We start from the raw sequence: 288358 nt of genomic DNA, 5'->3' as shown, positions 1-288358 counted from the left end.
TTACAGCACTAAGTGAGAGCCACACAAAGAAAGATGCACATGAGCAAAAGTAAATGGAATGGAACTGAACTTAGTGCACTGAATTTCTGATTTTTTCCAAATTTTGCAGGATGTCATCTAGTAGACTCTTAGCAAACAGGTAGAGAAGAGTAACTAATTGATTAAAAATGTCAGTGATGGAGGAGGGCAAGGGGAAAATAAAGAGCAGTAAAATAATTTATTGTGTGCTAATACCCTTCAAACTTGATATTCTTTCATATGTATTTTTCTGGAAGTCTATATGCAGTTTAGAATCTTTACAGCTTGGTGAAAACCATTTACCACTCACACAAACCAAAGAGCAACACTTATAAAATCACTGTGATCCCTGTGGAGCACAGATTAGTTAAGATCCTTTGGCCAGCCACTCAATAGGCCCAATTTCTCTAATATCATATACCGGATGACTTAATTTAATTCTGATAATCTTGACCCTTCTTCCAGACCTCAGTTTTATAGAGAAAATTCTTACACTAAAATTTTGTTTGGAAGTTGCCCACCAGTTTAAGCTTATCCTTTCCATATCTCCTACCCTTCTGGCACTTTAATTTAAAATTCAGTTTTCTGCAGGCAAGTACTTGAAGTCTGCAGATAGAGCTTTTGTAACAGTAAGCCATCACCAAACAAAATAAGATATTCACAGATGTAGGAAAAAAAAAAACAAACCAACAACCACAAGAAACTAAAAAGCAACCAAACCAACAACAGTAAAAAGGAACCAAACTCTTTCATCTTGACCTCATTAATCTTTTCTGAGCACTTCTGAGCAATCTATGAGCAGAATTTTTTCAATGTCCCTTAGCTAGGCTCTTTTCTATAACATGGATCTTCTCTCAGCTTTTTCTCCAGTTTTGGTTTGCTCTGAAGTTGGTGGAGCCCCTTTGATTTATAATTAAAAGTTCCTTTCTTCTTTCTGACTCCAAAGCCATTTTATGTGTGGCTAACTTGGTCAATATGTTTTTAAAGTTCTTTGTTTTTCCCCTGAGAAGAAAATAATTGGGACAAGTCCATCCCTCCTGAGGAGAACTCACATAAAAATGAGTTTCATGGAGTACTCTTTTGTTTGATACAGGCTTAGTACACAGATATCTATTAATATCTGTTAATCATAAATATACAGACATGGATGGCACAAGGAGCTTAGGAAGACGTGTAAGAGTTACTGTAATAGTTACTAAGGATGTCTAAATCTCAACAGCAGATCATAAGATGTACATACATGGATTCCCAAGGCTGAACTATCATGGGCCACAACTGTGAATTTACCACTTCAGTCCTGGCCTGTTCCTTTATTCCCTGTTTCAACAAGGTAAAAGATAACAGTATTCCATGGTTTTCCTGAGCACAATGTTATGTGCCTAGAAAAGGCTGCTAAGAAGTAGCTGATCCAGCTAGATCATGCCATAGAAGCAAATCTGATGTTGTAGAAGGAGATAATACTGTATCAGTGCAGAGCTTCCTATGGAAGAGAGTATCATGGAGCCACTGAAAACTGAATTTGTTTAAGGAAATGGATTTATTTTGGTTAAAAATAAAATCCGTTGTTACCAGAACGACCATTCAAGATCTTTTCCAGTTACTGCTAAGGATAGTATAGTTTTGGGAAAGGGATGTGTGCTCATTTGGACTTGTAAAGACTGGGAGATGTAAGTGAATTCATGGGGGCAGATTTAGCTTAACTGTCTTGCTGGAAATTCCCCCTTTCTAAAGCCTGGCTGCACTACCACCGTACTCCAGCTCTATCCAGATGTCAGAAGGGCTCTTTGTGACTCAGGGTGATCTCAGTGTGAAATTAACTGTGAAATGAAAAAGACCAATAAATGAGCCTTAGCAGGCAGCTCGCTTAGTCCAAAATAAGAAGTAGAGATTGAGGAGGTTGCTATGAACAGCAAAAATATCACACTCCAAATTATTTCTTTGCATTTAGAAACAGAGCACAAGAGACCGAATGTGTGATTTATGTTGTAGCTTCATGTTGTCTCTAGGAAACCTTTCATAAAGTCAATGCATACAGCTGTCACCCTTTAAGATGAAATGATTCTCTGAGTTTAGCAGGAAGGTTGCGGCTGTTGCAGTCACTTTGGTTTTGGATTTTTAGAACAATCCAAACATCTTTTTACCAAATCTGTTTTACTGAACAGTAACATAATCATAAAGTGAGAAATTGGTTCTGAAGCTGATATCCAGGTATGCACTATAATATTTTTAAAATCACAGAGAAACATAGATGCCAAACCCTAATACATCAGGGATGAGACAAGAGAGATGTGTGTTATGTACAAATGCTTTTTGCTTATGAAACATGCACTGTAAATTCATTCTCTGAATGCAGATACATTTATCACAAACAATAACACAACCCCTTGAATAAATCCTGATGATTATAAATTCCAATTTCTCTAGCGAGTTGTTAACTCTCTCTAGCAATGAAAATCCACTTGCAGAAAATGTAGTTAATCATGAAACGGGATTTGTGTGAATAGATACTTCATTTCATCGGATCTTCACAGTTGTAGTAATATTACTAATATTTTCTAATTTTGATGGTGCTTTTAATAGAGAAGGGAAATTTCTCTATTAATAATAATAGTCCAGTCCCCTGGACCTGATATGTTTAGAGATGTGACTGAGAATGGAGAAAAAGACAAAGATTTACTCCATGCCATCCCCATCCCAACATACACAGATATATGAGTTCTGAATGGAGCAGTAAAACTCACTGTCAGTAAAGATGCAGTGGAATATACACATCACCTTGTCCTACAAATCAGTATCGGAAGACATGTATTTTTCTGACTGATGAAACCCCAAAGGTCTTCATTTAAAGCCAACTAATTCACCCTTCATTTATTAGTTAGTACTTAATGTTAACATTATTCACTTGAAGTTTATCAGAAGAGAATGAAGAAACAGTGGGAAAATAACTACCATTCCCAGGATTGATCCTGTGTGGTGAAAAGAGTAGGATGAGAAGTGCAATAGGTGACGTGACAGCAAAATGATTCTGATGTAAAATTTAACCTGAAAATCCTCTCCCACACCTTTCAATACTGCACTTTGTTTTACAAATAAAGCAGTATTGCATAGTTAGACTCCCTGTCTGATCTAATACATCTATCAACAAAGTAACACCAAACAAAGCAAATCAACAGCTGTCATTCTGGTTGATGAAACTTGTGAGTTATTTCCTTTCATGAGGCAAGGTATTTTAACAAAAATTAAAGCCAATATTAAAAGTTCTGAGGAAAGATGAGAGCTCAATTTGGTTTTAAATATGTATATGTGGTCTGTTAATCATCACTATCACTATAGTTCTATCTGTACGAAGTTAGCATATTTTCTCAAATAGCATAAGCGTTTAAATCCATCTCTGACAGTGGTGGATTCTACCATAGTAGATGAACACAGGATCACTCTACACAAATAAATACAATTCCAAGCAATTCCATTCCCACCACATACTTAAAAGGCATCAATGAATTTTCCTCCTCTCTTTTAAAACTTTGTATCTGTCTTCTCGTAGAATTTATATTTCCTCTTCTTTTTTTATTCTTTTTTTTTTTTTTTTAATAATTTATTTCTGTATTTGATTTTTTCTGGTTACTTTCGGTTTTGTATTCTTTGGAATTCTCCTTCAGCATGTGAAATCTAAAGACGCTTGGTATCCTTCCCTAAAGCTAGTAACAGATGAAGGCAGCTGTAGATAGAATGAGTTGTTGAAACTACAGCTGTAGTCAGCAGTTCCAGCTTGTTGGACTCCACCATCTATATGCTTGGGAAAATTTTCGAGGCCATATAGCACAATAGATAAGTGCTAGGAGAGTAATAACGTAAGACATGCAGATGTTCCCGATTGCTCCATGAAGTCCCAGTTTACTTAATACACTGAATTTTCATAGCTTCTTAAGGAAGCCAGAAATGATAATAAGCACTAAAATGTCATGGATCTCGAGTTCATGGCATGTACCTTTTTGGACCAAAGAATACGTATGCCAGTAAAGGAAAAAAGAACCACTCAGGTCCTACTTCAGTGCAACATCACGGAACAGGAATGAACCTGGGACTTTCTGCCCCTCAGAAAAGTGTTTATATTACAAGAGAGTTAAAAAGAAAAATAAAAACAACAATGAATAAGGCAGGAGTATGAAAATATTAGCTGATGTAATGTCCATGGAAAGTTTCACTGATTACAGAAGTCCTTTTTTTTTTTTTTTTTTTTTTTTGTGGTCTGTTACTGAAGTTCACTTGGAACTTACAGGGGTAAAATCTTTTGAGGTGGATGCATAGTGATGCAACATTTAAAAATATTAAATTATGAAAGAGGAATGTTGGATCCCTCTCTACTGCACTCGAAACACTTATGTTCTCAAGGCTGCAGCCTGAGAAGAGCAGATAGAAGCCAAACAAGAAAAATACAGAAAAAATTATCTCCTGTGTGCTTTTTATAAAGGACATAGTGTTTGAATGGACAGTACAGGAAATCCCATATTATAATAAGGAAAGTCTGGAAAGCCTGCATCTGTGTGAAGTTTGTCTTCTCTGCAGTTCCACAAATTGGATGATGAATAAAGCTTTAGACCAGCAATTCCTAATTTCACCAAAGGGGGTGGAATGTAAAGATGGCAGGTTCCTCAAACTGATATTATACATTGCTTTTCAGGAGGGGTAAAAATGGCTTGTTGCAACACCAAGGCAGCATGACGCCCCAAAACTTTCCCTCTTTGCATTACTGAACGTCTCATGTAGAGTCACACCAGTAGAATCTTAGGAGCACACAAGAACAATGCAAAGAAGTTGAGACATCCAAAAGAGTCCTAAATTCAGCAGGAGACTGACTAACACACCTTCAGGCACTGACGTGCATTCACTTTCCTTTCCAACATTTCTCAACATTTCCAATATTTTTCAGTACTTCCCAATACTTCCCTGCTTCAGACGGCAATTAGGAGGGCTAGATGCAAAAATCACAAACATCTGAAGTACCAGGAACTGAATAAATACCAAGGGTCAAAACTGCATCTTGAGCTCATCTAATCTAGTGTTACCTCATCTGCCTTAACTCTGTGGATGTTGTACTGTGACCTTAAGTGCTTGAGCAGTCCAGAGGAGGCACCATTACAGCACCCAAAGAGCTCTCAGTGGCAGGAACTCCTCAGCAGTACCTCAGTCTCAGTCCCCTGAAAGCTACTCGGGAGACACTCTCAGGGCCTCTGTAGACGTGGCTGCCTTTCTATATGTGTCCATTGGGATTTATTCTCTTCCTCCCTTTTTTGCACAATAGATGAGTGGCAATTAGGAAGCTGAAGTGCAATATGCTCCTGTCTTGCAGGCAGGCAAAACCACATCTCCCAGGAAACGCTTTAACCACAGGATTATAAACAATCAGCTATAAACAATACAGGGGATGGTGTGGGAGGGCAACCATCTCCGCTTTGAAGACAAGCCATTGTTCAGACATCAGTTCTGCATTCATCATGCTGAAGAGGAAGGGTAGCACGCAGAAGAGCTGGGCGCCCATGTTTAGCAGCAGCTGCTGTCGGCTGAGGTACATACCTGGGGGCAGCCCACCTTTCATGCTTCCTGAAGAGAACTGTGAGCACCAAATTAGAGCCAGGTTAGAGTTTTACGTGACAAAAAAGAAACGGATAGTCCATTTACACTATAGAAGAGCTCTGCTTGAGCTTTTCAGAAAGTGTTTATAAATACATTTAGGACAAGGGTTTGGTGACAGATACTGAGTGCCTACAGGTACTTCTTTACAGCATGGAGGCACAGAAAGGGGAAATGTGTGAAACATCTCCTCTTGGAGGATAGGCTGAAGGAGCTGGGGCTGTTCAGTCTCTAGAAGAGAAGGCTCTGGGGAGACTTGAGAGCAGCCTTTCAGGATCCAAAAGGGGGCTACAAGAAAGAAGGGGACAGACTCTTTAGCAGGGTTTGTGGTGATAGGACTAGGGGGAAGGGTTTCAAACTGAGAGGGGAGATTTAGATTGGATATTAGAAAAAAGTTTTTTACAATATGGGTGGTGAAGCACAGGATGCCCAGAGAGGTGGTAGATGCCCCATCCCTGGAGACATTCAAGGTCAGGCTGGACAGGGCTCTGAGCAACCTGATCTGAATGTAGGTGTCTCTGTTCATTGCAGGGGAATTGGATTAGAAGGTCTTTAAAGGTCTATTCCAACTCAAATAATTCTATGATTCTGTGAAATATGTCTAGCATTACACAGTTACTTTATGCAATAATAGCATACGGGATTTCTCTCCTTTCTGCCACACTTACCTCCTACATTAATTCTACTCTGCTGTTTACCGTGTTCATAAGATCAAGTACCCATAAGCAGACCTATTATAAAATGCTGAATTCACTGCAAATAATGAATTAGCTTTCTAACTTACTGTCATTCATATTGCAACAGTATTGAAATTCACTCTGATATTTCTTAGTTGCCCTGTAATTATAACATTATCTGGTATGACGAATGTGGGAACATTAGCAACCAAGACTTCTGGTTTCAATTGTCTGCATTCTTCTGTATAAAGTAAGCTTTTATGTGTTTGCTCCCACAAAAAAAAAAAAAGTTATAGAGTTATACCATATACCATTCACTTCCAAGTGAGGAGATGTTCAATGGCTTAGATGTTTAGTGTAGAAAATGAATCAATTTCTTGACTTCCCAAAAGATCACTGAGGACAAGAATATTTGTCAGGCATACTTAGTTAAAAAAAAACAACTAGTCTCAATCAAAATGGTCACATTAACAATGCCAAAGTCTGCCAACAAAATCACCTGTTTAAACTTATTAAATTCAGAAAAGCTAAAGACACAAAAATTGAAACAACAGCAAAGCTTACCCTGCTACGATTATCATTTTAGATAGATAAAAAATGTCAAAGCTAAAGAAAAAAAAACAACATAACCCACTAAAAAAGTCTAACTGGTAGTTCAGATGTACACATTAGCCAAGTGAAATAATACACATCAAAAGCGTGTGCTTCCAGGGTGGTTTACAGCAATTAGAACCAATGATATTTTAGACTGCTGACACACATATTGTCTTTAGACAACACTGGCAGTAAATGAATAGTTCAGAAATGTATAGTGTGTACAAAATTGATCCAAGCACAAGATCATGGATATAAATGTACAGAGTATAGTTGTCAGTCTTTCTAGCATCAGTGCCAGCACACTTGGCCGAGTGTTATTCCCTAAGGACTTATGGTAAGCAGATGTGCAAAGGTTGTCTCATGATAACCTTGTATCTCTACCTCTCAATTTGTTATTAATGATAAGTTAATTTTTAAGAGGTACAAGAAACAGACTGATCTCTCAGGGACAGCTAATAGCATACAGGTGTGTCTGTCTTCCTCTCACAAAAACGTATGCATTATCCATTCCTAGTATGGGACCATTTTCACCATTTCTACTCCTGATAGTTTTTCCACTTTCTATCTTTTTTTGTTATTTTTCACCTACTGCTATCTACAGTGGTATTCGCACTTTTCTGACCCCTTCAATCAATACCCTAACTACCTCCATTCCAGCTCAGGAGGATTAAAACTGGTTGTTACTCAAATTGACTTTTATCATACATCTCTTAAAGAAGTAAGAAAGTGTCTCTCAGGCTCTGGCTTAGCTTTCAGTTCAGCCAACAATTTGACAGACATGAATCTAAGTACAAATTTCACTTACTGCTCTAGTCAGGTTTTGGTAACAGTGCATCATAACCTGAAAGTCTTGGGTTTCTTTACTTGGCTTAACTGCTATAGAGTTCAGTGCATAAATGACCTCAGTCATTAATAGGAACCAGATGACATTCTCCTTTCACTGTTCTCTTATGGGCTTACTTCTTTTCAGTATGGTCTCCATAAAACCTGTATAAATATATAATGTGTAGTCCATAGATGCAGGCTATCACAGCGCTGGGTGGCTTTGCAGACTCTGATTCACATCGTTTTGCAAGACTCATTCATCTTGAATAAACTTTCATTGGTAGGCCAATTTTTATTCTTGTGGCTTGAAAGGAAAGATATTCAGCTCCATTTCACTACAGTCACTTTTTTCATCTTTTCATCTGGCTATTTTTTACAGTCCAGGACAATGTGGTAGTTACTTCTTACACTTTAGCAATATAACATACGTGTGCCTTCTCGCCCTTGCAACTCCTCCACTGGTGTACATTTACCTGCATACTCAGTAATGGCATTGTGTTTCCACAGTGAGAATACAAACACATTCTCAAAAGTGTAGCTGAAAACACTGGAAAATTCCTTTCTCAGCAAAGTTGTAATTTCTGTACATGAAAGCTCAAAAATAATTTTTGTTTTCCCTGCTGTTTTTCTCCTGACTCCTTGTAACTCTGGATCCTATATTCTGGCATCACCATTTTGGGCTGCAAAAACAACTAAATGGTTTCAGATCTTCAGTCAGAAAAAAAAATCAAACAAAAACAAAAAGAAAACCCAAGCAATATAGTGTTTATACATTGTTTGCTACATTATGCCACTAGTTTTCAACGTAAGCCTTTAATGCAGAAATGTCAGTTTAATAGGGCATCAGAAACCACTGAGAGATCAAAATGATGCACACAGTCTTAACATGGTTGAACCCTCCTTTTGAAAAGCAACCAGATTTTCCCAGGAGCTTAAATCTTTCAATCTTCTTCTTCAGTAGCCATCACAGTTTCAATAAGAAGTTTATGCAACTAGCTGTACAGCTACTGCACAGGGAAGACTGAAAACCAAAAGATTTCAGTCTGTGTCATGAGTTCCTAGCCATAGATGACTTCAAATCAACGAATACATAAAAAAAAAATAAATGAATACATAAAAGAAGAAGCAATTCTTGAGTTCATCCTGAGATGTATGAAATCACTAAATTACTCTGGAAACTTTATTAATGGAAAATGATTGGGAGCAACCAAAGATTATGGAGACATACTACAGCAGACACTTTAAATAGACATATTCAATCAATTCAAATGACCTTGGAAGAAATAATATAGCAACATCATGGTTAAAAATCAGAGTGAAAAGGGCTACCACAAGAGCCATCCTGTAGAAATGGAACCCATGTTCAATTAAAATAAAAAGAAAATGGCCTAAGACGTGGCAAGTTAGATCTAAAAGCTTAACAATTACGTATTAAAAAGCATAGGCATTTGTTAAGAAAAATTGGCTGTGCACTTGCTCTGATGCATGCTGAATCCCTGTCAATGTTTGTGGGCTACCCATTCTTCCTTCTACTACAACAGTTTCTGCCTACTGGGTTTTTCCTCAAATATACACCCCTGACCAGTTTAATGGAGAAAGTGGTAAACAAAAACAGCTTGTCTGAGTAAATAGAAATACAAATGTTTAAAGAACACATCATTGCTTCAGATCACCCACACTGAAAATACAGGGGTGAGTAAGAAATCTGCTCCTTTTATGAGCTTTTTTTGTTGTTGCAGATGTGGGGAAATACTCAAGTGTTCAGGGACACAGTTCTTCTCTGAAGAGTGCTGTATTCCCATATATAGTTGTATTTATTCATTTGTCCTTAAGCCACCCACAGTAGCTTTCCAGAACAGAGATCTGTTTCCATTCATGTTTCAGAGTTGTCTGCTGACAGCAGTGAAGTTAGAGTTTGTGAGAGACAAACTTCAAAAGGTTTAGAGGTTCAAAGCTTGTATGGGCTTATCTGAATTTTTTAGGTCTGCAAATCTCTTGCTATCAGCCTACAGCTCGGTAGTTCAAGCACTTCCTGGTTAAATCCCAGATGCAAACAGAGACACAGTTTTACTTCAGAAGACCCAGGCCGAGATACGCATTCAAGCTCCAGATAGGCTTAAAAGGGTGCTGGAAAAAGAGAATATGTTAGCAAAAGTCGAAACCAGACAAGCACAGAGCTTTTTGATTCTTCATGAGGATCCTGCATTAGAAAAATACCAAAACTCTTGTTTTCCCACATCAAAAAAGAGACTTTTTATGTTTTATATGATTTAAATCCACTCCAAAATACAATAGCTTCCACAGATACCATTTGTAGTAGTTACTTTGGCTTGGTTGCTTTTTTGTTTGGTTGTTTTTTTTGTTCACAAGTTTTAACTAAAAGAGCAACAGAAATGTCACAAAATTGAGTGCACTGTGTCTCTTTCATCCCTTGTAACAAGTTTTTCTGGTCTTTCTATATGTCATGAGCTGTTTTTGCTTAAAATATTTTTGCTTTCTGCTTATATCATGCTCTTTGATACTGTGGTTGTTCTCCTGTCCACAATATGCACATACCTATAATCTCCTAACACCTTATTGTTACAGTGGTGACCTGCTGAAATGCTACTACTTTGGTTCCTGAGTATCTCTCAACAGCAGTCAGAATTTTGCAGAAGAATAAAACCAATAATAGTGATTATTTTGTTAAATGTAATCACTGAGAGGTCAGTGATGAAACACCACTACCTTCGCCTTCTCTTTGCTGAATAGCAGCATAGAGTCCAAATTTGGTGGCTTTTCTGTTTTAAAATTTTAGCTTGCAATAATAATTTCGTATTACAACCAAGAATCCGTCCAAACTAAAATTTCATATAACATTAATGACAAGGTATCATCTAACCTACCAGCTCTGATAAGTAGGTCTGATATCATAAATGACACATAGCATTTTTATGAAGATAATCTCAAACTTCTTGAACCTCCCTTTTTTCTTCTGATTTTTACTGATTTATGGTGGTACCATAGTATGGCCTGGCCAGTTAGCAATTTTAGCAAGTGGATTTGTATTTCATTGTAACTTCCACATCATTGTTTTGTATCACTTTCATTTCACTTTGACTATGTTGAAGATAATCTTGGAGATTTTATTAGAAATTAAAATAATTTTGTGGAGATGCAGATGTACTAGATAGTTGTTAATAACTCCTCCTAATGGCTTTCAGTAGATGCAATTGTTATCACTATTCACTGTACTCATTAAAGCTTTATTTTCTATCATAGAGTAAGTATAACATGAATTTCTCCCTGATAAGACATTTCTATCAACTAATGTTGATATATATAGAACATTAGGAAGAAATTCACCTTAATGATGGTGAGGCACTGGAACAAACTGCCCAGAGAAGCTGTGGACGCCCCCTCCTTGGAGGTGTTCAAGGCCTTTTTTGGAGCTGAGCTATGACTGCTTACTACCAAATACAAAGCAATGCACAGTTAATCCAGTATGTTTCCTCACAATTTCAATGAATCCAGCAGAAAATGTGTTAACCTAGCTCATTTTTCTAAATAGTACATAATATGCTGTTCATCAGAACCTCAGTTAAACATAATTTTGAGAGATCGTCAGCTTCATAATGTTCCTTGGAATAGTTAATCTCTGGTGCTCTCCATTTCCTTTCTTGATTCTCTACTTGAGATTCAGCCAAGCAAATGTTGGATAAATATGTCTGATAGTTCTTAAAATGTCTCAGCAGATAATCAGAAATTACTAGACCAGCTCTTGAAGAAATAAACCCCAGTGTCTGGCTCTTAATGTGTGGCTCTTAAAGACAGAATGTTATGCTTAACAAATAGGCCAAGTGAGTACCAATTAGAGTTCTTCCATTCTTTTTACAAATACACATGCAATTGAGATGCACTACACTAGAAGGCCTCATTTTTTTAATTTCCTATGCTAAATACCCATCTGTTTATTTCATATAAAAGAAACAGCCTCTAACTTGTAATTTTTCAAGTTTTGGACAGACTTAGGGTGCCCTTTTTTGAAGAATAATACCAATAGTAGGGAGAATAATAAACAAACATAAAAGAACTAGTACATATTTAATGTTTTAATAAATCCCAGATTCTGATGATAAAGATGATGCAATACAAAGACTTCTTTCTTTTCATTAAAAATCACCTTAAAATCCAAATCCAACTTGTTGGGTTTTTTTTTGTTTGTTTCTTTAGGGATTTTTTTTTTTTTTTTTTTTGTGTGTGTGTGTGTGTGTGTGTGTGTTTTTTTAATATTATCATTGTTACTACTGTGAGCAGCATTCTATAAACTGTCAGGACCCTGTACACACAAATGGACTATTGTGAGTTGCGCTGGCTATCCTGACAATTTAAGTGTATTATTTCTCCTACAAACCATTGACATTAGCATTGCAGACATCTACATTCTGCCACAGTCAGTGTACTTCTGGTAATTTCGTGTACTGCTTGAAACATCTCAGAGTAAAAGAATCCTATGGAAACTGGACAAGTTTGCATTTCTAATGCTTTTATCTAGATTCTGCCTGGCACTAATTCCCTGAGTAACTAAGACACGGTGAGGTACGCAGTCAATGAGTCTCTATGATCTCAAGGTCAGCACTGGTAGCTTAATACAGTTGGTAGCAAAAACATCCAATGTTCTGCTCCACTGTTAAAAGCTGTTCTTCCCACCCTACTCCCTATCCTCTGTGTTATGTTTTTGTTAAATAGATATCTAATTTTTTTCTTCTTGTGCTGAAATTTGTTTACTAAAGAATAAACTCAACTTGCTTCTCAAATGCATTTAGAAAAAAGAAAAAAAGACCCCAAAACCATAAACAACACCAAACCAACACACTCACATATACACACTTAAAATAACCACAAAACAACCCAAAACCTCACTGCATGCCTCTGTGGGTTTCATTGTGGTTGCAATGTACTCAGAGCCCTAGTAGAATTGTGGGTACTGTAATAAAATGGAAATTTACTGAAAATGACAAATAAATGTTGGGTAAAAGCCACTCTTTCAGCAACTACTGGAATGTAATCTCTAAATATTTCATTACCCAGTGTCATTTACAGAAGAGTTCATAGGATTGATCATGGGCCAATGCAGAAGGGCTCGTAAAATCAGTAATATTAACATCAACTGTCTAACTTTTCTTTCAGTATGCGTTTTCAGTATACATGCCAATTAGACTGAATTTCCTCTATGTGGGCTTGACTAGAACAAGTGACATAAAAAAGCAAAGTTGCAATGATTTAAATTGAACAGACAGTAAAATAAAAGAAAAATAGAGTTAATCCCAGGCACAACAATACACCGTATTATGTACTGCTTTGACCATCCAATCAAGCCACAAATCATGAACAAGATTCCACAGATTTCCATTGCCCAGACAAATTTTATCCTCAGATGTATTCAGAGGGTATTCATCTTTTCTATAAAGCATGTCCATGCTCACAGGTCCTATACTACAAGCCCTAAACATGGGATTAACATCCTTAAGCAAGCTTAATATATGTATGGAAAACAATATCTCTCACAAGTACTGTTGCAAGCTTTTAAGATTCTACAGAAAGTTTCAGAATACTCTATTGTTTACGTGATGCTCTTGCTCTCAGTGTCTTAGGATCATAGAATAGTCTTGACTTTTTTTTTTTTTAAATGAAGTTTTCAGTCTCCAGTAGTTACACAGAAAAGCTTCAAAATGTGATCTGCTACTAATAAAGAGAAAATAATCAAAAATAAAACAATTCTAAAAAAATATTGTTTTTAAATATAGTACACATTAAAAAAAAAAAGATATGATTAAATCAAATTCAAATCAGTAATTCTGAGCACTTGTCTATGGCAATGCTGCAAATTTCAGTAGTAAAGTCAATATTTTAATCCAACTTGATCTTTTATTGTATCATTCCATTGGCTTTATGATACATAATATGCTGTTCTTAGGAGGTGTCAGTAAGTTTATCTCAGTTAACATATGTTTATTACACACTCACTAGAATGACACTATTCTGAATACCAATGCACCCAGTTCAAGGTTGCCATACTTCAGAAATCCTTACTCAGTTTTTCTGGCTCCATGCATTCTACTTTATGAAAACATTTCAGTAACCACATTAAGCTCTGATAAAAGCAAAACTAAAATCATTCTGGTGACAGCAAAGCAGAAGAGTACTCACTTCCACCAAGAATCAATGTGTTCTAATCTGATACTTACAGTGAAAGTAATATTAATGATGCCAAGAAAGAATGCCAAAACCTTTGCCTTTTAAACTGCTGTAGTAGCACTAGCTAATGGAATTAAAATTTGGTGAATGCAATTTGGGATACATTACCTGCAGCTGAAATCACCATTTCATCCTTCCACCATGTAATATCTCTTAGCATTTCAAATCTCTTAGAAATTGAAACTTACTTTTCCTTTATCACCATGCCACATATAACTCACTGTTTTCACTGCAGTATCTAGCGCACTCTAGGTTTACTTTTCTCATAAATTCATCTTCCCACCTTATTCCTTTAGTCAACATATTTCAGTCATTATATTCTACTAATTAGTTCTCCAAGGTGGTCAGACAAAACTTTACGTCCACTTGTATGACCCTCTTGTGATCCATCAGAAAGAAGGTGAGGTTACTGCTTCTGCCCTCTGTGATCATGTAAATGAAAAATAATTCCTAGTTCTAATATTTGTGCCCACTGTTCAAAGTATCCGCAATGCCCACTAATTTCTTGATTGTTAAATTATGTCATAGAATTATAGAATCAGAATCATAGAAAGGCCTGGGTTGAAAAGGACAACAATGATCATCTAGTTTCAATTCCCTTGCCATAGGCAGGGTTGCCAACCACTAGACCAAGCTGCCAAAAGCCACATCTAGCCTGGCCTCGAATGCCATTAGCAGAAATAAGTAAGTAAATAAATAAATAAATAAATTTAAGTTTCAAAATGGTGAAAGAAAATGATCATTTTTTTAATACTAGGTTTAATCTGTCAGTGTATAATAAAACAATGAAAACACAAAACTCTTTTGTTGAATGCTAAGTTTTTGAGAGAAATTACTGCATCTGAAAGACAAAATGTTACATTAATATAGAGAATGTTGAACAGATGTGAACAATATCTCAGCACAGCTTTTAATTTCTCACATAGGAATTGACTGCTGCTAATATTTGGCAATATTATCTTGCCTCATAGTGTTCTGTCATGATGCAACATAAGCCAGAATTTGGCACTATGTTCCAGTGGTTTGCAGCTCTACATTTATCATAAAAGTTTTTTGCTGTTACTTCAGGTTTGCCTGTCTCCTCTGTAAGGAGCATTCAGAAGTGAATAGGTTTGTCTCAGCAGTACACTGAGAACATGTTTTTAATAACATACCATTGTTCTCTTACTTGGCTTTGTCTGAAAAAATTTGAGACTTCCAGATGCATGTTAAAATGACACATGGAATATCACCTCAGTTGCAAATAAACAGTAAAATATGAAAGAGGTTATCTGTTTTTAGGGAAACAATATTTTGTTGATGATGAATATTTATAATAGAACTACTCAAACTTAAGTGCTGTGGTCCTATTTTGTAGACATGGACAAACCATAGGTGTCCAACAACTCCCCACCTGTATTAAAGCCACTGCTTTTCCTAATTAGTACCGTTCTTCAGAAATATTTTGAGGTCACAATTAAGCAAGGGATGGAAAAGAATCAGTAATGATATATATTTCATTGCGAAAGCTGTCTTCAGTCAAGAAAAAATACAATGCAAAATGGACACAAAGAGGATAGTGCTTAAATTGCAAAACAACAACAACAAAACAAACAACAACAATCAAACACACACACACACACACACACAGAGAAAACACCAAACAACAACAACAACAACAACCTGCTAGGATGCAGCAAATGTATAATTCACTGTCACTTACGGAATTCAAGTATATGGTTAAAACTCCTTCAATTTGGTTGAGAATGTGTAGCCATGACAGTTAATGTATTGGATCCCTTTCTTACTGAAGTACCGGTTGCTTCAAACAGCTCTCATCTTCCTCTGTAAACAAAATACAAGTAACAAATCTTTAAGACACTTACCACCAGAGATTCACTTTATCAGATCTAAAAGGACAAGACCAGAATCCATAAAAATAACAGTGCCTATCACTTTTGAAAGTTACTCTTGCTCCTTAGAACTAATGGAGTCAAGAAATGACCAACATTTAACAGTGCTTCCTTCAAAAATCGGTGAACTTCCAGCCTGTCAGAAGCATTCCACAGTGACATTTATCCACCATCATAGCTATCATGTATATTTTTGCCTTCATTTGCTACTGAAGGAGAAATGCTAAAAGATTCTTTTTCAGCTTGAAGAGTTTGAATCTCTCAAAATCAGTTTCCAGACAAGATACAGTCCTGGTGGAGAATATAGGCAACTTTTTCTTGATTTTGATAAAAAATCAATTTGTAGTCTGATACTGTAAGATATTTTTTCAGGCTTTTTCTTTTTTTCCTGCAAGTTTTCCATACTGTTGTCACACATGTTAAATCTTATCAGCCAAATGGATTTTCACTCATCTGGATCAACTCACTTAGTAGCAGTCAAAGTCTGTATTCTAATAACTTATCCAGCATTTCTTGCTTCCCATACTGTCTGGCAGCCCAGTTGACTCCCTAGGATCACATACTCAAACACGCCTACTTTCCATAGCACATTTTAACTTTCAGAGTGAACTTTGATAGCCTGCTCTACTTACAGCTTCCCCTCTACCATCAACTGTTGAATTTTGGTGGCATGTTTTTAATAACAGTACAGTATTCTATGTTCTGGAATAGAAATACCACAACAGCATGATACAAGTCAAAATCAAATGGTGTGTCACGAGGCAATTTTGAGTGAAGAGGAGAGTCATATTGGTCTGTTCCTCTCAGCCAACTTGGGTGGCATCATCCAAAGCCAATGAGGCAGCCTGATTTCCATTCAGGTGAAGTAATTCTCCTGCCTGCTTAAAAATTTAGAGATTCTTTGCAGTCTGGGCACCCAAGTGCATGACAGGATTACAACATATCCAACCACCCACAGTGTCACAGAGTGGTTTCGATTTAAAAAAAAACAAAACATCTAGGATCAGTTTTAAGGTGGTGAATGCCCTTAAAGATCTACATTCAAGTGGAAATTCATTATGGGTATATCATACATAGGAGCATATCCTCTGAAAAAGGCAACAAAATAATAGCAGAGGCGGTTCTTCTGGGGCTTCGATAGTATGAATACTTCCAAAACAAACAATTAATAAGTTGTGCTCTACTCTTCGCATCTGAACATGCTCTTTAGCATGGATAAGAATATAGTTTGAATATCTCAGTAAGAATTTACTTAGAGGTTGGACATACGGCCTTAATCTGACAAGATTTCATGTTTTCTTCTTTTAGTTATTTTCCAAACTGACCTCTCAGAACTCCTCACCTTCTCTTAAACACTGGTGAGAAATTGTGATGAAGTTACACTCACAACTCAATTTACAGATTTCTCTGTTGCTGAAGTGTTTGAAGATCTGTCCTTATTGAGACCCAGGCCTTCATAACACCTGGGAAGAGAGCAGAAACTTGCTTGGAAATCTTGCTAGTAGCTCCAAGACATAAACCATTTACTTTTCCCAAGAGCCTGGGGTTGCCCCATGGGCTTGTCAATGCTATTTCTCAACTGTTTGTGTTTTTAAATGAAAATATAATTAAATCATAGCCTGAGAAAAGCCTGAAATATGTCTCATTGTGTCACGCAGTCAGGGGAGAAGTGAAGATGCTACAGCAGGCAAAATTGCCCCTTCTCTTCCCTCTGTCATCTCTGCATCTTCTCAAGGATGCTGCAGCTTGTTGAAAATAGGAAAACAAACAAACAAACAAAAAAACCTCTGGTCTGGTAAAGAAATAGATGTTCTGGTCCTGGAGCACCACATCTCACTCAGGTTAAACAAACTTCAGAGGCAGGTACTATGCAGGCACCATTTCAATTTGCCTTTAAAGTTAATGGAAGAATTTCCTTACTGAAATAAATAAAGTGCAACTAAATATATTCCCGATCTCTAATTTCTGTAAAGTTAGCTATTTCTTTGTACAAGTTATTTACTCTGATAGTTTTAAAATCAAGTTAAAAATAAAGAGATCATTAATGTTTAAATTATGACATTGCATAATGGAAAACACATAGATACATACATTCATACGTATATATGAAGTTGTATTGTTTTGTCTTAACTGAAGAATTAACACTGTTTCTTGGAAAGTCAAAGACAGATTTTAAGAAGCAATTAATGTTAAATCTCATTACTTAGAGAACAATTAATAATTTCCCTGCATCAAATTAAATATTCAAGTAAATAATTATCGGAAATCTCCTGGCTAAATTGAAATGTTACCATATGGCTTTTATTCTCTCTGTACCATTTATCAGTGAATACGTATATATTTGTACAACAGAATACTGCAGTATTAAGCTGCTTGTGTTCATGCTTATCTGCTGTCACTCAGGAGCTCACTAACTTAGAAGATGGCAACTTCTCCTAACTCTTCAACTATCTATTGTAATCTTGGCACTTAGAAAGCAAATAAATGAAACAGAGATGAAAGAAAGTATTCCACATCCTGCACTGTCACTGGCTCTATGAAACAAGCAGAGACATTTTAACCACTGAACAGCACCATGTCTTGGAATATGTATACTCAGAGAAAGGAGGGATTTTGTACAGGAAGATGTTTCCAATAAGTTGTTAGAGATCCCATGATTTGTGAAAGAGAAAGCAGTTCTGCCATTCTGAGGATCACATGCACACTATATAAAAATGCACTCCCTCAATAAAGAACACTGGTAAAAATATCCAGAACTACCACAGTATTTGTATTTAGACAATCTGGTTTTCTATTGTCTTAAAGACAGAGGGCAAAGCATAAACTATATTTTACTTCAACAATTTCTTTGTTTCACAGAACTCTGTTTGAAATCCAAAGAAGCTGAACTTGGGCAGTAGACCTACTCCATTGGTTATGGTCACCAAGTGAGATTGGCAGCTCATTTCAGTGAGACAACTGCATTGCAAGCAAGGTGGAAACAAGACCACAATTAATTGCATCCAAAGGATGATAGCTGCATTTTAAAACTCTATCTAAAATGTACTAAGGAAGAAGAGTTTCATAGAAAATAATCAAGGGCATTAAAAAGTCTGGACCTGTAACTTCTCTGAGGAAAGTGCACTGTGTCTGCTCTGATTAATTTTCCATACACTTTTCTCTGAAAGCAAGCTTTTCTCCATGGGCTCTGCCCCTCTGCCTGTCATTTCACACAGTCCCTTCAGATTTCTCTCTTCTTTCCCTTTTATCTTCCTTTCATACCCACACACCTGGAAGATGCTGTTGATTCAGAATATTGATCTATGTAGCCATAAGGCTCTCTGCTGTTCTTCTATGTCCTAGCAGTCTCTCACAGATACTAGAAAAAAAGATCACAGAGTCACAGAATCACAGAATTGTAGGGGTTGGAAGGGACCTCCAGAGATCATCAAGTCCAACTCCCCTGCCAAAGCAGGTTCCCTACACCAGGTGTACATCAGATGCTGTATGATATGGCCATAGTTTGGTCTTACAGCATATAATTACATGCCCTTGTTCCATCTCCAAGGCAAAGATCCACTGGCTCTAAATACCTGATTTGGAGTAGAAGTCGGGCAACAGCATTGTGCAGCATCAAAGGACAGTGGATGTATCTCTCATGCCATGGATCCTCTCCAGTTTACAGTTCCACTCTGTGATCCACCTGAGGTGAGCTAAAGGAACATTTCAATCACTGATGTTACAGGTAGGCAGCATCACTTTATCACATAAATCAGGGCAGGGCATGTCATATATTCAGTAAAAAATAAAAAAATAAAAATAGAGAAATGAAAATGAAATGTATTATAGACTGCCAGGTCAACCACTGGAGTAGAAAGAAAAATGAAAGTGTAAAATAGTCTGTTTTCCCGACTGTAGATCCAGGGAGATATTGACTTATCCGGGAATAGAAAATCTTGACTTTGGAAGTGATGTTAAACCTGCTGTCAAACCCATAATCATTTCTGATTCCATAGAGGAAACTATAAAAAAAAATTTGGAGAGTAGGATATTGGGTCCCAATGAGATGCATCCTTGAATCCTAAGGGAATTAGCTGATGCTGTCACCAAGCCACTCTATGATATTTGAAAAGTGAAAATCAGGTGAAGTCCCTGGTGACTGGAAAAAAGGTAATATCATACTCATTTTTAAAAAGGGTAAAAAGGATGATCCTGGGAACTACCAACCTCAGTCTCACCTCTGTGCCAGCGAAGATCATGAAACAAATCCTCCTGGAAATTATGTTAAGGCACATAGAAGAAAGGGAGGTGATATGGGAGAACCAGCTTCACCAAGAGTAAATCCTGCTTGACCAATCTAGTGGCCCTTTATGATGGTGTCACTGCATCAGTGGACAAGAGAAGAGCCACTGATGTCATCTATTTCAACTTCAATAAGGTCTTGAACAAGATACCCCACAACATCCTTTTTTCCAAATTGGAAAGATGTTGATTTGGTATGTGGACTCTTTGATGGATGAACAACTGGCTTCAGGACTGAGCCCAGAATATGGTGGTCAATGATTTAATGTCTGGATGGAGATTGGTGAAGAGAGGTGTCCCGCAGGGGTTGGTGTGAGGATTACTCTTTAATATCTTCAATAATGACGCTGACAGTGGAGTCGAATGCACCTTCAGCAAGTTTACAGATGACACCAAGCTGTGGAGTGCGGTTGACACACCAGAGGGATGGGATGCCATCCACAGGGACCTAGACAGGCTGAGCAGTGGGCACAGTTCAAGAAAGTTCAACAAATGAAGTTCAAAAGTTCAAAAAAAATGAAGTTCAACAAATCCAAGTTCAAGGTGTTGAACCTGGGTTGAAGCAACCCCCATTGCCAATACAAGCTGAAAGATGAAATAATTGAGTGTAGCCCTGCCAAAAAAGACCTAGGAGGAGTTGGTGGATGGGAAGCTGGACATGAACCAGCAATGTGTCCTCACAGCCCCAAAAGCCAACTATATCCTGGGCTGCACTAAAGAAGTGTGGCCAGAAGGTTGAGGAAAGTGATTCTCTAATCTGTGCTGGTGAGGTCTCACCTGGAGTACTGCATCCAGATGTGAACTCCTCAGTACATGAGAGACCTGTTGGAGCATGTCCAGAGAAGGGCCAAAAAAATGATCCATGGAATGGAACACCTCCGTTGTGAGGACAGGCCGAGAGAGCTGAGGCTTTTCAGCCTGGACAAGAGAAGGCTCTGAAATGATCTGATAGCGGCCTATCAGTATCCAAAGGGAAGCAACAGAAAAGAAAGAGACTGACTCTTTAGCAGTGTCTGTGGTGACAGAACAAGGGGAAATGGCTTCAAGCTCAAAGAGGGCAGATTATGTTAGATGTAAAGAAAAAATCCTTTGTAGTTAGGGTGCTGAGGCACTGGAACATGTTGCTCAGTGATGTGGTCGATACTTCATCCCTGAACATTTTCAACAAACAAACAACAAACAACAGACAAAGCTGGATTGGGCCCTGGGCAAACTGATCTAGCTGTGGATGTCCCTGCCCATTGTAGAGGAGTTGGACTAGATGGACTTCAGAGGTCCCTTCCAACTCTAAGGACTCTATGATTCTATATTATCACCTGTAGCCTGAGGTAAACGACAAAGAATCTGCAATTAGAACCTATAATGACTAAAATCCAAGGAAAATAGGAAACCTTCCCATGTACACGGTCTCTACTCCTCGCATTAAATCTAACTAGTAATTTCAACAAAGAAAGAAATGAATTCCTGCGTGTAAATAGAAGGTAACTCCAGGTTCATCTGTCATGTGTCACATAAGAACAAAGGGCAATTGTAATGAAGTCGTATGCATCAGACTTCATCTCTGGACTCACTGTTCTGTCTTGTGAACTTGTGTATGTTTTACTATATATAAAATGGCCATATGCGTCTTTCTATGTGTTTGTAGACTAAATGTGCTTCATTAAATTTATAGGTACAGTGTACTTTTCAGCTTCTGTTCTTCATGCAGTCTGGTCATTAGAGGTAATAACAGTAAAACACTGCCTTCAAATTTGTGTTATAGGGCATTACTGCAAAGCGTGTAACTGTTCTGTTATTTATAGGCTCTAATTTACTGCTTTTTCTCTAAGCAGTCATGAAATAACTGTACTCCAAAGTCTTGCTCTTTTGATGAGATGTTTAGACTACCATAGTACTGTTACATGCTTTTATTCTTCAGTTCATGCTATACTGACTGTTTAGGTAATTTGGTTCCTGTCTATGTCTATGAACTGTCACACTAACAGTTCAGAGTCTGAGAACAGAATTAGTAGGAAATAAATCATGAGTTTGCCTTATGACTGAGATCTCATAAATAAGATAGCACATATAATTAATGCTTTCACGCACAGGAGTAGCTTTACCTGTGATCTGAGAACCAGGGCTAAATGTTCATGTCTACCTAAATTGTCACTACACATTTTTAGCTCCAGTTTCTTCTTACATTTTGTTTTGACAGGACTGCTGAATTTAGGAAACCTTCTCTAGAATGGATGAATTTCCAAAAGAAAATGAGCAAATACAACTGGAGTCAAAAAACTGAGCCACAAATTCTCCTGACATCCTCAAGTAGGCATGCACACGGATGCACAGTTGGAGTAATTCTAAGGCTTCAGAATTTAAAAAAAAAAAAATAATAAAAGTAAATCATAGCTACCATATCATTCTCTGAGTGACTCTGTGAAATTTGTAAATGGTTATGTTTTTTCAAGATGATGCAAACAGTTTTCACCTCCAGAGAAGTGGGACCCTTAGTAATTTTTCATACCAATACTGTTGATTAAAGACAGGCACAAATTATTTCTCTCTTAGTCTTCAATAAAAGAAAGACAAACTTAGTAATAAAATATGAGAAAATCCTGCTATTTCACCCTAAATGTCAGCCAAAATTTGCTTTGCTTCCCTGTCATGATTTTAAAGGTCAATTATGGAAAAAATGTTCAGGGAAAATTGTAAGCACTGAGGTTTTTCTAACAAGAATATGATACCTGGAACTTGTGGCATTCCTATTTACAAATTTCTGCTGAATTGCTCATTCACTAGTTAACTTCCAGAGTCAGCAGTGGAAACCTCATTTAAGTGTAACCTAAAACCCATTTGTGGACTGCAAAATGTCAATACAAAGGTTAATTCCTTGCAGAAGCTCCTTTTAGAAGTGGAAATAAAAGTATTATAGCCTATAATCTGAAACGAAGCCTTTCTCTTATTTATTATTTCTGTGCACCATTTTCTCACTAATTAACCCTTCAGATCACTTAGGAATGTCAATAAATAGCTTTTTGTTCAGATTCAATTCAACAAGATTCTCAATATAATTTCTTCCTTTTTCACAGACTGAATCAAACTGTGACATTGTTCTCGCTTATTGGTGTGGGAATAAACTCAGTGAGCAGCTGTTCCATAAAAGGCAAATTAGTAGAATTGGTAAATGACATACTTCAGGGCAGTTTTTCAAAAACACTTCAGAAGAACATAAGCAGTCATGAGATAGATTGTCAGCATTAGAAATGGTAACTCAGGTTGAGTGCTACTGAGATCCTAAGAAGAGTGATGCTTGCAAGAATGGACTTCCTCTAACTGTCTTCATAGTTTCTTGTTTGTGGTTCTTTTCTTAACTTTTTCCATGTGAGTCAGAAAGAGTATCTAACCAAAGTTTGTTGGCATATACTTGGCTATTAAATGCTCATTCAAGAGCAGTCAAGAAAAATACAAGGTAGATCAACATGGTATTTATATCATCTAATTTTCCAAAACAGCATTGCCCACAAAACAAAAACAAAAAAACAACAACTAAGGAAATGAGAAACAATTTTATGACACTGCAAATGAAATTAAGGATGACTTTTGTTAAGAAGCAGAGACAAGAGTCCAAGGAACAAAATAATTTAGATGATGGATTGCCTTACACAAAAATTCAACTCAGTTTTAGAAAAGTGGATTAGAAACAGGGACAAAGAATAACAATAGACCAGAGAGATAAATAAATGTGGAAACACTGGCCTGTCCTGGAATACACATCCTTGTATGTCTTATATGTACTTTTATTTCTGATATATCTTAAGTAAAAAATAGAAGCACATAATCAATTTGTCTATTTCAGTGGACATCTACAATGATGTCATTAATGATAAAAGAATACATGTAGAATACATGTAGAAAAAGAAAAACGCCCACAAACCTGTTGTAACATTTCACTATTCAGAATTATTTTATATCCGCTCTTGAATAATTACAAACTATGATATGATCATAATATGAGGATATTATGAATATAATATGAGGATTGACTGAAGAAAACATGTGGCACTTATCACTGAAAGTGGTTGGGTTTTATGAACAGGGACTCAGCAGATTAATATAGGTCTACGCAGAAATCCATTTATTAGATAGTTATGAAATAACTTGCCTATAAGATTATTATTTTTTCCCCTGAATGCTACTTACTAGAGGTTGGGTAATTCCTTGAAACATAAGGTTTCATATCCCTTCCAAAAATCTTAGCATTAAAACCAATAATTATTTTATATTACCTAATTGTGTCTCCTCATATGTTTCAGTTATATATTCCCAGTCAGACTCCAAAGCTAGACAACACCTTTAATAATGTACATTGCCTTAGAACATATTTTTTTCATCTTTCTTTTAAAACTGAACAAATCAAAAGCAGATTCATGATAGTGACTGAGTTGAGTGTTAAAAAAATAGTTCCACATCATAATTAATAAAGAACATTTAAACCCCACCCCTAAGGACATTCTGATCTAGTACTAAACAAACAAAAAAATATCTGGAGTCTAAGATAATGCTGTCAGAAATTTCTACTCAGTATCTAAACTGATCTGCTGGTTCTCCAGTATTCACTTATTTTTGAGGCAAAATTTAAGTGAGTTGATTTTGGATGGATACACGATTTACTTCAAAGAGAAATACATTTAGGGGACATATTTTCCATGTACTTAGTTTCTTATCATTTGGATGTTCTTTTTGAGAAGTATTCGTTTTTTTCTGATTATGAATAAAATAGATGTAATTTTCACGTTCTCCAATGTAAAATAATATGATCTCATCATAAAGAGCAGCCAACTAAGTGGATGGACTTGTCACAATATTTCTGCTGTATTGAATGATACAGATTAAAAAACAAAAAACAACCAATAACTGCCCTGAACATGAAAAATTCCACATATACATCTGTTCAGTGTTCTGTGTTTAATGCTACTAAAGTCAACAGGAAACTCTCAGTAAACAAGAAGAATCTCACAAGGGAAGTTCTCATGGGAAAAAGAAACCTCATTTCTTTACAGAGAAATGCCTCACTATATGAAATAAAAAGATAAGAGGTATAGGTTGATTTATTATAGCATACTATCTTCTTCAAGTAAGCATAATTTAAATTATTTTATATAGTCAGCCTGCATTTTTCCTGAAATAAGGAATTCATTCAAAGGTTAATCTTCCTTTTTCAGTTACAGACAGTAGAACAATGAAATATTACTTAATATCAGGCTAAAAAAAGGATTTCAAACAAAAACTGATTTATAGTTACACATAGATTCCACCATGACCAACAAGCTTATCTAAGTGAGTAATTGCAAAACCATTTGGAATACTTAATGGTGCGTAGGAACTTTAATGTATTCTGGTCAACTCATTCTTCTGCACATTTATTCTATATTCTATGGTAAGCCTGGTACATTTTCCAGCAGAATATTCCTTACCATCTTATGAAGAACATATGATTTCAAGGCTAAAGCCAGAGACTGCTTTTAGGAGTGTGCTAGTTTTACAACCAGCCATCCCTCCTTGGAAAAAGCCTTACTGTGAGGACCATGGACAGATCTTACTCTTCTCATATAGTAGCACTAAAGCTCTGCAGTAGAAAGCTGTTTACAGCTCAGATGACATGTGAAGTTCTTTTATATTACAAGGACATATTTGGGAACAAGACTGAGAGAACAAAGCAATCTACTAAATTTCAACGTGTAACATCATTCTAAAAATGTACGAGAGTTCTCACTGATCTGTCTTGTCTGATTCCTTGTCTCAGCCAATAGTGAAAGATTAACTAATAAAACTATTCTTTCAGTTAACGGTATCTTATCTCAGCCTCTATCTGTGCAAGAGCAAAGTTGGCTATAATGAATTTTGCCAATGATTCTCCTTACTGTATATCCACCCAAATCTTCATCAGGGCTTCTCCACTGTTCTAGCAAAGCCCATACACCACTGGAACAAGTGAGAGCAATGCCTACAGGCTGGCATTCACTTCAGGAAAAGAACTGGTAAATTTTTCCAGGAGAGAAAACTCTAAGAGTTTTCTAAGAGTTAGTTTCTTGAGGAAATTAAACAAGTTTTTTTAAACAAAAACAAAAGCATGGCTACTAATTTCTCTCAGAATTTCCTACACCTTTCCAAAGAATACCTTAGTTACCTCAGAATAAACTCAGAAAAATCTCTTGAAAGGCACTGCTGAAGAAGGCTGCAATATGTGTTGTGGCAGAGAAATTTAAAAGCCAGACATCACAATATGGAAAGGCACAAAAAGGGTAAACCATCTGCAAGCTACACTGAACAAAGTGCATTTATTCCTTCCTGGTCCTTACTGGGCCACAGGAGTTTCACTAAAGGAACTCCTGTGACTCAGTAAAAGCAGACCTTTATTCTGGAAAAAAAAAAATAAAAAATTATAACATAAATAAATGACTGCAGTCCCCTATTCAGCTGGCATCATAAGACACACATTCTTCTTGTTTCTTCTTTAAGCAGACTGAAATACACCTTTGGCACGTCTACATGCACCACATTCCCTTATGGTCCTAACTATTCCAAACTACACTACACTACTCTATTTATTATGGAGGACACATTTTACATGCAAATCCTGCACAAGAATAGCTGTAAAGAGAACTGGCAGAACTATCCTACTACAGTCTCTTTTTCTACAAAATGACATCATCTAACCTGACTGGTTCGGCTCCCACATTAGTTACAGTTTTCACAGCTCAAGCCAGGAGAGCAAGGTGATGGCATATTTAATGCTCGCATTTTGCTGGTTTATGAGTTAAAGTAGGTGGCCAGGTGCTATTTTGTAGGCTCATCTGTCAGTCTAGTACTGTATTTGCAGTACTGTGAGACTAAATGAAAATGTTGTGAGGGACTCTTTATGCTGGAAATATAAATGTTTTCTTTTCTGGAAAAGCCTGCTGCCTACTGTAACAGGAAGTGATCTAATATTTCACGTAATAGCCTCATTATTGCTAGAAGATCTGAATTTTACTCAGGTAGTCAGCATCTCATGACATTCACTCTTTCAGAAGGTAATATTTGACAGTGTGGTTAAAAAAAAAAAAGGAGAGGAAGGGAATAATAATTCATTTCAATCACATTTCATTATGTTGAAGGACAAGTTGGCAATGGAGCAGCAAAGCTCTCTGAATGATGGGGTAAGGACTAAGGAGATATTTGGCATGAAGTTCTTCCATTTTGAAGAACTAGGATCAAATGCCATTTTATTGCTGTATAATCCTCCATTATATGATGATAGACAGCAAAATGGAGAGCTAAACCACAAGCACAATGCAACGGAGAAGTTAGAATCCTATTCTTGATACATGGAAAAAAAAAAAAAAAGCAAAACAGAAACAAAAATCCATATTGTTTGCTACTTAGAAGAGTAATACTTTCAAATTGTATGCAAAGGCTAAGTGCTAGACTCAGAAGCTAAGTGGTTGCATAGGTAGGTGAATTTTGACAGTTTCACTAAAACAATGTGGAAAAAGTAACCCCAATAAGGACAAAAACATATTAAGCAATTCTCCTTTGCCCTTAAAATATTCCTATTTAAAGTGTTATGTTTGAATTCAGGCTTCTACAAAAGCAGTGCCAGTGTTGTTTGTTGTCAGTTTTTATATTTCACATCACTTTGGATATAATGGAGATATGATCAGATCAGATCAGAAAATGTCACTTTTTGCCTTCTGTTGTCAACCTATTGTGAGTTTTCACACACCAAGCTTTACATTACGGGCAGTTCACAGAACGTCTAGGTTTAAGAATTTCACAACTTTTCTCCAAACTAGATATCAGCAGAAATAACCATTTACAGTTTGTTCAGTTTCATAAATTAGTCTGAAACAGAAGTGTAGTCGTCACATTTCAGAATGTGATTAACTCTTAAAACAGATTAATTACAAGATTTGAAACTTAATATACTTTTCTCCTTGTTCACAGAGCATTTTGAATTTATTCTTTCTCCCAGTATGTGCCTTCTCTATTCTGACAGAAGAGATTGACCCAGGAAGGTGCATTAAGATAGTAAACAACACAGAATTCCAAATCTTTTCATTGATGTTGCTGACTTTAACCCTTGTAACCAGCAATAAATGGTCCTCCTCGGCAACAAATATATTTACTTCACTTGACTGCATTTAGTGGGGTGGTAAGAGGGATCTAGATAGGCAGACAAGAACCTCATGAAATTCAAGAATAGTATAAGCATTGCCGGTAGAGGGTTTCCTCCCTCTGTTCAGAACTTTTTGCGCATTGTGTCCAGTTTTGAGTTCCTTGATACAAAACTGGAGTCCAGGACCTCTAGATGGAAAAGCACCATATTGGGGTGGGGGGGGGGGGGGGGAAGCTAAGGAAAGATCTTGTTATCAAAAGTCTTAAAAAACCCAATGAGAAGTTCTGTAAAAAAAGAAGATTCTTCTTCTAGGTACAAAGTGAAGAACAACTGGCTAAAGACATAAGATGCAGCAATGAGAATTATGATTCAGCATTAAGAAAGAAAATTTAAATTGTGAAACTACCCCATAAATGCAACAATAAGGAAAAGGCTTTCTGTAATAAGGGTGGTGACACTCTGAAACAGGTTGCCCAGAGAAGTGGTGGATGCCCTGTCCTTGGAGACATTCAGGGTCAGGCTGGGTAGGGCTCTAAGTAACCTATTCTAGTTTTAGGTGTCCCTGTTCATTGTACAGATGACATTTAATGGCGTCTTCCCACTCAAACAATTCTATGATTTCATGGTGTGGCATCTGTGCACAGCCATTCAAAACATGTCTTTTCTTTCACATTACTGCTGCCACTGCTGAAATGCACCATACACCACCTTACTTTGCTCATGTCCGCTGTTTGTTCTCTGTAAACATTCACCAAGAGTTGATGAATGTCAATGGATGTGATTTTTTTTCCTCATGAGGAATTCAATGACATACTTTTGCTTCCATGTCAGAAATCATTTTGTCAGACTGCCCCTCTGCTGTCAGCTGTCACACAGCAACAAAATGAAACAGAATATTGGTGGGAAGATTCAACCTCTACAGCCATACTACCAACATCCACCTTTGAGGTCATGGGCCAACATCATAAAATAAGTGGTATTACTTTTAGCACAGCTTATGCACCAGAGAGGTCAGAATAGTCTAAGCCAACAGGAATACGTTCTTTGTCTCCAAACAGATGCTCACAGAGTTTTAGACAACAGTTATTGAGTAGATCCCTGCTGCACCTTTTTTAATATGTGTGAGCTTACTAATGCACAGCAACTGTTTTCAGAGAATTTCCCTTCCCTTCTCATGTATAAATTGCCCATGAGAAGCTTGCAATTTTGAGGATTTTTTTTTCATTATTCAAGATTATTCATTCCAAAATTTCGGCAAACAAGAGGTGGTCTGTAGTTTGTGAATGAGCTGTTTGTTGCCAGTGTGCCACATGGACGTCATCCAAAGCCTATTGAAGTTGATGGAAAATCTCCCACTGACTTAAAATAGGCTTTCGACTGGCCCTGATTGAGTGGAGTATTCGTTTTGATTGGAATTATAGGTCACATGGCATTTTTATCCATTATTCAGTGTTTCTGCCAACTTGTTGGACAATATGAGCATTTGTCTGAATTTTGACACTAAGAAAACACAGAACAGCCATTAATACAACCAGAATGAGTTTGTTAAAAAAGTTCAACTGTTCATGGAAAAGAAAATGGTAGTATGTGCCCAGACATACTTCTTTTGGATTCACATCAAGAACAGTTTCATGTGATTAGGGCATTAACGTATACAAAAAAGTATATCCACAGTATTTTTGTGCTGAATACTTGTGTGTATTCCCTCCTTTACTGCTTAAAAACTGTTTATGAACTAGCATTTTGAATTAACATGTACAGAACTTATTTTGATATGTATTGAGAAAAATGAAGGATTTTTACTCCTTTATTTTCAATAATAGGATAGACCACGTTCTTTTCTCTTGTTCTTGATAGCTGAACATACAGCTTAAGCCCATCTGCACAGCATCAGATAATAATACAAAATAAACAAATAAGTAAATAAAAAGGCCCAAAATGTCACATTTACTAAAGTATTGAATGCTTTGTTTATGCTGGGAAGTAATTATTAACCATCTTACTACCCAACATTATATATAAATTCCAATAAATTTTCAGGGAAGATCTCACTTCCTTGAAAACATCTCCAGAAAAAAATCAGGAATGGAAAATGCTTTGGAACTGGGTTATCTTATTTTGAAGAATTCAGGCCCAAATTCACAAATGACAGAAAACTAATGTTGGTGGTAGACAGCAGTAATGTGTCTGTCTCCTAGTATCATGCTCAAATCCATCAGTAATCTTTGGTGTACTTAAAGGCTGCAGACAGGTGAAGGTTTGACATGTGGATTCTTAAGTGCCTTAGGTTTTGCTTCAGTGTATGCTTTAGCAATTTGCATCCTGAAGGGCAGCACAGCTGCCATGAAATCCTGATTTGTTGCTCTTACTCCTGTCTACCTACTGCAAAAGGTGCAGTTCCTCTTGAGCTTATATCTGCATAACTGTAAGCTGTCTACAAACATTTATTCCAACTTCTTCTTTCACATAAACACTTGCAGCAAGCCAGTTCTGGGAACTGATCTCTCTGAAAACTTAGTCAGAAACTTTAGATTTTGGCTAGATCTATTCTCAAAACCAACTCCCATAGTCATTCACAGAGGGGTCGGTCAGGAAGGAAAGAAGAGATAGCACGCATCTCCTAGTGGGATAGTGGGACTGAAGAGTAGAATATATATATGGTAAGACTACAGGATCACCAGATGAAAGCAGTGTATGTGGCTAAGAAACAAACAGACAAAAACACCCACAAGGCCAATCAAAAGAGAAAGAAGACAGTTCTCTAGTGAAGGAGTGGCTTCCTCAGCTTAAAGGTGTTCAGATCTACAGATGTGACTCAAGGGAGGCTGCCATGGGGTACATGAGGAAGGAAAACCATTTCCTTTTTGTGCGCTGAAAAAAAATAAAGGATCATAGGTTTCTTATTCCATTAAACACATCTGTGAGAGATGTGGTTTCCTTTCTGTCTGTGCTGGTAGGATAATCCATTCGCAAGCACCTGTGTTGCAATGTCCACACTGTTTCACTGTCAGAGTGTGCTCTGGGATGATTTTGGTATCAGCCAATCTGCCCTCCTCTAACCAGGTCCTGGGCATGATTTGGATGTTAATGCGCACCAGAAACAATTCTCACATGGCAATTTGGATGTCGCTACCCTGTTTTGGAGCATAAGAGTATTTAGTGGCATGAATATGGGCCTTTGTGCCAGTGAACAGTTCCAGTCACATCTAATTTCCTAGAACAGACTCTGCCTGTGGTTCTTATTTCTCTTGCGTGAAATGTTTGTGCATTTTCCTTCAATAGCTGCTTATTGGAAAATAAACATTAAGAAATCCGTGAAGTAGGTATCAGAACTAAATTCTCTTGCTATTAGTCAAGTGCCAAATAAAAATCCACGTTTCCTCTTTCTGGATCCTGTGAATCTGTGTATAAGAGCACATACAGAAATTAATTTCCAGCCTAGGAGATATTTTCTAGGGAAATCTGGGTTTGAACTTGAGTCATCAATCTACAAGTGGTTTCCAGAAATCAGTCTTGCAAACTGTAATCAGGTTAAAAATTTACTACTTCAATAATTGACTGATCTTTCTTCAAACAGACAGGCTTGGAAAAAATCTTGAAAGTTGAGCAAATGCTCTCATTTAACCTGCCCCTATGTGATTCCAGCCAGAAACTAACTGTGGAAGACATGGAGGTCAGAAACCAAATGTAGCTGGATGAGAAGGGCCCAACACTCCGGGAAAATCTCTTTGGCTTCAAATACTTGTATCCTCACAATCAAACCATCTCCTGAGATGAGATTCCCAGAAAAGAGTTCTATTTCTCAGTGTTGATGCCATGCGCCTAAAATTTAGATATGTGCTACAGAACTGCACTGCACTAGTATTTCTCTACAGAGCTGACCTTCAATTTCAGGAGTGACCTCATCCCAGTTAGCAATTCTGTCAGCTCCATGAATCGCCCAGCACGATCGAACAAATACACAATATATTCTGTCCTTCCTAAATTAATACAATAATATACATTTCTCAGATTTTTAGAGTACATTTTCATGCTTTACTGACATTTGTTAAAACCGGAGTCCTTTCAGATATTTATTTATACAGTATCTCACCTACCAGATGTTCTCTGTTGAGTCACTGGGGATCCATTCATCTTCATGTGCTTCTAAACTTCTCTTATGATTCATGCTGCATTTCAACCCAGTCCAATTTTCTTTTTTTTTTTTTTCCTGAAACATAAACATTCCCTTAGGTGCCCCAGTTCATGTAATTTCAGTATAACTGTATAAAGTGCAATAAACTGTGTGCTGTAGAAGTATAGAATAAATAGCTCATTTTAAAAGTGAACTGCCAAAAAAATGAAAATTATATATGTAAAAGATATTCATAACAGCAAACATTTTCCAGTTTTGATAATTGGTCAATTTTTCATTAACATTTTTCAAGCTGAGAATATTCTGCAGGGAAGGAAAGAGGAGAAAGGTGGGGGGAAAGAAAGAGGGAAGAAAAGGAGAAGAGAGAGGAGAAAGAAGAAAATGAAGGAGAAAATTAAAGAAAGGAAGGATAAAAAAAAAAGAAAAGAGAAAGGAAGGAGAGGGGGAGGGGAGGGAAAAAGTACAGCAGCATACCCTAAGAACTAAACTGTTCTAAAGATCTATTTAACAATAGTACAGCACAGTCTATCTTTCAGCTAAATGTACTGTATTTTCTTTCCATCCCCATAATAGATGTCATACGCTCAAGAAGAAGTTAAAATCTCTATATGGTAGTAATAATATAAAAACAGTTTTCATACATTCAGTTTTGCCTAAACTTGATCTGTACATACAGACAAAAGCATAAAAACAGTTTGAAATCACATGTGACACACAACAATAGGAGATTTTACAGTGGACTAGCAATGGAGAAGGACTGACATCTTAACTTGTAGTTTGTTACAAGGAGACAGCGTGTAACTTGTCACTTGTTCTTTTCACCTGGGATTTTTGGCAAAGCATGTTGGTTTCCTGACCAATGTGAAAACACAGGAGAGCAGTTATTTATATATCTTAACCTTTCTCAAATATATATATTTGCCTCTCTTCACTTTCTCCCCAGCTCCTCCACCAGAATGGCTTTTCTGAGAAGATTGTGTTAAAGGAGCTACCCTTATTGTTCACGATAGAACTCAGGTGCACTTTTCAGGAGATCCTGTCATAATTAAGTAGTAAGCCTACAAGCATCCCAAGCCTTTCAGATGGAGGCTGCTCTTGTTTCTGCTTCAAAAGATGATCTGCCTGCTCCTGGCTTTGCACTGAGCAGGAGATGGCAGCAGATGCAACTTGAAGGAGCTGAGATGGAAGGAGAAGAGAGGAGCTGAAGGGTGTTGCAGAGTACCCAAATATTTCGTAATAACTTGAATTGTTATTTAAATGTGTAACATGGTTACATGAGATACTGCACTCACATTTGCCACTTTGTGAATTGGCAACACATGAAAATTCATCCCAATCAAAATCTAGAAATGGAGGAAAGCAAGGTCTCCTCCTAGAGAAATCAGTGAATTGTAATAGTTGAGAGTTAAGGGAGAAAAACTTTGGGGTCTCTATTGCTCATGGCTCTTAAGCATCTGTATGCAGCAATTGTTATATCCTTAAAAGATAACCTAGAAATAATTTTTTCTCTTGAAATTCAAAGAGTGGATTTTATCTAACTGAAAAAAAAATAATCAAAAGCAAGAGTGAACCAACTCCAAAAAGACGAGGGAATCAAGGCTGAATAGAACATTAAAATAGTAATCAGTATATGGAGTAGCATCTAACAATACTTCTCCAATATTTCTACTGAGACCTGTACAAGAGAAAGATACATACGCATTTCAACTACATTTTGCAAAATAAATTAAGGGAAAAATCTTACAACGCCCAATTTATGTTCCACTTAGACCTCTGAATTAAATGCTTTCTAAATTAATGCTAAGGTAAAACATCTTACTTATGGACAGTCCTGATAGTGAACAAGTACTAAAACACTTTCTGGTGTCTGAATTCAGGTTGTTCATTCTCTTGAAGTTTCATTAAGGACATGTAAAGACTATGAATAATACAAAATAAAATGCCCTAACTCTTCAGAGTCATTCAATTTAAAATACTTTTGAGTTGGGCATAACTATTTAATTGTTATAGTCTCTGAGCAGAAGGTCATATCGAATAAAATAGACAAAATCAATTCCACAGCAATTGGTAAAACTGTTGAGAGAAGAAAGCTGATCCTGATCACAACTAGCAAGATGACCTGATCACAAACGTAAGCAGTGCTGGTGCAGATTTGTTTGTCAGCCACACTTATCTTTAATAACCTCCTATTGCTCATGCAGTGTGCAAAAATAATCTAATTAGTGCGAGCTATTAATTTAACAGCATGCAATCCTCCAGCTCTTTCAAATCATTGCTACCTGTCATCAAGAAAGGCAACTCTGAAAACACATCACAGGTCAACAGACTTTACAACCAACACTTACGCAATTTATTTGTTGCTTTCATGTCATCTCACTAATTGTGCTTAACATCGCACCCTCTTCAAGCAGATCTAGACTGGGAGGACAGGTCTCTTTGACAACGCTCTGTTGGAAAGCTTTGAATCACTAAAAACTGAAGAATATAGTTGAGAAGAATTGAATCATCTTAATTTGTAGGAATTAGATGAAGACAGAGGAATTCAGGAATGAGATATGGCAGGGTCACGGTAAAAGTATAGTGCCTCAATCTGGACCATTTCATACAGAATGACTTAACAAAAAGCGTAAAGTAGTTTGAGGGCTTTTAGGGGATTACTATCTTAAAAAATAAGTCTTATCCCCCTGAAGTATTGGAGTTTTCAGTAACTGTCTAAAATTACAGTTTGTTTGTGTAAGATAAGAAAAAATTGCTATAAATTTGTGACATCTGTGGATAAGTACTGATTTTATTTGTGGTGATTGTTTGCATGTATTTTACCATAAGCGTGCTTTTGGGTTGTGAAACTTAGCAAGACTCAGGAATATTTGTCAAATTTCAGTGGTGCTAATGGTCATCATAAACCTGAACATTTTTTAATGTAGTGCAAACTCCTGAAAGTTTACAAGTAAAAGACAGAAATATTGACATTTTTACATATATCTGTTCGTGTCTGAGTATCTCAGACATCAGTAACATCTGGTAAGTGCAGCCTCAGGAGTTAATGCAATAAACAGGCAACAAAAAACGGACTATGTCATTTTTTGAAACTCTTACTTCACGTTTGACTTATAGCCAAAGGACTTTAGTGCTTGCCAATATTATTTTATTGACAGATCAAATCACTTCACTTTACTGTTGCACAACTCTGTATATTCATAATCAGACTTGTAATATACAGTGGAATTCTTCTGACAATTTTTAAAGTGCGTAAGAATGGATAAATGCTTGCAGCTAGCAAGCAAAATGGGAAAGGAGCTGGTGCCCTACATCTTTGAAAAGCACAGAAACAAACAAAAAATCTCTGCTTTTTATTCTCAAGTAATGTTTCTTTTTATTTACTCAGTTCTTTCTGATTTGCTGGCCATTTTCCACTTTGAGCTGTGCTATTTTGTGGCTGAGACATTATTTGTTAAGCAAAAAATAACAAAGGGATAAATACTGTCATATACTGAGTTGTGGGGGAGAAAGGCAATGATTGTTTTTACTGCACTAGTTATATGAAAGGAAAAATCTCAAATGGTGCCAACTTCTCCTTCCAGCTACATACCAATGCAAACTGGTACCAGTACTCCTAAAAATTAGCACTAAACACTTTCAAGATTTAATATTTTGATCAGATCAGATTTAGCATTTTGTGAAAGCAGCTTGCAGTGGATTCAAATGCTATTCTCAGACTTCTATCTCGTAGAGGACAGGTGACATTAGAAAGAATACAATACCTATAATTTTCCCAAACTTCTGGTTAATTTAACTAAGTGTTGCTATTCAAATGACAGAAAAGGTCCTGCATTACCCAACTTTGAGTGCAAAGGCTTAGAGTCTTGCAATAAACCTGTGGCTTTAGGTAGCTGAGATTATGATAGAGAATCTTTTTTGTCATTATCTTTCCTTTTTTTTTTTTTTTTTTTTTTTAATGGGACTTACTGCTCAGATCTTTTGAAGACATTCAGTTTTAGAAAGTTACAACATGGTGTATGAAATAGCAAAATCTTCCCCAAATTTAGAGTAGGAAACAGCTCTTCAGTGCAGCTATAGTTTCCATGTATACTCTCCAAAGTATTGCCTCTATCCTACAGCTGTAGCCTGTTAGCATTAACTCTGCCCTAAGAAAAAGATTTCCAAAATTTGAAATACAGCTGAAGCCTCCACCACATAACTGCAGAAGTGCTTACTGCGCTTGGGCTAGGAAGGGGCTGGAATTGATATTGCGAGGAATCTCAACTACAGAATGGAAAAGGTCTATGAACTACCACCTCTAATTTCAGAAAGAAGCTGAAAGAGCTGGATGTAAACAGAGTGTTCTCGGTCACATCAACCAAACACAATATTTTTTCTTAACTATGAGTCAGTACACAGCACCCGATCAAAAACATCCCATTTAAATATTCTCTAATAAAAATTAAATAGCTGGGGCCAACCCAAAATGTGTTCCTTGTCACTAGGAAGTAAAATAGGCAAGCTATCATCTCTGCATATTCCATGAAGTTTTTCTAAAATATACCCACATGCTGTCATGCAGGAGGAGATGTTTCTATCATAACAGTCCAGCTATAAATCAGTGCTATACCAAAATTCTATTACGATGTGAGATAAAGTAGCTCAGGAAAAAGAAGTACTCCCAGAAAAAAAGACAAAAATAAGGGGAGAAAGTTCTTGGCAGTTCAACCTTTTACAGAAAGTAGGGTCAATACCAAATTCAGATGAAGTTGATGAGGCTAGAAAAATACCACAGACAGAGATGCCATGATCTTTCCAAGCAGCAGATTTCAATTTTTTTTTAATCCTCTTAGTGATTTTTTTTTTCTTTATTTTTTTTTTTCCCTGTATATCCAGCTGGAGCCTCATCTGTTTCAATTTATGATTGTTGTCTCCTCTTTTCCTGCCTTGCATCACTGTTTAGAGCCTGGATTTATTTTTTTTATTATATCCCTTTAGGTCTCAAAGCAGTATTTTCTGCAGGTTGGACAGGTATCTTTCCTATTATTAAGGGACCCAAAATTGGACCCATATACAACATGCAGTCTTACGGGTGCTGAGTAATGCAGAATAGCCCCAGTTTAACTCCTGGTTATCACAGCACCGTGTGCTGTCATTACTCCTGTAAGTCTAGCATCACCCTGACTTCCTTATCCCATAGCAGTTTCTAGTCTCATTCTGATGAAGCACTTTGCAGACATCTTTGCTCACAATAACTTACCTCTACAAATGGAAGGTTACATATACGAAAAAAAAACCAAACACATCCCTTTACTTCTCTATTTAAAAGTGCTCACGAACTATAGCTTGTGGCACTCTCCCACGTCTGATCCATTTGCCTCACTACATACACACCAAATTAGCCTGGGTGTTGCACCACTAACGACGCACATGTGTATGTGTAGAGGTAGAAAAGTAGGAAAGTAAAAAACATGTTTGGAATCAGAAGAGAACACATCAACATACAAGTGGGAAAGTTGGCCACACCTAATAAGCTGAACCTAAAGTTACTCAACATTAAAAAACTGAAAAATATTTAGAATTCTTCTTGATTATAAAACAGTAATTTCAAGGCTATTCTTCTTTACTTTTTCACTGCAACCGTGGGTCCCAGTCAGGTCCAGCATTATTTTACTATGTGCTATTACTATTGCCACAACAGCAATAGTGCCTGCTAGGGATATGATGCAACAATCTCAAAGCAGGTGTACTGGATAAATTTAATGAAAGTAGAATGATAGAGACTGAGTTGACAAGTGAATCTATCTGCCAGATTTCTTCATTCCAAAACACATGAAGATAGTCATCACTGCACAAGTGTCATATGTCCAAGCCATGAACAAATAAGTGTTGAAGGATGTGACTCACTCAGATCATTAGGAAAGGGAAAGTTGTGAAAAAAGACATTTAAAATCTTGAATCTGTCTGTCTGGATGCTGGATGACTGAAGACAAGGGCTAAAAGGACTGAAATAGAAACAGAAATTGTATGAAATGGAAATGGCTTAGAAACGTACAGATTAAAGAAGAGGGAGCTTCTATGAAGATGAAAAGAAAAATAAGGACTCAGCTAGGATAGTTAAGAGCGCAGACAACAGAAAGAATATTGGTTTTAGAGCATTCTGGAATTCTGCTTAATAGCAAAGCAAGATGGAAAAATCGCCACTACCCATAGCATCAACAGAGAGATGGGTCTCTGCTGTTCTTAAGATCAAATTAAAATCCAAGATATGAGCTGGTAAATGCAAATAACTTTTCTATTTAAAAGTAATACAGAACAAGTGACTTGTACCACCTCAAGCTTTAGGCTTCAGGTTTCTTTTACTTTGCATTTGTTACCCTCTTTTAGTTTTGTGAGGAAGATCAGCCAGAAGTATTTCCCAGTAGAAGAGATTTATAGGCCTCCAACTGTAAATCTATAGGGTGAATACAATACCTAAATTTTATAGTTTTACCTGTAATTGTTTTATTGTTGAAATATAACCACCATATTTAGTTAAGTGGCAGCCCACTCACTTCTTAGCTTCATTTCCTCCAAGAGAATGAAGCACTGCTTACAATACGTACTCCTCTTTATATCTTATTTTTGTATCTATCTACACAGGACATAGTTAAGGATAGGTATTAATAACACCTTTCCGTAAATCAACAGCAATTTGAAATATCACCAAAGGATATGTTTTGGTTGGGTCACTTATTAATTTACGCTAGTAAATTTGGACAAAATGTGTGACATATGGATAGAGTCAAGCTGCCTTTGGGTGCTTCTGCTTTATATTCCTGAACAGGAATTTATTACTTCCCCCAGACGAGCACTGGCACTGTCTGAGAAAGCTTTGCAAATAGTGATTCCCCATTTGTCACCAATTGAAACAGTGCTTTAAATGTGTCGCAGGCAGTTATCTGATCATCTCCTTAAATGTTTTGGAACAGGCCTGTGTTCTCACTTATTTTAAATGTTTATTACTATTGCAAGGATAGCAGGAGTTTTTGCATTCTCAGCATCTGGCCCTTGTGAATTCAACGAGGAAATGCAGACATTGAGTGAAAGGGGTAATTGACACTAATCAGCAGAGGGACCAGCAGCAAGGTTACCCAGACATCTTGGCAGGAACAGCACTGGGTGTAGCCCTCATGGATTCAGGCTGGGACAGGGTGGATATTTTTCCAGATCTGCAGGTAACTCCTTTTCTTCTGTATTAGGATATGCACTTAACAGTGATACTGTGTTCTGATTTAGCATTGTGCATGGTATACTACATAAATAGCAACAACAGCAAAAGAAGTTGATTTACCAAATGAAATTTCAGCAATGGGAACGTACCCAATGGATCTATTACATTTTCCAATAAATCAGTGTCTGATCTATGGGACTTCCTCAGGTTTAAAAATCCAGGGATCTTTAAGTTAGTAAAAAATTGGCATTCATATCATAATAAAGCATTCTTATGGAGTCTCTTTTTGTCTAAAGGTATCAGCTGTCAAGAAAGACAGTGGATATTGTTCTGTTGTTGCAGGATAAGTGCTGATGCAAAGTCTAAAAATAACTCAGGGCCACACAGCAAGATGGTGACACAGACTGTGCAGAGCATCAGAGGCTCAGACCTCATCTTTCCTGCTCCGCATCTTAAGTGAATTGGTGTAAACTGTTTGTTAGCTGAAAAATAAATCCTCCAGACTTCAAGCATCCTCACTTCCCCTCAGACAGTGCGTATTCAGTCAGTGTAAATTTCCTGCGTTGTTTGGAGGTGTTTCACTTCCCATGCAGCTGAGAACCTTTCCACTGACTGAAGTTAGAACTGGGAAAAAATGACATATATTCTTGCACATGATCAGTTCAAATGAAGTTGTTCATAGCAGAAGAAAGGTTGTTTATGCTGCTGCCACTCTATCGTTTTAGCAGAAACATCAGTCATTTCAGTTAGCTTTCCTGCTCTATTTTCAAAGTAACAACAGTAAATGCAGCCAGTCACTTCCACGGATTTTGCCCACAGTCAGGATTACATCTCTGAACAGGATTTGACCAAGCCAAAATGAAGGAAGGTACTTCATGAAGTAGTTCCTTAGCAGGCTTTATAACTTAAGTAACATTAAAGTGCTATCAGAAAGGCTTGTAGAAACTTTGGGACATATTTTGCATACAGAAAGCCATTCTACTCTCTCTCTGTTCCAAATAATTTGGTAGCGCTTCTTTAAAGGTGACAGCTGTTGTACTGGAGTTAATGTCTCCTCACAGCCCATTACATGAATCATTTGTGAACTGCTTTTTGATTTGTTCTATTCTGCACAATCTTTGCTTATCTCCTGTTCCTTTTCATCTTTCTTCTTTCTTATCTGGTGAACATTGAGGGACCAAAGGGTGCTAGTGAGTGGCACTCAGTGAGCCCACTGGCATTAAACATGATGCAAACAGCTGCAAAGGAAATTTTCACTTACTCATGCCTTCTCCCAAAGAGCTTTCAAAATGCGTGTTATGTATGAAAAATGATTTAACAGCCCCAGTGATGAACTGAAATCTGAACACAGACTACTTTCTTTTTTACATATATCAAAATAAAATAATATTCATGTGCCATTCTAAAAACTATCATCAGTTCTCTATAACAGTAAAATAAATGTCTGTATAGCACCCATGACTCAGTGTTATTTAAGAAAATAAATGTCCTTCATCTCTTACAGTCTTTCAAAGTATTTGTATCTTGATTTCTTGCTATATAGTAAATTCAAATGATGCTAGTTTCATTTGTATTCCTTCAATTTTGGCCTTCAGATTCAAACATCACCAGACAGAAAATCAAATGTATGGTGCAGCAGTTTCTCTGAACATTTGGTTATGATCAAGAGTAGTTTTATCTGATCACATCTGATTCACCCTCCACTAAAAGACTTCAATCCTACAGTGGCACCTCATTTGCTTTGGTGATATAGCAGGCTGTTCTGTTTTTAGTCTTGTGATCACAGGTACTGTAGAAGCAACTTGAAAAGAGGTTAAAGATGTCATGGGCTTGCATATTTAATTCAGTTTAATTTTCAATGTTAAACTTGACAAAGTACTGCACTGTGACTGAGTAAACAATACAGATAGATATTTTCTTCAATATACCATGGATCCACACATAAATAATGGAGGCACTTATCCTGTCCAGAGTGTGAATAATGAGGGCACTTATCTCATCTGTAGAGTGCTGCTCCAATGCTGTACTCTCATACAAGAATCCCATGCCTTGAATCTCTGCAAACATCACGGACCTGCACTTGGCACAGGGCCAGCCTCTAATTACAGAGGCACTTTGCATTGTTATCCCATCACATCACCCCACGTCAGCTAGCTCAGGGATACCACGCACCAGGACTTGAGTAGCTGTGGGATGGCTCAGAGCTAAGCAAGCCAAGACAGTCCTGCAGAGAGAAGTGGGGAAGGTGCTTGAAATGCACAGGCATGTTTCCCAATGTTTATCCCCCACAGTTTAACTTTCTTGTGAGTTTTTGCCTCCAGAAACATAAAATATGAAAAGTAATGGCTTGATATCACTTTATTCTTATACCTATACTAAATAAAAGTTAACTTTACCTGGTTGCTTCACTTATTAGTTAACACATACATCCAATTCTGCCAAAGTTTTGTGACTCTAGCATGCCAGGGACCTGAGCTACATATGTGATAAATAGTCATATTTTTCTCTGCCTTATACAGGTCACCAGGGCTATTGCACAGCCATATTAAAGCTTTGCAGGGTAAACCAAGCAGAGGTCTTTGGTGCCCAGAGAAGTCTAATTTGATTCAGAATAAATAGTCCTGTTTATTATTTTTATTCTTCTGACCCATTTACACTCACCATAGTTTCACTAAGAGAGCAAAACTAGCCATCACAGCAGCAGCAAAACTAGCATCAAACCTACAACCTGTCCAGTTTCCAGGATTTTTTAGGTTTAGGATGTTTTTTTTTGGATTCCTAAAGCTGGTGATCAAGTCGATACAAGAATTACGCAGCCCATGATCCCGGGTTCACTTCTTTTAAAAAAAGAGATCAAAATTACTATTGTCATCGCTATTATTGTTAAGAAATTCAAGCACAATTCATTATTAAAAGTTCTAGGAGAAAGTTTGGGGTCTGATTCTTGATTGTATTTGCATTGGATCTTCATTATTAAAAGACTACTATGGATCTACACTAGAAAAAGAGAGTGAGTAATGCAAGGAATTTCCAGCGCAACAGCAAAACATTTCATATAATAAAATAAGAATGCAAATAGTTTCAAATGCAGAAAGTATTTGGCTTTTTACCAGTTCAATTTGTGGATGCAAAGCTGATGATACATCAATTTTTTTCAGACCAACTTTTTGCTACTGTTAACAGTTTTTTGTGCCCAGTATTAATTCTTTTCACTAAGCAGTAAAGTAACCTCATCAGATTCAGAATAAGATGAAATCCAAAGAAAATTCTAACACTCTGATCAGACTGAATCTGAGCAACAAGATTAAGAAGCAACACGAAGTAGATTCAGACATTCATTTTCCTCTCTACAGAACAACTGCAATTTCAAACAAGAAAGAAAAATCGCATTTCAAATCCAAAAAATATTACCCCATATAAAGCTAGTAGTATGTTAGCCTCACATGTTTGTTGTAAGATTGAAATCTATAGAAGTATGTTAAACATTAATCAAGCACATTTCAAAGCCTATGTGAAGCTATAGAATTTGCATTTGAAGTGGAAAATCTAAATCAGCAGGGTAGGATTCCAAAAAAAAAAATAAAATAAAATAAAGGTGGACCAACAAGAACATGAGAGTCAAGATGGCTGCCTTGGAGAAGACAATTCAGTTTTGAACTGCTTAAGTTAAAATCTAAGAATTGACTCAATCTTTGGAGTGAAAATACTCACTGAAAACACACTGATTTCAATCCTGCTAAGACTTTATCCCCTTTATTGTTTTAAATAAAAGATGATAAAAAAGAAAAAAAAATAAAAATATTATACCATATATATTATATTTTAGTATATAAAAGATATATTTTAATATATAAAAGAAAATAAAAAACTAAATAATTTCTCCTAGAAAGAATCCAGCAGAGGGCTACAAAGATGATAAATTGACTGGAGCATCTCCCTTATGAGGAAAGGCTGAGTGACCTGGGTCCATTCAGCCTTGAGAAAAGATTAAGAGGGGATCTGATCAGTGTCTATAAATATCTAAGTTGCAGGAGACAAAGGGACCAGGCCAGACTCTTTTTAATGGCTATAAGACAAGGGGAAAAGGACATAAACTGAAGCATAGGAATTTCTGCATAAACATGCATAAGAATTTCTTCATGCTTAAGAGTAACAGAGCACTGCACCAGGCTGCCCAGAGAGGATGTGCAGTCTCCTCTAGAGACACTCAAGACCCATCTGGACACACGCCTGTGCAATCTGGTCTAGAGAGACTGCTTTGCACGGAGGTTGGACTAGATGTTCTCTAGAGGTCCCTCCCAGTCCCTACATTTTGTGTTACTGTGAATAAGTTATAGGATTTCACCATTGCAGCCTTTTGGTCCCACCCACACAGCACATTGAAGAGGTAGCAGAAAAGCCACTCTTTTTATATTTCCTTAAATTAACTGCAATTGAGTTTGTAAAGACACATTTTCAAAGACTGGTATGTTGGATGAACCTGTCAACACTCACACAGGATTACTGAGATTGTGGTTTTATATAAATGGAACTGCACAACTTCCCATCTGTGCATTCTAATAACAAAATGCTTTTCCTTCTCTCATCTGGCAAAAATTCCCTCTTCATCTCATTTCTTTGAATGCTGAGTCTGCAAGAGATTTCAAACCCAGAAGCTGCTGACCATATCTTGGAAGCCTTCACTAAGATCCAGTGCCTGAATATGTGGCAGGAATTTCAGGAGTGCTTACTCAGGCAAATGAGGAGTTTTGTATCTCATTCAAGCATAGCTACAAGTATGGATATCCAAATATATGCACAGTAATACTTGCTATAAATGTGGATATGAATTTAATATTTATAGCTTTTGGGTGCTAAAATGAAAACCCCACTAAAATAATGTTACTCTAATGTAACTTTCTATCCTACACATACAACATTAATTTCAGAAAGCTCTATTATTGTATCCAAAGACTGTTTTTTTCATTTTTCCTCACCATAGATTGTGGCCAAAACTAGTTACGGGTATTAGTACTTACAGAATATGATAGCATTTGGATTACATTACTCCAATATCAAATCAATCTCTAAGTGTGTGCTAAACTGTGATAGAGAAGAACATCCTTATATTGGTATGTGTAATACCATTTTCCTAATCAAGAATACATCCAAAGTCCTGCATCTGGGATGAAATAAGGGCATGTAGCAGCAAAGGCTTGGCGCTGATGAACTTGAACATGTACAAGTCTATCAGGCCTGATGACATGCATCCCAGGGTCCTGAAGGACATAGTTGCCAAGACACTTTCCATCATATTTAAAAAGTCATGTCAGATTAAGTTTCCCATTGGAAATAGGAAAAAAGTGTGGATTTATTTCAGTAGCTCTAGGCTATTGCGTAGCATCCCAGAAGCCAGTTATTAATGAAAAAATTTATTTACATCCTTCTCACTCATATGCACTGGTATCTCTCAGCTCTTTTATTTGAGAAATTTTCTTTCTGATGGTTTTGGGGGAAAACTAAATGACACAATGATCATCATGATTAGTTAACACTGTTTAGCAGTTACCAGGAAAGGCAAGGGAAAAAAAATAAAAGGATGCTATCATTCACTTTAACATTTTCAGTATTCAAGGCAGCACTGGGATCAAAGGCAAGTATCTTTACTTAGGATCTAGGATGAAATTCAACATTTCTGCAGTCCATTTAATCTTACTTGTCGATAGCATTGCTTTCACATTAAGTATCTGTTATTAGAATGCTGCTTTTTAGACAGAGGACATCCAGAAGTAAATGAAAAATGGTTCCTTTTTTTGTGAAATTGTTCCCTTGCCTTTACGGAGCATAGGCAAGGACTGTTTGCAATAGCAATTATTAATGCAGAAATCAGCTCTGACGTGAAAAGCTCTAGGAACAGTTATTTCCTCTTTCAACTTTTACTTTCCATACTTTTCACATCGGGAAAGACACATTTTTTCTTTCTTGGAAACCAAAGTCCATAAGTTATTATAGTCAAGTCCTTACTGCTGAGATGGACAACCTCACATAGTATCATCTGGCTCATTGCTCAGAGCTTTTATTAGCTTTGATTATAACTCCTCAAATAAGCTCATTTGTGTTTTTATTTTCATGATTATCATTCAACTTAAAATGGATGACCACCACTTTGATAAGAATTTCTGTTTTACTATACCAGAAGAGTGCTTTTAGTCTCCCTTATACATGTTGAATGTTTTATCTTGGTTTTGCAGCTTCTTACACTGAAGGTAATAACTGTTGTAGTCATTTATTAATGATGATAAAAGCTTCATTCTCCTCATGACAGGTAAAATAATAGTTGTATATGTTCACAAATCCATGTTACAGAAGCTGCAGTACTCATGCATTTTCAAGAAATGATGGGTACGAAAGGAAGTATAGCAAAGCTGAAGAAAGTAAGTAAACTGTCTCTTTCCTAAGGATACCACTGAGAATAATTGCATCTCTTACTCTTAATATGCCTAAAAAAAAAAAAAATCAAAATATTGATTTGGTCTAATTCATGTCTTTGTGGTTACAGAAGGGAAAAGACTTGCAAAATCTTATCTTTCTCAAAGCCTCACAGGGACTGTTTTAGATGCATCTGCAGACTTCCTCTTGTTGCTACTTTTTTTTTTTTTTTTTTTTTTTTACAAAAACTATATTATCTTAATGCTCCAGTACATACTGGATTTATGTGATATCAACTGGATGAGTTCTTTCAGTTTGTTTTGTAAACATTAACTCCCTACTGGAAGCTGGTGAAAACAGTCAGATATTACCTACCAGAAAGCAGTTTACATGAAACAACTTGCTTTGATGTTATGTTGATGGAACATCCTGAGGGGGGGGGGGAAAAAAAGTAGAATAACTTATAACTAATAATTTTTCAAGCACACTTTAAAACCTCAGTTTCTACGTGAGTCATGTTTGTAACATGCCTCTTCAGATGTTTAGTTTGCACAAACGTTTCAGTAAACCAACTTACTGGGAGGAATGTTTCACCTAGGTGGTTCTCGAGAAACTTCTAAAAATTGTGGAAGGACCAAGTGAAATGGAAAACACAATCTGTTTCAATACAGTCTCAATTAAAACCACTTGTTATATACTCTTCCTCAAAAAGAACAAAGTATTCTATCCTGCACTGTAAGTATAATAAGTTCAGATTCTCAGCTTTCAGTTGAGTTCTGTAACAGGCAAGCTATACAGCAGATGAATCTCTGTAGGAATTTGGTCCTGGATTAAAAGTCAAGAACATTCAAGAGTTGTTCAGTTCAAGAGTAAAATGCAAACAGGAAGGGAAGAAATTGAACAAGAAGAAATGGAGAAATTGAACAAATTCTGCATTTCTAGTGACCCTCTTTCTAGTGACAAACACACTGCATTTTTTAATGTTACTGTCACAGAATAACAAACTTTTTGATGAGAATTATTTTCTCTTCATAGATAGTTTTGGTATCTGATACAATGTTAGAACTGTTGTATTAGAAATCTGTGCCAAACTAACACACTGCTTTTACATATTAAGCAGCATTAAAAACAGCTGATGTTTTAGTGCAAAAGTTAGATCTGTTTATAAAACCAACACTAAGTCAATGCTAATTTTCAAAAAGCAGATGTCTGATATCCTCAGTCTTGATTAATTTCCATTGTACCTGAGCACCATAATGCCAGTAAAATTACTGAAATTGAATTAACTTTGTCTTCTCAGGGTACCTTATCCCATTGATGACTCTAGATCATAGTTTGATTTAATGCTCTTGGTGATCAGAGAGACTTAAAGCACACCATCTGTGATCAGAGTTGAGGAAGACTTTAGGAGGGACTTCTGTTAACAAAATAAAAGCTTTGAAATTTCAATTTGTTCTAAAAAAAGAAATCTGAAGATACCTCTTCCATCATACTTTGACAAGGTTCCAGAGTACTAATATTTACTTTATTGATTATTAATTTTACAGTAAAAATCTCAGTCTTATTTCTACTTTCTTCAATATTTCCAATGCAGTTTTTACAAGAAAAAAATAAAAAGAAAAAGAAAAAATAGCCCACAGAGGTAAAATTCAAGTGAATGGTTTGCCAGAAAAATATTGCATCTCGCCCATGACAGTTTCCCAGCTCTACTGAGGAAAGTTACAGTGGGACTCTCCACATTCTCATTCATTTATTTTTGGCCAATTCATGGCTTTGTTTCTGGTTTTAGTTTGTTTTTGATTTCGTTTTAAACTGGGCTCATTAAATGAATATTTTTACTCCCCTTCCACCACAATCAAAATTTACTTATGGCCTTGTGATCTAAGAGAGGAATTAGAGACAGAAATTCTTCTTGTATGGTCTAAAATTCTTTCCTGCTCACAACAATTTTCTTTTTAAGAAAGGCAACCAGAATTAACTGTAATAACTTTTAATGTGATTTAGCAAGTAGTAGAGCCTTTTATATCTTCAGAAATGTATGGCTTCTAACTACTAAAAGAAAAAAACAATACTCTGAAATGCAAGACAAAGCTTTTCTTCCAACCCTCTGAAGTTGTGTTTGAGGGGAAAAAATATACAACGTGTAGTCAATAGGAGGTAATTCACATTGAAGAATTTTGAAAAACAGAATGTTCATTTATACGTGTAATTACAGAAAGCATTTTTAAGCATCTAGGTGTATTTACACTGCCAAGTTTAATTTTTTTTTTTTTTCAAATAAATATGTTGGGTTGAAGGACGTACTAAGCTTGTCCTATCAGACAACTGAATTCGTAAAAATTATGTGATGTTAGATGGAATATATAAGCTAATTTTTACTGATCCAAGGGGAAGGTGCTGTCTATTAATTATGTATGGTTTTTTTGACTCTATAAACTTTAAAGACTTACTTTAAAGAGTTGGTTAAAAGATTTTTGACTTTTTCTTATGTGATAGGAGACTTGTGTAGGCTACTTCTGTATTTAAAGAAGTTTTAGATTAAATATTTAACTAAGTACCAGTTACTGAGCAGTAAGAAGCATATTAAAAACTTTGCAGATTTTAATGTGCACCAAATGTGGCATATGGTATGCAATTAAATAAAATACTTGCTCAACATTTACAATTTTAAGGCCACTTAAAATTTTATTGCTCCACAGGTTTTTTTTTTTCCTTGAGAGTAGGAGTCGTTCCTTAAAATTCACCTTTCAGCTAATAAGCTACTACACTAGAAATCTCATTTGAAATCAGCCAGTGCCTATGTTTTTTATTTAATCTTCAAGCTATTGAAATTATTGGTGGAACAAAGAAACAAGGGACATGCATACAACAGTTACAAATCAACTGGAATCGACTGGAAGGTGAAATTTTAGCCTTGCTGGCCATGGATGCAGTGTTTTGTACTGCTGATTCTCAGAAGAGTCGCTGGCATGAATTTAGCCCCAGACAATAGTTTTCTCCCACAGAACTCCTGTGTAGGGATCAAGAAGCTGCATGGACCTAGTCCCAGTAGCCAGCTTCAATTCAGCAGTGCAGAAAAGAACCCCATCCATTTCTTGATTTATGGGTACAGTCAAAGCTATTGAAAGTCAGTGATTAAACCCCCCCTAAGTTCAGCATAGCCAGGATTTTACCCAGAACTTTTTGTTTCTAAGGAGCAAATCTATGAGGACTGATGAGCTCTATCACGTAGATTGACGCTTGTTTATGGTTTATCTGCATAAACTGGTGATCATTGTATCTACTTCCTTAAAGGCTACTGAAAGGAGTTATAAATGGTTGTTTTACTTACTGTCCTAGAGATTTTTCTGAAACTTTGAGGGGGAAAAAAGTGTTTTAAGTCCATCCACAAGACTATGGTGAATCACTGTTCTTTGTGCTGGGTTTTTGTTTTAGTTCTGAGGAAGTACTGTACCTTAAAAAGAGTTTTTAAAGATATGTCAAGAATCATTTTTTGAAATGTTTCTCTACTTTTGTAAGTGTGCTATTGAATCTTATTAAGCTGTCAAAAGTATAAATAATGTTAACATGTAACACAATCCTGCTGTAAATCAGTATTTCAAAGCAACAGATCAGAGCCACATGATTATCTGTAAACTTTTTGCTCTGACATTTTGTCCTCTGTCTGCAGAGTGCACTCCATCTAACTGCTCTGAGAGGCATTTAAGTGCTTTACAGGCGATGTAATCTGACCTAGGAAGCTGGACACAAAAGCACAGGAATAATGGAGAAAGCACTTCCAAGGTAGCACTTTTGGTTTTCCTGTAATTTCAACCAAGAGTCAACATTCTCTACAGGAAGCAGTCTGATTCACAAGAGAGTCATTCAATAAAAAACAACAACAAAAAAAAACAACAGAAAACACAACAATGTGTTCTTAAAGACTTTCAGTAATCTCTGATGTTAAGTTAAATAATGTCAGGAAGGATGAACCTGTACCAAGATCAAGCTTCTCACAGTCAAATATCTAGAGGTGTTTGCTGGAAGGATTGTATTCTTTGACTACAGACAGAACCACAGATGAATTTTTATCTACATCAGGAAAATATTTCTCAGATTTACTTTCATTAGGAATGAAATTACTTGTCAGATATATTAAGATAGAATATCAAGATCATATTTATGTATGTTATTTTTATTGATCAAATGATCTATCTTCCACTTGGTCATGCATTTCCAACATGAAAGAACAACAAACATCTGGAACAGTTTCCAAACTATTTGATGCAACTATTTTCTAAAGAAAACTGGATGGACAAAATAATTATTCAATCAGTTGAAATTGGGTTTTATTAGTTACAGCTGACTGCTGTATTTCTGGCTTAGTTGGAAGCACTTCTGCAATCCCTGCTACCTAATGGTTTTCAGTGGATGTTGTAAACACAACAAGGTGTATTATTTATAAACAAGGTGCCCTTTGCAAATAGCTTTACAACTAGGAGGTCTCGTAACGATTAGAACAAGTTACTATTAGGCTTGTTCCTTATATCCTTCCAGGATGTTTAAAAGATAGAAAGTGCAGATGGCAATTACAGTGGAATCTAAGACTGAGTGTGCCACGGCATAGATTTGCTATTGCTTAGCAGGGACATGGGTGTTGGTCACCACAGAGTCCTTCTAGCCAGAGCCACTGAATTTCCTTCCTCTGGAAATCCAGAAGTCAATTTGTGCCCAGCAGGTGCTCACCAAGGGAGAGATTCTAGAGTCTGTAAGAGCCTCTAGTTTAGACACCACTGTTTCCTCAACTTACATCACTGCTGTTAAAAAGAGGCACAAAAGACTTTGTTCAGATGCTACAGGGAGAGGAGCCAGGTAAGAATCAAAAAGAAAAACTATTTTGAGGGAATTTTCACCATTTACAACTGTCCAAAGCACTTCATGCAATTTATTTCAAAATAAAAATAATCCCAAGCTACTTCATGTGAAGCATCTTCAAAGTATTACTTGAAATTTCCTCACACAGACCTCCCAGGGGTCCATGGAAATTGCAGACAGTACCAGTTCCTTCCTCTAGCCAACCTATTCATCACACATTCGGCCAAGCACATCAGGGTAATTTAGGGTCTTGGCTACATAAAGAAAAATGAAGCTGGATGCTTCCTATAAATGAGTCAGTTTTTCCCTAATTGACTATGTGACTGTCTGAGAAAGCCCTGATCGTGGTCAGTTAACTCTGCTTAGTATCTTGCATGCTTGAATGCCTATTTACCTTTCAAACACTGGGCCAATATCATGAAACCAGATGTAAATTCTTTGAAAATTGAGTACAGGATGGAGTTACTCCAAAGCCAGTAACCAGTGAGCAAAGATCTCAGTAAAAAGATTACCAATTGAATAATATTTTTCCAAATTTGGTATGTCTAACAAAGTTAACTCACTATTTCATCTGATCATCATACGCGTATGCTGTGTCCTTTCTAACTTTTAATTAATAAAAGCAAACAACTAATATGTTGGCTCACTAGTAAAAAAAAAAAAAAGCCAACACATTTTATACTACCTACTATTTTTTTTTAATCATGAAGTTAGTTCTTCACATTTAGTTCATAATCAAAACACAAGAGCATACATTATTTTCCTTGGAAAACACATGTAACAATGAATGAAGGTAACTGTATCTCTTAATACTATATTCTTTTATGTTTTATATTTTCTGATCAGTCTACAGCTATCAGAGCTTCTTTGGGCTGTTTAGCTTCTATAATTTACTAATTAAACATCACTATTATTATATACATTTGTACATATGTTCATTCTTTATTCTGCCTGACCTCACAGCATTTTACAGTATTAAGGTCTGTACAGAAGTATGCATTGTGGCATTAGGTAAGCATCTTTTCTGGTTCTCATTTAGGCTGTTGTGTTCATATCTATGCTTCTAATATAAACCAAAAACAGCAGAAATATAAGATAGGTGTTTTTGATGTCTGTATAGAAACTTGTCTTCTACTAAATCACTAGATAAATAGATATTCTCAGGTGTATTATTAGGCAAAAGAAATATTACTCTCAGGCAAGTCTGCCTCTGTACATAGTACATTGAGCACATACGCCAGCTTGTATTAGGAGAAAGCCCAAAATAAAACCATGGCAGTACTATCATCCTTCTTCCTGAAGGAGCTTTAGGTGTGAACTTCAGGAACATGCAACAGGTATTACAGATGACATATCATGACAGAGATCATCTTTCCATACATTGGTATGTGTTCCACATTATTCATATGTGCAGGAAAGAGGTACGATGACCAATTGTACAAAGACAACTTCAACAGAAAAAACAAATCACTGAAAAGTGTATTAAAGTAGTACTACCACTCCACAGGGCAATTCAGAGCTGAAGTCTAACTATAGATATTCTGAACTGGTTTTCATAGAAGCTAATACAGGCCTGTATGCCTTAGCTAGACCAGCTGCAGACTAGATGAATTCATTCCTCCTTGTTCAATAAAATAATACATTTCCCAGATCAACTTGCAACTTTATCACCATCATTGCTTCTAGCCACTGAAACACATTTGAGCCCATCTCCTAAGGACTTCTTTCTGCTTCTGATGTAGATACATTATATGTACTGATGATGTGTGTCTGAAGCCTGCAACTTTCTTGTGACTGTTGGCAGCAGTACTAATGTTCAAATGTTATAAATTTGTGTGCTAGACTTTACAGAACAGAACATTCAAAAATGATCACAGTAAAGTAGGCCAATTTTCAGCTATGGTTTTGATTAAAAGTTTGATAGAAACCTCAGAAAAATGACAACATGCTTCAATAGATAAGCTACTCAACATTTATATTTCACTGCACTGAGTTGATTCAAAACATATTTGCTTTTCCTGGTCACAGTTTAAGTACTCTTCAATAAGATTACATTCAATTATCAAGAGTTCAGTCTTTTTCTCTGGACTAATGGGTTTTGGCTGTCCAAAGAGATGAAGTCTTTTGATGAGGATAAAATAAACCAAATTGAGTAATGTGGCAGATATTGGACTTTTGCCTTCTTATGATGTAAAAAACAAACAAAAGAAGAGAATTCTCCAGATAAGTGGACTAACTTATTATTTCATTAAATGCAATGCATTATGAGCCTTCAGGAAGAATCAGAGCATTTTTCCTAGAAAAAATTCTTAAACACATCTTTCAGAGATGCCCAGGTAGTAGACATGACACCATAACTTGACCCAGTAGTGAAAATGAAAGGCTAGATTGAAATGTTTTGAAATGACAAAGAGTTGAATAAATCCAGTTTTCCTTACCCTATCATTTAGAAAGTTCCATGGTTTTTAAATGATTAAATAATTTTATGTATTCATTTTCTACTGTTCATCTAATCACTATTTATTAACAAATTATGAATCAAACACTCAGGACATACCTATCTACACAGCTATTGTAGCAGAGTTCTGAACAGCACATACCATATTAAATACCTTGAGAACTGATTGTTTAAATGCCCATTTTCAATTCACTATGATTATATGAGTATCTTGTTGCCATGTGAACATACTAGAAATGATAGGATAGTGACATTATATACTGTGCTTCACCACTACACACTCTTCGCATATTTAATTATCCTTTACCCATCTGAAATAATGGTAGCCAATATCTTCAGCATACACTTAAGCCAGACACTGGCCATTAGGCTATTCTTTCTTTAAGAAGAAGAACTGCACATAAATATAAAACAGACACTGCAGCAAAAACACTGGCAGAGCAGCAAATGTGACTCCATATTTGGAGAAACTCTCAATGTGGAAAAAAATACATGTTGGCAATATTGTTTGATCTACATTTTAAGTGCATGATTGAGGATACACACTCACTATAAACATAACTTCCGTGCAGGAATGTTCTCAGAAATAAATCTGTAGGTCATGTCCTACTCTGTCTCTCAATATTCTGGCCAAATATCAGATTTCAGAAAGAAATGCATGCACAGTGCCTTCCAAAAGGCTAAAAAAACTAAGAATAAACACTTCAGCTACAAATACCTACAAAATGAATTCTGGAAAAAAAAAAGTGCCAGTATTACATGTGATACACCATGAGGAAGACTTCAGTGTTCACTTACTGTGTAGAGGTCTGGGTAGGTTGATGCTAAAGAGGGAATCATAACCCCAGAGAAACCAGAATATACTACATCATGTATTATTATCATAGCAGTTTATTTACAGCAGGAAGGTCAGGGTTGCCAACCTCTGTGTAAAGCATTAGATCAGACTGCCCAGGGCCAAATCCAACCTGACCCTGAACACGTCCAGGGACAGAACATCCACAACTTCTCCCGGCAGACTGCATCAGTGCCTAACTTTCATCTCAGTGAAAGTTTTCTCCTTAAATTCCCCTCTTTTAGTTTAAAACCATTCTCCCCATCCTATCACTATCAGACCATGTGAAGAATCTGTCTCCCCTGTAACTATAAGCTCCACTGTAGTATTGGAAGGCTGCAATGAGGTCTCTTTGGGGTCCTCTGTTCCCCAGGCTGTATAAGCCCTTCTCCCTCAGCCTATCTTCATAATGCTCCAGCCTGCTAATGATCTTTACAATCCTCCTTCAAACTAAGTCCAACAGCCCCACGTCTTCCCAGAGCTGGGGGCCCCAGGCCTAGAAACAGTATTCCACAAAAAATCTCATAAAGGCAGAGTACAGGAGGACAATCCCCTCCTTCCTCCCACCCATGTTTTGGTACAGCCCAAGATACAGTTGAACATTTGGGCTGTGAATGCACACCTCTCAAGGTGTATAAAGGCTTGTGCTTTTTATCTGCCAGGACCCCTAGGTGCTTCTCCTCAGGGTTGCTCACACTGAGTTCTTCTCCTAGACTGTACCCATATCTGAGACTGCCTTGATGCAGGTGCCACACCTTGCACTTGGCCTTTCTGAACCTTCTTAAGTTCTCATGTGCCCACCTCTTAAACATGCCCAGGTCCCTCTGGATAGCACAGAAGTGATACAATGCAATGGAAAGCACGGCACAATGGCAGGATGGCAAAATCCTACTCTATAGTAAGCAAGGGTAAGCTGAAATACAGCAGCCACAGACAAAAAGAAAAGAAAAGAAAGTCTCCTTACCCTTAGAGGACCTCAGATATGCAGATATCTCCATCAAGGTTCCTTTGCCTCTACAGCCAACCCTTAAATAAAGTCTGGGAAGGGATGGATCCTGGCTCCAGCACTTCCTGTCACTCAGGTACATTGCATGCACCTGAGCTTCCCTGGGTTGGCCCTGCCTTTCCACCAGGTGCTTAATCACTGCTTCAAGCTGATACAAGTAACATCCAAGTGTTGCATCTTACAGTCCAAAGTGCTGATCTCTTCTTTCACTGGGTCCCTCTCCCTCATTCCCTACATTTATCACAGACCTGTCAGAAAAATAGTCAGAAAATGCCTCTGGTTTCATGCTGCAGAATTTCTACGTCCCAAAGAATTTGTACTGATGGCCTGTCTCCCTGAATGAAATATCAAAATTCACAATTACTTTAATGAAACTGGAACTTCACTTCTTGGAGTATATCCCCACCTCAGACACTCCACATCAACCATTGTACCAGCTGATAATATGTCCTACCATATCTTACCAGCAAGAGAAAATGTCCTATTCCCACTTTACCTGTACCTGTAGTTCTTGAACTGCAGCAATACAGCATTGTGAAAGCTACCATCATCCACCCAGTTTTACTAATCTTGAATTCATCATCAAGTTTACTCAACTGTAGAGTGTGATCTTTACTGCTCTCTTTTGACTTCTCTACTTCTCTGTTGGAGGCACTGTAGCAGCCTGTTTGAGTATGCTGAAGCACTTCACAGATCAGCATGGTCAGAAAGGAAAACATCTCACTTGTTTACAGAAAAGTGGAAGGCAGTTCTGCTGAGGTAAGACAAAAAGTGCTATCATCAGTTGTAAGATAAGGCTGTCATGTCAGAGTCCACAGATAGGTTGTAGCAGCACTGGTGGGCATTCTAAATTGAATTTCCAGGTGGTGAGGCCCCTGCAGTCTGTACAATGAGGTGAATATGAGAGACCTCGTAGTGTGGAGATCCCAAATCAAACATCTGCAGTTATATTCATACACCAACACTGCTTAAATGTTGGGACATGTTATATAGCAATGACTTTCCTTCAGAGTGGGAGGAGGATCTCACTGACAGAAATCTATAGCAAATGCTAGCAATATTTCTTTGTCTCTTTGTTCTGTTTTTGTTGTCTAAGAGCCAGGCTGAAGACATGAAGCACTGAAAGCTCCTTTCTCTGGGATGAAAGACACAGAACAAGAAAGAATAGTATTTCTCCACACTCTTTTGTTAATACAGTTGCTTCTTTTCACTTTTCTTTCTTCTTCATGCCTGGTTTTACCACTGCAGAATGAATCAGGAACAGTTGGACTGGATCTTTTAGGTCTTTTCCAACCTTGGTGATTCTATGATTCTAGGATTCTAGGATTCTAGGAATCCTTTCAAGACTCTTTTACTGGATAATTTCTTCAGGTTCAGATCTTCCCACTTTATGCATTTATGCTATTTAGGGGCCAGTGAATTCAATCTTCAACAATCATTGCTTCTGACAGGTTACCTACCCACTTGGTGTTTGGCACCACTGAACACATGCCTGCTGAAGTGTTCTCTACCTCTACAGAAGAGGTCAGTATTTATTGTGCAAGTTAAAGTTAACACCATTTGCATCAGCTCTAGCTTCTGTCTCTCGTTAGAACAGCCTCTCTCCCAGAATCTGAAGGCAGGGTGTTCATAGTCCGTGCTCTCATGGAAGTTTCCAGGTGGAGTAAATCCCACAATAGTATTCACATGGTCTCTGCTTTATCATTCCATAGGGATATATCCACTCCAGAAAGAAGATATTAACATGGACTATGTACCAAAATACATGCATTCTGGGGAGGGCTTCAGAAAGAGAAGTTTGATACCCTGGGGTGACTGAATTTTCTCCTCTAAGTAGCATGGGGTAATCTTACAAAGAGCCCTTGCAAAGCTCAGACACAATGATGTGCATTTCTGTTATGGTAAATATTTTGGCTCAAGTTCCCTATGGTCTCATATGTCATATTTCCATCTGAATGACATGAGACTTGTGCTCATGTTTCTAATCCCCTAATCAAATTCATTCTGTTTGTCTGGGTTGTATCATAATATTTTAGTCTACAACAAACACACTCTTCAGTAACAGTGAACTTACTTCAGACACTTTTGTGGGGCCCCAGACAGGCTGAAGAATTGCTCTACAGTTACAGCAAATGGGATTGTACCTGTGTTTGCTCCTGTGAAAAGGTTTAACAAGGTGGATTGAAAATGTTATTGGAGAATGTGGGTTCTAATGATTTTTTACCTGGTGGGGAGTTATTCATTGAATGTTGTTTTATCATTTCCAGTGTTATTTGTGGGAAGGGAATGTCACAGTTCGCCAAGAGCTACATTATGTCAGCTGCCGTGCTCTATAAACAGATTACACACACCTTATATAAACAAACTGTGGTTACCTAATTATCCTGAACAAAAATACACACACACAGAAGAAAATTCATTTCAATATGATGAATTATATAAATTTTAGTTGCATTTCAGCAACATATTTCTAATATCCTCATGTGTAGCTGCAGCTTAACAAAACTTTCTCTAAGATAACCACCATCGTGTTGGTTTCACAAGTTCAGATTGTTGCACAGAATGATACCACGTTGTGAATTCAGTACTAACCACGTTGTAAGCTATGACCTAGCCTAGCAGAAAGTATATACTGTAAATAGATATTATGACAGGTGTATCAGCTTGTGCCAATAATCAACTTTCAAAAAAATATATCAAATGTTTATGGCCATAAATAAGCTGGAAAAACTGTAAATGGATTATTGAATTATTCAGCAAAATGTTTTATTCAGATGATTATTTCTTATTATCCATACAATGAAGTGAAAAACTAGGAGTAAAATGCTAAATCGGGCCTTTTCTTCTGGAAGTTATGTGTAATGTATGACAATAGATTATGGTCATAAAGGCTTAAGAACGCTATAACTACTGTTTATCAAGTAAGAGAGTTCAACCAAAGCCAACACATCTACACCTTGTTTATACTTTCCTATTATGAAAATCTTAAACTTTCAAGACTTATTTTAGCGCCATAAAGATTGACACAAATATAAAAATAAAAGAAATATAGAAATAAAAAATAATACAAATAAGATGGTAGGATTTTTTCTAAAAGCAAGTTTAAAGCTTGATGGACTGGATAGAAATAGTTCGAGGGACCACGATGCTCAAAGAGATTAACAAGCAAGTTAATGATTTTAAATACATACTTCCCAATTCTAATATATAGCATTAAATACAGCAAAGAACTTAACTGATGTTGATATAGCCTGCAAATGGTCCCCATATGTGGTTCCCAACTATGTGTATACTGGGTAGTATATTTATTCCAGTGGTAAAAAAAAATCTTAATTCAGCAACCCAGTGGTTTACCAATAGGGCATGTGTGGATATCCACCTTTAAGAAAAACATTCTTGGTGGTATTCATAGCCACTTTACAAAACCCCGCAGACAGAAAGTCCCTCATGAATTTCCACTGGAATTTCAACGTAATATGGAACTTACGGGATATAATAAGGATTAGATTTTGTGACATCTAAGGAAAAGCACTGGTTATGAACTGCTAGAAGTTCTGCAAGTATGGAATCAGCATTTTCTGCATGTTCTCCAATATACTAGCAGTATTTACTAGTCAGGTATTCCACAAACACGTCACGTGTTAAGGCTAATTTTATCAAGAAAAATTTCAACACAGAACAGTAAGTTCCTATTTTATTCCAGTTATAGTTACTTGCCAATACTCCATACTTTTGCTTTATCTCTCATGAAAATGTTATGCAAGAGATCAGAAGTACTAAACGTAATTATGAGATACTGGAAATATTCTCAGTTCTGAGTTTGTTTCACATTGTTATTAAACAAAGTAGTTATTAATTTGTAAGAAGACAAAGGGGAATGAAAATAAAATATTTTCTTTGACTTCCAAACCAAGGCTTAATTTAGCAAACCTCTTGAAAAAGAAGAGAAACTCATAAAAGAGTTTCATAATTTACAAAAATGTTAAGGTTGCAACAGTTAAGAAAAAAGCAACAAGACTGCCCACATAACTGTAAGCCAGTATCCTTCTGCAATCACATTCAAAAGACTGTGAAATTGAAGACAGTAATGTACAATTATTTCTGAAGTGCTTCTGTTCAACTGACTGGGCAAAGACCATTGCCCAGTACTAATTTCACTACAGAAAGTAGTGCTTGCAAGACTTCTGCTCAAGAACTTGAAAGAAACTCTTAATTTTCAAGGGGCATGGTGTAGTAAATTATTAGAAAAGAAAGATGGTTCTCACGGTAAACTACATTTGTGCCCTCTGAACAGCTATCCCAGATGTCCCAGATTTTCCTCAGCGAAACATGTTATTCACCTTCATCACAGCTGTTCTCTTGGTGGGAGCTGCTCATTTCTGTGTTCAAGTACTAACACCAGAAATGGGTATTCAAAATGAATAGGTTACCTTCCCCCCCAAAAAAATAATCCACCTTAGCATTTTAATTTTAGAGTAATATTTTCTGGAAAATCTTGATAAAATTAATCCATTAGCTCCCAGTAATGGAAAAATATATATTAAGTTAGAGCAAAAAAAAGTCTTTTAAAAGAAAGCCTTTGAGTGACATGGCTTACAGAAAAACTTTATGAATGCACTACTGTGTTTTTTATAGCAAAAAGAGCCCCAACAAAACAAAAAAAAAAAAAAAAACAACAGCAAAAAAAAAAAAACAGCCGCAGCAAGACTAGGAGAAAAAGAAGGAAGAGAAAAGACAAAATAGCTGCTTATTAAATTAATACTCTCTGCACTGAATGAGGAAGAAATTTTATAGGAAAGAAGTACATAGTCACAGACATTACACAATCTTAAAACAAATCACTGAAGTATTAAATTAATTTTGGAAAACAAAAATCTACAAACAAACACATTCAGTTCTGGTATTTTTTCAATTATATCCTGCATGAGTTTGCACCCAAATATAGTGTTTTGTGTTTGATTTACTTGCTGGGAGGTAGGAGTGGAGGGGTAGTGAGAAATCAACAGACAGCTCTTTCCTAAGAACTCTTGAAAAGCACAATTTTCAGCATAAAAATTTATCCATCCACCACACAATCGTATGTCTGAATTGCAACAGTTAATACTAGTATGCTGTAATTTGTTAAGCATACTTGAATGTACAAAGCCTGAAATTTGGTCAGCACGTGGTTTAGATGTCTGCTGTCAGCAAAGGAATAGTGAGAACTGGGAATACCAGGTATTTCCCAGAACCAGGCAAGTTCCCTTGCTGTGATAGGACTTTTTATCCTGCTATTTCCAAACCTGACCCAGCTTTTACTACATGTTCCACACTCTCCATATGGAAAATTAAAATGGAAGTATCACCTCTTATAATTTATTTTACAGTAGTTTATAAATTACAGTGAATTTGGAGATCCAATGAGAGACGTGTTGGGAATCCCAGTTTCTCCTTCCCCTTCCCAAATTTTTGTCTTTGTGAAGAGGATCAGAGAAATGGAATGCGGTAAGTGTAGGGGGAAAAAAGATAGCATTTGTTAGAAGTTTGGGAGACAGATAAAAGAGATGGATAAGCAGTTGAAATTGTGTAAAGAATAAGTCTGAGACTTCAGCTGAGCAGTAGAGGCTGGTGGTCAGTGTGTGGTTCAGGAAGTGCAGCAGAAGGGTGGAAGGCACAGTGATGATAGAGTAGTGAGCTAACGCACAGCAAGCTCCCTGTTGACTTGAAGTATTGCCCATACTTAAAGAAACAAATGCCCCATGTTAATACAGAGATAGGGAATGCTATGCCTTGCTTCTCTGCAAGAAGAGAAAGGCAGAGCTCTGCTATGGCAAGATTTCAGCCCAGGCATGCCTAACTCCCAAATGTATTTCTTCTCACTCCACTGTGCGTATGCTTTTCATTCAGCGTATTTTATTTACTGGGAGATTTCCAACTACACCATTTCATGAGGCTCTGATTATGCATTATAAAGCTAAGACAATCTGCCAGCTGCACCATGTAGCATGTCACTTTTCTGTGCAAAGGAGAAAAGGAAAGAAAAGACTTGAAATGGCTTTCTGTGAAAAACAGATATTTCCTTGTGTTGAATCAGCATGCTATATGTTGGCCTTGTCCTGCAACATAGCTACTACATATATATATACATATATATATGTATATACACACACAGTAATATTTGTCTATGTTTATTCATTTGTAGTTTGTAAGTAAAGGGCAGACCAATTAGATAAATGAATATGACCTCCTACAAAAGACACCATACTAAATTCTACATCTAACCATGTGTTCACATGTCTAGCTACTTTGTCCTCCTAAAGCATCCACACCTTATCCAGCTGCTAAACTTCTACTGTAGACATATGATGCAACTTTTAAGTTTTCCAGTAAAAGTTAAAGGGTTAAACTACAACCTTCTCCATAAAAACAGGGAAATCTCTAAGCAACTGGCAAAAATCTTCTTAGGAATTGTTATGTTCAGCAGCAACAGCTGAAAGCATTTAGCTTATGAGCCAGTATTTGTCTTCAAAGACTTCATTCTGCCCAGAAAAGAAAGAACAAGAGATCAATTAAGATCTCATCCAGCGTGCAAGTAACAGTGGGAAACATACCTCACATAAGTAACATAATCTTGGAAGACATCCTAAGAAAACCATGTTCTGATTTTCACTTTCTTACCTTTCATAGACTGAAAAGGTGATGCTTTGGGCTGAGACGACCAATTTGGGGAAATGTGAACAGAAAGAAGCTTTGGGGATGTGGTTGTGAAAAAGGAAATTATATGCAATGTTCTGTGTTCATCATTATTTAGCACACATTGTCCAGATGATAGATGACCTGTTCTCTTATTTAGTGTGATGTCATTCCCATGCAAATCCTATAGCATATGGAGTAGGAAAACTGCATGTGGTACATTTCCCTATATAGCCCTCCAAGCAACTTCATCAAAATGTCATTTCTATATTAAACATGGAATTAATTATGAGATTATAAGATTTCATAGGAAGGGCTGTAAAACTACTGTTTATTCATCTGAAAATTGTTAATTATGTTTACATAGAACAGGTTTTCACATTTTGTTTAGAATATTCCATTATACTCTCTGAAGAAGTGCAGCTCTCTTAGACATGGGTCTAAGCATAAGTATGGGAGCTGTGCTTGAATACTCCTGAAGATGAAAGTTTCTGTGATCTCAAGCCAGTTTGGCTCACTATAAAAGTACAAGCGAAGACTCTTACAGTGGTGAGAATTTCCTCTGACTTCCAAAAAGAGATCTCTAATTTTAATGGTAGACAGGAGCTGGTTTTGTGCATGGAGAGTAATGGTAAAAGCCTTTCATTCCACTGGTTTTCTGCGTCAAACTCAGAACATTTGCAAAGGTGGGCTGTATTTTTTGGGGTGTTATATTTTACGGTCATTGTAAATTCTGTGTTCCAAGATCTTGAGACTGAAAAGTCTGTTGTAAGAAAAAGTATAATGTGTGACAACAGTCCTTATAAATCTTAGCTGCATACAAAAGAGCAAAGAAAATAAGGAGACAGTGAACAGACTTTAAGACCAGGGAAATAAAAAGAAAGTTTGTTTAAGGAAGACTCACTACAAAACTGGTTTAACTTGAATTATGTTTCTAATCAGGAAAGAGGCCATGTTACGTGAAGTGAATGCAGAGAAATGTTCCTCTAGAGGGAGAGAATGCTTTGTAGAGCTTATAGTGGCTTTAAAAGTGCCACTTACTGTGGAGCAAGCCTAGGAGCACTCAGTTACAATTCAGAAGAGCTTACAAGGTATGACAGTAAATGACCCAGTAGACCTGACTTCACTAATGTGCATATCGGGTAAATTGTATTTTTTTTCAATTTTTTTATTTCTTTAAGTATCACATTAATGATTGTTTTTGCCCTGTCTGGTTCATTCTGCAGATGTATCTGTCTGTGCAAGCCTGGAAAAAAGAGGGTAAAAGCAGCTGGACAAGACTCTTTCTCAGTCCCAGTGTGTTCAGTGGGTTCTAGCAGCTCAATAATTACCAAAATAATCTAGCTTTGAAACCAGCCTTTGACTTTTCTTCTGTGGCAAAAATTTAGGCTCAGCATCACTAATAAGCAGCATACCTCTCCATACTGCTTTCATTTATGTTTTTCTACACGTTTTAGGGGAGAGATACCTAGAGATTGAAAACATTGAAAGATTTTGAAGAACATTCATCACAGTTTGCACATTTAGTGCAAGCCAGAGCCTCCGTGGTAATTCAGTTCTGACCACTTGCAAAGCAGCATCTCAGAGTATCCTCTTATGAGGAACAAAGTTATGAGCTCCGTTTTGGAGAGAAAAATACAACCACCCAGCAGTTGTACAGAGGACTGGTTTGAACTACGTTAGTTAACTGAAAGTTGATTCCAGAATGTCTGATTTTGCAGGCACACTGAGAGCTCAGTTTGGTCTTAGAAATCAGGAAGGTAGTTACGTTTCTAGCTGATCCTATAAAACAAGGTCACTTTCAAAAGAGCTTTTTAGTATGGAACTTTTGAAAGAAGCAGTATCCACAGCTCTTCCTTTAATAGTTCTTCTGTAAGAGACCATCACTGTGTCTTATTTCTGCAAGTACATACACACAAGACTGCATTTCTGCTTTATTACAAACGTGTTTACACAGTCACAGAAGTTTTGGGGAGTTACAGATGTGGAAGGCCCACTCAGTGCAGGTGCATTTTGGTCAGGCTTTTTCCTTATAATAGCATGATTCATCTCATTTAAGACACAGAAATGAAGACAAAAACCACAGGCACTGATGTGCAACATTGCAGCATCCTGTGAATAATCCCTACAGGAAGGATGCCTCCACAGTTTACAAAACCTTCATCTTTTTTATCCATTTTAAACTTCCTGAGTGTAATTTTATTAAATATGAGCAACTCTCAAAGACATTTTTTCCTGTTCCTATACAACTATATTTTCTTACCGCCCCACAAAAAAGCACATTGATAATAATCCTTATTCACACATTAAGCTTCAAAACTATCAGACATTTTAGTGTGTGGGATGAGTTGATAATGTTGGTGGGATATGTTTCATTCTCATCATAAATTTGGAGAAAGGCAACAGCACCTTGAAATGGACCAGCTGTTAATATTTGAGGCAGCTATTTGTATGGTATTTCTCTAGTACATGCTGGGGACACTCAAATTACTGACTTGAACAATGTGGTATGTAGATAATAGGAAATGGTGGTTGGATAATGTAATACAGTAGAGCCAACAGTAAGCTTTATACTATGTCACCAGCTTTTTATTGAATTAAAACATGATTTTCTAGGTACCAAGTTCAATGCAGTTTCAGTGCTACTACTTTACACTTTCTCTGAGCACTTTCCATCTCAAAAGTTCTAGAAAAAGAAAAAGAGATACAGAAACTTCTTACCTCTGGGGTGAAACTGAGCAGCTGTTTAACATCACATACAAGAGCAGTTTAGGACAGCAGTTGCTAATGTGGGAAAACATACCCAGATGTTGACTCCTTGTCATTTTAAGATCACATCTTGCTTAGATATTAATGCTCAAAAGACTGAACTCTTTTATGCCTTTGAAAATTCTGTTTTCCACTTGAATTTACATATGAAACTATTTTTTGTCCACATGAAAAAGCAAGAGATATATATGGCTTTACAACATTTCTCAAAGTCCCTGCTCTCAAGAATTCGCTTTCTCAAACTTTGGTATCTGGGTGACTCGCACATGCACAATTCCATCTCAAAAGGCATTAGTTAGGAGAAGGAGAGAGGACTTATTGCCTTTACTTCCAGAAAAGAGTCATGGAAAATCAGAAGTGGTCCTGAGTGGTGTCACATAGATATCCTCAAGGACTGGCAGCTAGCATTGACAGATGCACCGAAAGCAGTCTCAGGATGAGAAACTGATTTTCCAGGTAAAGTACTTTAAATTCTTATCTCATAAGAATTTAAAGTGTGAATTTAAAGAATTTAAAGAATGACTTAAAGTCTTATCTGATTTAAGTCCTTTAAAATTTTATTTTTATGTTCTTTTACCTGAAAAGCTGTTTTAAATCATTCGCCCCCAGTTATGTATGGAAGGTTGTTGAATGCTCCTGCCCAGCAATGATGCAGCCCAACAGGTACCACAAGCAAGAAAATGCTCCTGTATGCTCTACCTTGGAAGACCACAAACTTTCGTTTTATATACAAATATGAAATACATCAAGATTCTATACTCCGAAGTGAAACTCAGCCACAATGCACACAGTGCATGGCAACAAGGTCACAAGAGCACACGGAGTGCTGTGCAGCAGCTGACTTGATCTTTATCAGTAAGCAGTTCAATCAGAATTTCCAGCTCATGCAAGTACTGCATTATTTAACTGAGGGGAGAAAAAGTATATTATTGCAATGTCTAACTTAGGCATCCATTTTTTACACATTCTTTGATATTTTGCCAGACCTCCCAGAGCCAAAATACAAACTATTCTGCTTTACATTTACTGTTCTAGCTAATCTCTTGTCCACAGATTGCATTTGCAACACAACAAAATTCTACGCGTCAATTGATAATGACTTACCAGCACCATCCCAGAACAGATGTTACATGGAGCTCAACCTTCTGGTGTGGCTTTGGGAGTTTCCAGTCAAAGCACATAACAGAAGACTGAGTCCATTAGCCTGAGAAGCAGATGATTACTAATGGGTCTATATGACAAAGTTCTTGGCTCAGTCCTATACAGAGACTGAGCTAAACCAGGAAAAAGTTCACCACAATGACTGCCAAGAGGACAGCTGCTTTAGGAAAAAGAAAAAAGCAGTGACCTATACTTCATTGTGGAAATGGGTGGAGTTCAGTCAATATACAAAGCACAGATGCAAAATGAAAAGAAAATCCTGCTGCTAAGTAATGTAATGTAATGTGAAGTTTTCATACAAAGGTGATTCTGCAGCTCTGAGTAAGGCAAAATATCTTAGAAAAAACGGTCAGCATAAACTAAAGGAGTATCCTTTAGTGGTATCCTTATGGTATCCTTAATGGCACATAGTAAAAATATTGTTTTTGTTTATTGTACAGGCTTAAATTGGAGCCTTGGTGATGTTTTAACCAGAGTTGACTAATAAACTTAACTACAGATGCAGACCATACAAAAGCCTGGGTAAATAATGCTTCCAGAGCAACGGAGCAGATCTAACCTGTCCTACTGAGGCAGATACAAGCATTTAGCATAGTAGAAGTGATAAAATATTTCTGAAAAACAATTTCTTAAGGTTCAACCAATAGTTCTAATTTCCATTAACATCTAAAAAATGGATAGATGTATGTTAAAGTAAAGTAAGTCAGCGGTAACAGAGCAAGCCCACAAGGAAGTCCAGGAGAGAATGTGAGTATCCAAACAGTCTTTTCTTGATTCTCCTTCCCAGATCAACAGGAAGTTTGAAAGGAGGATAACGGGGTTAGAAGGAGGGTACCAAATGTTTTTGCTTCATCACCTTTCCAGAAAAGAGCAAAGAAAATGGATAGAGATTAGAAAACACAAAGAGAAAAATAGTTTGCTGGCAAGGAGGGGAAAGATCATAGCATTCTTCAATTACACGAAGAACTCTTGTCCAGAGGAAGAAAATCATCTGTTCTACTTCTGTGGAAAGAACAAGCCGTGACAGCATCAAAGGTTAAAAATTAAGAAAGTGCTTGGGAATAGATTTTCTGGGAAGGTCAGAGAATTTCTATCACTAGAAAGGTTAGATAAACATGCTTCAGGAAAAAAATATAGGTACAACCGATCTTGGTTTATGGACTTTTTGAGGGCTTTTCCAGGGCCATTTTCTGTGACTTGACAACTTAAGTAGTGATGACAAACTTCACAGGTTTTACTTTGAATTCTTCAGATGTCATTAAAATTATCCAGATCACATCCTAACAGTTCTTATCACTGCAACAATTTCTCACTATATAGATAACCAGAGCAAAATTTTCAGGAAGAGATAACAGTATTTACTTATCCAAATACATCAATTTAGTGATAGTATTTGGGGTGCATATCAGTATATCAGGCAGAGAAAAAATGCATTCCCATTTCAGAGAAAGCAAAGACTGAAAAAGTCTATTCATGAAACTATGTCTGGCCTTCGTGGGGGAAGATCACTGAAAGAGAGTGATATGCACAAGGACATTGTAGGCCATTTTTACAGGTGACCGTAAATGACCTTGCTGCTTACAAGAAGTATAACCATTTCAATTACACATCTTTACACATCTACCGAGGTTGAATTTTCCTTATGTTATTGCTGCACAGTTTTTATTTCTTCCAGAAAAGCAGGCATTGTGTTGTACAGTATTCCATTCCATTCTATTTCAAAGTCTTTAATCTCATTGTGAAAAGTTTCTCTCTCTCTTCATTTTGTACTCTTGTACTTTATAGGCCTTGGTTTGCACACACAAGATAACATTTAAAACATGACATCAAGCAGTATCTACATAAATAGGTAGTAATTACATTACATCATTGCAGGCCAGTCTATTAGATCAAAATTTAACTAGCCTTTTTCCTCTTTTGCAAATCCCATGAAAGAGCAGATATTGCCACTGAAATCCCTTTTATATGCAAATCAGGAAATCTGTCTAAGACAAAAACAAATATAATTTGAGTTGTTAGCTATAGCCTAGAGACTCTGCTTGCAACATTTGGACAAACAGAAGCAGAGACTTCTCTCTGGTGATCTTCTTTTTTACACAGATCAAAGACTTTCTAGCCTTTCATGGCAGCCAGTTTAGGAATTAAAAGATGGCTTGGCCTTATTCAAGCATAAGACTTCCATAATGCTTGGAATAGAATTAGAAAGGCTTAACAAAACGTACGTGCTAGAATTTGCAGTTCTCCTTTATATTTAGAATCAAATCATATTTTCAGTGTTAACTAGGATTTAAAAAAAATAATCTTGTCTGTTAGTTAATAAAATGTTGCAGACATCTTAGCTGTATGAAGTCTGTAGTATATTTATCTGTTTGAAGAAATTAGGCCTTTACTTCCAGATGAATTGAGTTCAGCACTTATTTAAATTAAACCAAACTAATTTATAGAACAGAAATGACGTCCTTAATTATTATCCAAGTATTTTTTTCTATTGCTGGTAAACATGTGAGGTCAACTGTACCTTTGTTAGAAAATAAACATAAGAAAAAATTCAAAGTGCATGTGAAAAAAAAAACACAAAAACAACCAATCAGCTAAGCAGACAAAGTCATTTTGGGAGGAAAGCTGAAAGATTTCTCAGAAGGTCTTCCTGTGTAAAATGCTTGTAATACATTACAGCACTAATGGCTGTCAACAAACTCTTGAAGACAGCAGTGGGCTTTTCATATAACACCCATACAGTATAGCATGGCATTAACTCATCCTCCTGAGCATTAATACACAACATATATACTACAGTACTATACAATACTAATATACTACAACAGACAGAAGCTAAGAGTGCAGAGCAAGCCCTGCAACACCAGCATGAAGAGGGATATGCCAGGAAGAGAATAAAGCAACTGAATACAACTTGTTTCCAATTCTGAACTCTAACTGATTGTAGATGGATGGCAACTCAGGATACTTGGTGTAACATGGTGGCTTGTGCATTCCCCCAAAACAGAAATCAACTTTCCAGTTTCTGAAAGCAAAATAGTCTTCTGAGCCTCTGCCTCTAGCACCCCTCTACCATTTTCCAGTGGTGCTATTTCAAGTAACATCTACTCACTACACGTAAATGACTGAAGGAAATAAAAACATCTGTTAAGCAAAAAAAGAAGTAATTATTCAGATAAGATGCATTACACTGTTGCCTATGGTCTGCAAAACACTCAAATTATTCTGTCCCAAACTCAAACAATTGCTTTATTTTTTTTTACACTATTTTTTTTCCATCTTATTTTTAAAACTATATTAAAAACATCCTATTATTATAATTTTTTTCAGGTAAATTGTCTTTGGCTAATTTAACTCTTGATCATGGTCAGCAAATAAAATCTGCATTTTCACAGTATCTGCTGAATAGGGAGAGAAGTTTAGAATAATTGTACCATTTGGATGGGAAATATATTCACATTGCAACAGCATTGTTTTGAATGATTTCTATTCATTTCTAATCATGACTTTGAGAAGCAATTTAAAAAGATAATGGATTAATGTCTATACCTAGATAAATATGACTTCACATTTGTCACATTACTTCTTTCGTATTTTATGAAGAATGAGTAAGTCCAGTATACTTTTTGCCAGATGCTTGTTCTAAAATATCCTTTTTTATGACATACAGCAACACTGCCTACTACGTAAAATTACAAAAACTCAGAGAGAAGAGAGGAAGATAAAAGAAGAGAAGAAAGAACGATATTCTTTTAATCTTCTTTGGACTCTCTCTAATGTCAGTTACCAATAGATCTCCTTTCTCAAGCAACTGGCACAGGACTTGCTCCCAGAGATAGATCAGCAGGGCAAAATGCACAGTAGAGGAAAAAAAAAACAACACTGGCATCAGTCTCCTAAGAAGGTATTTCCAACCAAGCCAAAAGCCTGGTTTATAAATCCCACAGGGAAGATCATCCATTTAGCCATCTGCAGACCAAACCACAAAACGCCCTTTCTTCCTAAAAAGAGAAAATCATGTAAAGTCAGATGTGCAGGGAAAGCAAAATCTATTCTCACAAGCTTTTGCAAACAAAAAGGATTTGCAGGTTCCACATCCCCTGAATTTTTTATTCTGCCACTTTTTTTTTTTTAATCTGCAGGGGAAAAAAAATGAACACAGCTTGCATTATCAAATGTAAGATCACAGAATTATTTCAGAGAGCAATGCAATAAGGTACGAGTCTGTTGTTTGCTATGTTGCAAATGAGGCATTTCAGAAAGGAAAAAAAAGCAGGCTAGGTGATACATAAACAGGTTTGCTCTTCACTGATACACACATGGAGTAAAACTTCAAAAATTCCAGTCCATAAGTGAAAAAATAGGTAAATTAAATACCCCAGAGAGAAGAGTGAAAGCCTTGAATTTAGTTGATGTTTTGTTCTCTAAAAACATCTTGTAGAGATCAATGTGGCTGAACCTTAGGACAGGGAGACACTGCCTGGGACAGACTACATCAACAGAAAGAGCAAGCTTCCCCCTAAGTTCAGCTATGGCTATGAAGTAGAAGACCTATTCATAGAAAGATGGAGCCAGAAAGCACCTTAGAATTTCTCATTTATTTTTGGGATCCATTACATCATGCCAGTCTAGGCAAAATCCAGAGTGCGCCTTCAGTTGAGAACAATACTCAAGAAAGAATTCCTGCTGGTTGAAGAGGATCTCCTCAATGATTGTCTAGAGAAACCTGATGCACACAAATCCATGGGCACTGAAGGGATGCACTCATGAGTACTGAGAGAGCTGCAAGAAATGACTGCCAAGCCACTCTCTATCATCTTTGGAGAATCTTGGAGAACACAAGAGGTGAATGAAGACTGGAGGAAGGCCAGTGTCACTCCAACCTTCTAAAAGGGCAAGAAGGAGGACTCAGAAAAAATAAAAATCAGCCAGCCTTGTCTCCGTCTCTAGGAAGGTGATGAAACAACTTAATTTGGATGCCACCTCCAAGCAAGTGGAAGGAGGTTATCAAGAATACTCAACATCAATTCATCAAGGGGAATTCATGCTTGACCAGTTTTGGGCCCCTCACTAAAAGAAAGACATTGAGACCCCAAAGTATTTAAAGAGAAGGGCAACAAAGCTAGTGAGGGGTCTGGAGCAGAAGCCTTATGAGGAGCTGCTGAAAGAACAGGGATGATTTAGCCTAGAGAAGAGGAAGCTCAGGGAAGACCTTATCACTCTCTATGATAGGTCAGAAGGGAGGTGGAGGTTGGCCTCTTCTCCCATTTGACCAGCAATAGGACTAGAGGGAATGGTCTCAAGTAAGACCAGGGAAAATTTAGATTCTCCGAAAGAGTCTTCAGAATCTGGAATGGGCTGTCCAGGGAAGTGGCAGAGTCACTGACCCTGGAGGTGTTAAAAAAACTTTTAGAAGTTGTACTGAGGGACACGGTTTAGTAGGAAATATTGGTGATAAGTGGACAATTGGACTGACTGATCTTGGAGGTCTTTTCCAACCTTGTGATTCCATGATTCTAAGGTAGTCTTTTATGATGTCATGAATGGCTGGGTAGATAGGTACAGGGAGAGTAGTGGATGTTATCTGCCTTGACCTCAGGAAGGCTTTTGAATTTGTCTCCCATAAAATCCTCACAAGTAAGCTTGTGAAGAGTGGGACAAATGAGCGGAGAGCAAGGTGGATTAAGCACTGGCAGATTGCCTGAGCTCAGAGGGTTGTGATCAGCAGCATAGAGTCTAGTTGGAGGCCTGTAGGTACCAGTGTTTCCCACAAGTTGGTACTAGGTCTGGTGTTGTTTAACATATAAATCAATGATCAGGATGAAGGGATAGAGTGCAACTCAGCAAGTTTGCTGATGATGCAAAGGGAGGAGTGAAGGCTGTGCTGCCATTCAGTGAGATTTGGATAGGCTGCAGAGGTGGGCAGAGAGTAACATGCTGATGTTCAACAAGGGCAAGTGTAGAGTCCTGCTTCTGGGGAGGAATAACCAGACATATCACTACAGGTTAAGGGCTGACGTGCTGAAAAGCAGCTCTGGAAAAAGTCCTGGGTGTCCTGGTGGACAACAGGTTGACCATGAGCAAACAGTTGATCCTTGTGGCCAAGAAGGCCGTTAGTATCCTAGGATGTATTAAAAAAAAGTGTGTCCAGCAGGTTGAGGGAGGTGATCCTGCCCTCTACTCTGTCTTGGTGAGGCCAAATCTATAGAGCTAGTTCCAGTTCTGGGCTCCCCAGTTCAAGAAAGACAGGGAACATCTGGAGAGAGTCCAGCAGAGGGCCACCAAATATAATGAGAGTCCTGGTGCATCTCCTTTTCCAGGAAAGGTTGAGAGACCTGAAGAATAGAAAACTGATGGGAGATCTTATGAATGCTTATAAATATTTAAAGAGGAGATGTCAAGTGGAAGGAGCCATGCTATTTTCAGTACTGCTCAGAGACGGGGCAATGGGCACTGGGTGCAAACTGGAACATAGGAAATTCCAGGTAAACATGAGAAATATTTTCTTTATTTTGAGGGTTACACAGCAAATTACCCAGAGGGTTGTAGAGACTCTAGAGATATTCAAAATCTGCCTCTACACTTTCTGGCACAACTTACTGTGTGGAACATGCTTTAGCAGGAGGGTTTGGAATATATGGTCTCCAAAGGCCCCTTCCAACTTCCATGATTCTGTGATTCTGTGAAATATGAATGAGTGTCCCAGTATACACTATCAGTAGCGTTTGTTATCAATTACTCTAGGACTTCATGGGTAGAAATGTGCTACATGGTGCCATGGGCTTACTAAACACAACAGACAGGAATTAAGCTGAACTAGAAAGAAATGTAGAATTACACAAATCAATCTTCAGAAAGCAAAAGATGCTACGTAACTTTTCAACATTTCCTCTCTCACAAGTACTTCTCATATATTTTGGCTACTAATGACCACCAGCATGTTTTCTCTTTAAATGTCCTTTCTCAATGGTTCTTTATATGGTCTAGACACATTAGAATCGCAAGAATGGATAAGTACCTCATTTTTCTCTCATGCTATGTAAGTACAACACATTTAAACTAATAAATGTTCATTCTTCATTTTTAAAAATAGTTTTATTACTGATAATGGGAATTTCTGTACTTAACCATTACGTTTGTCAAGGGTCATCTTTGACAATTGATAACAGTGTGCTCAGGATTAATATTAACATGTAAAAGCCTCTTTTGTCTTGCCTTAGTGGATTAATGTCATTTTAAAGGCACAGCTCTCTGTGACATCATTACACAGCCAGATTTATATTATCCAATGAAGTCACCATTATAGCTTCTCATAATTTTCCTTTTTAACCAGTGGTCTATTATGCCATTAGTCCTACTTCTCAGTTATGAATCTTTCTTCTGGATAGGTAACCTTTACCTACAATACAATATTTAACTCACAATAATAGTTAGAATTACTTAAAAGCGACATTTTGATTAATAAGCTACAAAACAGTATTATCAAATTCCAATATATTTCATATGCACACAGATATCAGAAACAGCATTAAAATATAATGAATTAATATTGAAAAGGCTGCCAGTATTTCCACAAGATCTATAGTTCTTTCCAGTTTTTCAGTCCTTGTTCAAAACTGTGTTATTTGTTGCTTCTAGCACAGAAATTTGTTTGAGTAAATGCATACGAAAGTACTCAGGATTATGTGAAAAATGCGTATTGCATATTGTATTTCCTATTCCTTCTCTTCTTAATGACTGACTTAATAAGTTTGTACTTACCACCTGTGTAACATCACTAGTGCATATAGTAGGTGTGAAATTAATACTTTCTGCAAAAACATTAGTTTTGGCAGTTCAGATGTTTTCAGCTACAAGCTGTACATTGGGCAGGCTTCACATCTACATCTGTATTCTTGCCCTCCACTCAGTCACATTTTCTAATGTGCTTTCTCTTAGTTTCAGTCTTTTGGATGACAAAGAATACTATCCACCTTGTGTTTCTATCGTAGTGTAGGATTTGAGGGTCAAAATAGGTCTCTCCACTTCTTAGCATTTGAAACTGGTTGTGTATATGTGTGTGCATTGAATTGTGCCACACTTTTCATTAATGAAGAAAGGTTCACATCAAAATGAGGCAATAGATGGATAGCTGAACGTGGCTGTCAGACAGGACTAGGCTTTCTTTAAGAAGATTCTTTAATGCAACAAAAACTTATGATCAATATATTTGCCTAGACAGATAATTTGCATAGCTATATCTTAATTGGTTTTGAAATTCGTTTCAGATAAACAATCATAACTTTAGTGCCTGGGTCAGTACAGGTGGATGAGAAAGATTTATGTTATCATAGATGCATAGCGTTTTTGTGACTGAGGGAAAATAGCCTATTGACAACCTAATCATATGAAGCATTCCTCTTCCAAATTTCAAATGTGCATAACAAATATATATTTGTGTGTGGTCTTTCTTCCGCTCCCCTATTCAATAGGGAATAGATAAAGGAAAATGATGGAAATGAGACACCTTGTAAAAATAGCAAGTCAGAGAAATAACAGAAAATAAAGGAGGAAAAACATGAAAGACAAATCAAACTGAGTACTCACCTTCACAATTTTCCCAATATTATGCACATTTTTCATTTATCAGACTTCCATTCTGACCATTCAGCTATCACCTCTTTCCATTTAACTCCACAAAGTTCATTTCAAATGAGAAAGAATGACTTAAGATTTCTTTTTTCATAGTATCCAAGGTATTTATGGGCATAATTTTCCTCCAGAATCATTACTTTTAACTCTACTGTTTGTCTTAAGGCAAAGAGTTCCCCCCATGAATTTTCCACTGTCAAGGTCAAGAAGACTATAGGAGTTTAGATTTTTTTTTTTACATTTAAACTTTTCATTCAATGATAAATTAACAGAATCTCACCATATTTGACTCCTTACTTATATTTCCAAAAATGTTAGAAGACGGAATGAAAACAAACAATGTAGCATTGCTTAAACAGGAGCTGAGTATCAGTCTCTGGTTTAACAATATTTTACATGAAAGGATCAAATGTCCATATTCCTGCCAACTAAAGATAATGAAAAAATACAAACATGAGCTTTGTCCTTTGTTACAGGGTCAAGAGATACAATCATTCACTTAAACTATTAAATGTAATGCATACAGGCATAAGGAGATGAAAAGTGCCACTTTAAATTAGCTTGACCTGCAGTGTTGACTCCTAGACAGATGGCATAATATACCCTGACTTCATTGGTGAGGCATTAGAAATACTCAGCAAGAGGCCATTGTGATATTAAGAAAAAGCTTAGAAACAAATTCAGTCTGAGAACCAAAAACCTGCTGTCCCCCTGTGAGGCTCTCGGCTTTCCTTTACCAGACCTATTACAATACCAAATGAAGTCTTCCCGATTTTTGCTAAAGCAAAGTAATGCTAAGGCAATGAACAGTCACTTACTACTTTGTCTCTACAAAGTAGACTGTAAAGATGGGATTCAGCGTCCTAACAACCAGACTGATAAAGTAAGCCAGTCAAAGGCAATGCATTCTTTCCAGGAGAGGGAAAAAACTAACTGTACCAGAACCTCACTGTTTGACAAAGCTGGCAATCCTTTTAAGGAGGAGTGAGCAGGCATAAAAATTAGGTGGATCCTTAAATCTGCATATAGTATTTCTCATGAGACAGCAAGGGTGATCTAAACAACCCTTTTCTACCCATAAATCTTCCTACTGTTAGCAGAAACTTATAGATCCTCCCCCTCACACACACTTACGAACTCCCACGTAATTTTTTTTTAATAAAGTTTAAATTAGAAGAGAAACAAAGTGGTTATCCAACTTCCCTTTTGCATACATTCTTGAAAATGGGAAGGATGTGTCTAAAGTGAATAGATAATTCACTCTCTAACATCCTGAGAAACAGAAGCAAGGGTACAGAGAACAGAGCGCTAGCAAAATAGCAGGGCAGATAAAAACAAAGAATTGAGGGCTAATGGTATCTTAGTGAGTCAGAGGCAGTTAGGAAAGAAATTAGCCATTTTTAAATGCATGAGAGTTGGCATCATGAAACTGGTTGGCTCCAAATATCAATGATTTACATCCATCTGTTTCTTTACCAGCATGGGTTTGCTGCTGAGCACTTTGTGAATTTAGATATTATGGGATCTAAGTGAAAAGGACACATCACAATACAAGTGCCCAGCGTTCATTAAACAGGGTCAGCCACAACTCCAAAGGTCATCTGCGTTCTTTTTTTTATCTGGTCCCTTTAAAAAACTAAAGAAAATAATATCCCTGAAAGCTCCTCATGCTTCCCTCTCCTGCAAAGGCAGAAAAAATAACAAAAGGCAAAGGAAGAGAGATGATGACATTGGATGAGCCTTGCACAGGAGGGAGTTGTGGGATGTTCTGTGTGCCATGTTTGCATTACTTTGCGTAGTTCTGACATTTTTTTGTACTGAGATAATCCTAAAAGAAGCCAGATTGGTATTTATTCCATAAAATGTATCTGATTCAAATTGTTCCAGCCAATGACCATACTTTAGAGGCACAGCATAATCTTCTTTTCCTTCACTCTCCAAACAGTTTATTATTTTATGGACTATAAACTTGAGGAAGCTCTTGTCTAAAGGAAGACAAGAATTAGAAAACATTTTGTCACCTACAAATCAGCTTAACATGAAACTACAATCAGTCAGCCTCAAAGCCTGGCAGAACTTCTGGGGCTTTCAACAAACTTCACTACACTGCATAGATTCTCAAGTCATTTGCCTTTTGAAATTGTGTTTCACCTTCGTTAAATGCCTTGCTGAAAGTCTGCACACGGAGAAATCAAGTATAAAGCATGGTTTATTTTCAGCACAGAACATCTCTTGAAGTGTGAATGATTTCCCTAAAATTTTAAGTGCATAACAAATAAATCCCTTGTGCTCCCATGCTTTTTTTTTTTTTCTCCTAATAGTTAATCTAATAAAAGATTCTTAATCCTACAGATACTGCCTTGCCTAAAATTAGGCATCTGTGTAAGAAATTTGGATTTAGCCTTTACCTACCCAAGGCATTCTGGCACCTGCTTTATTAACTCAAAGCAGCCTCTTAAATTTAAACACATTTCAGCACCAACACCAAAAGTGTTGGGCAGTTTCCATTAATCTCTGAAGAAAAAAAAAAAAAAAAGAAGAAAGAAAGAAAGAAAGAAAGAAAAAAAACCCCACCACATTTATCTCCCTGACTAAATTTAATCACACTTCTTACAAATGTTGGCTTTTGTGACTAATGGAAAGTCAAAAAAATATTTCTCTGTGTATTATTTTAAAGGATTTGCAACACAGTGGAGCTTTCTGAGCAATCACAACACCGTGCACACATACCCTGCTTCTTATTTGTACGCTGATAGCACCGAGGCAGTGCATAATGGTTCCACTGTTACATTTACTGTACAGACAAAACTTTTGCAGCAATCTTTGCCAAATGTACAGTTCAGGCTAACACAGAGCTGGAGCTGAAGGTCTAATCAGAGAGCACTCAGAGCAAGTGAGGGAATATTAAAAGCTCCCTTGCAGTTCAGGGCAAAGAGAGGCCTCTAAGTAGGGCAGATCTCCATTACTGGCTGTCAGAAGGCCGAGTTGTAACATGAGCTGGTCTCCATTTTCTTTTCCATTTATATAAAAACCTTTTTGTTTCTTTTGTTATAAACTTAGACCTCTAGAATAAAGCCTGGAGGAAGGGGGGAGGGGGAGGAACACTTGCTGCCTGAAAGATGCCATTTGCTGTTTGACCACCTCCTGCAGCACGCAGCTCCCAGCTATCTAGGCAACTTGCTGAAGCTCCTCTATGCCAGCTATAATCTGTTAAGAAACAAAGTACTTGTCCACATCCAGAAAATCCAATCCAGTCCTTGCCCTTAGAACACCGCATTGCAGAACAGATACTGAAGCACAACAGAAGAGGAAGCAACCTTGTTTCCTTCTACTGTATGTACAGCATATGAATATAAAACATAGAAGTATTGTGTAGAAGTACATATGCAGTCTTTAGGAGGCATCTTAAGATGGGAAGTCTTCATCGAATCGAGACTGCAAAAACTCACAGCAGAGAGGAAGAAATCAATAGGATGGAAACAGGGTGAGCATATTAAAAATGCATTTGGCTTTACTGAAGGCGAAGGGAACAAACCTTGGACAGAACAAGATAAAGCTGGGAGAGGCCATGGGAAGCTATCTAAAGGGCAGCTGCATCTGTCAAGCATGCTAAGTGTAGACAGTCATACAAATTACCCAAAGCTGCTGAGGGTGGTGGTACTCCCAGAGTACTGCAAGAATGGAACTTGGTTTTTGGAGCATCATATAACATTGCACCCATGAAGCTGCTTTCCTGATGAAGCCAAACACAACTGTCTTCTCACATACTGGCACAAGAAAGCAATATGTAGTAGTACTGAATCTTGGTATTCTGCACCAGAAATGGAGTGAGTTGCAGTGATAAATTACTAAAACTGCTTTATTGTGTTAATTTAAATGTAAAGAAGGAAAGACGGATTGTTTTTTTTAAAGTACTTCAGTTCAGAAAGCACTGATATGATTATCATATGATTTCCATGAAGTAAGCTGCTAGGAGAATTGAGCAAGGTTTGCAAAAGATAAATAGCCAAAGATCTGCCGAGTGATAGGATCTTTTATTTTTCCCTTACCTCACCTGTGCATTTTCATTTAAAAATTACACAAGAAGGCTCCTCATCACGAACACTTCAGGCATTATTTGTAATGTAGATTTTTAAGGTTGTAGATTTAAAGTGAAGGAGGGAGAAGTAAGTGATATGCGAAATAACTGCTATGTTTTATAGAACTGTCAGTGATAATATATCTAGAATTTAAGTGTACACACCTGTGCCACATAGAATGGCAAGCTGTCTGTTTCTGCACACGCCAATGAAAAACTTGCTCAGAGAGACATGAAAATAATGTAAATAAGTATATGTGCATTGAGGAAGTGAGTAGAAATTGGAAGGTGACCATGAAGAAGCAGTTGTGCAGCTCAAAACCTGAAAACTGCATGACATCTCCTGCTGCACTCTACAAGCCCCCCATGCTTACAGAAAATAAAAGGGCTGAATGCTGGTCTTTATAAGAACTGAAGGAATACAATATGACTGTAGGCAAAGTCTTGCACCTGGGTCACAGCAACTCTCACTATCAGCACAAGCTGGGGAATGTAAGGATGGAGCACAGACCTGCTGAAATGGACCGGGGAGTACTGATGGATGGCAAGATGGCTACGAGCCAGCAATATGTCCTCACAGCCCAGAAAGCCAACTGTATCCTGGGCTGCATACAAAGAAGTGTGACCAGAAGGTCAAGAGAGGTGATCCTGCCCTTCTACTCTGCACTGGTGAGACCTCACCTGGAGTACTGCATCCAGATGGGGAGTCTTCAGTACAGGAGAGCACAGACCTGTTGGAGCACATCCAGAGGAGGGTCAAAAAAAATGATCCAAGGGATGAAACACCTCTCCTAGAGGCTGAGAGAGCTGGGGCTGTTTGGCCTGGAGAAGACTGCAAGGTCACTTGATAGTGGCCTTTCAGTATCTAAAGGGGAGCTACAGAAAAGAAGGGGAGAGACTCTTTAGCAGGGTCTGTGGTAACAGGACAAGGGGAAATGTTTTCAAACTAAAAAATGGGTAATTTAAGTTGGATGCAAGGAAGTTTTTTACAATAAGGGTGGTGAGGCTGCCCAGAGATGTGATGGACACCCTGTCCCTGGAGACATTCAAAGCCAGGCTGGATGAAGCTCTGAGCAACCTAATCGAGCTGTAAGGTGTCCCTGCTCATTGCAGGGGAGTTGGACTAGATGGTCTATTCCAACTGAAATAATTCTATGATCCTGTGATTCTTATCTATGATGAGATAATGCTCAAGTGGTGGGTCTGCCATGCCTTAGTCTGCTTGAATCTCCATTCTTCCTCTACCCTTAAAACAAAAATATCTGAGCAGCCCCAACTGGCTGTGATCTGTAGTGGTCTGAGGTAAAAGAAAAACAATGGAAGAAATCAAGTTGTTTTCTTTCTCTGCCCTTCTCCCACAAGGTCCTAGAAACCACATTTTATATCAGATTTTAAGGGCTGAGTTCTCAGCCAGAGTTCTGTAAAACATGCTTTTTCATGTTATAAAAACAGAAAATCCGATAATTTCAACATGTTAAGTTGTACTCTGTAAAGTAGGCTCAATTCTATCTCCCATTCTGTTCTTCCTCTTTTCTTTAATTGTTCCAAAGCCTGTAGTGGCAAGTTTGACTTTTTGCCAAGTTTCAGTGTGAAATTTTATGCCTGAGATAATACAAACTTCTGTAAATTGAAGTAGCAAAATGCTGCCAATTAACTTTAACAGTAACTGGAAAGGGGAATATTGCTTAGTCCCTTTTCCCTGATTGTTATTAGCAAGTGCTGAAAGAGATTACTTTTCATACATACAATTTGTCTTCTGCTTACTAGTGATTTGTAAATATATAACTAGCATGCAAAATATATACAAGTGAAGCATTTAATAGTGCAGACATACGGAACGTAAGTCCCAGAGTCCTATGTCACACTTCTTTTCAGTAGCGCAATTTCATTCATTTAATTGACCCATTCCTGAATTATAAGCAACAGAAGTAGAGCAGAATCAGACCCACAGAGCATTAGGATCTTTCTCTGTAAAATTTGGTTTAAATTTGTTAAATAGTCAGTGCCGCAATGATCAAAAGGTGCCACAACAGTAGCAGCATCTCTGTTATTCTGAAATTTTCTTGCTTGTAAACTTCAGACAAAACCCTTTTTTGTTTGTTGATGTGAGCATTTTAACAGGAAACAGGAGTTCAGCCACTAAAAAGCACTTTTTTTTCCAACACAAATTTCACCATTGTACTGTGATTGACAGCCATCCCAATGTCTATAAACAACATACAAGCCTCCCAAATTGACCATTCAGTTCCTGCGTCCAACATTTAAACACTGAGCGGGTTTTGCGCTCAATAAAATTCCTTTTCATTTCACCCTGGGTTGCCATGTCTCTTCAAACAGAGACAGAAAAGCACTGCTCTGTGTCAGACAGATTTTAATTTTCAGTCCTCATCCATTCGTACAATGTAGACACAAGCAAACAAACCCTACCCAAAGCCTAGCAACCCACCGTTTAAACAGTCAATGCGTATGAGCTACGGGATGAAGGCCTGGACCTGTTCACACATGAATAAAGAAGATTAAGATTTTCTTTCAAAGACATGAAGCCTTTTTGACAGCCTGTGTCAACAGCCCTGTCTGCCTCTCAATGTGAAACAGTCTTCTATCACAGGTTCCCACAGGGAGGTCTTGCTTATTAGCATGCTTTACACTTCCATTCCTTGTCAGTATTTAATTTAAGAATAAGGGTGCAAAGTTTTGCAAACTCTTACTTACCCACAGTGAAAGGATAACTTACTGGAGACGCTGAAAGGAAATACCAGCTAACAAGAACACCTACAGGGGACATTTTTAAAAGAGGATAACCTAGGAGTAAAAGCAATGGATACAGAAGTGTTCTCTATTAGCCAGTGATGAAATATACCACTAAACCTGAAGTGAAACACTGTCAATTTGGTAGGATACATCTGTAGAACTCCTATCAGCCTACATTTTAAATATAACACATATGCCCTTGCCAAGGGCATTTTAACCAAATTTTTGTACCTAAAATGACCCCAAATCCCTATCCAAACAGCAACAACAATACCGACAGAGTGCATATATAAGCACAAGACTGAAAGGGATCTCCAGGGGCATCAAACTGAGTCGGCTGTTATCACAGGATATATGGCACATAATCCTTTCCATAAGCGACCAAGGACTCCTCTAATACAGCTGCCTTTCTTGTAACACTGTCCATGGCAAAAAGTCAAAAAAGAAAAAAGGTTTTAATTGAGGGGAAAGATTGGATCTAGCAGAAACAATAAAGACTCCATTTTTCTGAAGGAACAATAGAACCAACTCATCATCACATCTTGTCTTTATCATATTGTTTATAATCAAAGTATTCCAAGATTCCAATCTTCCAAACTCTTATGAAGCCATTTACAAAAAGAAGTGGCTGTTCCTAATGAAGGAGTCTCCACCATGAAGATGTAGAGCGCATGAAACTTTCAGGATTAGGAACAAAATTTCTGGAGAGCTAAGGTAATAGGAAAATACCATACCTTCTTCAGCACTGGCATAACTTTTGTTTTCAATAACAAGTGGAAATGTCGAGTGCTGTATAACTCACTGGTTGGGTAAAAGCACAGATTTGTTATCAATTTGTTTAGCATAATATCAAGAATTAATTTTGAAATTCTCACATGAGAATGTTAGCATGTTCAGTGCAAAAAAATTATCTCAGCAAGGAACTGATTGTATCTTAGTGAAGTAAGTGGGAAAATATCCAATTGTATCTCAGTATTGGACTTAAATCAACAGAACTAAATGAGAACAGTCCTGAAAGCCAAGCCACAATCATGTGAAGCAAAATCTTAAGCAGAAAATGATAAAGATTTTCCTCCAAAATTACTAAGAATTTTGTTGGAGTTCAAAATACTTTGCATCTATATGTTTTAGGGTTTTGTTTTGTGTTTTTTTTTATTATAAATCTTGCCACTAAAATACAAGGAAATGAATGTTTTCTGGCTGTAAGGTAAAAATCAGTGATGTGAGATACAGAAAAAAAGCTGAATGACCCTGTAAGTAGAAGTAAACTGCTAAGACAAGGAAGGATAACTGGGATTACATGGATCAACATTAAATGCAACAAAAATCTTCTTTTTAAGTTTTGTACTGTACACAGTAATCATTCATAGACTTTAACAAGTATCTGCACAGCAGATGCTTTGTTAGCAGTATTCCTGATTTCCTCCTCACTGTCTGAAAATTGCAATTGAATGTGTAAAATCTAATAGCATTACTTTAAGGGTACTCTACTTTTTGTATTGGTTTGGTACATCCCAAAGAAGTATTCTAGAATTTTCAATTATTTTTAAAGCATTACACTCTAGGTTCTACAATTTGATTTTACCCAACATTTAATTCTGTCAAGCAAATATGTGACTCAGTGCACTACAGCTATAACTCATAACGTATTTGGTTATTTTCTCAAAGCTACATATTTGCTTAACGTAAATAAATGTCATTTCAAGTTCTAATTTGCTAAAGTTAAATTTGTCTAGCCATCTAGAGAAAAATAGCACGGGTCAAAACACAAAGATAAATAAGTAAAGAAGATGTACAAATACAGAGTGTGTACAAGAGTCTGGTTTTTATTCTTTCCAATGGCAGTTATTTATAGGTATTAATTTTGAGATGGAACACTAGATTCTAGCAAAAGTTAGTGGCAGGTCTATAAATATGGCATCATTTCTACCATAAAATAAAAAAATAAAATAATAAAATAATAAAAGTAAAATTTGGTATTCTATTTTTTGATTGGTTCTTTAGAACTATAACATAAAAAAAAATGAAAGCATATGTCCATGCCTTGCATTTTTTTTCTTGTTGTAAATTAATTTATTCACTGTCTTTCAGACTCTTAGTCTTTTGTTTGTCTTTGTTTTATTTGAGACAGATGCGTTGCTTGGAATAAAACACATTTTTTTAGATTTAGATGTACAGCACATACTATTTGCAAAAAAAGCTCTCGAAGCAGTTTAGGGACCCACACTTGATTTCACTTGCAGGTAGGAACTCATCGGAGTCCACACTTTCATTAAAAAAAAGGGGAGAAAAAAAAGGGGGGGAAAGGAAAAAAAAAAACCACAAAGGAGACAATGAATTATGGTTGACTATCAATAAAAGGAAAACTCAGTGAGCTTTTGACATATTTTTCTGTTAATGTTCATGATTGAACAGGCTGCATAATAAAGTTCACCAGCAGAGACAATCGCAAAGCCTTCTGAAGTCGCCTTACAGAGTGTTCCCCATCTTCCCTTATTTTTCCCCATTGACCCCAGCAGGCTGTGATTTTGCCAGTGGTATTTCAAACCTTTTGTTTTTGACGGGATTCTCTTGTTTCCATCTCCCAGCCAGATAGGAGGTCATACTTTTCCCTGGGGGCATTTGGCTTTACTGTCATTGAGCACAATGAGAATAGTTATCCTTCGAGCAATTCTCAAAGGGTTTCTCTGAAGCATGAGATTTGAGGGAACAGTGGCGTTGTAATGTCATAACTTCCAGTTACAGCCAGCAGGAGTAAATGTGACCACGCATATAAAATACTTCTCCAAAGCCCTCATGCATGCTAGATGCGCTTGATAGAGCAGAGAGGACAGAGTAAGAGACTTGTTTCAAATGCATGTCTGTTGAAAGAAGGGAAAATTTAGGAATATGTGCCATGGAATGGAGAATTGAGAGACAAAGCAAAGGCTGGCACATGGGAGACAGAAGGAAACATGGGTGTCACTTAAGTGTGGGAAGCTACTCTTACTTGTTTTATCTGGGGTACCTTTGGAAGAAGCTATTATGACACATAGGGAAAGCTGGTAGCTGCCAAAGGCAATAGTCAGCAAAATTTGCATGTAACTGAAATATTCTGGCATTTTCAGATGTTTCAGTGACCAAAGAAGCCCAAGGCCCATTTGTGCAGCAGAGATGTGCACCCTTACTTAACCTGCTCAAATTAGCAGGTAAAACCACAGCACAGAAATGCCCTTACCAGTGTTTACTCAGGCATGCCGTGCTGTCCCAAACATCCACAGATCCTGAAATTCCATAGCTGCAATTCCCTTATTCTGCTATAGCATATGCAAGACAAAATTTGGATGAACTGGATATTCTAGTTTTGCCTTTCCATAGTTTGACATTTGTACATATAAGTTTCACTGTTCAAAAGGTTTATTGTTCTACGTTGCTCTTAGCGTTTCTGCTTTGTACTTTAATACACATGTGGTTTCCTTCTGTATGTCCAGAAAAAAAAGTTCTGAGGAAGTTTTTTTTTTTTTTTTTAATGATTTATCAAACTGGTGGAGTTTTTAATCCAAAAAACAAAATCATTTGTTTTGAGCTGTCTTTGCAGTGCCTCATATCTTTTTCCATATGCACAAGCCACTACTTCCTTTGGAATTCCTTAAGTTCCTCCCTGGGTACACAGGCTGTGAGAGGTAATTTTTGTTTGGGTACTGAAACATTTCTGTATCCTCAAAGAACATTTTGCAAGTAATCATTGTGTTTCAAAGGTAACTTGGATGTTGAAGTGATCAGATTCACACCTTTCAGAGCTGGTGCTTCGTGATACCCACAGCTCGTAAACAATATTTCGCTGTTTACTCTCAGCCAATATTTTCAAAGTTATTTTTATTAACAAATATGTTTCAAACATAATTTTAACTACCCTACAATTCTTGGATGCATCCCCATATTGCTGATGAATTGCTTGGATACAGGAACACAATGCAAAATTTGAGACTGCTGTGTCTTTTTTATCATCACATTACAATCCTCAAGTCTTACTTATTGATGTTGGGTGTTTGACCCTTCCTACTGTCCTCTTCAGGCTTGTACTGAATGTGGGGTAGAACATCTACCTAGTAGTCTTTAGGACTAGAGACTAGCAAGTGGACAAGGATCTTACAGGTTGAAATTGAGAAAGAAATTCAGCAGCCTCAGTACTGTGAGGCTGCTTGAGCATCCTCAGAAGGGAAGGCAAATTCCTTCTGACAACTTCAGTGCATTAATTCACAGCCTTTCCCTTGATGTAAGGAAAACAAGGGAGAAGGAAAGGGAGCTGAAAAGGCAGTGCAGAGTGAAAACAATTGGCTGAAGAAAAGGGATAGCAACAGCTTTTTCTACTGACTTTGTCCAGAAAACCACAGCTTTAGCCATGGAGCTTAGCAAGTACTGGCTCATTTCTAAGTCTCCAGTCCTCCTAGGTCCTGGATCCAATGATCTCTGGAGGTTCCTTCCAACCCCTACAATTCTGTGATTCTGTGAAGTGGTTGCTGGGATCAGGGCAGTTCTGTACATACAAAAAGTGAAGAACCTCTAGCACACAAGAAGATACATCTATGTCTAAGAGGATGATATGCAATGAACCTGGCACCTACAGAACAACAGCTTTGTAAAACAAATGTGAATTTTGGATTCAGTTCAGCGCTGGGCCATAGTCCACAATATTTCAGAATTCTGTAGCAGGATGTGTTCTGTGATCAAACAGATATCCCATGATGATACACATCTTTACACCTCAAAGGCAAACAAGGGAATAAGCTGTTGCCCAATATTTTCACAATTTGTAGTATGTTCAACATTCATTCAGTTTACATATCTTGTACCAATCCTAAAATATTCAGTTTTAAAATAGGGTATTTTGAAGATTTTTTTTTCCAACTTTATAACATCAGCAGATATTGTGGGAATGCTTCATCCAAAGTTCCAAAATTACACACGATTAAATCAAGTCATTTGCATTGGTTAAACAGTCAGTTACTGAAAACATATTCATGGAGGACAAACAGCTTGACTATGTGGATTGTTTAGATTTATTGCACTGTCCTATATTAAATATAATAAGTTATTAAATTGGATTACTAATTTACCTCAGCTCTATTGTACTACTTTGCGTAGTATTTGATGGAACAGCCTTAAGCAGTCCAGTAGCATTTTCAAATTAACCTATTTGAAGAGTAACTAATAAACAGGAACAGCAACAACAAGAATTTTTAAACAGCTATTAATGTGTTTATCTGAAATGTTTTCCTATCCATAAATACAATTATTTTTGCATTGCTGCAGATGATGATTGACTGTGATAAGTTTAAAGTTTTCATAACCGTGGCTCCATTTAATGGTATGTTTATGCTAAATTTTGCAGTACTGCCTAAATTTGGTTAGTTTAGTACCATAAAAGTTACTTAAGGTCCCAAAGGAAATACACTGAGATCTTTTTTCATAATCATTTATTTTGTGGATCCTGTAAATTTTTTTTCTTTGCTATTTCAATGTAGTTTTAGAAAGCCATCTCACTCCAGCAAGTCAGCATTCTATCAGAAATATATCAGATAAAACATGCAAGCAGAAGATCAGGCTAGTTGATACTGAGTTAACAATTACTTACTTTTTTACATACAGTTCTTTTGGATGTAGTCTGCAAGTAGCCAGTCTACTGACTAGTGCATGCATAGATTGTGTTTTCAAAGCATGTCTAGCAGATGAAAACTAAGGAGTAGAAAAAGAGTGAGTGGAAAAGGAAGAAAGAATATGATGTACAGCCATTAGCAAAGCATCTCTCACTTACAGAACATGGAAGAGACAGATGTCATGTATTTGCTAAAGTGTATTTATACCTGTTCTCAATTCCTATCCTCACATCCTCACACACAGCACTGCACCACTTCTTCCCACCACTCTCTGCCGGTCCCCAAGCAGATGTTGTTCTGCAGGTAGTGCCAGGGGCAGACTGCTGCTCCAGTTAGAAAAAGCCATTCAACTTACCTGCTGGAGACAGGAGTTTTGCTATGACTGTTTCTGAAGCCAGCTCATTTATTCTAACTAGAAAATCCAATCTCTCCCCCCGGGTTAAAGGACCCAGGATCATAGGCTACGCAGATGACTTACCGGATAATTGAGATCTGAGCATGGCTAGACAGGAATTGAAGCCACCTGGTTTGCATACAGGCACAGCTTTTCTCTGCCAGGGAGGCAGGCTCAGCGCACACTTCTGAGCAAACATCGTTTTATAGCTGCCAAACACCCAGCAGTGGCACACTTCCTTCTTTGTTCTCTGAAATGCAATGCCAATGGGTTGTTTTCTACTTTTGCAAAGGCAAGGATAATTGTCTCTCAGTGAATCTATACTACAGCAACAATATGTTGAGAATAGATATTAGTCCAGCTCAGAGCAAAGGGATGCATAAAGATACTTCTTCCTCAGCAGATCTCAGCAGGCATTTGAGCAGTTCCCTCCCAGAAAAATTGGGAATGGACACAACAAGCCATATATGTGGATAAACACTGACCTAAGTCTATTAGGAGCATAAAAATAGAATAACTACAAGTAATTAAGCTTCAGATTAATATCACAAAAATCTTCAGCACTACAACTCCTGTCACCTCTCCTTCAACACCATCTGCAAGTTCATGTTTCACACAGATTCACGTAGAAGTGTTTATCCAAGCAATAATGCAAACCCTTCTTGACAGTTCTGAGGTTCTTTTCCAGGCTCCAGCAAGCCCTGATCACAAATTATCAGAGAAGATGGGATTGCTACATGACTGAGGACCGTTGTTTGGTAAGTTTAGTAGAGTTGCATTAAACAGAACTGAAGAATATAGTAACACAAATCATAGAGCCTTATTGTCAGTACTGGAAAAACCAACTTTTGTGTAACTAGCCACACCTTTGAAAAAAACATTAACTTTTTCCACAAGTGAAATATTGGGTGAGTTGGTTGTTGGGAGTAGGCTGAGGTCTGATATGCCTGGTTAGTCTTTGGTGGGTAATTCATTTGGATCCTGAACACCTAAACCAGATGTTTGTATTTAATAGGTCAGTGAGTCTCATAAGCAAGTCATTATTTAATAGTAGAATTGGGTATTTCAACATCTCTCTCTCCTTTTCCACTACCAAGCAGACATAGTGTCACACATACATACTTTTATCACTTGTGTGCAGCATAATGTAGGCATTTAATAGCTTTTAGAGTTGCATGTAGGAGACTGATGTAATTTTTTAGCAGTTTATGAGAACTCCAACTGTAGATTTATAGGATACAAAAGTTTAATTATTCCATATCTGGGACGGATTCAGAGGTGAAGCAAAAAAGAAAATCATGTGTGGAATATAATACATAAATGACACGAGTATCACAACAGTCATCTTATAAGTCCTCCTCCTGAATAGTTTGAGTCACTGTTGTATTCACTGAATTGCATTTACAGCTAGATACTCTGCTGAGATGTCAGTCTGTCTCTAAATTCATCCTGGAGTGAATTTATTGGGGTAAGTCTGAATTCCAGATTGAGTGTTCATTTTTTTTCACTGAATTATTTTGAATTTATTCCAGTGTAATAAGGTAGGGTTTGGCCCATCACACTGTTTCAGGGATGTCAGTGTTTTCAAACACTGTGTTGTAAGTGAACTTGTGATCACTATAATTCGGGAAGAGCTCTGTTTACCAGCTGAAATCAGATTTACATACAAATAAGTAGAAAACATTCAACATGTGCAAATTTGAAGCTTATGAAATCTATCTTGCCTCTTTTTCTCTACGTCTAGAAGCTGCCAGTTCCTGTTAAATAAAGGTTTCCAAAGTAACAGGGCAGAATTTGGCCCCAAAACCACCACAAAGAAAAAATAATCCCTATTCTCAGTACCAAGCTTCTTTATTTCTAAGTATTATATGTCAAAATGAAATCTTAAAGTGTCTTTTTTCTGAAGCATATCTTTGTAAAATCCAGATTTTTAAAGTAGGAAAGTCTCTTGACATTTGGAGATAGTTTTTAAAATCAAGAAATAGTATATTAATATGAGGAAGAAAAAAACAGAAGTTTTTAGATATGTAATTTAATTAAAATTAGACTTTTAAATCCAGTAATATAACATAAGTAGACAAAAATGGTGAGTAGTTTTCTCCCTATAAAAATCTGTTGCAATTAAAGTTGATGTTGAGAGCTCTGGCCAGCACATTTCTATGTGCTCAGCAAAGGCAGCTGGAGCCTGGCAGACAATTCTCCAAGGATCCTGTGGGCCATACGCATGCCTTGTCCCCACACAGCTCCAGTTTGCTGGCCAAGGCACAGAACTGACAATGCTGCTGGTTCGAGCTCATCTCTTGCACCACATTATGTTTTTCTCAAAATGCCAGCTTCTGAAGTCCTGCTGAGCTGAGAATCTCAGCTGCCAATATTTTTTAAGTAGGTTTCCAGCACACACTATTACAGGGAAAAGCCTGAAAACATGGTGTGAGGACATGCTGAACTCTCCCCCCAAAAAAAAGGTTTGAAAAAAAAAAAAACCCTAAAAAAAACAAAAAGTCTAATAAAAAGAACAACAGGAGTGTTTTTTTGGTGTTTTTTTTTTGTGTGTGTGTTTTTTTTAACACAGTCTGATTTGTTGTGGTCTGCATCCTGATTTTTAGAATGCTTGTGGCTGAGAATACTGGAAATATGTGTGTGCTTCCCTGGGAGAAGTGCTGCAAGGGCTGTGGTAGACTTGTGTTGTTACACAAAAAGCAGAAGACAAACAGTTTTTATCCAACAGGCATGCCATTCACAATGGTGCCTTGGCATTAAAGGAAGAAACAATCTGATCCAAAGGCAAAGATAGATGAGGAACAGAAAGCCATGTGATGAGACAGATCGGAAGCAGGACCTGGGAGACTGGGCCAAAGTAGAAGGGAGAAGAGGGCTGTTAATTAGAAATGGATGTGCCTGTAGCCATGAAAGTGGTCCTTTCAGAAATCTGGAAAGAGACACATTCCACACTTGTGTAGTGCAATGAAACCCATCACTGCGAAAACCAGCACTAAAACATGTGGCAGCTACATGGCTGGCTGTTCTATATCCTGAGATCTATTTAATGAGTGATAAAGGCCAACAGGATGATTTTTTCCTTCCGGTCTTTGAATTCAGTCCTAATGTTGGTATACTACTGTAATGCTTCACAAATTAATACTTTTCTCTCTGGAGAACCTCTCTCTCCACATAATCTTGGGTTTAGCAGTAGACACTAGTAGAAGGTTAATTAAAATTTTTGATCATCTTATCATGAACAACTCTGGTGCAGACAGAGAGATAAGATTTCGTTACTGGAGTACTGAACTTATGCAATAAATCAGATGACTAGAGCTCTGCAGACACAGGGCTATCTCCTTTTCTTGGGATTTATTTTTTCAGGTTATGTTGGCACCATGGCTTCTGACTCTGAGCCTGGCCTAGCAGAGACATGTGCCTCCCGCCCCACTTTCAGAAGGATGTCATTGAGGCAACCACACAAGGTCTAAGTATCTGGCCATATGGAAGAAAAGTAATTAGGTGGATGGAAACACTCCAGCCAGAGCTGGACTAACAGTTGAATATTGCCTTCATAAGTATGCTATGTTCTACACACTCAATAATTATTGCAATTATCATGTAACACTATAACATGTACAAGTAGGTTAAATTAATATTACTTAGTCATCCCTAACTGCAGCATTTTTCAACTTTTGAGTGCTTGACTTCAATCTTAACATTCCTACAATGTAGCTTTCTGTAGTAATAGACTCTATACATCTGACAATGTGTTTCATGCTCCATTTGCCAGAAATGTTATGAGCTTTGAGTCAACACTTTAGGAGTATGTCTCTGTTTTTCGTGGCAAAAGGCCAGGTTTTAATTTCACTTATTTGCCATTGGCTAAACTGTATCACTTCCTAAACATTTCTTAATTTTTAAAATACATGTCTAACTGATATTGCAGTATGGTAAAATACACTGTCCAAATGACTGTAAGGGAGATTGGAGATATGCAGGTAAAACATTACATATTGAGACATTAGATGTTTCTATTCCATTTTCACTTGGATGGTATTAGGTAAATTTTTTCTCTATATTCTTCAGTGCTAAGACTTAAATTGCATTTGTGGTTTCGTCCTATTTTGCTTTGAGGAGGACTCTGTTTAATTGGCTCAACAGTTTTGCATTCATAATATACAAAGACAGAGAATAAAACAGTAGTGCAAACTACAAGTCAGTTTGAAAGTCCTAAAAGACATAGGTAGTATGGGTTCGTGAGATTTGGCTTTGATTACCAAAGCATTTATATGAAGATAGTTAACACTAAGAAGTAAGGTGATTTCACTTTTGCTCCAGAAGACTGGATTAAAGATTCTGACACTGTTCTTCAGCTCTGGCTGGAGAACACATTCCCACTGTATATTATGCATAGCTTATGGTGCATCTCTTTCTCAAAAAAAAAAAAAAAAAAAAATTTCCCCTGGCATGTAACTATTTTGCTGTTGTAGTCTCTGCAATATTGGGAGCTTATTAACACCAGTGTGCATTTGCTAACCATAGCACAGTCTTTAGCTGACAGTTTTGATTACAATAAATTTAACCTATTTAGAGTAATTAATGACAGCTGTACTGAGAGGGATAAGAGTTTAATATCATTATATATTATATATCATTAATATCATCTGTAATTAGACTGTAAATGTAAATTAGATTGCAAATGTAATCTGTAAACATAATTTGTTTAGAATAACAGGGAAAATACTATTGCTAAATATGCACTGAATTTCCACCCAGTTGTGGGACAGTTCCAGTATGCAAATAAACATTATATCTTTGAAATACGGACTTTCTTCCATTCATAATTAAAGTGCTGGTTTATTGCTGACCTTGGTATTGCCATTGTCATCTGAGTAGATTTCATTTTCACAAGATACTTCCAATAAAAAGTGGGTGCGTTTGACCTAATCCAAGGTGAATTAATGAATTTTAAGACTTCAAGATTAGTTTAATTCTTGATTAAATATTTAATTACTTTTAAAATCTTAAATCATTACAAATAGTTTTTGGAAGATCCATTTCTACTTTTTAAAAAAAATTATGTATATATATATAATGTTATTACCACTGTACCGTTAAGGAATATATAGCCATTGAAAATAATCTGGAGCAATTGTCTTTTGTTTCCATCATGGTAGGTAGATTTGAGCTTCTGAGCATTAAGGCATCAATAAAAGTGTCCAAGATGGCAAACAATCATAATAAGCAGTTTCAGCAATTCTTCACGGCCTTCCACGTTTATTGCCCTTCATTTGAAATACATTAATAAAAGAATCAATAAATCAAGTCTGAAGATGTAGTTAACACAGCCTTTTATTAAAAAGCCCATTCTATATTTCCACTGAAATTTCCATTTCATTTGTTCAAATATCTATTGCATTAATTCGGACATAGATCTAATGTTTCCATACTATGGGAGAGAGACAATTTACTTTAAATATCCATTACAAGTATTTTTAGATTCTATTCAAAGCCTCGGGGAATAGTATATAATATCCACTTGAACACTAAATTAACTCATTAAGATAAGTACAATTTTGTTAGTGTTAAATCAATTTCTAGTAAAAGGCTGCTTTTTTTTTTTTTTGTGCTGATAATTTATGGAAAAATTTGACTGTTATGGCTCCCAGCAAATCCTTACTAGTGTGTCTGTAATCTTACTATGCTGAAAGTAATATAGATAGTAAAAAAGATGCTTAGCAATAATTTTTAGGGAATGTAGTATACCTTAAGGCAATATGGAACCTTCTTCCTCAACAATATTGTTTTTCACTCTTGGGAACTTCCAAAACAGTACAGGCAGTGGGGTCTCAGTTGCCTTTTACTAGTGCTCTCTCGTTATTCTGTTTTATAAGTTTTCCACTCAAAGGAAAAGGACTAATAGAGAGATGAGGCTGAGAAAAGACTTTATAAAAAAAGGTGCCCTCTTAAAGGCACAAATTCTTAAAAATTCATTCTATTAGCTTGGATAATCCCAACTTTGTGGCAATTCACACTTTGAATACAGAATGAATGCTTTCTGAAATGTGTTGTAGGTACCACATAGATCTTTTACTTAAATTTTACAGACTAGGTTCTTAATGGCTGTAAATAAGTGCCACTCCATTTGCATTAGCCTGCAGTTCCTCTGCAGTATCAAGCAAAAAAGTATCAATTTTAGAGATGAACTACTGTAGTCCAAGCTTCATCCCTACTCCTGTTACTGGCCCACAGTCATCCTTGACATAGCAGTGGGGCCAAAAGATGGCACAGATAACTGATTTGCCAAAGTAACATCACCAGAAACATGTTACCGACACTTATCAGCTAACAAACCTAGATGATGTTGATTATCTATGAAACGAACTTTTCCACCAAGACAGGTTAATTTTCCAGGTAGGAGATGTTCATATATATTATGTGGCTTGTCTATTAAAAATACTAATCTTGAGACACTGACTGAGCAGGGCAGATAGAAGCAACACATCTTTCAATTAAACTAGATTTTATAATAGAAAACCATAATTCTAGTTTCATGATTCCCTGATAGAAATTTAAAGAAATGATGGCAACAAAAACAAAACACCACCGCACGCAAAAAATAAAAACATATCACTGACTTCTTCACTGTACAGATGTGCAACAGACTTGTGAGCTAGTTGCTGAGGCTGCAGTTACAGTTTGCTTTGTAGTAGAATCATGGGGAACATGATATGTGGCTGTATCTACGCTGGCAAGTCATGCAACCCAATATGAGCAGATCTGGAGAGAAAAAAGATTGGTGCTGAGGATCTGACTTCCAAATTATCTGCATGGCAGGGGGATGGGGGCTGGTTCAGACATGCTGCATTCTAGCCCTGTGGAACAAATGCCAGCAAGCAGTGGGGGTGCATTAGTTCAGCTCCTGAAGCACATATTCTGGCTAGGCTTAGTCCAAAAGGCAGTCAGTCGATGTCCTTTGGGAGTGCTCTGCAATGCAAACTCACAGTGAGTGGGGATGACTCTCCTCAGGAGTGCTCTCCTGGTCCAAATTAAAATGTTAATAAAGATATACATGCACACAAATGCCCATTCTGATGGAGCAGATGATTTTTCCCAGAAAGATAGAGTCCATCAAGGAAACTGGTGGAAGTTGTGCGTGTGGAATAAGTAATAGTCTATCTTAATTACTCCTCTACTTTTAGATACATATACCCATAAGGCAAAGTTCAACTTTGATATCTTTAATTGCCTTTGTTAATGGTATTTTTTCTTCAAGGCCAAATGTTATATGAAGCCTTATATATCCTCCAGTTTATTTCAGGCATTTTGCCCGAGTAAAGACTTTGGGATCAGGCTTATAGATTTTAAATTCTTAAGATCCTTTGGGAGACATAAATCATGACTGCATATAACTTGGCTGATTTAAGTGAAAGAAAATACATGTAAGAATGTGTACTTGTTAGAAAAATATGTTTCAAGATATATTGAAAAATCAAGTCCTGTTGCACTGATGTCATCTATAAAGGTAGGGCACTGCCTGTGAGGTACTCCAATGTTTTGAGCGTTCCTATAAAACTTGGCCAAAGAGCAAAGGCATTTCAATTTAACAAGCTAATAAATAGTTTTGAATAACCCACCTTGTGTCTCATAACATCTGGAATTAAAACACAAAGTAGAGCCAAGAAGGATAGAAAATAAAGAAATGCAAGGCTGCCCTCTGCCTCTTATACTGGAAGGAATGTAAGTGATAGCAATGGAAAAGATCACTTTTTGACAGATGTGCTCCATAAACTTTTCTGTTTTCTACCGTCTTCCTTAGTAATTGGAGAAGTATGTTTAGTAATAGAAAAATAAAAATACTTGCTCACACGAATTGAAGATTTTTAGACTAAAAAGTGCTGTGCAGAACATTTTTCAGAGAATTACAAGATCTCCACAGACATCCAATGACATTCATATCTTCCAAGAAAAAAAATCATGCTCACTCTTGAGTCCCAACCTAGAATAGATAAACTTAATTTGCATTTAATGTTTTGGGTGTTGCTGGCCCTTTTCCAGGGTTTTTTTTAATGTTCCTTTGAGATTGCAAGAAAGTCACCTTGTTGTGGGCATTAGAGTCCCCAACTGCTACACATCCGATCAATCCCACTGTGATCCAACCAGATGTTTCTAAAGTATGCAAGGAAGAGAAACAGGAGGTGAACACTGAACAGCAACAGACTCGTAGGACAAAGATGTTTTAGTGGATGGACTCTGCATTTCACTACTGGCAAACATTATTAAAATCAATGGAGTGAAGCAGTATGTAGTTGAAAAGAGAGTGTTTAAGATGACAAATTTTGACTTTTAACAGCCTTTATTTGTGGCTGATGTCTAGGGCAGGAGGAATAAGAGGCAGGAGGAATAAGAGACGTAAAGATATGGATAACACGGTACGGATAAGAATAACGCAATTCAATTTTAGCCCTAATTATACTGCAATTTCTTTGATCTTTAACAACTTGTTTTAGCTGCTTTTGATGGAAACCCTTAGGCTTTTGCATGTGGAATACCAGAAATAAATTAAGAAGTGTACCTTTAAAACGTTAATTTTATACATGATGCATCTTGCCATGGATAACATCTGCTTTTTTGCTTCAAAAGGCATAAGACTGAATCCACGCATGGAATTTGATCCAGTCCTTACTGAGTTCTATGCTACCACTCTGGGGCCATTATTCAGGTTGAACCTACAAATCTTCAGGTGTCTGCCATCTTCAGTAATATCTGAGTGCCCTAGTTTAAGGCAGGGAATTAAACACGTAGCAAATGAGAATCACATGGGTAACGTTTGGAAAATAATTGTAGAAAGTACGTTGATGGAAATCATCCAAGAAAAGCTTCGGCAAAATGAGCCCCAAAGTACATTTCATCTGTGTTTACATTTTTAACACTAAAATACAAAGTTTATATTGTTCCTCTAATAGTCCACCTGGGGAATGGGGAATATTTCTCTTCTATGTTTCCAAAAAAATAAAAATAAGAGGGGAAAGTAAACGTTAAACATTTAGTTTAAGGACATATTTTCATCTTGTTTGAAGGAATATTTTTTAATAACATTAATAAGAGGCATACATACTGGGAGAATAAATCCATCTGGGCTTATATGTCAAAGGTAGGTGAGCTCAGCTGTGCATTTCTTCATCTACACAATATTGATCCAAGCACACTTTGTATCTGACATACACAAATACCTCCGTGACAGTCTTTGCTCTCACTCTGCCAGTTAGTCACTCTGTAAGCAATTAATAATTTGCTTAACTTAACTATACAGTATTTCAGTACTTCAATATCCATTTGCTAACCTTTGCAGATTAATTTTCACAGAGGAAAACGCTTATGGAAAAAAGTACCTGCGAAAGCTTGCCTATGTTAATACATTGCAAATGTAAATCTCAGAAGAGTATGAGATCTCATATGAAGGTGTTACTATTTGTATTCACTTCTCTATTGTAGATGCATATACAACTTACAAATGAGGATAAGGGCCTTACTGTGCTAAGCTCTACACAGCCCCAAACTTTGCACTGGAAAGGCCTTCCTAGGGTCCCAGACTCTCACTAGCATCTTTCAGTGACTCAGGCTGGGCAAACACCATCCACTCAGCTTCTCATCTCCTGTCCTTACGAATGTAAAAAAAGTTAAGTGTGCAACGGCCAACTTGATCTAATGAAATGAGACAAGGTAGATTTTTAGCCAGAATGAACCAAGATGAAATAAATATAGCTTGCCTGGCTGTTGAATTTAGAAGAATTATCAATGTTTTGGCTCATGTCTTGCTTAGTAAAGAGCACAGAAGTGAGCTCAAAGTCTCTGACCACAGTTTCCTATGAATATGTGCTTGAAAAAGACAGCATATGATAGCTGCTGAGGCTGGCAAGATGAAGCAAAGGTGGACCATCAGACACAGGACAACCTAGCAGAGTCTCAGTGCTGCAGCAAGGCAGCTGTGTCTGCTGCGGGGGTCAGTAAGAAAATAAAGTGGGAGGAGACTGACCAACTAGAAAGAAGATCCTACAGATAGGGTTTAGAGATTATGGTAGCCAAGGCTGTAACTTTCTGTACCAATTATCACCCTGAATGAGATGACATAGACTTACTTCAGTGACCTAACCAGTTATAGTTTACACATACAGTTGGTAGAACAAGATGCATCTAGAAATGGCTTTTAATCACAGGTACTACTAAAATTACTGCGATTTAAAACAATATAGGAGAGACAACCTGTTGGACTATGTCCAGATGAGGACCACAAATATGACCCAACGGATGACACTCCTCCCCTACAAGGACAGGCTGAGAGAGCTGGGGCTGTTCTGCTTGGAAAAGCAAAGGCTCTATGGAGACGTGATAATGGCCTTTCAATGTCTAAAGTGGGACTATGAAGAGGAAGGGGACAGACTTTTGCAGGGTCTGTGCTGATAGAAGAAGGGAAAGTGCTTTTAAACTACAAGAGGGGAGATTTAGATTGGATACTAGAACAAAGTCTTTTACAATAAGGTTGGTGAAGCACTGGAATAGACAAGGAGTAATGGCCTAAAACTTGAACACAGGAAATTCTGTACTAACATGCGGAAGAACTTCTTTACAGTAAGGGTGTCAGAGCACTGGATCAGGCTGCCCAGAGAGGTTGTGGAGTCTCCCTCTATGGAGATATACAAGACAGTTGGATGCCTACCTGTGCAACCTATTAAAGGGCACCTGCTTTATCAGAGAGGTTGACTTGATCTCTTGAGGTCTATTCCAACCCCTGCATTTTTGTGATTCTGTGAGTCTACGGTGGATGTCCTGTCCCTGGAAACATTAAAGGTCAGTCTGGACAAAGCTCTGAGCAGCCAGATCTAGCTGTAGGCATCCTTGTTCACTGTAGGAGAGTTGGACTAGATGACCTTTAAAGGTCCCTTCCAACTTAAATTATTCTATGATTCTATGACCAGAAGGAGCTGCACTAAAATTACTAAGCACAGACCAAGGAGCAGCAGCATAGATGACATCATTCAAACAATTTAGAAGCAGAAAAAACAGCTCTTAGAGCAAGAACATCCTTGTTCTACTAATGCACAATTAACTTTTATGTAAAATAATTAAACTTGAGAAAAAAAATGATTCCATCTTCAACAATTCCACTACTAACATTAAGTGAAAATTAGCAACACTTTTATAGTAGAGACCTTAAGAGAAGGACACAATTTTATTCCACACAAATAATCAGTTTCTGACTAATTATTTTCTGAACACAGCGTCATAGTTTTATGGTTTTTTTTTTTGGTTTTCAGTATTCTACATCATAACATCACATAGTGCACTGGGAATTAAAGTGTTAATGCTCCAATTCCAGATACCTATCCCTATACATTATGGAAGTCATGGGATCAGGCCCTTCCAGGTGGGGCAGGCTCTTACTGCCTGGCAGCAAGTGCTGGAGGGTGCTTTCCTAGCCGTTCCAAGCTTTTCAAGTTTGACTCGGTCTCAAGAACTCTCTCTCTCTCTTTATCTTATTTGATTTATTAGTCTCAATTTCAATTAGATTGTATTATATTGTGTTATCTTGCATTCCGATATCACAGTAAAATAAGTTTTCCTCCATAGATCATTGCCGCCATTGATTTTCCTTCCTTCCCATTTTGTGGGGTCAGGGTGGGGGAGGAAGGGGGCAGGAGCCTACTGTGCCCCTGTCAGAGGCATAGATCGATCTGTGTGTCATGGAGTTAACTAGTTAAAAAGCTTCTCTAAAATATCCTCTCCTTTAATTTTGTAGACTTGCCATATCAGGTCTCACACACACTGAAGCACAAGCCACATAGAAAAGGGTCTAGAAAGTTCACTCATGAATCTTAGAATCAAATACAACTTCAGTGGCTCAATACTGTCAATACATGTGAATTCCCTCTTTGGAAAACTGTATTAAATGTAAATTAAACATACAATTTGCAATATGAAAGCAGATGATTAGACTCATCCCTCAAGTTCAGCTTTGTTTCAGTGCTCCATATATTTTTTGTCATTTAAACAGTCTGCTTCTAACTTCCTAACAACTAACTTGTTGTTCTGAAGAGAAACTGCAGTCTATATATTGTCCTACTTTAGAAGCCTCCCATTACAAACCTGAAATTTCATCCATTCATTTTATGGACTCTGGGACATAAAGTGAAATGACTTTCAGCTTAGTGTGGGGAACAGGGAAGAAGAGCGCTGCATGCAACAAAGATGGAAACAACAGAAGATCACTTTTACTGTCCACAGTGATTGTTTTCTTTTGCTCCCCCATAATTGTTAAGGACCTATATGATACAATCTACATATAAATGCTGAGAAACTAGAGCACAGAGACAACAAAGATGAAAGCATTGAGGATTGCCTAGCTGTTTCAGTGCAAGTGGAACTCTGACATCTATTGAAAATTCACTGTCTTTGCTTGACTCTCCCGGATATTCTGCCTGAAGAGATTTTAAGGTTGCAAAAACCTTTAGAAATCTGGCCTCAAATGGCTTCATCTTGGAAGGCATATACAGGTTAGATAATTCATGCTATGTCTTTAGCTCAAGTCAACTGCATTCAAAATTATGATACATGGGACATGTGACATAAATGTAAGCTCCATTGAAAAAGCCTTGAAATTTTCATGTAACTTTAATAATCACAAAAAGAAGCTTTCCTTCTTGAATTAACTATAAAACGATTGAAAGGAAACTAGCTTCCAAACTTCCCCCATTCTCATTTGATAAACCATCAAATTTTTGAGGATAATAAATGAAGAGTAGAATTAATGAAATACCAGAAATAAATTGCATAGATGACAACACAGCAACTATTCCTGCAGCAAGAGATAGTATATTAAAATACGTAGTGCAAATCAAATAGAAGACATGGCGCATAGCAGTTCTCAGACAGATAAATCATTTTTGTTTGTATACAGAACTAAATGGAATAGAATGTCTTTTTCAGAAAGAACTGAGCAAACATTATTTAAAAAAAAAAAAAAAAAAAACTAGTGAATCTGCCAGTCAACATTTTTTGGGCTGATTTGGCCCAATTCTGTGACTAGCAGAGTCAAGGGACCCACACATCCACACCCCAGAACGGTGTAGGTGAAAAAGATGGAGATGGGCCCAAAACAAAACAGCAGCAATGATCTGAGGAGAAACAAACTAATTTACTAAATAATGTATCAAAATGCAAGATAACACATTATAATACAATAGAATTAGAATTGGAACTAGTAAATCAAATATAATGAGAGAGAGCATCTGAAAGCCAAAGATCTTACTCTAATGCTGAGGTGAGACGTGCAACCAGGACAAGCAGCAGGGAGGAGAGCCTGATGATCAAAAAGGAAAAAAGGAACATCAGGTGACCTTGCCAGGGGTTATCTCCTCTCTGAATGCAAAGACTTCTTGGGTATGTGGTTCTTCTTCTCTTCTCGGACAGGTACCCAGAACTGGAGCATTAACTGTTTTAACTCCCAGAGCACTACACAATGTTATGATGTGGAATACCCATAACCAAAAATCATAAAACCATGACACTACCATAGAATATTTAATCCAGCTAGCAATGAAGACGGTGCTTTTTGTGATCCCTTCCCAATTAACTGGAATATTCATGAAAACATACAGTCAGTTTAAGATCAGGACTGGATATTGCAAAATAAAGTAAGAAAAGCAATTATTCCCATTCTGTATTTTCTGTTGAACAGAGAGCTAGATCTCAACCAGTTAACAGAAAAAAGTGTAGTTATTTCCTACTAAAGTTTCCCTGGCAGATTGCTTTCTCCTTTGTCTTATGGAGTACAAAAATATTTATTGTTATTTACAAAGAAAAGCCAGGAGTTAGAATTCCTGAGAGAAGTAAGGAAGGTAAGTAGCAGAAAAAGGACCTGGACTTCACAAAAAAGTTTACTTTGACTTACTCATGGAGTGAGCAAGAGGAAATCTGTCCTGAAGCACTCAGAACAGGTTGATATTAAAAGAAAACTTTCTCCAAACACAGGAACATTGCAGTGTGCTGGAGGTAGAAGGAGGTCAGCATAGCTGAAAGGAGAAATCCTAACTGAGCCCTCATAGGGCTCCCTTTGAGGCAACAGAGGAGACTACAATTAACATGCTTTGGAATTGTCTCCCATAACATTCTTGTAATGAAACTAAGTATGGAATAGATGAACAGATAACAAGATAGACTGAGAACTGGCTGACTGGCAGAGCTTACAGGGTTGTGATCAGTGGTAGAGTCTGACTGGGGACATGTAGGTAGCCATGTTTTTCATCTTTCAACATCTTCATCAGTGACCTGAATGAAGGGATAGAGTGAACTTCAGCAAGTTTGCTCATGATACAAAGGGAGAAGTGAATGACACACCAGAAGGCTATCCTGCCATTCAGTGAGATCTGGACAGACTAGAGGGTTGAGCAAAAAGGAACATGATGAGGTTCAACAAGAACAAATGTAAAGTCCTACACCTGGGAAGATTAACCACACACCAGTACAGGTTATGGGTTGACCTGATGGAGGGGAGATCTGCAGAGAAGGATCTGGGTGTCCTGATGGACAACAGGTTGACCACGAGCCCAGCAGTGTGCCCTTATGGCCATAAAAGCCAATAGTACCCTGGGGTGCATTAAAAAGAGCATGGCTAGCAAGTCGAGGGAGGTGATCCTCTACCTCAGTGAGGCCACACTTTGTTTACTTTGTGTACAGTTTATAAGGCAATCAACAGGAGTGAAAATGTGCTTTTAAGTTGCCATTTGCCAATATGATTTCATGGTTATAAACAAATCATAATCTTCCTTATAGATTTTCTGTGATGCTTTTAATTTATCTACAAACTTGCCAACTTTTTCCTCCCTGCTGGTTCAGATATAGTAATAAAAATCAACTTGAAATAATAGACTAGTTTATGAAATGCAGCTACTGTCTGTTCTACATTTTTATTTTTAAGTAAACTTGTGCCAAAAGGAAAGCTCACACAGAGCCAGAAAGTCTGTATGAAATTATTTACTACCCCCCAAAAATGCAATGAAGATAAATTAAGTTCTGAACTTTCACTAATTTCTAATAGGGCTCCCAAGTAGAAGATTACAGCTCTTAGGCCAAGGCTAAAAATGTAGTTAATTTCAATTTGTGAAATATGCTTTGATCACAATTCTTACAAACTTGAACGAATCATTAAAAAAACAAACAAACAATACAACACCACTCTCCCTTTTCAAGATGGAATTGCAAGTAAGTTGTTTTAAAGTAAGGTGTAAGTAGGGTGGAATGGTTGGAGAGAAGATGGAGCCAGCAGGTAACTTGGAAAGAAGCATGGCGTGACTGCATGCAATAAAACTGATTGCCATAAATCTTTTCTACTTCAGATCAGACATTCCAGCACTTTATCATTGATCAAATTCAGATCTCAAAAGGCTGCAGCCAGAAAGCCTGGTTTCAATCCACCATTGGAATGGGGTCATGGGTGAAGAGAGGGAAAAAAAGCTTATGATGATGAGACGAGCTTTTAAAGTGCTTTCATGTATTATACAACATAGTGTATATTAATTGTGGTTTAAAATGTACAAATCTACAAATTCAGGATCTCAACTGTCACGTTCAGGGAGATATGAGATCATTCCAGTCCTGGTTAGTAAAAGTGAAACTTTAGCTCTGCAACATAATGGAAAAACAGAGTTTTGAATGGAATTACATTAAAAAGAGGTGATTGTTTTGAATTACATTGTGAAAAAACTCAGAAAATATCAAACAAATACAGTCTACAGGTTTTCCTCTCATAGTTCAGAAAAACAGAGGCTACAAAAAATTTGCTACAACTCTGCTTCAGAGATGATACTTTTGCAGGGTACTGATGCAGAGTACGGGTGGGCAAGCATTGATCCATGGGACGCTCAGGTAGAGAACTGGTGGTTCTGCAATGGTCAACCAAGGCTATTCAAACCATTTAACTCTAAGTGTGATAACATCATTAATCATTAAATCTCAGCGCTTAATAGTCAGATGCTTCAAGTTCACAAGGTCCAGATTGATTCCTGCTGTCAGAGCACAAGTTTACTGTTATTTACTCTCTGAGTGGACACTTCCCAGCTAATGCACTGCTGTGATTCCATCAAGAAATAAGCAGACTTCACAACTCTTCTCTGGCCTCCCCCTGCCATCCTGGCTGCTCAATTTGAAAGTGAGATGCTGTGCTGGCCTACACACTGCAGAGTAACTTGCAAGAGCAGGGCTAAGGAAAGCAAGACTTATTGTTTTCAGGTTCTTAGAAAAAGTGGGGTAATTCTAATAATAGAAGGTAAGAAGCAAGGAGGAAAAAGGAGAAAGAAATAAGGAGGAGAAAAGGAATTCCTGTGGTTTGGGCTTTGCAGCTGAATGTATGTTTACCTGGACGGCCAGATATTTTACAAGGCCCTGATGTTCTACCCAACCTAGGTTTCTTTGTACTTTAGTTTTCCTGCAGATAACCACAGGCTTTATCATTCACAGAAGCTTCACTGCTGCTAATGGCATATGGTCAGGTGAGATTTTCAAGACTCTACATAGAAATTTTAAGAAAACTTTTAGAAAGCATATCAAGAAAGGGTGGGGAAGAGGGTAGGAAGGAAAGACAAGTCTCAGAATAAACCAAGCAAAATTATACTGCATACTTACAAAACCATATAAAAAGAACAGCTGATATCAATATATAAGTTATGGTCACAGTGCTTGAATGCAGAGTCTTACCAACACAATGGGTCCAGTATGGAGACCTAAGCAGAAAAGTACCCAATCCCAGCGCTACTTATAAAACTACAATGTCCAGAGCACATTAAACCTTGCAACGTCTACAGCACTCCATTATGACTGGCACGTACTTCTGGCATGTCAAGTGGATAAATTTTTTTAAATGCAAAAGCTGAATGAAATTTCTATCTGTGCACAGCTGTTTTTTAGTAAAACTGTTTTAAATTTACATCTTCCATATCAAATTAAACACATCTTTTAGAAGCTGATACTCTTATTGCCACTATCAGCTACTGTAGTTCTGTCACAGAGCTACTACAATTACAGCCCTTTTCAGCACATTACTAAATCAAGGGACGTTGCTCTAAAAGTAATAAATGAGATTTTAGATGTCTAATTGTTATAAAGGGGTAATTTTATGAGTTCATCTATACCCCCATTTAATTGCAATATGTAAAACAACTACAAAAAAGTAATTAGCTCTATTAATCCATCCTTTGATTGATGTCATTTGTTCTAGAATTCCCATACATACTATGATGCATACAATAAGCTATAAATAAAAGTAGTTGAAATTTTTTCGTAGTGTGGAAACCCTCTGAGACTGAATGGATGTCTTATATGCACATAAAAAAAGAAGGGAATAAACAATAGATTACTTTTAGTTAGAAAACTCCGGAACAAATTTTTTTTATTTTGGAACAGATCAGCCTGCACTCCTTAATGAAGCAAATTAAGGCTCACTTTCGTCCAAACTACTTAAGCCAAGCATTGGTACTACCACAAAATAAGGTAGCAGAGCATAAACTTCCCTGGAAAATGAACTTGGTCCAAATTTATTTTCTAAGTGATGCTTATTGGCAAGTGGCTTGTCATAAAAATTACAGTACAAAAAGAAACATTTTATTTGTCCTATGTATGAAACTGTCGTAAGTTTGATTGTTAAGTACAATCACATGGCTTACTGGTTAACATAATAAACGTATTATATCAAATGGAGCTAACACAAGCTGGACCCAATGAGCAAAACAGGGTCATTTAATTTAAATAAAAGAAAAATGATGCCTGGTTAGTGTTCTGTGAGAGCATAAGACTTGCAAGATGAAGATCCTATGAGGCTGTGGGAAGAAGTACATGAAAATCTTGAATAAGGTTTGGTCCAATATCCAGATGCCTCACTGCCCTCACTAGGAGTACTTACTAGAGATTAAACGATAAAAGCCAGAACTTGATTTTAGCATAGCTGAAATACAGGCCATAGTTTTGCTGTGATCAGTACAATTTTTCTTGGCAAATGCAAGTGTTCATGGCAAAATTGAGAAATAGCAGTTTCAATGCTGGTTTGTCTTTCTAACACTCTAGTTTTGATAAAATATCTGTGTTCTATACAGGAAAAGTGTCTGAAGTACTGAACTTTGTTGTTTCAATACACAGTGTAAGTACAAATGAAGCTGTCTGTAAAGGTTATTTAACCAAAGTCCACACCAAACTTAAGATAAACCTTTTTTAATTAGCTGTAGAGTCAGGATAGATATAGATTTTACTTTTTTATAAGAAAAGGTCACTGGAAGTCTACCATATTCTCTGTTGGATTTTATTGATAAGGAGTAGGAAACAAACTGTTGCTATAATCCAACTGGGTTCCATGGGGAATTTAATAACATGGTGCTCAAATATTTTAAAAAGTGATTCACAACAGTTATTTTCCAAAACTTCTATGCAGACAATATCAGAGGGGCCACAAATTTTAAAAAAACTATTGGCTCAACTAAAGAATAATCTTTTTATCTACACTATTACTGTACTATTCAGATATTGTTCTTAGCTCATAAAAAATTAAAGCACTAAGAAGTCCAACATGAAACTGTGAAGATAATAGTCTATAGAATTATTCTATAAAATCAAATGCACAAGAGCCTTGCAATAAAAATGGTTGTCAACATTAGTGTATTACAATTAGATTGTGAATGGAGAAGTACATTTGAAAATAGATCTGATTTAGGTTACAAATATTTTCAAATTTTGAATGGACTGATTTGTCACTGATCAAACAGATTTGTTGTAACTAGAGATATACAGCAAACCAATTGCAAGGCTTCCACTTCAGTGGAACATGGTTAAGCTTAGGATTATGCTGTTTTATGAGACCTTGGTAACCAAGAGAGGGAACCCTCAAAATAAAGAGGGCAAAATATGCTAAAAATAGGAGCTCTTCTTTCTTTAAATCTCATGGCATTCACCTAATGGTTGTCTCCATGGAGGGAGACAGTACAGGATGATCCAACAGCATGCATGGTAGTAGCTGATTTGATCTGCCAAAGATTTTGATACATATACAAAAAAGATTTAAATTAATTATTACTTCTAATGGAATTTATTTAATCTTTTTAGCATTCCCACTTAAGCAGTATGTTAAGATATAACTTAAACATCGTATTATCTTAGCACAGAAACAATTTTGTCATGTTTTTAAATAATCTTATTCAATCACTCATTTAAATGTGCCTTCTACAAATGCACAAATCCAGAAGAGACTTTTTCCATTGGTGAAGGAGGGTACCAATGGATGAGTTAAGAATAAATTGCAACAGTAAATCCATCTGGTCTTCAACCTCAATTAGTATTGAAGCCATAACACGTTGCAGATTCCATTTGATTCTGTTTTTATTAGCAGCTATCCAAAGCTGAACATTTTCTAATAAAAATATGAATGTGTGATGAATATCTATCAGATCTAGAAAACAGAGACAGACTTCAACATGAAATGAATTTCTAGTGTTGTACACTAGTTAAAATCAGAGCAGATTAATTAGGTGATATACTAGTGAACAGAAAAAGGCTAAGAATTAAATAACTACTGTGAGAAAGAAGTGAAATTTGATCAAGTCATTCTTCAAAGAGGCCTCTGACAAGAAAATACTGTTGCTATTGTGTATGAAGATAATCTTTTTCTGGTGTTGACATGCAGTCATTTACAGCAATTTAAATCAATCTTAACATAAACTTGAAAACAAAGGAACATATACACCATGAGTAAACAATACATTTTCTGTATTTCTGATAAAAACTAATCTTATTCAATTATGACCTATTTTCTCTGGATATTCTTGCTTAATATCCAGCTTTGAGATACTTATTATGGTATCATGTTGTGGCTGATTAACAGCATGATCATGTACAAGTGGTACTAGTAACCAAAGACAAACTAGAATTGGCAGTTTCCCAGGATAAGTAGTCATCCTTCTCTTTATGTCACAATTTCTAATCTCTTTGGTTTGCTCATTTGCTGTGGAAGCAGCCATGCTGCTAAATCCATCATCAGAGTCTGGTGTGGAGCTCAGATATATACTCGTCAATCCTCACACTGCATCAGTATAGCTATTTTCAGAATTGTACCATGAATGAAGTCAGTGTGGAAAACAAAACAAAGAAAGCAAAACAAGCAACAACACTGTTTTCTCATTGCTACTATTTCCTCCAACTTGAAAAAAAAAAAAAATTCCTTCACTTCCAATCCAACTCAAAACACAAATTGCTGCAGCAATAAAATTACAATGAAGCACACAACAACGGTAAACCAATTAAAGAGAGGAGTACTGCCACAAAAACTTTTTAATCTCAAACCAAAGTGACTGAGAAGAAGTGTCACATTTGATCCTTGCATGAACAGGAGAATCCTACAAAAAGCTTGTGATTGAAAATAAGTCAGACCCACATTTTATTGCATGACAGGAGTCCTCATTCCACATGTTTCTTCCTCCTCCCTTCATTCATTCAATTTATTGCAAAACAAAGAGTTGATTACACAGCTACATAAACTACTCATGTCTTTCAAGCATATACTACAGAATCACAGAATTGTAGGGGTTGAAAGGAACCTCCAGAGTCCAACCCCCCTGCCAAAGCAGGTTCCCTACACCAGGTCGCACAGGTAGGCATCCAGGCAGGTCTTGAACATCTCCAGAGAAGGAGACTCCACCACCTCCCTGGGCAGCCTGTTCCAGTGCTCCGTCACCTCACTGTAAAGAAGTTCTTGCGCACATTTGTGCAGAACTTCCTATGCTGCAGTTTCCAGCCATTTCCCCTTGTCCTGTCTCCACTCACCACTGAAAACAGTCTGGCCTCGCCATTCTGCCCCCCACACCTTAGATATTTATAGACCTGCATCAGGTCCCCTCTCAGTCTCCTTTTCTCAAGGCTGAACAGACCCAGTTCACTCAGCCTTTCTTCATAGCAGAGATGCTTCAGGCCCTTCACCATCTTCGTGGTCCTCCGCTGGACTCTTTCCAAGAGATCCTTGTCTTTTTTGTACTGGGGAGCCCAGAACTGGACACAGTACTCCAGATGAGGCCTTACCAGGGCAGAGTAGAGGGAGAGGATCACCTCCTTCGACCTGCTGGACACGCTCTTTTTAATGCACCCCAGGATGCCATTGGCCTTTTTGGCCACAAGGGCACACTGCTGGCTCATGGCCAACCTGTCATCCACCAGGACACCCAGGTCCCTTTCCGCAGGGCTCCCCTCCAGCAGGTCATCCCCCAACCTGTACTGGTGCATGGAATTATTCCTCCCCAGATGCAAGACTCTACACTTGCTTTTGTTAAACCTCATCTGGTTTTTTTCTGCCCAGCTCTGCAGCCTATCCAGGTCTCAGTGAATGGCAGGCCTTCAGGCATGTCAGCCAATCCTCCCAACTTCGTATCATCAGCAAACTTGCTGAGGGTGGCCACTATCCCCTCATCAAGGTCACTGATGAAGATGTTGAACAAGACTGGACCCAGCACAGACCCCTGAGGAACACCGCTGGTTACAGGCCTCCAACAGGACTCTGCACCGCCAACGACGACCCTCTGTGCTCTGCCAGTCAGCCAGTTTTCAACCCATCTCAATGTCCACTCATCTATCCCACACTTCCTCAGCTTTGTTATAAGGATGTCGTGGGTGACAGTACCAAATGCTTTGCTGAAATCAAGGTAGACTATATTCACTGCTCTCCCCCCAATCACCCAGACAACATCATAGAAGGCTATCAGATTGGTCAAGCACGACCTCCCCCTGGTGAAGCCATGCTGACTACTCCTGATAACCTCCTTTTCTTCCAGTTGTCTGGAGATGACATCCAGCACAAGCTGTTCCATCACCTTTCCAGGGACAGAGGTGAGGCTGACTGGCCTATAATTGCCTGGATCTTCCTTCTTGCCCTTTTTGAAGACCAGAGTGACATTGGCTATCCTCCAGTCTTCAGGCACCTTGCCCATCCTCCAAGACCTCTCAAAGATGACAGAAAGCAGTTCAGCAATCATCTCTGCCAGCTCCCTAAGCTCCCATGGATGTATCCCATCAGGTCCCATGGATTTGTGAACATTGGTATTGCCTAGGTGCTCTGGGACCACCTCTTCCCTGACAGAAGGGAGGTCTTCCATTCCCCAGATCCTCTCACTAACCTCCAGGGTCTCAGATTCCCCAGGGGGAGCTTTTTCACTGAAGACAGAAGCAAAGAAGGCATTCAGTATCTCCGCCTTCTCAGCATCCCCCGTTACTTAGCAGGGGAGCCACATTCTCCCTTGTCTTCCTTTTACTGTTAACATACTTAAAAAAGCCTTTTTTATTGTGTTTTATCCCCTTCGCCAGATTTAATTCCAAGTGGGCTTTAGCCTTCCTTGTCGCATCCCTACAGGCCCTGACAACATTCCTATATTCCTGCCAAGTAGTCAGACCCTTTTTCCACATTTCATGGGCCACCTTCTTTCCTTTGAGTTTGCACGCAAGCTCCTTGCTCATCCACACAGGTCTCCTGCCACCTTTTCCTGATTTCTTCCTCACAGGGACACACTGATCCTGAGCTTGAAAGAAGAACTGCTTAAATGCCGACCAGCTTTCACAGGCCCCCTTGCCTTCCAACACCCTAGCCCACAGGATAGCTCCAAGCAGGTCCCGGAAGAGATCGAAGTTGGCTCTCTTAAAGTCCAGGGTAGCAATCCTACTTTTTGCTTTACTTCTTCCACTCAGGATCTTGAGCTCCACCATCTCATGGTCACTACAACCCAAGCTGCCCCCGACCTTTACTTCCCTGACAAGCCCTTCTCTATTAGTGAGAATAAGGTCCAGCACTACCAGTCACTTAATCAATTAACTAGATAATAAAGGGATATAATAAAGAGATATTAACAATAAGCAGCAAGTAACAAAAAAGATGACGCACTGAAAGTACTGAATGCCTCTAACAATTCAGTGATAGTTATAGACCCGAGCATGGGTCAGTCAGCACTATACCCAGACTTCTGCACATGAGCTTAATACTGGAAGCATTGCCCATTGACAGACAAAGTCATGGTCCAGTCTTCCTGACTGCCAGTTTACCTCAGATGGAGGCACATAGATGCAGGGAATACACGCTAACAGCCAGCAGGTCAAAAAGACAACTAAGCAGGTTAATTTTTTCAGTAGTTTCTACCTCTCCTCTTCCTAAATACATAAACAATAATAATGCTTAGATTTAAGACTTTTGGACTTTACACTAAGTTCTCATAAGCACCAGCGGATCCTCTGCATCAAAAACGCTAAGCATGTTTGCCCGGCAGAATTGTGAAGTAACAGAGTCATAGAATCATAGAATCCTTGGAGTTGGAAGGGACCTCTGAGGGTCATTTAGTCTAATAGCCATGCAATGAACAGAGACATTGACAGCCTTATCCAGGCTCACCTTGAAAGCCTCCAGGCATGGAGCATCAATGACAACACTAGGTAACCTGTTCCAGTGAACATATTGAGAAAAACTGTCTGAGGCTGTTGGCTAACACTTGGCTGAACATGAGCCAGCAGTGTGTTCAAGAGGCCAAGAAAGCTAGTGGCATACTGGCTTTTACAAGAAACAGCGCAGCCAGCAGGAGCAGGGAGGTAATTGTTCCTCTGCATTCAGCACTGGTGAGGCTGCAATTCAAGTACTGTGTTCAGTTTTGGGACTCTCACTATAAAAAAGAAATCAAGGCCCTGGAACATGTCTAGAGAAAGACAACAAAGCTGGTGAGGGGTATGGAGTGCATGCCTTATGCAGAGCAGCTGAAGGAACTGTTAAGTCCAGAGAAAAGGAGGCTCAGGGGAGACCTCTCTAGAACTGCCTGAAAGGAGGTTATGGAGAGGTGGGGTTGGTATCTTCTTCCAGTTAATCAGTGGGGGAATGGCCTCGAGTCACACCAGGGGAGGTTCATGCTGGATATTAGGAAAGATTTCTTCTGAGAAAGAGTGGTAATGCATTGGAACAGGACACTCAAGGAAGTGGTAGAATCACTGGAGGTGTTTAAGGACAGGGCAGACATGGTTTGGAGGGCAATACTGGTGGTAGATGAACAGTTGGACTAGATGATCTCAGAGGTCTTTTCCAACATTAATGATTTTATGATTTGAAAGGCAAGAATGTTAATATGAGAATAAGTGTAAGGGTTAATTTTATGTGAAGAGATTTCTTCTGAAGCAAGATGCCTCTTGCTCATCCAATGCATCTGACTATTTTTAAGAATTATTCTGGGAGATGAATTTATAACTCCTGGAAGAATACTTCAAAACACTCCCCACAAAGCATACAGTGTACTCAGCATACAATAAAAGTATGTTTTGATTGTATTTGTTGACCATAGGGCAAAGCCTACTGTGGTTTAACCCAGCAGGCAGCTAAGCATCACAGATCTGCTTGCTCACTCGCTTTACCCCAGAGGGATGGGGGGAGAAAATTGAGGGGAAAAAAAAATTGCTATACATGGGTTAAGACAATAGCAAAAAAAAAAAAAAAAGTGAAAGAAAAAGCAACAAAGAAAGAAAAGAATGTATAGAAGATGGGATGCACTAAGTAATTGCTCACCAGCAACCAACTGATGCCTAGGCAGTCCCCGGGCAATAGTAGCTTTCCTTGGCTAACTCTCTAGTAGTTTTATTGTTTAACATAACATCATATAGTATGGAATGCCCCTTTGGTCAGCAGATGGGAAGGGACACAAGCAGGACAGCTGCTTGGGCAGCCTTAGTCTACTTGCCAACAGGGCAGCACAAGAAGCAGAAAAGCTGCTGCTGTAAGAGCAGTGAACCCTGCTCAACAAGTAAAATATCATGGTGTTACCAACATTATTTTTCTCCTAAATCCAAAATTCAGCACTAACTCAGTAGCAACTACTGTGAATAGAATTAACTCTATCCCAGGTGAAACCAGGACATTATTTGTCACATCAGCTTTTAAATTTTCTTTGACTCCAGTCAAGCTATAGATAAGAGCAAGGGAAGTATAAATGGGAAATGTTGTGTGGTACTTGGGAAAAAAAAAAAAAGTTGTAATAGGTGAAAAAAATCCACAGGCATGTAGAATTACAGACCACCTAAAGGCATAGCAGTGAGCAGTGTATCAACACTGGTATCTGTGTGCACAGTGAACAGAAACCATAATAAAGTAAATCAGAGCTTTTCCTTAAGACGTCAAGGTGGTCAGGACTTTCTGCAACAGGAAAGGAAGCAGATTATCACATAGAATCATGTAATGGCTTGGGTTGGAAGGAGCCCCAAGGATCATCAAGTTCCAACATCCGTCACAGGCAGGGCCACCAACTTGCACATTTTACAAAGATAGGTATCAGCACAAGAGAGAAAAAGATATTATGATAACTAGAAAAGTATTTTCACCATCATATAACAGAAGTACTCCTCACTTCATATCTCATTCAGCTCCATTCCAACAACTTATACACCTTAAAAAAAGACATCACTTTCAAAGCAAGAGATACCAGGTCTTAGCAAGAGACTCACTGTTATTTGTGCTTTGCCCTGGTTGCAGTCAGTCCTTAAAGCAACTGCTCTATCATTATTTATACTTGTGCTCTGGCCAGGTGCTTATGGTGTATCAGTTTGAAGATGACACCACAAAACCTGAGGAGAGTTTCTGATCCTTTTTTGAGTCAAAAACGACATAAAAATGACTTCTTTATATCTTCTCATTGATTTTCACATACTTTTCACCACAGACAGTCAGTATATTAGGAAAAAATTTTGGCAACAGTTATTTCCTATTCTAAAATCATGAAAACATAAAATATGGACAATTCCATACCATTTAACACTAGCCAACCCTCTTTTAAATAGCTTGGAAAAATTCTTATTTACAGCCTCCACTGTTAATAGCAGACTGATGGCTGAGGGTTCAGGGACTCTAAGAGAAGCACCAACAGAAATAGCTGCTTTTCCTGCTTGCTAGTTGTAAAGAAGATTGTGCCATGTCAAAATTTATTAAAAATAGATGGCATTAGTTTTTTTTTAAAAAAAAAAAAAAGAGGCCTGGAGAATTTCCAGAAACCCTTTTAGCTAATCTTTCAATGCAGAGTTGTTTTACAGCTAAATGAACCAAGTTATTGAGCTGTTTGGCAAGTAAGTAAAGTAACTCCTCTCTTTCTTTATTTCTGGATCAAACAATTTTAGAAAGTCTGTATATGTTCAACAAAACACATTATTTCTGACTTCATGCATTCCATGTAAAGATGTTTTTCAGTAAAAAAAAGATCCAGACATCTTAATCTGCTAAAGCAAGACAACAGCATGCTTTGATTACACCTAATTGCCAAAACATAATTATTAAATTTTAAGGAATATATGCAGTAAAAATATGTAATTATTGGCAGTAATGGTTTAGTGGTTTCTTCTTTCTGCAAGGAGCTTTTGTGATTCCTGGTTTCCTGGCATTTAAAAGAAGCCTCTCCCTTTTTATTTAGTCCCAGATGACTAATGAAATCTGGAAACAAAAGATATGAAATCCCACTGCTGGAAAAATCAATATCAAAGCTCCTAAAGTTTTAGTGGTATTGGTCTACAGCCCATAGTTTTAAGTTTCTCATCTAAGGACTATATTCTTCTAATCAGTTGATTCCATCAAGGGCAGTAAAAAGTGGGTCTACCTGATTGTAAAGGATAGATGATTACAAAGAACTAGACAAAAAAGTTTATTTATTTGTTTGTTTTTGTCATGGTATTGTCACCTCTGCAGCCAGTAAACACTGACATTCAGCAAAGAACTCAGCATATACTCAATTCATATAGACATAATATGTTATTTAGTTGGGTAGAATTGAAGATTCTTTTTCCAACAATAAATTATTTCTTTTCTCAAAACATGGGAAGAATGCCTTAAAAAACTGTAATGCCTTCTTTAATACGAAACAAAACATAAGCAATACTTCAAACAGTTCACATTTAACAGTTATATATTTAGGAGTCTGAAGCTATTGACAAGTATCTGACAGGTTTTTTTTTTTTAAACAAAAGAACTCAATCTTTATACAATTACTAAATGTATATGATCACAGGTAATATTAAAGCAAACCATTATGATTTGAAGAAATAAATGCACAACCAATAAAGTATGTCTAAAGAAAAATTAGATTAGACATTCAGTTTAAAATTTATGTAAAAAGGATACTAAGTATTACTGAGACTGAGGCAGTGTACAGTCAAACTTCATTACCATTGTTGAGGTAGAAGGAATTCATATACACAATCATAGAACTGTAGGGTTGAAGGAGACCTCTGGGGATTACGCCCAATGCTCTTCCCAAAGCAGGTTCCCTATGGTAGATTGCAAGACACTGTACAGGAGGATGTACATATGTATTCTTTTTTCCTTTAGGTTGCTTACTTCTCATTGACTGGAAAAATTACTGCTCATGTCCTCTCCACAACTTAATTTTCCTCCAACTCTATCATCACAGAAATCCATTCTCACCACAGACACAGTAAATGTGTTTCAAGCTCTCTCTCTCTCTTCACTTAATTCCATTTCGCACCTAACAAACTCCTAACACAGTCAATGGAAGTTTATAATTGTTTGCAAAAGAAACTGACAAGACAGCAGTCTTAGAGAAGGTGTACAAACCATTTTTGCCCACATATAGTTTTACTGTTTATCTATATGTATTGATGGTTTATACTGGATTGACATTTCTTCCTGTCACCCTTCAATCCCAACTCCATGTACCTGTAATGCAATTATGAATTCTGTATCTTGGATTCTAGAAAGGACTAATGTTTATGGGAACCCAGAGCTGATTCAACTGCAAATATCAGGAGACTGAGGATCTGCCTGAAGAGGATTGATGAGTCAGTGGTTGGTTTTCAGCTTATACCAACCTTGGTCAACACATAGCCCCGGAAACGTTAACTTTGGCAGAAGGGAGGGAGTAGGTTCACAGCTGGCATAGACCCAGTATCAACAGAAGGCTCTGATGGCCTAATGATGCACATACTGGCTATTAAATAGTCAAACTGGAGAAATGGCCAGAGCTACATGCTAAACAGCCTCTGTGAAACTGTCATGTCTAGCTCACAAAACTTTACGTATTCAGTAAAATCATATTGAGTGAGTCAACTGAAGGTCAGAACTCTACACACACTTATGGCAAAAAAAAAAATTGCAAACAGGGACAAATACATGAGTATCCACATAAAGATGTCTGACATGTCTAATGATGAAACAAAGAATTTCCTTTTTCACTGGAACATGGAACCAGTGTATAAATAACTTGAGTACAGAGAGATACCAAACTGGCCTCCTTTCACTCTTAAGACAACACTCTCCTGTAATCCCGCATGTCAGGGAAATCCCGGACCCACAAGAATTCTAACAACAGTACTTCTACAAATCAAAACACATTCCTCTCCAAATTCTAGACTAACTGTTCTACCTTCAGTTTTGTTCTAGCATGCAACACAGTAACCACAACTGTAAAAAGGAAAATTAGAAGGAGGAAAAATTTATTGTAAAATGTCTGGAATGTTTTTTTATCTGATGATGTGAGGTACAGCATCAAGGGTTCCCAATAATAGTCCCCGCACCTGCCACATTCATTTCTTGAATAAACTAAAATTATCTGTTAATATAAATTAAAATAAGGCTGTGGGCTATATTATTTAATTTTTTTTTCCATGACACCTTTTTGTCATCACATATTTCAAATACACAGTTTGAAAAGAAGCTGGCATATTTGATAATTCAATATTGTCAAAAATAATTCAATAAGTTCCAAAAGCCTGAGCCCACTTATAAAGAATTCAGAGAGATCTAATTATCATTGCCTTGTGCTATCAATCAATATGCCACAATGCAGCACCCTCTGTCTTAATGGAGCTGCTTTGGAAAAAGGTTCACTGTTTTGCGTGCTACTGACATAGGTCTTGAACAACATAGGTGGTGAAAATTGCCATATGGTCAATATTAAATGAAAGTTGCTCTGCTATAAATCAAAAAGTGTTGTTGGCTGTCACCACTGGAAACACACGGTCACTTTCCAAGAAGGTGAAAGGCCACTACATGTTTTGGTTTTTGCTACAGCTCAGAAAGTAATTTCCCAATCCACGCACAGAAATTTACTAAATTTTACAGTGGTAGATTAAACATTTTAGTTATCTACTTATTCTACCTTTTTCCATTGTCTTATACATTAGCTCTAAATCTCATTACTACTGTGAAATATGCCAATATGCCACATTTAAATTATTCTGTAGAATAGAAAACTTTATAACAGCACACAGTATTTTATTACATCAACAATTTCAAGTGCAAATCAATACAAACAATAAGAAAAGTTTAAATCTCCCAGTATTCCTCTTCAGGAAAGTTAAATCATACCTAAAAGAACTTCTAAGAACATAAAAATTGAGAAGTATATAATAAATTTAGACTCCTGCTGTATAGTCATTGAATATACAGATGTTATACTTAAGAAATACACAAGAAAGTTCGGCTAAACATGTTACCACACTAAAGAATCAAGGGATGGAAAGCTTACCGCTGTTCTGGGCTTGCTGAAAAAACTCCAAAAAGAGCAATCTCCACAAGAGACCCTTCTCCCATCGTATTCAGCTCTTAAGTGGGGTCTAGGAGAGGTGGAGCCAGGCTTCACCCATTCCGGTTGCACAGGTGAATTGCCTTCACCTGTGTTCCCAGGGCTGACTCATTGCTCGCCTCAGGTGATCCATCAGAGGTTCAGGCTGTGATTCAGCAGTTCCCATACACCTGTATGAAACACTGGTGAGCATTTGTCCTCTTTGTATAATAAATATTCTTTTTCACTGCTATTGACAAAATTATTTCTTCATTTTGTAAACTTACAGGATCTCTTTCCATGTGAGTAACTAGTCTTTTCCTCAAAAAAGAGAAAATTGGCGCCTCTTTATATAGAAGGCACAAAGTAAATGGCAAGTTTGAAAGCTCTGCAGGTCAAGGCCATATTTCAACAAATATTGTCTATAAGTCAAGTCTTGTGACAGAGTGAAGCAGTTTCTACAGCATTTCAGCATGCTGGCATCTAGCCACCCACAAATAGGTGGTTTTCAGGGAGCATTTTTAAAATACCATCTCAGAATCCTGTCCAGAACTAGAAAGTTGCCTTGCAGCAGTACAAACAACACTAAATTGTATCCTTTTAAGAGCGGAAACAACGCTCCTCTCTTTTGGATTTAAGGTTGTTTTCCAACATAAGACAGGAACATTCAACTTGGGTCAGTAACAGTACACCCTCCTGATGACTATAGAAGATTCCAAGTGCTGTCAACACAGCAAGGGGACAATGAGAAGATGGGTTTTAGGGGGCTTGAGAGGGTTTAAGTCTTGGTTTCCCAAACTCTCTAGTAATCTGCTTACTCAAGAGGGGCTTCAGTGCACAGTACCAAGGTAGCCTAGCAGAAGTACGAGCGTGGCGCCTTCAGAAACACATGACCCAGCACATGGGCAAGTTCAGATATTCATATTTATATTGAAGCAATATAAAGAACTCACCCAGTTCCACTTGTTCCAAAAGACAACAATACACATATGTACGGAAATATTCGTATGTGCGTACAGCAGTACAGGCACACACATGAACAAACTCCCTTCACTTCCCGACACAGACACATACAAACCTTTCTGAACACAGAGCTGAGAAGACCTACAGCAATAATAGTGCATTTCATACACGCAAAAAGAAATACTCAATGTGGCAAGCCACACACTGAAGACAGACCTGTGAGAGGGAAAAAAAAAAAAAAGGGTATAGTATAAAAGCCATTACAACAGCTTCAAAGGAAAGGAACTTGAAGAACTTGGAGGACTGAAAGGAAGGAAAAGACAAAACCTTGTAAGCTCAGGACAGATGTCATGGCCTCTCATACACATGGCAAATGCCAACAGGTGCCTATACCTGAGGGCACTCTGGACCTGTGAAAAACTATTAGACCCTCATAGGTTGTCACAGAGTCAATTGACACTCAGCTATATATATGAGTAAATGTCGTGCCATTCATTCCAGTAAAAAAAAAAAAAAAAAGAAGTAAACAAACAAGGAAAGCCTAGGAAATTCACCTAAAGGCATGTGACTTCCTACTAAGAAATACAAACATAAATTAAGACTACTTATTTGTCATGGAAGAAGAATGCAGAACAGTCTGAAAAACTCACACCAGCCTGTAAGAGTGTTAAATCTTCATTAGCTTAAGAGAAAATTAAATCTGACATCTAACTGAGTGGTGATCAAACTTTTCCAGTAGTGAAAAAAATCACAAAGACAATAAGCCAAAACACTGCAGTGCATAATGACATCATAAGGAGATTAGAATGCTGGCCAGTTTTTGGCACACAAAATGGAAAAATGGCGAATTTTTATTGATGGATCTGTGAAACTGTTTCATATAATGAAATTCAGATTCTCTACTAGCAATACACTATCATCAAAATATTAAAATCCAAAGGTGATACCAAACCCAACATGATGAAAGCGAAGTTTGTTCCTCACGTGGTTAATACATCCAGTGCAATGGTACAGACATAAAGAGATAAATGGACTGAAAGAGATAAAACCTACAATAAAAAATGTAAGATGAATCTTACCAAGTAGACAAAATTTTCCTTAAAAGCCCCCCCTTTTCCTGAAATGTTTTTGTTAAATCTGAAGAAATACAACACTATAAACAAAATTCAAGAAATTCATGGTTTTATCATATTTTGTCAAAAAAAAGAAAAAAAGAAATATGAAAAGGTAAATAGTAGTTTGTCCTTAATCTTATCCTTTGCATTCCAAAATATTTTAATAGAAATATGTTTTTTCTCACTAAAAAAAAAGTTGTTTTACTTCACTGACTTTTATTTAAAAAATAAAAATTATTCAGGCTGCACAACAGGCAATCACAGACCTGTGACATAATCAGCAAGGGTAGAAAGTATGGCAATCAGTAAAGCCTGAGCAGCAAGCTGAACTCACAGCACCATGTCAGTTCTGTCTAATTAATTTGAAATCCAGTGCCATTGGTTCATATTATCCCCAAAAGTCTTAATTATGAAAAAAATGGGGAAAATAATAACATAAATTCTTGTCTGCACTGCATCAGTTGTATGCTAATTTAAATCTTCAAACAAAGAAAGTATCCTAAGCATTCTTAAAAGGCTCTCATTGTTTCATTCAGCCCAAAAGTAAAACTGGAAAGAAGGATCTCAGCTTCCCCTTGGAAAGAAATATCCTGAGGGGTGGAAGGGAGTATTTCCTCCTTGTCAAGGTACCAATGAAACATAAATCCATGCAGTCTTATCCCTTGTGCTGAAAGAAACAAACAGCTGTGTTCCACTTCAGTAAGCAATATATTAAAAGAGTTGGGGGCAGGAGGTGGCAGAGGGATGACCTAAAGATGCTCCTTGCCCCTAAGCACCTTTTGTAAATTGAGCCAACTTAAGTTTCAGTTCTGTCTCAGTTATAACCCTAACTCACCTCAAAATCCCATGGTAGTGGTAGATTATAATTACTAGGAGGAAAAGCTAGTATTCCCTCTCAGAAATGCTAAATTTGGATTAGAGAAGCTACCTCAATTAAGTACTTCAAACAGTATTTAATAAGTGGGCAGTGGAAGGATATTCCCAATGGAAAAACTGTAGCCCTGTAATTAATCTATGTTGAAGTTCTTCTACCCCCAAAAGAAATAGATCAGAAAGAATGATTAAAACTTTCATATGATATTTAATAAATGTCCAAGAAAAAAATGGATGGCTTCCAAGCTCATACAATATAAAGATTGCAGGAGTTGGGACAGTGCAGATGCTGCTGGAAACAACAGCAAGGGTGTGGAATATCTTTCAGCATGCCAGGACGATGGAACTCCTGGGAGACCATACTCTGACTAAACAAGTTTGACTAATAAAGAGCCCAATTGAGGTTTTCAAAAGACAATAGGGCAGTTTGGAGGTGATGCTTTTCACAACACAATAGTTGGCTTTTAGAGGAGTTGGCTTTTTGAACAAAGAATTTATTATACTTAATAGATCAATCTAGTGGATCTAGCAAAAACTGTGTTATGGAAGTGAATACCATCTAACACAGATCCTCTGTATCAGTAGGAAACAGGATAAAACTTTATCTTGGTGCCTCTCTATCATAGTAGGACAATGCACTGCAATTTATAACTAGACTTACCATAGAACACAAAACTATGAAAGGCAGGGAAACTGTAACCAAAAGAATGATATGATATGACCGCATTAGATGTTGAAATCAAGCAAAAATCCATGTAAAAAACTCATATTCTCTGTAGAGCTTATTTCTTTGTGCTGGTAATGTCTTACTGTATTTTCTACAAGGGATAAACCTGTCAGATATACAGCATATAAGGCTCACTTTTCATGACACTTATCATGGATTTCAATTTTCAGAATCACCAGTAAGAGTGAAAATTATGAAGTGCAGCAAAGGCATTGCTTATCCTGTCAGCAGAAGAGAAGATACTGATTTTTGGGAGACTGCTTGATTTTGTTTTGCTTTTTTTTTTACATCAATTGAGATTGTGTCCCATATAAACCATCCTGACATAGATACTTCATATCAATATAAGAAGAAAATTCATCGCATCTCTGAATTGTCTCATGCTTTCAAAGACCACAGGCTACAGAATTTCCTACTTGAGCAATACTTATACCGAAAGCTGAAAAATCAGTGTTCCAGAATTTGAACACAGAACAAAGATAGAAGATTTAATTTGAAGTTTAATCCATCATATTGTGAATTAATTGCTTTTAAAAGTAAACAGTGAGCATACATCTCTATCTGCAGTTTTGACTGTGTTATGATCTGAAAAGCTTAGCTCTGTCTTTTATATAGCTTAATGTCTTTCGGAAGAGCAGGCAGAGAATTATGGATAAGATTGATGCTACAGTCTCTCCCAGAAGGCCTATGTATCACAGTACCCTAGGCATGACCATCAGATGTTTTCAACACATACTCATAGGAAAATATTTAAAATTCTGCAAGTTCCATGTCCAGATGAACAGTCAACAACAGATAATATGTTCTGGATGTAGAAGTGCAGCATCACCTGGGGGGATAGGAAGTAAAAGTTGCTTTGGAATCTCAGCCAAAGGGCCCCACGCTTTATTAAACCTGGAATTGTGAGTGCGTAGGTGTTGGATTACATACATCAGGAGAAACCGAATTATTTCTGGAGGCTCTTACGGAGAGATTTTGAATTATGGTACTTATCAGGCCCCAGGGAGTATTTTGGCAAGTTTTGAAATTCACTCATGAATTCCTCATGCACTTTTTGGAGACAGATACAATGACTGAGGCACACAGGTTTGAATGACTCTTTGCTGGTTCATCACATGTGATTTCTAGTGCAAAAACATAACTTTTCAGATTAGCAACATAGGCACCCTGCAGAGCACAAGTCCTGCTGTCAGTGCCTGTCACATGTAATGATCTGCAACAACCCTTCTTCAGTATGTGTGTCTGTAACGCTTGCAAGAAGTTTTGGCCCATTTAAATCATTTTAAAATTCAAAAGGTTCTACAGGTCCAACATTTCACTATGCTGCTTTGCCTGGCGTCTGAATTCAATGTTAGCAGAACTGAAACAAGATGCAGGCAGTTAAGAAGTGAAGAATGCATTCAAGGGGGAAGATCATATCCTGAGAAACCACTGTAAAGAAAAAGCACAAGCACTTGGGTATGTGATTTTCAAAGATAAACATAAGAAAGAAATAGGGGCTGCTTGACTGTGGTTTCTCCATCTCCAGACATTCTTAAAACAGATTTGATAAAAAGCTATCGGAAATGGTTTTACTGGAGTTATGCTGTCAGAGGGTTAGCAACTAAATGATACCTTGAGGCCCTTTCCAGATTGACTTCCTATTACACTTAACATGTGCATATTTCTGGGAGAGGAAGACCCTAGTAAGATCAGTAGCTCAGCAGTCAAGTCAAAGATGACAGATTTAATGTTAGCTTTCCTGTGGTGTCTCTTCAGTAACCTGCTTTAGTTGTCTTTGGTGGGAACACCAGGAGACTATGCTGCCATTCAACAAGATCTGGACAGGCCGGAGAGTTGGGTAGAGAGAAACCTGATGAGGTTCAATAAGGGCAAATGTAGAGTCCTGCACCTGGGGAGGAATAAATGTGTGCATCAGTACAGATTAGGGGCTGACCTGCTGGAGAGAAGCTCTGAGGATGAGGACTTAGGAGTCCTAGTGAACAACAGGTTCATGAGCAAGTAGTGTGCCCTGTGGCCAAGAACACCAATGGTATCCTGGGGTGCATTAAAAAGAGCATGGCCAGCAAGTCAAAGGAGGTGATCCTTCTCCTCTACTCTGCCGTGGTGTGGCCACGTCTTGATCGCTGGGTCCAAAGATGATGAGGGACCTGGAGCATCTCCCGTATGAGAAAAGAATAAGAGACCTGGAACTGTTCAGCCTGGAGAACGGAAGACTGAGGAGAGAGCTTATCAGTGTTTATAAATATATAAAGGGAAGAAGTCAAGTGGAAGGGGTCAGGCTTTTTTTGGTGGTGTACAGTGGCTTGACAAGGAGCAGTAGGCACAAATTGGAACAAAGTCTTTGAGAGAAACAGAGCACAGGAACAAGTTGCCCAGAGAAGTTATGGAGTCTCCTTCTCTGGAGATATTATAAACCTGCCTGGATGCTTTTCTTTATAACTTACTGTAGGGAACCTGCTTTAGCAAGGCAGTTGGACTAGATGAGCTCCAGAGGTCCCTTCCGATCTGTGTGATTTGTGTAATATTTCAGCAATGTCCAAGCTACCTAATGTTGTCAAACCATTCTTAAACTTTACTGAATTAACTCCAAGCTTTTGCACTTTTATCTAAAACTATCTACAAAACAAGGTACTCACATCTACATAGTTCCTGCAAAATGAGCTATGGCCTAAAACAGAGAAGAGTCCACGGTACGTATGTATAGCCTAGAACTAGGTATAGAAAGCTAGTCAAAGCATGAACTTCATGGTTAGTATTCTTGCTGCAGAATTCCATGTTACTGGAACCTATCACATAAAGGCTTTTTAGTATTTTACATTAATAGTTCTTGTGATTAAACGTAAAGTATGTTTACATACAGCCAGGGCAACGAAACAACGCTGTCATATACACATGTGTGACTTAGCTTTCATTTTCTTCATATGCCTCCAAGAGTTTAGTTGTTGCAATAAAGGATTTCTCGTGCTTTGGTTGCCTTTGTATCTAAAATATAGACATAACTGAAACAATACTCCAAGGAGCAGGAGAAAAATCTCCTTCTCTAATTTGAAAGAGTTCTAAACTGCAAATAAAGATTTATTTTTAGGAATAATATTCCCACAGGGTCAGAAGGTTTTGTTAGTACTGTATGTGCACAGTACAGCTGTTTATTATGTAAGTGGTTTTAAATTTTTGCTTAAGTTTTCAAGATAAGGATTTGCTGAAATTTTCCACTACGTAGTATTCCAAAAGTAATTGTTTTATTTTAATAACTTCTGCAAAGAAAATTTACTTCCCATTTCTCCCTCTGCTGAACCTTTTAATCTTAGAGCCAGACAGTGGGCTAGCAAGAAGTCATGCCATTAAATCTGTCAAGTGATGAAGTTACTTGATATGAGCAGTAAGGAAAGAAAGCTATTAATATCATTGTATTAATGGAATGAATAGAGATAGTAAGGTTGTTTTTATGGTTACCCAGATAATGTATCAAAGGTGTGAAGTTCTAAAAAGGAAGCAGCAGAAACTTGCATGGCAATAACAACCTTTTTTTTTTTTAATAAATTGACATTTGACAGGACAGCTGTTTATTAGACAAGCTACATTCATTTTCATATACTCAGATACGTTTTCATTTTTGTCATTAACAAGTACCACTGAGAATACAATTTCCCTACATCACTGCATTAGCAAATGCTTTTAAAAACAAAGATGTAAACATATGGCTAGGAAAAAAAAGAATCTGTTTATAGTGGTTCTTCCATCAAAAAGCAGTAATTGAATAGCAATGAACCACGTAGCATCCTTCTGAAACCCACTAAATCTACTGTTTCCTACAGATAAAGAGAGGTACATTTTTAACATAGCTTATACTGAACTATGACTTTGAAGTGCCGGGTGCAGAGTCAAAAAAAAAAAACCAAAAAACACCAAACCATCTTGATACTACTGCCAAACAAAGTAGAGAAACATCAACACGAACTCACACAGCTGACTCTCAGTTCAATTAGGCACCAAGGCGGCAGAGTTTATTCCATAAGCAACTGACAAATGGAAAATGCTTCTTGAAGCCAGAAAGGTCAAGCTGAAAATGAGTAAGGCTTCCCACAGCTCAAAGGTGAAAACAAGTTTATCACACTTGCTTTCTGCACAGCCTTCCCAGCTGCTGTTTATGCTCCCCAGTCCCTAAGCCCAGCTGCTGGTTTTCTATTAAGCATATTGCAGTCCTTCCTTGGAGCTTCATTGCCAGCTTGTTCACAGTCAAGGCACCAGGTGGCTGCTTCTCCTCTACAATGCCAGCAGTGGTTGCTGGGCTGAGCATCAGGATCAGCCAACGTTGCTTGCCATACACTTTAGAGGGACTACTGCCAACCACAAGTGTTAAATAATCATGAGATCGTTCAAGTCTCATGAGAGCGCTAGAACAAAAAAATGACGTGGAATTTTCTGTATGTTTTCCAATTTACATACTGGGGGGGGGGGGGGGGGGGAGGGAGAAGCCACATTCTTCATCATTTATACTCGACTCTTCAGCTTACAAAGTGCCCGAGAAAAAAAGCCAATCTCAAGAACAGGCAGCTCTCAGGAGCCCAAGACTCCACAGCTTTTATAGCTGGACCACATGAAGGTCAAACCATCCTGCCACACTTGCAAACATTTCACACTTGTGAAGTTATTAATTTTTCTGAGAGTTGATGGTGCACACTATATCTGTAACTGAGAACAGGGACAGGATTTATACTGTGCCTTCCTGAATAAACCTTGTCTTATGTTTCAGGATGTAATAAAATTAGAATCAATCAATCAATCAATAATTAAATATATGAACAGACATGTTTCTAACCAAATTCCTCTGCATTACCAGTCCAAATTGTATTTCAAATATTTTAGCTTGCAAGAACTTCTAGAATTAATATGCTGCCAAATTCTGATTTCTTTCTTAAAATATGAGCAATCTTAGTTCCATCAACGTCAATGAGATTTTTTCCCAAGGGATTAAATATAATTTCAGTAAATAATGTAAGCAATTAGGAAAAAAAAAGGTAAATCTACCTTGACATTAATGAAAACTGCAAAGTAAAGTATGGTCTCTATGGAATAATATAACCCAGAACTATAGCTACAACTACTGGAACTATAAGTGCTTTCACAAAAATGCTTTACTGCAGAAAACTGATCAACTATAACTTATCAATGGCAACATATTCTCCCACATGCAAATGTGTATGTTGAAAATATACACAAAAAAGTCGGTTTTCTTTATTGATGACTAATTAATGAAGCCCCAGCCTGCAATGAACTTCAAGGGACTATTCCCATGGGGTTCCAGTATGCTAAACGTTTTTACAAAAAGGGAGTCTAAACAACGATGATACATATAGCAAGATTAATTAAAGGTTGGATGTTGTGTTGAGGGACATGGTTTAGAGGGAGCTATTGGGAATAGGTGAACGGTTGGACTGGATGATCTTGAAGGTCTTTTCCAACCTTGGTGATTCTATGATTCTATGATTCTAAGAGCCTGCTCAGCACAATCACATCTTCCATTTCACTTGCTTATGCCTAAGACAGATCAGATACGTTCTGTGCTAGCACTGAATGTGTAAGAGACAGGGAAAAAACTTCACACTATGGAACACGCATGACAGAGAATTCATTTTTATTCCTTAAACAAATAGATGATCTGTTATTTCTGTTTTTAATAGTTGCAAGCAATTTTCATTATATTGTTATGTTTACGATACAGGAACCAACTCTACATAAAGACAAAGCAAACTGAAAACACACTTGACAGAATTAACAGATACATAGATGAAATCAGTAAATGCAACTGCCACATCCCTTCATTTGAAGTCTGTGCCAAAGCATCTTCTAAATTTCCAAGCATACAGCATATATCAGTTAGTTTATTTTGAACAGCAAATTTGTTTCAGTAACTCATATGGGTAAATAGTGTTTTACTCTACATATGAAATTCCTTTAGATACTTTATTTTTGCATGCATGTTCCACTCCTTATCAGTATGTTCCCTTTTTAACAGTCCTTATTTGTTTTAAAGATCAAAGTAGATAAACTCAATGCAAAGCTATGTGACACAGGCAACACCTGTTCCTGCTCCCTGCACACACTCATTCACTCACTCCCCCAGCCCCTCTCTGCAGGTGACTATGAGCAAACAGCAAGTTCTCTGTGAGATCTGAATAGGACAGACTGGCAGATGTGGGTGAAAAATACTTTCATGTCTGTTAATCTAAAAAAGAGCAAAGCTTACAAAAATATGAGTAGAAAACCTCAGACAAGTTAAAATACATACAGTCTCTAGGCAAAGTTTATTTTGGTCAGGCAGAGTTTAGTTTATCAAATGTCAATCCAAAATAGCACAGCGTAAAACTAAACAAAAATATTAGAGTAAATTTATACTAAATGGTGACAGCAACCCTTCTTTCCTAAGGCCACTGTACCACAGTAAGCATTCTGATTCAGTGCATTACAGCATCCACGTATCGGAGTGGCTCCCCTTATGCACTGCTGATACTAGAAAAATAACTTCATTTAAAATTATTATGTATAAACTAAAGCAAGTGTTCAGGTGTAGTTTTGATCAACGTACTTTTGTTTTTATTAAATTGCTCTTCAGCAATCCCACTGATTTCACAAACCTGTGAAATCAAAAAGAAAACACAGAAATTAGGGTTAAAACGTACACAAACATATGATAAAACAGAAATTCGTTGTGCTTGCATTTTGTAGAAGTTTTCCATAATGCTGAACTCACATAAGCAATGTGGATTTTGATGAATCTCTATTTTTCTTCATTACTAAAACATTCAGAAGCAAACCAGAACTTCTTTATTTATATTTTTTTTTCCAATTACTCAGCATTTTAAAGGGTTTTCTGCCTCTCCCTTGTAATAATAATGCTAAGTGGTTGCAAAAATTGAACAGTGTTGTACAATGCATTAAGTATAATAGGTAACTATAATGAATTGGGTGAGCTGAGATAGTAACGTTTTCATTTCCAGTTGTGTTCAGGTTGAAAACTTTCCCCAGAGCAAAATGGAAAAATTAGCTTCTACAAATATTTCCACATGCACATTGAAGCAGATTGTTTTGCAAATGTTGCTGACTGTAACACAACCCCCTCCTCAAATGTTTGTAAAACCTCAAGTAATGATGCATCTGTTCCTGTTACATGCACCCAGTTCAAAAACAAGGGTTTTTAAGTGGTAAATAAACAACACCCAAATGATGCTGAATTACAGAGCTGAATGCATAAAGGTCTGTTAGTCACCTTAGAAGCCTTCAATCTCTCATATTTAAACACTGAAGCAAATTAGGATCAGTAACTTCAACTTTTTCATTTATTTTTTGTATCTAAATACGCAATCTCTCTTTGGAAGATTAAAGGCATTTGGCAGCAGCAAACCATTCCATGTTATCTCCAGGTAATCGATTAGATAGTATTGGAACAATATCTTCAAGTTTCACTTTGCAAGGTGATAAGCCTGGGTTTTATATCTGATACTGTACTGATATTCAACAGAATAAAAGCCACATACTACGAATACCTCTGCAAAACACTTAAAAAAAAAAAAAAAAAAGAAAAAGAAGAAAAAGAAGAAATAAAACCTGGGAAATCTTAACAACATTTCTCACCCAGTATTAACTTGATATGCATTTTTTCATCACTCATACTTAATGTTTAACAACTGTTTTCCTTGGAGACACTTCATTTAGCAGAGATTCAAGTTTTGTCACAGTTCGATCTTTAAGTAACAAATTCATCTTAAGGGTGGAAAAAGAAAAGCAAACACATGTAAGCCTGTTCCATTTGCAAATTCTTCTCATGACTGCTATCTGCAAAACTCCAGGAACAGCAGTCTTCTTAGCTGCAGAAGGAAGTGGGATGCCAGCCAGAACATGTAATCTATGCTTTCTCATATCCATTATAGAAATCTTGACTGATAAGAAATGATATTAATAAGACCAAGTCAACTCTTGGCTGACATGAGCTAGAGTAGAGTCAGGCTGGAGATACAAAAGATACAGGAGCCCTTGACAGGGAGAAGGGATTCTCTGTCACTCCCCCAGCACTGTACATCTCTATGAGACTTCTGAAGTTCCTTTGTTTCTGTCTATTTCAGAGAACAAATAGCTTGGACTACACTCCCTCACTTTTAGATAGCTTAAGGTGGGTGAGATGGGTCTTTCTGACATGCTGAGCACTTCCATGTAAAAGAGAACAACTGATTTAGAAGTGGTTAATATAAGCAGAAAGACATCACTGATTTATTTGAGTAAAATTACTGAAACAAACTACAGCTATTTTAATGGTTGTGACATTACAGCAGAAAAAAATCCAGACAGACATTAGAACTGGGACTGACGCTTGTGACATGTTTTAGAAACATTAACTGATGATTTCTCATAGCTTTAGTGGTCAGTTATCATATTTTATCATGGCAGTTTGAAGATCATGGGAATAAAACACAGAGAACATAAGCATTCCCCACACTCTGCTGCAGCACACACTCTGGTACTGCACATTGCCAAACAAGATTTAACCAAAATGAACAGAAGCCTCACATTGAGGATCAGCCCTCCTCTTCTCTGCCTGATTCCACATTTGTGGACCTGCTCTCTGATATGCCAAGAAGTCATGGTTATTGAATTCATTACAAAATCTTAACCTTTTCCATTGCAGACTTTTTCTTACTTAAATTTGAAATCCTTTCTCTTCGTGACAGAAGAGGAACTTTCACAGTTTTAGTTAGAATAAATCTCATCCTTCTAAAACATATTTATAACAGAAAGATAATAAGGAGTAAAAACTTTCTCTAGAGCTTGGAGAACACTGGCACAGGAGGAAAAAACACGTTTCTTTCATAGATCCTTCACTTCCCATTTTTGCAACCTGGAATTAGTCATTCTACTGTTTGTTTGTTTGTTTCTGAAGCAATCTGACCCCATCTGCTGAATCCATCATTTAGCTATGAAATCAAGAGCCTTTCAAAGCCTTATTTAATGCAAAGAGATGTACTCACTGCTTGCTGCTCCCTGAGTCTTGCACTTTGTGGGGCCATTTGCGTTCAACTAAATTGAGTGAAAACTTGGTGTAGAAAACCAATCTGCTCTTTCTTCACTGCTATAAATGACTGCACAAGGCATTGGTGACAGGCAAATGGGGTCTACGTTTTTTAAAAAGAGTTGCAACAAATAAATTGAATAAAAAATATACTCTGGTTTGCAGCAAGGAGCACTCTTCTTTGTAGCAGAAATGCATGCCAATATGGCAAATGGAGAAATCCAGAAAGGTATAAAAAAAATGAACAGTGTAATTCCTAACTCTTTAAAGTGCTCTGTAGTACGAAAGATACAAGAAATTGCCAATTCCCTCCAGCTCAAAAGTCTGCACAGCAGTCCTTGAGCTGAACAGTCACTGATACGCTCCGCTAGGCCAGATGCTGTTCCACAGGATGACTGTGCCCCTCAGTCTTCACTGGGTTAGCATCACTTGAGTCTTTGCTAAGACCCCGGGGGCATTTTTCTTGAGCATTTATTTTCTTACGAAAAAATCAACTGAAACAGTTTCAGCCCTTTACTGTCAGACTCTCAGATACTCTGCATAGCTCTTCCTGAATCACGTAGCACGAATGTCAGCATCCACAGGGCTGTGACACAACACAGGACTGAATTATCTGAGTAAAAATATTCTGTTTGCTAAGTTTGCTGTTTCAACCAGATCAGTTCATGGTTCACTGCACGCCTTCACAAACAGCTATGCCTAATTTAAGTTACGGTTACTCAACAAAGCAGGTGCTTTGGAAAAGCACTCTAAAAAATCCTGATGTAGTCAAAACAAAATCAAGTGACAAATTTCCTCCACCAACATGCAGCAAATTAGACTGCATTTCCATTATAAAGTTACATTTCTTTGCAACAGCAGTGTTGTGGTTTAACCCAACAGGCAGAAAAGAGCAGTGATCTCCCACCCCCTTCAAAACACTCATTATGCATCACATCATATGCCATGGAATACACCTTTGGCCAGTTCAAGTCAGTAGTCCTGATTCTGTCCCCTACCATCCCCTTGTTAGTATGAGCTGAGAAATCAGTACAGCCTTGGCTCTGTACAACACTGCTTAGCAATAACTTTAAACATAGGTGTGTTAACAACATTGCTTTTCTCCTACAGCCAAAAAATAGCACCGCACCAGACACTATGGAGAAAACAATTCCACCCCAGCCAAAACTAAGACAAGCAGCTAACCTTACTATCTGCCTGTCAGTGATCAGTCAATGAAAGCATCATTTTACTTTATTCTCCAAAATTGTTTCAGTAATGTTAGGGAAGAGCTTTATTTTCCTTAAGATTATCATTTTGATTTTGATCTTTTAGACTACCCTTTCAATAGGACAAATTAAACAACCTGTGTTTCAACACATTTGTGATTCAAATAAAAGTACTTATATAATATGATTGCTGTACCAATATACAACTAGAGAAGTATTTTATTGTAACATATGCAAATTAATGTATGTTGATGTTCTTGTTTTGAACAAAATTTTAAGAAAGTTCAGTACAGACTTGGAGCGATAAGAATAGACAATTACCTGTGGAATTTACCTGTACATCTATCCAAGGCTGTTTACACAATACACAGAACTCTGCAGAATTAAAAAAATTGGGATAACTAGTATTTTTCACCTAAAAGCTTAGAATGCCACTTGCAATTGTTTCTGAATTAAAAATAACATGTAAAAAGAAACCCAAAATATTTAATTAACTGCATGGTTTACATTGCCATTTAATATTAGGCATCCAGGCTAGACAGAACAAAGAAATTATTTACTGTGAGGGTGGTAAAACCAAGGGGCAGACCTCTTAGAGAGGTGGTTGCTCTCTCTGACAGGTGTATCTGTCAGTGTCCAAGAGGTGTTTGGACACTTTAACTTCTGTTTAGCTCTGAAGTAGTCAGGTAGTTGGACTAGATGATCTTTGAAGGCCCCTTCCAAATGAATTATTGTGTTCCATTCCACTCTTGTCACATGCATCTTTAAAATTTTCAAAGCACAAAATCTGTTCACGGTATCTACTGACTTGCTTTGTCAAGCAAAATAAAGCCTATATAGCATTTTACTAATATCCATATTATGGTCAGTATTAATCCAAACTCTTACTGTTTCCTAAGTTTATATTTTTGATCATTAAGAACAACCTTAACTTCACAGAATTACAGAATCACAGAAGTTGGAAGGGAACTCAAGAGATTATTGAGTCCAAGCCCTCTGCTCAAGCAGGTACCATACAATAGGTTGCACAGACTTGATCCAGAGGCACTCTACTTTCTCACATAAATCATTTTTATATTCCAAGGGTTAAATTATGAGAATAAAAACAACTAAGGAAATCTTTGCAGTTTAATATCACAAGAATAAGCCTCAACATACAATCACGAAAATGTGCATGCATGTAAATACAGTCATGCACATGATCTGGTGTTTGTAAGAAAATGCATTTTTCATCTGCAAAGAATAAGCTCTTTTTGTTTGTAATCTTGTGATATTCACCAGGTACTGCTGGGAGGACTGAGAATCACTTTGAACACATTAAAACACAAATAAGGAAACCTTTAAAGAAATTAAGGCAGATATGATCATTAACTCATGCTCACCTTTATCCATACCTAACAGGAAATATGCCTACCCAGGGAAGTAACTGAAATTTCACTTCTAGACTACACTTTGTGAGAGTGAATAAGTATATTCACAGACACCAGCAAAAAAAGTCCTGCGTGCTCATCTAATTTGACCACTTGCATACCAGAATCTCCAGCTGGATTAACATCTGTCATTTAGAAAGCGCCATCACCTCATGTTAATGACTTCGAATTAATCACTTCCCTCAACTTTTGGTTACAATGCTTAAGGCCCCTACATGCTAGGTCATAGCATCAATTTCCGTTGTCATAATTTGAAGAGTTTAATCTTTCTTATTTAAAGATCTACAGACATATATCATCTCTGAAGTTCCTAGTGGATGCCTTTAGGTGAACTGCTAACAAGACTTCTCAAATGCCGGGTCGCTTTTAATCTTCTGTAATTTCTTAAGTAATTCCAATCTTTCCTAATGACACCCGAAGTGCAGATTTTAGGTGATACTATTTTGAATAATTACTTTGTTACTTAACTTTTTAGGCATGCAAGGAATGGTTTACCCTCATTTGTTTACAGCATTATTCTAAGAGCTCACACTGAGACGATAATCTGTGACCATCCTAAACTCATTAAGTCACTGCTTTTCAGGACAAAGTCTCATTATTCTGCAGCAGAGACAGATATATTTCTCTGGTGTCACATATATTTCATTTGCTTCAAATATGTTTCATCTGGTTATAATAAAGTGCATTTTACTGGAATGTGGCCATTATATCAGCAGATTCATATTATTTAATATCTTCAACTTCTCCCTTACATCAATTATCTAAACCTATCAGCACTAATGAGCCCCATTCATCTACACCTTCCCATTAGATTCTCTTATTTTTTGATTCCTCAGTGAGCCAGCTTTTAATTCACCTAATTTGTACCTTGATAATTCTCTAAGCCACTCTATGTCACTTTTTTTTTAAAATGACCGTGTTATTTGTATTACATTAATACATTCTTTGGAAATCCAAGATCACCATAACAATAATAATGCAAAAATTCATATCCTTGGGTTTGGAATATGTCCCCACTGAAATACAGGATTATTTTTTTTTTCTCACTGCGGCGGAAAATTTCCTCCCTCCCTGCTCAATTTCAGTGGGAATTTTTCTAAGATTAAACCAAATATCAGACATTAATAAACAAAGCGACGTGAACTAGAGCCACAACAGAACATTCAGTCAAAAAACAGGAACCTTAAGTCTGATTCCAACTGTACCAGGCTGCATCTGAAGTCTTACCTTTCCAAGAGTGATGCAACTACTGGTAAAAATAACGTCAATCTCTACTTTTGTTTCACTATGATCAACTGAATACTAGTGTTTGCAGGATAGAAAACTCTTTTCTCTCTCATTTTCAGATTCAGAGATCTGTTATATCAAATGGTGAAGTTTCAGCTATAAATGTTGCAAGACATCCAGCCAAGACTTCCCAACAGGCCTGGGGAAATTGTATTTAAAGCACACCAATCCTGACTGGTACTCCACTTCTAAGGCGGGCCTGGAGCTGTCTGGAGAGATTTGGGAAATCCTTCATATGCCAAGCATACCACAGTCACGACACTCTCTAGAAAGGGTGGGGAGATGCAGCATGCTGACTTTTTTATTCTGGTTTTTATTTCTACTCTTGAGATATCTGGTGAAAGAAAGATACACTAGGTTTCTTCAAAAGAATAACGAATCTCAAATCAAAGTTTCCCAGAAGTTGAATGCAGATTCACTTTTGAGATAAGAAAAAGCATTTGTAGTGAATTTAGTATTCACTGCGAAAATCTCTAACTACATCTTATTAACTTGGCATGTAATTCATTAATACATTTTTGCAATGCCTTATATCTAAGATATAACAGATAAAAAAATCTAGTCTTGCCCCAAGTTATGAACACTGAAAGAGATATTTCCAGGTACTGATAAAATGCATCAGAGCAGAATACAAATGCAAAAAGCTGAACGTGACTAACAGGAATGTGTTTGTGTTAATCCATAAAAGTTTCAATCAACAGCTTCTACTCTAGGCCTGATTCTGTCACTCCTACTCATACACATACATATGGTAACTGGCTCTAGTAAGAGGAAACTTTCACATCAAAAACATATTGCAGCATTAAATTCCTTTTCATGAACGCCAATCAAGCTATTTTTTAAATCTTAGGAACATCTATTTTTAAAATTTATTAAGAAAGAATATCTGTTTAGCTGTGTGAACTTGCTCAGCATAAGGAATTTCAGCTGCAGACAAACATTGTAAAGTTTGGAATTTTACTGGAACACATTCTGAATTAGTTGATCCTACAAAAATCAGTATTTCATTTTTGGGGTCTTTTTCTTAGGCAGACATTTGTCAGAATGCAGAATGGGAAAAAGAACATTTTATACATTACCTGTTGAAGTAATCAGCAGAGGGCTTTTGACAGCAGTGTTTCAAGAGAAGTACAAAAATGAATGGAGTGGAAATAAATAATACTTGCTCCTAACAATCAGCTTTTATTTGTTAGTAGTAGTTGACTTTCCATTGCAAACCCTTAGAAAGGAGTTTGCAGATATATAGTGGCAAAATGCATAAGTTTCTTGCCAGAGATCAGTAGGTGAGAGTTTAAGACTTGTCCCAAGAGTAGCTAGTACTTCTGTTGACAAGCTGAAGTTAGGATGAACTTGTAGCCACACTGCTTAGTGTGCCAATGACTACAAAATTGCTATACCTTAATCAGACTGGAGCAAAGGAATGTGTACAAACACACACATATATATATATATTTAATATGAACTAATGAAACAATAAGTTCCCTAAAAGCCTAAGTTATTTTCCTATCACGTACATCTGTGAAATGAACTGACTGCAGGTGTAGGGATCCTGCATATTCAGGGCTTTTGAATCTGGAGATATCTGCTTTGTGACTTACTTCTTCAGTTAGGCACTCAGGAAAGCAGACTTTGGGCAGCAAGTCCATCCCTGGGCTACTAAAAGCAGGCCAAAATACAACAAAAGACAGTCATCATCCTTCCAAGATTCTGGGAAGCTAGTGATGCATCAGAATTTTTCAATCAGCAATATTTGTTGGGACTGTTCTCAAGGGAAAACTTAAGCTGGCTCTTGTCAGTCTTCTGAAACTTCTCAGAAAAGCTGTCTGAGAAATGCTCTGGTGACTGCAGAAGCAGTTTTCTGTTTCTTAGCAAAAGCGCCCCGTAATGAAGAAAATTACTTTTGTCAAAGGACTCTCATCAACCTGAAATATTGTGGATCTGGTAAATATTTTCTCCAGATCCCTTCTGTTTCCAAAAATGATATTTATATATTCTCTGAGAACTTTCTGCAGATAATTAGTATACAAACAAACTCCTGAAGATAACAATGGGGAAATATCTTGAGAGGAACAAAACACAAGTCCCTTTTCACATGTTTTTAGTGACACTAAAGTTACAGAAGAGCCACACGCTCTTCATTTTGGATCATGCTGCCTTGACAGTTCTCACTCCTCTTTGCTCAGTGCATGCATAATATCAAAGAACATATTTAACAAACAGAAGAGATTTAGTTATTAGGTGACAGTTCTACTATAAAAAGTATGCACTAGTTCCTATTATTTTAATCACAACATTTACATTGTAAGGGGAAAAACGTACACATCTTTCTCTAGTGTATGTTTACAAATTTATATTGTTATAACTGGTCTGAAACATCTTTAAAAATGACTGACATCTAGTTATTTATATCTGGATGCTCCTCATAAATTTTTAAAATGCTGTCAGAGGGCCTCAAGGGTTTAGAAAGTAAAGTCTGATTTTCAGGAATTGAAAACCTAGACCTCCTTTCCATAAGACAAGTTATGCACTGCCATATCTGTGTTGCAAGTAATTGTTGGAAGATTTTGAGATTCCAAAGTGACCTACTTCTGTTCAGCTATCATTCACTGGCCTTGAAAATAGCCTCTTTAAACTCCTGCATCTGAGCACATTTGCACAGTTCCCCACCAAAAAAAGTTTTTCATTCTTTTTCTTGTAGAACAGTAACCACAAGGAATTAATTTAAAAGAACTCAAGGTGACTCCCATATCTTCTCTTTTTGCATTGTTTTCCCACTACCAAAAACTAGCTTTACACCTGGCTGCTATTATCTGAAGGTAGTCAAAGAATGTGGTAAGTATTATCCACATGTAATTTATTAAAAGCTGAGTCAAAGAACAGGTGTTGCTATTGTAAAGATTAATTTTGCAGCTCTTCTGCTAAGACTCATAAATTATGCACTCCTGGGCCCCTCAACACTAAATCACAAGCACAACATCTATACAGATTTATTAACTTGAGGGTGAAAAATGATGCAGAATTTTGCCAGCTGCTCAGACTACAAGCACTGGCATCAGCAAGTATGCCAAACCCCTCCCCAATTCCTCACTTTACAACTGGGAATTTGCAGCTTCTCTTTGCCAGCAATGATAGTTCTGCATCATTGTTTTCCCATGACCTAGCATATCATCTCTCTTGGGCATTATAACATTGTTATTTTAATAACATTGATTACCATTAGATATCAGCTATGGGAATTATTGCTTTGATAAACTTTTTTTTCTACTTTAGGAATATTAGTAGAAAGACTGACATACTAGAAATAATGCAGTATTTGACAATACAGTCTAACAAATAGTCTCAAAAGAATATGTGACAGCTGCAGATCCCTCTTCACTACAGAAAACATAGTTCACAATTACCTTTTTTCCCCCTTCTCTGGCTTTGGTACCATCAGATCCAGGAAAAATAACTATTATTACTCAGGCAAGTATAATCTCTTTGATCCTGAAGTAGGACTGATATTTCCACCTAAAATCTACTACTTTCTCACAACAGGCAGTGGCAACAATCTACCAGAATTCCCGGAATCTTATAGCACAGGATCTTGGGTGCTCAGAAATGCCCCCACCACAATTCAGGCTCTGCAGCTAAGAAAAGACACTGCATCTGACATGTCCAGAATCACTGGTTTTTCTGATCACATACTTAGCACCAAGCTGTGTGAAGCCAGTCCTACCTATGTTGGTGGGATTGTAAATTCATTGGAGAAAAACACAGAAAAAATTTCATGTCCATGGATTGGGTAGGTACCAGGCTCTCTCTTTGGCTACTCATAGTGGGTTTCAGCTCTAAGGTAAGTGAAAGGCTCAGATATAAATAAAACTACTGTTACCAACTTTGGACTAAAATCAACTGAATACACAGAACTTCCATTTTACACTACTCTTATTAAACAACTAGCTCACACTCTTCAGTATCTCAGCATGTAAATCAAAATTTCATAGTCAAACCTCAGGCTATTTATGGATTTGTGAAACTCAAATATAATTTTTTTTTGAAGTGGCATCATTAAGAAATATATCCTGTTTATCTGGCACGATTATCATTAACCATGAACTCATTCCCATACACAGCTATTCCATTCCATGAAGAGATTGGCTTTTTCATATTTTTAACTCTGCATGTTTAAGGAAGTTTTAGTCACATGTATTAGGATTTCTAAACACACTGATTAAATTGCCTGTTCTTTTTGAGTATATCACATTAATTATCTATGGAAATAGTTTGCATATTTACCCTTTCAGATCAGAAAACTATTGCAAAATGTGAAACATTTAATATTTTCAACAAGACTATTTACAGGTACCTTGTCGCCAGATACAACACGCTGTACTTTGAAAGTACTGTGATTTATAGCACGCTCCTTGTTGTTACCTGTTCTGTCATTTAGGTTATGATCCTGCTGACCTTTACATTCATGATTAGACAACTGCTTCAAAGAGTGTAGGAAATTAAGGATTACTGGTGCAATTGAGAACTTTTTTCATACAGAGGAATTCAAAAGAATGCAGGCAAAATAGAGTTAATGAGGATGAAGGCTCTATTTTTCAGAGCTACTGGGCTTGTGTATGCATGTGCAGTTTTGGTTTGTTTTTTTTTTTGTTTGTTTTTTTTTTCTTTCCCCTGGTCAATACAGATTTACTGAACAGAACACCTATTTCAACTTCATGCTACTTCCCTGGAACAACTACTTTAACACTCCAGAACAAATCACTTCACTTAGCTAGGTAAGCTGTGGTCCTTGATCATTTTGTCAATGCTTAGTGTCTGTAGGAAAGCTTATGGAAAACAATCCTATAAAGTTCAGCCCTGAAACAAATGAGTAATTGCTTCTTATGAGAAAAGTTCCTCTGAGCAGGCATGACTTCATTGCAAGATTTAGTGATATAAAAAAGTTCAAAGTTTTTTGAAATATCATCAGCTCCTAACAAATATACTTACATTTGTCTTGGTCAGCTTCCACTCCTTCACTTTCTGTATCACTCGGCAGCATCCAAGGCTGATGAGCAAGCTGAAGCTGTTGTAAGAATTCATCCTGCCATAAACAGATCTATTTTAGACAAAATGGCATAGAGTGGTACTGTGCAAATGCAGATTGTAGTACTTCAGTTTGAATTAACTGGATAGGAAAAAGACTTCAATTAAAACTAAACTAATACATATATACATATTCTTGCTGTGAAGTAAACTCAGAATGTAGAGGCTATTCAGGCTCCCCAGATACTTTTTGTAATGGAATTCTTGTTCATTTATTCCAGGGAAAAAAGAAGTCTACTTATTTAATTATCTACATAGCCAGAGATACATACACACTCATCTTAGAAATGCAGTGACACAAAACAAAATATTAACGAGGATATTCTGTTTATTCTTGTACCATTCTAGGACCATGCCTAGATACGTCATGAATTATTTGCTTAAGCAAGGCTTTGATTTGCCAGAACTTTCACTATCTTCAATCCTGTAAGAACAAGGATCTGCAACCTGATTTAGAACATATGGCTTTATTGGAGAAGTAGAAAGCCTAGGAAGGAATAATGCTATGGAAAATTTTGTCTCCCAGGTACCATAAAGCTCTAAGCATCAAAATAAAAATGTTACACACAGTTAAGAATCTGTACCTGCCTTTAAAATGTTTTGCCATCACCTCTTCTTTACAAAATATAAGTATGTATATAAAAATATTTTTCCATATGTATATATTCATGTAAGCATGCACACTCACATGAAGTACGACAGATTCTTTTGCGATACTGAAGGCAAGAGATGAGACCGAAAAGCATAGTTTCATTTCAGCAGTGGTTCAGACATGTAAGTTGAGTCTCTGAAAGTTAACTCAAGGAGTGGCCAGATATCATAAAATTACTGGCCAGATTCTTACAGTCACTTAGAAGAAAAGGAAGCTACAAGCCCCATCTCATTTTCTACCAGTTGAAAACCAGAATATTCCAAGTTAAGTTACATTGTGCAGCACTGTAGCATTATTTTTATTGCTTAGCCATCTGGTTTAAAAATGTAAACTAGGTTTGTTTTACTCAGTTCTTGGAAGCCAGTCTCTCAGTTGGTGGAATAAAACTGTTAATTCTCTTAGTAATCTGTTAAAAAATTCCCAAAAGACTGCTGCAGTGACTGAAAAGGAAGCACAGGCAGCACACCCAGCCTTATGCATGTATTCAACTTTATAACTTTTTCACAATCTGAGAAGGTTGCTGACTGCAGCACCGAAATGGGAAAAAGCTTTGGTTCACAGGGCAGGATTATTGCAACAGTAGCAAGTGGCTCTCACACTGGTCAGCATGCTTTTTAATCTTCCAAAACTACAGAGTGAAAAAGGGGGACAGGCAGCAGAAGAGAATGGAAGTACCTGACCAAGAAGAATCCTCGTGATATTGAGTGGTGCTCTGCACTCCTGTGATTAGGAAGAGGCCTTGTGTTAACCAATGCTGTATTCATATCAGCTGAAATCTCTAGTATTAACAATGATGGACCAATAAATATCACTGAACAGCACTTCAAGGTCCCTGGATGAATAAAAGTGACTAAAATTCCAAGTGCTGAGAAAATGTAATGGCAAACAAGGGAGTCAGTAATATTTTCATCTCAATGGCTATTGATAACTATCACAGCATTGTGTCACTTTAATGGAATCCATCCTGAAGAGATAAGCAGTATTCAGCATTCCTTTGTCAATTTATACAAAACACCAAAGGATACAGTCAGTGCATAAAAATATCTCTGCAAAAGGATTTGGAGCTGTGATTTATTAGTTTTATAGAGATAATAAAACTATTTCTCTAGGTAGCATTTCTTTGCCATAATTCAATTCAGCCTGAACAGAGCTGATAATAAAACACACCTGTTAAAACTTTGTAGTACTATGTGTGCCAAGAGGCAGAAACTTGTCCACAAAATCTCAGATCATTATAAGTTTTGAGCATTAAAATAAAATTCTTAACAGCTGATATGTTAAGTATTTGCCAGATTATTTAAGACGTGTGCTATAACAAGATTAAACCAGCATGGACTTTACTAAACTTACTAAGAACTCTGAATTGTACTCTGAATATTTTTGTATTTTAGACTTATCGTACTCTGAAACATATTACAAACTAGGAAGCATGTATAATGTATTTAGTGATATGTTAAACGTCCTCATAAACGGCATAGTGACAGCGTAAATTCATGCATACACTGTATTCTTTAATTCAAGTTCCAAATGATAAAATGTGCTGATGGTACTCAGTAGCTGCTTCCTTTCGAACTGACTTGTTCTCATCACATATGTACCAGCTATGTACTGATTAATTCCATTAACACCACGTAAGAGTAAGGAAGCAGAATTCTTTGCAAAACATTATCCAAGTATCTCATACAGGGCTGGCAACGTAACCACAGTGCATTCACATCTAATGGAAATTCCCTGCTCACACCATTAAGTCTAAGAAGAATAAAGGCAACTTCCCTTATTTTATTTTACTGTTTTTATACAGGAAGAAGATACAAAACCTATAATGAAAGTTGCAAAATAATATACAGTATCAGCTTTTAGTTTTATACATTTGTAATCTGCACAAGTACAAAGAACTTCATTGTTCACATTCCTCAGGCTACCTTAGATTTTCCAAAATTTGACTCTATGCTTAAAGAGAAATCACATGGGCAGAAATAGAGGGTCACCTCTAACATAGCAAAAGATATTATCGAACAGCAATACTTTCTGGGGATGTTCCGTCCTTATTCTCTTGTGTTTTTCTAAGCTAGCAGGACCTGGAATGGGCAAAGATGGCTTAAAAGAGCTCCCAAAGCTTCCAGCAGAACACCCCGACCATGAGGCTGGCAGCTACAGGTTGGCCAGATCTTCATCAACCAATTTTTGAGACCTGAGAGATCTCCAGCATGAACATGCCATACCAGCCATTTTCCCCTTGGAATCAGAGCTAGTCCCCACGCGAGCTTTGATGAAGTCAAAGGTCACTTGCACGTGTCAGGAAGGGACAAACAGGTTTTGGATCTGGGACACCAGCAGCTATTGTGCTATTGTGCCCAGTAACCAAAGAGAAAGAAAAGTTTGTCACTTCTATCAGGGATCACAACAGTGGATAAGATCTTGCACAGGAATGCTGATATTTGATATCAGCTTTACAATATGCTGATATTTTGATATCAGTGGTCTTGCCGGATGAGACTGGACATGTTATTCCATCTGTAAAACGGGGTAATAGTACTGCTCTTTTCTTAAAGTACTTTAGACACACATGCACGCATCAAAAACAGATAACAAGACATTATTTTACTAGAAGATGTATCAGTAAAGTTTGGGATTTGGCAAACAGAAATAACAAATCACAGCAAATAGAAATAAGATTTTCAAGATTATCATTACTGTTACCAGCAAATACTGTGGAAAGAAGAATTTTGAATTGTCTGCCTTGTTAGATGAAAGATCAGAAGGGATCTGAGAGCTGCTTTCCCTTGGCAGAGATGCAGTGCTCATTACATGACACTTCCAAGATCCATTACAACAACAACAGAAGTTGACATTACCTGACTATGTATCAGTGAAGACAGAAAAGATAAAAATAAAATAAAATTGAAGTTTTTTAGTGGGAAACAATGAAACCTTTCATTTCTTCTGAACATTCTTAGTTACAAAATGAACTTCAATTCTCATTTTCTGGTATATGAGAAAATTTGATCACACAAACACACTCATCCCTCCAAACAGGGGAAGAAGAGTATTGTAAAATAAATAAATAAATAAATAAAATTATTACAATCACAGATTTTTTTTTCATGGAAAATTTCTAGCTTGAAAATCTATCAACTTTAGCCACTTTAATCCTTGTATTTTTAAGTTGGATTTCCAGTTCTGGGTGGAGAACTAGCTCAAGCAATGGGATTAGTGCACTGATATTTTTTTCCACCACTGAACATACAGATCCTTCTCATCAGTCTGGCATTTCCTGAGAAAAACTCATCTTAGTGAGACATGCATCTGAGATAGACAGTAGGGCTATTCTTTCACAGATTCTTTTATTTCCACTGCCTACACACTAAAGTTATCTTTAAGGCAGCTAAGGTTTGCAGAGGAGAATCCCACTCAAAATTTACAAGATACTTTAACTTCTCTTTTTATACAAGGACTAATCCTTTAAAAGCCATTAATATAAGACAGGAAGTTCTTATGCTCTGAATAAGTCTAGCTAACATGCACAATAGTACTAGACAGTCGTTCAGCAACATTGGATATTTTCCCACTGCAGTTCAGCTTTTTATTTCAGAAAATATGTCCATTCAGCAATAACTAACTAATCATTCCAGTGTATAAAAAAAAAAAAAAAAGAACAATTAAACCAAGGAAATATTATGCACTGTCAGTGCAGCAGGAAAAATACCCTGGAATCATAAAGATAAGATATAGTTGATATTAATAGTCCGGAAATATGCAACTCAGAAACTGTAAGGCTAATAAATCTGCAGCACATTATGCAGGCAAAACCCTACCAATCTCTGAAAATTTTGGGGCATGAGCGTTTCATTACAATTTCCACAATAATCCTGAAATTTTCTCATCAATACTTCTCAAAGTTGAGTAGTCTTTCCTGCAACTTGTCTCAGTATTATGTTTCAAGTTCTTTTCAAAACACTAACATTAGGTATACTGACACCACTTCAATGTAAAACACGATCTTGTCTTCATGTTGTAATAGCTCCTAACCATACTCAAAACATTAAATTGAAAATCTTACTTCTGACAAACTGCTTCTTTGAGCAGTGACAGTGACAACATCTCCACTCATTTGCACAGAGAGCCCTGAAGCAGCGCTGAGGGTCCTCCCCATTTGGCTCTTTGACGTCAAAGATCTACTTCTATGCAAACTGATGATGCTTTCCTTATTTCCTTGACTGCCAGGAGTGAGCGGCCGTGACAGCAAGCTGTTTGGGGTCACAGGTCTGCTCCCCGGCGTTGATGGAGTCGATGGCCTGTTGGTTTGCACGCCAGCTGTCGGAGGCCTGCTGTTTGTAACACCTGAGGCCTGTGCTCGGCTATTAGTGGGCAGTGGTGGCGATTTGTTTCCTTGGAGCTGAATGTTTTTTCCCATTTGAGTTGGCCTCGGATTTTGGCCCTGTGTAGCTTGAAGATTGCCTTGAGGATCAGATGTACCTAAACTGTGATGCTGGATGCTAGGGCTTCTTGAGAGCCTTGCTTCTTCCCACAGCGCTAGGTCCTTTTCAATATCTGAGCACACAAACACATAAACAAACAAAAACCTCACTTTCAGTTCTCTCAGGTTTAAGCTTCTTATTGATTTTCCTCGCTATACGTGACACCTTGTAGCTCTGCAGAGAAAATCTATTCATCCTTAAAATACAAGGCACCAGAATTAATGGTTTGATAATTATGTCCTTAGAATCTATTCACAGTTGATTTACTGCAAGCACATCTATCCCACAGAAATGCATTATTACCATTTAACTGAACCATCTAGCTATGAATTTCCCTACAACCTATGAAAACCTCTCTCATTTAATCAAACCTCACTGTGGCTTTTGCACCGTTTCTCATTAGCAACAAACTAAGATGAGGCTGTGAGCTAAATCTGCAATCCTCATCTGCACTGATGGGCAATCCAAAAGTGGAGCAAGATGAGACTTAATGTTTCTGACCTCCCTGTATATTGCCCAAACTGAACTCTGGGGTCAACAACTCCTGGCCTCTGGCACATCTGGGTCTGTAATGCTGCCTGGATCTGAATTTTGTGCTCTGGTTTGTCTTCAGTGCTACAGCAATTGAAGGGGTCACCAAGGTCTAGAATTTCAAGAAGAAAGGTGGTCATCATTTGGTGTTCCAGTTTCTACGCCCTTTAGGGCTGTATGAAATAAGACCCTATTTAAAAACAGAACAGTTTAGTGGTAGTGAGGAAACTGTCTTCTGAATTCATTTAATTCATCTTAATGATTCTGATGAATTAAATCAGATACATTCGGCCAAGTTAGATGAGGATTGCTGGAATTCAGGTTAGCATAGCTACTATACTGAAAGATCCTTGAAAGTAAAAATGTAAAGAAGCTTGACAGGCAGTTCAAGTTCATTTCATCTCACACAACTGTTCTGAATTTTTACTTTCTACTGTAACTTGGTTTTGATAAGTAATGATATTTTCCATTAAATTCTACAAACCAGAAGCCGCAAATCAGCAAGGTTCTACTGACTTAATTATGTATTAAGTGAACTTATATAAAATGAGCATTTTCATTTTTGTTTCTCTAATAATAACTTCAGACCCTTAAAGTTCTAAAATAAAAACACTCTAAACTGCTTATTAAAAAAATAAGATTTTCTTGCACTTCTATCTACCAGTAGCTATAAAAACAATGCTTTATGTAAAACAATTAAAGATATGCCACCTTTAACATTAATATCTTTTAAAACAGGAAAATAAGGTTTATGTTACTCCTCTAATACAAGACATTTCTCACATGTAAAATATTGTTATTAAAAAAAGTTGTCAAAATTGAGTCTTTCAACTCTTTAAAGACGCTAGCAAGTTTTTAAATGTAGTTATTCTTCCCAGCACACAGTTCAGAATATTTCTAATTGCCATCTTAATCTCACAATAATCTTACTAAAAATTAACCTCTTAAAATTATTTCCATTTTGAAATAATTATTTCTTGAAGTACTCTTCCATTATGCTTTAAAAAAAAAATCAATACATATCAGTTTGGAATTTGTAAGATGCCTGACTGAAATCCAGAGGCCAATAAATGACAATGTGGGTTATGTGAACCAAATAAAGAATACTTTCCTTTAAAGACTCAATTTAGTTTGTGTCTTCGCAGAATTCCAGATCTCTAACTTCCCCAAGTTGATTCAGTATGCTAAGAAATTATTTGAAACTTTTAAGGATTTAATAAAAGCTAACTAAACATTATATTCTTGCTCACGTTTTCTTCATTTCATATAGTAGACAAGAGTGTGTATTTAGCATACTTTTTTTTTTTTTGCTTCAACATCAGCTTTTTAATTAGAAGGGAAAGAAAAATATCACAAATCTCCAGTCTTATGTTATTATCTGATATTCAGTAAATACTAGAATTCATTTATGGCAGAACTTTTTAAAATCCCTTGTCAATGTCATTTAAAGGAAATAAAAATGCAGGCATCAGAAAAACACAAAAGCATTTTACTTGCTTATCAGAAATGCCAGAATATCATTCATAATGCAACTTCAAACTGTTTATGCACCTAGAAGTTCTACTTTTGATAAATCAGATTCCAGAAGTATGCAGTGACCACAGAATAAATATAACAAGCCAAATGGGCAAGTCACTGCAATTAAATACAAAAATAAATAAGTAAATAAATAAATTCCACTTGTGTACGATATAAAGCAGCCACAGTAACGTAAGAGACTGGATTTTTGACAAAAGTATCACTGGACCACATTTAAGGAAGGAAAGGAAAACTGCTTCAAAATCTGATTTTGTAAAAATGCTGTTTTCAAATAAGGCACTGAAGAACTTGCTGACATTTGGTGCTTATCATAGGCATCCACTTGTGCCAGTGTTTAAAGTGAATTTTCTACAGCATGTAGTCCATAAGAGAAAGGCAGGACTATGTCTTATCATTACATGAGCCCAAGTCTCAGAAAACATCTAAATGACTGCATAGTACAGGATAGGATTAATAGGTTCCACTGTACTCAGTGAAAGAAAGATGATTTGCTGATATCTTTTTTTTTTTTTTTTTTTTTTAATCTATCAGAAAAATAAGGCTAAGCAAAATACTGCTTCATTATCTGAGATCCTCTGAGCTGATTCCTCATGGAAGTTATGTTATGCTTGCAACTGTGAGGGACAATTGTCTCAAGCAGCACTGGTATAAGAGGAAGTTAACTGGTTAATTAATTAACAAGAATAGGAGAGTCCAATGTCTAATAACAGTCATACTCTTGTGAATTTCTCAGCCAAACAAAAATTACTGGATGGTAAAATGCCTGAACCCCCCATACAGTGCTACTGAAGTAACAGGCCCAAAGCCAAATGACACCAGCATTGATGTGAAAGACTTTGCACATCATACCACAGCAGACAGTGTCAGAGAATAAAAGAATCCACATAGTTAACCAATTAAGTATTTAAAATTCTATCTTCCATTCAACATGGTAGTTATTATTGTCAACTATGTCTATGGATACAGGGATCTGCATGTTTCAGAGTACGCTGCTTACAAGGGCGACTTGTACAGCCATGGAAATGCTACCAGTTCAGACACAAATCAAAGCATTGACAACTTGGCCAGATCCCTTGTAAGTGACACCTGCCACAACACACAGGGACTGGTTTTAGTTCTTGCCCTACTCTAAGCAAAAGCTTTTTCTGTTTCTCACTGTGCTCACAGCCATGTCTTCTACTTGACTTTGTCTACAACAGCTCCTAGACAGAAGTAAAAAAGCTGCATCTGTCTTTCTAAAGAAAATACCGCTCCCAAGCCTTCCAGGCCAACTTCACAGGTAGGACAGATGTCCAAAATCTTTTCGAAAATGACCGAAAGTGCTAAGTTCTCTGCCTTGTTCTGTGACAGACTTGAAAGAAGGGCCAGAAAAATTTCATTTCTCTCTCCACCTTACCTTGCCAGTCTTAATATTCTAGTTCTACCAGTACCATACCATACAACTAAACCTTAGATAATAAATATTCATTACAAAGAACAACTAACAAACACAAACAATAACTGTTTCTTTGCAATGAAGGAAATGTGAAGTTTTATCTATTTTCATCAGCATCTGAAATAGATTATCACTTTTCCTTTGTCTAAAATATATTGGCATAGATGTGTGAGGACTGCTATGTGTTTCATCGTCTCTTGCTAGCATACATACCAGCCAGGTGCTTTTCCATGGTCTGAAGTTCTTTTGCTGCTAAGGAGTCCTTTAAGAGTTTCTGTCTTGGGGAACCACCAGATCTGACACCCATGGCATCCATAGTCCAAACCGGCTGAGACTTACACAGATAAAAATAAAATGGAATAGTTTTTAATACACTTTCAAATTTACATGTGAAACAATAAAAAATAAGTGGAGAGGGGGGAGTGATGCACTGTACTCATTTAGAATAGGGAATCTGGTAGAGTTTTGTACAGAATTAGTATATAATATTTAGCTGCAAAAAATTAAAATTTATAATTTCTTACATGCTAAATAACATAAACAGTAAGCATTAACAAAAATCAACAATTCTAGAGTAACTTACATGTATATTGACACACAAGCTCTTATTCCATACTGAGAAAACTTAATAGGACAAATTCTTCAATGATTTACATTCTAAGCAAGTTACATAATGGGGGTTGCAGTTTAATTTGCCACATATGGCACAGTATCTCTGCAAAGCAGCACTTCTGGGAACATCACAGAATTTCATCATCAAAACTGCCAGTGCCATTTTGTCACAAAGTATTCCTTTCAGGAACAGCAACTAAATCATCATGGCAACACAGAAGCTTAGAAGGGATGCTGGGATGACTTACCCAATCATTTCAATACTGAACGCTGTGATACCCAGTTAGCTGCATTTTCTGGAACCCATTCAATAAAATTTCAATTTAAAAAAAAAATAATAAATAAATTTTTTTAAAAGGTTTTAAAATATTTTAAAAATTTTTTAAAATTTTATTTTTAATTTTTTTAAAGTTTTAAAATATGATACTATAAGGTAAATTCAATAAGTTTTTATATGCTTACTTAAAATACACTAGAAGTGTATGATAGAATGCTTACTTGGTCATAAAAAACAACAAATACATTAATCAAAGCATTCTTAACAGCTTGTCTGAAATAAATTTTACTTTATTTCCACACCAAAATATTTCATCTGAAGTATACGAGGTTTTGCTGCTTTCCCTGGTTTCCTGAAGAAACAAAGTTTATGCACAAGTCCCATCATTGTTTACCTCTTACTGATTTTTGAATCTTTCAGTAAACATCAAGCAAATCTAGAGAGGGGCCAGGGTTTCAAAGACATTGAGTTGATGTAATTGCAGGGAGAAGAATAATTGAGGAGAGGACATAAACACTGTCTTGTATTTAACTGACTGCTGTGAAACGTACATTTAAAATTTGTTAACATAGATTCCTATGTATAAAACAACAGCTATACTGTAAAGTTCCATATTCTTACATTAAAAGAAACCCTTATTCATATTTACCAGAATATGAAATAGTTCACAGCTGCAGGCAATCCTACTGTTAGTAACACACAGTGTTTTTAGATCACAGTAGGCATTTTGTAATTTGCCCATTGCTTTTTACTGTAGTACTGCTCTGGTTAGAGGCACACATATTTCATTCCAGGCAAATACACAGGAAGAGACAAACAAAATGTAAATTAGTCAGAAATGGAAATTATCCTGCAAATGCATTTATTTCAGACATGTCACTAGGCTTGATTCACCTATTTTCCCATGAGATTTTTGAGAATTTTCCACTTCATTCATATTTGAGAATTCTCCATCCAAATGATAATATGTCTTCTCAAGGTCACTAAGGAATATTCACCCTTATTAAACTACTCACATTTTTACATGCTTGTATCTAATAGATTTTAGTTACTCCGTATCTGTTTCTAGATAGAAGAGTAATTTGTTCTATGAGCAGTTTCTCTGAAACAAAAGAAACTAAATAAGAAATGGGAATGGGAGTAGAGCCTGTAAAAAATCCTAATGTTCTGGTTTTTAATCTGTTTTACACATACTCTTAACCTTCAGATTTTTATGGGGGAAACAGGCATTTTTATTTAAGTTTAATGGAGAACTCTTTATTAAGGGAGGAAAAATATAGCAGCCCTTCAACAATGACTAGAGAGAAAAATTCCCCAAGTCTAACAGGATGAATTCTTTTTGAGTATCAAGCACAAACATAACTCTGATGAAGTACAGAATAAAAGCTAGTCAGTTGTTTGTGGTAATAACTGAAGAGCAAACTTTTCATCTGGTGTTCTCAGTTCTATTCAAGTTTATTGTAAACAAATTATTATGAGTTTTCACTAATTTTCTAGCTTCCAAAAACAAGCACTTGCAAATGTTAGCCTTCTGAGACTTTCTCAGCCTCCATCTCCTTTTTTTTTCTGAAGATAAAATAATCTTTCTCTTCTACAAACCTCTAATGTTTCTTCTTGCATTCTACCTTTTCCTCTGTGATACTTTTTTTATATGCATACAACTAAGGTGAATGAGTGAATGCAACTCAGCCTACTATCTGTAACAGAAACTCAAACAGAGAAAAATGATTCTTTAATGTGAGCACCATGACAGTGCTTGAGATGTTTATTCAAAAATATGAGTAACATTTAAATGTAAATTGCAATTAGAAGGCTCAAAATCACAAAGATTATGAAACATCAGCAATACTTTTGCAGGCTTCAACTCAGATTATTAACACAGATAGGAATGGCTGTACATAAGCAGATACAGGCACACCAAGTTGTGTACACACATGCACTCTGTAAATGCTTATGGCTGCCTTCATCCTGTTAACATACAGTTACGAAGAATACAGAATTTGTGTTCAGTTCTGTGCACAACACAGATGTACACAGTCTTTTGGAGAGTAAGTTAATGTTGGATATGATTTTAAAGCAATACATTCATATCTATCTTCCAGATGCACCATTTCAACACTGTGAAATTAGTGAGACAACTTTGGACAACTTTTTTCCAAAAATTTTGTAACATTTTATTTGCATTTTTCTGTACCATGTACTATCAGAAGCCTTTGGCATTTTGTGAGACAACAGCACTGTGAAGAGACCAGAATAATAGTTCAATAATAGCCATGAAAGATGAGATATTTAATAGCAGCCATTTAATTACAGATTATGTGCTTATAATACTCTTACAATTAAACACTTGATAGAAAGAAAAAATGATCTGAAACTATTAGAATAAAAAAGTTATCTGTTTATTATGATATTAAAACTGCTGTATTGCTATTATTTTTTTGCTCCTTCACTGAAACTAGATGTTCCAAGACCATAAGCAACAACACTGCCCTGAGTGCAAGAGTGATATGACCTGTAGAGGCATGTCCAGAAGAGGACCACAAAAATGATCCAAGGGATGGAACACCTCCCCCTACAAGGACAGGATGAAAGAACTACAGCTGTTCAACCTAGAGAAGAGAAGGTTCTCAGAGTAGACCTGAGAATAGCCTTTCAGTATCTAAAGAGGGCTATAAGAGAGAAGGGGACAGACTCTTTAGCAGGGTCTGTTGCGACAGGACAAGGGGACATGGTTCTGAACTAAAAGAAGGGAGATTTAGATTGGATATAAGGAAGAAGTTATTTACAATAAAAGTGGTGAGGCACTGGAACAGGTTGCCCGGAGAGGTGATGGATGACCTATGCTAGGAGACACTCAAGGTCAGGCTGCACAGGACTCTGAAAAACCTGATGTAGCTGTAGGTGTCCCTGTTCATTGCAGGGGAGTTGGACTACATGACCAACTCAAACAATTCTATGATTTCAATCTTTCTGAAGGCAGACTCAGGAAATGGCTTTTGGTTTTTTTTCTTTTTTCCCCTCTGTAAATAATACTGAACATAAAAATTCTCTCTTAACATGTTAAGGCTATGAATTCATTTAAGTGAATAACATATAAATAAAGAAAGGGTTCCTTAGCATATTCAACAACATATGCAATAATCTTGATCTTAAAGGATAAATACAAGCTGAAAGTAGGGGATGTTAACAGGCAGTCTTAGCAAGCACATCAGTTCAAACGCTTTAGCAAGGAAAAATGAATTCACACATCACCAGCAGAATTCACTGGTATCCCTTCTCTCCACTAGATAAGTGGCAGCAGTTCAGAAATGTCACCTAGGAGAGAGATTCAGGCTTGCAAGTTGTTTATTTGAACATTTCTATTCCATTTTTATCAAAACGTAATCTTTATCTCCTGGCCAGGTACAGCAGAGATAAAACACTAATGTCAGTTATCTCAGATGTTATTGATAATGACAGTAGACTGAAAGTAGTTGAAAAATTTAGTATGTATGTATAAAGTGCGTATATAGAAATAGTCCTTTATAATTCCTTCAGCGTATTCCAAACTGCAATTGCCCTCAATTATTCACTAAGATTTTTTAATATTAACACAAAAATTATAAATAGCCTATTCATACTAACAAGATTTTATATCTAAACAGGAACATGTTCCTGAAAGACACCCTTTAGTTTGTAGGAACAGCTCTGGGTGCTGTTCACTTCACCTTCAAACTTTGAAGGTAAGGCAAAGTCTCTGCGCTAGAAATACATTCAAACAAAGCCCTTAGGATACATTTGTCAACTGTAAAGGTCAACCAGGCATCCATTTCCTAATTGGTTTTCTTTACATAGCATCATTATTTCTTCACTAACAATATATTCATCAGCACATTCTTTACTTAGATCGCTTAGCCAAATTACTCCTAAAAAGAAAATAATTACAAAAGATAAAGCCAAAGGGAATGTCTGTCATCTCTCGTTCCCTGAACTTCTGGAAAATATCATAACTTACTGGGAAAGCCATGCTGGTACACAAACATAATTGAGGTCATAAGAATAAGGAAGTTTTCCACAATCAAATATAAGTACTTCAGTATTTGCAGCACAATGTCATTTTGACAGCATACATCATATGAAAAAACAGTGCAGATGTGAACATCTGCAGTGACATGGGCTGCCATTTCTGTGTAATCCCCCATGGACACACAGGGAGTTCTGCAGAAATGCAGCATTTCAAATTGTCTGAGGCAAAGAAGACCTCCAAATTACCTCCAACACCATCAGGAAATCAAATGATTGTTAGAAAGTAAATTAGCCCTTCCTACCTGACCATTAAAAGTTTGGAATGACGGAATGCTATTCTTCTGTTTCATTTTGGCCTACTTCAGAGTTAAACATAAGTACCCATAGGCACAACTGTGCACATTCTCTTGTCAGACATAGGGGATATCCCTACCTCACAAGGGCTTCTTCATTTTTAAAGACGAAATGACAGATAAATGATGAATCACATAATCATGTCAAAACAAAAAGGTGATCACGTATAGGTATTGAAAAGGAGGTGAAAATTCAATCCTTAGTTCCTTGCAAACTATAAACACAGGCAATGCATTTTTGATTGAACTCTTTATTCTGCATAGTTTTGTTAATAAAGTGCAATTGTCATTGGCAATTTCAGGAGATAATAGCATAGAAAAGGCAACCACACTTACTTGCTATCTAAAATCTACTATTTCTTTCTAAATGGCCTAAATGTCGTAAACAGAAACGTGATGGAAAATCCTCCCACTGCAAAAAGTATCCTTGTCAACACTTTTTTGTTTGTTTGTTATTGTTAAAACAATAAACCTCTAAGAGGTCTGATGCAATGTAAGAAACCACCTCTAAGCCCCATCTCCCCACACTTGGGCCCATTCTACATGAAATGCCATGTAACTGAAATTGTAAGCTTTTGCTTTCCATGGCAGGCAACATTTTACACTAAGCCCAGCACTAGAAAAGTGGTAGTTTGGGTTAACTTACACACAAGTTTTCTACTTACAGATTGAAAGAGGAACTAAGTGGGCACCTGAGTTTAACATGTTTCAGCTTTTCAAACTTAACTAGAATTACATTTTGTAAGCTTCAATCTTGTTTTATTTACTGTTATCTGGAACAATATTTTTCAATTTGTCACTCCAAAGACACCGAAGTTTTAGAAACAAAAAAAATAAGGCACTCAGATTTTTTTTTAATAAATTTTTTAAACTGCAGAAAAATCATTTTAAAGTCATCTTTTAAAGTATCAAATATTTTAAATTGGGAGTATTTTCAGTTCAGTACATACTTGCCATTCTGCCTACACCACTGAAGGTCTTGGAAGTGTGAACTGAAAGCTGCATGAGGTGCCTGCCAATGGGGCTGGTGGAATTCAGCCCACAAGGGGATGGGGCTCTCTGCCAACTGCACTCCAGCCATGGACTGGGGGCCCTGCAGGGATGCTGGGCAGCCATATCATGTGTCACTGGGATTGGGTATGCACCTGAGATGCTGGGTTCTCCAATATATAAAATGATGTCAGTAAAAAGAAATGAGTGGGTATGAAGTGAGAAAGAATTGTTGAGCACTTCATGCGCTCTCCAAAGCAAAACAAAACTTTAAAGAAAGAAATTAAGTCTTTGCAATTGTGCTGACAAAATGCAATGTGTAATTTGTGAAATCTGTTTCACACAGATGATGTCTAGAGCAAAGAAGTTCAAGGTATGTAATTTAAACTACTTGCTTAACAACTTTCAGGAAATATTACCTGTTTCCCAATAAGCTTGATATTATGTTCTTTTATTGCACTGTATTGTTAATTTAGCTATTTGCAATTAAAATTACACTTACAGTTCATTTTGAACTAGCTGCACAAGAGTTGCACTTATGTAATATTATTTATTATTGTTATTAGTTTTATATGTAAAAAATGTAAAGGCTAAAAATATGTAACTTTATGTGCCTGAATGTCCACACACTTTAAAAAGTGAAGTTGGATTAAAAAAAAAAAATGGTATGAGACTACAGTAATTCTGTTTGTATAGTATATAAATATTACCTTTCTAATTCATGCTACCTCAGTCACACTGCTGTATTCAACATGTATCAATACCAAAAAGTAAAAGCTTAATTTTTGCAGAAACCTCAAATCATTTCAAAAAATGAATTCCCATCAAGCAATTTCCATATACATTACAGAAAATTCTTGTGTATATTCCTTCTAGCAAAGCAACAGAGAAGTTCCAAAGGAGAAGGAAAAATGGGAAAGGATATATTTTAAGCAAAACACCGCTATAAAACAATTCATTAGCGTGTTTTTCTCAAAGTTATAAAGACCAAAAACTCAAGCCAACTTCATGCAAAAGGTGCCTTTTGCAGTTAAATGACTTCTTTTTCCCACAGTTTCACTTGTATTGGTTTGCCTTGCATGGATAATTTGCAAAGAAAAATAAACCTTTTCATGTGCACACGCAAAGCAAGATGAGTGAATGCAAAGATTCACATGAATAAAAACAATAAGCACAAGATCAAGATGGTAAAAGAAGAAACTCAAGATGAACACAAGGGCTACAGTGTCAACTGTATAGTGTACTTGCCCTACTCTTTCTTTCAGTTGCTGTAAATTTAGGTTATTCCCTGGATACTTTACTTTTCCATTGCTGTCATAATTCCATCTGACCAAACTTTTCCCTAGCATCACTTCCGTGTTTTCTTGAAGATAACTAACCAAATATTTATAAAAGTTGTTTACAGAAACAGAAGGTAAACTAGGACTCTGAGAAAGCCCCATGGCAAAAAAAATCTCAAAAAAAGCTTTGCATCTTGCCTTGCACTTTTTCTTAAATTAAATATTTGTCAGAAAAATATCCCCGCAGTAAACCAGGTTTTTTTTAGAACATTCTGAATGCTTCCTTCCACTTTGTGTCCTTGCAAAACACATGGGAAGAGTGCTGATTCCTGTAAGTACTCCAAACTGCTTTCTGGTAGCCTTACTCATTTATCCATTCAGTACACTTTGTTTGGGATTGTGCAGCACTGACAAATAGGTTCTCCACTTTTCAAATATCAATTCTTTGAGAAAAATAAAGCTTAGCAAAAGATTCTTCTGAAAAGACATTCAAATGGAAAAGGTCTGATTCCAAAAACTTCCAGACTCTCTAGAAATACAGAATGTTACAAGAAAATCACAATGTATAGAATCATAGAATCACAGAATCACAAGGTTGGAAATGACCTATGAGATCATCTAGTCCAACTATCTCCTCACCACCATGGCCACCACAAGCTACTAAAGCATATCACGCAGCACGTCATCCAGACAAGGTAAATCACAGTACACATTATATAATCATATTATAATTATATTATAATATAGTTATATATATATATAATATATATTATATATAATATTATATTATAATCATTGTATAATCAATGTAATCATAGTACACATTATATTAAGCCATGTTATAGACATAGATACTCCTTATCTCTTCTAAATATTGTCATTCAGACTACTTCAGTCTCTGTACCAAAGATCTTACATGAGAACTTCTACACAGAGCATGAAAAAAGGACCCACACAGCTCTATTCTGAAGATTTTCTGAACATTCCCTTGCATAATCATTGCTGCTTCATCCCACAATCTTTCTCAGAAGATTTACTCTCTGTAGGCTGAGGCACGTTTAAAGACGATAAGTCAAATATACGTGAGTAGAGAGAAATTTATGATAATGACCAGCTTAACTAGCAACAGACTCATACTACCCTAGTGGGATGCAGTACTGGAATTAAATATGGAACACCTTGAGCTAAAGCATGAATTCTTACAGGTAATATGCACATTTGAGTAAATGTCACAAATCAATTTGTCTGGTTTATGATAAGTGTCTGATTAACATCAAACTTATTCTTCCTCGTTGTATTTCACCCTCACCTCCTATCTCCCATAGTATCTCATAACATCTGAAAAATATGCGAACTCATGAAAACATGTTTTAGTATCAATTCTTAAGTCCCTTTACAGGCATCATTCTTAATCTTTTAAAGAATTTGTGGGAATTGGTTGCATGAATGCATTTATCTTCAGTTTTTCTACAGAGAACCTTAGCTCTGTCGCTGCTTTTGTATGTAAGGACTGTCACAGAGTAAGTCTCACTGGAAGTTATTAGGAGACCATGGAGCAGATCTCTATTCCTCGAGAGGTCTAAAATGCAACAAAAGTTTAATCATTTTATTCTTTTTTGATTAGGTACAGATACAGGCAAACACATAATGCTTGACAGCTGAATGTTACTTGGGTAACAGCCATTTCCAAGACAGAGAAGAACACAAACAGCTAATCACACTATTTACACAATAGCTTAAAGATCCAAAACACAAACTCTAAAAGCAGATGAACTAACAGTTATTGGCTTCCAGCTCCTTAGTAAATGAGACAAAGGAACTTTCCAAGAGCTCAGGAAAGGGAACCTAGTTGCCCTTGCCTTACGAAAGAGGATGTGTAGTCAAAGCAGAGGCTTCAAATATTGCAGGGCTACGGTCCTGACTTCTCTTTGCAGCACTGGCATTAACAGCAGTAACCAGTGTGGATTTCAGGGATTCTTCCCAGGCAAGTTCACTGCCTCTGGCTCTGTACTGCTGTGGGCAACTTACATCTGTGTGTAAATACAACTCTATGATTACAACCATCAGAATATCAAATTCATATGCATTTATGTGCATTAATAAGCACGCAAATACAGAATGTGTACCTGAAAATACTCAGCTGAAGGGCGCACACTTCTGCAGCAAGATTTTGCTGATTAATACAATGACCTTTTATTTTCCTTGTTATCTTTATTTTTCTATGCAATTCAATTTATTTGTTGCTCTTTGCCTATGCTACATGTCTGTGGAACTGAGAAATCAAAGCTAGTAGCTGCAACAGAAGTCCAATTCAGTAAGAAAATCATGTGTAAGATCACAAGAAACTGCTGCAAAATTTATCATAACTCTGTTCACTCTGGATATGCTAAAGAGAGATGCAAAACAGGGAAAATATGCTTTCCTTTCTTAAGATGAGAATGCAAACAAGCACTTTAATCTTTACACAAAATCTCATTTTTCTCAAGATATTTTAAAAAAAATTACAAGGTTATTCATAAGGGAATCTACTTACAGATACTGTCACTTGAGAGGCACTCTCCAATTCATCAATATCTTCCATAAGTGTTTCAATCCCAGGTACCTGAGCTGTTCCAATGAGGTAGAAAATAAATAAATTGCATTAAATAACCATTACTCACTTTGAAAATAGAATACTTATAAATTAACTGCTGAGAAGGTAAATTCAGCTACCATAAAAGCAACGCTTTCTATTTACACTTGAATGGATATTAATTTACAACTAATTTTAAGGTATAAGCTTAATACAATGAGGAACAGTGTCTCTAACATGAATAGAGTGACAAGCAAGCCTCATTTATCTGCTAGAAGTTTTATAGGTTATCTGTTATTTTTACTGCTAAAACAAAATTATTTGTCTGCACAATGGAGTAGTAGATTTTCAGGTTCCAATCGCTTTAGGCAATGTTTAAAGGCCATGCAAACAATGATTTTAGCCCATACTGTCACATTTGTTAAACAACAAGATTTGGTGAGAAATTCAGAAGGCCTCTGACACACATTTAATGACTTAAAAGACAATTTATGTACCTAGGCCAGAGAAAGCAATTTATAAGTGACATGCTGTGCAGTTTCACTGCTTCCTAGCCTTATAGGCACTTAGACACTGTTTGTAAGCTATGTAAAAAACAAGATGCCCTGATCTTCCCTGAGTTCTGCTGTTATTCAGACATTTAGCAGGGAGATCCTCATGTTTCCAGCGTGCCTGGATAAGTGAAACATCTCGGACTATACTTACTATAAAAACAACTGCACTGAAGCACAGCAACTACGGTTACCACGTTCACTGCAAATGCAAATGAAAGTGGGGAAAAAAGAGATGATGATGCAGTGTGGAGAACTGTTCAGAGAACTGATCAAGAACTGGGAAATGATGCCACATTTTTGCCATTGCCATGCCTGGTTCACATCCCCTATATTTTTATCCTTATTAATTTTTCATCCTTGTCATGCAGTTCCAACTGGAATAGCATTACATATGTTTGATAGAACCCTATTTCTGTTGAACTTCTCAAATTTCAAACTTTTTTCATCCAAATGCCTGTTTCCAACTTTCTACTTTACTAGCACTTTAATGCAAAGCAAACTCTGGAATTTACATATCCTACTATTTTCAAACATATCAGGTTGAAACTGGAGCTGCCTTACTACAAATAATAGAAACTCGTGGCTCCTGTTTGATACGGAATTAAGCACTGATGTGAAAATTACTTAACAAAATTTATTTAGCAAACTAATTATTACATATCATAGCACAATCTGTAGATCTAATATAATAAGAAATAGCACATGCATACTGTGGCATAGCACTGCATAAACTACCATTCCCAGTCCTAATATGTTGTTCCAGGAAAAGCCACAAAAAAAAGCCAAGTCTTTGCTCACACCTCAGAAATAGGTGGTATTGCATACTGCTCATGCAACAAACAGCTTTTTCTTTTTCAGATTAATTGGGCAGTTTAAAAAGTTTAAAGATCAATGCTTTTCATTCACCTAACATTCAGAGCTCACTCTCTCATTAGGTATTTTAAGCCTTCTACAAGAATGCACTCACTGCAAAGATCTTTGCAATAATTTCATTTTTTTCCTGCCTTGTACAGTGGCTCTTACTCGAAGTGTATACAGCACTTGCCAGCAAAAAGGACTGAAACCAGCAAAACAAGATCCCACTGCACTTAGAGGCACCCAGAATTAAATGAAGACATGCTTTTAGTGATACCATTTCTCCATATCCAAGTTCAAAAAACCACACATCAGTACATGACCTGTACAGTTCCCCCCACCATGAAAGCAGCATGGAGACTGTCAGGCACAGATTTGTACTGGATCAGTCCAATTGCAGTATCTATCTGTACAGAACAAGAAGATTTATAGGAAGACTGAACCATGAGACAAACTCAGGAGGCTTGGCATCTACAGGGGAAGTTTACAGTGCACTGATCAAAATCAGGAACATAACTATTAAATTCTTCCCTGAGTTATTTCCTGTGAGATGGTCCAATGGGAAAGAGAAACAGTTTTGATGGGTATCACTTGGAACAGTGAAACAGCAGTGTTAGAGCATCTTGTGCCTTCTGATCTCAAGACCTGATTCCCCTCTCATTTTTATTGCTTAGATCAAAGATAACTCTGCTCAATTCAGTAGGATTGCACCAGAGGGAAATCAGTGCAGTGGTTAATTAGAGCCAGATAGAGATTGTCGGTGGAGTCAGTATTGTGCCTGATGCTGCAGATGATCTTTTTACATAGGCTATTCCATTGACTTTATGAGATGGAATTGCTTTAGTAAGCTTATTTATAAAGGGCTGTTAGATCAGATGTGCAGCCAATTACTTCTGAACCTGGCTCATCTGAAATCCACAAGAGAGATGCTCCAGATCGAACAACTTAACAATTTCTCACTAACCCAGAAAGAAATCATTAAGGAAAGCTGTCTCAACTTCGCTGTACATTAGCACCTTGCTTGCACACTCCTGAAGGAATGGTTTACATCAGCACTTAGCAACTCATAGTTTTCTGAGTTAGGTCATTCGTATCAACAAGTAAGAGCAGAAAATAAGTTCAGATGAACCTGGTAATTGAAACCTGCTAGTCTTTTTTATGATATAATACATACATTTAGGACATAACTAAAATTTGAAGTCTAACACAATGCTTTGGCTATTTAGAGTTTTCTAACAATATATTTTATCATCTTCTTCACATATTTAGTTTTAGATACACAGAAAACAAGAATTGTGCTGCATTTATAGGAAAGACAGAATAGGCAGCTGCCTGGGTTCTACATCTGTTTCTAGTCTGTGCCTTCTTGTAAAATCCAGAAGTGTTTCTTTCCTTCTTTCCTTCTTTCCTTCTTTCCTTCTTTCCTTCTTTCTTTCTTTCTTTCTTTCTTTCTTTCTTTCTTTCTTTCTTTCTTTCTTTCTTATTTTTTTTTTTTTTTTTTTTCTTTCTTTCTTTCTTTCTTCCTTTCTTCCTTTCTTCCTTCCTTCCTTCCTTTCTTTCTTTCTTTCCTCCTTTCTTTCTTTCTTTCCTTCTTTCTTTCTTTCCTTCTTTCTTTCTTTAATCAAAATATATCACTAGCCAACATTTTAGGAAAAAAAAACAACCAAGAGAACAAAACAAAACAAAAAAAATTTGAAAGGCTGAACATTTCTGAGAAAGCCTCTTGTCAGAAATTTGGCAGTACCTTACTGTTGACCTCAGTCTTTTTGCCCTAGAGGCAATGCTGTTTACTAGCTATACAGCTAACAGGTTCATGTGTATTTACAGACATGAGATAGACGAGAAATAACAACACGAATCTCGTTGCCTCACCTACCTAAGTTTTATGCCCTGTCTTTAGGGAAAGGGTTATTCCTCCCCCTTTTAATCATATTTAGTATATACAGAAGCATGTAAGGTGGTCCAAGTTAAAGTGGCTACGGTACTCTTGTGGTCCATACTCTGTGACCATGAAAAACACAGCTTCCACCCACAGCTTCATTGTTAGTCAGCATCCAGGATCTTCTGACAGTTCCATCTTCTTCAATCTTTAGTGCCTTCGTCCCTATGATTGTGCAACAAGCTACCATTTTACTGATGGTCTGCTCCCAGTAAAAATAATGAGCCTCCAGTTTCAGGGGGTGGCATAGCAGTATATTTCCACTACAGTAACAAAGGTACATGTGAAAGGAAAATGAAGGCAGAGATCTGCCTGTTCAAAACAAATTGTTTGATATTCCATTGTATATATTCCATGACCCATCCCAAACAAGCCACCATTATCTCCTCGCCTTGGGATTGCCCTCATGAGAAGAATTTTGCCTTCCTTTGAAAGGATTTCAGTTACGTTAGCAATCTGGGTCTCTCTCACTGATGAACTTCATCAAACTGGTAAGAGCGTGATATTCTGAGATTTTTATTGCACTAACAATTTTTTTAATGAAGCAATTAATGACAAATGAAAGGAAAAATGAATTGTGTAACTGCATTACACCATGTATGTTCACAAAATCAGTATATTTGAAGACAAATTAGTTACCAATATTGACGTGTTGCTTTACAAACGTGAAAATGTATAAAAGCTCAGGATGACCTCACACCTAGCGGCATTAAATAATAGACATTTAGCAGAACAATTCAAAATAACAAAACTTTCTCAGTTACAATTTCTTTTACATTAATTAATCAACATGACTAACTTATCTACAGCTACTGAAGATGAAACTACAAATCAAATCCTCCAGTTAATAGACTCCTCTTGTTCTGCCCTGAAGTAGAAGAGACAGAACAATATGCTTTCCTATCTCCATTTCAGTGACAGCTAAGATAACCTTCATCAAGACAATCTTTCATAAGAAAGCAGGGCATTCTCTGGCAAGATATCCCCTAGAACGTGCTTTTTCCATTAGATTTTAGGTGTTAAGAACCAGAGTAGAAGCTGAAATTGGGCTGTGTCCTGACTAAATTAGCACAACATGTAGCTATGTGCACACAAGGAAAATAAATTGTTCTCAGTTTTTGTAAAAACTCCTTTGAATCATGTTTTAAATTCTTGCCAGCAGTGCTAAGGGAGACCATTGAAGCACTTTTGATACTGAGTTTAAATGCAGAGAAATTCTTCAAATCTTTATTTTTCCTATATATTGTTTCAATTCTGTGAATGAATTTGTACTACTAAATTAAATATTCCAAAGACAGCATTATTTAGCATACAGGCCAGTTGCCAATGGACAAGACATGTCTATACTACTAAGCTATGTTACATCCAAAATTCTGTGCTAACATAAAAACTGTCTACTAAGATACTGACCCAAAACTACTGACCTGAGACATTTCCAAAATACAGCAAAGAATTATTTTGGAGTGCTAATGTGGGCTATAGCCAAAACTACATTATGGACATTTCTAATAGATTTAAGTGTACATGACTGAGTTCATGTGCCCAGTAACAACCTTGGAAACATTTAATTTTCTCTTGTAGACATAACATTAACTCTAAAATACAAAATGTTGTTGTTTGTTTTTTTGATGTGCAGCAAATATCTAACTTACCATCAGAGTCTGACATAGCTGGCTCTGAAGTTTGAGATACCATGGAGACATCTTCTGGCCTTTCTGCCATATTATCTCCTTGCAATCTAAATTGTAGAAAAACAGAACAAAAACATAGGCAAATTCCATTGATAAGATACATGAAAATATTAATTCTCACTATATACAGAACACTGCCCTAACTAAAAGAGTAGCTTTGCTGAACAGTCAGCATCTATGGTCCAACCGTATCATTCCAGAGCATATAATAACTAGAACTAGCCTTTAGAAAACAGTCAAATGAATTGTACATGGTTTAAATAAACGAACAGGATTGCACTGTGTCAAGGTGATGGTGGCAGGGCGGTTGCCAGGATTGGCCTTAGCAAGAAGAGGACATGGGCTGCCCCATACTGGACACAGGCTTTTCCATCTGGCTCCAGTGCACACAGCTATGCCCAAAAGCCAATCTGACAGCACTTCTGGAAAAATGCATTTAAGAAAGAGGAGAGATGTAAGGCAGGTAGAGGAAAAGAGCGAAAATAGCAGAAGGAAAACCATACTTAGAGAAGGAGGTGATTCGGGCACTGGATCAGATTTTGTGCCACTGCGAGGTGAGAGGACCACAGCATCCACTGAAAACCAAGAAGACTATGTGAGTACAGTGGAGCAGGTGAGTATTTCCTGAAAGAAGCAAAGCCAATGGAGAGCCACGATGGACCAGCCAGAGGAACTGTTACAAACTGACTGCTTGGGGGCGTGGGTAGAGAAATCTGGAATGAAGAAGTAAAGTTGAACCTGGGAAAAGGGGAGGAAAAGTGTGATCTAAATGCATCTTTTTGTTTCTCATAAGCCAAATCCATTTTAATTGGCAATAAATCAAATTAATTTTCCGTAAGTCTGTTTTGCATATGGCAGTAACTGGCAAGCAATCTCCCTGCCTTCACCTTGACCCACAAGCTTTTTCATCATAATTTCTCCCTGTCACGCTGAGGACAGTGAATGAACAAGCGGCTGAGTAGGAGTTTGGCCCTTAGCCAAAGGCAACCCACCAGAAGAAATACACACATGAATATTTCTTCCTTCTCTATTACTTTTTAAAATAAATATCCAGTATTTAAGGCAAGTATTGTCTTCAGGCTTTCCTCCTGCATCAACTAACTGCAATGTCTTGATAGTAATTTACAAAAATAGGCCTTGTAACTGCTGGCTTTTTAATGAGTATCTCAAGAGATCCACTATCCTTCTTCAGGCTCCTATGGATCTCGAGCACAGATTTTGCTCTGAAGAGATGGTTTGTAGCAATACAGTTGTCATTTGCATAAAGGTTATTTTAACTTCAATTTATTCAGACATAAAAAGAATAAGAAAACACAATTTTGCAGAGTCCAGGAATTCTCAGAATGCACTGAAATAAGACCTTAAGGAAATAAATATATCCTGAAAGAAGTATCTTTTACTCTGTATTCTCACTCTCTGCAGCAGCTTTACATGAATCTTTCAATTAACCTTTGAAACCAAGCAGAACCTCCATATTAGCCCTATCCAATTTTCACATCTCGCGAGTTTCACACCTATTTAATCCATCTTCCAAAAAATTATTTTCCCCCAATAATTACTGTTATTTCCTTTTATGACAGAAGGCTTAATATAAATTCATAACAACTCTGGCCTGAGGAGGCAGTTCCATAGAACTCAAAACTCCTTAGGGCAACAAAAGAGTAAAACTTAAAAGACACCTAATTTTGAAAATGACTTCTACAAATCCTTTGTAGCTCTATAGCCAGTCTGTATGCTCTAGTTATAAATCCTTTAAAAATTTAGCTTGCAGAACAAGCTTTTCAAAAGACAACAGTAAAACAGAAGCAAACTTCTGTTCATGCTGTTCTCATCTTCACTTTCATGCTACTATCATAAAGACATTCAAACAAGGAGAAAACTAACTTCAAAAGTAATGGAAGAAAATCTCCAAACCACACAATTTCCATTTGCTTTATATTTGCCCTGTCGTCCTGTATTACATAAATATGCATGCATACTGCAAGCATATATTCAAGCTTATAAAGACAAACGTGAAATCACAGAACCAGAAGTGATAAGACATTCTCCTCTGCAGCCATCCTGTGTATTATTAAAAGAAAAATTACTCCAGACTTCCATGTTTATATTGCACTCATGCAAAATTTAGCTCCATTGTAGGTAGGAGATTCTCATACTCCATCAGAATTTTCCAGATTTTGTAACCCATTTCCATTATATGATTTCATAAATCCAAACCCAATGCAATTAGACATGAACAATCTACATGATTCTCATTATATTCATGAAATTATGTTAAATATTTAAGTAAACACTATGCCTCATAGAAAAAAAAATACCGTTCCAATGGATCTACTAAAAAAAGCTATTTCATTATTTGCCTTTGTAGAAGGAAACAGCTGAGTGAACTAGACAGATTGACGGGTGGGTGAGTGGATGAATTTTACATATCTAGGCCTCAGTTTCCCATAAAATTTTCAATGTATTTATGTGTTTCTTACATCCTTACATAGAGATTCATATTAGAATAAATTCTCATATTACTCAAGCATTAGAAGGACTCAAATTTTTCCAATCTCAGCTTAATACAGAAGACCACAAAGCAACCTGCACAAAACTCAATTTTGACTAACACAAGATCCTGGATTTTTTTTTTTAGCATCATCAGGACTTCCCTGGCAATTCTACCTACCTGGTAACACCTCAGAACACATTATTCTGTAAATCTCTATGATTACAAAGGTAGAAAAGAATTGACTCTGATCCCATCCTGCTGCCAGTACAAGCAGAACCACCCTAGAGAACTCCAGATACTAGTTCCTACTCTAGCTCCATTTGTTGCAAAACAAGTGAAAATTGAAATAAGGTAGATGAATCACCACAAATGCTTCTACTTGGATTTTTTTCAAGAGATTTTAAGGGATTGAGTGTACTCTCAGCAAGTTTGCAAAGGACACCAAGTTGACAGGAAGTGTCAACCTGCCCGGGGGGTAGGATGGCCTTACAGAGGGATCTGGACAGGCTGGATTGCTGGGCTGAAGCCAATGGGATGAAGTTCAACAAGACCAAGTGCCAGGTTCTGCACTTTTGCCACAACCCCAGGGAATGCTACCGGGTCGGGGCAGAGTGGCTGGAAGACTGTGTGGAAGAAATGGACCTGGGAGTGTCAGTCAATGCTTGGCTGAACATTCTGTCAATACAAAAAAAGGAATGATTAAGTATTGTGAATGAATACACACTGTACAGTATTTTTAAGTCATCAATAAAATTTTCATAGCAGCACTATATTCCCCATTAGACAACTTCGTTAAACTCTGATAACTTTCCATTAACTTACCATTTTTTTGATAGAGTAGCTTTTAGCTTTGCCAAAAATATTTGGAGTTACCTATATAATTTGAATTATAACAATAAAGAAGTAGACACAGGAAAGAATCCCTGTACGAGGAACTCTGTGATATGATCTCTGTGATACGTAAATGTTTTGAAATTATACCTACTTTTTCTAACACAGCTCCCTGGGACATACTTCTTAGTGATGCATTATTCAAACTGATATTACTTAAGCAGAATGTGCAGGGAAAGTTGTCACTACTATCTGAAAGGTAGTCCTTCCAAGAACTCCTCATATTAGTCAAGAAAATAAACATCAACAGAATCCAAAGTCTGGATGAGCTTATTGCTGTTGCATACTGTGACTAACTGTGTGGCATGTCATTTCAATTCCCCAGTTCTTTTATTTATTTACAGAATTAGGGGTCTTGCTTTCAAACCTCTCTGATACCCATCAGTGTCCAACATAAGGACAGCTTCTTGACATTACGGTAATTTGCTGCTTTAGAAAGATGTTAGATGATTACTTAGATTGATGACCTCACTTAGAAGTTGAAAAGCAAAACGACTCTATAAACAATTCATTGTTTGCATCTAAAAATCACTGAATCACAAAATCTAACAGCATTCCAGAATGACAGATTACAATGGGTAAGTAATAAATAAGGGGATTACTGAGGATGGAAGGAGAGAGTAATACTTCAGAAGCTGCGACTTTACCACCTGTGGCCCTCCTAAAGCAAAGCTTTATGATCTCATACAGCTGCACAATCACAATCAAACTACAACTTAAAGATAAAACTAACAGAAAACATTTGAGGAAGTCGAATTTTTTTTTCCTCTATTACTTAAGTACAGTATGCAGTTTCAAGTTTGAAATTTGTCAAAATATTTTTGCTGGAGTAAAACCGATTTTTCAGAGGTAAAAGAGTTGCTTTAAGAGTAGCAGTGGGTATGTATATATTTCACTGTGTATATTTGACAGCACGTATAGATTAAGATGAATTCCTTTTTATGAATTCCTCTATTGCATTAAATTGCTGATGTTAGTATACACTATGACTGTCCTCTTTACCAGCACTGTTGCCCTGTGATAGTCTCAAAATTAGCAGTAAATGAAATTATACTCCTTGTTATGGCAGGATAATATAATACAAAGATGCTCATCTTTGAACAACATTTGTGCAATATTAATGAATTTGGGGAAAAAAAATACTATTCTGACAAACTGATGTGCCCATATTACAAACATGTGGGTTAAAAACTTCAACTATCCAATTCTGATCCTATTCCTTCCCAAGTAGAAAAAAATCAGAACAGAAGCAGGTTTTGCATTTTTTGGACAAGCTCTTCTTTAATCACCACACAAATACTAATACAAGCAGGAGTTCTAAATCATTCTGTATGGTGCTGGCCTTCAGATTCTGGTCAGTGATCATGGGACTTCTTTTTATTAAACTAATCTGCCCAAATTCTGATATTCCCTAGAGGAGAGCAATAATTTTGCAGTTCCACTTAAGAAGAAACCCCCAAATCCTGTTAATTCCAGACAATACAAATGTTTCTGCCATCTTTTTCAGTAATAAAGAAATATTCCTTGATGGGCTTCAGGACATAGAAGGGCATTCCCCGCGGAGGGACTGAGAAATAACGTGACTGCAGATTGCAGCTCCAGCCAATCTCTCTGCTAGCTAAATTTTGTTGAACCTGGATAATTTCTGTAAAATATTTCAGTTTCTATGAATCATTATTTCCTAAAGAACATACATTTCATTGGAAAATTCCTGATATGCTTTGCTGAAGACTCAGCTGACTTCTTTTAGATAAACACAGTGAGAAGTAGAGGAAAGTTCAGAAAAAACAACAACCCTAAGTATTTCAGCAAAAAGAACAACAAAGCTATTTTCACATTCACTCAAGATCAGCGCACATTTTAAGGCTACAGTCACAAAGAATAGCTTTCAGCTCTGAAAACCAGATGTAGTGTCATGTTTGCATTAGAATCTTAATGTAAAAGATTTTGCATTGTTGAATGATTTATTTTCATTAAATTGCTTCAAACAACTATGCTCTTGAGAGAAATCCTAATGCTTCAGTGATTTAGTTTCTTTATGAAGTATTTATTAATTCGGTTCAAGAAGTGTAATACACATTTTGTAAGATTAAAGAATAGCACAAACTTATTCACAGAAGAAACATATGATGGCATTTCTTTGCCAACTAAAGGAAATCTCAGTCAAGATGAGAACTTTTTTTCTTTCTTTCAAATCGTCTGCTTCCTTTCTGTTATTTTAAACACCACATCTTCATCTGACATCCTTCTCAGATATCACTGTAATAGTGAATTATAATTTCCCTAAAGCAAATATATATTCATAACGTGAGGGATGTTATAGCAACGACGGTCAGACAAGCAAAGTCTTGAAAGCCCCCACATGCTTTTAGGTTACACTGAATGTTTTCTTGCACCTTTCCCTGGCAACCTCAACACCACACCAGTAACAATACTCCAAGCATTATAATCATTTGTCCTGACTTGCCTATAATACGGTGAGCTTATTTCATTCTGTGTTCCCAAACATACCAATCCAAATTCTGATCTCATATACCTTGACTTACTGTCTCCACTAGATCCATGCTCGGTTCCTGGTGTAAAACCCAGCGCTTCTCCAGCACCTAAGTATAATGCCAGGAATTTCTGACCTATTCCATTTGTTCTACTAATGTCTTTTACAAAAACAGAAATGTTAAAACTGTACCAGCAGAATTCTTAGTGTATGCACAGGTACAGATGAAGAAGACTCGAGTTCTCCATTATTATAGACTATGCCAGTTAATGTAATGGAGAAAATGTAGTAAATATTATTAAATATACACGCTTTATATACATATACGTATATATATACACACACAGGCAAAGTACTCCTCTGTTAGTGAAACTCTCCATCTGCTTTCGTTACATAACTCTTGCTTCCTAATGAAGATTAAAATAAGTTAATACAAATTTCAGTTTCACTGCAGAAGAAAAATGTCTTCAATCTATGGAGGCAAGCAACAGAGGATTGTGAACTCAGTGAGTAATGAAAGGCTGGCACTTCCCAAGCTTTAAGTAACAATGGGAAAGCTCTGCAATATGGCACCTTGTTGTATTAAAAAATCAGTGTCATAGCTTCTGTTTTCACCATAGACCAAAATACAGGAGGCATCTGCATTGAAGAGAAATGAAGCATGAGAACTATTGGATTATCCAGCAGAACATTATTCAGGCAGACATTTCCAAAGTTAAGCTCTAAGAATACATGAATAAATACAGATATTTACTGTAGAACAAAAAACGTGTAAGAAATTAAAAGCAGCAACACATTATGCATGTTCTGATTGAAATTTGTAATTCTTATAAATGCAGTTTAAACCAGTGGTGCAAAGCTCAGAGACTGCTGTTACTAACGCTGTCTTCACTTACCAGAGATATACAGCATTCAGATTCTTTGAGCTACACCCCGATCTAAGGTACAGTCCAGCATAAATTATTCCATTTTCGCTGATAGCAGTGGCATCACTGTCTTAATTTTGCACACAAGGACATTATTTCTCAGTATTTGCAGACTAAAACAGCAAATGATTTGCAAATTCATAGGAGCCATAGTTAAAAAAAAAAAAACAAATAGATTCCATTCCCTTTGTGCAAATTTTTCCAGCTACTTTTCAAAGATTTTTGTGGAAAGTTGCCATATCACCAATACATAATTCACAACCATAATACTTTCAGCTGGTAAAACTAGAATATTCACTTGCTGAGCAAATTTACACATTGACAGAGCCTGCAAAATAATCTTTTCTGTGTGCCATTTGCCTTTTCACGATTCCTCAATGCAGATCTTTGTGCATTTAAATAAGTACACTCCGCAGATATTTCTGAGGAGAACCGAAAGTGGAAATATATTTCCCAGAGTAAGGAATCCATAAAGAGACTGAATTATCTAATCCTTTTACAAGATGGGGAATTAAACCATTCTTACGGCAATCTTTTATCTGCTGCTGGCTTCAAACCATTATCTCACAGGAGAAAAATTACAGTCTTTGTCAGTCTTTTCAGACTTAATACTCTTTCTTCCCCTGTGAAACATTTTTTTTTCCAGGACTTCTGAAAGAGTTGTGTGTGTGTGTGTGTGTGTGTCTTCAAGAGCCACATTAAAATGTTATCCAGAGACTCAAATTGTGACCAAGAGGCTTCCTTAGGCTCGTGAGCTGCTGGTTTTCTCCCTGTATTATTCACATCCAGAAGCAACTGCTACTGCTGATATACATCACAGTGTAGCACCAAACATGAAGGATCTATAAACATCACAGTAAAGAATTAGCTTGCAAGGCACACACCCGAGAAGGCAAATGGTGGGGAACGGCTTGGGCTTTTTAAGTTATTGGAAGGGGTCGAATGTGTTTTGTCAGTGAAGTTCTACAAATGAAGGACAGGATGAAACAGATGTCATGCTACATTAAGACAGTATAATAATAATCTCCAGGGCTAGGCAAACATTAATTTCATTTTCAAATATGCTCCTATTGCTTATACTACCGCAAATCAAGATTACGACATTCGAAAGAACTAAAATGTCTTTTAAGTCTTCTCTCCTTAAAATTTCTTAACAGTATATATTTTTTAATGTTTACAGGATTATCACCCCTGTTATTTCAGTTCTTTCTTTTACAAGCAGCCTGAGATGTAGAAAAAAAGGTCAAAATAGCATCAGCTGAACAACAGATCTTAGAAAAGATGCTTTAGTGACACATCATTCATTCATATCAGAATCTCATACAGTATTTTTCTTTCAGAACTAAAATCAGACACCAATTCCTTGTTGTTAGTTGCAGTAGGGCTGTCTCTATCTGGACTCAGTGCACCACATGCCACATTTGCAAAAGCAGTTCTATCAATGCACCAGGTATGTATTATAAGATGCAGTTCACCTCTAAATTTTATGTACCTGCTACACAAATTTCGAACATGCAAACAGAAAAAGTCTTTCACTAGAGTTCTTCCCTTTCCCTACAGATAGTTTTTTTAATATCAAAAACAATCCCACCCTTCACTTGCAACCTTTAAGGAAGCTAAACAATTGTTAAATCAAAAGCAGCTGATGAAGTCCATCTCTGAGAATACTATGTAGAGCAAACACACTGATATCCACTGTTCCTTTTAAAGTGATATATCTTTCATGTGTAAACAATGGTTTCTTCATAGCTCATATAATTTTCAGTAACAGACAATACTGTAATTATCATAATATTTTGGAACATCAGATATGTCTGATATTATTGCTTGGTGGATTTACCCAGTGAGAAAAAAAAAGGAAGAAAAAGAAGTCTGCTTCTATGGTACCAGTGCCTCAAACAGAAATCAATCTCCTCTCTTATATCCTTCCTTTCTTATGCCACAGATAAGATTTCAAAATAAACACACCTTGTCGGTCTTTTAAAACGCATATTGGCTGGGTGTTTTTCATAAAACTAAAATTTGGGATTAAAAGTCATAATAGCTTACTATGTACTGTAGAAGTCAATCATAAATCCAAGAACTCAAAATCAATCATTTGAAATGACACAGGTGCTCTCTGTTTTGCATATAGTCAGATGCTCAAGCGGAGCACTAGGCAGTGAAAGAGCAGGCAGTGCTTGCACAAGACGCAAGTGTGTTTCTCTGACAATCTAGCAAAAGACTAACTCCTAAAATTTCATTTGTGGTTTTTGTCCCTAAGAACCGGTAGAACTAGTAAAAACTTTTTCCTAGGTGTTTTTTTGTTTGTTTGTTTGTTTTTTTTTTTTAGCTTTTTTTCTATTTCAGAGAAAGAACAAATAAGACACCAAAGTGGTTTGCCACTCCAAGAAAAAGAAAAATGAAATCATTTATTTTAAACGTATTTAACACTTACAAATCAACAAAAGATAAAGAGAAGACTTTTGTAGGGCTTTTTGCATCAAGCCTGGGCAAATGGATCACTCAGCCAAAAACACCCCAACACCTTTTGGCTAATTGTTTTGACTATTTTTTTCAATGTAAGTTTTTCCATTTTTTCACAGTTCTATCAGTTGTTCTATCTTATAAGAAGTTATAGCAAAAGGAAAAATATCTTCTTTCTTTGTAATTCTCCAAAGAATTTCTTCAGGAAATTTTATAAATGTATTTATTAAAATTCATAAAGCGCTATTATTTGCCACTTTTAAAGTGAAAAAGATGCAAATAAAACACTAAAACTGCCTAGAAGACCTAGGACAAGGTCTTTGAAGCTAGCACAAACGTGGAAAATTCAACTCTGTCAAATGGGAGGCCAATAAATTACATTTACAAAATAGAAAACAAAGGAAAACTAAGAACAAAAAATAGTAACACAATGCACCTGCAATGTTCCACACTTCTTCCTCCATAGAATAGCCACTCAGAAATAGCACACAGACAGAAAGCTAACATAAAATACGAATCAGAAAATAAATATGTATACATAATCAAATGTTTTGGTAATGTTTGAAAAGAAACTTCTTCACACTTAATATATGAAGTCCAGACTGAGAATCTTCCCCACAAAATGACATCTGAACCAATCACGTTTATTTGGAAACACTTTTTTTCCTTTGCAACTTTGAAGTCATTTCTTCTCAGATTTTAGGAATACTATCCCAGTAGAAAGTTTCTACCAGGAAGACTGAGTGACTAACCTGGCCTTACAACCTAAGCAGACATACAAAGCCTATTCCTTATGTATATACATGTATAAAACCACACATATACCTGCATCCACTCCCCAGTGTTACGTCACAGTATACAGAGCCAAACTAGGTTATAAGGAGATCTTAAGAGATTATTATTTCTGCCACATTTGTACATTATTGACTAATTTTAAATATAAATTCCATGACAGGATATCTTACATTTCCTACTTTTTTGCTTTATGACTAAACAGAAATTAGCTTTTACCTTTAAAAGTTTACAAACAAGTAAAACGCAAATCCAAGTGGTTCCTCATAACATTTCTATGTAAAAGGCTGCACTCTAGACAATTCAAAGCACGTTGAAATGTACAACAGGACAAGTCAACCCCTTATAATTTATCATTGAGTATTCAGCTAGCAAGGAATAAAGGATTTTAAAAATTTAAAAATCAAGCCAGCAAAAAGGAAAAACAGATTACAGAATGGAAACTAGTGGGAAACAGAATAAAATATTCAAATGCAAGTTATTTGGATGCACCTTCTGCTCTGCAAGATAATAAGATAATGCACCTGCACAGACCTCTGGGGAACTGCAAAGAAAGCTATAAGGAAAAGAAGGAATTAAAATTGTAGGCCGAGTCTAAGGAGAAGATAAAAGGTTTGGATTTCCAAATAGATATTATAATATATCATGACATTAGAAATTAGAATTCATTCCTCTCAAATCTCAGCATTTAGTCACAGGATCCACTATTATTAGATTACTCTCCACAAAACATTACACTAGGACATTAAGGTCTAAGGAACAAAAGGGGATTTTTAGTCATATACACAGTGCTTCACTACCAATTCTGTAAGGAAGAAATTATTTCCAGTGATAAGTCCTATCTAATTCCATCACATCTTGGTTTTTGATAACACTGCAGTTGCAAGAATGACACTAGATTACTTCAACATAACTGTAGTCAGGAAAAGTCTACCACCAAATTTTCCACCACATATTTCTTAGTTACCTCACATCTCATTAGTATTGTTATAGCTCTGTAATACACAGAGAAAGTAGCTTCACACAAACTCTTACTTTTCTAGGAATCTAAAACATCTACGATAGATGAACACCAGAGAATTTACTGACTAAAAAATTTATTTCAGTTATTTGCTAGAGAGATGTATAAAGGTTAACTCAGACAAGAGTTCTATTCATCATCATTATTCTGCAACTTCTGTCAAATTTATAGAAATTAATGTCTACAGCAATTTGTTTTTCTCTGTCTGGTTCCTTCTTCCCTCCACACTGTCATGATCCTCATGAAAGTATGTCATGAAGCTATGCTCTACATTTCAGAGCACCCATGTGTGGTTCTTAAATTTCACACAGTACCATGCCATTTATCTCAGTATATACCAAGTACACATGGAAGTTGTGAAGACCATACTGCAGAAAACAAAGTTTACGAAAATACAAAAATGCAGCTAGTTAAAGAAAAGTTGATTGGCTTTGGTATATAAAGTAGCTAGTTTGAAGATTAATGGGAGAAGAAACCATGTAAAGGAGTTAAGAGATACACATGGTAAGCAGGGCAACACTAAATCAGGCAAGGTAAACTAATGTGTGAGCTTTTGAATAATTCTTCCAAACTGATATTTCAGAGAGTATTCATAAATGGTAGCATGCACAAAGCATCTCATGTATTCTACATTATCAACGCAAGCTACCGAAGTCGACCTTTAATACACATCCCAATGGCAATGGTTAGAAAAGCTGTGATTACTTTTTTAATTTACAGATTCACTTCCCATATATTTGATTTCTCAAATATGTTAAAAGGCCTGAGGACACTGTGCTTGTACTCCAACTAATCTTAAAACAAATTGTTAACTAAATATATTGCATCTCAAACCTAAATTTGTATGCAACGAGTGCTCCTTCCCAACATTCTTGTTCAGAAGCCTTCAAGCTTGTGGCACAGTATGTTTTCTATAATCCCATTTCTTTTTTAATCACATGCAACCCCTTTTTTGTATTCTATTGATGTTAAGAAGAATGAATGCAGCCCTTGCGCTATTAAAAACAAAAAGCTTCTTACTTCCAGGAATGCACTGGCAAGACTCCACAAGAACAAGATTTAACTTTTGAGCATGGCAGTGGGCATACAAGGCTAATGGGTGGTCCTCCAAAAAAAAACACCACAAAAAAACCGTTAAACTTCATTCAAATGGCCTTAGTACATCAATATTATCTTATTATCTTGCAAAACTCTCAGTGCACACGTAACAAGATGTGAGAAAAATGTGGAAGCACTGTTCAGTTTTACAATTTGTCACTTACACCTTTATTTAACACATATGAGTTTAGTTTATGTGTGAAGGTGCCTTATGACTCATCAGCTGAAAATGAAGCTCAATTTGTTTTGCTTGTATGTGAGAAAGAAATCACAAAATTGTTTTACAGAATAGGTCAGTCCATTCAGTCCAACTAGTTGCACCCCTAGACAAAATGGAATTTTTATTGTAAACACTTTGCTCAAGAGATCTAAATCCAGGTTGGCTGCACTAAAATTGCCTTTGCTAATTTTCCTGCCAAAACTTCAAAAAGCAATTATTCTAAATACAGTTATTTTTGTAGCCCCTTTTTTGTGTGTCTACAAATCTTGCTTTGTTCTACCTTGTGAATGATGTCACCCTTTTATTTAGATGACTTAATATGCTGCTTAACGTGTGATGTAGTTCAAGAGCAACTATGGGAATAACATTGTCCTGTGGCTATTTTCTCCATTTGAAAACCCTCTTAAAGCTGTTATCCATCTGCATTTTACTCACCGTTTGTGAAACATCTATACAGAAAACAGTAAGCTCTTTGTTTCTTACAGCTATATTCCAGCCTACAAACCTATTTATACTCCGGGAGAATTAATGCCTACTTTTATTATTCTTTTTGTCAGACGTTTCGTGGGTTTTTTTTTGGTTTTTTTTTTTCCATTTTTTAAATCATAAGCTCTAAAAAAATAACATGGTGTGATAGGATAGGCTTGAAAGGATTTCCCTCATCTCCTAGATGGGTGAAAAGCATGTTTTATTAAAACTGCTGACCTGGGCTGTGACAACTCCATCTGTTTTTCTTAAAGATGGTTGGTGAAATTATTAGCATTTATGATTAGATGTCAGTTTCTAAAAAACTTGTTTAAAAAATAAAAAATATGAATTTCTAACATTGTCCATTCTCAGATTCATGTCTTACAATTCTTGAAAAAGCTTCTACAATTTTTTGTAGGAGACTTAAAGTGATGGAGGAGGTTTTACCTAATGCAGTCTCAGCAGCATTCCAAGTGGTTCCCAAAATGTAAAATGTGTTTAATTTGCTTTGCAACAAATCAGATTTATAAGTCTTTCTATAGGCACTCCCATTTGGCCTGCTTTCCGAAGACCTTTTTGTAACACTGTGTCAAACATTGCATCAGAAATCCCTCTCAGAAGAGCCACAAAATGTTCAAGTGAAGCTTGTGTAGGATGTATCACAGGAGGTAACATGACTGTACAATGAAATAACGGTGGAGCATTAAAAAAATACAGTAATTTGACAGAGCTAGGATTACGTATACGTAAGAGTAAAATTAAACTTCTGTCAGAAAAAAGGGTTTGTTTTTTTTTTTTTTGTCTAAAAAAGTCATATTCCTCCTACTGACAGCCAAAATACTTGCAGTAAACATGATTTAGTAATCTGTTCTGACAGGTCTCATTAACTACAGAATACCCACGGCCAACTAATAGGCCACTCATTTCAAATCACTTTCTTAGATGAAAAAATGGATAAAATTAAGAAGACAGATGTGCTTAATTGTGGCTAAAAGTATGTATAACAACAACTTACATGTATAACAACAACTTACACTGACTACTTTTTCAATTTTATTCAAATGTGCTTACAATGAAGGCCCAAAGTATGTATAGCACATGAGACTACTTAGAGGATATGAAAGAATGAAACGAAAATTTCTAGAACAAATAAATGCATTACAATACTGTATAATGACCTTAAAATAAATACTCGGTTTTCACATAACAATGAAGATAAATACCAACACTGAGAAACCTTCATAGAGATGATCCATCTGCTCAGACGTTGATTTTCTGATGTTATTTTCAATGACTGTATCACTCAGTAACAGCAAAAATTATTGCTCACGGAAAGAAAACAGGAAAAAAACATATAGCTTCTGCCAGAAGTCATTTGACAAATTTATTACGGAGAAATTGAAAAAAGAGAGCTACTGCAATGAGAACTCTGTCTTGAAGAAGAATGGACAGGTGTCCTCAAACTCAGTAAGAAAGGAATGCTCCAAAAGAATCAACAGATTTCTTGATCACAACAGAACACACAGAGTTCTTCCCCACAACAGAATACAAAAGCAATACACAGCTCTATTTCAAGCCTCATGCCACAGATAAGATGGTCTATTTTTTGGTCTATCAGCAGTTTAAAGAAATTGTTGAACTGCAACCAGAAGAACAAAAAGAACCAGTCGAGCAGGTATCATCCAGTTCCTCCCTGACATTCTTAAACAGGGTAGAGAGTGTCATAAAGTTCTACAGGTGACAAAGTATTGCTTTGCATTCTCTGATCATGAGAGTGAAGTGAGAAAAGGGTAATTCATATTTCAAGACTGCAGCATCGTGTAATACACTCAAAGGACAATATAACAATAGCCAAGGCTGTTACGACTGGCCCAAGATTTGAGTGGTATGCTCCCTGATGTGAGAACTGAGAGGATATATTGCATCTTGGCACCTGCTGCTTGTAGCTATTTCAGGGAATTTAAAATTTAATTAAGCTTCATATTAATCCATACAAGACTTATATAGTTCTTATAAATGACAGACTTGTAAGTTCTAAGAGATCATGTAGAAAAATTAACATTTCCATTTCCTTGCCTTTCTACATGATAGTTCATGGACAACCAATGCAAGTAGAAAAAAAGGTGTCATTCTTTCACGTAGCTAGTTGTTAGGAAATATTTTGTAACACATACAATTTTCTTCCAGTGAATTGGGAAGAATCCCATGCCTGGTATATGTTTACTTTTTTCTTAAAGCACATAGCTGCGCTGTTAACAGTAAAACTGCCTGGACTCACAAAGCCCTTAGCCACTGCTGCTCTTGGCAGTACTGGAACTGAAGTTTGAGGTCCCATGACTGTGCTGAGGAGATGCCACTGTGCAGATATTCAGTATGCCTGTAGCCATAGCCTCCAGAGAAAAACGCTCAGAAAGCGTTTTGGAGCCCCTCTTCCTACATAAGAGCCTTTAAAAAAGTAGTAACTTACAAGCAAAACGGGAAAAAAAAGTAGAAACGTAGGGTGGCATATGGCCAAACTTTTGACTTAATTTCACCACAGGTTGCTTTTTATTTACAAGCGGTTAATCCCCTCTCAAACTATACAAAGGAGCAGCCATTGGCAAAGCAGGCAGATAAAATTGGCATGCCTCTGTATTGTTCTTGTTAATCTGAACCATTAACAGAAGGGTGAGAAGGCTAGTTTTGTCATTTAAACAGGCTTAAATCCTTTCTCCAAATGAGCTTTTGTCTACACAGAAGAATGCATCTAGGAAATTTAAGGGGTTTCTGTTAGTGTTGCATTCCCAAGCTGACTTGGCTACAGGATCACCAAACTGTTTATTTGGCCCCCATACTGTAAATGCAAGAATTATTTCCAGCTGTCAAAATCAAAAGGGGCTCAACCCGATTAAATTATTTCTCAGAGGTGAAACAGGATGAGATTATAAAGTGCTAAGAAGCAGTTATTTGAAGTCCTGGACTGCACCTGTGCAACTAAATCTCCATTTATACAGGTGCTTTTCAAATTGGATTTGAACCTTTAAATTCCCTGATTCATCTCCTGAAAAACCACAGAAGCTCAAATAACTAATGAAATTCAGAGACAGAAAGGCTTAAAATAGTTTCAAGCTGTGAAGTAAGGCCTAAGACTAACTACACTCTTTGATTCATTGTTGACGCGACATATCAAGCATAAACGTTAAGTTGCACAACCCAGATGCCGGAGGTCATAGGGTAGTTAGTAGCTTTTTTTAAAACAAAAAACAAAAAACAAAAACGTGGCACAGGAGAGGTCATCACCTAACCCAAAACAAAGTGCAATACATATCCGAAAAACTTGGGGAAAAGAATGTATTTGGTGGCACGGCATCATTTTGATTTTTACCTGGCACATCTTGCACAGATATTCAGTGTGACCTTTGCTTGCGGTTCAGCAGGATGAGCACTTCTACTTTGATTGAATTTGCTCCCAGAAGACATCAGACTTGTTACTCCTTCCATTCTTAGGTCATCAAGATCCTCTGCAACAAAACAGAATGACTAGGTGAATACAGTATTTATTTTTGTAACAATACTTCATAATTCTGCTCCTGCAAAATTTATTCAGTGCCTACAGGATCACTAAAAATTAGGAAAAAATCACACAGTTACTTGAATAATATTAAGGAAAAAACCACACTTGAACTGGTTTTCATTTTTATGTATCAGCATCTTGATACAAAGGGTATCTTCAAAAATACTCAGTAGCATTTCTACTTCAGATAGTGCTATCTATTCTTTCATATTTATTTCTCCAGCTCATCTATAAAAACTAGCAAGCAAACATACTTGCCAGTTGCCAGATGCTGACCAGTATCTCAATTTCATGTCGGGCTCCATACCAAAGAGAAAATTCACTTTTTGGAGTATATTGTCCTTCTTTGAGTATTGGTATAGGCTGGTATATAGTCCTCCCCCAAGATTTTGTTGTTGTTTTATTATTCAATACTTAGCAACGCTGTTTCTTTGCTAAAACAAAAACGTTCCACTGAGCCCCAAATATTTGAAATATATATGTATATCACACCAAAGGGACCATTATAAGCACACTTATACTCACCACATCACTATAATACATGAGCAACTACTAATCATAACTGGATTTTATACTGCTGCAGAAGCACTCCCACTTTGTAGGAAGAGAGCAGAGGCTCTTGGAAAACCATATTTCCCAGATTACACTGGAGCACTGTGGCTGAGTTAGAATGCAAACAAAGTCTCCTGCTTTAAAGCTGGGACATCCTTAACATGACTTGTTTATTTTTTATAACATATAGAATAGGCACATTGTGTATACCTAGTGTATAAGGCAAAACTTCAAGTTGTTTCTAATTCCATTTGGTTCTAGCTGAAAAGTACACAAACGAAGCACTAACTAGCTGCTACTGAATGGGCACCAACCATTCCATGTTCTGACTGAGGCTTGTGGTTTGTGATACATAGAGCATGTTATCATCTAATTAAAATGTCTTTCAGATAATGTATGTACATACATTTTCATATACTTATGTGTACAAAAGAAGCCAGATGTTAAAGGATCCAAGTGAAGCAGTAAGCACATAAAGGCAGACTGTCGATTGTGCAATCAGACAGTAAAAGGTCACAGAGAATTCTAAAATCAGAAACTATATTGGTTCAACTGAAATTTAAATTACACAAGTAGCCATTACACAGTGGACTACCAGTCAGATTGGCAAGATAATGCCATGTTAATCATACTCTTTTTGGGAGTCATCCATTTCAATAAACAAAATCCACCGACTGTGGTGAGAATAAAAGCACATCAGGACTAAAAGTAAATGAATTTCTTGCCATCAAAGTCCTGGAACTAGGTCTTCTTACCTGCAAAATTTTATTTCAGTGCTTAAGAATACCCTCCCTTCACCCTGTCTTAGTGGTATAAATAGACAGTTTCAGTAATTGCGTCTTCAGTTCACACCATTTCCACAACTCTTCCTTTAAATGTTATCTGTAGTTAATATACAAACTAATTCAAAGGACTTGGAAGGATATATGATGAAGAGTTATAAAATCAATCACTTACGAGACATTTCAGAGAAGGCATTACGTATTTGGAACATACTGTGTATTAAAATAAATGATGTTAAATTGTGTTTTAAAGAGGTGTGAAAAGTTCTATATTTTTTAATAGATGTAAACGACTGGATGGATTACAGTTTAAATGAAACTGAAGCACATGCTTTATTTTTTCCCCCACCTTGAACAGATGTGATTTCTTAAAACGTGGTTTTCAGCTGTTCCCTGCTTGATTAATAACTAAGCGTGTTTCAATAGAGTAGTGATGTAAGCTGACCTCTATTGTACCTTTTTACATTTGACTCTGTATGTCAAAAAAATGCATGTTCTCCGTTTTTGGTCAACTCTTCTCTCAAGAGAAAAGCAAGTGAATTTTTGAATGTGCAAGAAACTTGGATTTCAGACGTACCTATATCTGTAATTAACAGACAAGTTGGCAGAACATTACTACGTGCTGGTAATAAATCAATCTTAGCAAAAAAAATATTTCACTTGAGAAGTCAATTCAGTTACAGAGCTTGAAACACTGAATCTTTTCCATTGTATTCTTTGCTAGACCAACTAGTGATGATAGAGCTGACCAGTTCAGTGATTTTATGGAGGAGCAGTGAGATAATTCACTAAGAAAAAGAGAAAAAAAGCTAAGTTGATGACTGCTTTTGTGACAGAAGACAGGAATACATTAAACCTCTCAAATCTTAAGAAAATTGGTACGTATATTTTTACAGTGATAGGCCAGAAGTTCAAGTAAATGAAAGGCAGAATAAGATAGAATCGTGCTTGTGCTAATAAAAATATGTTGTTTTAACGCATGATGGCACACTCTATCTCTTCCATTTAATGATATTCCTATGTACACTCATCTTATAAAAATTTTCGTTAAGAATGTCCTGAGTGGTTAAAAAAAAAAAAAAAAAAAAAAAAGCAAACCAACAACCAAAAAAAGCATCTATACAGCTTCACGTATTGCCACAACAATAACAAAAAATACTTGAAAGTGAGATAAGAATCACAAGTGTAATGAAGCACATGAACAGATGTTTTCTGTATTATTAATAAAGCTGCATGGAGCTAAATCCTTTGTGAATTTTTACAGACAAGTTTCATAACTAAGAAGGGAAAAAAGATATCTATTTCAGCTAAACAAAAACATGTCCCAGTAATTAGTTGACTGTTTCTGAAGAGGATGTTGCTTATAATTATTTATGTCCTGTTATGAAGAGGAAGGGGAACTGGGGACAGAGAAGGGGCACTGATATTCTAGACTATCGAGTATTCTAGAATAATATTCTTGAATGTGTGCAAGATTGTTTAAAGTCTCAGGATGAGGAGGTGTGAAAATGTTTCTCAGGATTCTGAAAGGCTCTCACACCATTCACAGTTAGGCCAGAGCTGCTCTTATGAAAAACTTCTCCTAAATACGATGAAAGTTCACTTCCAAAGGAGGTTTACATAGTCAGGATCTGTTCTACATTTTCTGATATGATATTATCATTTTTTGCCTCTTCTCTCCATTGCAAAGTGTAATGTCCCACCTTCTTGAATTAATATTCAAGAAGGTGCAAAGCTGGAAAAAGTCTTGATTCATCTTTACAGAGATTATGACTGCTCAGTTTTTCTGTTCATTCTAATGCTAAGAAAACCAATAAATATTTTCATGTGGGAGTGAACTTGATTATGAATCTTAATTTATGTTTTTGCAGGCCCCCAGTCAATTCTGATGCACCATTAAAATAACAGCTCTTTCTCTGAAGCAGTGAGTTTTTAAGGCAGTGTTATTTCATCAGGACAGATATTGATGTATTGCCTGTAGATAGCATTGATTTGTCATGGACCATTGACTAAAGCACAGACCCAATACATTCTGGAACTCCCATAAAATAATTAAGTAAAATAAAAAGCCTACTACTTATAGAAGTTCTGCTTATGTTCCAGGCATTTCTGCTGCTCTGTATGTCATACCTGTATGTTTCTTATTACGCTAACCACTCATCCCTGCTTTAGATGACTTTTCTTACCAACATCAACAGAGCCCCCCAAATCCTACCTGAATTCCAAACGAATTATTGGAACATTCAGCATTTAAGTTTTCAAGATAGAAAGGAACCATTAATCTATAAGGCCTTATACTCCACCTCTGAAACTTAATCATTTACTTCAACCAAAGAAAAACTGGAGTTATCTTTCACAATACACTAGATACAGGACATTTCACTTCTTTTTCTCTTATTTTTCTATGTTATGTAGTTGACAACGCAGTTTATTCTAATATGTTTTTTCCATTAACACCTTCAAAATATCAAAATTTCACCCAATCCAGACCTCTGGCATTGACTGTTGATGCAAAGATTGTCTTAAGTAGATTCATCAAGAATCCTACAAGCCATTTTAGATTCCTGAGACCAATGTTCTGAAGACAACGTACTTTGTAAGCATCTAAAGATGACAATAAATTTTCCTGGTGTTTGTGCTTCCACAAGATGCTTCCACAAGTATGTTAGATGCATATTAAAAAAAATTTGAAACCTGATTTTGCACATCCCTGAACTTGCATCTCCACCTCTACCATTTCCAATTTAGTAGAATTCTACCCCACAATCAAAAAAAACAATCAAAATCAATCTGGGGCTGTAGTATCAAGAAGCACTCTTTGCATACACTTAGAAAATGGATTTGCAATTAAAGCTCTCCGTTTCAATCAACAAGAAATCTTTCTTCAACTTTTCCATATTTCTATTTTAACCTGGGATTAGAATTAACGAAGAAGGTAGTCTTTTCTGATTAAGTTCTTCTATTTTCAGAGCACACTTCACTATGTTAGACAACTGCATAAAGAACTGGCCCACTGACTCCATCTCCTGCTTATTCTCCCTTTATCCACAGGGAAGAGTATTTGTTTACTGCAGAAAACTGCTAGCAGTCCAGATTGAAGCAACACTGACTGAGGGGATGAGAAGATCTTTAGAATCAGGAGTCCAGGCTTCAGCCCCTCATGCAATATCAGGTAAATGAACTTCAGAGAACAAATCTGGTGTCTCCCAATGGCCCGAACCACCGGTTGGTTGCAACATTATAGTCTCACTTAATTTAAATAACAAAGTCCTCAATTGAAAAGAACTGGCATCGTGCACACTAACACCCTACTGAGCATCCAAGGCTAAACAATCTAGGAGCACAAATAACAGCTGCAAAGAGCCAACCCCTACGTAAGTAACACTGACTATATAGACATCGTTGCCCCGCACCAATAGCGATTTGCAGTGTGCTGGCACAAACTGTCATCTAGATAGTTTCATTCACTACTTTATTTTTACAATAAAGGAAATCTAGTGTTAATTAGAATATCTTCATTATTTTGATGTTTCCAATAAAAGTAAAAAATTAGAATATTTCACTTATGTATTATTCACATATTTCACATGATGAATTACTGCAACTGTAATACCTATTGTACAATAGTACTTTTGCTATAATAACAATGTACAAAGCAATAACCAGAAATTCTGAAAGACAGAAGGCAAAAATAAAGTTTTTCAGCATTAGTCCTCAGCAAACTTTCCTTTTTTTCACTTCAGCTTAAAGTAAAACAACTTTCTATTTGAAAGGAAATTTTGATCAATATTTCTAATCAGTTCCATTTCTGACGTAATTTATGTAACCACTATACTTACTTGAATACACAATTTAGACCTCATTCTGCATTCTTAAAGAAACCCAACAAAGCTTTGCCACAGGAACAGAACAAGACACATTTAAATTAAAGTAAGTATTTTTAAAATCTACTTAAAATATCAGGAATTAAGAAAGAAGTGCTTATTTAAAAGGTCCCATTTTGTTTTTGTTTGTTTTTTATTTTCTAGCAAAGAGTAGCCAGATGTAATATTTTCCTAGCATGTTTGGTTAATGTACTACAGATATTCCTTAAAATATTGCCAAAATATTGAATTTCACATGACATTGTTGTTTACATGTTCCTTCATTAAATCGATTTTGAATGAAATTGATAATTTGGATGTCTGTATGAGTTTTTACAAAAACGATTTAAGATAAATAAAAATTAATTCAACGGTACAGCTCACTAAAGCTGAAGTATCTACAGTGATTTTCCAACTAGAGAAGATGTTGAAGAACTACTTAATTTTGTACGAATCAATTTTCAAAGCAAGGGCTACATTCACATCTATTTGCATCCATTTAGTTTATTCTACCAGCTCCTTGGCAGCATTAATCTTAGCTGGCTTGTCAAGAAGCCAGTTGAAATTCACCTTTTAATGAAATGAAAGTTGTGGCAAAGAATAAAAATTACAAATAATCTTATGCCAAACATTTCCAGTAACACTTGACCTTCCACAGCTTTCTTTTAAAAGAAATACTAGCACAGGCATTTCTCAAATGTCAGTCTTGCATCATTTGTATGCTTTCTTTCATAAGCCCATCTAGCACAAGGATTATTGCAATGGAAATATTTTTTCTCTTTTTTTTTTTTTTTTTTTTTTTACATTAAGATGATTGCATTGTAAACGCAGTCAAACACCATACTTGTCTTCCAGAGCATGGTCACGAAAACAGAAACCCACTGAGAAAGACATTATAGTTCTTGCTGAGTCAGATGTGTCAATAATTCTATGATAACGACCAAGTAGTCAGATAATAAGCCAGAAGAAATAAACTGTGGACCTCTAATATTGGTCTTCAAACTTTTCCTGATCGGCAAATGGACAAATGCCATCCTTGTTACCTCTGCTACCTAGGAATTAAAGATAAGAATGACTACAAGACAAGAGCCAATAACTGAAGCTTCATTTCTAGCTTTATCCCTCTGTCAGCTTGCATCAACTCTGCTTTGTCCCGAGACATGACTGTCTGTTTTCCATTACAATCTGTATTCTGGCCAGACATCGGGACATCTGGAAGAACACACTGTATATACTCAAGAAAGCAGACACTGAGCTGGATACCATCAACACACCAGTGGCATCACAGCTGACAGTGCATGCTCTTCTTCACTGGCTGATTAAAGTCATACCACTGATGCCTTTTGTGAGAAAGTAGAGTAAAATTTTTAAATATAATTTTATCTTCCCAGCTGGGTCAGGCAAACGAAAAAGGAACGCCAAAACTATCCCACACGGCCTATAGATTAGCCAGGTAATACAGTTTCAAGTAAACCATACTGTTTTCTATTCTTTTTATTTATTTTTTATTGAAGAGGAATGTAAGCTTTTTTTTTTTTTTAAAAAAAAAAAACTTAGTTACTAAAAACCTGTGTAGTTTGGAGTGTTGTGTAAGTACTGCTAGTCCATTAGAAATCTGTTTTCTATAACCTTCCAGTTCAGCAAATTGTTGGGTTATGTTTGCTCTTGTGTTTGGTTTGGATAAAGGAAAATCAATTGTCTTTTGGATTTCCTACAATGCTTGCACAATTACACAGGAAAGAAAGCTGTCTCAAGTGGAAAACAACTATAAATGTGGTACATATAATACATGTGGTCGCTTTACTTTCAATAAGTACTGCAGTACAAGATTATTGCAAAAATAATAGATCAGTTACTGCAACATGCTAATTCATGTAATTAGCTTATACTCACTATCACACAGATCATAAGATCTGAATTTACTTTTGCTCAGTGTTATGTTCTCTTCTGGATTTGTATTAGAACCACACATTCATCCAGACAATCTCATCTCAAAACTATAAAGTCATCTTGTAAATGGACCAGAGTCTCATCTGACAACTCTGCTTCTCAAGACATACTAAGTTAAATTATTACACTAATAAATTCAAGCGAAATTTGCTAACGACTTCAAAAACTCTGAAACTCTGAAGACTTATCTAAGTTATTGCAAAATGCAGTCCTTTGGGTTATCACTGCTTAATAGAAAAGCTGTGAAGCTCCGATAGATATAACACATAACTACTTTGGAGCAGCAGTGGAAAAGAACATGAGCCACATCACCTGGTGGCCACAGTATGACATCCGTGCAGAGTATAAAACCTGCAGGTTATCCATTCAAAGAGACTTTTTAAATTGAGAGTAAGGCAGAGATTCCACAATGAAATGCCATTTCAACATCACATAGCAAATGTTTCTCAAAGAATTGCAATAAAATAATTAAAATAAAACAAACAAATAAACAAAAACAACCAAGGATAAAGGAAACAAAATCCCAAGAAGTACTGGAAGAGGACAGCAGAAAAGAGTATATTGAACCTCAGAAGACAAATGACTAATTCAACACTTTTTCATTCTCAGAAAGAACCACCTGCACTAAATTCTTAAGAGTGCCATCAGTTTGACTGATAGATAACCTAAAAATGAAATGAGATGAACTTTCAGTGAGAACAGAACCAGAAATAAGAGGGAAATAATTATTAAAAAAATCCTGAAAATATCTTCAACAATGTACAGCAGAAGAGATCTATTTCAAACAAAAGGAAAACATGTAGGATTGCATCAGAAGAAAAGTCAGGACAGCATAAAAGAGCTGCAGTTTTCAAGCATACAAATGCAGTTCCCTGAAATAGTATTAGCTCAAGTGGTGGATGAATTAGATTAATCTCCAAGGTGCTCCAAACAGCAGTTACTGAGGACAGACAGTTTTGTAATCCAGTAGCTTACTCACAATGACAGAGAAAGTCCCATTTCCACCCTTCTCTCCTTTTTCTATCATTCCCACTAATATGATTGTTCCTCCTTGGTTCTTGTTTGTCTACATTCAGTTAAGTTCAGCTTATTTCTTACAGCTGCAGCATACAGTGCAAAAGTATTTTGCACTATGTACGCTCGGAATTTAACTTTGAAAGTTACCAGAAATGATGGAAGTCTTCTGTGTATCAAATTATCAAAAACTTGTTATTTATTTGTTTGATTACCACAAATACTATCCTTAAAATAATGTACAGATATATGTGCTCATCTACAAAATGATGTCATATCAATTCAACTGTGTTCCTTCAAAGGCAACATTTCTTCAGTTCCCCTAAATATAAAAAACACTTTTAAACACCTGATAACATTTCAGCAGGTCCACAGAAATCCTTTTTTTTCAGCCTGTGAATGACATTCTTCATTAACTATGTATGCTTTCAGATGAGTAAGTCTTGTATAACATTATCTCAAAATGGCCCTGAGCCAGAAGCTTTCTGTTATCATAACCTTCCAATATTCCCTATCACCTGGGCAGTGGCTCTTCTTAGTTTGCAAACTTTCTCATAATGCTTTCAGCAAGTATCATGAGAAAATACCCACAGCAGTTACCATAATTTCTCATCACACCAATGAAAGGCTCCCCTCTAATGATTAATGCCATTTCTGGTATCATCTAGCTGTGAATCATACATCTACGTGGTGATTCAATATAATGAAAAATATTGCTAAATTATTCTGTGATTCAGTATTGCTCGTTTACAAGTTAGAAGTGATGTCCATTAGGAACAAACCAAATATATATAACAAATCCTAAATAACAATTTATTAAAAAATACTAATGCAAGGGCAGTATGACTTCTCTGTTTATGGAATTCAGTAGTTTTCACAGAAGAGCTTTGCCTGCAATGTGCAAGCTTGTTATCCAGTATTCCTCGTCAACACTTCTGAACAGATCAATAGACAATTCATATTTAAAGAAGAAAAAACAACTAGCAGTCAGATGCTGCACCTTAACAGTATTCTGCCTCTCATAAGTACAAAACCATCTAAGCAAAGTTCACAGAGCAAACAGTACTTTCTTTTGAACACAAGTGTTCATAAAAATACCACTATGTTAATATTCTTTATAAATGATACATTAGCCCTTTTACTTGTGACTGATATAATCCAGTTGCTATTCATATACAGAAAAACAGCAGACAAATAAACTTCTCTTGGAAATACTCAGAAACACCAAAAGACTTTTTTCTCCCTCTAAGGGCATGAACCACATTTGACAACATCCTCTGAAAAGATATATCTCCCTTTATAGACAAATGGGAAAAAGAGTCTGCAAAGGATTGTCAGCCACGTTGCCAAGTCTTTTTGTCTCAGACATTACTTACAGTATTTCTGCATTTAGGTGACAGTGACTTGATAATTAAATTTCAACATTCTAAGGAATTCTTTCTCGAGTCATTAATTATCATTTGCCTGTGGTCATATATACACTGGTTGAGAGTCAGAAATACAAACGAAACGATGCATAAAGTTCTTTTGTGTACATGAAAGGGGAACCATTCAGTCAGCTTCTCAATATCCAAAATAAAACACACAGTAACCCCTACTTCAAGAAAAAACTTTGGCTGCGATGTGCTGGCGTAAACTTTTAGAGAAATAACAGGTGAACAAGAGGAAACAATTCCATAAGTAAATTAGGTATGAATATATTCATTATGTGTAGGAGAGATATGAGGGCTCTTGCAGACAGGGCTGCACATTCAGTTACAGCTGCTTTTCTGTGCCATGTAGGGGGACTACTTGAGTGCACTCAACGTGGTAGCTTCTCTGTAAGCCACATGCAGGACATACACCACCCATCTGGGTAACTTTTTGCAGAAGAAACTAGCTGTTTTGCCCTCCAGTGCTCAGAAATCTACTAGTAATGAGAGGAATATAAAAACTGTAAAGCTGGCACATGGCTACTACGGTTCATTTTCTCCATCTCAGTTTCATGCTTTCAGTTGTTAGGCAAAAAATTATGTACAAGAACAAAAATAGTAATCATAAAATTTCATTTAATTTCATAATAAATCATTATTTCTAATAATGATTTATAAACAGTAGCAATAAATATAAAATGGATACAATACAAAAGTTACTTTTTCCAGTGCACTGAAGAGTACATTACTTCTCTGAACAGCCTTGAAGATGAAATTATACATCAGAAGAGACATGACAAGAACTGCAACATTAGTTTGGTGTATCAATGTCACTAATTATAGCTTCAAAAATAGGAATATTCAAAGGTCAACAACACTTAAACATTCTGCGTTAAGGCAGGAACGTTTCAGACAAAAAAAAAGTATGTTACCTTTTTTGGACAAAATAAGTATGTGGCTATCATGCTTTTATTGTGAACTATGAATTTAAGACCAATTTTATATTCTTATTGTTCCACTTACAACCTCTTTTCAAGTTTTATTTCTCACTGAACTGAAAAGAAAAAATCTTTTTATAACTTCTGTTTTTAATAAAATATAGGGACAGACCTTTTTGAAGCCACAATTGGATTTGTCTTCCTTTGCAAATGATTAAAAATCAAAACAAAAAAAAATCCTATTATTTGCATATTTATTTATATTTAATTATTTCCAGGTCTGTAAACTTTCTCTGAAGAGAATTAAAAGCAAAGGAATGAGTATAATTGTCTCCATTGTTATTTTATTCCTTATCCATTATTGGATACTTCAAAGATAGAGTACTTCTTTAAGAAACTTGGGCTACATCAATGGTACCCAGAAAGCAGTAAATTAATAAATGTAATCTTCTGTTCCTGTTCAGTACTCCTCTTTCTGTCAGAAACGCACACTGTAACCTCCACTGTTAGGGCCAAGAATGTATAAATTTCATGCATTTACCCTCACGTATACACATACATATCCTATTAAATTTCCATTTTGATTTCAGCTGCTCAATCTCTCAATATTTTGCTAATCGTTTCCATCCTTACTTTTACACGTTCTTCCAAAGGTGACTCATCATTCCTCTTCATGTTCCCTCCCAGTGAAATCTTTGCTTTATACAATCAGTGTCCAAACTTGTATTTCACTGCAGTGGAAACAGGATTTAACTCTTTTAAGTGTGCTTTCTGTTCAGCTTATTGTTCCAAGATCTTCGCTGTAGTTCTTGAGGTTGTTGAGAGAGCTCAACTGTTTCCATCTTCTCTCTGTTCTATTGCACTGGTAATTAGACCAGCTTAGACTTACATTCTCCAACATTTTTTTTTAATATATATTTTTTGCTCAAATATGGATTGGTTTAAACAAGCAACCAGAATATCTGATTTGAAAATATAGCTTAGCATGTTTTCAATTCAGTGCCCAGTGAAATAAAACCAGTTAATCATCCATAACCTCTTGTTTAATTTATTGAAGTCACAGGACTTCATGAAGAAACTTCAATGAAAATAACTGTGTAGCTCTGTCAGCATGAAATATCAGTTTTAGTTTCCTTGGAACGTGCGGCTGAAATCCTATAAGCTACTATTTGAAGATATATTAGATAGATATTAGAAATGAGTTTTAGCAGTCATTTTTATATCTTTTGCTTTGGAAAAGGTCGTTTATGCAAAAGGATGCTGTTTCTATTATTATCAAACTGAAAGATAAAAATTGACAAAACTTTCATAGCTCCAAGGCAAACGTGTATAAGATTAAGATGTTCCATGGAGATATAAAGCTTAAACCAACAGTACCGCATGCAGAAGAAAAACAAAACAAAATGAAACCCAACAACAACAACAGCACCAATTTCCAGTATCAATTCATACTTAGTAGAGCCCTACAGGCTTCAAAGTGCTCTTAACGTAGTTGTTTCTCCCTCACCATCCCAGGTCCTCACCAATTACATGAAGCATCTATTAACTGCTTACAGCAATAGAAATACACCCTTCAGCTGAAATGCCCCTTTCAGCTCTTTTTAATTTATTTTCAGCATGCTTATAGAATGATGCTATAAACAGATTTTTCCTTTGATTAATCTTATGAATTCTCACTTTTGGTTTTAGATTTCTCATATCCCAAATTCTGTTATTTCTGTTTCTATTATCCTCAGAGTCTCTCTACCACCATCTCCTCTGCAGTCAAAATATCTTACAGATAATAGAAGTTACAGCCAGTACATTCATATACAAAGAAATACTTCTACATGAACGTCGGGTCATTAAAAGAAAACCCGAGAAGAGAAACTGGCAGTCCTTCTGAAGTCAGCAGGTGCACTGCTGTTACTACAGAGATAAGTTTAAGCTAACTGTGAACTTGCAAACTCCAGGTAGTTTGAGCCATAATAACCCCGTGAATCTCTGCCATGACTAATGACCTTCCTGATCTGCTCAAAATTGCTACATATATGCCGTAAAATAACAAAAGAAAAAGAAACAAAGAAATCCTCTGTCTGCAGAGTAGTCATAGCAGTTACTGCTGTATGTATAAGTCCATATGGTTAAAGTTCTGTCATGTAATTTGTTGAAACGGGAAACACAGTAGACAGATACAATACTTAAAATTGTAGACGCGCTGAATAGTTGTTTCAAAATGCTTTTATTACTTTTTTGTTTTCAATCTCTCTCTGTTACTGCATCAAGGCTTATAAAATCTTATTTTGAGTTACCTTGCTGAAGAAGCATTTTTCTACTTTACTATAAATGATCTTTTATTTCCATCTATCATTTCTTCTCCATGTTTATTCTTCTTTCATCATTTTGGCATTGCAGCAATAACAATCATTTTAAAAAAATATATATTCCACCTAGTTTTTTTCTATAACTCAGTATGCTTTCAAGTGCAAACCACTATTAATCAACAGTTTTGCAAGTACAAGGCTTTTAATATGTTGAATCAACTGTCTTCAAGAATAAGCAACAAGAGTTTGCATTTTGTCATGCTATTCATTATTTGTCGTATTATTTGCTGTCTGAAGAATTTAAAATTGTATTCATCTTGTAACTATTAAATCTCAAGTTGCACTTTGTATCATGTTAAGGTATAGAAACATACTTTGCAACAAAAAACTAAAATTAAAACTCTTTCTAGTCAGTGAAGCAAACACAAACAAAAATAGTTCAGGTAGTTATTCTGTAAGTACCAATGACTTCCTACAGCATTGTGTTACATCCCAATAATCCTTTTTCACACTGATTTCAAATGTTTCCCTCTGTATTTCCTATAGTACCCTTCCCTTAGCAATACCCCTGCTTTTTGACCATGTTCCTTCTCTTCCTCTTAAACACAGCCTGTCCCAAATTGCTTGAGACAGCAGGTGCTTTCATTGACTCAAAGCCACAATACTGATCAATCTGCAATACTCATGAGATTCTCCTATATCGAGATACGAATTTTCATAAATTTGGAGAAATTTCAGGCATAAGACCTATCAAATCCTGTCAAAATTGGTCAGAAGGTTTAAAAGTCCCTAGAATGAGATATTATAAAAAAAAAATCAAAGATGAACACCACAGAAAATCACATGTACACAAGAAAAACCAGAAAACCAGAAGCTGAAAACTTAGGAGGTGGGAAAACAGTATGCAGGGGATAACTATGCAGAAGAAAACTACTGGTTTACATCATACTAAACTCATAGCTTTGCAACTGACTGTGAACAGTTCCAGCAGATAAAATACAATCCGGATAAAACAAGCATTTCCATCTTTATCAGATTTCAGCAGTGCCAGTACAGTTTTATTAGCTTTTGCTCTTAAAATATCAAGTTTGCAAAGTCTCAGGCAGACTGCTTCACTGACTTGCTACCAGCCCAAACCATCTTCCCCTCCTCTGGCAAACACTGCTGCCTTCCTAGGCAGAAATAGACCTTCTTAATGCACTGGACTGAAAACGATAGCGATTCACAAGCAGATTTATAAGCAGATCAGATGTCTCTGCCCTGAGGGCTTCCATATCTATTAAAGGTGCAGGGCAGATGGCTGAGGGTGGTAACAGCTTCGGCCAATGATCTCCTGCTGCAAGCCTGTCAGAACCAAAACAGGAACCAATTTATTTCCACTAATTATTTTGCATGCCTTTCTTCATTCCTTCACCAAACTGATGGATATGAAACTCTTCCATTTCTTACTGTCTCAATTTCCCTCTCATGTTTTGAAAACTCCTTCCCTTCTGTTGGACCCTCTCTGAGACTAGGGTGACTAGAATGGAAACCCTCTATACCAAAATGAGGTATCTCACCAGATACACGTATGGACAACTGAAGGAGACACGCAAGAAGTTGAACAGTATGTGCAGTATAATCATCCCTTTTGAATTAATAGCATGCTCAAAGGTAGCTGGCTCCTTTTACATTCACAGCGGCTATGGGTCTGCAAGCATCACAACTGTTCATGCAAGTAGTCTGAAAACTGCAGTAGTAGTTCAAATCATTATTTTTCAGATGTTCACAGACATTTCAGCAACAACATTCATCCACTATCATGCTGTTAAACTTTAGACGATTCTTTACTAGATTTTGGTCTTGACCAGCTTGAATAGTTGTGTAATGTATGTATGTATAACCCCTCAGTGGAGAATATTAATACACTGAAAAATACATTCTAATAGAGGTACTCTACTGTATTTAGGCTGCTTAAAAAATAAGTTTTACACACAACATTTATCTAGTATTATTACTTCGTCATCTGAGCAGTTTCTATTCCATGACAGTGTCTTTTTAGGTCACCATGTAACTATCTGATTCTTTAGTATTCTCTTAGAAGAGGTTTTCACAAAGGTTATTTAAGGGATTACAAAAATGCCATTACCTGCTGGCACTCTGTCATCAGTACTTTAATGCTTTCATAGCACCATAACTACACAGACAAAAATGGAAGAGATGGCTGAGCTTAAGTCTACTGATTCGAACTTCTAAAAGGTTTTATACAGAAAAAACTTGACATCACTATGCATGTTCACCTTTTAGAAGAAGGTAATGTTGCTGATGCTAAAATGGTTGGTTTACTAAATATTGAGAGAAAATAACGAGGAAGTATTTAGTATTTGAGCCAGTACTAACTTCAGAAGCAATGCTACAGATCACAGCTATTTCAACTCAGAAGTTATGAAATATTTATACAGAAATTTATATAGGAAGTCCTTTGATGTCCTCTTTCTCAAAACTGGATAGCTAAGTCACTAAAATTTAATCAAAGAGCAGAGGTAAACTCATTAGGAAATTTAAATACTGAATTTCAAGTGAGTCATACCAGTGGAAGCAAATTTTTTTTTTCTCAGTTCAATTGTTGTTAGTTTTTATTTAAAATAAGCTTTTACTTTAAAGAAGAGTAGATCCTATTTTTACTGTACAAGATGTTGAGTATACACAAATGCTCTAATACTTCAATTAAACTTATATGTGGGAAGATAATCATTGGAAGTTAACACCACTGTAACTTTACATACTGGTTGAGAAACAAACCTCTCGTCTTTCACATCCCAAAAATAATGTTGGTAACACCACAACACAAATATTTTTAAATAAATAATCCCTGACAGTACTTGCAATTGCTGGTGCAACATAAGCATTCTGATGCACACTGACAAAATGTGTGGCTCTGAAGAGCTTAACAGGAAACAAAGCAGAACTTGATTGACTATCCATTTGACCCAATGAGATTCTGAACACACAAACTCTTGAATACTGCTACACCACAGTCATAACTAATCTTCATACGAAGGTGATTTGAAATACAGCTTAGATGTTACACCACTAAGAGTGAATGTGTAACCTGAAAACTTTCTAACATTGCATTCTGTAGCACAGATACTAGTTAAAAAGTGTTTTTCCCTCATTTTCACAGTTCTGCCAGCAGAACCCTTCCCCTTACATCATTTGGTAAATCCCAGCAGCTTCCCCTTTTATACACTCTGATTCCACCAAGTAAGCATCAGTTTCATAGCCAAGATCCATTTATTTTGTGTCAAGCAGTCTGTCTGTAAGGAATGATGAAGTGTCTAAGGGGTACATGCACTCTTTCTCCATCTAAATTTCAGCTCATTTTGTTAACTGAACTTACAAAGGGACCAAAGCTAAGAGCCCATCTTGTTAAAATATGCAAAAGTATAGAGGTATTTCCTACACTGTTAGTTAAGGAACGCCCCTCTAAAGAAGAAAAGATAAGAACCTTTCAGAACAAAGATACTGTTCTGGACTATTCAGATGTTTTACAACAATCAACAATACTCTGGATCTTCACTTCTTTTTTCAGGAAAAGCAATTCAGAGCAGATATTTGTTCCAAATGTACCTCAAGGTAGTAGTTTTTGTAGTTGAAGTTCATCAAAAGTATCTTAGGGATAAATATTTTCACACTAACGGTGTATGACTGACATTCAGATATCTATGTTAATCCTTTCAGCTGTATTCAAAAATACAGTGTCATTAACACTGTATCATTAAGCTTAAAAATGCTTCATTTCCAAATGCTAAGTTTCCTATAATTCCACTCAATACAGATTTACTTTCCTACTCAACAGCAATCATGTCAAACATTTGTCTTGGAGACAGAGATGCTGGAAACTCTGGCTTCTCACTGAAAGGAATTCATCTGTTGTTATCACACAAGCCTGAGAAAGCCTACCTGGTATGAGTAAATATTTTCTCCCTAGAGCACAAAGCATCAGAGTTTCCAAGGAGATGGAAGCCAGAAGGTTAAAGTAGCTCTAGCTCTAACCAAGTATCAGATTCACATGCGGCACACTGAAATCAAAATGCCATTACAACCCCTGTCTTCTAATTGCAGAGTTCAGACGCAGACCACGCTTGTAAATACAGAGATAGGTGGTCCAGGTCAGTAATTGCACAATCCACACAGGAGCTGCCCCTGAGCAACAGATCTTGTCAGTCCCATGGGGCTCCTCCGTGAAATTGACATTCTTGTCGATTTCACAGCTACTATGAGCAGGGAAACTGACAGGAATGTCAATTTCACAAGGCTGCAGCAGGGACGTGGGCATTTTCAGCGAAAGAGAAAAATTCAAAATTCCCATTTGAATCTTAATAAAAAGCTCTCTGATATTCAGCCCACTCTAACATCCACTGCTTTTCTTTAAGGAATGCTTATACAGCCTTGTGAATTATAAAACATTACGATGAAATTGCACTGAATAAATATCCACCCCTCTTTAAATGATACCCGGGATACAGGAAACAGAACAGATACTACTTGCCATAGGGAACAGCCTGTGCTTTTATTATCAACAAACTACAAGTGTGTCACAACACTTGTTCTTAAACTGCAATTCATGATTTCAAATTCATAATCCTAGAACATTCCTGCTCTTCATGTCAGTATCTCAGGAACTGTCAGTAATAAAGAATAGCAAAAAATCCACAATCACAGAAAGGATTATTTATGTTTATGCATATATAATATACATGTATAAATGTGTATGTATATTATATATATGTTTGACCATTACAGACTACTGTGATGGAGATTACCTGAGGTCATATAAACATACTGGGCTTCAGGTAGAAAAAATGGTAAGTATGCTCCCAAGAACAGAGATTATGATACTGCAGGTTACTTCAGAAAATAAATGATCTCCAGATTACTACTCCAGATGCCTGAAGAAGGCGTTCAAGAGAGGGACATTTGTGATAAACAAAGCTGCAACTGTTGAAAAACTTTCAGTATATTTTCATCTCCTAATAAATATTTCCAAATTTCAGTTTGTTCTTTCCATGCTTCCTGTACATCTTAAAAAGATTTAAACAGCAACGACAAACCAAAAACAATTATGTTGTTTCCTCTATTTCTAAGGGTTAGGAACATGAAAGTACATTTCCCCACATTCAGAAAACCAAGTATCAATTTCATAAAGGAGTTCTTACATCTCCTGCACTGAGGCAAGAATCAAAAGTTCTGTGGCAAGTCATGAGAACTTCATTGCCATCAGGCTTCCTGCCATTTCTATGGAAAAGACAATTTGGCCTTCTTATGAAGCATTTCAGAACTTCAAGCTGATCCAGTTAGTAAAAGCTCTTGAGATAGCAGCTTATTCTGTCTACAATATGGGAATACGGACAGGAGTATCCTATCTGGATGTCATCTCTGCATAACATAATCTTCTCAAAGGTTTCAGTACTGTACAATCAATACACACACACAAACTTCTTCTGAATGCTTATGAGCATTTTTTCCTACCAAGTACCAGAACTGAGACTATACTTGCTAGCAAAGGAAAAAGAAAAAATTAAATGTTACCCAAATGAACAGAAAAGGGATAATCTCACAGGGAGCTGAAATGGCACATAAACATAACCTTAAGTCTAGTATTTCTTGATTTCTGATTTTTTTTTTTTTTTTTTTTTTGCATGTTTACATGCCTTTTTTGGTTGGTTGTATGTTTCATGAGCAACTTACTAACAGCAGAGCTCACTACATTGTCGGTCCTTGCAGTAGTCCTGCAGATGTAGTTTTGTCTAATTAGATGTCTTATAAATGCAGTTTACTTTTGGCCTTTTAGGCTATAATTTCAACTTTCTTTTCTCTTGCACTGTTCCTCCTGCTCATAACAACTCATTTCATTTAACATGCAGCATGCCCTGACAAAGAAATTCACACTATTTCCCATCCTGCAGCCTAACGAGTTAGTTGTGTTGCATCAACAGGAACAGGTAAACATTTGATTCTCCATAGCAAAGTTTAAATCAAGCTACCGATGGTTTTCAGTAATATTTTCTATGCACACTTCCATCTGTTTATAATGATCACCTTAGTCTAAGAATTCACTGAAGAGAAAATGGACAATGCCTGCTCTCTAGAAATAGTTATTATTAAAAGCAACTTTCAAATAGTTCTAGCTTGTTCTTTCCTCTAATCTGCTATGAAAAAGTAACAAAAATACCCCTGTCTATACCATATCAGCAGTGGCTTCAACATTATTGACTGTTGAGCTTTTCATATTCATAGGTGAAAGGCCTCTTTCTGTAGAAATGAGGTTTTTGTAGAAAATAGGTGATCACATCTTGAAATTGCATTTCATTTCACAAAACAATTAGCAAAACAAACTTTATTCATTTACTTTGTGATAAATGCATTATTATTTTATATATTTTATCTTGGCATAAGATAAAGGGAAATACTAGATTTTTTTGTGTTTGCTTAAACACAGATTTCTGAGTGCTCTCTTTTTTTCCAAAAGGTATAACCAACTCAGTCAGTTATTTAGGATAGGCTTTTGTATTGACAATTAAACACCAAAAAAAATCCAGAAGGTAAAATAGTCACACCTTAAAGAACAGGATTAGTAACATTTAATATTCAATTATTCCACATGATTCTAACAAAGGACCAGGTGCACTACAAACTAAAAGCATGAAGTCAGAAAAAAAGAAAGCAATACATGTACAGTGAAGAATTTGCCAAAGAAAAAGAAGCCCTTAAAACTCCCTGGAACTTCTGCATCTTAGAAGAAAAGAAACTGCAGAATCAGCTATGCAGTAGGAGAGATTTAACAGCAGCTGCAGCACTGAATTCTTCGTTTTTACAATAGTTTTAAAATAAACTCTTCCTAAGTTAATCACAAAAATTGCACATACCTCACCGTTTTTGGTCATTTTAAAAACTAAAGCTGCCTTTACTACTCACACACAGTATGTCTTTCAAACATATCCAGTGAGAAGAAATTCCATTACCAAAACAAAGAAAAAAAAAACAACAGAAAAAACCTATTTAATTTCATGTTAAACTATCAAAGTGGTTAAAACTCTGAACAGCTGAACCTGGAAATACTGAACCATTTTTTTCTTGCAGTTAGATGCATTTAGATTTTCTTTGCAGGGGTTTAGTTTTCTAGCCTTTACACAGAAATTATTTCCAGACCTTAATCTGTGATAAGCAATTTATACTAATAATATCAATTGCACACCCAGGAAAAGGATACCACAATCCCTATAGCTAAGCAGGGATTAATTCAGTAACTGTTGAGGTTGAAAGATACTCAAAGGCAATCTTTTGATGAGCACTTTGTTTATGTTTGTTTTTTATGTTATGCTATTTCACACACTATGTCAGGATTCTGGTCTGTAAATCAATTTTCCAGTGCTAAATGTTACAAATGATATGTCATTAAATACATGCCTAGTTAATTATAAATGCTAGAAAACCAAGACATAAAAATACATTATAACAACAAAGTTCATCCTTTCAAGAAAGAATGTAATCACATCAACAGTTGCTGAATATCAGCACTGCTTCTGCTTCTTTTCTGTGCATATTTATCCCCTACCTATATTTTGAGAACTGCTTTGCTAGCAGGTTTAGAATATCGGGATAAATTATTACAGATAAGTGGGTGGCAGCAGTCTTTTTGAGCAACAATTGTTGATACAATTCTGCCACATTTTGACAAGTGTTGCTCTTCAAGTTCACTTGCTTCTAAATTAATCAAGATGACATAAACCAGATATTCCCAATTTGTATGATTAGGTGAGTCATGCAACAGGCTTACAGGATTGCTGACCCAGACTTGGAAACTTTGGCAAAAATAAACATTTTTTGTTGGAATGGACAAATGTGGGCAGTTTCAAAGACAGCTATCATATCATAGGCTATAGTGGGAGATTTGTAATGCCAATTTTTTTTATTTTTTTTACTACACATTACAGCATTTCTTCACTGTATAAAACAATTAGATGATTGCTTTGTTGTAGGAAAATGTTACTTTTCTATTTCAAGGCAAAAAGAAATAGTTCTGTTTCTCATTTTCTGTTCTTGTTTCTTTTAAATAATGCACATGTATCATAGACTTAAAAGAGTAACTAGGTTTAACAACTAACTATAAAGATATTGTTAAGATTGCAAAGCAGTGAGTTCTCAATTTCAATTTCCATACACCTCTTACTATGATAAAACATGTATTTTACATTTGTAAATTTTGGGAAGAACTAAAACAAAAAACAAAAAAAAAAAAACCAGGGTCAATATATACCTATTTTTCTTGCCTTTTCTATAGATGAATCTGCATGTAGGTTAATCAGCCCAGAAAGGAAAACCATCAGCGCCCCCCGGTGGGCACAGCTTCCTTTCGACAATACAGCCCTCATTATCTAGGGAAAATTTTGTTATAGCCAAAAAAAAAGCCATTCAGTTCATCGAAAATCATATTTAAATCCCTTGCCAGTAATTCATAGTTTTAACTCACCCAATTTTCTGTGGAAGTAGGTCTGTAAACTCTGCAGGATCATTCCCATTTACCCAAAACATTCACATTTGTATCCATTTTTACTATCAAATATATGAGAGATTTACAGAGAATAACCTGTAACAAACTTACCCTTTTTTCTGCTTTTTTAAAAGGCAATCTCTAAGAGGGATAATTAGAGATAGTAATCCATATTTACTGTGTTGTCTGGTTATTCTAAAATAAGTTTAAAAACAGTTGCAGATTCAGAGAACAAAGGAATGAGAGTCCGAAAGAGCAGAGCCCAATTCTACTGCAAACGGATAATAATAGTAATAATAAAAAAATAATAAAATGGACATAATAGTCCATTAAGGGGTATAGAAGCATTACTGCAGTAAGAAGCAATTGCCCTGTATTGATAATGTCTGCAGAGTCAAAGCCTAAATTTGTTCACGGTGCAAGTCACAGCAAACACTTTTGGATGGCTTTTAACACAAGAGATTAATATAAAGCATATGGTTACCAGACAGAAATATCACCTTAACATAACTCCCACTAAAATCACTGTAATTTCAGGGTAAACAGAAGTCACAGAATTGCAATTACAGCTCTTCTAGAGTACAAAACATTTGATGCAAGATAAAGATACCACTGCAGCATCAAGAAGAGCTGCAAATTCACAGAAGCACCTGGAAACATTACACCAAAAGCAGTTACTCCTAACATAGGAAAACAAGCAGTCTACTCTAGAATTGTATTAATCTCTCAGTACAGAAAGTACCCATGGTCACATCCCAGGGCTGCTAGCAATGCACTAAACAAAGCCATTCTACATAATATTTCTAGTTTATTTTAGGAAACTCCTTTCTAGAACCAAAAAGAAATTTTGCAATGGAGTCTCAGGATGCAATGGCATTAACCTCAAATATTACTGAAGAGTACTGCAGAAAATTAAGCCTCATTTTAAGAGAAAGCCATGGCTCCTTTTGAACAATGAATTTTGTGTACACCAAATTTGTGCAAATCTCAGATGCTATTTCTGTGATCAGAGGGCTGTCTTTTCTACCTATCTTGTCATTTATTCTTCAGTCTCCTAGAAAATTGCCTGTTAGGTATGCTTTCAGAACTACATGGGTCAAAGTTGTTAGTTCTGTTAATTTTTATTCACTGTACTTTACCTGCTCCTTTTAGCTTCCTGTTATTGTCCTCAGGGCTACAAAGCTACATACTAACCTAAAAATAACTGCTGACAGGCTTAGAAGTTACTACTTCTGAAGAGAAAACAAAATCGGAAGCTACTCACTTCCACTTGGATAATTTCAGACTTTTCAGCTCACATTATGGACTCAGAAGAGGGTAACAACTGTAATAGGCTGTAACTACTTATCTAGGTACTGCTACGTTAACATTCTATCTGTACACTTCCAATATGTCTTATTTTGGTGTCTCAACTTCTTAAATGTGCACAAAAGTGTATTTTCTTCTGAGTGTTTACTTTATCTTGATGCTATTCTTCAACATTGTCTACTCTCCTTTCATCTGTCTTTCTCTTTTTGTGAGCATAGAATATTTTTGTTCTGAACCCCCTTTCAGCTCTATTTTTCCCTCATGTTATGGAGATGATCATGAGGTTTGAAACAATTTGGTTAATACAATTCTCATCAATAAATGAATATCCATTCTGAATGACTGAACATGGAATCAGCTATACTGCATAGTTAAAAGTTCGGCTTACACCTATAACTTTTGGTGCCAGATTTGAGACTGGCATTTTATACTGAATAACAGAGCTACACTGTAAGAAGAATAAGGGAACACAGCAAGATTTCCTCCATGTATGGCAGATATCTTTCTTACACAGGTTATCCAAACCACCTTTTGTATCTCTTCTTATCACGCAGAACATTTCCTATTTCATTACCTATTTCTCTCTTTCATCCTCCTAATGTTGAGGTCCAGTAACTTTATTATATCCTGTATGTTCTGGGTGGTAAAACATATCTGGACATAAGCTTAATCAAAAACAGGTCAACATTTATATTCCCAATATAAATTTTCAGTATGAGTAAGTTAAAATTACGTTTCAAGGGCCCAAAGCCCTCAGCAAGCAAGCAACTCATAAAATCTTTAAGATTCAGAGGGACCTCAGGTTTCTGACTCAATTGCATGCTCAAAACAGGGTCAACTAGGTTGCTTAGCACTCTGTTCAACTGATTCTTGAAAACCTTCCAGGTAACTGACTCCACAACATCCATGGACAACCTGTCCAGCAGTTAAATATCTGCATACTGCTTCTTTGTCCTTAATTAGAATCTTACCTGCCTCATTTTATGCCCAGCGCTGCTCATCCTTCTACTGTACACTTCTGTAAAGAGTATGGCTCTATCTTCAGGAACCTCCTCTTAAATTATAGAATAGTTTGAGTTGGAACGGACCCTTACAGGTCAATCAAGTCAGCTCCCCAATACTGGCTGTTATTAGGTCCCCCTTTTTTCCATTCTAAGCAATCTCTACTTTATGAATATTGGTTCATTTTAAAATGCATAAACTTCGATTTCTTGTACTGTTAGCTTCCACAATCTCTTTGCTACCCCAAATGATATCCTCTAACATTCTCCATGCACTTCTCTTTTTAAGAAGGGCTACAGAAAACACAAGCTGCAACAACAGGGTTAATCTCTGCTTGAAAAAGGCAACACATTCTCTTCTTTAATATTAGCTCATTTCAAAACTGCTGTATCCCATCACATCAAAGCTGATCGACTTGCTACAGCAGGTGGAGCTTCACAAGGTCTGAATATTCCATTAGATCCACATTTCTGTTCAAGAGTTTTACCATGTTACATTTTATTTTATTTATAACCTAGAAGAGGCAAGATAAGTCTGTTTTTCTCTGCATTCCCTTAACAGGACTATAAATTCTCAAAACCATGAACGCTTTTTCTAACCTCATTGTTTTAGTCTTAGTAGACAACATTATGCTTACATGAGATACCAAATCTTTTAAGCACCAGTTCACTGCAGTTTCTACTAGGAATACTAGATATTCTGAGATATCCACGCTTTAAAAAAAAAAAAAAAAAAAGAAAAAGTCTTTTACTGAAGTTCTAATATTAATCCCTTGTGCTGCTACAGCACCTGTCAGCTTCAATTTCACTCTCACTGGGACTCATACTAATAAATGGCAGAGAAATTCATTTTCCAGTTTAAACAAAGGTCTAATGATTTAGCTACTTCCTCAATAAAATCATCTGTATGATTCTCAGTAACTCTCCCATAGTCACAAATTCATACTGGAAATCTATTTAAAACATTTTATTACATGTTAACACCCAAAAGATCATTCTTCTGTGGTTAGTGACATGGGTAGCGTCCAATGTGACATGTAAATTTTAACCTGATGCACAAATCAGTGAACCAACATTCAGCATTCTCTACTCATTTTCCACCCTTCAGAAAATTGTCAGCTTATCTATGTTTCAAATGTTCCTTCTATGATTGCTGTGTCAAAAAACTGTAGTGACAATTGTTTATGCAATCATATAAATTGATGAAATAAATTGCTCTGATTGAATGGTTATTTGGTGGGGGGTTTTTTGCGTGTTTTTTTTTTTTCTTCTGCTTTTCTCTGTTATTTATTAAGCATTGTTTTTCAGTACTTTTTTACTTTTTTATGGTATTTATATTACTAAGTCAAATTATTTCTTACCCATAAATCTTGGGAGATGCAATAGCATGTCTGTATTATAGAGACAGAGGACAAACAACTATCCTGAAAATACAGGCCAAGTTAATTTGAGAAGCAGAAAGCATTTCTTTTTTTTTTTAAAAAAAAAAGCAGAAGGATGAAAGCAGGATGGAAAGAAAACACTAAGACAATGATGGAGGTCCATACAATATTCAGATCATCTTACCTTTAACTAAAGTTATTTGGGGTATATGAGGTGAGAAATCAAGGAATTAAAATATACAGACTGCTGGAATAAGCAAGAACTCCCCTTCCTGCACAGAGAAAAGCCAAAAGTATTTAGACTCTTTTCTTAGGAAAAGAGACGGAATCAGCCTCCAAGGAAAAAAAAATAATGTAACCATGCGTCATTCTCCCATCGTATTGACAGAGTAGCAGTAACAAACACAAGGATGAACTCAGGAGTGTTTGGAGAGTAAACAAATGTCTTAACAGTGTTACATAAAAAGTAAATATAGAAAAGGCACTAACTTCAAACAATTAAGACAAATACTATTTCAAAGCAAACTACATGACTATCCTTTACAAAGTTCCAAAAATTGTACCTAGTATTTAGTGATACTTGGGGGATGAGAGGCTGGAGAGAAGCTCTGCAGCGAGGGACTGAGTATCCTGGTGGACGACAGGTTGGCCATGAGCCAGCAGTGTGCCCTTGTGGCCAAAAAGGCCAATGGCATCCTGGGGTGCATTAAAAAGAGCGTGGCCAGCAGGTCGAGGGAGGTGATCCTCCCCCTCTACTCTGCCCTGGTGAGGCCTCATCTGGAGTACTGTGTCCAGTTCTGGGCTCCCCAGTACAAAACAGACAGGGATCTCTTGGAAAGAGTCCAGCGGAGGGCCACGAAGATGGTGAAGGGTCTGGAGCATCTCTCCTATGAGGAAAGGCTGAGTGAACTGGGTCTGTTCAGCCTTGAGAAAAGAAGACTGAGAGGGGACCTGATCCAGGTCTATAAGTATCTAAGGTGTGGGGGGCAGAGTGGCGAGGCCAGACTCTTTTCAGCAGTGTGTGGAGACAAGATGAAGGGAAACAGCCAGAAACTGCAGCATAGGAAGTTCTGCACAAATGTGCGTAAGAACTTCCTTATGGTGAGGGTGATGGAGCACTGGAACAGGCTGCCCAGGGAGGCTTGGAGTCTCCTCTGGAGATATTCAAGACCTGCATGGACACCTACTTGTGTGATCTGGTGTAGGGAACCTGCTTTGGCAGGGGGGTTGGACTCGATGATCTCTGGAGGTCCCTTCCAACCCCTATGATTCTGTGATTGAATACTACATTTCACACCTAACAGTTGTGTGAAGGAGAGTGAGACAACAGGGACGTTATGTGATACCTAGCTTCTCAAGATCGTGTTGACATGCATAAAATCATAGCCCAAGGCCCCATCATGCTTGGGTTCAACTCCATTAACTACTCCACCTCAAGCAAAAACAAATTCAGCTGATCTACTGATGGCAGGCAAGAGAAAGATGTGAAGACCATAATTATAGTATGAAAAAGTAATTATTTCTTCTTCCACTCAGTCTTCTGACTTGCCTGTACCTTACACTGGTAAGTGTACAGCTATGTATTTAACCACACTCTTTTAGCCTTCAGTAGAGTTTTTAAGTAATAGATTCAGCAAGAATGAGATTTTTTAGGCCATTGCTACTTGTCCTATCACTGCACACCACTGAGAAGAGCCTGGCCTCTCAGCTCCTTTAGACATTTATAAATGTTTATCAGATCCCTTCTCAGTCTTCTTTTTCCCAGGCTAAACAGATTCAGATCCTGATACGGGAGATGCTCCAGGCACTTTATCATCTTTGTGGCCCTCTGCTGAGCTCTGTCTAGATTTCTGTCTTTTTTTTTTTGAACTGGGGAGCCCAGATTTGGAGGTACTAACACAAAAGCTGAATCTGTTTTTGAGACCAGGTCACAGTTTTGTGAATTTTGATAAGGTGAAAATCTGAAGATATATGTTGCAACAGAATTGTGAGTTCACAGCGTGAACCTAGGGCTGAGTACCAGGTGAGAAGGCATGACTAACCCAGGAAGAGGCACACACAACTTTCAAAATCAAATAAAATAGAACCTAACCAAATCAAGCATGAACTATTGGGAAACAAAACCTAACTTTTCTTTTTTTAACCTTAATACTTACATAATCAGGTAAGATGCTGAATTTACAATAGTTCCTTCGTTAGTTTTGGAGTGTTTCAGATTCAATAAATATTTTACTTCAGAAATTTCACACACTTTCCACTAGCTATACCAGAATGTGTAACTTCCATAAGCATTACAAAGTGTAAATCAAAAACTATTTTCCACAACTAGCACTAAAATACAGTTTCAGCAATTGGAAGGCTTCACTAAGGAATGAAAGCATCAGAAAAAATAGATGAATCTCTGGAAAATGTTGTGTGATGGTGTGCAGTGGATGAGAAAATTGGATCAGTTTTTCTACAGATATTTCCAAAACTTTCTTCCAACCGATTCCAGTTTAAAAAGACATGACAGAAAAATTATTCAGAAGTATTTCATTTATAGTTCTGTTTTGGTTCACTCTGTTCCGATCCTTACTTGTGTTATCTACAACTTATTATGCCAGATATAAATATCACCAGGAGCTGAGAATCTACTACCTGGCAGTTTTTCCTGCAGTAAATATACCTGTATTTTTATATATAAGTTCGTCTTCCTTGCATGAGGAAGGAATTTTCATTTCTCATTTATCTTCTCAAAACTTCACGAATTTTATTTCCAGATGAAACATTCAAGTAATCCTCTAGCCCTGAAGGAACACACAGTAGTGCAGCTTGAGTACTGCTGAAAAATTAGGCACTTATAGTCAGAACTAAGATCCCAAAAAGCAATGTTGCCTCATCTCAAAGAAGAAAAACTTAACATGCATCAAGAATCTGAGCTGACTTGCCCTTTTTTGTTTCTCCATTTTGGAGTGAAAATAAATGATTCATTAAAAAAAATTTCCAGAGTGGAGCAGGCTAATAAGAAAGGTTTTGGAAGGAAAATGTACTCAAAAAATGCAACAAGCAAATGCCATAATGTTTGAAATTTGAAATGAAATTAATTAATCCAATACTGTAGTTAACTGCTTCAGATGATTAACCCAAAAGATTTGGCCACAGAGCCACTATAGGAACAAGTTTTATTCACTTATTTGTAAGTCCAAATTAGTGCCAAATTCTGTTTCCATGAATCAGAGAAATATATCCCACAGTTCCAGCTGTGAGTAAACCTTATTAAAGTAGTTAACTAGCATCACAGAAAGGTGCTTGACATAAAGAATAAATAACATTTCCTACTAATTTGCACCCCTATTTATTTTCAATAGTCTCTCTTCTCAAAATTGTGAATAACGTCGTATAAAATCAACTCCAAGTAGAATAAACATCAACCACGTTTGCAAATCCAGCAGGCAGAAGTTCAGCACAAACCTGAAAAGCAAGTGAGAGTGAGAAAAAACTGATCTCAAAAACTCAGAAAGTTGTGGATTTCAGCTTTTTGTGGATTCAGCTTTTTGTGGATGTTTTACATGTCCACTTCATGACATTTCCAGATGACAACATTATATAAATAATTTCACATGTGAAAAGGAAATTGAAGGCATTCTGCAAAGACTGCAATTACACTTGCTGGACAGTCTGAAAAATGTCTATAGAGGGCTTTCTCCTGCAGAAGTTAAAAATAGAGTATCAAGTGGGCATACACCAAAGTGTATACAAACACAAACCTGATAGGATATGGTAGACAAGTATGAAGTAGTGGTGATAATCGTAAGACGACAGTAATTCAGTCACAAAAATCCCAAGAAAGGATCAGAATTATACAGATCCAGCCATCAGCTACATAGGTTCAGATTATACCTCTTCAAAAGACATTCAACAGGGGAGGAACAAGCACAGGTGAGGCCACCAGGCTGAAAAGTAGCTCTGCAGAAAAGGACCTGTAGGTCCTGGTGGACAAGCTCTACAAGAGCCAGCAGTATGCTCTTGCTGCTACAAAGTCTGATGGTATTCTTGGCTGCATTAGGCAAAGTATTATCCACAAGTCTAGAGAGATTATCCTTCCCCTATACTCAGCATTGCTGAGGATACATCTGGAGTACTGTATTCACCCTCACAGTGCAAGACAGACATGCGCATAATAGAGAGAGTCCAGTGGAGCATCAAGAAGATGCAGAAAGGACTAAAGCATCTCTCTTGAGAGGGAAGGCTGAGAGAGCTGAGGCTGTTCAGCATGCAGAAAGCTCAAGAGGATCTCATCAATGTGTAGAAATATCTGAAGGTGGAAAGACAGAGCCAGACTTTTCGGTATCAGAAAAGAGACAATAAGCACCAAATGGAACCTGAAGGTTCCACCTATTAGGAAGCACATCTTTACTATTCAGTTGACAAATAATTGGTGGAGGTTGCCCAGAGAGGTTGTGGGGTCTCCCACCTTAGAGATCTTCAAAAGCCACCAGAACATGTCTGGGCACTCTGCTTGAGCAGAGGTTCAACAAGATGGCTTCCTAAGGTCCCTTCTGACCTGAACCATTCTGTCATTCAGTGATCTTTCATGAACTTTCATGGTCTTGTACATTTACACTTGTAAGCTCCACAAAGTTCTATTTCAATGCATTCCACAGAACAACTACGCCGTAGTCATAAAAAGGAACTTCATTTCAACTTCAAAGCTTAAAAATGTTATCTAAAAGATTCCACATGACTGGAGCACAGCTCTTTAGTATTTCCCTGACAACTGATGTTCCTGGCATATCTGAAAGTGACCAGAGAGATAAGAATGGGGAATGGAAAAATTGGCTAAGACAATCATCGCCTTTTCCTTCTTATAAGTACCACTGAAGTGGTAGGAGGCTTCTTATACCTGCTTTAAAGGGATCTCTGCATCTCCACAGCCATGAAACATCAGAGTATTTACAAGTGTAGAAGAACATCTGACTGATCGCATGGCACTGGGATCACTATCACACTGTAATACGACCCAATCCCAGGCATGGGGGTAATAAAAGGATTATTTTACTACAGACATTTAGGTCTCTGATCTATGCAATCAAGAGACCAAGATTATGCAGTTTCCTTGGTGTGTTTTCCTAGTGTAGCTTTAAAGTAAGCCTGGTTCCCTACGTTAATCATAAATAAATGAAATTTCAGGCTTTTGCACACTATCATACTCAGTACACACATATATCTTGAAAATTAATCATTCTTTTGAAGCTTTTTATTGGCCCACACATTACTCATTTCAACTTGAGTCTATTATCTCTAACAAATGATTTTCTCTCCCTTTTCCCTTCAGCAAAGTGAAGCTCAGTAAGCTTCAACAGTAACCTATGTTACACTTATCAAGAAATAACGCAATAACAGGGCAAGTGTTGCAGTAAATGACAACTAATAAACTTCGTAATTTATTCTAACCTCATACACATCCTCTTAGTTAAATTACAGAATTTATTGACTTTACTAGAAATTACTGACAGTCTAAAAAGTCAATGTAAACACTGAACATTAATTTTAATACTAATTACAAATAATATTTATTGCTGACTAGAATTGAAGAGCGAGGTTCCACTATTTTAAGGTGTTAAATCTCAAATCCCTGTTCACTGAACAACTGGATCAAATGAAAGATACTCATTGGTATTGCTTTCTTTCAGCACAGGACAAGGTCCTATCCTAAAAACAAAGAACTCCATGAATGACATTAAACAAACCTGCAGGTTTTTTTTACATCAGTAAGATGCATATAATGCCAGAAAAAAAGGAAAATATAGACTATGGTATTTGTTAAACTTTTACACAGGTATTCTGTGACAGGTGTAATGTGTGAAAACATTGTTTTAAAATCAGAAGTTTTCAAGTTTATGACTTCTCCCTAGACAATAGCCCTGCAGATCTTAAAAGTACTGTTGACAGTACCTGTAATAATGTTAAGATTTCAGTGAAATGCCACAAACAGTTAAAAAAAACACTTTTTCGGTTATTTCTAACCGTTTTGTAAAAATAGCTAGTGCAACTGACTACCATTATTTGCATATTATATTTGCAAAAAAAACCCCACAACTTTATTAACTCTTTGAAGCACACTGTAATAATTCACATATTTAATTAAAAGCAGAAATGCTAGGAATTTAATGACACTTATAAGCAAGCTGACCACTGTAGCCTGAAGATGAACATTTAAAGTATTCATATTCGCTCACTTTAGAAATGGAAATTCCTGTTCAAAATTTGATTCTTCTTTGCTTCGTTCTTTCCTTCTCTGCCCCTTCCACTAGACATCAATATTCACTATGATTCAATATTCCCTCAAGATTAGATCTCCCTAGGGAAAGTTCACATAACCATCTATAGTAAGGAAATCATACATACTTTAAAATAGAAGACGAAGACAAAGAAGTAGATACTGCAAAAATGACTGCCTTGAAGGAAAGATTTTGTAAATCCACAGAAGACCAATAGTCATCGGAACAGCAACCACAGTGCTCTCTATTGAGCTCCGTAGATCTTCACATTTTACTATTCATGGTGTACTTAAGCAATAGCGTAAGAATCCCAGCTGGATACCATCACTTACAAATTGTAACCTGTGGTAACTGCAGTCACTTCTCAGAACTACTCTAAGGCCTTTATACATAACAAAGACTAGCTAAGAATCTAAGTGTATGAGAGACACAGGACAAGTGCGAAAGTTGTCTTGGAGTCCATAATTATGTCTAAGTCCTCTGGAGTGAACAGAATCAGTTTTGAGAAGCAATACAAAACTGGAGAGTGGTTTCAACAGATTTAACTGCAATGATAAATCTATCCTTGGAGAAGAGAAACCTTAGATAAAAAGAATAAGAACCAATTCCCTGGAGAAGTCACAGCAAATAAAGAAATCTTCCATCACATCAATTGTACCTTACAGTCTTCTAAAGACGGCGCTTAAGTAAAAAAAAATACATATATCCTTCATGGATGTCCTGAGTGTGGCTTTGATGAAGCTAACATGGATCGTAGTAAGTCACATAGCACTGTGTTTAAGATCTGTGTCTAAAATAATATTGGTAATGCAACCTTTTAGCTACTGCTCAACAGCGCTTGCACAGCATCAAGGCTTTCTCTGTTTCTCCATCTGTGCCACAACCCCTACCTCCTTCCTCACTTCACTCAGCAATTGAGGCTGGAGGTAGCCAAGATGCTGGGAGTGGACTATGGGTCTGCCTGTGGGAGATGGCAAGCAATTGTGTTCGCATCATTGGTGTAGTTTGGGGGGTTTTCTTTGTCTTTCTTTCTTCTTCCACTTTCCTTCCTTTTCTTTATTATACTATCTTTTGATCAACCTAGTTTTCTTGCCTCCAATGTGCTCTATATATCCTGCTGCAGTATGAGCAAGCAAGGGGCTTGTGTGGTTCACAACTGCTGGTCTGGCCTCAGTCTAGCAAAAGGTATAAAGCTTTTCCCTGGTGCGAAAAAGCAGAACTTTTGCCTTCATTCGTTAGTTGTCTATCCAAATTCCTAATTTTTCTGGAGTTCCAAAGTACCTGGTAACTAGGATTATCAGAAATTGCTTACTATAGAAACAGAAAATTGAAGATAAATTGAAGACTGAAGATCAGAACTTTTAGAAATTATGGTAAGAGTAAATTGCAGTCATTAGTGTTTCTCCTAGAATCAAATAATTTTACTCAAATGGAGATGAAAAATCCTATTTTCCATATCAGACTCTGAAGAAAAAATACATCTGTTGCCACTGAGTGTCAAATATAGGAAGTCAATTATACTTCACAAAAATAAAGTGCTGAGATTTAATTCACATTATCCTTATCATAGCCATCAAGAAGTACAGAAGTATGTGCTGTGAGAGGTAATACAAAGGGAAAAAAAAAACAAACAACACAGTGCCTATTTCCTTTCTCTTTTAGATACAGAGCATGCCTCTTCTTTCAACTGCTGAAATTTGAAGGAAACAGAAAGCTTCATAAAAATAGCTTAATAAAATGTGATTAATTAATCATGTGACTACTACTCTGTAAAACATCAGAAATATAGATCTACTGTAGTAAAAAAAAATCTGAATTCAAGTATTGACTTACTTACAGAGTAACCTTTTTCAGAAATGGCACTAGGAGGACAGTGGCAATGCAGGATAGTTAAGCCACACATACAAACATTTTTCACTTGACTTTGGAAAACGTACTCAAAGATGAACCACTTCACATTTCTTTTAAGACAATAATAATGCCATTTTGCACCATGCTAAATACATATATTTTTTAAGTCTGAGAATAAGAATGCTTATTGTTGCACAGAATTGTAAAGATCTGACATTCAGTGATAAGAATGAGAGATAAATTGCACTGACATTATTCACTTACTTTTTAACTTTTCTGGAGCACAAGTCTTATGAGGAGCGGGATTGTTTAGCCTGGAGAAGAGGAGGCTCAGGGGAGACCTCATTGCTCTCTACAACTTCCTGAAGGAAGGTTGTGATGAGGAGGGATTTGGCCTTTTCTCCCAGGCAACGAACAAGACCCAAGGAAATGGCCACAAGTTGTACCAGAGGAGGTTTAGGTTGGACATAAGGAAGAACTTTTTCTCTCAGAGAGTGGTCAGGCACTGGAATGGCTGCCCTGGCAGTGCTCAAGAGGCGTCTGGATGAGGAGCTGCGAGATGCGGTTTAGTGCTTGTGTAGCAATGGTAATGGGAGGATGGTTGGACTAGATGGTCTTGTAGGTCCTTTCCAATCTTGTGATTCTGTGATTCTACGATTCTATAAATTCAGCTAAGGCAGCAATCACTATTTCTGACTGGACGGAAAACGTACCTTCTTCTATGGACAAAAAAATTCTGTGCTACAATAAGTTTACGGATTGGTGGTGATCTGTACCTAAAGACTACAATGAGGAGTTCAGGACAACTAATCTGAGTAGGTGTAGATCTCTGCTGTGCTAGGTTTATCATTTGGTTGTAGGATAAAGTTAGCATGCTAATCAGAAAGAAAATGACATCCACATGACCTCCCTCTTAAAAGTGAAGATTGTATTCTCACATGAATGTCTTTTTGCTTGACAGCAGAAATGCTGAATAGAAATCTTTCTTTCCAAAAAAAAAAAAAAAAAAACCAACTAAACTAAATTCTTCACATTTAAGAGCTTGCAAGGCCATAGTAATGGTGGATTTCAGCACAACTGGATCTGTGTAGCATACTGTGCCCTCACTAAAGGTCTGTCCAGTATTGCACAACACAGGGCTCTCAGCATCTGAAGGAATATAAAGTTAACTATGCCACGTTTACAAAACGGAAATGGAAGATATTTAAGTCAGCACCTTATAATCTGTAGCGAACACTTGCACCACTGTAACACATCCAAACACAATTCGAACACAATGCAATGTATAGTACACCCAGCAAGCCTTAGAGGCCAACTCTCTCCCATACTGTAAATGCCCCATGTGCTACAGAGTAGATGTTCACAGGTAACTGCTGATTTCTCAGCAGCATCCGAAGTAAGAAAAACAATGAGCAACTCATGCAGCTTTGTCCCACATGATTGTTCTATTTAAACAAAACATGCTGGGCCAGAAAAATGTTTTGAAGATGTGCTATAACTTATATCACCTTTGCCAGGGTCTGTCTTGTGGCCTTTATTCTGTCAAACAATGTATTCCAGTCACATGATGAAGGACAAGTTTTTGTCCATTTGGGAGAGACAAAGAAGAACAACCTGCGGCTAATACTGGAATAATTTGATCAAGTCTAGAGTCTATTTCAGCATGTTGCCAAAGACCTCTAGGAAACACAGAATCAGGAATGTCTGTTACATCAGAGGAACCGTAGTGAAAGCACCACAATCTGTGTATCCTTTCACATTCAGAGACCTACTACAAAAGCATTATAGAGTATACAAGGGATTGAGTACCAGACACTGAGCCGTTGTCTCCCTATGAACAAAGGCAGTCTCCACTAAATTCTGTTTATCTTCTCCTCCTATAAAATGTAAATATATTACCTATCACTCTTTCAGGGTTGTTACAATGATTACATACTTGAATGGAGACTTTTGAGGAGAAAAAAAAAGATGAAATAAAAGAACTGGTAAAGATAGAACAGTTATTAAAGCAAAAAACACATCAGTTATCTCCCAAAGCAATAATTTTAAAAAACGTATATTAATAGCATTTTATCTCTAAAGATTCTGTTTTGTTACTGAATAAAAAGAAGGTAAACAATGTGAAAAAATGAATTTCCACTTAAGAACTGCACATTGAGCAAAAAAATTCACTGCAAAACGAACTAAGATGACAACAGAAGTTTATACAAGTCCTCATACCACGAACCCTTATATTTAGCTAACACATGATTATTTGCACTGAAGTCATGGAATCTTTTTATAATATGGAATAACATATAATAGTAATATAGAATACAGAATACAGAATAGAATGCGCTTAAATGTACTTGCAAGAAATTAACATCAATTATCACTATCTTTTACTTCAACCACGCATGTGGGAGCCTCCCGGGAATCTTTCAAGTGGTGGTTCACACTTAGCTACTGTGCATTGCATATTCTAAACACTTTTAACTTTGTGAGTATATGTAAGGATCAAACAAGAAGAAGAAATGTAAATGAGCATTATAATTAAATATCAATGTTGTGTAAAAGAAGGAATACTTTCTTTTTAATCCTCCTAACTTTCTAGAAGTTCAAGAATTTATATTTGAGTCCAAGTATGCTGAAAAAAGATAACAACAACAAAAAAACACTTGTACTTTCGCTATCACTTATGATGCTGTGTGCCAAAATGTTTAAACAAAGTTATTCTTACACTAAGACAAACAGCTGATTTGTTTTTTTTTTTTTAAACCAAAAGTCATGGTTTGGTGACTTTTTAAAATCAATACTCCCAGTAATTACTGGGAAAACACAGTTCAATCTGCTGCAATGGACACCAGTGAGATACTGAGAGAATAACATGAATTCTCAGTGGACTTGAGCTGAATGTATAAGAAAGCCTATGCCAAAAAGACAAAATGAATTCCAAAAGGATTGCAGACTTCCACAAAGAACTACTTCAAGTCCCTATCAGATTACAAAACACAACAGATGGCATGAATATATATCTACAAAATGAGTTCCGGAGTATTTTCCGATTTTAACTGCATTACCTTTAGTTTGCATTACCTATGCTTACAAATACACGTGATTTTACAACTTCAGTTTAGTCATGAAGTTACTTTCCACCATGAGGCTATCTGCTAGTAATGCATTTCAGCCACATGCATTACTGAACTAAACTTATAAAATTACCAGTGTTAACAGCCCTCCAGTGCGTCCTACATTATACATAAACCGAAATAAGAGTCAAGCCCAATAATATAATTTTTCATCTTTGCAAATATTTTCTCTGAAATGTACTCTTCCTCTTAGAAGTGTAATAGCTTATCTGATTCTTCTGTTAGAACGTTCCTGAATCAAGTAATAGAAGGCCTCAACAGGGGAGATGCAATAATGGACCTGTTGCTCACCAATGCAAATGAACTGACTGATGACATGAGGATTGGAGACTTAGTGGGTTGTAGTGACCATGCAGTGGTGGAGCTCATGCTCCAGAGGGTTAAGACATGCAAAGAGGAAGCTATAAGGAAGCTGCGAGGCTGTGTAGAGATAGGGTCAGGAAAGCCAAGGCCCAGCTTTAACTGAACTTAGCAAGGGATGTCAAAAAGAACAAGAAAGGCTATTACAGGTACCTCAATCAGAAAGTCCAAGAGGGTATACCCCCTCTCCCCCCCCGCCCCCCATGTGACACAGAAAAGAGACAAGGAGAAAGCTGAGATAATTATCAACTTTTTTGCTTCTGTCTTCTCTGACAACTGATCGCCATGCAGCCCTCAAATGTTTGGTTTGGTAGGAGAGGATTGGGGAATCAACGTCCCGATCATGAACACCTGAGGAACCTAAAAGTCCACAAGTCTGGGATGTATCTCACTGGCACCCATAGTGTCCTGAGGGAATTAGCTGATTTAGTCACCAAGACACTCTCAATGATATTTGAAAAGTGGAAATCAAGTGAAGTCTCTGGTAAATATGTTGCCATCACATCCGTTTTTAAGAAGAGTATGACAATTACAGAGGGAACTACTGACCTGTCAGTTTCACTTCTGTGCTGGGAAAGATCACAGAGAAGATTCTCCTGGAAGCTTTGCTAAGGCACATGGAAGATAAGGAGGTGATATGGTAGAACCAGCACGACTTCACCAAGGGAAAATCCTGCTTACCCAACCTAGTGACTTTTATGATGGTGTCACTGTATCAATGCTATCCTTTGGGAAAAGCCACAGATGTCATCTGTCTCAACTTCAGTAAGGCCTCTGACACAAAGCCCCACAACACAGAATCATAGAATCATAGAATCACCAAGGCTGGAAAAGACCTAAAAGATCATCAAGTCCAACCGTTCACCTATTCCCAATAGCTCCCACTAAACCATGTCCCTCAACACAACATCCAGCCTTTCCTTGAACACCCCCAGGCTCGGTGACTCCACCACCTCCCTGGGCAGTCCATTCCAGTGCCTGACCACCCTTTCTGAAAAGTAATACTTCCTCATGTCCAGCCTGAATCTCCCCTGCCGTAGCTTGAAACCATTCCCCCTGGTCCTATCACTAATGACATGAGAGAAGAGGCCGACCCCCAGCTCACTACAACTTCCCTTCAGAAAGTTATAGAGAGCAATGAGGTCTCCCCTGAGCCTCCTCTTCTCCAGGCTGAACATTCCCAGCTCCTTCAGCCTCTCCTCATATGGCCTGTGTTCCAGACCCCTCACCAGCTTTGTTGCCCTCCTTTGAACACGTTCCAGGGCCTCAATGTCTTTCTTGCAGTGAGGGGCCCAAAACTGGACACAGTACTCGAGGTGCAGCCTCACTAGTGCTGAATATAGGGGAACAATCACCTCTTCTCTCCAACTTCAACCATCCTTCTCTCCAAATTGGAAAGATACAGGTTTGATGGGTGGATTGTTTGATGGATAAAGAACTGGCTACAGGATCAAGTCCAGAGAGTGGAGGTACATGGCTCAGTGACTGGATGGAGATCAGTGATGAGTGGCCCCCCAGGAGTCAGTGCTGGGACTGATACTCTTTAGCATCAATAACATTGACAGCAGGGTTGAGTGCACCTCCAGCAACTTTGCAGATGACGCTAAGCTGTGGGAGGCAGTCAACACAACAGAGGGACAGGATGCCATGCAGAGAGATCTAGACAGGCTTGAGCAATGAGCTCAGGTGAACCTCATGAGGTTGAACAAACCCAAGCATAGGATAACGTACCTGTGTCAAGGCAACCCCCATTATCAACGCAAGCTGGAAGATAAAAGGATTGAGTGCAGCCCTGCCAAAAAAGACCTGAGTATACTGGTGAATGGGAAGCTGGACATGAGCCAGCAATATGCCCTCACAGCCCCAAAAGCCAACTGCATCCTGGGCTGCATCAAAAGCAGCATGATCAGCAGCTCGAGGGATGTTATCCTGCCCCCTACTCTGCAATGGTGAGGCCTCACCTGAAGTACTGTGTCCAGATGTAGAGTCCTCAGTACAGGAGAAGACATGGCCCTGTTGGAGCACATCCAGAGGAGGGTCGCAACAATGATCCAATTAATGAAACACCTCCCTTTCAAGGACAGGCTGAGGGCACTGAGGATGTTCAACTTGAAAAAGAGAGGGCTCTGAGGTGACCTGATAGCAGCCTTCCAACATCTAAAAAGCAGCTATAGGAAAGAAGGGGACAGACTCTTTAGCAGGGTCTGAGGTGATAGAATGAGTGGAAATGACTTCAAGCTTAAAGCAGGTAGGTTTAGATTGGATATAAAGAAAAAGTCTTTTACAGTGAGGGTAGTGAGGCACTTGAACAGGCTGAACAGAGATGTGGTTGATATCCTGTCCCTGGAGACTTTCGAGGCAAGGCTGGATCAGGCCCTAGGCAACCTGATCTGGCTGTGGTGTTCCTGCTCGTTGCAGGGGAGTTGAACTACATGACCTTTAAAGGTTCCTTCCAGCTCTAAGGATTTTACGATTTTAAGATTCTACCCCATTCTAGCTAAAGCTTCACTGACAATTCTGATATGACTGCTAAGAGTTTTTTTAGAAGAAAATATCCCAAAAGTCAGTTTCATACTTTTAATACCTGAGTAGATCAATCAAATTCTGAAGATTCTCTTGGATACAGATCAAAGGTCTTGCTCTGCAAAAACCTGTATTTTAAGTAGAGTACAGATTAAAATTATGTGTTATCAATAGTGAAATTAGTTTTCGCAGAATTCAGACTTACAAGCATGAGGCTTTGTATTTTTTTTTTTTTTTTTTTTTTTTTAAAGAAAGGGCTGCATAAGCAATGAATAATGAATACTAAATGGAACAAATGATACAGTTGTACGCAACAATTCCCTGCAATTTACTTATGGCAGAAAGCCATGATTTGAAAGTACCTAGACTGCACGTGTAAAAAGCATCAAAGCAGTTAATAGATTAATGCAGTACATAAGAAAATTCAATTGCAATATCATGCAGTTACTGATCTGGAAAATACAGCAATGAAAGACAGAAAACTATGTTTGCTGATAGAAACTTAAGTTCTTTATTTTACCTTTAAAAGAAAATAAATGTCCTTCCTGTGGCACAATTTGTTATAATCTCAAGTTTTGAGCAGTTCTGCAGGGTATAACCTAATAATTATATAAAATATAATACGTAAGCTGCCAGCAAAAAGGAAATGAAATTTAAAATAAGACTTTCAAAAAAACAGGACTCTCAAAATGAACAGATTTATATTGACCACCCTATCAGTGTTTGTTATTATAGCGTAGCTACGTTATAATCACTGTAACCACAGTTACTTATTGAGAATTCCATGATTTTCCTCCAGAATCTCAGAAGTACTTATATAACACTCCAATCAAACCAAAGGTCCTCTTTGTGACTTTTCAAAGCTGATTTTGTATGAACTTGCCCAGTTTCAATGAAACACATGGCAGAAAAATGTTCTAGGTTTTGCGTGGCATAAAACCAGAATAGCAGGATAGACTCTTACAATCAAGTCCTTATTATAAACAAACAAACCCAAACAAACCCAAACAAAAAAACACTCTTTTTTTTTTTTTTTTTTTTAAACATAGATAATATACTGCATAAATGTCAAAGCACGAGAAAGGATAACTTTGTTCATATTGTCTTTCTAGCTACAGATACTCCTAGGGTTTCAAGTGTCTACAGGGAAAGATCTACATACAGGAGAAGCAAACTTATACTGGCTACCATTCACCTCAATATATCTGCATATGTTAATAAAAGGGTTTATTCTGTGGGTCATACATCATGAAGCTAATAACCTCATTCACCTTCTCCCAATGAACCTTTCAAACACCACAGAATTCTACTTAGATCTACTTTAGAGAAGTCCTGTGGTTTATAGCAACACAAGAATTTTTCTTTTTTCCACACTGATGAAGTCGGAAAGATTACTAAATTATGGGAGAAAATAAAGAGATAACACAGCTACAAACTAGTCACGGTGTTCACTGGGATCCATGGATTAACTGAAATAACAATTGATTCTGTGGAGATAGCAAGTCCTCAGCTACACACAGTGTGGCTTCATATAAGAGGAACTAAGTGCCCCACTGAGACACAGAAGAGATCCAGCCTATTCTGTCTTCTTCCTTGTAAACACAAATGCATGCATCAAATTTAAAATTACTGAAAAAAAAAAAAAAACAACAAACCAACAAACAAAAAAAACAACACAGAACATGGTATGTATTAATTCACAATTGTTTGAACAAAATAATTCTGAATTTTTTTTATTTTTTTCTAATCAGTAGTATGTTCAAACATTGGAACACATTGCCCAGACACATCCAACAATCACCTTTGCACAGACTCTCAAAACTCAACTGTGGCACATCTAGAGCAATCTACTCCATTTGACTGTTTATGTAGGAAATTGAATTAATTACTTTAATCATCTGAAACGTGGGATTTTGAAGCAGTTAGGAGTTTCCTCACACATACATATGACCCTCATGACATCAACTCCCAAAAATTACTGTTTTGCACAGCTACTGGATACTTAGATTTTAAAAATAGGAATCAGACTCAAACTAATCTATCAATGTTACACTTCTTATCTTGATCAATAATTTAGATTTAGAAAAAGAAATTAAATTTTAGAGAAAAAAATATTTTTTCCGGTTACCCAGCAGTTCCATTGCATCATCTTCATTGTCAATATCTTCTTCAGTTACGGATGGAGCTGTGCTGTGGGCAGAATCAAAGGAGTCTTGAGAAAGCATGGCAGCCAGCAGTTTCTTATGTTGCTGCTGTTGCTGTTTTAGTCCTTTGGTCTTTGGCTCCATTTTTAAGCTGTGAGGGAGGAAAGCACAACTTTCTCTTACTGACACTCTCTACAAACCATGTCACACATTTTTCAAATTACTGCAGCCCATGATGTCACCTACATCTGATTAACACCATCAGACCACACATAAACCTGCTAGCTACCACACACTCACTGATCACTCAATATCATAAATCAGTTTTTGCTTCCAATTCCTATCTAAAGTTTTGACTGAATGATGATGGGAAATACCTACTGACTTTATGGTCATTTGATAAAGTTTAAAGAAGTTACATAAAAACAACAACAAGATATCAATTACTTATTTTTAAGACTCACTACTTATTTTTTAAGACTTAATTTTAAGACACTGGTCACACGACAACAATACTGAGAAGTTACAACAATTGTACAGCATTAAGGACTACATAGTTACAACAATCTTCCTTGTGGTTTCATGTGTCCCTAATCTAAGTAAAAGACATCTGGAACTGTAGAGAAGTCAGCAGAAAGGTCTAAGGCAGGAATTACTGTAGTTACCAATTCTTGATTCCTTCCAATCTTAGAAAAAACATGGGAACACGTTAGGCTGTTTTTATAGCCTGTTGCAGGAAGATGGATCTTTTGCAAAAGTATGAAATGCAGTATAATCAGTAGCTCATTTTTCCCCTACAAAGATAAACTCTAATAAGATAGAGTGGACTCTGGGGATGAAGAACAAGCTTTGAGTTTAGAATGTGGCTACAGATGGAGCTTACGTGAGCTTTAGTTTATTACAGCCTTTGAGAAACAAGAACATCATATTAAAAATCACCCAAATTCTCCATTGCGTAGACATGTTATCCCTTAAGGAAGTTTCCCAAGGCCATTCTTCTTCTCAGAATATCCACAATATTTTTTTAAGTAAAAAAACTACTAACAGTGACATGGAGTATAATCCTATCTTTTGGTTCCTGAATTTCTGAAAAAGGAGCTCAGTATCATCAGGGTCGCCATCAGCACTTCTATATAGTCCTTTATCACATGTTAATACCTTGTCTTATTCCCTTACAGCAACAACAGAGAGAAGTGCTCAGAACTAAATCTATTTGCTTCCATCTAGAAATCAGCTTAGTTCTGCTCCTTCCTATTGAGAGAAGGGATACAATATCCTTAAGTTCCTCTACAGCATGTAACAAATCTTTATCCAGTGTCCTTATTGGACTTCTCACAAAGAAAATACAAAGACCCAGGCCCACACGATCAGGAAGCAATGTCAGGTGCTGACTCCACTACTTTTCCAGGAACTACGGCACAGAGACTGTATTTGAGTTCTTTTGGTTCCAGTCCAAAGTCTGGCTAAGGGATCATTACTACCTGCTGCTGCTACTTTGGAAATGTAATATTTACACTCTGAAACTGTAGTATTTACACCTTCCCCCACAATAAACTAGAAGTAAGAAGTGTTCTTGGATAATAAACATTTCCAACATGAATGGAAAGTTAATAAATACAGCCTCTAAGAGTACAGACAAATGATACACTAGTTTCCCTGTGACAAGGAATTGAATTTTAGTACAGAGGACGTGATAGAAATAGTGAAAGCATACTTTAGACCTTTTCAGAAGGTAATCAGAGTTTCTTCATCCTTAAAAGAGAAATAAGAAGGTGTCTACTACAGTCAGCGTGCTGATTATAATCAAAAAGTTATAGAGCTGATAGAGAACAGTAGGGTTTTAGATGATTAATGGAGGCAGTGCACAAGCTTTTAACACGCACGCACACACATACACATTTAGTTTTATGTATGAGAATCAAACCATGGGATTGCTAATGAGTGTAAAGTCAGTCATATGCAGAAGCACTGGAGGAAGCTAGTACATAGCAGTGTCTACCATTTATTGTGTGTTATGCTACACCACTGTATGGGAATTTAAAAATCCTTTGTTTCACCCACAGAAGCAGTGCATCACAAAGAAAGCTCTCCTTAAAAAAATTATCAGTTTTCTAGAGAGAATGAAAATCCTACCTTCCACCAGGACTGCTGCTGTCTTCACTGTCCCACTGCTCATTTTTATTTCTTGGAATTGGTGGCTGCAGCATCTCAGCAGCCAGGGGATCAGCGTCATTCTCTTCACGACCAATCCATTCTCCAATCACACGAGGTCTGAGAAGGGGGGTATTAAAACCTGTTGTCTCCTAAAGAGAAATAAAAACAAGAAAATCAAAGCACCGTACTACTTGTTCTCAACTACAAATGAAATAGATCTGAAAATAAGACAATAAAATTATTGAAGAAAGTAAAGAAAAATTATACACTATGTTAAAATGTCAGAGGTCTTAGTAGCACACAGAAAAGTCAAAGACTAACGAAAAGACATTTTGCATTAATAAAATTCCAAGAAAGATTTCCCCACCCTGGTGTCTCAAATCTCTTCTTGCTTCTCAATATCAACTGTATAAAGCTGGAACTTATAATTTTTCATGAAAAATTATTTTGTTAAATAAATATGCAACACTTGGAATCCATTCAGTGTCAGGCTAAGCAACACATGAGGTCACTCGCATAATGAACATCACCACCACCAAAAGACTGTTGTAGATTAATAGCATCTCTCCTATTTGCATTATGAATTAATGCAAGACTAATAAATACATCTGTGCTTGGCATTTTAAAAATAACTCTGCTGGGATTTACATAATGTATCCTTCATTTCCAAAAATGGTATTAACATTTTAATAAAATGGATTTCTGAAACTTGCACTCATATTTTTAACAGCTTACTGGAAGAAGATAGCTGAAGAGGATTACAAGAAGGAGGCAAAACAACCAGAATATTCAACACAGTAGTGGTGATTTGCATTGTTAGATTAGGAATTTAGGTTAAGGAAACAAAATGCACCTAGAAATTGTAAGAAAAACCTGCTGCAAAGCAGTGAGAGTTTTATCAGTGTTACGAGGAAGGATGTAGGGAAAGGGTCATATACTACAGTGCAATAAAACTATAGAAAAAGCATAGGTACAAGAAGTAGACACAGAAACAATGGATCAAGAATATTCATTTTGCTTTAGTAAAACCTTTCTCAGGAAAACAAAGACTTTTCAAATACAGTTTTTCTCACTAACAGAGATATGGTATTCCTATCCTTTAAGAGAAAAATTTAGAAAAACAAACCCTTCTGGATCTAAATGTCTCAACAAACGTCCCTTTCATAAAACAACAATTTCTAAACAAGGAGCTTTTGGAAAAACTACAATACAGTGATTACTTACCCAAGCAATCACATTTTCCTACCTTCCTGAAAACAATTCTGAAGTCCCTTTCTAATTGGTACAGATATGAGAAAAGTCCAGCAAATAGAGGTCTACTTAAACAAAGAAAAAAATAAAACCTATGTGCAAGCTGCTCCCATATGAATGTATTTCTAAAACCTTGGCTAGAAGCTAGAATTTGCTCAGCCAAATTCCAAGAGCTTCCATCTGAATGAGCCAAATACAAAATAGGCCTCGGATTAGATTCAGATTCATCCACCTTTGTTATTCTGTTTTCTCCAGTATGCCTATGAGTTGCATTATCCCACTCCAGTCTATACATACACGCATCCAGACAACTAAATTCACTTTTCACACAATGTCTGCTTTCTGCAAGGTATGGCCACTGAAAATTAAATGCAGCCAACACAAAGGAGAGAAATCTGAGGAAAACACCATGAGTGCAAAAGTTTTGGAATATCTAAACACTGGTGATTTTCTTCTATGTGCTTAAAAATATAGGCTTTATGTATCTGTCTACTGCTGTGCCACAGTCTTGTAATGCAGCCTCTTGTCACTTGACAGGTGATAGCTACCACAGGTGGCTTATCATTATAAAGCCAATAAGCTAGGAAAAAAGATTATTCCACAGCCCATGATACAAGGTGCACTCAGTAGTTTATTTAAATAAGAATTATTTGGCCCCCACATGAAAATTCTTTCTGTTACTTTAGTCATTTTCTCTCTTCCCCTTCTCCCTGTGTAATTTCCAATAATGAATTGTAAAGGGTTGTTGCTGCCAGTTAAACTTGCAACAGCCAGCAGTGTCAATCTCGCTAAAAGCTGCCAGTTACCTACTTGAAAGAGGAAGTGCACTTCAAAATTTGCTTTTTTTTTCAGTACTGAAGCTTTTTTCAGACACTGCATTACACCAGTCCATGAATAAGTAAAAAACAAATGCCACATCTGCCCTTATTATGCTGATTTCTTCTCTATGCGTCTCAGGGACTAAACCAGTACTTTCATACCCTCCTTAACAGAAATGTAATTTACATTCATAGTCATGCTTTGCCTCCTTTATTACCTTGCTTCCATTTTTGAATCTTGTTAATTAGTGCACCACAGTTTCAGTGACCTAATTTATTTTCCTTTTTTCAACTACATAAGCAGTGACAGTGAAAACAGTAAATGAGTATCAGAGACAGCTCTACTGAGAACACAAAAGCATTTATTTGGCAGATTATTTCAAAAGATTTAATCAATTTACTTGAAGTACTCTGTCCTCAGACAAGTTCTTATATCCATATATATAGATAGATAGATAGATATATTAATTATAAACCTTAGAATCTTAACTGATTTTCAATTTATAGTCCTCCATAAATAAATGGAGAGATTGATAGTGACATCAGTGTGCACAGAAACACAGGTAGATATTTAAATAAATTAACCTAAAGGGTTGTTTTATGTTGCAGTCCAGAATATCTACCAATCACCCCTATCAGCTTCTACCCACTTGACAGACTCATACCTCCTTTATGTAGAAACCAGGCGAAGGAGAGGAAAGCTAAACGACAACTAAATCTCATCCTCAGATTGACTTGAGATGTGGTTGCAATATGTATCAGAGAGCATAACAACATTTGTGCATCCACTCATGTAAGCATAGCTTAAAAAACTCTGTATTCTTTATTGCCAAATGGATTTTGAGGAAACCTACACAGTTACAAAGACTTTTGGGTGAGAACAAATTTGTTTTCATGACCTAGTTATGTCCTCTATTTTATTAATTATAACCTATGTTCATTGCATTAATGCTCCACACAAGAAGAAAGTACACCCCAGACACAGCACAGAAAAAATGTTTGAATGACCTTGAGAATCAAAATCCAGTATGATTTTTCTAATAAATCATGTTTACTCCTGTCTGATTCTGGATCTCTGACTCATAGGTGACTTCCCATTCTTAAAATCTAAGCTGACTGAACAAAATCGTTTGAAGTCCTAGACAAATCTCACAATTATATAGCAGGCCTCATATAATCTGTGAGAGCTCTGCAACATGAAGCTCAAGTAAAGCACCAATCCATGGAATACTGGAATTATGTGAAAATCCTGTCTCCTATTTAAAAAGAAAATATTTTTGGTCTTTGCAGTAATTAAGTAAAAAAAATAACACTTGAAAAACAATTGCAAAAGTGTTTAAAGAATCAAAAGCCAGAAGATGAATAAACCTTTCCTTAAACCCTTTTAAATTGCTTTAAAATGTAATTTCAGTTGCTCTCTAACTGGCAAGAGGAAAAGTGCGTGAGTCCCTGTTTGTGGCTTGGTGTGGTTCAGAAACATGGCTGCAAGGGGTACAAGCCCATTGGAAACACCCTTCTGCACTGTAACATTCTGGCTATGTTTTTCCTCAGTGTTCCTTACAATGTACACATACTACAATGGAACACATACCAGAGTTCAGTTTGTGGCTTTCAGGTAAGTAGCATCTTCTAGGAGCTGCAAATTCTACAGAAGACAACCAACAATCACCATGAGTGCCCTTATTCAGCAGCAGTTACAGCCTTCACCTTCCATATGGGAGCTTCGGCAGTAGGGCTAGTCCATGGATGTTCTACATATACATCTGCATGCATCTGAGCTCTCACCTTCCAGGGACATGTCCTCACAGTGAACTCTAATGTTTTTCTCTAGCTTTTATTTTATTTTTTTAAACCAAACTAAAATTCCATAAATTTTACAGAAAGGGTGACATTCTGGCTTCTTTATGTTTACAGGAAAGTTAGTTAACTTCTTTATGTTTACAGGAAATTCTTGACATTTATGAAGAGCTTTGGAAAATTCATGCACAGTTTCTGTTCAGCAGTAAAGAATTTGAATCGTATTAACACTGCATGTTAGTCTTAAAATCTGTGAGTCACAAGGCATCCCTTCTCACTTTCTTTCCTTACACACTGTACCCGCAGCATCAGTTGCTGATTTTATATCACTTCCACAGCTTAGAGAACTGGGCTGAATTACCAGGAGAAATGAAACATCAAACTCTGCAAAACTGAAGTAAATGAAATGAAAAAGGAGGGAGTCTGTACAGAATCACAGGCTTTGGGAAGAACTTCAAGAGGTCACTGAGTCCAACCCCTGCTAAAAAAGGTGCCCTACAAGAGGTTGCACAGGTATAACCTGTAACCTGGTAACAATACAAGAAATCTGGATCAATTGCAGTAGTGTCAAAGATTTTTTTTGTGCAATTATACCTACAAAATACTGAAATTGTATTAGACTTTCAAACCAAAAGCTTCCATTCTGATTGAAAGACTTGCCTTGTCTGTCTGTCTGTTTTTTGTACATCTCTTGGTGTAAAACTCTGAGTACCAAAAAGAGGCAATTATAGTATTAGTTTGACAAGAGTCCATTTAAAAGAAACACCTTTCCAGAAAAGGGCTTGCAATTCAGAGCAAACTGTATTTCCAGATTCAAATGCTTGAATAACTAAGTAACTACCAAGTTATCTGGATTGCTTAGAGGAAGAATTACATCAGCCAGTGATAAGTGTTTGAGTATTCACCTGAGAAAGGTAGCAAAAGCCAAAATAAAATTGTTCTTTTAAAAAATACATACTTAAAAGGAAAGAAAAATAAACATACATAAGAAACCACATTCACGTCTGTTTTCTCCTGGTTCATAACATACACCACAAATTAAACAGGAGAATTATGGTCTCTGTACTAATTGCCATGGTTGCTTCCAACTGGAAAAAAAGAAAAAAAAAAAAAAAGAAAAAAAAGGCAAACAAAAGCATACAGAAGAATTTATGATGATGTTTAATTTTATACCTCCCATGACATCTAAGTCATGTCATTTTTATAAAGGACTCCAGTGGGAAGCATGGGACCTAACACATGCACCTGCTTCAAAACCCAGATCTGAGTGTGTTTGAAAAAATATTCAGTACTGCTGCAAGCTAGATAAGGAAGCTGTAGTGCCAGCATGTATTTCTGGGAAAGGAATTTCAATGAACTTGGCTACATTGTATGCATGCAGCAGCCCTGTGGTAGAGGGAAAGTGAGTTTAACAACATGAATTTACACTGTTACACTTCATACAGAGGTTCTAGCCACCCTTACCTTCCATACAAGTGAGATGTTTAAATCCATTAAAAAACTTAAAAAGACAAAACAAGAAAGAATACTCATGTCCACATGCTCATGGAGACAAACAATACAGATATTCTTTTCCTTTGAACATGGCTGTACAAAGGAAGTATGTTAAGAGTTTAAATATTCTAAATATTTTTATATTTATTTTAAAATATATATTAAAATATTTAATATTTTAATTATTCAAATAAATTTTTATTCCAAGTTGATTCACTTTGCCTGTCCTCATCACATGTGAAATCTGATGCAATACTATCAATTTAGAGTAAAGATCAGGTAATGCATGCTTTTAACTGTATTTAGTATAACATCTAGCTTTACATGAAAACATTTCCTATTTTAAATCATAAACAATAAAGGCAATGAGAGGAAAATTAACTGTTCACTCAGATTGCCACAGGAGGAAATTCACTAATGATGCTCTCCACCTCACTTTTCATTAAATTCCTACATTCCAGAACATGAATGTTTTTTGAACAATAATCAATTGCCTTGGAAAAAAAAAATTCACACAAAAATTTAGCTTATATATGGAGAAAAGCATGTGATCATAGGCTCTAGCTCAAAATGTCTTCTCCTACCCCAAAACAGCTTTTCATAGGTTTTTTGTTTGGTTGGTTGGTTTCATTTTGTTTCGTTTTGTCTTTAACAAAGCTAAATGAATATCTGTTCTTCACAAGTACTCTTAATGGTAAGGGTTGTAATGGAAGGGCTTTACTAATTGTACTTCTCAGCATTTCTGACCACAGGTAAAGAAATGGTAGGATGGAAGACTCAGATACAGCAAAACTGTGATCCAGCAAACTGAGATCCAGCAAAAAAACAAAGCAAAAAAAAAAGGCCTAAATGATAAATAAAAGTGATGGTTTTGAAATGGCAGCTCCACATGCCTAGGAATTCCTTATGCATTTTTGTTTGTTTGTTTGTTTTAAAAAAAAGGGATTGTGCCCTCACCTTACCAAGAGAAAGTAACACATTTTAAAGACTGTCTATTATATCATGTCGATCCTGTGTCTTACGTACCCTTATCTTATCTCCATGACTGCAGTACTTTTTGACACCAAGAATACAACTCGCTAGTCTCAGCACTGCTGTTCAGGGGTGCAAATAGGAAAGAGAAGAGTGCACTGTTTCCTTTTGAACATTTATAAACTAGCAGGAATACTGCTTCAGCACAGAGTTCATTTCAGCTAACGTAAAAACTCATGTTAATGAATTTTTTAATGATGTAATTTATCAAAATGCAACATATGAGGAAGCACTGTATGGTGCGTTCTGTAAGGAAGTGAAGACTGATTTTTAAAGTTTGTGCGTTCCCAATCAGAGTAAAAAACTCTCCTGATTATTTCCTCAAATTATAATATCTAATAGTACAAAAGCTACCCAATGATATAACTTCATGAATAAAAGATATTCAAAATGAAATGTTCCTAAAAGTACGCCATTACAGTAACCCAACAGACTGCATTAAGCAAAGATGGTAACAAGATCAGAAGCATCACAGCCTCATTAAGAGTGCCTTAAATCTCAGTAGTATAACTGATAAACCAACCTGAATCAAGCTCTTAATGAATCAAGAGTACAGTACTTACCTGTATAGTTTATACCCAAGCTTCTTCTAAACTCTACAGGAAGATTTAGCTCATATTGCCTACATTTATCATGATCATATGTCTGTTTGTACTGTTCTTTAGGCATACAGTAAATCTTACCTTATCAAGTTCATCAGAAATAGCAATACCTGGAAAAAACAAAACAAAACAGATTTTTTTTTTAAAAAGAATTTAGAAACATCCTCTCCAGAAATGTATTTTACTACAGTAGATAAAAGGCTCACTCTGGAAAGTTTCCATACTGTTCTCTGAACACATCTGTATCATACAATGTATCATATTTTGTTCCACTAGTGAAACTGTCCAGAAACAAATACACTCTTAACTTTCCCAAGCTGCAACATTACCAAAATGAGTTTTAAAAGCGTTATGGATCCATACAGTAGATGCACTAGTAAAGTGACAGTGAGCTTAAGTATAACTTCTTCTACATGTTATCTAAAATTAAAACATCAGCTTAATAACTACACATGGACAAATTCTCATGCAAACCTCCCCTTGACCAACATGCATACTGCCATTACAGGGGAAAATGAGTATGACTTCCCCCTCTTTTACCACAGTTCAATGTAAAAGTATTTTTATGAAATCAGAAGAAACATATAGGGAATTTGTTTTTGTCCTTTCTGCCAGTGCTTGAGCCTTTCCTATATTTGCTTTCATCGTGTCGTAAAACTCCTTTAACTATGTCTAGCCTGTTGCACAATAATGTGCACAGAGAATTACAGACATATCTACATGCCCCAGTCACATCACACTGTGAGATCAACTACTCATATGTTTAATGCCATCACACTGAAAATTCTGTTTCAATGAAAGCAAAGCATTTCCAGGTTCCTAATAGGTTTGGTAAGAGAGATACTGAGCACAGAACTCCCAGTCAAAAAACAAAGAAAAGCATCACCTGGTGTTCAGAAGAAAGTGGGGAAGTATCCATGCATAAGAAGAATGCATACTTAGAAGTTATTTCCTAATTCATGTAGTATAATCAAGACATCTTCTAAGGATTGCAATGAGTGATATACCAAAATACGTAATTTCAGCTGAACAGAGAACTATTCTTTCTAAAATCATGCTAAAACCAGAAGCAATAAAAACCCTTTTTCCATAATGTTTTCATTTCTCACTATTTGGTAAACCTTAATTACATTTTTTTTAATATTGTACATTTAATCATTAACTCTATGTGGCTAATCCCTAATTTAGATTTCTTCTTCATGTATATTTATATTTGTAAAGCAATTAGAATTTTAAGACTTGATCAATCCATAAGAAATATGCAAAGAGCTAACAAAATATTTTCAGTCATTCAACAGCAGCAAGGTAAATTATACTGAACAAGATCCATTTGTCTAACACTTCTACTTCTCACAGCTATTAACATATTTTAATAGCTTCAGCCTGTTATTCACTCCAGGCACTACACAAAGGTCCATAAAGTAAAAGCAGCAGGTTGCACCAATGTGCAAGAGGACTTTGATGTGTTATGAAATCTCATTTCTTCAATCCCCAAAGTTGCTGGGCGTTTATTGGAGAGCAGATAAATGGAAGCAGTAAAAAATGCAATTTAAAGTTCTCTTTATATCTGCCCTGAAGCCCTGATTTCCAAAAACCAGCTCTCCATCACATTTGGTTTATTTTGCACAACCAAGGTCAAACCACTTTACAACCACAAATGATCTCTTCAAACAGACAAATTATCTTTCCTCGGCAAGTTCCTGTATTTTTAAGAAACTTCATTTTGTTTTGATACAGGTTTATTTCTTCAGATTAGAGGTTGGTCCCCTTTCCATGTGCTTTCACAGAGGATGCTCTGTGAAAAGCAGACTTCTATGTTAAGACCTGGGAGCTAAGCCAGGAGTCAGAAAATAAGCAGATCATAGAACATAGAATGGCTGTTACAATTTAAAGAATGAATAAAATAAGAGCAATTTTTCACTGTGTTGGCTCAATGATTAAGAATATTTATTTTCAAGTACGGAAAAAGAAACTACAAAAGGTAATTCTGTCATTTGCAAGACTCTGTCACAGAAAATGCTGAATGCTTTCACTATTGAAATGCTTATGTTGGTAATTGAAGATCAATACTGAAAATACAAAATGGTAAATGGGAGAAACTGTGTACAACGCTGCGCTTCACCCAATAAGATTTACTAACTCATCTCACTGTAACAATCAGACAAATAAAATTGAAAAAAAAAAAAATCAAGATTTTGAAGGAGTGCTCTGATTGCAATCTGTTTTTGTGAAGTTCCACCATTTTCCCAAAATTTACTCTGAATTCAGAAGAGAGAGTAAGATCAGTAATTCAACTTATCAGAATACCTTGTGATTCCCTCCTACCAAACTGCAAATAGTAGCTTGATATCAAATTAACTGTATTTCTTAGATAAGCAAATAGATGTATAGCAGTATCTGAGGACACCTTACTAAAACAAGATTTAAAGATTAGAAAACTTATATTTGCAATCACAGAACCAAGCCTGAAAATCTTCTCATCTCTCTTTCTATAATGTGGAATCAAGAGGAAAGAAAGTGGATTCGAAGAAAAAAGTCCATAAAGAGATTGAATCTCAGTATAGTGATTCTTCTGGAGGTGGGAGATTTACCATACTGTCACTCATGAAGATCTTTAAGTTATGGCTTAAGGCCCATAAAAAACTAAAGCCTGATAGTCAAGATGGCAGTGATGAAGTCGCTGAAAGAAGCCTAGGGGCAATCAAAAGGGACTTCAGAAGGCTGGACTGTTACCGAACAGTGCAGGAGCTTAGGGAGTGTTTTCCTCTATCCCTTCAGTGGCAGAAAGGGATACTGAGAGGCCCAGGAAAACTCATCTGATAAATACATGGCTAGGAGGTTGGTACCATCACAGGAATTTTGGCATTTTCAACCACAGGGAGGTTGTGAGAAGGTTGAACAATTTTTGGCTCAAATCTTGTTCAGTAGCACCCGTCTGAGACATAATCTGCTTGGTAAGCTTTTGTAGTTAATGGTTACCATGATCACAGTAGTAAGAGAAACACATGCGGCTAGGCAACCAGGAGAAACCATTTCTGGTTGTTGCTCTTTTTGGACATCAAGGCTGACTTATGGGGGTTGTGTCAGAGGAGTGGACCACATACATTCAATGGGCACACATAGCAGCTCAGCATGTGACAATTCTCTGATCAACTGCCCATCACCCAACAGGAGGAGCACATACAATGAACATGCTGTTGCCCCTGACAACTGAAGCAAGCAATGTTGTTGCTCCTGACATACCAAACAGAAATGCCCCTGACAACCAACTTGCTGGCACTGGCAACCAAAATGACGATATGAGGATAAAAACCCAAAATGTTTGAAGATAGAATGGGTACCCCTTCCACGAATTGTAGCCATGCAGGTAAATGAGAAGTCACTGACTGATCTGCAGCTCCCTGCAAATCAACAAGATGTCACTGGATCCCTAGTGGTGACTATCCTCACTTTATAAAACCATTATCAGGATAAGAAAGGCTTGTATAGGTACATCAATTGGAAAAGTAAAGTTCAGGAGGGCGTACCCTTCCTAGTGAGCAATATAGGTAGGCTGGTAACAAGAGACAAGGAGAAGGCTGAGATACTCAACAACTTTTTTACCTGAGTCTTCACTAGCAACTGTCCTTGCAACACACAGCCTTCAAGCAGATGGTTCAGAAAGTGGGAACAGGAGAATAAGCTCCTCTTGATTAAGTGAAGATTAGGTTCACAACCACCTGAGAAACCTGAACATCCATAAGTCTATGGGTCACGATGAGATGCATCCCAAAGACCTGAGGGAATTTGGCTGAAGCCAACTGGTAGTTGCCACACAACTCTTGATTATATTCAAAAAGTCATGGTGGTCAAGTGAAGTTCCTGGTGACTAAAAAAAGACAACGCAGCACTCAAATGAGTATAAAATATGACACAGGAAACTACCAACCTGTCAGCCTCACCACTGTGCTGGGGAAGATCATGAAATAGAACCTCCTAGATGCTTTGCCAAGATATATGGAAGACAGGGAGGTGATATGAGATAACTAGCATGGTTTCACCAAGAGCAGGTCCTGCCTGACAAATCTTGTTGCTTCTTATGATGGCATAATTTCATCAGTGGACAAAGAAAGAGCTACCAATGTCATCTATGCGGAATTCAGTAAGGCCTTAGACATGGTTCCCCCCAACAGCCTTCTCCCCACATTGAAAAGATACAAATTTGATAGGTGACTGTCCAACGGATGAGGAACTGGTTATGAGATCATACCCACAGAATAGTGGTCAGTGGCTAAATGTCTGGATGGAGATCAGTGACAAGTAGTGTCTCTCAGAAGTCAGTACTGGGACAAATGCTCTTTAACATCTTCATCAATGTATTGACTGTGCGATCGAGTGCATTCTCAGCAGATGACACCAAGTTGTGTGTGGTCAACACGCCTGAAATATCCAGAGAGCCACCCAAAGAGACCTACAAAGGCTCTACTGGGCCCAGATGAATCTCATGAGGTTCAACAAAACCAAGTGCAAGGTCTTCCACCTGGGTCATAGTAACTTTCACTATCAGTACAAGCTGAAGGATGTAAGGATAGAGCACAGTATGTGGGGTATTGGCAAGCTGGACATGAGCAAGCAATGTGCCCTTGCGGCCCAGGAAGACAACCATGCCCTGGGCTACATCAAAACAAGCATAGTCAGCAGATCAAGGACGATGATCCTGCCCCTCTGTGCTGGTGAGATCTCACCTGAAGTACTGTGTCCATATGCGGAGTCCTCAGTACAGGAGAAATATGGATCTGCTAGAACACGTCCAGAAGAGGGACACAAAAATGATCCAAAGGATGGAACATCTTCCCTGCAAGGACAGGCTGAAAGAGCTCGGACTGTTCAGCCTGCAGAAGAGAAGGCTCCAGGGAGACCTAAGAGCTGCCTATCTAAATGGGGGCTATGAAAAGGAGGGGGACAGATTCTTCAGCAGGGTCTGCTGTGATATGACAAGGGGAAAAGCTTTCAAACTAAAGAAAGATTTAGACTGAATATAAGGAAGTTTTTATTATTTTGTTTTTACAATAATGGTGGTGAGACACTGGAACAGAACAAGTTGGCCGGAGAGGTGGTGGATGTCCTGTCCTTGGAGACACTCAAGAACAGTCTGGAAAGGGCATTGAAGAACCTGATCATGCTGTACGTGTCCCCGTTCACTGCAGGGAAGTCGGGCAAATGGCCTTTAAAGGTCCCTTCCCACTCAAATGATTCAATGATTCTAACATTAACAAACATTAGCTACTGATAATACAACTCCACCAGCAGAAAGCCATAAAAAGGTGCTCACTTCATCCCACGATACTACTGCACTAAGTTTGCCCACTACTATCAATTGTCTTCTTCAGCTGCCAAACACAAATGCATTGCTGAAAATGAGAGGCGGCGGCACTGGCACTCTGTGTGCATTAAGACAATACTAAGACAAAGGTGATTTTCCAAGTGTAGGTCAGTAATGTGGACTCTAGTTTTCAAGAAGAGTTCTTCAAGTAAAAAACTCAGAAGACTGTAGAAAAGAATGTAATGTGATGAAATAGAATCATTGCATATCCCACCACAAAACTGAAAAAAAAATAAATAAACAACTGAGAGAGTACTGAAAATGCAACTAAAGAAACTGAAATCCATAATTACTGTACGGGGATAATCAGGATTTTCATCATTCTCTTTACTCTTAGCATACTCGTGGTTTTTTGATACTGTCAACTACATTGTTTTCAAGCAGCATAGTGACAACTTAAAAAAAGCATTAATTCCTACAAAGTAATGGTAAAAATGCTATGTCTGATTGCTATAACTGCTAATATCTTGTTTTTCAAATAAATCTCTTTTCATTTGATTTTGTATATCTGACAGCAAATAATTGGTTTTGCTCTCTGTACCTTGTTATAGTTATTTCTGAAGTTTCTACACACCTTTCATACAACAGCAGAAAGGAAAGAAAATTGCTTTTTATATATTCTAAATAGGAAAATATTGTAAAGACCACAGACTCCTTCAGGATTAGCTAAAATGTCCACACTAAAAAACGTTACACCTAGCATTTCAGTTCCTTCGTCACACTGTTACCTCCTTCTCATCACAACTTAATACTAAACATGAAAGTGCTAATACCAGAAAAACTAGCATACTCAGTTTGTTCAAGCTTAAATCCAACAGCTTTTTTATCCCTAGAATATAAATTACTAGGGACAACTGTTTCTGACTTCCCTGAATTTAAAGCAATTGAAGCCAAACCCTGCATGATACTGAAAGTAGAGAAAGTAGAGAAAGTGCACTTTTTCTCAGAGCAGCTCTTTCTCACTGACAACATTTGCTACAGTTCTATATCATAATATGACTGACAGCAATACAGTAATCCTACTATTCTATTTGGAAAAAAAATAAAAAAGAAAGCACTGTTACAACACAGTGGTGACACACTGGAACAGGTTGCCCAAGGAGGTTGTGGATGCCCCATCCCTGGAGGCATTCAAGGCCAGGCTGGATGTGGCTCTGGGCAGCCTGGTCTGCTGGTTGGCGACCCTGCACACAGCAGGGAGGTTGAAACAGGATGATCATTGTGGTCCTTTTCAACCCAGGCCATTCTGCGGTTCTATGATTCTATGATTCTGACTAAAGGGATGAGAGCTTTTGTTTGCCACCATCAGCTAAGGTTTACAAGCAAGGTTTACTGTGGAAATTTAGATAGCTCTCTAACTACCAATTTGATGTCTTTAAAAATCTTCCCTCTGGCAATTAATTAAGGTTGTTGAATGTTGATCAGGCATCACAAGTACACAGCCCACTCAGCTGTCCAGTGAATTACACAGACAGATTCAGGGCACTTGCTTCTACTTTTAAATGTAACGACTCTCCGTGCCATCAGGGCGCTGAAACAACAAAGTAATTGGTCTGAACACGCTTTCACAGTTCTTCAGAAACTCTCCACAGACACAACTACTGCCATCTCTGATCTGCAGCAAATCCAGACTGGAGTTGTTTGTGCTGGTAAAACCAGTCTCAGCTGAAACACTTATTCTGTCAACAGCTTAGTTTTTGAAGAAAATTGGAAGAACAAAGAACCTTCTAATTGAAAGAAAGTTCTGGCACGCTAGGATTAAATGAAATACATACACAAGTCAATACAACATAATGATGCAATTTTATACTTATCTTAATTACTGTTATCACAGCTGCATTAAATGCAGATTCCCCCAAAGCATATCATACTTAACTAGGCTTACATCTTATGGCTTCCATGTATATAAAATATTAAACTGTTTGTCAATTCTAAAAAAAAAAAAAAAAAAAAAGCAGAGATTTTTTAATTACCTGTATATATACAAAACCTTTTTTTGTCCCTTACACAGTCATCTTAGATTTCTGTTGCCTATCATCCATCCCTATGGATATTTTGCAAAAGTTAAATAGTAAGAAATAAGAAATGGAAATGACCATCTAAGCATTATAGCACCTCCTTTGATGAAAAAGCCACCTCCCAAAACGTATCTACACCATGCTAAAATGAAATTAAATCTTGCTTTTTGGTCTAAAAGGTTATCAGTAAAGAACTTTGGCTTATGACATTCTGCTTAATTTCTAGTTTATCAGAAAATTAACTTCCTATCAAAATAAAAAACACTTCGAAAAATTCACTGAATTTTAAAAATGCCTCTCTCTTTCATATGCAGTTCTCATTAGAACAGTTTCATTTGCTGCTGCTCTCATACGCCAAATACAATTAACGCAGTACAAAACACTTCTCCACTCTGTAGTATTCTTCTGTGGAAAGTGATTTCAAGATTTTGATGCTCAAAATTCAACAACAAAAAAATTCCTTTTCAAAACAGCACATACTATACGAGTTTGGGTCTTGTTGAAATGGCAAGACCTGAATTACCTGACTGCTGCATTATTCCTGAGGATTATTATGCTTGCTTAAAAACTTCCAATATCTTCACAGTCTATACGTAACTGAATTGTAGAATAGGTATTCTGATGAGAAAAAATAAGGTGTGAAACTTCAGAGACCTCTAACATTTTTACTTTTGTGCTCCTTAAATAATTGCAGGAAGAAATAACACAAAATAAAAATGAGTTGAATTTAAATATATATATATATATATATATATAGACATATATATATATATATATTTTTCTTCCAAATGCACAACATGCATCTCACCAGTCTAGTGTGTTTTAAGTCATAAGAAAAAAAAAAGCTACTACTTAAATATATGCCATACTACTATTATTCAGCCGAATGGGAATTGCAAATAGATAATGCATTTTCCTAAACATCCAGAAGATGGCCACAGAGATCCCAACAGCCGGTTTTTCCACATACCATTCAAAGCATTCTGGTTAATCTGGTTTTCACATACAGTGTTTAGAACTTATATCCACCCAAGGCAACTGTGACTTAACTCGACAAAATTCATTCTTAGGATTGGTTTAGGCCAGGGAACTTGTGGATGGCTGGCCTGCCAAACTCCTAGTGTGTCACAGGTTCTGTAACAAATACCAGGAGAGAAACAGCATTATTATTCTACCATTATTCTACCGTATTCTTCTACCATATTGCTGCTTTGAGTATGAAAACAGAAATAACTTGGCATAAATATATCAACTGTCCAGTAGTAAACTGCCACACGGCATTCTCTCACTGTAAATGAGAGGAAGCATGTTTTCCTACCAGTGGACAAGGCTATGTCAGATGTATTTGCATTTCTCACAGCAAAACCACATGCACAGGATGGTTGCCATACTACTGTTGGCAAAATGGTAAATTACTGCCTGCATGCATCATGTAGTAAGCATGAGGTAGATGGAGATTGCCTATTTCACATCAAATCTGGATTGCAAGTGATAGAAAATGGCTGTTCCAGTTACAGCTAAAAAAATGTTTCCCCTGATTTCAACAGTACATACACAGGAACCAAACCAGTTCAATCATTTCTGTGCTGGAACACTGTAACAGATTTGTCATTGACTGGCATAATAAACATTCTGATGTTACTTATTTACAGCTAGTTATTTTACAGCTTTCCAAATTAGTCCTATTTTCTCCAGTAATAATTCAGTGCTTTTTGTTGCAAGTGAGGCCATATATCCCTATATTATTAAATAACTATACATAAAGTTTTTGTAGGGGAACCCATCTTGAGTTGGGTAATATTCCTCCCAACATTTATCCATGCAAGGAAAAGTAAAACAGTGTAATCTACAAGGCACCACACGCCAGCAAAGCAGCACAATTTACATCAGTACAGTCACTATATCTAAGAAACATTGATTTGAACTCTTCTCCCAGTGGTGACTTAAAAAAAAAGAAGTAATAAAGTAATAATTAAATTCCCAGAATAAGAATTTGTGCTTTTGACTTGCAGTAATTTGATATATAAACTTCTGAGTAGATCCAATGGTTCCACGTTTAGGTGAGCAATGAATTAGAGAATGAAATGAAATAGATACAAAATGCAAATACTGAGTCCCAGACACTTTCCTAGGTTAAGCTCATCTCAGAAAAGAAAATCAGCGCTGAATAACTTTTCACAACTCTCCGTTTTAAAGAAAGGCGTACACACTACAGTAGCTTAGTTATGGTGTGCAGCCTGTCACTAGCAGTCACTCGTTAAAGATAACAACAGGATGGGGAATGGTTTGAAACTAAAAGAGAGGAGATTTAGATAAGGTATTAGGACAATATTTTTTACTCTGAGTGATGAGGCACTGATACAGGCTACTCAGAGAAGCTGTGGATGCTCCATTCCTGGAGTCATTTCAGGCCAGGTTGGATGGGGCCCTGGGCAACCTGATCTGGTGGGTGGCAGCCCTGCCCATGGCAGGGGAATTGGAACTAATTGATCTTCAGGGTCCCTTCCAACCCAAGCCACTCCATGATACATTCTATCATAAAGTCATAGTCCACCTTCCTGCTACTCTCTGAATGAATGACAGCTATCTTTTTCTAAGGATTAGAAAGTACCACACATAAGACTGAAGTCACACAAAGCCCAGTTCTCCAGGAAATTTTTAGCAAGTCAAATACTGCTCCAGAAAAGGACACTATAACTCAAAAAGAGACTAGTTCTGAAATTTCAAGCATGCTGGATCAGAATGGCACATACCTTAATAACAGTAATTTAAAATGTAACATCTGTAGGAAAAAAATATAACTGAAATCACTAGGATCTCCCTGCCATATAAACCACATTTTATAATCGAGCTGCAATAACTATGTTCACATTCTTCCTGTTTCAATCTCAGACAATATCATTATTTAGTACTATTACTCATAAATCACACTAAAAGCAAATGGGTTTTACAAGCAAAAGTAGTACTGGATAACAGCTGCAGTACTGAGATAAAATTATCTTCCTTAAAAGTTTGATCAAGCTTATCTAAAAATGTCGATCTCACAATAAATCACAAACACTGATCTCACACAAAAATAACACAATTTTAAAGTTCAGCCTGAGTAGAAGGAGAAAATCTCTACAGAATACTGATGACTAGTTTGGTGGTTCAACTAAAAGAACACATTTAGGACTACATGCACTTATCACGTGTAAGTCATTGTTAACAGACTGCAGCGTATTTAGTGTGTATGACTAAAAAAAATGTTAAAGTATTATGTCCTAAAACAATGCCACCTGAAAGAGGTGATTGATAAAAGTCAAGTTACATGTCATGCAAGTTGTATTTATGGTTCAATCAGCATCAGAAATACCTGGTTTCAATAGGAAAATTTAGAGGTCTTCGATAGATGTTAGCAGCATTCCATTCAAGTAAATTTTCTATAACCAATCTGTACATCATTAACGAACTTCTATAGTGTAGAAGTGAACTAGTGAGAACCTATTTTAATGTGTTTCAGAGACTGCTAAATACACGGAAGTAGTTCATGGTGTATACCTATCATCTCACATCCTACATACAGGTTCATCCAGAAACAGAATATATTTTAGTATTTTTTTTTTTTAACAATATTCTAATCATTTTTTAAAAACTAGTTGTACCTTTATTGTTACGATTTTGATTCTTGCTGCTTATCCTTACACATTTCTCCTTCTAAGGCTATTATGGACATAAAACAGCAACTAATTCTGGTATTATGAGAAGTATCAGCTGGAGGTACACTGGAGGGATTCAGAACTCTTTCATTCTTAAAGATACTCAAAAGGCCTCTGGACATGCGCCTGGTAAACTGGTGCTAAGCATGCCTGCTTGAGCAGGGGGCCGGATCAATAACGTCCAGAGGTCTCTTCCAATCTCATCCAGTCTGCAATTCTGTGATTCCTCATGGTACCCTTACAACAATATTTCCTACTGGAATGCAGTTGGCTTTCTGATTTACTGATTGTTTATTGACTGATTATTCCCCCTCTAAATTAAGAGATAAAGAATACTATTTTTTTTTCTGTTGGTTATAGCTAAACATCATTATTTCTGGGATTCCCTGAAACAGAATCAGATGGGTTCCCAAATAGCTTTGGTTAATGTTAACTTACTACCCTTTTTCTGACCTTAGAATGTCTGCCAAGTTCAAAGTAAGATAAATTTGCTTCTTGCCCTCTAATTTCTAGTACACACCTGGACTCAGCAAGAATCCATACATTAATAAAACGTTGGTTAACGTTGGATAAATGCCTATTTGCAACTGTGAAAATATATCCTATCTCAAAGTAGAATACATTAAGCACCATCAAATGCTGTTACTATGTGCAAACTAAAATGTACAATATGTACACATTTTCATTATGTACTCCAATTGTTCATACAAAAGATGTTCACAAAGCAGTCAGACACATCTACTTCGAAGCAAGCTCTTACTGATTTAATCCTTATTTTCTTCCAGTTATAACACACAATTCACTGTTTTCCATCTTTGTTTATGTACCTTTCTAACCTTGGAAGTCTAAGGATAAAGACAGGTCTATTTATGAGCAAGAGCCTTAGCTATGCAGGAGATTTTAACTCTATTTAAAAGGCCAGAAATGGAAATAGAAGAGTATATATCTTATAAAACTTCTTCTTAATGATCTGCAGAGGAAGAAGGATAGTTACAGTAAAGACTGATCTCTTGATTAAAGAAAATGAAATATGCATAAGGGAAATGCAGTATATACCTGTATGCCATTTCATTAACCAAAGACTGTCCTAAATAATTGACTTGATAGTTCAAAACGCACCCCCATAACACACAGGTCATTGGAGAAGCAAGCAAAACCCAGATTTTCCAAATGGGTTGATGCTGGGAGGAAGAGATTAAAAGTGGAAGATTGGCAAGGAAGAGGGGAGAGGTGATGAGGACAGAAGTCCTGCAAGGAGGACTGTAAATATGTTCAAGCGATTTCGCAGCTAGGAATACGCAAAATCTGTAGAGTAGCACTGTGGAAAAATACATATATTATAGCTGCTGCTGTTTGTCCTCCGTGTGTTTCACAAGTATAACATCTCTGTATAGATAATGTAGGTGTTTGGTAGAGTTGGAAGTACTCTACCAGGCACACTTGAGCTACCTGCTTGGTAAAGAGAAGATCAAAACAGTGAAGATTGCAGCGTGGTGATAAACCCTTGATAAACAGGCATACGCTGCAGGCCAGGTATCCTTTTGCATGGATCAAGATTAAAACTGCCCGTGTTTCTCCCGCATGTCTGCCTCTGCCCAAGTATTGCTTGGGGATACCCTCAGTTGGAGAAAGAACAAAAATAAATTTACTCTGCACTTCAGCCATGGGTTTGTGGCTTTCCTGTTGTCCTTCTGTGCTGACTCACAGTTGACCACAAGAAGATGTTTATTTGAGTCACCAAGTTCCTATGCATATAGACTGTAACAATGGCAATATTATCTTCCAGTCTTTCAACATATCTTTAGCATTAGGTGTGAATTCACTGTTGTGGGTTTTTCTGGATGTACTGGAACACAAAATTACTCATATGTTATCTTGACAGGACTTAGGAGGATGAAGATTTTGTGTGAAATGTACAGGTTTCTCTCAAAGCTGAGATTTAACAATAAATAAAGCAATCTAAACAAGAGTTTAATTCATAGCCTGTGTCAGTTGTATAGGAGGCAGTGAAGTCCGTAGAGTCCTAGAATACACTATAAGATCCAAAGCATTTCTTTAAAATTTCATTCTGAAATGAATTCCAGAACTTGATGGAAAAAATCATTTAACTTCACACATTCAACTTCATGTGGCGCTTCTCCCTGTTAAAAGTACTGAAAAATTAAATGCGTTGTAAAAAGCCACTGATAGTATGTTGTGATCCATTTGCACACTCAACTAGTTATTTATTGAGCCCACTCCACTGCCTGCCACATACTGCTTGGAAACAAGGTTAGTATCTAATGCAGCATTAGATTTACAGACTTTATGGACATGCCTGTAACAATCCAAAGCATTGAGTAGCATGCGCAAAGCAAGCAGTAACACTGAAGAAAGTAGCTGTAGAAACCTCTCTCAGCTCTTAAAAAATTCACCATAAGGGATAATCGAGCCCAGAGCAGGATGAGTTTCACATCTTTAACTTGTAATGCTCTAGATATGTCTCTTCATTGAATCCTTCGGAGATATTTGCTAAATGTAATTTCAGTTCCCCGTAAAGAAACCATAAGACCAGATTCATTTTTAAAATTATCTCTCTTCTTTTTTTCCAAAAATTTCATGTATTTCATTTTGAATCTTTATTTTGTATCATCCTAATATGGAAGAAATCACAGCACAGAGCGGAGTTATTTCCTGAAATAACGTGAAAATGGGAAGCACAGATATTGAAAACAGGACATATAGTTGAGAATTAATCTGACACAAGTGTTTAAATGATACAGCCAAAAAGCCTAAAGTGAAAATGAATAACAACTTATCAAAGAACAAAAATAAATTCACAAGAAAATGTACTATAAATACATTAGGAGAGGAGGACAAAGTAAAATGCAGAACTACTACATCAAAGATAAGGGAAACAAATAATGGATGATACAAAGAAATCTCGATATCTACTACTTCCACTGCTTCAATCCTTACAATAAAAGATCATAGTCACAAGTTCCTAATGACAGTAATTCTAAGATGGGTGAATTACAGGCCAGATGAGGGAAAGCTGAAAGATATTTTGGTAGTTCAGATACATTCAAGTTGGCAGAATCTTGTGATGTTCATGCTAGAGTACCTACCAAACTAGCCAAAGAAATCCCAGAACTATTACCAACTGTCTTTCAGGAATCGAGGACAGGAAAGGGGAAACACCACATCTTTATTTAGAAAACAAAAAGGAAAGAAGAGGAATTACTAACCAGCCAGCCTACAGGTGATAGCAGCAAAAATATTTGACAAAATTGTTAAATAAACAGTTTATGGACCTCTAATGGATAGGGAAGGTGATAAGAACCAGCTGACATGAATTACTCAAGAACAAGTCATGCCAAATCAATCTAAGTGCTTTCTCAACTCGGAAACTTGCCTAGTGGATAAGAGGAAGAAGTAGTAAAATACTTAAGCTATTATAAGACTTTTTTGCTATCCTAGATGATAGCCAAATCAGAGAATTACATTCTAGGTGTAATCACTGCTAGGCAGATAACATCTGGTGGGAAAACTTACTACTTACTGAGTAGCTTTCAAGGGCTGGTTGTCAGATCTGAAATGGAATCATGAAGTAGTCTGAAAATATTTCCAGTAATGATCTGGATGAAGAAACAGAAAGTACATTTATGAAAGTGAACGTTACATCAGGTTGCAAGTGAATTAAAGCACTCTGGGGGGGTAAGACAAAAAGTCTGCATTACCTTGGCAAATCATCAGAAAACATCAAGTACTAGCAAGAATTAATGAAGAATGTATCATCTGTGAAATAACTACAAAAACCTGATTCCAACAATATTGACCAGGTATATTCACCTCCAGCCCAAGCACAGGACTCTGAAGAGGTGCAGTATTAGAAAACTCCTGCTACAAAACTCTTTGGGAAAAAAAGAGGCACAGAATGCTGCTAAGTACATGTTAGATATGAGAAAGCAGAAGTTTATTAGAAGCTACACAACACTCAGAAGGAAAGACAAAAGATGTAGGACTGAAAAGAGATTTGTATTTTATTACTGAATTCTCATGTCTGATCACGTATTTCGGGACAGTAAATAAATAGCCCTCTGTGAAACTGAAAATAAGTTGTTTCTGAATCTGCGTTATCTGTGTTACTCCTGGTTACAAGGACAAAGGTTTGAAATTGCCAGACACATCACAGTAGTACTGTCAAGCAATGGTGGGGCTGCAAATCAGAGACCAAGTCAGGAAGAGTTTCAGCTCCTTAGAGGAGAAAATGCAGACAGAGTAGCTAATGGGAAATGTATTTGAAGAGTCCTGTAACAATACTACTCCAGTTAATATAAATAGGAAAAATTCTCAAGCTATAATTCATGCGATCAAGCTAAAGCACGAGCAGGAGAGGGCATCTGGGCAAGCTAGTTTTAGTTTTGACCCAAAATAGGAAAAAAAAAATTCTCAAAATTATTTACAAGACAGATTTTCTATTTTTCATTCATCTCTTCTTCTGACATCATCTGCAATTTCTTCACCGAATCAAGAAGTGACAGGGATAAAACTTAATGAAAGAAGAAGCCAAGTAGTTGTCATTCAAATGTCTCCCAGATCATATCATACATAGTTCTCATGCACCTTAGCGGAGTACATTTCACACTTTGATAACTGCTAGCAGGATTTGCTTCCATCAAGGTAATTCAACCTAGCATCTTATTTCTGAGCTATTCCTTCTATGGGCATGCTATTTGTAAACATTGCTTCTGTTTCACTATGTCTCTTGAGGAACAATCCTTAGGTTCTTGTTGATGAAGCCATAGGTTACCAAGTTTCTAAGTATCTATTTAAACTACCTGAAATGCTTCTGAAAATTGTAAGGAACTAATTAGGATCAAGGCCATGAAACACTGTTTTTCAATAACAGGTCTGATCTCCATCTCCAACGCATTTAAGGTTTCACAAACGGTTATCCTATCCATTAACCTCTACAGGAGTAGCTGCTGCATGTACACTGCTGTACAGCAGTACACTACCACACATTCCTGCCATTTTCCTTAAAACAGGTTCTTGTGTTTTATCTCTTTATGAGCTAATTCAACTCACTAAGCTGGCAGAAATTAAAGGCAAAAACAACCAAAAAAAAAAAAAAAAAAAAAAAAAGGTGAAGGGGAAGTAGTTTCAGGAAGTAGGAAAGCTGCTACATTGCCTCAGACATTCTGCAAACCTCCTCAACCAGAATCCAACTGCAAATGTGAGTGAACTTACTCTCAATAGGATAGGAGATCACCTTCTTGATATTTATGCTTCCAGATTACAATTTAGGCTGCATGGTTACATTAAAAAACTAAAATCATTCAACTTACTGCGAGAAAGATTCTCAAGGGCTTTTCCAAGTTTTTTGCTCTCTTGAAGAATATGATTTAGCTCATCAAAATCATGGTTCTCCGGTTTTGTCCTCCAATCCCACTTAGGATGCTCTATTGACCTTGGCACTAAATATACACAGATATATACATGAAGTTTAGATTTGGTAGTTCAGACTCCTACAGGAAAAAAAAATAGCTGTACAATGTGTTTACAAGCTCAAGAATCTTGAGTGGAAACTGTTTAATTATCCTCTTACTTAACAGCTGGAAATATTTTCTTTGGTCAACGTGAAATAAAAGTGAAAACACCTGTGAGCAAATACATACTCTGGATGACTATGACTGAATTAATTGGCAATCAGCAATAATCAATGCTAACAATTAAAAAATAATAAAAATTCTGAAACTTACAGAAAATAAACTTAATCTTTGGGAAATTCAGTCCAAAATTCAGTTTTCTACATGTTAATTACTACTGAAACCTTTGACTAAAATTCAAAAGAAGTTTTTCAGCTGAACAACTTTCAGAAATGAGAACAAAAAGAATGTCTCTGGATCTACTGACTTCTGAACTAAAAGCAATTGTCGGGTTGTTTCCAAACACAGCATTGCCATGCTGAGAAGCACACACACTGCTGTGAAGATGATTACGTTTAGTTTACATTCACAACATAAAGAACCAGCTGCATTTATCAGTGGTTGATCGCTACTCCCCTAAGAATAACTTCAAAAACAGAGCGCACAAAGATACATTCAATGCCTGCTGGCCAGCTTTGAAATATTAATTTTCAATATTGATAGCTGTTAACTAATTTATGATTACAAACATCATTTTCATTAATCACTACAAAGAAAACTTGCAGACTCCTAAAGACCGTGTGAAAAAAACACCAAAGGTATCTCATGATCATTGGCAATTTCAAAGTGTTTTTATAATGGTATGGGGAAATTTATCTCAGACGTTAAGCTTCGGTAGCTAGTACAAAATGTTTTAAATAACTGATGACATTCAAATTTGCCTTAGTGCTCCCTGCTCTCTGGATGTATACAGAATGTGCTCCACTCTGGATCAACTCCACAAGGTAAAGTTGAGGTTAAGCCAAATGCCAGGTAAGGAAAAGGCACAATGTTCCCCAGATGTCACAAAAATATTTTTTTTTTTTTTTAAATATGATTCTATCTCCCATAGGCACACATGAAATTATCTATGAACTGGACATCTACATAGAGTCTGAAAACCCAGGGTTTATTCTGATCTGTAACTCCCACTCAGGAACCTTGTTAAGTCTTACAGATACATTAGACTGCAATTACAGACATTCTCAAAGAGAGAAGACATAGAAAAAACAGACTATGAGGAAAAAAACACAGGAAGTCTCGAGAAGGAGAAGGAGAAGAGAGAGGAAAGTTGGCGTGAAAAATGTCAGCCTCATTCTCCTTTGTGTTCAAAGAGTCACGTATTTCTGAAAAGGAATTCTGAGAGAGGGAATTAATGAACTGTGGTCATTTCTAGTAACAAACAGAGGCCTTAATGTACTAGGCCTGTTAGATGGCAGCTTACAGTTTTTGTTACTACTTTCAAAAGCTAATTCTTTATTTCCCGTTTTAGAAGGGATCGTGCATATTAGAATTCATGTAAATTTTTGTGTGATCAAAATTTTCCTCTATTCATACATAACTTCAACTAAGTAGCACAATTTCAGTGTTTCTCATTTTTCTTTATTTTGCAGAAAACAAAATTTTACTTCTAGTATTTTTTTCTAAATTTTCTGTAGTTCTGTTAACACCAAATAGAAATATCTAGTAAACTTTCACAGAAATTCTACAAGTTAGCTCCATTTTTACTCCTTAGGTTCACACGGAGATCCTATGCACTTTAATTGCCTGCTTTTTCCCCCATCACCCTTCACTGTACCAACAACATATTCTACAGCATCACTTACTAACTTACTACCATACTGACAGATTTTTCTTTCCATTTACAACACTACAACAAACTCACTGTAGCACAGAAACCTCACATTACCACCGAAATACAATGGAGAACAATTTCATATTGTAAAAGCATGAACAAAGATATCCAAGGCTTAGAGCTTCCAGGCTGCAAGAAATTGCAACAGGTTGGAATATGCTATCATGTCATTTTCTAATTAATCATATTTTTCAAAATCCATAAGGGCAGAATTTTTTGAGAAACAATATAATTTCTAAATAAAATCTGTCATGAGATCCACAAGAGGTGCTGAAAGAAACAAAAACCATTTCCACTCAACAGCTGTGAAGCTTCTAAGGATCAGCAATCGTTTGGTATGTGGACGACCTGCATCAGGAACAGGAGAGTTTCAAGACTTTTGCCTTGGATAGAATGAATCAGTTCCTAGTTTGATGTGGTCTCCAGTTTCAGAGAAATGCCCTACAATCACCAGAATCTTCGACTGTTCTGCATCTCCCTGATGGATACTGGGATGGATACTGGGAAAGCAGTCAAAAACCTAGCAGAAATTTTCTCTGTTGGTTAGCACAGTCTGTATATTAATGAACCATTGTCAGTACTTGAGTGAAAATGTATCCAAAACAGACACATTACGGAACACTTCTGTTTCATTAACTTACTTTATTAAGACAAAACTGAGGAAGAAGACAGCAGAATTAAAAATTTCTGTTACTTGTAGAAGACTTATTTCTTTTTACCTACTTACTCATCCAAGAAATGATTGAAGACTAAAATTAAAACCTCCTTTGTTACATTATGTGACAAGCATCTCTCCTTTCAAGACTCATGTTCTGCTAAATGCTTTGAAAATGTGAACCTGTACCATTCCAACAACAGGATCAACAAAAACAGCCTTTTCAAAGCAGATGGCTTTATGTGAAGCATGCAGAACCACATAAACACTATAATGACCCTTCCCTGAGATCGTTTGAAATGCATCTTTTCCTTTACAAAGTTCATCATATTTCATTTCATATGTATCTCATTTCACATTTATCAAAATCCATTCATTACATTCCAACTTTCTTCCTTTAATATACTTACTCATTCCTCAAATTCATGTCATAATTTTTAATTTTAAATCTTTCATCACATCACCTGCCTCAACTCATTTGCATTGAGACGTTCATATACTTACTCTTGAGATTATTTGATTATCATGTAGAAGATCCATGACATCTACTCATAGCATTTGTGTAGAAATATTTAGCTTTTCCCTACCTCTTTCCCTTTTCCCATCTCATCTTAGGAGACAGCAAAAACATGCTTCCCTGTATTTCTGCTTTTCTGGTGTTGTCCTCCATTCACCTCCTCTCCACATACAAATCCCCCAACAAATGCACATCAACAACAGATTCATTTCTAAGTTTGTTATAATTTCTGTCATATCAGCTGACCATTTTCATTGTAGTAGGTGACCAGTATTGTTTCGGTCTTGTTTTTTCCTACACATACTTGTATTTTCAAAACATAATTTCCAGATGAAATTAGACTAGTTGTTCATTAAATCCTCCATTAAATCTCCCCATGGGAAAGTTATACCTATCACAAGGCACCAGGCCACATATTCATGCACACAACTGCTCATTGTAGGAAAAAAGCCCTTCCTAGACTAGGAGCTACATTTCATTAACACATTGTATACTACTCTTACATCCCAAAGAACAAAAATGCAGATATTATTGAACATAAAATTGCTCAGGCATTGAAATCTCGCAAGATCTTTCAGATTACAGTTCTTCCAATATCTGGATACTAGAAGACTAAGAGCATAAAGGCCTGTAGTACTAGACAGAAAATTGGCAATTAGGAATATATAACACCAACAGAAACCTGAAAGAGAACAGTGAGCTGAAGTAGAGGGAAAGAATGACTTGTGAACAGATTTAACACGAAGCTGGCAAAGACATCAACCTACTTTGCCTAACAGTAGTTAACTGGATAGCAAGAAGTCTCTTTCACTAACTACTTAGAAACTTCAAAATTGATTATTCTTCAAATACTGGATGTGATCATCCAGATATTCCATTGAACAGGCACTCACGTACACGCGCACACACACACAGCCTAGCTTCAAACCTCTTCTCTTGCCAGACAACAACAGAAGCCCAGGCACATTTTTGCAAACAAGTATTCAGACCGCTATGGCACCAAAGTTCCCATTCGTGTGTTTGTTTCAGGTATGACAGAGATAGCTGACAGCCAGAAAGAACTGGAAGAACCTTTCTAGTAAAAAAGAAAGTTGAAAGTTTAAGGAAGAGAGATCTGTGCAAGAATAACATCAACTCTGAATTCAACATCAGCTTTGCAGAAAGAAACGATATTCTCTAACTAACTAAATATAATCTCCTGATGATATTTCCAAAGATTACCATGAACTGCGCCCTCAGTACATTTGCAGCCTGGAAGGTCAACTACATCCTGGGTTGCATCAAAAGAGGCAAGAGAGGTGAATATCCTCCTGTACTCTGCTCTCATAAGGCCCCATTAGGAGTACTGAGTCCAGGCTTGGGGCCTGAGCACAAGATGTGGTGCTTCTGGAGCAGGTTAAAAGGAGGGCCATGAAGATGACGAGAGGGCTGGAGCACCTCTCCGACGAAAGGAGGCTGAGAGAGCTGGACTTGTTTTGTCTGGGGAAGAGAAGGCCCTAGGGAGATCTCACTGTATCCTTCCAGTATTAAATGGGAGCTTATAAACAGAAGGGAGATCAACTTTTCACATGGACAGATAGTGATAGAACAAGGGGGGTACAGTTTTAAAATAAAATGGGGAGATTTAGACTATATATGAGAAGAAATTTTTTTACTCAGAGAGTGGTAAGACACTGGAACAGGGCTGCCCAGAGAAGCTGTGGGTACCCCACCATTAGAGGTCTTCAAAGCCAGGATGGATGGGGCCCTGGGTAGCCTTATCCTGAGGCTGTGAATCCTGCCCATGACAGGGTGTTGTTGTCTTTAAGGTCTCTTCCAATCCAAGTCATTCTATGACTCTATCATTTCATCAAGTTAAAAGTTCTGGATCATTTGAAAAAGACAGTCCTTAGACAAAAGTTCTGAAACAGAATATGTTACAAGTGATGGATTCCATTTAATTTTGGGCTGATTTTATTTGGGGAGGGGAAGGTATGCTGTAAGGTGTGTTCTTGTAGGGAAAGTGAGATGGCTGAGGGGTCTTCTGGTATTTTACACAAATCTGAAAGCAAAACTTTGGCTTTCAATAGGCCCCCATATTATTTCTTAGTTAAAGTCCTTACTGCCTCTTTGAAGAGCTTTTGAAAAAACAAAAAAAAAACAAACACAAAAAGCAACTTACAGCGACACTAAAAACATCTTAAATTACAAGCTGAAAATGCATCACAGGTGGGAAGTCTGGATAGAGTAATGAATTGCTGCTGAACATGCTTGCTTTCCACTGATCCAAGTGATTGAAGGAGCACAGAGTGCTCACTAATTTTGGCACAAATCCAGAAAAAAGGTCACTATTAATTTGTTTGTTGGCAGAAAATAAGAGAAGCAAGATATCACAAGAAGGCACATAGCTGAAACTACCCTCTGCAATAGCACTTAAAATGTAATTCAAAAGCACAAAAAAATTAATGATGTGCTTAACATATTTTAAAAGTCACACAGATATATTTGCAGGGGTAATTTAAAAAAAAGGACAGAAGTACACTCTTGGCCATTGCTTCTATAAACTGTTGTTACCCTGCAAAGACTGTAGATTATGAGTGACGTCCACTTCTTGAATATCTGTTTACCTTTGATTTTGACATTCTGTGGTCACTGGGATATTTTCCATTAAGTCAACTGAATTCTAGACTTCCACATCTTGCTCTTCAGAGGAAAACCAGCAAGCTTTCTATTACTAAATACATTTACCATTTGGGACACTTCATTAAACTCAAAGGTACTTAAAAGTTTTGGACATGATAAATAAAAAACTATAAAAAGCTAGAATAAAATATAATTTTGAAGCTAGATGAAAATATAGGATATAATTACAAATTCATAATGCATATGAAAGTGAAGCAAGATTCAAACTCTGCTAATATGTCTCTCTCTCATTTCAACTGCTCACAGTTTGCTTTCCTTTCTAAACCTAATGTAAAGAAAAACCTAATGAGATGAAACTCAGACTATGAGTTTAGAAATGTGCACAAGCTTATAATGTAGTGAACCTTACATGACTTGGACTCCGGTGACGGTGGAGAGATATTGGATACGGCAAGGTCACTCTTTGACTTTTTAGGCTTCTTTGCATTTACCTGCCAAGGCTTATCATAACTTCTGAAATCTCTCCTTGTTCCTTTGTTTTCTGTTTGAAGAATAAAATCCAGCAATTATAATCTTCACAGGGTCATTTTCCAAAGAGACCATAAACAATTAATTCAGAAATTCCTAGTCTTATCAATGGAAATCACAGACAGTTCTTTTAGCACTACTTTTCCTGATTTTTGCTAAATTCCATATATTTTTTTGTTTTCCTAAACACTAAAACTGAGAAATCCCTTAACGTCCTTTTATTTCAAAACATACTTTTCTTTTTTTTTGATGAAGAGGTCATTAACCTCTGTATCATAACATTTAACAGTCTATATCTAAAATGTTAAAATTGATATAAATAGTTAACTTGTCAGGCAGTTGACTACAAACAACTGCTGGAGATCATTTATAGTCTGAAACAGATAACCAGTCAATTTTTACATGCAAAACCAACATTCTCAGAAATGCTTTGGAATCACAAATTATTATTATTTTAAACCTAAAATCAGAAATTATCTGCAGTGGAGGTCACAAAGTTATAACAGCATATTGAATATTAGAATGATGGCTTGTTAAAAATGACTGTAGTAAAACAAAACAAACCGTCAAAAAAAAAAAAAATCCAACAAAACCCAACATCTCTCAGTATTAAAAGAGAGGTTATAAACAGGATGGAGACTGAGTTTTTACACAGGTAAATAGTGGTAAGACAATGAGGAATGGTTTTAAACTAAAAGAGAAGCATTCAGGGCTAGCTTGGATGGACCTGATCTATTGGGTTTGGAACTGGATGTTTGTTAAGGTCCCTTCCAACCCGTGACGTTCTATAATTCATTCTGTGATTCTACTAGCTTAGTCTATGCACATTAAATTCTGTTTCTCATTAACAAACAGGATTTGTATGCTCAAAAGCACAGAGCAGCACTTCCACAGTAAATACACAAGCATCCAAGAAACAACCCACAAAAACTGTGGGAAGATATTAGTGTAGCTCTTCCCACCTTACAGAACATACCTGATGCTTCACTCTCTGCCCAAAGGGCAGCAGAGCCAGACAGTGTTCTCTGAAGCTGACCACGGTTCCCTTGTTTAGACTGAAGATGATCAATTAAAAATGGGATTGGCTGGTCAGGTGTCTCTGTTATCAGCTTGGTCATCAACTCCTATAGAAAATTTAGAGAAAACAATAAAAAAAATAAAATTAGAGGAATACTGTACATAATCTTATACTTAGTGACATAAAGAACCATTAATAAAAAGCTTCTTTTCAGCTTTTAAATAAACAGCTTTTTTCAAGCTTAGCTTGAAGACAAACCAGTCTTTAAACTAATACTATTATATTTGCCCAAAGTGTTAACATCTGAAATTATCTCCATCTTTTTATCACTACTCATCTGATATAATTTACACAAATCAGCTGGACTCCTGCTACATGATAGAATTTACTCAGAGAGAACCTGAGTTCTCTCAAGCTTTCAGAGCCAGCACCATTTCAGAGCAGTGAGTAGCTCTTCTCTGACCACATAGCCAGGTTTCCTCTGCATGGAAGTCAGTACATCAGGAAAGCTGGCTTACAAGTCACATGTAACAGTGAATATGCATTCACATATGTGAACTCCGAGGTCCAAACAAACAGAGAAATCTATTTTTAAAAATCCTCCAAAACTTATTATGCAATAAAAATATTGCATAGCCACAAGCAATTATGTTATCACACTGTTGCAGACATGGATACAAAACCCAATCTCCCATGTATTTATTGACACATTCTTATTGTTGCTGTACACAATGGCCTCAAATCATTGCACAAGGAGAAGCAGCCTCTTTATTGTTCAAGATCTTTCCTGGCTTCTTAGACATATAAGGAATTTAGAAGGAAGATGTGGTACTGTATTGGCTTGCATCTTCAGTGGAAATCAATTAGCAAGTGTAGGTCAGTATATCATATCAACCTACAATAAAACCAGGACAAAAACAAAAATCAAAATTAGGCTATTAAGAACAAAATGATCAAGTTACTGAGAGCATTACAAAACTGCAACAGCTCGTCCAAAGCAGCTGTGGATGCTCCATCATTTGAAGAGTTTAAAGCTGAGTTGGATGGGGCCTAGAGAAACCCAACCTCGTGAAAGATCATTCTATTCACAGACTAGATAATCTTCAAGGATTTCTTCCAACTCAAAATCATTCTGATTCTCTAATCTACCCTCAAGCACAAATCTTACCAGAACTTCCATACGCTTAAGTTTCTATCTTTTTCACACATCATTTGATGAATAATTTTCTTCAAATACCAGTAGTTACTTGATATTAAAATCAACTGTGTTGGAAGAAGACAATTTTAGAATGACTGTAACAAAATTCCTATTATTCTTCATGAGGTCATTTGGATAATACCTTAATAATGTACTTTAATGTTTCATTAGCTCTTAAGTGATCAGGCAGTTGGACTTAATAACCTTTGTAAGTCACTTCCAACTGGACTATATTATTCTACTTACTTGTAAATAAAAGTAATAGTATGCAATACTTGGACTATAGCTTACTGTCTTACAATGCTTTCTGTTTTTTTTTTTTTAATTCAAGTAGTGATATAAAAATTACGTGTAAGTGAAAAATGAAAAAGAAACAAGCTTTCCATTTCAGAAAGAGAAATTAAGTTTCAGAAAACAAAACAGTGTGATTTACAACAACCATGCAGAGGCAACAAAAACGTATAACTCCATCTAGACTATCTTTCGCCAATGTAGGAAAATCCTTCTAACACACATCATACAAGAAAAATCCAGAAGTTGGAATAATTCATCTTTTTGTTGCTTAGCAACAGTAACAGCAAACCTCCTTTTTTTCCCTGTCAAAATGCAAAATTAGGGACAAGTGGAAAAATGCAATTTTGTGCTTGTAATGGACCACAATAGCACTAGGAATTCCTCTGCAGAGGATTCTATTTCCAAAGAAAAAGTGTCAATCTGTAACCTGTAAGATGCAATTTCAATCATTTATTTGAATTATGGTCTGAAAAATTAATTTTTCTACTGTAGACTAATAAAAACTAAATAAGAACTGAGAGACATGCATTGATACTACTAATTTTCTTTAGAGATGTGTGGGTGTTGGTAATACACTACAAAATTAAATATAACTTGAAAAAAGATAAGAAGAGATCTACACATCAATATATGACCAATGCTACTTGATTGTTGCTATTGCTAGCCTACTTTTTATAGGGAAAAAAAAGTCTTTAAAAAAAAAAAAAAACTAACAGATTTAATAAATTTAAACTGAGATATAACAACGAAACTTAAAAACACAGTTGCACAGAAAGGTGATATGACATCAGCTACTACTCAGGACCAGTTTTTTACTCACTGTTACATTGAAAAAGGGAACTCAGTGATCTACAGATCAGTGGCGTCCCAGAGCATCATCAGCTAATCAGAGCCATTCTGCGACAGCAATCTCAATAAGATTAAAAGACCTTTAGGTAGAGGTTATTTCTATCTAGCTGGAGTCACAAATTGAGCCAATATTATACACAAGAAGGAAAAAAAAAGTTTTTTCTTTATGAGGAATTCTCATAAAATGAAATTAGTATACAATTCCAAAACATTATGCTACTTCACGTGATGTCAAAGCACCTAGCTCCACTCACCCAGGCTCCAACCTATGCTGTTGATGCCCATGACAATTGTAAAGATGAGACTCTTGTCATCCCTAGCAAGTAGGCAGTTAACAGGAAATAAGTTATTCGCCTGTCTTTGGTTGTTTGGTTAAGACACAGCAGGGAGGGAAAGCAAAAACTTCACAAAGCCAATAACCGTACTTTGCACTCCACTCACGTTTTAGGTAAAAACCCTGTTTTCTTCTCAGTTAAGCGTACACTATAGTTAAGGAAAGCCTACTGTAAAGATATTCTCACTATAGCACCATTTCCTATTAAAAGAGAAACTGTCTTAAACTTCCATTTGAACTATCCGAAGCTCAGTTGATGCTCTCATTTGTTGTTCAAACAACAGCCTAATAGACAGCAAATGTACTCCATAGTACTCTAAATATACTCTTACAAGTTTGAAATAGCTCAAAAACTATGTCAGAGATGGCGAAAGTATTAAATGAAAAACTGAAGTGTACAAGTTACTTTGTAAATAAATAAATAAATAAAGCTCCTTTCTTGATAGCAGCAGTCTGATCTGACTCACAATATGTTAAGTAGAGAAAAAACCAAAAAAATAAGAAAACAGACCAACTATTCTCAATGAAGCCGCCTCTGCATTAACAACAGAATAAAAATGGCACAAGATAACTAAAGCTGGGATTCATTTCTTATGAAAAATTCAAGAGAGAAGTTTTGACTATGCATGAAAAAAGCACTGCAAAATGTTTACATGCCTCTAAAAATATTAAGTGTTTTGCCTTTTTTCCCAATTTCACCTAATTCAAAAAACAAGAGGGTTGACTGTCTTTACAGTATGTCTTTCCATGTACATTGTATCTTAATGATAGTGAATAAAAAGTTATAACAGACTGCGTCTCCAGGATGCCAGATGAACTCATCACACATCATCTTTTCCTCCTATCTTATTTCCACTGCTACAACTTCTCACTCCGTGTCTTTTTCTACATCTTTTTGCCCTCTCTATCAGTGGCAGTCCCTCAGACTTCCCCCTCCAGCTGCCTAACAGGTGAAGAAGCATGTCCAAAGGTCAGTAGATATTAATTCCCTTTGGAGTCGTGGGAGATGCACAGAAAAGAGGTGAAAGGGAACTTGCAAGACTACTACAGATCCCCAGCAAGACTTGTGAAGGGCTTGGAGAATATGCCCTATGAGGAGAGACTGAAGGAATGGGGGCTGTTCAGTCTGGGGAAAAGGAGGCTGAGGGGAGACCTTACTGCTCTCTTCCAATATCTGAAAGGTGCTTACAGCGAGAGCGGGGTTGGTTTCTTCTCACCGGTGACAGGACAAGGGGAAATTACATCAAGTTGCACCAGGGTAAACTTAGGTTGGATATCAGGAAAAACTTCTTTACAGAAAGGATTGTTAAGCACTGCAATAGGCTCCCCAGGGAGTTGGTTGAGTCACCATCCCTGGATGTGTTCAAAAACCATTTGGATGTGGTGCTCAGGGATGTGATTTAGCAGAGGGCTGTTAAGAGTTAGGGTAGGTTGGTTAGGTTGAGGTTGGTCTTGATAATTTTTAAGGTCTTTTCCAACATGAGCAATGCTATGATTCTAACAGTTGGGTAAATAAGTTCATTTCTGCTGCTTTCTCACTGAATTGCCCCAAGTTAGGTTCTGTCCCACCCAGAATGCGCCCTTAGTGGAAGGAGGGAAGGAAAGGAAAAAAAAAAGGGGGGGGCAGAAAGGTGAAATAAGCTCCAGTATAATTCACGTTATCATTAATTTTAGTAAACTACATTGCTAGACTGCTAACTGTAAGAAGTTATCGATATTTCCAAAACAGAGATTCATGCACACATTAATGACAGCGTGAAAGATCCTGCGGAGGGAGGAGTAGTGCAGGAGGAAGTCACAGGAGTGAACTACGAAAAAGAAAAACACCTGTATGTCAGGACATAACTAGTGACTGAATATATTAATTCTTTATGAAGAGAATAATTGTTCACTGTTTTGCTGTCCTGAGGTCCTCTACTTGTTATTCAACATAGCCTCAAAATTCAATTTCCCTGTGACTGTCCATGCACCTAATACAAATTAAACAGTCTTCATAGTCTATTAATCACAGCCCCAATTACATAAAAGCTCTAATTAGCTGTGTCTAAACGTACCTACCAGGTTATTAAGTTAATTAAGAGACATTCCATCTTACCTCGTAATTGATAACAGTAAGTAGACAACAATCACAGGTTTTAACTATATAGACACCTACAGAGTATAGTAGAGCATGCACAGATTTTGGCAGTTCTAAGTTCTCACTTCATGTTCTAAATCAAATGCTTAAAGTTGGCAGAGTAAATTAACCTCAAAAGATGCCTGTTCTCTCTCTTCTGACCAAATAAAAAGACAAAAAGGCTCAGCTTAAAATACAAGGTTTGGAGAGTGTTCAGTTCAAAATCAAATAATTACATTATTAATTAAATACAGTAGTATTCACACAGTTGTCAGTCATTGAAGAAGCCAAGGGAGTCCAGAGAGCTGCTCAGCCAACCAAACAGCGTATGGCCACTTAAGATAAGAATTGCTCTTCAGGCTCCACTGACTATTGACTGCATTGCCCACAACAGAGCTCAGACACCTAAAAGACAGGCAGATATCTACATGTAGGTTTGGAAGTCACTTCACTAGGCTTAAGTGAACACAAACTCTAAAACCAAGCGAAAACCTAATTTTAATAGAGGCTTTTAGTGATTGACACATTTGTTCCCTAGAATCTCTCTCTGATTTGTGCACTAATAACCGGAGAAAGGTTTTTCCAGGATATTTACTTGGAATTGATTTTAAAAATCTTCAACCAGTTCTTTGTCTATCCAAACTGACTCATCTTGGCCACTTCAGTCCTAGGTATATTTAATGTCACAAATCTGCATTACACACTATGGCACATGATGAAATACAACTGGAACAGAAAGTGTTAAGCTGGTATCATGGCCCTCAACTGGTGCAGATTTCCCCCAGAGGTGTTACTGGGAAGGAAAACTGCAATATGGACAAGTGAAGTAGGTAACATTCTCAGACTTCAGGAAGTCTTGGACAGCCTTGGATTTAGATATCTATGCATCAAGCTGCTTTATTCATATGTCAAATCAAGTCCTGATACACAAATTTGTTAAAGTATTAGTTCATATAATGAGAAAAAGAAGAGAGATTCAGAAAACAAACATCACCAAATAACCAAAAGTCCTCCTTAGATACACAACTATTAGTTACCTTTACTAATTCAACACTAAAAGATCAATTTCTGGGACTGTTACTAATCATACATATGGAGAGCCTCTGGAGAGCAAAATAGAGAGAATACTGCATCCACTACAAACCCACAAACCCGCAAATCATACAGTCAGTTCCTTGAGTTGGATGAACTAGTGCTGTCTGATACAAATCCAACTGATGCACATAATGGCCACTAAAATACACATCACTGATCCTACTGATGCAGAAACAAAAAACCTTTAGCATATATGAGCTCCAGTAGACAGTTCTGAAGTCCCCCTGAGTAATATCATAATAGTTTACCAAAACCACTGCAAATGTGCATGTGCAATATCTATCTGAAATTCTTATTTTATTTTTCCCTTTGAGAATTTCTTTTACTTATCTTATTCTTCACATTTCAAATATCTTTGTCCCTAATCAATTCTATCACTTTCAACCCCACAAAATAGCTTCAAATACATTTACACTTTGGCTTTATTTCTGAAAGTTTCCCTCCTTTCAATCATTCTAGATAAGAATGCTGTTTACAGGGAAGTAACCAGTACTAGGCTACTCTAAAACATTAACTACTTCACAGCAGCAGAATGAAAGTTAAAGGTATCATCTCTTACATACCACATGTCAACAGTGCCACTTTTTCTCCCCCAGTTTTCAAATCACAACAATTTTCAATAATAGCTTATATTTCTTTCTACAGCCTCTATCTCTGCATAACAATCTCACACTTGTGGAAGCTTACCGTATCATTATCTGGACTCAGCAAGGATTTATCAAACAAGGGTAGTTCCTATTGCAGTAGACATACTGTTAGGTTTATCTCAAGTGTAATTCAGAAATATTCATCAGTTTCCACCCACTCTATCAATCAGACAAAACACTTCATGATTCAACCAAGAGAAAATAAAAACCCCTGGTTGTCTGAAAGGTTTGAAGGATGTGTATTGAGAGGAATACACACAGATAAGGGCTAGGAAAGAGTACCGCAACCTGGGCTGATTTTCTTAAATTAAAGCACTAATTAAAACTGACTGCACACTCCTACCTTTCGTAAAACTCAGTTACGAGTTACAGTTGACTTTCTCCGATCAACTGAAGAAATCTTATTCCAATTTCAAGGAGTAAGGTGAAGTTATATCTTCTTTAGTGTTCAATGATTCTGTAACTGTTAAAAAAATTATATTTCCAGCTTAAGCTTCACTGACTGTTCACACCTACCTAGATTTTTTTTTTTTTTAATTATTATTTTCTGAGAGAGGTGATACTAGGAATTAAAACACTAGATATTTTCATGGCTGTCTCACGTCAAACCCCATCCAGAAACTAAGCATCCAGCACCATTTACTCATTCCTTTACCTACAGAACGATGGAGGGAACTGGAAGAACAAAAGCAAGAAAAACTCGTGGGTCAAGATAAAGATAGTTTACCCCTTAGTTTCTACTGCTGAGCATGACATTATACATTGTGGAGTATCTCTTTGGCCAGCTCAGGACAGCTGTTCTTACAGTGTTCTTAGACAAAGGCAGTAATTGTAAAAAGAAAAAAAAAAAAAAAAAAAAAGAATGGTACATTAAGAAACTGAATTGGAAAAGGATTTAGGCTTAGATCATTTTGATGCATGGGAAGTAAATAACTATAAAGTCAGGCACGTACAAAAAATGCCTTCATGAACTAGATCAGTGCTTTAGGACTGAAGAATTTTAAGCATTTCCTACCTTCCAGAAGCCTACCCCCCAAACTTAGGTCTGTTTTAGAATTTATCTATGCAAACGTTTTGAAAAATCAATAAAGTAATGCAACTACCAACCACATGTTGGCTGCTTTTCTCTTTTTATTTTGTTTTGCTTTAAACTGCGTTACTTATTCCAGTAAAGTTTAAAAAAATGCAAATGTATGTGTTAAAATCAAATCAAACATTGGATATGCCACTGATAAATTATTAAAAAAAAAATAAATCATCTGAAACACATGCATCCCATTTATCACTTCTAATGCAATTTTCTGGTTCTTATTTTCAATATTCAGGGGAATTAAACTGATTGATTCACCAGTGCTTAAAGAAAATTAGTATGCAGGACATGACTTATTACATTTTTCTAGTGAGAATCTCATTATAATGTCTACTCACGATACCAGAAATATGACATTGACAAACTTGGTCTAAAAATTAAGAGTTCCAATTTCATATTATTTAAAATCCTAGTTCTTAATACAGCTACTCTTGAATTTTTCTGGCAGAAGTACCACCAAAGTCCAGAGTCGGGCAATAGCATAAAGCTAGTAAAAGTCAACCCAACCTCTGGGCAAGGCACATGCCAATCCCATTCAATGCCCAAACCACATGAGAGGTAAACTGACTTGTTTCCTACATTAAAATATTTTCGCAATATGAAAGCCCCTGTAATACAGTACATTCTCTGCAAGGGGGCGGGGGCTGGAAGAGCTCCGGGTACAGAACCACTTTCTTTGCTCTGTGAACAACTGTTCATATGGGTTGACAGCAATAGGACAAGAGGGAACGATCCACAAAAGCACCACAATGATCATCTAGTTTCAACTCTCTGCTACATGCAGGGTCACCAACGACCAGCCCAGGCTGCCCAGAGCCACATCATCAAGCCTGGCCTTGAATGCCTCCAGGGATGGGGCATCCACAACCTCCTTGGGAAACCCGTTCCCGTGTGTCACCACCTTCTGAGTGAAGATCTTCTTCCTAATATCTAACCTGAACGTCCCCTGTCTCAGTTTAAAACCATTCCCTCTTGTCTTATCACTATCCACCCTTGTAAACAGCCACTCCCCCTCCTGCTTATATGCTCCCTTCAAGTATTTATATATCCTCTCAAGTGTATATTCATGAATATATTCATAATATGCAATCCAAATCCCACATAAAACATACAAGAATAATTCCTTCTGTTTGTCAATGACATTTATTTGCTGTAAAATTACTTTGACACATATTTGATATTACAGGCTGCGACATCTCTTAGAGTAACAAATGTGCATAGTCCATGAATTTTCCATGTAAGCCAGTCTCCAAGTCAATATCCTTTACACATTTTTAAAAATATGGCTCTTCATATATGTGAAATATTGACCTTCAAAACGAACAAGCTAAATTTCCTCCACTTCATATTTCATCATTTTAAAAACTCGTTGAAATTTCGCTAGCAGTATAACAAAACTGGTGATGAACAGTCATATCAGAAAGGCCTGATATTTTACTTGGACCATTTCCTTTGTGAATAACAGTACTGGAATAAAGAAAAAGCGACAATGTGGCATTTATGACATTTACATATCATCTGTCAGTGTTGAAAATTTTGCTTAAAAAGAGATTTTCTATGAGTTTTGGAGGTTTTTTTAAATCATTTTTATTTGAAAAGCTACTAACTGTATGCAAACCCCCAGCACTCAAGGCGGAACACCAGCACTGAGTAGAACCTTTCACTCTTCCAAAGATTTCCTGAATAAATTATTGTATGTTAATGGTACATACCACCAGGGGAATATCTCACGGGAAACTGTTTTGCAGCCACCCATCCAGTAATGAAGAAGAGACGAAAAAACACAAAGGATTATTGGGTGAGTTCTGGACGTGTGTATCAGAACCCTACACTATAGGATGCACCTACAAGTGCTGTGGGAGCTGGCTGATGTGACTGGGTGGACATTCTACACAGCATGTACTCAATTGTAGCAACTGTAAGGAATGCAGAAAGGCTAAAGAAAGGAAAAATGTTGATCCTATCCTTCAAGAAGGAGGACCCAGGGAACTCGTTCTTCAGCTTCACCTCAATCCCTAACAAGGTAACGAAATAACTAATCCTGAAATTCATTTCCAGGCACGTGAAAGAGAACAAAATCATCCAGAATAGTTAGCATGAATTCAGTCAAGAAAAAGTCATGGCTGATCAAACTGATAAGCTTTTATAATGAAATGGCCAGCTTGATACATGAGCAGAGAAGTCAATATTGTCCTCCTGGACTTCAGAAAGGTCTTCGACATTGTCCTCCATAAGACTGTCAGAAAGAAGCTGAAGTATGAGCTGGATGAACAGACAGTAAGGTAGATCAAAAACTGGCTGAACAGACAAGCCTAGAGGGTCATAGTCAGTAGCGGAAAGTCTAGTTGGAGGCCAGTAATAAGCACAGTACCCCAGGGATCATTACTAGATCCAGTCCCATTTAACATCTGAATAGTCCAGACAATGGGGTAGACTGTAGTCTCAATACGTGGATTTGAGGATGACGTGAAACTAAGGGGAGTGGCTAATTTACCAAATGACCATGCTTTCATCCAGAGCAATATTGACAGGTTGGGTTGACAAGGATTTTAAAAACATCAAAAAGGAAAAATGTCCTGCACCTAGGGAGGAAGCCAGGTGGAAAGCGGCTCTGCATAAAAAGACATGGAAGTACCGGTAGACAGCAGGTTAAACAGGTGTCAGCAGTGTGTCCTTGCTGTTACGAAGGCTGAATGTATTTTTGGCTGCATTAGGCAAGGTATCACCAGCAGGTTGAGGGAGGTGATCTTTCCCCTCTACCGAGCATTGATGAGGCCATGCCTGGAGTGAGGTGTCCAGTTCTAGCCACTCCAGTACAAGAGAGACATGGACACACTAGGGAGAATCCAGCAAAGGCCACAGAAGCGATAGAGGAACAGGAGCACGTCTCCTATGAGAAAAAGCTGAGAGAGCTAGGACTGCTCAGTGTGTAGAAAAGGAAGCTCATGGGGACCTCATACACATTTGAAGGGAGAATGTCAAGAAAACAGAGCCAGGCTCTTTGCCCCCTACAGAAGGGCTTTTTATAAGAGCATGTAGCAATAGTACAAGGAATTGTACTAGAACTTGCAGTTCTAGAAAAATAAATTATGGCTTGATCACAATGCTCAAATTTCAGTGTTCCATTTCAGCCCTCTTAGGCCATCTTGAGGATGTCACCCAATTCATGCTCCTAACAAAAGCTGAAATCACATCAATTGCAGTAATTAGGTTGTGCCTTTAATATAAAGTTTTGAAATTATTCATTAAACCAATCATACACTGCCTATAAATTTAAAATTAAAAATAATGTTTGTGCACTTACATATCCACTTTATTTAATCAGTGTGTTTATAATAAATTTATTTCTGAAGTTTAAGCACAACCTAATGGATAATTTTTATCTAATGGGTTTGGAATTTTTTTTTTTTTTTGGAGCATGGCTTATTAGAAGAGAGTGAATTAATCTTTTTAATTTTCAGTTAAATCATTTAAAATTAAAGTTTTTATTACCAGATTTCAAATAATAATTTTAAGACTTCCAGGATTATAAATGATTATACTAGGAACGCTATGGACCAATAAAAGATTACAGAATCAAAACAAAGAGTTAAGGAAAACTTAGCTATCCAAAGCTAAAATTGGATCTTGACAATTTCTGTAGTACTGATAACATTAGTATGACTTGAAAATACTCCAGGTACAAAAACTGAAAGCGAACCTTTGTAATCTGATGTATCTTCGGAATACACTTATTTTATCCAAACACCTCAGGATCAAACAAAGCCAATCACAGGGAAGTGACCAGAATCCAAGATTGCTTTTTCAAAATAGCTGCCTGAATAACCATGCTACAGTCTGCCAACACTCTCCTGCAAGGAGATTCAAGTCTGATCTACAGGCTTAACAGGACACTGAACACAGGATCTCACAGCCTCCAAGCAAGTGAAAAACAGAAGGATTCTCTGACCACTTCTGACTACACTGTAAACTCAAAAAGCAAGCATTGATCAGCATTTTTTTTTTAAATGACAGCAGATCCTAATCTTCTAAAGAGCGCTTTGAAAATAAATAGTAACAAATATTTTAAAAGAAATCCACATAAAAACACAAACCCTAAGAAAAAAGCTTTTTTGCCTTCCTAGAAAGCTTCAACTCATGCTTTCACACAAATACAGTGACATAGGGTAGAATGCTATGAATTATAATGAAAATAAAAACTGTGAGTAGATAGTGTTGGATTGTGTGGATTATAGGTGGAAAGTACCTTTGAGTTTTAGATTAGCAAGAACAAAGCCTGTACTTGGCCTGCATACAAAGTTATGGCAAGCAGCCTCAGACGTAGGAAGGTGATGAAGTGCAGTGCACTGATGCAGCAAAGTTTTGGAGGCAGTAGTGTGGGCTGCAAGGGTCCCTCCAACAAGCAGAGCCCAGCACTGCTCCATGCCAGAAAAGAGCCAGCTCCAGGTGCTCCAAAAGGGACCTGCTGCTGCCAGACATGAGCCACAAGTAATGCTGGGTGTGCTCTATGACAGAAACAGCCCTGCAGCCAAGGACAGTGCAGAAGGAGGGCCGGAGGTGGTCCAGAGGTGGAGTAGAAGTTCCCTGCAGCTCAGGAGAAGCCCACTGTGAAGCAGAGCTCCACACACAGCCATGGAGGAGCCCATGGGGCAGTAGTGGATGTGGCTGAAGGAGCCACAGCTCATGAAGAACCCCCACCAGAGCAGGTCCCGGGATGGAGCTCCAGCCTGCAGAGAGGAGCCAACCTTGGCCAGGAGAAATGGGGGAAGCTGCTATCCATGGAGACCCACACAGCCCTGAAACGTGGGCCCTGTGGTATGGACCCATGTTGGAGCAGTGCTTGAAGAGCTGCAGCCTGTGGAAAGCCCACATGAGATCAGCTGGGGAAGGATGGCATCCCATGGGAGGGACCCACATGGAGCAGGAGCACAGAGTGACTGTGGAGGAGCAGCAGAGACAAAACGTTATGGAGTGACCACAGCTCCCGCTCCCCAATCCCCTGTACTGCTCAGGGAGAGAAGGTAGAAGAGAGTGGATGGGTGGAATGTTTTTTTTTTGTTTGTTTGTGTTTAGTTCTCACTGCTCTATTCTGTTTGTGGAGTTTCTGGATCATCATACAAGTACTAGCAACATAGTATTAGGGTCTAACAGTGTCACTGACCAATCAAGGATGCCACAGACATTTCTCCATTTTGTTATTAAAAGCACATCCTTTTTTGAATGACACCCTCCATGACCGCTGCATTGCTGTCCTTTTCAAGACCTGTTTGAAATCACGTAACTGCAACCACAGAAGCATGAATACTATGGCATATTTTTAAGCTATTGCCACTCGCACAAAAAAAGCTGCATTGCATTCAGACATTAAAGCCTTATTTTCAGTGGAGCTCTGACCTGATGATAATTCCACTATAAGAAGTTTGCCTAGAAACTGCCAACTGAATGTCTTTCACACGTGTTCTACAAGTACCACTGCATTTATACAACACCTAGTTTACTAAAGGTCTAAAAAGATAAATACCAAATAGTGCTTAAATTTTGCTTTCCAGTTGTATAGCCAAAGTTACCAGCTATTTCTATGCATTAAAACAATTTTATTTTTAATCTTGACCAAGAACATTTAAATAATTCACAGAGAAGTTTGAGTCAACAAGTTCAACAAGTTCAGCAAGAAAAGATGGAGAATGGACTTACTAAGGTCCTGGATTGCGAAGTTCCAACACAGATGTGATCATACCAAATCTTGCTGTCAACATAGCTTAACCCCAATGTCAACAGATGCTCCATGCTGCTCAGAACTTCCTTAAATTATGTCATGTGGAGTATTACCAACTCTTGTTGGTTATTCTTGGTAACAGTCAGTCCAATGACGAGTTTTGTTTATAGACTCTGAATAGATGAATATCTATTCAAGACAGGCATCTTAATTTCCTTTTATTTACCTGAGAGAGATTGACTTGCTCTCATAAGATTTCATACCAATATTGAAATCAGTTTTTTAAATAGAACTAAATGCTTATTATGCACCAATACAACAGAGATGTCTGAACTGGAAAGGTCAGAATTTGTTGCCGTAGAAAAATCTGGAAATTCAGTCTCATCACAGCAGAACACAGACGTTTCTTTTACACATCTGCAGAATTTATGCACTGTACATGGGGCTGAAGCTCCTTAAATAAGGCTAATGAGTAATGACAAAGATATTTTAATATCGCACGTTAAAAATACAGGAAGTTATTTCACATAAAAGCAACTACTTGACTGATTCGAAGCTAAGTGTATCCTTTTTCCCCCTTACAAGAAAGGTCATTCTGATTCGCCTTCTACAGGTAACACAAGATACTATGCATCTTAACAGAATAATCACCTGCAAGCTGATACCTGGGCACTCTCATTTGAGAATGCACAACCCTGTTCAGTTTGGTTTGACACAGCTCATACACTGCGCTCACTGCAGATGAAGATTACAAAATTCTCCTTGTTTACTAAGTAATAACCAATAAAAAGCTCACTATTTACCCTTTTATTTTTTCTATACCCCAGGGGATCTTTTGTCTTTTTATGTACTATCATCTATTACATGCTACCACCTGATACTGGAAACTGCAATGGTATCAGCGTTGCTGAATATGACTTCAGCCCCATTTTGGAAGACATTAGTAATTCTAGTTCAGTTGGAAGCAAAATCCACCTGCGATTGCTTCCATATGCACATTTATCATCCATCAGTTCACCCACAATTACTTGTATGACTTTCCTCATTAGCGAGCAAGACGACAGAGAAACTGCCTTAATTATATCTTTTTTCCCTTAATGTTATTTTTAAAGTTCTGACAGATTTGTAACACGCTTAGCCTTCATGGATAATCACTTCATTTTGAGTCAAATTAAAATGGATATTTCCATGCTTAAAGCTGAGAAACTTCTGAGAATGAATATCTTGTCACAGTCAAACTGCAAAACAAACTAAAGATGGGGCTCATACAGGAAAAAAAAAAAACGAACCACCACATACACATCCATTTTGACCTAAGCAGTGCAGGCTAGAAGGATCGAGGTTTAGAGTGTAATGTGAACAGTGAAGAATCAAGTATGAGAGAAGCAGAACCAGGGGAAGGGTAAATTAACACTGAGAGCAGAGCTGCCCATGGGCCACCTTCTGGGCTTACCAAACTATCTCCTGCTAGTGCTAGCAAGTTCTTTGCTCTGCCTGAGCCCTGAGAAAGTACAGTCATTGCCTGTCTCCATTTGCAAATGTTCCAAGCTGCCAGAACAATCCTCAAGGCCTACTGAAGACAAACAGTAAGCTGTCCAACAGTCTGCTCTTATGAACTAAGATCTGTACTTGCAAAGCAGGCACCCAGCCTACCTTCTGAAAAGGCATGCTCATACTGCCAATCCCTCTAGATCCCTTGTTCGCTTACCTGATCTACCAGAAATCACATGCACAATGTGTCTGGACAATTTCTAGCGCTGAATGGTACCTTTCTGCTGTTGCATCCAGTAGATGAAAATACAGTGATAATGGAGTTTTTCAGCTGATGTAGATTAAATTACATATAGGAAGGATAACCTATTACCTTCCTTTTGCACATCTTGATACACAGCCAGAAAAAGCCACCAGGAAACAAAGAAGTAAAAGGCATAGAAGGACAGAAGATGGCAACCATGACTCAGTAGTCATAATAAGAATAAAACTTACCTAAATAACATTTAGCTCTATTCATGTAAGAAATTACCAATTTTATACTAACTCTGAAGGATGTAAAAAAAATTATTTTGAACACTGTATCAGGACAGAACATTAATTATTTCCACATCCAAACATCAATTCCCTATGTAAAGACACATTTACACCATCTCACATAGAATTATTATTTGAGTGTCTTTTTCACTTAGGTTTGCCTACTGGAATCAGAGCAGAAAAAAAAATAAGCCTGTAACCAACACAAAATTGCATTTACATGGGTGGCATTACAAATCAAAGAGAGGTCTAATCACCATCAGAAAAAACAGCAGTCTCTTCCCCTACTTGCATCCCTTCCAGACTCAGCTCACTACAAAGCAGGTTTCTTCCTCTGAAGTACTATGTATGAGAAGAACTCATTCCTATAGGCTTTCTGCATAGAAAGAGGCACAGGTGCACTTGCCTCAGACAGGACACTTCCTTCCTTGCAGGTGAGATGTCCTAAAATTATGCCCAGAAAAATAGCATCTCTCTTCAGCAAGACTGTTCATCAGAAGTGAAAGAATACTGTGTCTGTTGTACTCCACACTGGAAATTATTTAACATTGGAGATGGCATACAGGAGATATTGGACATGATTTAACAGCAGAGATAGTCCACCGCCAAATGTACATTCTCTACAGTTGCATGGTTGTTGCAGACTTTGCTTCAGGTTGGGCCTGTACCTGTGCCTTAATTGTAACAGCAAATAACTGGGTTCAGTCCTATCCATTTTTAAATGGGTACATTTCCTGTTTGTTTTTCTTCTGCAAATCTCACTTCCTATGTTAAAATAGCCAAAGTTAAAAGAAGTACCACACTTTGAATTGCTGAAGCATACTATGTTTTATATAAATCACAGTAATCAAGTGTTCTTAAAGCATATTCCCTAACACTCATAAAGACTGTCTTTCAACTGGAATGTCATTATTTGAATAGTTTTTGTGTAAGGCATATAATTAATGCCTAAGTACTAGCTTAAACAAAAAAAAAAAAAACCCAACCACTAAAATCAGCCATCTGGTAGAAGGCACATAAAAGCATTCCTTTTTTCCATAAGTATACATACACACATATATGATACAGTTGGTGTTACAGCCGGAAAGATTATTGTGATAAAAACAGGAAAACAAGCAGAGAAGGAATGCTCACCTGTATCCAAAGATCTAGGTTCACAAGGAAGACTCCACAGAGGAGGAATCTCCAGAAAGAGATTCTTCCCTAGAGGCAGTCAGCCCTTAAATGGGGTCTAGAAGTGCAGCCAGGCTCCACCCCTTCCAGTCACACAGCTGAATTGCCTACACCTGTGCTCCCGTGGCTGACTCAGTGCTTGCCTCAGGTGATCAAACAGTTGCTCAGGCTGTGTCTCAACAGTTCCCATACACTGTATTACTGATATACACCAGGATTACTGAACAATTCAGAATTCAAATGACAAATTGTGGGTTGTCTAAAACCCGCCAATAAGGATTGATCCCAGTTCTCTGCAATAAATTAACTTCATCAGGCAGCTAAACAAAGTCCACCTTTTTCCACGTCAGCATCAGACAACAGAGCTGTTACTACTGCTTCAGATTTAAACAATACGCTCAGTACAACAGAAATTTGGAAGTACTTTAGAAGTATGGATCTCACAGTTATTTTAATGTTAGAGAATATCAGAAGAAAAAAAAACAAAACAACCCTCAGTGTTCCATTAAATCTAGAGTAAAAAGATACAAAAAGAACTTTTTGATTATTATAATAGACCCTATAATTACAGGGATTTACAGATTCCATTTTCTGTAATAATATGGTAAATTTTCATACGCTCACTTATTAGACCTGGGAGCGCATCTGAAGCAAAAAGTGTATTATTGAAGTCCTCTGTGTGAAAATAATTGCATCATTGACATTCATTATTGCTTGGTGAACATTTACAGAGACAAAGAGCAGATGAGAGCAGAGCGAGGTGGTGGCTGGTGCGTTTCAGCTGGAGGTGACCAGTCACTGTCACCTCTCTGGTGCAGAATTTCACAAGTGTAGCATGCAGGCTCTTGTTCATTGCTGGTAAAAATGCACAGCAAATGATGGTGGCTACACTGAAAATGAGCGTCTTGAAGCTGAGAATGTGCTCTATCAAATATGTGCTCTTTGTATCTGTTGTAGTTCCCATGGAAATAAAAAGGAGGCATTACTTTTGGAAGGACCGCTATATTCTATATGCAGCCCAAGACAATTCCTCTTCACTCAGTGCAGCCCAAGTAAGCCAAGAGGTTGGACACCCATGGCCTAGAGCTTGCAAACACTACTGGTCAATGCAAAAGAGAGCCATGAAGAGAGAGGATGGGATAAATGCCATTGATAGTGATGGCTGATGTTTTCCCCAAAGGATTTATTGTTTTGTTCTCTATATTGTCAAGCCACAGAGACAGCCTGTAGGAGCTTAAAGAGACAAGAAGAATATCAGTTCAGCCAAATTGGAAGTATAGCTGAAAGTCAGCCTATCCCAAAAACACTGCAGCTGGCTTTAACAAAACATTTCAGTCCAGTAAATTGAAAGATTTAAAGGATCAGCACTTTTCAACAAGAACAACAACAAAAATAGAAAAAGATATCTAGCCAGCTTTAAGTTGCCAGTCATCAATCGCTGTCTTCCAAAATGATGCCTATACATTTTACGTTCTCAGATCTACTTACACCTCCTCATCATCACATCATTATGAAGGACTTTAAAACAGCGCATCTTACATTTTAAGGACACACATGAAAAATAATGCATGAAGACATAAGCTGAAGTGTGAAGCTCCCAACTACTGCTAATAGTATTATTGAATCCTTCTTGTTTGTACCTCACAGTATAACACTGCTGAAAATGAAAATCATTCAAATTCAGATTCATACATAAAGGGAAAATTGGGTAATTGGGAAAAAAGCTGAAACAGTCATATAGTTTTACCTTTGTGATTTTCTCATGGGTTATTCATGATTCATTCCATTAAAAAGATCCTGGAATGCTCAAATCTTTATGGACACTTCACTGAAGTAAGAAATCTTAACAACCTCCTTCATATGAGCTATCAACAGCAGCTGAGAACTGCAAACTATGTCACTATTGAGCCAAAAATGTGCCTGAAATGAGGGGATGTTAGATACTTCTGTTTAGCCTCTGGGAGGACAAGTGCACTGGTTGCAGAGGCTTAAAGCTGACAACATAGCATGCCCACACATAAAGCATACATGAGATAATGGGGACAGCTAAATAAATATCAGCTTACACAATCAGAATGCTCTTTTCAGCCTAAGTTATAGGTTAAATAAGCTATACATATGATCACAATAGTAAAGCAATTTTTACATTATGCAGAACATAAGCATGAAAGAAGTCATATTTATAACTTTAATACTCTGCAGTAAAAAATATAGAAATTACTGAGTAAATATTTAAAAGAAAAATAGGCAGTAAAAAGGGGACATTTTTAAAAAGACATAAGAAATTATGAGTTCCAATAATTACATTACATGGATCAGTTTACTGAAATAACTTTCTGGCTCAAACAAGGTAATTTCAGCATATAAAGCAAACTAGTTTATTTCCAGAAATCTCCATTTGTGTCTTGAGTATCTCCTGCCACAGACCACTTGGTCAGTGTGCTCTCACTAACTTATACAGGACACTAACTGCTATATCCACAAGCTGACCTTTGGGTTAAGTTTACAAACAAAGGATGAGAGGAGCTTGTCTTACAAGAAACGCTGCAAGAACATTCCCAGGTATTTAAGTATTTGTTGTGGTTTAACTTGTCAGGCAGCTGGGCACCTCATGGCCATTCACTCACACCCACTCATCCTAACAGGATGAGGAAGAGCATCAGGAAGAAGAAAAAAAAAAAAGGTAGAACTCTTAGGTTGAGATAAAACTATTTAATAATACAGAAGAGAGAAATAATAGTAAATATTATAAGTATTTATTTACAAAAAATATCATGTGCAATACAGCTGCTCAGCACCTGCTGACAGATACCCAGCCAGGCCCCAAGCAGTGGCTGCCCCCCTACCAATTCCCTCCAGTTTTATAGTTTCCACATGATGTCATAGGATATGGAACACTCCTTTTTGGTCAGTCTGGATGAGCTGTCCTTGTTCTGTTCTCTCCCAGCTACTTCTGCCATGTCAGCAAAGGGGCTGGGGGGCAGTAAGAGGAGCTGAAACACCCTTGGCTCCATGCAGCACTGCTCAGCAGCTACAATATTGCTGTATTACCAACACTCTTTCTCCTAAAGCCAAAACACAGCATCATACCAGACACCGTGCAGAAAATCAACTCTGTTCCTGCTAAAATCAGGATACTATTACCGTGCTGATTGAGAACTTTCAGTTGATAGTAAATGTAATTTTCAAGGGAACGTATCTGAATTGTACCTTTAACCATAGTTCAGTTCATCTTTTCTCACCAGAGACTTCCACCATCAAGACTGCAACAGCTTAGGAAGCACAAGAAGTACTTCACTTCTCAAAGCTGAGACCTGGGTAATTTCAGAAGACATGCTCAGGTTTGGATTGCAGAGCTATTTTTAATAACAGTCAAAGCATAATTAATCTTGTTTTCTTTTCTTTTTTTTTTTTAAGAAAACAATGCCTGCAAATCCCTCACATATGTTTTTGTTTGTTTGACGCAGCAAAGTAACTTCCCAACACTGACAGTGATTGTTCAATTAAAGCTTGCTGATGATTTGATTGCTATTAATTTAACGTTAGACTAAGTCTGCCTGGTTATTAGTGAAGGCCTTACTCTTGCATATTAGAGGGTCACTAGCAATAGAAGAGCTGCCTGTGGGAACACAATGTGCTCACATGGACTGCACTACAGTCTTGAGACTTCTCATTGCTCTGGCCACACTAAATAGGAGAAAAGGGAACAGGATTTTTTGTTGTTTTTTTTTTTTTAATGTGTGACACCAATTAATGAGATTAATAGCACTGCCAGAAACTAAGGCATATATCATTCAAATTCAGACTCATACGTAAAGGGAAAACTGGGTAATTGGGAAAAAAAGCTTAAACAGTCATATATGGATGTCTGGCTGGCCTTGCTAAAGATCTCCCCTGGAAACAGAAAGCAGAAGGGCCACACTGAGCAGTAAAAAGCCCTAAACCATATGAAAGCTATAAGAACCCGAGCAGTTTGCAATCTTTGTGCAGATAAATAAGACAGATAAAGGAAGGGGAAAGACGAGCAGAGAATACTACACGTGATCAATGCAGGACAACAAAGGCACAAGTAGGAAGAGAAGCCAAATAATGGATCACCATCTCCATGTAACTCCTGCACATGTTTATGACAGGAGTCAGGAAAGGAGTTTTTTTCTTTTTCAGTGTTTAAGTGAATGTTAAGCGGATCTTCATTTTCAACTTCATTCTTATCATTTTTCTATTATCACAGAAAAACATGTAAGCAAATAAATTCTCTTTTCTCATTTACCTCTATTCCTTTTTCACCCTTGCTGTCTTCTTGTTTCAGGCATTCTTGCTTCACAGGATAAGAAATCTAAATTAAATCCAATGCTCTACCAGCTTAGTTCTCTCTGTGCATCTCTTCAGTCCATATTGGTAAGTCTCCAATTCAGTCTTTGACTCCAGATAGCTTCACTATCCTACACTTTTTAGACTCCAGGCATTATTATTTACAGGCATTGTAATGAACTAGGGCACACTTAGGAGAAGCTCTGAAATATTGTGTTTTCCCTGGGGACTCTAAATCAATCAAGAGTATGTGTCTTAAAAAGCCACTGAGCAAACTGCAGCCTGCATTCTCTCCATGGTTAGTCTTGATAGAATTCATCCTCAGAGCAGTTATGGGCAGTGCTTCATGATAGCAGACCAAGGGGCTTAGGCATCTGGAAACCACATCCTTTTCCTCAGCTTATGTTTCTCTGGACATTTCTGCCTTGTCCTGAAGGAAAGCAATTTAAAAAATACTTACCTTCCTAAGTATCCAGGTGACACTGAGTGTATTGAGCATGTCATGCCCAAATGGCCTGGGTACATGCAGTTACTGCAGGCAGCATCTGACAGAAATGCAGAACCTATAGCAATTAGGATCTCTGTCCAGCACACGTGGAATCCTCAGGTATGTTCCCAGTGCTTCAGAGTGTCTGTGCACAGACTGCATGCACATACACATTTCAGCCTGAGAAGTTCCAGTAAATACAGTCACAGAATCCAGTAATCTAACCTCTTTCTTTTTCTTTTGCTTCAAATACAACTTAGTCACACCTCATCCCCAAATTTCAACTCTAGAAAGCTATTTACCTCACAAAATTTATTTATTCTAACTGTCCAATCTGTAACTACTTCCACAGGTTCTCTCCTAACATCATCTGCATCGTCTGTTTTCAATCCTATAAATCATTTCCCACATCTCCAGAAGAGATAGATTCCACTTACCTCAACTTCTAGGAAGGATCCCAGCAATATGGAATAGGTTTTTTATGCTTTAGTACACTAAAAGAAACTTAAGGAACTTACAGTTTCTTCCAGAATTCCTTTCTTCGCCATACATGACTGACCAGAGAAATTCTTCACAATCACTGGTTTACCTCCCCACTCATACAAACATCAGCAAAGACACAACACCTATCAAATGCAACACAATCTTGATAAAGGAGGCTTTGACACAACAACCAGTGTTAGTCAAAGTGCTAAGGACACTTTAACTGGCAAATCTATACCCAAGCAGTATTGCCAAGGTCAAGCACTAAAGACACTGCAAAGCATACACATTTCTTTAGCTACATTATTTTTTTTTTGTATTTGCCTCTCAGCAACGACAAGCACTAAGCACTAGAACTTTTCATAAAGAAAAAATAAGAAACAGAACAGAGTCCAGGCGACTGTAGGGACTAACACTATTAGAAAAAGAAAAGTAGTGCACATTGGCATTGGAGCATTAATCTTTGAATCCTGCACTTCCCTCCCATTTCTCATCCATTCTCTCTTGCACGTCCAGTGTACTCACATGGTCCATTTGCCCTAATCCATTGGGCCATCTTCCCTCATTATTTAGTTACTCACTTCCCACTGCTGTTCCTTCACAGAACAAACTAGGCTGGGCTCCATGATATTCTCCTCACCTCTGAGGAATTGCACCTTTAAAAGGCAACAGCCAAGTGAAGTTAACTTCAGATCCTTGTACACTGAGCTGAGTAGTTAGACCTTATGAAGTGATAAGGGAGATCACTACACCCCTCTAACAGTTTGGTGTGGTAGAGGAAGGCAGTTGCACTCTTCTCCTTCCTCTCACCTTCTGACCACTTACATTTTCCCTCCTGAACAAATGGTGTGTACCTCATCAGCTCATATGCTGAGCCACCAAGTTAAACCATGGGAACACTCCTCACTTGGCAGTCTTCCTTTTCTTCCATTTCCACTGCCCACACTGGACAACTGTGATAAGAATGAGACAACCAGCAGTGCTGGAACACAAATAGCTAGAAATGAGCAGACAAGGATGAAGACAAACAGGACCAGCAGTAATTGGTCTTTAGATCAGCCTCAGAACCTTGGGGCTTCAAGTACTAAGCAACTCCAGTAAAACAAGCTTTAAGGGAAGGGAAGATTTAATTAAGAAGGCTCTGACACAGCTGAAAGTCCTAAACTCTCATGATTCAGGCCCAAGACAACAGCTCCTCCAGAAACCAACAAAAGAGCCTGATAGGCTCTCTTATTGTTCCAGCTACTAGAGAAATCTGGTGTGTGAATAGAGTGATTTTACTCACTGAAAATTGCAGGGAGCTAGCAAAAAGAGGACAGAGAAAAATCCGTCATGTAAATAAGTGCACAAGAAGGTAGCAATTTCCACTCTCTACACAGATAGAAATTTTGCAAGAGGTGACTGATACAAAATAGTCTTCTACTTACGGATGAACAAGTTCATGTGTTCTTCATTTTGTACAAGCATTTCCTACAAATGTAACACATTTTCTCACACAGCTATTTGAAGTTAAGCTCAAAACTGAAGTGTTTCAGTGGAAAATCTACATTTAATGCAAACATGATCACTGTATACAAATGGTGAAAGAAAAGTGCCCACCATAACAGCAGAGCAAATCAAGAGAAGTGTCCTAACTCCAGCCTACCAATCTTGACTGAGCATTTTAGATGGAACTAAAAATAGACATTCTGTGAAACAGAGTACTCATAAGAGAAACCAACATGGCATGAGATACCACAATTTAAATTCAATTCAAGTCTGTCAAAAACATGTTTGATGCAAGTTTTAAAAGGATATTACTCTTCATACTGTGAGTAGATATGGGTGTTTGGGTGGCCTTGCTAAAGACGTAGGTGTCCATTTCATCTGATAGTGCCCTTTTCCTACATCTCAGAATTAATTCTTCATAGAATCATAGAATCCTTAGAGTTAAAGATGACCTCTAAAGGCCATCTAGTCCAACTCGCCTGCATTGAACAGGGACACCTACAGCTAGAACAGGTTGCCCAGAGCCCCATCCTGCCTGACTTTGAAGGTCTTCAGAGATGGCGCACCGACATCTCCAGGCAACCTGTCCCAGTACTTCACTATCCTCACTGTAAAAGACTTTTTCCTTATATCCAACCTAAATCTCCCCTCTTTATGTTTGAAACTATTTCCCCTTGTCCTATCACCACAGACACTGCTAAAGAGTCTGTCTCCTTCCTTCTTATACAGCCCTCCTTTAGATACTGAAAGGCTGCTATCAGATCTCCATGCAGCCTTCTGTTTTCCAGGCTGAACAGCTCCAGGTCTCTCAGCTTGCCCTCATAGGAGAGGTGTTCCACTCCTTGGATCATTTTTGTGACCCTCCTCTGGATGTGCTCCAACAGGTCTGTGTCTCTCCTGTATTGAGGACGCCACACCTGGATGCAGCACTTCAGGTGAGGCCTCACCAGTGCAGAGTAGGGTAAGGCTCCCCCTAGGGCCAGAGTTAGGATTAGGTTTAGTCACCATCAGTATGGTTAGGGTTGTTAGAGGTAGGGTTAGGCTGTTCTTTGGACCAGAATTAGGATTTTGGTTAGGTTTGGGCACCATCAGCAGGGTTAGCATTTGGGTTAGACTCTGCTTAGGCAACAGGATTAGGCTAACCTTAGGGTTGGGTTTGAGTTAGGATTAGACACCATCGATAGAGTTAGGGTTATGTTCTTCTTAGTGTTAGGGTTTGAGTTAGTGGTTTAGGTTCCCTTCAGGGCTAGGGCTATGGTTAGGGTTACATTTAGAGTTAGGCCACCCTTAGGGTTAAGATTAGGCACCATCAATAGGGTTAGCATTCAGGTTGAAGTTAGGCTCTGCTTAAGGTTAGGCACCATCAACAGAGCTTGGGGTTTGGGTTACAGGTAGGTTTTGTGTCAAACCCAACTTAGGATTAGGATAAGGATTTGGTTAGGACTAGGGTTAGCATTAGGCACTTCCAATAGGGTTAGGGGTTATGGATAGGCTCCCCGTGGTTATTGTTAGGCTTCCCTTGGGGTTAGACTCCTCCTAGGGACTTGGCTTATTTGGGAAAGAAATGGGTTTTTTTGCATAACGATAAGATGTTATGACTCCAAAGAGATCTACAGAGGTGCCATGGAGCTCTGATACATGATAAATCCCTGCTTGCAGAACAGAAGACCTGCGTTTTCAAGTAACAGGAAATATATTGGTACAAACCAGTTATGTAGTTTGAATGATAGACAGAGAAAAGAGGTTATCCCAGCATACTATAACAGTTAAAAAAAAAAAAAATAACAAAGAATAGGAGAAGAATAAAGAGGGGTTCACCAAGCAGCAAACAGGGGTGGCACATCTGTTGAGGGAATTAGAAGCATCAGATAGGCTGTGAATCCTGGAGTACTCCACCAGAGAGAAAACAGGCAAGAGAATTCATACCAGGAAGTAGGAAATATAAACCATTGTATCTCTCTGATCTGATGTATCTTTTCTCAAGGTTGCTTGCTGTTACAAAAATATGAAATAAATTGTGATTCATAGTAAATTCTACCTAAGCATTGACTACTGATTATGAGCATTTCTGACAGAGTTATGGTTATGATTTGTGTTAGGTTTAGAGATATAGGTTTGGGTTAGGGTCCCCTTAAGGTTAGAGTTCGAGTTAGGAACTGTAAGTGGATTAGGATAAGGCTCTCCTTAGGATTAGGATTGTTAGGGTTAAACACCATCAACAGGGTTAGACTCCTCTTACAGTTAGGCAATACCATTAGGATTAGGGTTAGGTTTAGGGTTAGGTTCCCCTTCAGGTTAGGCTTGGGCACCTTCAGTAGGGTTTGGGTTTTGTTTTCATCAAGTGGTCGTTGTTTGTCATAACCTTCAGTGATATCTGAAACAGTACGCATCCTTGATCAAGATGCCAACATTTTCCCCCAATTCTATTTGAAAATGGTTTTGCTTCCAGACCAGTTTTAATTGTTTTTCATGGTTTTACATACAGAAATGTCACATACTAGTAGAGAAGATATCCCCCTCTCATATTTCACAGCTAGAAAACTAAGAAAGCATCTATCTGTACAATAGGAAGAACAGAGAATACAGCAGATAACATCTCATTTTTATCAGAATATTACAGACATTAAGGAGTTCAGGTAGTCTTTATTATAGTTTATCTCTAGACTCGAGACCATATCTATTGCCCCTCACTAATATACTTAAAGAAAAAAAAAAGTAGAGAAAGAATCACCAGAGAAACCACAATAACAAGCTATCAGTCTCCACCTTTTTTTTTTTTTTTTAATTAAAAAATAAAAAACAGACAACCTTTTCCCTTTTTGTCTCTGCAAAACCTGCAAAGCAAAAGCTAAATGGAAACCGAAGGTGTACAGAAGGTATTTCATGGAATTGCAGGTTACAGGAGATCACGTAGGAACACGGCAACAAGACAAAACTGCAAAATAGCAACGAGAAGAGATAATGAGGAATAAAGAAACACATTTGGCCACTGGAGGACTGAACATTCAGTGAAAAGATGTGAGTATTAAAAGGATGGAAAACAGAATGGAAAAAGTGGGAAGAAAAGATGAAAATGGAAAAGAGTATTAATTAGACCTTCAAATTAGAGGCCAGCTGTAGAAGAAAATGCTCTTTAATATTATGTTTCCAACTCAATTTTTTAAATCTTTCAGTTTACGCAGTACCACTTCTAAAAGAAGGAAACACTAACAGGTATCATTCTACGTGCATCTAATTAGTCAATGTCAAAATAAAGAGGCTAACAAATCCATTTGCTCCATAACAGTGAAGAGGCAAGGTGCATCACACATTTCTACTAAGGAATTCAGTCTAAGATACTATCGTAGAATGGCCTGGGTTGAAAAGGACCACAATGCCCCTGTTTCAATACCCTTGCTATGTGGAGGGTTGCCAACCACCAGACCAGGCTGCCCAGAACCACATCCAGCCTGGCCTTGAATGCCTCCAAGGGTGCACCCAAACCTTTCAGAACTGTATTCCTACCCAGAAGATCCAAAACCAAAACCAGAAGGCTGAGATTATGCCAACCCTAAGTCCAGACAGGACCTAGCACAATTGGAAAAAAAAAAAAAATATATATATATATATATATATATATATATATATATATATATATCAGGAACTAAAAAGTAAACATTCAGGAAAAAAAAAAAAAAAGACCAAGTTAAGTCCATTGCCTTTTTTTTTTTAATTGTTTATTTAATATTTGACATTTACATTTGTCCTTAGCATCAAAAGATTGGATTACTCAATCAAAAGAAACAAAATAGTTTAAGAGCTTACCTCAGGTTTAATTAATACTATGCACTAAATATAATCCAAAACTTGAGATGGACTTCATATCACAATAAAAAGCAAAGAAAAAAGAGCAGCAGTAATAGGCTTGTTTTAGTTCAGATTGATTCATTACTAGAAATTGTCAGAGAAAAATTCAAATCACCCATTGTTCCATTGCATGTCCTACAGCAAAGACACCATTTTATTTTAAACATGAGCTACCACTATTTCCAGTGCTTGGCACTGAGTTGTAAGGCTCTGCTGGCCCTTGATGGTAACCTACTCAATTGACAACTATTCCTCAGTCTCACAGCTATTTATTTTTATGGTAATATAGTCATACCTGCTGCTCCATCTCAAGAAACAACATAATTGTCATTTTAAGAGTCTAAAAGCATTAAACATTAATACAACAAAATGTAGCTATTATACATCTCTCAGTTTATAATGTCATATTTCAGATTCGGTACTTCACATTTGTTTATTACTATTAGACAAATAATTTCACTTTAATTCTTATTTCTTTATGTCTCTTGTGTCAGAAAGAACTTAGTAAAAGCCATTAAGAAAACTCAAATTTCCCCTTTAGTAATGTTTTCACCACAGTGAAAACAAGCTTTATGTGACTATTGTGTATGTTTGTGACAACACAAATGTATACCCATATCTGTAACCTCATCTCAGTATTTTTTAAAACCTTTGACTAATTTCAGGCAAATTCCCAAGGAGTAATAGCACAAAATAGCACAAAAACCCAAGTTCCTTCAAATGGCATAAAAATCACCTGGTAGCAGGATCAAAACATGCAAGTTCTGTTAATTGAGGAAAGAACTCTTTTCTTAAACTCCATTCCAAGCAGAGAATAATTATGAATGCTTTGTCCAAAGGCAGATTACTGACAGCACCTTGCACCTCAGTGGTCACAAAATCCAAGCAAAAAGCTTAAAGCCATCATGCATTGAATCGTTCGTTAACAGGAAGGAGTCTGTCTATCATTTTCATTAGGGTATTTCACTTGTTTTCCCTTAAGGACAACTTTACCAAGATAGCCATTTTCATGCATAATGAATAGACAGAAAAGTAAGGGATATCTCTGCATTATTTTTTCCACTTGACTTTCATTCCTCCATCTTTTTCCTCAGTGCACACCAAGGCTACCACAAAATCCTGCTGTAGTAAGGGACAAAAAAATAAGATTAAAACATCTATGATCCTTCACCCCAACTGTGTGTAACACTGTGGCATTTCCAGATCACTGCTGGCTTCCCTTGAAAAGCTGATAAATTGGCTTCTCTGAAGCAGTGACAACTAGATAGCCAGCTAGAACTTCAAATTATGCTCATGATGTTGAGATACTGAAAAACTTCCAAAGGCTCCATCTAGCTGCCTGAACCTAAATGCTTCCCCAAATAAACTCATTATATCTAGAATACAAACTGTTCCATGCTAGGGAAAGAATCTAACCAATTAAACAGAATATCAAAATAAAATAAAAGATAATTTGAGCAAGCCCAAAACACACTGCACATTAAAAATAACTTGGTACTGTGAGGAATCTTAAGTCGTCTCTCTGCATTTGTGTATTTAAGAACTGAGGGCAAACACAGCTGCAGAATGTGGTCCAAATTCCAAAATTCATTCCCAGCTTTGACTAATTCAGTCACAAGGCACACTATAAATACGACTATTCACCAAACAGGAGCATTAGGATGCAGTCTTTATATTGTTTATAATAAAAATTCAAGTTCTAAGCCCACAGTACCTGGAGGAAACTCCTAGGTAGCTTTATTTTGAGAAGAGTTATTTTGGCTTTCTATAACTCAAAGAAATTACAGACTTCTGCTTGCGTAACAACAGCGTACCTACTTGATTCTTTTTTGCTGTGGTTCTATAAATAAGAAAATTCCACAACACTGAATCTATCTCTCTCTCTCGAAGATATATTGCAATCTGTTCTGAAGAGTGCTGATCTAGCTTTCAAATTCATAGAAACTAACCATCAGTACAATTGGATGCTGAAGAGATGCAGTTGCATAGAAGTCTAAATACACAAATACTCACAGACATCAGGATTATTCATTGAGGTTATTAGCACACACACACACACACACACACACACACAAAAAAATATGTTGGATCGGATGCCTGAAATGTAAAGTGGGTCAATACTTCACTCAGATAGAAATGAGTGGGTGCTGATTCTGAATACTCTGTCCCAGCCAATTTTAGGCACACACCTCCTGTTCACATTTTAGAAAGATGGGAAAAAAAAACAAAAAAAAACAAAAGCAAGTCTTCGTCACAGTAATAATTCAGATTTAGAGTTCCTTTTAAATTACAAGAGTTACATGCAAAAAAAAAAAAAAAAACTAAAAAAAAAAAAAACCCAAACAAAAACCAAGGTAGTGCTATGCTAAGCGTTGCCATAAAAATCCCAGACGAGGCGTTTCTAAAGGGCATTCCTCAAATCTAAGCTCTTGTCTAATCACAGTATTCTCAGCTGCTCTTAGAGAAAGATGTCTAAACTTCCAAAGTTTTAAAAAAAAAAAAAAAAAGACTAAAAAGACAAAAAAAAAACATGCACACACACATGAAAAACCACCACAGGATAAGCCAACTCATGACACTCAACAGAATGCAGGAGTTAGCTTAAGACCTTACTGTCAGTACTAAAGGCACACACGTGGTCTAGGTCATTTAGAACTTCACCTATAGGCTCACAGGGAATTTTACCTGGAAAATCCTTCAGCACCTGCGACAGGAAATGGCAGCAAAGTAACAATTTTGAATTAGAGGATCGATGTTCAATGAGGAGATGGGACTGAACTATAGAAGTTGTTTTGACAGAGTCTAAGATGCACACACCAATTCCCACCCACCTTCCTTCCTACCTTTAAGCCATAAATAAGAGTGTAACTAGTAAAAATGCTTGGAGTCAAAAGTGAATGTGTTACCATTCACAGCTGAGAGGATCGAACTTGTACTATTTGGCATCAGGTAATGATAGTCTGCAGGAGACTGACGCCTGCTGAGTCAGCCCAAGCTCGTTAACTCCTCCAGTTTCACACAATCACAGAATGGCTGAGGTTAGCAGAGACCTTGGGATCCATCTGATCCAAGCAGCAACACCCAGAGCTGGGGGCCCAGGACCCTCATCCAGGTGGCTTTCGAAGGAGGAGACTCCACAGCCTCTCTGGGCAGCCTGGGTGCCAGTGCTCTGTCACTTGTCAGGTTACTCCTACCTTGCTAAGGAGGCCCTACACTCTTCTTGCATCACGTCAGTACTTGCTCTTCTACAATTCTTGTTCACACCAATCAGAAAGACAATTTAAGTGTCAAATCATACAACAATTCAGGGAAATAAAACTGTATTCATCCGCACAATACAGCACTGGTGAAAAAAAAGATGAAGTCCAAAGGAACAAATGTCCTCAGGCATATACCACTGGTTAATGAAGTAGAAAAAGGCACAACAATGGTAACAGAAGGCCACGAGTACAGGTCAAGAAACACTATCAGAAGAGCTGCAAACTACTGGAGAACAACTGATTAGTAACTAGTGGCATTTACCACCACTGACTGTAATGCAGGGGAATTATACCTTATTTCTAGAACACCATCCAGTCGTTCAGCCACCAGCTAACTGTGCCTGCACAACCATCTAAGATGTAAGATGTTAAGTTCTCCTGATCCCTAATCATTCATTTATGCAAGTATGCAGTATGATCTGTTTATGCATCACCATCCTTGCTTTCACTTCAAAAAGTCTTCACATTTTCTCTTTGTGTTTTTCTTTCCTGTGATTGCCCTCAATTACCCCATGCTGTTTTACATGTTCCCTGAAATGTTGGCTTGGAGCATGTATTGAGCAATTACAATCACTACCTACTCAGCAAATAACATGGCAGAAAACTGAATCCAAGTCTACTCTGATCCAACGTGGTATGTGGAAATAAATACTCTTCAAAAAAAGACGGCTGTCATCTGTAACAACTGGCGATTAATTAACATCATAGTCAAAAGTGGTAGAAGAAAATGCTGGCTGTTTCTGAATGAAAGATGAAACACAGGTCTCCTCACTCAATGTACCAGAACTTTTATGGATATGAAGAACTGATGTGTTAGGGAATATAACTGACAGTGAGCAGTGCAATGTGTATATAATAGAAACACTACCATAGAGCGTAAGCTTCAATCCACGCATTGGTTTTGATCCTATCAACTTCAGAATCAGTATTTCCCTTACTAAGAGACACAAGATCAACCACACCTTTTAAAAAAAAAAAAAAAAAAAAAAAAAAGTTGAGAATACAAAGTACATCAGAGTGATAAATACACGTAGCTGTTAACTGACATTGGGAAGCAGAAGACATAAGAATTATGATCCTTTTCCTCCTAGCGCTACAGACTAAACTTTCAACAGCTGCATGAATGCTTCAGCCTTATTTCTTAAATCCATTCACTATTACTGAGGTCTAAGTGGATTCTGCACCTAAAAAATAAATCTCTTCCTGGTATTGAGAAGCACAGTAACAACCTGTGGACAGCCTGCGTGGTTTAAGGGACTTGAAGAGCTTTCCACAGCCTCTTGCCACAATGAATACCTTACAGCTCAGTGACTAGTGAAACACCAAACAATATATGAAATGCTGTAGAAAGCATAATTTCATTTTTTCTCTGTCCTTGGTAACTGAAGAATCCTACTGTTATAACAGTAGAAACGAGCAATTTACACTACACTGAGAAACTAGGTTACAGCACAGAAGAGCAATGTCAAGTAACTAGCTTGAATTTTAATGGGTAGAACAACGTTAACTTATGAACATTTAGAGGAAAATTACAGCTGTCAAGGGCCCAACTTCTCACCAGCCCCAGGGCACTCAATCCCATCATAATATGCACAAGTCCGTTACCTACACAGCAAGTGCCTAAACTGGAATGTCCTTTATTCAGAAATTGGACAGCACAAATGGCTCAGTTTCTGTGAATTCTCAAACTAGAAAACTCACCAACAGTTCTCTGATATCCACTTACAGTTTGATCAAACAGGAATTTATTTAATGCACACAGCTAACACTTCTGACAGCTAACCAACGCAATCTGTCCTAACAGCCCCAGTCCATGCAAAATCTAAAATCTAACCAGGAGATAGCAGTTCTTGAAGAAAACTAGACCCTCTCTTACGCAGGGTGACCCAAGCATGTACTGGAACAGGCTATCTTCCCCACTGTTTTCTCTGTACTGATAAACCAGCATAGAAGAGATTTCATGTGTAGTAGGTTTGACTGAGCACAAGCCAAATACCGAACAAGGGAGACTTGCATCTTGGGATAATACCGACAGAGTGTAACATATGTGCATTTAGATGCAAAAGCTGCACGAGAAACAAGATGATAAATGGTAATAGTCGTGATTGCTCTGATACTCTTTTAAATTTTAAGCACCCATAGCTCATGCACAGAAATAGTACAGCACACACATCTGCACATCTACAGATCCAAGCGAGCGCATCTTTTTAACGCTAAGGAGAACCTACAGCAAAAATAATGTTCCCGACTGTGGGACTGCGAACGAAAACGTCAGGAACACCATCGCCACAGACTTTTCGCAGGACAGATGCACTCCCAAGCACGGAGGGCGGGTTTCCCGGGGAGGAGGCGGCCAGCTCTCCCTTCTCGCCAGGTCTCCCTCCCTCCCTTCCTCGAGAGGGGTAAGCACCGAGGCTCTCGGGGCATCGAGCCCCGCAGCTCCGGGCTGTCTCCATACAGACACGAAGGCGAGGGGCTGCGCTGGGCCCGGGATGCGGAGGAGGCACACGTGCGCGGCGGGCAGCGGGTGCCCCCAGCCCCGCTCCCTCCCGGCCGGACACCTGACTCCTGCCGGCGCTCAGCGGCCACGGCCCCCAGAAGAGCCGCCCGCGGAGCGTAGGAGCGCGCCTTACCTCGAAGAGAGGACCGATCTTATTCTTCTCCAGGTAGGCTTGGATCCTGGTTTGCTGGTGAGACGCCATGAAGCGCTCCGGAGGTGGGAGCTGGAGCTCCTCTTCGCCGGCGGCGGCTGCTCCCGGCTGCTCCCCCGCCGCCCAAGGGCTGCCACACTGGGAGCGGGGGACGGCGTTGCGATGGGGCGGCAACAGCCCGAAGTGCCCGGGACGGAGCGAACTCGGGGAGCGGGGGCGGGCAGCCGGCTGCCAAGCGGCGGCGGGCTGCGTCCCCTCAGGGAGCGGCGTGCAGGCGCTGCCTGGAGCACAGCATGGTGCGGGAGGGAAAGAGCTGCAAAGGCGGCCCCGAGTCTGCTCTGCTTCGCGCTGCGCGTCTGTGTGTGCGCGCCTGACAGCGCCTTGGTTACGGGAGCAGCCGCGGCTCCGAGCTGCCGCCCTCGCCACAGCGCCGCGCCCCGAGCCGCCGGCCGGGGACTTCTGCCAGCGCGGCCGCTGGCACCCGGGATCCGCGCTGAAAAGGCGGGAGAGGGGGAAGGGGAGGAGAGCGAGCGAGCGAGCGAGCGGGCGGGAGGCGGGGGCGGCTCTGCTCGCTCGCGCTCCGCCAGTCAGCCCTGTAGGTCAGCCCCCGAGGCGAAAAGTTAGCGGGTCGTGGGCGAGCCGCGAAGCGGCCCGGCTGCCCTGAGGGGAAGTTCCACGGGCGGAGTGTCCAGCGGCACCGGAGGAGCAGCTCACGGAGCTGGCAGAAAGGGTGTGGGGACGATGGCCAACACTTTTCCTTCTTTTTTCTATTATCCTAAAATCTTAAAGCACTGCGTTTCTCACAATACCAATGGCATTCCCAATTAGCTGTACGGAGGATCTTAATAAGACATTTGAAGTGCCCAAGCAGACAGATGCTCCCTGGTTGCAAGTTGTGTCAGTTCCTTCTGGTAGCCAAAGGGCTCTGATCCAATACCCCGCAGAGCAAATGAGAAACATCCAGCTAGCTTCAGGGAGCAGCAAGTCAATGGCTACAGCAGTATGTATGCCTTCGCCAGTTCAAGTAATTAGTTCCCCCACCTTTCCTAGGGCACGTTCATAAACAGCTTTTTTTCCCCCCTTCTCTATAAAACAAACAAAAATATGCTCATCAGGATTTGACACTTGTGCACTTGTGTTCTTCCTGCAGTAACTGATTCTGTGTACCAGCATTCACCTGTTTAAAAAAAAAAAAAAAAAAAAAAAAGGAAGAGTAGAAAAGGTGTATCTTATATTTTCATATTTCTTTTAAAAGCTTGAAACAGCTGTGGGGAGAGCTCACGTCTCAGCACATCTGCTGAATCAGATCACGCTGTGCTCTGCGAATGCTCAAGTACAGCCTCCCCAGATGGAGAGCTGCAAAAGAAGGATGACTTCGGTCCAGAGTCAAAGGAACACGAGTTCTGCTCGCACAGTCACTGTTGTTTGACTTCAAAGCTCTCCTAACTGACCTAAAACTTCTGTCTCTACTTGGGAGGAGGTCAGGTGTGAGTCTGTGTGACAAAGATAGCTTGCTGCATACTCTGTAACATGGGCAATAGCTTGTAAAATCCTTTAACAGTTTCTCTGGAACATGCTCAGTTTCACTATTCATCCCAGTCCCAGTGAAGCAGTTTTTGTTTTCTTTAGTAGCCACTAAAAATACTTTTTTTCTTATTTTTAATTTGGGTTTTTAATCTGCTGCTAGCAAATCTTCTACGATTCAGATCAGCTCAAAGTTTTAGCGTATAATCTCCAGAAAGGGCAGCTACTTTACCTGGTGCCAGTGAAATAACATCATGCTAAGCTAGTTTAATCAGCCTAATGAGTATCATAGTCATAAGGATTATTACCAGCGATGCAGGTTCTCTATAGTGCCTCTAATTATTCCTGTCAAATGAAAATGTTTTAAAGGCTTCGCAAGTTTCCGATAAATAACTCTCCCACTTTGCAAAGCAATGCCTCTTTCTAATGATCTAAAAAGGAGAACAAGGAGAATGTGTGTTTCTACAGCCATACACAGACTGACTTTTCAAAGCAGCAGTACTTCAGACCTTCTGTGACCTGACCACACCAGCAACTCTGAGCTATCACTGCTCTACAGAAACCAACAAAAGACAGAAAAAAAGAAACTGGACTATCAACAGTACAAATAGGAAAGAGGACTTATCAAAGGAGATTTTAAAGACAGTAGAACTGTCTGCCATTGCATGTTGTGCAGTAGGATAGGATATCAGTGTTAAAACTTCAGTTGCTTTTTGTTGGTTGGTTTTTGGTTTTGTTCTGTTTTCATAAAACCACTGAATGGCTGAGTTTGGAAGGAACCTGTGGAGGTCACCTGGTCTGTTTCTC

The 288358-nt window shown here is 37.1% G+C and overlaps 1 protein-coding gene across 3 annotated transcripts; it reads right to left on the bottom strand.

The window, feature by feature from the left end:
- Positions 1–126153: 126153 nt before the first annotated feature.
- CUNH8orf34 (chromosome unknown C8orf34 homolog) lies at positions 126154–286523 on the bottom strand. Of its 3 annotated transcripts, XM_052704904.1 has the most exons (14): positions 286010–286522; positions 252920–253067; positions 251825–251956; positions 245647–245775; positions 229320–229348; positions 222224–222393; positions 220075–220241; positions 178598–178733; positions 162325–162410; positions 157286–157359; positions 147449–147569; positions 143313–143803; positions 138505–138598; positions 126154–127170 (listed from the first exon to the last, which is right to left on the bottom strand). In XM_052704904.1, exons 1-14 carry the CDS (start codon positions 286076–286078, stop codon positions 127163–127165), a joined length of 1854 nt encoding a protein of 617 aa, XP_052560864.1. In that variant the 5' UTR covers positions 286079–286522; the 3' UTR covers positions 126154–127162. The 3 variants fall into 3 exon arrangements, with proteins under 3 accessions (XP_052560864.1, XP_052560863.1, XP_052560865.1); XM_052704903.1 differs by lacking the exon at positions 126154–127170 and having other exon boundaries at positions 131317–138598; positions 286010–286523; XM_052704905.1 differs by lacking the exons at positions 126154–127170; positions 143313–143803 and having other exon boundaries at positions 138503–138598; positions 286010–286520.
- Positions 286524–288358: the final 1835 nt, after the last annotated feature.

The sequence above is a fragment of the Tympanuchus pallidicinctus genome, unplaced genomic scaffold (assembly GCF_026119805.1).
Source record: "Tympanuchus pallidicinctus isolate F22 unplaced genomic scaffold, pur_lepc_1.0 scaffold5, whole genome shotgun sequence".
In the NCBI taxonomy this organism is placed as follows: Eukaryota; Metazoa; Chordata; class Aves; order Galliformes; family Phasianidae; genus Tympanuchus; species Tympanuchus pallidicinctus.
Note: the sequence above shows the minus strand (reverse complement) of the source record. Positions and strands in the feature narration are given on the sequence as shown.

Excerpts from the sequence above, each read along its gene's own strand:
- CUNH8orf34 (XM_052704903.1), bottom strand. The coding sequence starts at position 286,078 with ATGGCGTCTCACCAGCAAACCAGGATCCAAGCCTACCTGGAGAAGAAT. Across the intron at positions 245,776-251,824 it reads GTCACCGGAGTCCAAGTCAT|TGCCAAGGTCAATAGAGCAT; the intron begins GTAAGGTTCACT and ends GTGTATATTTAG. Across the intron at positions 178,734-220,074 it reads TGATGCAATGGAACTGCTGG|AGGATCTTGATGACCTAAGA; the intron begins GTAACCGGAAAA and ends GTTTTGTTGCAG.